Raw genomic sequence first — 267,748 nt, forward strand, 5'->3', positions numbered from 1 at the left:
CACTGACGTCAGCTGGGTTTTCAATGGCCACAATGGCACAAGCTGCCGGCAGAAGCTTCTCCCAGGTTCTCTTCAGATGTATGATGTAGATGCCATCACTTTCCCTTTTGTAGCTGTACCGTTCCATTTGGAAGTCAAGGTTGGTGCCACCCAAGTGAGTCCCTGCTGCAGGGAATTTGAGGACATTCTACTCCTTCATTTGCAGGACATCAAGGGCTCTGGACATTGTGAAAGTTTCCCTTTAAGTTATGATGGGAACGCAGACACCACCATATAGACCCTTTCCTGGGTAGCACAGATAATCTCACATTACAATATTTTTAACTATAGTCACCATGCTGTACTTTATGCCCTCAGAATGTATTCCTCTTATAATTGAAAGTTTGTACTTTTTTTTTTTTTACATATTTAGGGTAATTTTATTTTATTTTTTAAAATTTTTTAAGTTTTTATTTAAATTCTAGTTAGTTAACATGTAGTGTAATATTAGTTTCAGGAGCAAAATTAAGTGATCACTTACATACAACACCCAGTGCTCAACACAAGTGTCCTCCTTCATACCCATCACCCATTTAGCCCATCCCCTTGCCCACCTCCCCTCCAGCAGCCCTCAGTTTGTTCTCTGTGGCTAACAGTCTCTCTTATGGTTTGCCTCCCTCTCTTTTAACCCTGTCTTTACCTATGTTTTGTGTCCCGAATTCTACATGAGTGAAATGATATAGTATTTGTCTTTCTCTGACTGACTTACTTTACTTAGTATAACACTCTGGCTCCACCCACTTAATTGTAAAAGGCAAGATTTCATTCCTTTTGGGGTGCCTGGGTGGCTCAGTGGGTTAAGCCTCTGCCTTCGGCTCAGGTCATGATCTCAGGGTCCTGGGATCGAGCCCCGCATCGGCTCTCTGCTCAGTGGGGAGCCTCTTTCCCCCTCCCCCTGCCTGCCACTGCCTACTTGTGAGCTCTCCGTCAAATAAATAAATATAATCTTAAAAAAAAAAAAGATTTCATTCCTTTTGATGGCCAAGTAATATCTTGTTGCATATATATACCACCTCTTCTTTATCCATTTATCAGTTGATGGGCATTTCAGCTCTTTCTATAATTTGGCTGTTGTTGATAATGCTGCTATAAACCTTAGGGTGCATATGCCCTTTCAAATCAGTATATACATATCCTTTGGGTAAATACCTAGTAGTGCAATTGCTGAGTCGTAGGAGAGTTCTATTTTTAACTTTTTGAGGAACGTCCATACTGTTTTCCAGAGTGGCTGCACCAGCTTGCATTCCCACCAACAGCGTCAGAGGGTTCCCCTTTCTCCACATCCTCACAAACATCTGTTGTTTCCCGTGTTGTTAATTTTAGCCATTCTGACAGGTGTGAGGCAATGTCTCATTGAAGTTTTGATTTGTATTTCTGATGATGAGTTATACTAAGAATCTTTTCATGACTAACAGTAGCCATCTCTTGTCTTTTTGGAAAAATGTCATTCATGCCTTCTCCCTATTTTTTAACTGGATTATTTGTTTATTTGGATGAAAGTTTGTACCCTTTGACCAATGTCTACCAGTTTCCCCATCCTCCAGTCCCTGGTAACCAGTATACTACTCTCTAGTTCCATGAGTTTGACTTTTTTACTCAGATAAGTGAGATCACACAATATTTTTCTTTCTCTGTCTGTTAACATAATGTCTTTGAGGTTCATCCATGTTGTCATAAATGAAAGAATTTCCTTCCTTTTTATGGTTGAATAATAGTCCATTCTGTATACATATACTACATTTTCTTATTCGTTCATGAACAGACTCTTAGGTTGTAGGTTGTTTCCATATCTGGCTATTGTGAATAATATTGAAATGAACATGCCTCCATCAGAAAGGATGAATACCCAACTTTTATAGCAACACGGACGGGACTGGAAGAGATTATGCTGAGTGAAATAAGTCAAGCAGAGAGAGTCAATTATCATATGATTTCACTTATTTGTGGAGCATAACAAATAGCATGGAGGACAAGGGGAGTTAGAGAGGAGAAGGGAGTTGGGGGGAAATTGGAAGGGGAGGTGAACCATGAGAGACTAGGGACTCTGAAAAACAATCTGAGGGTTTTGAAGTGGCAGGGGGGGTGGGAGGTTGGGGGAGCCAGGTGGTGGGTATTAGGGAGGGCATGGATTGCATGGAGCACTGGGTGTAGTGCAAAAATAATGAATACTGTTATGCTGAAAAGAAATAAATTTAATTTAAAAAAATGAACATGGGAGTGCAGATATCTCTTTGAGACCCTGATTTCAATTTCTTTGGATATATACACCATACTAGGCTGGCTAGATTATATAGTAGTTCCACTTTCAATATTTTTAAGAATCTCCATATTGCTTTCCACAATGGCTGTGCCAATTTACATTCCCACCAACAGTGTAGAAGGGTTCCTTTTTCTCTACTCCCCCACTAACACTTGCTATCTCTTGTCTTTTGGTAATAGTCATCCTAACAGGTGTGAGGCGGTAATTCATTGTGGTTCTAATTTCTATTCCTCTGACGATTAGTGATTTTGAGCACCTTTTCATATATGGGAAATCTATGGAAAAATCTCTATATTCTTTGCCCATCTTTTAATGAAATTATTTGGATTGGGTTATTGAGAAAGATCTGTACACTAAAAACTATAAGACCGGAATGAGAGGAACCTGGGTGGCTCAGTTGGTTAAGCATCCAACTCTCAGTTTTGGCTCAGGTCAAGATCTCAGAGTCATGGGATGGAACCCCATGTCAGGCTCTACATTCAGTGGTGAATCTCCTTCTCTCCCCCTCCCTCTGCCCCTCTTCCCGTGTACCCTCTCTCTCTCTCAAATAAGTGAATGAATCTTTAAAAAAAAAAAGTTATGAATGAGAGAAACTGAAGAAGATACAAAAAAATAGAATGACATCCCAGACTGGTGTACTGGAAGATTTAATATTGTTAAAATACCTGTACTACCGAAACTGACCTACAGATTTAATGTGATCCCTATCAAAATTCCAGTAGCATTTTTCACAAAAACATGACAAAAATATTAAAATTTGCAAGAAATCACAAAGATTTCAAATAGCCAAAGCAATCTTTAGAAAGAAGAAGGCATTCATACATCCTCATTTCAAACTATATTATAAAAGATATAGTAATCAAAATAATGTGGTGGTGGCATAAAAAAGACTCACAGAAGGGCGCCTGTGTGGCTCAGTCAGTTAAGCATCTGCCTTCGGCTCAGGTCATGATCCCAGAGTCCTGGGATCAAGGCCCACACTGCGGGGAGGTCCCTGCTCCACAGGGAGCCTACTTCCTCTCCCTCTGCCTGACACTCCCCCTGCTTGTGGTGTACTTGCTCTCTCTCTCTCTGTCAAGTAAATAAATAAAATCTTTAAAATAAATAGACTCATAGATCAGAATAGACCACAGAAATAAACCCACACATAGACGGTCAACCAATCCATGACAAGGGAACCAAGAATACACAATGGGGAAAGGATAGTCTTCTATAAATTGTGTTGGGAAATTGGATATTCACGTGCAAAAGAATACCGTTGCACCTTTATCTTACACCATACACAAAAAATCAACTTAAAATGGATTAAAGATTTAAATATAAGGCTTGAAACTGTAAACTTCTAGAAGAAAACATAGGGGGAAAGCTCCTTGACATTGATCTTGGCAGTGATTGTCTTTGGACTTGACACTAAAACTCGGGCAACAAAAAGAAAAATAAACAAGTGGAACTAAATCAAACTGTAAAGTTTCTGCACAGCAAAGAAAACAATCCACAAAGTGAAAAGGGAATTTATACAATGGGAAAAATATTTGCAAACTATATATCTCATAAGGGGTTAATGTCCAAAGTAACTTTTATTTAGAATGATTAGATCTATAATCTAGATATTTTAAAGTTATATTTTAAGTTATAATCTAGATATTTTTAAGTTATAGTTCTACTCAGTAGAAGGTTCCGAAAAGGGCAAATTAAAACATCAGCAATACTTTTTAAAGCAACCTTTACAAATTTAAAATCATTTTGTGTGATAATACCTATTATATTGAAATGGTAGAATTATAGGTGAGTGACTTATTTTGCTCTATCAAATTCTCTGTGTAAGTACATTACTTGTATAATAAAAAATGAATAAAGACAGACTCATTTTGACAAGTTAATTTGCTCACGAAATTATCAGGGATTCCTGAGTTCAAATCTCAGCACCACCACTTACGTGTCTTTGAGTAAGTTGATATTGTTATTATTATCATCATCATTATTAATATTATTATTACCACTAGCATTATTAGATAGCATTCAGTGTGTATTATGTGCCAGTCATTCTGTTAGGCACTTTGTATACATTATCTTATGTTAACAAATCTTTCAATATACACCTCTTCACCTATTAATATAAGTGATAATAACACTTTCTAGGACATTTGTGAAGATTAGATGAAATTATATATGAAAACATGTTGTATACTGTAAACCTTATGCATGTATTGATTTCAATCCCTACATATTTTAATTATAATGAATATTCAGATAATAAAACCAAATTCACTAATACTTTGGGGTTTTTTTTAAACAATAATAAAATTGTCCTACTAAAGAACTTGGAGGAATTGGCTTCCTTTAATTAATTCTAACCAATTTCTGAGAAGCAGGGACAATGCTAAGAACTGAAGCAAAAATCCAGTTATAGAATGAATAAGTCATGGGAATAAAAGGCATAGGGTAGAGAATATAGTCAATGGTATTATAACAGTGTTGTACGGTCACAGATGGAACTACCCTTGTGGTGAGCACAGCATAATATAGGTTGAATCACTACACTGTACATCTGGAACTAATGTAACATTAGGTGTTAACTATAACTGAAATTTTTTTTAAAATAATGAAAAAAAAAAAAAAAAAAAAAAAGACTCAGAAAGCCCTTATTTCCAGAAAAGTGCTAAGGAAAAGAGTGGGGGAAAGGGGCAATTTCTCGAAGTCCTTGAAATACAGACTAATGGGAACCGTGTTTGAACTCTCCCCATTATCAGTCACTGTTGTTTCTGCTGGTTCACTTTTATGCTCTTTACAGACTTATTAGAACAACTGTATTCAAAGTGAGACCAGTTTCTTTCCCTTTTCTTTGCTAGTTTAATTTAATTTACAAATATGCAAATTATTTTTCAGACTACAAGAGATGAAGGCAAGAAGAAAGGTTACCTATGTTCAGCAAAGGCTTTACCATGTGCTGCTAAAAGATTGGCTTAGCAGAATATTGGATGGTATTTCTGGTTCAAATTTTGGCCTATGTTCTGTATTGTATCCCCTCAAAATTAGAGCCTTTTGGTCATCAAATAACTCAAGCTGAAAACTAAGAACTATGCCTCAGTCTTCCTCTTCCTGATCTTCCATATCGAATCTGCCAGCAAACCCCATGTTTCTACTCAAAGGGCTCCCATATCCTCCCAACAACCTCCATTTCTACTGTGACCTCACTGCTAAATCCTCATCTTGTCTCACCTGAACTTTTACCACCACCTCTAACTCACCCTCACTCTTCTTCATTCCTGAGAGAATATTTGTATCCCTTTTGGAGCTTAATTTTTCTCTCATACTTCTTTTACTATATTCTGGGATAATGATTTCAATTCAACCTCCTTGAATTATTATTGTCCAGTATGGTAGCCACTAGTCACAAGTGGCTACCGAGCACTTGAGATGTGGCTGGTCTGGACAGAGATGTGCTATAAGTATAAAATATACATCTACTTTTCAAACAATTGGAATGAAAAATTAAAGTTTTCTTACAGTAACCTGTAATTATTTCATCAATACCTCAAGAATAATAAATATATGGGGTGCCTGGGTGGCTCAGTGGGTTAAAGCCTCTGCCTTCGGCTCAGGTCAAGATCCCAGGGTCTTGGGATCGAGCCTCCTGTCGGACTCTCTGCTCAGCAGGGAGCCTGCTTCCTCCTCTCTCTCTGCCTGCCTCTCTGCCTACTTGTGATCTCTGTCAAGTGAATAAATAAAATCTTTTAAAAAAAAGAATAATAAATATGTAAATATCTCACTAATAATGGTTTATATTGATTACATGTGAAAATGATAATATTTTGTATATATTAGGTTAAATATATTGGTATATAACTATGTAAATTAATTTCACTTGTTTCTTTTTACTTTTGTAGCTACCAGACAAATTCAAATTATACATATAACTTGAGTTGTATTTCTTATTCTATCTTTTTTTAAAGTAAGCTCTGTGATCAATGTAGGGCTTGACCTCACGACACCATGAGCGAGAATTATACACCCTAGCAACTGAGCCAGCCAGGCACTCCTTACATGATATTTCTACTGAGCAGAACTGTTTTCCATTGCTAATTCTGTTGTCAGCTGTTCCATTCAACCTTTTTACTGAGGGGCATGAAATGCTTTGAAAATCAAGTTTTAAATTTCCTAAAGCCCTTTATGTTCTCTAATTGCTTCCTTTGCAACTATTTTATGGTTTAAAATCTTCTCAAATCTTTCTGGAGCCACATAGATTGAATTTTATTAAATTCCTATTTCCTGTACTAATCTGATTTCCTCAGGATTTAGTTTCTCCATTTTTGTTTCCATTTTGGAGCCTCTCTTTCATCCTGTTCATTTCTCCTCCAATGGTTTTGATTCTTGGCTGCCCATAACTAAAAGGAGTATCTAGACCAAAATCAGTTATTGGTGACTGGTGTTTCTTCAGCCCAGCTGAATCCCTTTGAAATTAATAAGCATATTAATTGATATAATCCTAAATGTGAGGGATGTGCAAGAACATGTGGCCTGGCTAGCTTCTTTATGGCCCATGAAGAGCTTGCTTTTTTGGTACAGAGACTCCTTTTTTTTTTTTTTTTTTAAAGAATTTATTTATTTATTTGACAGAGGTCACAAGTAGGCAGAGAGGCAGGCAGAGAGAGAGGAGGGGGGAAGCAGGCTCTCCTGGAGCAGAGAGCCCGATGAGGGGCTTGATCCCAGGACCCTGGGATCATGACCTGAGCTGAAGGCAGAGGCTTTAACCCACTGAACCACCCAGGTGCCCCACAGAGACTCCTTTTGATAATGCTTGGGGCACTGCTCTAATTGTCTCTCTAGCCCCAATATTTATTTTGGAGTGCCTCAAAATATATCATCCATTCTATTTAAAAATTTCAGCCTCTCACAAGAGATAATTTTAGCATAAGAAGTGGAAACTTATTACAGAACTGTGTGGTAACATAGTCAATAGAAGAAAAAAAAAGAGAAAAGGAAAAGACAAAATATCATTATGGAAATAGCTTTCAGACTACTCGGGTAGTTAGAGCCAGCTGTCTTCATATCCACCCAAACCTTGCAAGGAGGCAGGATGAGGTAGGGATAAGGGGCATCAACTCTCCAACATCTGATGATCAGTGTCTAACCATTAAACTTATCCAAAATTGAACTGGGCTCTCTTGGAGTTCTCACTGCAAAAACTTTGCATTCAGTAAAGAGGAGAAGAAATTAAAGTCTTTAAAATGGTTTCAAACAGGGACGCCTGGGTGGCTCAGTTCGGTGAGCCGCTGCCTTTGGCACAGGTCATGACCCCGGGGTCCTGGGATCGAGTCCTGCATCCATCTCCTTGTTCAGGGGGATCCTGCTTCTTCTCTCTCTGCTTCTGCCTGCCACTCTGCCTGCTTGTGCTCTCTCTAACAAATAAATAAATAAAAATTAAAATAAAAAAATTTTAAAGTTTCAAACCTATGATCTTTAAGGTCCAGTCTAGGGAATGTATCAAGAACATCCTGGGATGTAGCATAAATAACATTGAACTGGAAGTTTTGCCATAAAGTCCCACTGCCAGCAACTCAAGAAAGATTTTGCTGAAGAAGAAGAAAAGGGTAAAAAGCTGAGGGTTGAAGATGTATATGTACATGAGTGTGTGTATGTGTGTGTGCGCGCACACACATATGTGTGCGCATGTACTCTAGAAACAAAGAAAAGGCACGAAAAAAAATTTCAGACAAGGTACAGTGAGCACGACTTCAGGGAGCATGCGGTGGTCCATAAATGATTGCTGAATGGATGAATTATCACCTATTTAAGATACCCCAAAGAGAATCTGTGCAAGCACCCCTTGGTTATTCTTTGATTCCCCTAAAATTCAGCATGTGATTTATCTCTTCCACAAAAAATGAAATGGTGTAGTGATTTTATCTTCTCTGCCCAGAAAATGTGGCAACCAAAACAGACTGTTTGTGTTTGGGGGGAAATAAAGGGTTGCTTATTCCAATTACTCTCATTCTCCAATAGGAAAGTGGGTTTCTGAAATACTTAGAAACTGTTCAAGGTTACAGAGCTGGCTGGTATCAGATCCTGGACTGAGCCCAAGGCTCCTGGTTTCTGGGCCCAGGACTCCTTCTCCTTCACTAGCTGACAGCACGGCACTGTATTGCTTGTTTCATCAAACAACAAAGCAGGTCAGGTGACCAGAACCTGTTGGCATACTGTCTGATCTATCCTGCAGAACTTGGATTCAGGCTTACACTTAAATTCTACTGAAAGTCAAGGTTGGCTTAACAGTTGTTCATCCCATTTATACAGCAAACAGTGAGCTCTTACTGTATGCCATGTATTATGTTAGGTAGACACTATTGATCCAACAATGAACACAACAGTCATGGTCCTGCCTTCACAAGACTTACCTTTTGGTAGGAATTCCTACCAGGAAACAAAGACAAAAAATTATTAAATATTTTGATAAGGGATACAGAGGAAGAAATAAGATACTTGTGGCAGAGAATAAAAAGAGGACTTACTTTATATAGGATGGCCAGAAGAGGTTGCTAAGAAGAGACTCATTTAGTTTGAATCTGAAGTGGGCAAAAGAGTCAAGCATTGGAAGGGCTTCTTGGCAGAACGAGACAGAAAGTTTCTTGAGGCAACAAGGAGCTTAGCATGCCTGAGAAACCGAGAGAAGACCCGTGCTTCTGGATCACAATGAGGGAAGGAAAGAATGGGCTGAGATGAGGTCAGGGTGGAAGGCTGGGCCAGGCCACTTGGGGCACAGAGGCCTTGGTTTGGAGCTTGGATTTTATATCAGGTACATAGGAAACCACTGAAGGATTTCAAGCATGGAATAACTACTCACTTTTTTTCAAGGGGAAAAAAACTCATTTAATTATTACTCTATAAAAGAGGTGCTGTGGGTGCCTGGGCAGCTCAGATGGTTAAGCGTCTACCTTCTGCTCAGGTCATGATCTCAACGTCCTGGAATCAAAACCTGCATCAGGCTCCCTCTGCTGTATTCCCTCTCCCCCTGTGTCTCTCTCTGTCAAATAAATAAATAAAATCTTAAAAAAAAAAAAAAAAGACAGGCGCTATTATGATTTATTACTGAAGCAACTACAAAACAGAAAGGGGAAATAAATTGCCAAAATTCACATCATAAGTGGGAGAGTCAGAATTCAAACCCAGGTCCTATCACTACAGAGTATGCACTCTTTTTGAAAAAAATATATATACATTTATTTAAGAGGAAGGGAGAGAACATAAGCCCGGGAAGGGGCAAAGGGAGAGAGAAAAGCAGACTCCCCACTGAGTAGGGATACCAGGACCCTGGGATCTGAGCCGAAAGCAGACACTTAACCAACTGAGCCACCCAGGTGGCCCACAGTATGTATTCTTAACCACTACACTTTTGCTTTTAGGTTGAGTAAGAATTTGGTGGGGTGGGAAACAGGACAAAAGAGGAGACAAGATATGACAAAGGAGTTCAGATATATTCAGAATTGACAGGATTTGATGATGCCGTGGCGAGAGAAGACAAGAATCACAGATGACTCTTAGATCTCAGGCATAAGCAATAAACCAGGCATCTGGTGGTGCCATTTACTGAAATAAAAAAGACCAGTAGACAAGCAAAACAAGTTTTAGAGAGAAAAAGCAACAGCTTGATTTAGCTATCTTAAGTTGGGCATGTCCACCAGACACTTGAATGAGTCTAGAACTCAGGGGGCTGGACATAAAAATTTACAGGTCATCTCCACAAAAGCCATGAAAATGAACAAGACAAACTGGAGGGACATGATAAGAAAGAAAGAAAATTTTCTGAGACTGATCTCTGAAGGGTGGTTGATGGAGATGGATCCATCAAAGGAATCTGAGATGCTTTGGATGGTGAACTGAGGGAGACGTGAAGTAGGATAACAGAAATCCAAGGTGGAGAGGGTTTTATAGAAAGGGGAGCTGCCAGTGTGTCGGATGCTGCTGAGAAGTCCAACAACAGGGGTGATTCAGCTCGCCTATGCCTCCTGATTCCAGGCGCTCCCGGAAGCTCTCATCCCTTGAAGACCCTCCCACCCAATTCCCAGATGAATGAAAATCTGCATTCAAGTCTACATTCTTTTTTTTTTTTCTTTTTATTATATTCCAGGTCCCATGAGTGAAAAATCAAATTGAGTCATTTCTAGCCTCTAGAGGGAATAGGTTTGGGGTCATTTCTGGATACTGGAGATTTGACATAAAAGAGGAGAGAGAGAGAGGTGAGGACAGGGTAGTGTGGGAAGAGAGGGGACTGTTAAAGTGGGGAAGAGAGAAAAGCAGAAATGATGGGAGACATCAAAGAGCAACTTTAGCTGCTTCACACTTATGCCTGGGGGCCTGCCTGCTCACTGCACTGAGTCACTTCTATTTCAAAATGGCATTCTGGCTGACATTTGATTTGATAAGTGAATATAAAATCTCACTTACATCCCTTCAGGGTATAAGCAAATGCTCTCTTTATATATGATACACCGTAGATTAATGAAGTTCTTGACATACTCTCTTTACAGTCTTTATAACACCCTCCCTGGATGTATTAGGGACATAATTACAGAAAAATCTCTTAACATGTAAACACTGCATGATGTTACTCTTTGAATAATGAGGATGTGGAGAATGCGAAAGACACACTGGGTGCCTTGCATCTTCAGACCCAAACTAGAGCAGCCTACAACACTCAGGAGTGTGCATTTGCCAGAATAAGGGCTTCCTTCTTAGCCGGGTGCTGGATGGACTTGGATTCCCGTTGGCACACTCAAGCCTGAACCTGTTACTTGTCCACTGTATGCCCTCTTGATTCCTCTCTGATCTTTCACAGTTCCTGAGGGGAGAGCAAAACTGGAAAATTGAATGTTTCCAGTTAAATGGGTCCCAACCGCCTTCTGGTGGGCCGGGTAGAAGAAGGGAGAGTCAAAATACCATTCACCGAAGTACTTAATTTTTTAAAAACCCTGCTTCCACATGTCTTTAGAGGAACCAAACAAAGGAAGTCAGCATCCTCTCCGTGAGTTGTAGTTAGAAAAACAATGATGTTATGTAACAGATGTTTCTTAACAATATAAAATTCTACTCAGATGAAGGAATGAATGAATGAACTAACAAATTAATGAATGAAAGGAGTAATGGTTCTTGATAGATTATTCCAGGCATACATCCAATGGCTGTGATTTCTTCCAGACCCAGAACAGGGCATGAGATTGAGACAGATAGAATAAGAATGCAGGAAAAACTACAGAGGGTAAAAACAAAGAGACCTTGGCGCCTGTCACGGGGGTGACTGTGTTCTGGACATTCGTCCTTGTGGAGTCTTTTAGGTAATCACAGCCAACTATTCCCAAACCCCTTATCTGAGGATGAAATTTCCCTGACTGAGCAAAAACGAGGCAGCTGATGGCCTCTCAGAGGAGGTATTTTTGAAAAGCCAGCATTTCCCCTGCAGAGCAACCCCCTTCAGAAAAGGTTAGCATTCCTGGAGCGGCTCCAAACTGTCCAGGGACACTCTCTGCTCCTGGAGTCTAAATAACAACAGTAAGGAGGAAAAAAATCAATGGGATTTCTTTAAAACAAAACAAACAAACAAAATCGACTTTCATTTGGAGCCTAAAGGATTGCGCAGAAGTGGCGGTAGAGGTCTCTGAGAACAAAAGGGGTTTCTGGGTCCATGGAGCCCCAGGAAGTCAGTGGTAGAGCCAGATTGTGATTTGGTTGTCAGGTGACTATGCCAAGCCGGAGTGCTTTCATTTTTCTTTTTCTTTTATGTTTTTTGTTTTTAAATTAACTAGTGGCATTTCCTATTAAAGCCATAGGTTGTTTCTTGATTGTCCAAACATCCAATTTGTGGGTGGGTCTGCCTCAAGAAAACAGTACCTTGACAAGATTCCCTCACCAGAAGTGAGACTAATTTGTCCTGTCCACAACGGTCTCCTTGTTCTTCTGTCACCTGCAGGAAAGGGAACCCTCTACTGTCTCTAGCACGTCCATTTATGAAAATTGTCCAAAATTATCATCTGTCCCTAATACCTTAAAACAGAGCAGGGTAAAGAGAAGAGCAGAGGCACTAAGGTTATGTGTTAGGTTTTTCCTTTCAGATCTTATTTATTTCTCACACCAAATCATTTTTAGACCCAATTTACAGAAAGGAAACCAACTCAAAAATGTAAATCATGGCTCCCAGTTTCACAGGTTATAATAGCATTCTAATTACCCTAAATGAAACATCACCTTGCAAAGTTAAAAGTGACCGAGAAAGGGATACGATGTTAGGTCCAAAGCCCCTGGCAATCATTAGTTTTGATCAGCTCTGTTTTTCCAGATACCATCCACAGTGACGATAATAGCTGAGAATCTGCCAACAACCTGGTCAGCTTATAAAAACTGTCCATTTTTCTCCTAAAAAAATTTTTTTTAACTGAAGAAGCAACTCCCTGGCCCCCACAAGCCTTCCCCCACTTGGTAAGTTCAAAATCCCATGGTTACCTTTTGTCTCATTCCAGTATGCAAGGCCCTGTGCCCGGCCCCAGAGATCCTTGTCCAGAGAGATGTTATTTTAAAGGCTGAGTTTTGCGATTTCAGCAGTCTTGCCCTGGAACTGGGAACACTCTGTTCAACAGAAGTCCCTGGAGGTTCACCATCCAAACAAACATGGGGCTCAGAATCACCTCCCCCATCTCAGAGGAGCGTGTCCAGAGAACAGCGAAACACAGCCGTCCTCCTACTGTCTTTCTTCAACCCAAGACTTCCTCGCAGCCTTTCTGCCTTTCAGATCTCTGGTTCACTTAGAGAGAAATCTTATTGGGGCCCCACTTATTTTTAGCATCTTGTCCCTCCTGCTAGACAGCGGCAAACATGGGTTCAATGTGACACTGAGCAGCAGGGGTAGCCAGGGACCAGGAAGGCGTGGAATGAAGTGAGGATGCAGGGGTGAGGTGAGAGGAGTGAAATATCAGGGAGTGAGTGTCTGAGATCATTGTGAAACACAAACCTCAAATCCACAAACCTAGGAACTGAGGTTCTCTCAAGTTACAAAGGCGTGCTGGAATCCTTACACAGAGGTCAAGACCTGTGGTTGATGGCGGAGCCACCCAGGTTTTAGAGCATGTACCTTCCATTCTCAGCTATGACCTGGACTTGTGGCCCAGTCCCCAGCTCCTCATACCCCTACAGTCTTGGCTTGCCTTCTAAAGGACCACCAGACTGCTCTCTCCTTCTCTCTTTTCCTTTTCCTTTTGGTGAATTTATTCAACACCATCTTCCTTTTTTGTTTTTTATTTTTTATCTCTTTTAGCAAGAGAGAAGGAGCGTGAGTGTGTGCACAGGCGTGGGAGCAGGGTGGGGGGATTGGGGAGGCAGTGGGTTGAGGAATGGCAGAGGGAGAGAACATTGAGCAGACTCCACACCCAGCAAAGAGCTTGACTCAGGGCTTGATCTCACAACTCTGAGATCATGACCTAAGCCAAAACCAAGAGTTATATCCTTGATGAACTGAGCCACCCAGTCACCCCTATTCAAAACCATACTTGTGGTTCTATCTCATGCCCTTTTTTTTTGAGGTCCCTATTTCAGTATACCACTTGATTCTACCTCTCAGCCACATAAAAGTCACCCCACATCTTTACAGTTCCACTTTTGTATACATAATTGAATTTCAAATAAATATGTGATTTTACAAACACACTATCTCACACCCTGTCGTTTACCAGACCAGGGAAATCTGCCTAAAACATCAATTAGGTTTTTAAAGTGATAGACCATATTTCTACAGATCACCTCTAAAATCAACCCCTGGATCAACAGGCAGGTTTTAGAGATTACAAAGTCTCCCAAGAGAATGTCTAAAGTGGAAATATGATCCCTGTTTTGTGTACTCGGGGAGGTAAACCAAGCCTAAGACCAGCACAGGCCACCACACTTCCATCTATATTGTTGAGATGAGTTTTAAAATTGTACAGTGGAAGCCACACAGTAATTACTTTTGGAAAATGTGCAAATTAATTAACAAATAATAAATCCATAACAAGGTATTAAAATAGACTCAAGGATATCCAGAATTATTAAGTTCAATGACCAAGGGCAATTCCTGTGAACTGACACAAAATATCTTTTTATGATGTTAGAAAAGACCTGTATTTATACAAAAATAAATGGTTAATGGGATAAGTGTGGTATCTCTAATTTCGTGTGAGATGAAAGAGTCCAAGGAAGAGACAAATCAACTTGTCCCTACAGGAGTGACCAGGGTCACTAAGAAATATTAGGGCTTCTCAAAAGAAACAGCAAAGAGGACCCATTTTTAAATACTTTTTTTCCTCTCTTTGTAATTGATGATTTATATTTCTGACTGATGATTAGGTCCAGGAATTAAAACTGTGGAATAAACTTGGAAGAGTTGGGTTGGAGACACAAACTTGACCTTTTGAGGATGAGGGTATCGTTGATATTCAGAAGAGACAGGGGCTCTTAGGAACAGCAATGGTTAGAGTCACCTTGACACTCTGACCCTGTCCTGAGGAAGCTTGTCTGGGGTTTAAGGAAAAAACAAAACAAAACACAGGTGCCCAGTAGCTTTAAGAAGCCCAAAGCAGTTCGATACCTATAGGAGAAGGATTCTCTCCAGACTTCTTGAAGGAAATGTCATCACTAGGGAGAGCTGGAAGATTACAGTGGCCACGGGTGGCAGCAAGAGCATCTTCTCAGGCGCAGGCAGTAGCCACATTGCCAATTAAGGCCATGAGGTGAGAGGAGCTACAGTCAACGCTAGTTAGTCCTTAGGTAAAGCAAACGGTTTCATTTCCAAATCATCTGCCTTTGTATCTCCACAACCCCGATCCCATTTTTTAATAGACTTTATTTTTTTTAAGATTTTATTTATTTATTTGACAGAGAGATCACAGGTAGGCAGAGAGGCAGGCAGAGAGAGAGGAAGGGAAGCAGGCTCCCTGCTGAGCAGAGACACCCCCCCCCCCCGATGCGGGGCTCGATCCCAAGACTCTGGGATCAGGACCTGAGCCAAAGGCAGAGGCTTTAACGCACTGAGCCACCGAGGCACCCCAATAGACTTTATTTTTTAGAGAAGTTTTAGGCTTACAGAAAAATTAATCAGAGTGCACACAACGTTCTCAAGTACCACGTCAATACCCCCACTAACTACACACACACATAACCTACACACACACACACACACACACAGGGTCCCCTTTTATTAGCTTCTTGCATGAATGTATAAATTTATTACAACTGAATGAATATTGATACATTATTATCAACTAAAGTCCATAATTTGCTTTAGGGTCCACTTGTGTGTTGTACAGATCCATAGTGTTCTCAAATGTGTAATGACATGTGTCCATCAGGACTGACTGTACCATGCAAGAGAGTTTCAGTGCCCTAAACTGTCCTATACTCCATCCACCCATTCCTCCCTTCTTTCCTACGAATCCCTGGCAAACCCTGCTTTTTATTGCCTCCATAGTTTTGCTCTTTCCAGCTTGCCATATAGTTGAAATAAAAAAGTACATAGCCTTTTCAGATAGACTTGTTTCACGTAGCAATATGCATGTAAGACCGCTCCGTGTCTTCTCATGACTTGACAGTTCATTTCTATTTAGTGCCAGATAATGTTCCATTGTGTGGATGTGCCACACTTTATTTATCCATTCACCTACCGAAGGACGTGTTGTTTGCTTCCAGGTTTTCACAGTTATGACTAAAGCTGCTATTCACACTCATGTGCAGGTTTCTTAATAGACAACTAATTTTCCCACTTATTTGAGTAAATACCAAGGAGCACAACTGCTGGATCATCTCATAAGAATACATTTAGCTTTGTAAGAAATAGTCGCATTGTCTTCCAAAGTGGCTGTACCCTTTTGTATTCCCACCAGCAATAAATCAGAGTTCCTTTGGCTCCACATCCTCACCAGCATTTGTTATTATCAGTTTTTCAGATAATGGACAATTTAATACGTGTGTAGTGGTATCTCATTATTTTAATTTGTAATTTCTTAATGACATATGCTTTCAAGTGTCTTTTCACATACTTATTTGCCATCTGTATATTCTCTGGTGAGGTGTCTATTCATATCTGTTCTTTATTTTTAAACTGGATTGTTTGTTTTCTTATTGTTGAATTTTAAGGGTTTTTCATATATTTGGGGTACAAGTTCTTTGTCTGATATCAATTTTGCAAATATTTTCTCCCAGTCTGCGATTTTCTTCGTATTTTCTTCACAGCATCTATCACAAAACAGAAGATTTTTCATTTTTAAGGTTTCATTTTTAAGGTTTTTCATTTTCATGCTTACCTAAAAACTCATTGCCAAACCCAGGGACTCCTAAACTTTCTCCTATGGGATCTTCTGGAAGTTTTATAGTTTTGTGTTTTACATTTAGGCATATGATCCATTTTGAGTTAAATTTTCTGAAAAGTATAAAATTATGTCTAGACTAATTTTTTTACACGTACATGTCCAGTTATTTCAGCACAAGTTGTTGAAAATGCTATCCTATCTCCATTGAAACACCTTTGCTCTTTTGTCAAGATCATCTGACTCCATTTGTGTGGATCTATTTCTAGACTCTGTTTTCTGTTCTCTTGATGAATTTGCCTATTCTTTCACCAACACCAATTTTGTCATAATTACTGTAGCTGTATAGAAAGACTTGAAGTTCGACAGTGTCAGTCTTCCAACTTTGTTCTTCGATGTGTTAGCCATTCTTGGTCCGTCACCTTCCCAGATGAACTTCACAACCAGTCCACCAAAGTTCACGAAATAAACTGCTGGGATTTGGGAACATGGGAAGGTTGTTTTGTATCTATAGATCAAGCTGGAAAGAACTGACATGTTGATGAGTGTGAGTCTCCTATCCATGTACATGGAATATATATTTATTCAGATCTTTGATTTCCTTCAATTTTGTTGTATTTATACCTAAGTATCTCATTTTTTAGTGTTAATACAAATGGTGTTGTGTTTTAATTTCAAATTCCAATGGTTTGTTTTTATCGTATAGGAAAGCAGTCGACTTTTTGTATTTTTAAGATTTTATTTATTTATTCATTTGAAAGAGAATGCAGGGGGAGGGGCAGAAGGAGACAGAGAATCTCAAGCAGACCCATGCTCAGCATCGAGCCCAATGTGGGGCTCGATCTCAGGAGCCTCAGATCATGACCTGAGCCCAAATCATGATCAGGTGCTCAACTGACTGAGCCACGCGGGTGCCCCAACATTTTGTATTTTAACCTTGTATCCTCTAGTCTTGCTATAATCACTTGCTCGTTCCAAGAGTTTTTGTTTTTGCTTTATAAATTCTTTGGATGGGGCGCCTGGATGTCTCAGTGGGTTAAAGCCTCTGCCTTCAGCTCAGGTCATGATCCTGGGGTCCTGGGATCAAGCCCTGCTTCAGGCTCTCTGCTCAACAAGGAGCCTGCTTCCCTTCCTCTCTCTCTGCCTGTTTCTCTGTCTACTTGTAATCTCTGTCAAATAAATAAATAAAATCTTTAAAAAAAATAAATTATTTGGATTTTCATTCAGATTTCTTAACACTTTTTGCTGTTAGTTTATGTAATATTTATTGAGCATCTTGACAAATATCTGTTTTTATAAGCCTATAAGTTATTCTTTGAGGGACATCTTGGTGGCTCAGTTGGTTAAGCACTTGCCTTTAGCTCAGGTCATGATTTCGGGGTCCTGGAATCGAGCCCCACATCAAGCTCCCTGCTCAGCAGGGAGTCTGCTTCTCCCTGTCCCTCTGCCTTCCTCCTGTTCTCTCCCTCTGTCTCTCTCCAATAAATAAATAAAATCTTTTAAAAAATAAGTAAAAATTATTCTGTGAAAGTTTAAAGAATCTTGACCAAAAGACAATGCAAAAACACTGGTACTTGAATGTCAAATGTTACCATATACCTGAAATTACATATTTCAGGGTAGCATGAGTTTTCAATGTTAAGTTACACCAAACTCTTTAGTCAAATTAAGCAGTGGCATTGGCAGTGTTGCCATAACTTTCTGATGTTAGTAAAAACAAAATTGGCAATTTGGAATTAAATCATGACAAGGTTTTGATACACTTGTCTTAAGATATTACTGAAATACTTCAAAACTGTGATTTAAAATGTCCAGATTCAGGGTGCGTGGGTGGCTCAGTGGCTTAAAGCCTCTGCCTTCAGCTCAGGTCAAGATCCCAGGGTCCTGGGATTGAGCCCCTCATCGAGCTCTCTTCTCAGCAGGGGGCCTGCATTTCCCCTCTCTCTGTCTGCCTCTCTGCCTACTTGTGATCTCTGTCTGTCAAACAAATAGATAAAATCTTTAAAAAATAAATAAATAAAAAATAAAATGTCCAGATTCTCAGATGATTGTTGTGTGGGTCTTGTTTAATTGTGTGTGTGTGTGTGTGTGTGTGTGTGTGTATTTCAGTGAATGTCTGGTGACATTGCAATCCTCAAACACGGGGCTATCTTTATCATATTGGCATAATCAGTGATTTGTACATTCAGCAATTGCATTGGAACAAATTCTATCAGTAAGCAATATTTTTAGTTAGTAAATAAGATTTCAAAAATCATGTAAGAGTGGATTTAAGCTTGCTGAATGAAATAACCGAACCTGAAGTCACTGTAGCTGTTGTAATTGCTTTTGTATGATGCTAGCATTGAATGTGCTGTACATATTCTAATTTTATTAAAATGTTGAATTGCAAAAAAAAAAAATCACGTCATCTGCAAATAAAGACAGTTTTATTTTTTTCTTTCCTAATCTGTGTGTATTTTATTTCCTTTTCTTGTCTCACTGCATGTCATGTTCATGTCATGTTCACTTCCTTCTCAACATCTTTTTAGTGGCCATATCCTTTTTCTTCTAATGGCCATATCCTTATTATTATTTATTAATTACCCACTGTGAACAATTTGACTTAATTCAGTATGTTTTATTTAATGTGTTTCATTTAATTTAATGTGTTTATAAAATTACTCTTACACTTTAATTACTGAGTTCCAGGAATTGGGGTAAGCCAGCATCTCTGGGGTGAGTGATGCATCAAGGAAATTTCCAACCGAAATGCTCATATTCCTGTGGGATCTAATTGGTCTAAATAGTGGCGGGAGAGGCATATGTGCAAGAGAGGTCCAGTTCTATAAGAAACATTTTGTATTCTATCAATATAAGTAATTGCTCATTTATTTATTCTAAATGGGTAACTGATAATATTCACTTTCACTGATTTTGCAGATGAAAATTCTAAAACACAATGTCTCTGCTTTAAAAATAGAAAAAAGCACTTTCACTTATATGATAAAATTTACCTAAATTGTATTCTTATGAATGAAATGTCACATGTCCACAGGCGAGAGTCAAAAGCCAATATTTTCATAGTAGAGGAAGTGAGTGTTCTTAAGGTCAAGCAAGATGTGGTATAGGCAGTTGCTTTTTGCTTTAAACTAGGACTACCCTGTGTGTGTGTGTGTGTGTGTGTGTGTGTGTGTGTGTGTATCTGTCTGTCTATCTGTATAGACATTTTATAATCTTCACTATGAGGCTCTTTCTCTACAAAGAGTATCTGACTGTCTGCATCCTTCAACACTATAAGCTAATGCCTATTTTTATACAACGGTAAAATGCACAAACTTTCTTTTCCTAAAATGTAAATATTAACGAAGTTACTTTACTGCTTAAGGTGATATGTAAGGCAGGACTTGTGATAAACAACATAGTTGAAAAAATACATGTAATTGTTAAGGAGAGTAGAGCTACTCTTGAAATAAGGAAAAGGGAAGTAAATTGTGGTTTTTGATTTTTTTTTTTTTCTCAAGGGGACAGATCTGGAAAGTCCTACTACCATCTCACATAATCTACTTGCAAATTTCAAAACAAAAGACAGGAGGAAATTACAGGCTGTCAGTTTTATTTACAACTTTCTTCCAACCAGAGCCTGCCCTTACAGTGTTACATCTGAAACTAATCAGTGTGGGAAGATCTCAGAGGGCTGGCCAGCCAGCTGGCACTTTGCTGCCCCAGCTGCTGATGCCACAGTCACCAACAGGTATGGTCAAGTAACCCACAGCATCTACCTTGAAAGAATTATTGTGCAGAAGATGTGCAACAATGAGGAGAGGTGGGGTGGGAGAAGGAGGACATTATGAAAAAATATTTTTACAATCCCAAATGCAATTGAAATTCCAGTCTTAATCAAAAACAGTAATAGGCTCTGCTAAATACCCACAAAAGCCTGCTAAAAATATGTGAAGTTCATCCAGAGTTCAAATCTCAGAATTATTTTTATTTCCCAGCTCAGGCCTATCAAAATTGCCTTGAAGCCTTTAGTTGTTTTAGTGAGAAGATTGTCTGTGCAAATGGACTAAAATGTTCTATCACAAAATGAAGGCAGAAGTAAAAGAAACTTGACAAATCTTCCCTTGCCATTTTACTAAAGGTTCAGAGCACTGAGTTTGAGGCATCCAAATTGGCAATGAAGAAGTCAAACTCTCTCTCTTCGCAGATGACATGATTCTTTATATGGAAAACCCAAAAGACTCCACCCCCAAACTACTAGAACTCATACAGCAATTCAGCAACGTGGCAGGATACAAAGTCAATGTACAGAAATCAGTGGCTTTCTTATACACTAACAATGAAAATACAGAAAGGGAAATTAGAGAATTGATTCCATTTACTATCGCACCAAGAACCATAAGATACCTGGGAATAAACCTAACCAAAGAGGTAAAGGATCTATATTCGAGGAACTACAGAATACTCATGAAAGAAATTGAAGAAGACACAAAAAGATGGAAGACCATTCTATGCTCTTGGATTGGAAGAATAAACATTGTTAAAATGTCTATACTGCCTAGAGCAATCTATACTTTTAATTTTAATTTTTAATTTTTTAATTTTTCCAATCAAATTCCACCGGTATTTTTCAAAGAGCTGGAGCAAATAATCCTAAAATTTGTATGGAATCAGAAGAAAACCCGAATCGCTAAGGAAATGTTGAAAAACAAAAATAAAACAGGGGCATCACGCTACCTGATTTCAAGCTTTTCTACAAAGCTGTGATCCCCAAAACAGCATGGTACTGGCATAAAAACAGACACATAGACCAGTGGAACAGAGTAGAGAGACCAGATATGGACCCTCAACTCTATGGGCAAATAATCTTTGACAAAATGGGAAAAAATATACAGTGGAAAAAAGACAGTCTTTTCAATAAATGGTGCTGGGAAAACTGGACAGCTATATGCTGAAGAATGAAACTTGACCATCTCTTACACCGTACACAAAGATAAACTCAAAATGGATAAAAGACCTCAATGTGAGACAGGAATCCATCAGAATCCTAGAGGAGAACATAGGCAGTAATCTCTTCGATATCAGCCACAGCAACTTCTTTCAAGATATGTCTCCAAAGGCAAAGGAAACAAAAGCAAAAATAAACTTTTGGGACTTCATCAAAATCAAAAGCTTCTGCACAGCAAAGGAAACAGTCAAGAAAACAAAGAGGCAACCCACGGAATGGGAGAAGATATTTGCAAATGACAGTACAGACAAAAGGTTGATATCCAGGATCTATAAAGAACTCCTCAAACTCAACACACACAAAACAGACAAGCAATCAAAAAATGGGCAGAAGATATGAACAGACACTTCTCCAATGAAGACATACAAATGGCTATCAGGACACATGAAAAATGTTCATCATCACTAGCCCTCACGGAGATTCAAATTAAAACCACATTGAGATATCACCTTACACCAGTTAGAAGGACCAAAAATTAGCAAGACAGGAAACAACATGTGTTGGAGGGGATGTGGAGAAAGGGGAACCCTCTTCCACTGTTGGTGGGAATGCAAGTTGGTGCAGCCTTTTTGGAGAATAGTGTGGAGATTCCTCAAGAAATTAAAAATAGAACTTCCCTATGACCCTGCAATTGCACTCCTGGGTTTTTACCCCAAAGATACAGATGTAGTGAAAGAAGGGCCATCTGTACCCCAATGTTTATAGCAACAATGGCCATGGTCGCCAAACTGTGGAAAGAACCAAGATGCCCTTCAACGGACGAATAAATAAGGAAGATGTGGCCCATATACACTATGGAGTATTATGCCTCCATCAGAAAGGATGAATACCCAACTTTTGTAGCAACATGGACGGGACTGGAAGAGATTATACTGAGTGAAATAAGTCAAGCAGAGAGAGTCAATTATCATATGGTTTCACTTATTTGTGGAGCATAACAAATAGCATGGAGGACATGGGGAGTTAGAGAGGAGAAGGGACTTGGGGGAAGCTGGAAGGGGAGGTGAACCATGAGAGACTATGGACTCTGAAAAACAATCTGAGGGTTTTGAAGGGGCGGGGGATGGGCGGTTGGGTACCAGGTGGTGGGTATTATAGAGGTCACGGATTGCATGGAGCACTGGGTGTGGTGCAAAAATAATGAATACTGATACGCTGAAAAAAAAAATAAAGACATGGAGGAATCTTGAATGTGTATTGCTAAGTGACAGAAGCCAATATGAAAAGACTACATATTCTATGAGTCCAATCATATGACATTCTGGAAAAGGCAAAACTATGAAGAAAATAACAAAATCAATGGTTGCCAGGGATTTGAAGATGGATTAGAAGGATGAATAGAAGAAGCACAGAGGGTTTTTAGGACAGTGAAAATACTCTGTATAATACTATAGTAATATATACATGTCATTATATATTTATCCAAACCCATAGAACACTCAACACTAGAGTGAACCATAATATAAATGATAGACCAATGGGTGATTAAGACGTGTCAATGTAGGTTCATCAACTGTAAGAAATGTACTACTCTGATAGTGTCAAGTACAGGGATACAGGAAATCCCTGTACTTTTCTCTCTGTGAACAAATGAAGTACTAGTTTTAATTCTCTCAGATAATACTTGTTAAATTTGACTAAACTGAAACTGAAAGGAATTGTCAAGCTCAAGGCTAGAATGCATTGTTGAATTATCCTTAAACATGCATGCCATTTCATTTTAATATAGTTAATGCCTAATGATATTGTTACTAGTTATAGCTATCATTTGTTTAGTGCTTATTATATGTCAGGCACTCGGCAGAATTATGATTCAGACACTACAAAAATCCTATGAATTACTGTTTTTACACATTAGACAATGAGGATCGGACATGTTGAGTAACCTGCCCAAGATCGCCCAACTAGCAAGTGGTGAAGCCAGTGACTACTGGACTCAAAAGCTTTTAACCACTGTCCCACCAGTCGTTTTTTGTTTTTTTTTAAAAGGTATGGACTCACAGAAGGAAGAATAATGGTTTTCTCATATTTTAATTTGCGTACAATATGAAAACCATTCTGTTAATTATCTTCATTGTCAGAAACATTATCTTAATGTGCTGGGACAGTTTGTGCTAATTTGTGTCAAAAGGAATAAATAATGGCAGCTTTGCTCAATGAATATTTCCCGGTCACAAGTGTTCAGAAAGAACCCTTAGCGATTAACACCCGAATAAATGTATAGGAGTCCTAAAGCTTCAGAAGATTTCATAGACAAAGAGATTATGTCTGAAATTTAACCCACTGTCTCCGAATTAGAAAACATATAAGACTTCTTTTTTTTTAAGATTTTATTTATTTATTTGACAGACAGAGATCACAAGTAGGCCGAGAGGCAGGCAGAGAGAGAGAGGGGGAAGCAGGCTCCCCGCTGAGCAGAGAGCCCAATGCAGGGCTCCATCCCAGGACCCCGAGATCCTGACCTGAGCCAAAGGCAGAGGCTTTAACCCACTGAGCCACCCAGGGACACACTAAATTAGAATTTCAAATTCAACAATAGATACGAATGATAAAAAAAAAATGAGAGTAATTATAAATAAAGAAAGCCCTCTCATTTGGACTCTGCCATGTAGTACTTACTTACTATAACCAGATGCCTCCAATCATCTGCATCTTTAATTTTTAAGAACAATTTATGCTGCACTATAAATAAATTGACTGTAATGTTGGCTTGCTGAAGTGCGACTGGCTTAGTTACTCTTTTGGCACTTGTTTTCCTATTTCTCAGTCATTATCTTGCCGAGATGTTCTGGGAAAGGTGCAGAAGGTCAAGCATGGTCTCTGAGGATTGTAGTCCACAGTGCCAAACACTGACTGTGGACCAATCAAGATAAAGACAGTCAAGAGTCAATTGAATTTTGTGTCAAAGAGGCCACTGGAAACTTTGACAAGAGGAATGTCACAGGAATAGTGGGGGCCTGATGGGAAAGTGTTGAGAATGGGGAAGGGCTGAGAAAGTAGATTCAGGGAGTACAGACTACTCATTTAATAATTTTGGCTGTCAGGACAAAAACTTGAGTGTGTTAAAACTCGGTGGAACAGAAGCCAGTGAAGAAAAAGAATCTATAATAAAGAAGTAAGAAAAGAAGAGCTGACAGTTCCTCGTGGCCAATGTGATAGGAAGGACTGCAGCTCTTGGGGCTCAGATGAAAACCCATTGTAGTTGGGGAAGATTAAGGAATAACTTTCTTCTCCAAGCAAAGGGAAGGAACACCTGATGGAGCTAGCACTACAACTGGGAAAGGGGTAGGAGCACTGGAAAAGTGACAATCCCAAGACCCAGGGACAGGGTACCCACTGACAACCAAAGCTTAATCAGTGGAATGGAAAATTCCCCTCCCCTCCCACTCAAGGCTGGCAAACATCAAGTAAAAAGAACTGTGGAATACACTGGGAGAGTTGCGAGAGCATGGAGACAGGCTCCCTGTGAGTACAATGCAAAGGGAAGACCTAAATCTAAGGAGGGAGCAAACATTATGAAAACCCACTGACAAAGCAGCCCCACCAGAAACACAAAGTATCACCAGAGGCATCTGAAGCCTGTGGAACAGAGACTAACTCCGGGAACAGCAAGCCTCAAACCCAGCTTAATTCTGAAGTTAATTCAAATCCCCATGTCAAAGACCTAGCAGAAGGAAAGATATGCCCCTTTCCAGGTATAAAACAATCTGCCTCAGAATCTCCTGTCTTACAGCTTTCAACAAAAATATAATGAAGCATAGGAAAGCCACACACTGCTAAGAGACAAAGCAATGCTGAAACCAAGAGCTCAGTGGTGAAGAGGTTAAAGTCTCTACTAGAAAAGATAGACAACCTGCAAGGTCAGATGGGTAATTTCACTAGAGAGATAAAACCATAGGAAAGAAAACAGAGAATTGTGGGGCAAAAATAAACAAATCTGGAGAGTTTTTGTGGGAATGGGAGTAAGGACAAAGGAGAATGAGAAGTTAAATAACTGTGATGTTATTTACTGAAGCAGAAAACAAACGAGGTATAGTTTTGGGGAGGACATTTCATGATTTCAGATTTGGACAATTTGAATTTAAGGATTGGTGGAACATCCGAGTGTGTATATTCAATACTGATGGTAAATAGAAATGTAAGATTCTGGAGATACCTCTGGACAAAGATTAGCAGGATATGGATGGTTGCTTGACCCACTGGAATGGATAATATTCCTGAAAGACATTGTGGGCACTAAAGATGAAAGAGGGCCAAGACTGAATACATTGGGAGAACCAGCATCTAAGATATGGGCAGATGAAAAGGAGCCACCAAGGAGACAAAGAAAGAGCAGGAAGAACAGCAACAATGCACAATGCTTCCAAGAATGTAAGTGAGGTAAGTGTTCGCTATGTTTGGCAACAAAGATGTCATTGGTAAGCAAGAGAGTCTGATGAACTGAGAAATAGACAGTGGGTTGGATGAACAAAAGAAAATTTTCTCTTGTTAGAGAAAACACCTCTTTCAAGAAGCTTGCCTACAAAGGTAAGAAGAGAAATAAAGCAGGAGCTAAATGGAGATAGCTGATCAAGAAAAAATTTCTTTGCTATGGTATCAGCTTGAACACATGGAAGTGCTGTTGTGAAGGATCCAGGTTGAAGACACAGGTGTGGTGGGAACTTAACTGTTGAGATGGCTTCAGTGAAGAGATCAGTGTCCCAGTGTCAACAGACTCTCTTTCATGCTTCTAGCATTTATATAGATGGCCCTTGCCTTCAAGGAATTTATGGCCTACAGAAGCACACAGAAGAGTAAACAACAAAAAATATTGCTAACTAGCAAGATGAGGGTTATAGCTTAATCCCAGGGAACTGTGAGAACATTTAGGGAGAATACCTAACTCAGTTTTGGGAGGTCAGAGATGATTTCCTAAAGTCAGAAAACGTAGAGAAGGAGGGAGCTGTTTCCTGATTTCTAAATGAATGCTATAATTTATGAAGTTCAAGAGGCTAGGAAAAGCACTGCTCATTCTAGGAAATTCCATGAGTTCCATGTGACTGAGCTGTAGTGAGCAAGATGTGTGTTGAGTTGTGAGTAGATGCTGGAGAAGGGACCAAATCATGAAGAAGTTTATACGTCATGCTAAGGTCTTTGGAATTCAGGCAGACAAGTGGATAGTGTTTTGCCTAAGAAATGCAATGACCTGGGTTAGGTTTAGAAAACTCTTTGTAGCTGCTTGAGGAGAACTGATTGGCAGAGAGCAAGAGACCTCTCAAGATGACTTAGAACAAACAGGAAGGTGATGAGGTGATGAGAGCTCTAAGTAAGGATGACATTGAAAAACTAGATAGATTACCAAGTCAGTGTGATAGTTGACTCAGACTTGAAGATCATGGATTCATAATGGCATTCATCCTTGTGATTGTGTGACACCCTCCATGAACATTTGTCAGACTAAATATAGGACTATAGAAAGCCAAGATTTTGATGGCATGTTTGGGTTCATGCCATTTGAGCACAAAGGAGTACAATGGGTCAAGCAGAGATGAGGATGTTGTCAAGGGCGTTTGAAGTGAGGGACCTTGTTGTTTAAGCTGGATCAGAAAGAAATTGAAGGTAGAAGAAAGGGCTATTGGGAAAATATGGAGAGTTCCAGGAAAGGAAGGAGGTTTTAATAAAATCAAAGAACTTGTATAGACATAGTGTCCAAGGAGAGATCTGGAAGGACATAAGATGGTGGTCAAAGAGGAGCTTCTTTGAATGTTAAGATTTTTTGCAGGTGATCACAAGTTTCAAGACATGGCCACTGAGCTGAAGTGTAGTACAGGCTAGGTGAGCACTCACACCAAAGACTGGCTTGAAAATTAAAACAAAAAAAAATTTTTTTAATGTGAAATGTTTATTGAAATTGACCACTTGATCTGAAACATTAGCTCTGTACTTCTCCTCTTCTTAAAATGAAAACTATTCTTTGAAAAGATAGTGATGATGTAAGCAATTTAATAGGATGGCACAAGGGGTCACTGCCGCTTCTCCCAGGAAGCTTTCTGAGGCGGAAAGTCTGTCTTCACCTAGAGAGACTCTTTGGAATCTTCTGGGTCTCTTGTTTCCACAATAAGAGTGGAAGTCAAGTGAAAAGCGGAACTATGGCCCTCAGCTCAGCGTTTGCAGACTATTGCCTGGATGGCACCTGGAGCTCACTTCCCTCTCCCCCAGCTCCCCATTCAGCATCACTTGATTCACTTCTGCTCATTATTCAGGTCTTTTAAATGTCACTTCCTTGGGCTTTTATTGACATCCAAACTAATTGAGTTCCTCCTTTTATAAATGTTCATGGCACTTCCCATTCTGTTTCTTGTCACTTATCCCAACTGTAATGAAAGAATGTGTAATTATTTGTCTTGTGTTTCTCTCCCCTCCTGGACCTAAGTCCCCTGGAGGCAGGGACTGTGACTATATAGTTTTCATGGGTATATGTAGTGTCACGATAAATGACTAGAACCAAAAATGGGATAATTATACCTCCCCCTTATGTCTGTGGGGAGAGTCTGAAGAGGAAATCACTGAAATGCATCCCGCTTGGAAGAAAAGCACACTAAAACCAACTGAATCTGATACCTGGCTGCCAGCTCTGACGTCATCTCTTTGCAGATGAAGCTGGACAGCGCTGCTAACAACCCACGTGATGTAAATGCATCAAGGTGGGGTCTAATTTTAGCTACAGCAAATTACCATTCCTTTATGCTTTCAGGTTTTCATCTCTGCAAATGAGTTCTCTTGTTCTTAACATTTTTCAGAGTAAAGTAAGGCTGATTGCTTTTATGAAGAAAGAAAAACAGTCTTTAAGGCAAAGAGCATTTCTCCTTTAATCTCCACCCCAGCTCAGAGGTTCAAAGAGCCTTTACGGGGCTGCTTGATGCTATTCCTGAAAATAGGGATGGTCCTTCAGACTTTTTGTAGACACCGCAAATTCCAGCTCGCAGGGGAAACTCACCACAAGGAGAACAGAACAAAAATGTGGCTGCGGGTCTAGTCAGGGACATGATGTTCCACAATGATACAACTGGCTAATAAGAAGCTGACATCATATAAATAGAAATTTTTAACCCACTGAGCCACCCAGGTGCCCCTAAATAGAAATTTTTAAACCATATTTGTAAATATGCTTGTGTCCTAGAAACATGAGTTGTAGGCTCCCACCAGAAAATGCAGTTTATGTAAGGTCCTAAAGATGAGAGTGTGTTTCATGCCAGTCAGGCTACTTCCTGCTTTAACAAGTGATATAGACAAGGTCAAAGTTGTCAGCTGAAACAGGGCTTCAGCGCAGATGAGGTATCTCACAGAGTGAATCCTATTTCCTGGTGTTGGGAAAGACAACAGAGGGCCTGTAGATCACACAGATGAATTGTAGGGAGGGGATGTGTAGCTTTTTAAGCATATTGAAAGAGTTAAAGTGTAATTTCATATTTTAAAAAATATCTGTTTTATAATACTAACCGCAAATGTTGAAACTTGGTATACATTTTTTAGTTAACAAGGGTATGAAGAAAAAGTTTCAGAATCACTAAGGAGGCCTAAAACATTTATTTTTTTGTCAAGGAAGGTATAGGCCTAAAGAGGCCGGTCGTAAAACTGGCCCCAAAGTAGGATAAGCAAAAGGAATGTGATTAGATTAGTTCTATTTTACCTCCCACCTCTTTCTCCCTATTTTAACTTCACTCTTTGCAATCAGACACACTATGTACAGTTCTGTTTCCATGTATTTCGTGGGCAGAATAATGACTCCCCCAAAGATGCCGAGTCCTAATGCCTGGGACCTGCTGACTGTGTTACTTTACAAGACAAAAGGGATTTTGTGTTAAGATTAAATAATTTGAGATGAGATTATCCCGGATTATCTGGGTGGACCCAATCTAAATCTCCTGAGTCCTTAAAAAGTGCCACCAAGGCCAAAAGGTAGGTCAGAGATAGACATGAAGATTCAACTCATCATTGATGGTTCTGAAGATGGAAGGAGACCAGGTGCCAGGGAAAGTGATGGTCTCTGGAAGCTGAGGATGGTCCTCCGTTTACAGCCAGCGACAAAACACAGACCTCAATCCTATAATGGCAAGGAGCTATATTCTGCCAACAACAGAGATGAACCAGAGATGGATTCTCCTCTACAAGCTCCAGAGAGGAATGAGACTGCCAACACTTTGATTGTAACCTGGTGAAACCGCACTGAACTTCTGAACTGCAGAACTTTAAATAATAGACTTGAGTTAATGTACGCCACCAAGCTTCTGGTCGCTTTTAGGGCAACAACAGAAAACTAATACAATGTCTTTGCTACCTTCCTCTGTAGTCGTGATACCTTTCCTCACCTACATTCTTTTAAATCCCACATTGTCGGTGAAGCAATCCCGACCTCATGGATCATTCCCTGCTCTGTTCTACTTTATTGGCACATATACTTCAGGGTGCTAGTTATTTGTTCATACCTATGTTCTAGCTCCATAGTGAGATTCTGAGAACCTTTAGGAACAAAAATGATGTGTTAGTAAGTAGGGTCCGTTGCAAAAAAAAGCCACAAATCCTCTCCCTGCTAGTATCTACACTGTTGCAATGTGACTTTGAAGACAGTCCCACCAAGAAATGGATTCTATTCCTCCACCCCTTGAATCTGGGTTGGCCCTATCACTTGCTTTGGTCAGTGTACATTAGCAAATGTAGCAGAAGCAGACACGTGACACTGAGATCACCATCAGGGGAACAAGCCTGGCCTAGCCAAGTCATCCAACCGCTAGCCCAGCCAACAGTTAACTACTCAAATGTCAGACAGGTGTGCTGACCATGGACTACCAGCTGACAGCAGACTCAAGAGTGGGTTCAGCAGACCAGAAGAAGAACTCAAATGACTCCATCCGCTTTTCTAACCCACAGAATCCTGAGCCAATCAGTGATTGTTGTTTTAAATCACAGTTTGGGGGGTAGTTTGCTAAACAGAAAAAGCTAATTTATTTGTAACTCAATGTTCTGCGTTGAGCTGTTGGTAAATATTTTTTTTTAAAAGATTTTATTTATTTGACAGAGAGAGATCACAAGTAGAGAGAGAGAGAGAGAAAGGAGGAAGCAGACTCCCCGGCTAGCAGACAGCCCGATGCGGGACTCAATCCCAGGACTCCGAGATCATGACCTGAGCTGAAGGCAGAGGCTTAACCCACTGAGCCACCCAGGCAGTCCCTGTTGGTAAATAATTTTTGATGGTGCCCATGATGATGAGGATAATGATGGCCATGACAACAATGACAACAATGATGAAGATAATAAAGAAAGCCATATTTGCTTTTAGTACAACAAGAAGGTAAGTGGCATTATTTCCATATTCTCATACCAGGAAATCCCAGTGATTATAAATTGAGGAGTTTCAAAATTTTTGTTCAAGTAAATTGGAAAGCACCATTTCTAAAGATTTTAGATTATATACACTACAGTCTATTATTAGTCTTCAACAAATCCAAAATAGCTCAGTACTAAGCTTTTGTATTGGCAACTTTTAGTATTTCAGTCTTTCTCTTTCATTGTGTCAAAACATTAAAAGGAGCCAGATTGTCAGTCTGCTGTGCCAGGTCTAAACATACAAGTAGACTTTGGTTAAAATCTGTTTGGGACTTTGTCACATGAGAAACTAAACCAGGAATTTTCATCAAAGGTAGCTTTCACTTGGAACCCAACAGTAGCTCATCTCTCATCCAAACAATCTCTATCTGCTCCAATCATAAAAAAAAAGTCTTCAAGTGTCATACTTACACAAGTTCTTAAGTGACATACGTAGCCCATACAGCCTTGCTATTTAGCCTGAGTAATTTTAAGTATAATGTACTTGTTTCAGCCTAGATTCCATAAGAGTTTGAGAACGATGTGAGAACAAAGAGCAGACTAAGAGAGAACACCAGATACAGGGTAAAGTCACCAAAAATGTGGCATATTCACGTTCCAAGATGGGGTCACCCAACCTTGTTCTTCTATTCTATTGGCTGTCATGGGTAAAGTTTTTTGCCCAACACATTCCTTCTGACTATCACTGGAAAAGTGATAAGCCCAGGGCAACAAAGATTTTGTCACCTCCACGCAGAAGAAATATTATATAATCCTAGAAAGTCTATTTGAAAGGCATCTCAGAGTTGATCTGATAAAACTTCCCACATAATACAGACATCCTTTCCAGAGTTAGTCCTCCACACCCTACTTGAATTCCTCAAGTGTTAAGAAAATCACAATTTCCTAAGAAAGCCCATACTATTTCGAGCACCTATAATGGAGACCAAGTTTTTTCTCATATTAAACTGAAATCTATCTCCCACCCACTAAGCCAAATTTTACCTCTAGAACTGCACACCACACATGTTTTCTCCCTCCCCTGCAACTGTGTGCTGCGTTTCCAAGCCCAGGCTTTGGAGTCAGCCAGACTCAAGGTCAATTGTCAGCTCTTTCCTTTGCCGGTTGGGCAACCTTGAGCAAGTCTACCTCTTAAAGAATCAGCATTTTCAACTCTAAAAAGGAGTTACAATGCCTGTTTTATGCCACTATTGTGACAATCAGATAAGGTGACGCATTCTCTAGTACATAGTCCAGTTATCAGTATGTTATCAGTAAACGGAAGCTGGCATTATTACTCTGCTTGACAACCTTTCAGATATGTAAAAAGAGCCTTATTTTTCCATAAGGTCTCCTCTTCCCAAGCTGAGCGTCTCCTCCTTCAGTCGTACTTCAGAATACGGCAGAAATTATTCTTTCCCAGATCTAGATCCTGCACTCGCTTACACCTGAAGCTTGCATTTCATGTCTCATTGAAATAGCACCTGCCTAATACTCCCTGATACAATTGGCAGTTCACCTATTGCCAGAAATGAGGGTGGATTTCCTTTAGTTGATAAACGCAGACAGAAAGCAGATCCATGGCTCATCTGGGTGACTCCACCATCATCTGCCTGCCCCTCCTGAGGGCACCCTGTTTCGATATCATAAGGTCTATACTTTTGGAGGCCAATGCCTTCTTGTCAGCCATCTGGTCTCCAAGAGAAAACATGTTGGCTGGTCTTGCTTCCTCTCTTTATCTACCTCCTGGAGGTGGACTGAATTACCTAGTGAATAGGCAATAATGTAACAATGGTGATCTGTTTGGCCTCCCCTCTCCACCCGGACCAGTGAGAGGTCATTGACCTGCTTATTTGAAGGACTACATGGGTCGGGAGGGAGTCCTGGCGCTCACATTAACTCGCATCCTCCCACGTGGCCTTTCTCATTATGGAGATGATGATGACCTTCACCTTTTGTACACTTCATGTTCTTCCTTATCACACGGTCAGCGAGTGAAGAGGGGTGCTATTTCCTGGCCACCTCCAGACCCCAGTATGTTCTGACCATGATCTGGAAACAATCCCAGTGCATCGGTCCTGCTGTCTGAGGAAGCCCCGGGAGGCTGCTCTGGCCTTCTGCCCTGCTCTGCCCACAGCAGGAGAAAACCACTGTGAGAGGGACAGAGACAGGAAGAGGCCTGGTAGACTGCAGTTTTTCACACTCTCCATCTGCTCACTGTCAAGAAGCTAAGTAGTAAGGGTCACGGAAGATCCTATTTCAGCACAACAGACTTAAAATAGATGACTTCTAGACCCTGGAAATTGTTACTGATTTTAACCTGCATGTCAGCTTTAAGTTCTGAAAAAGTGGTAAGATCCGCCAAGTAGGTAGAGAGCATCACAGATGGCAAACCGTCCATCATGTGCATTGACAAGCACTGGATAGACTTCTCATAGTTTTTTTTTTCAGGCCAGATTTTCAGCGCTCAGCTTCCTTTAGGGGTGGCCATGAGACCTACTTCTAGCCTTTTGAGAGAAGTCCTTTCGAGACCTTCATGAAGTTTCCTCTCTTATGAAAAAGAGAGACAAGCAAGGAAAGCCTTTTTCCCTCTCTTCTGTCCTATCCTGTGATCACCCCAGCCACTTTGGAACCATAAAGCAACAACAGTGAGGTCAACGGAGTAGGATGCAAAGAACTTTGAAGACATCAGGATACTATTGAACAAGTTATAGAATCACCTACCAGCAGATTTTTCATTTGTGATGATGAAATGTCATCATTGTGTAAGCCAGTTTTAGCTAGGTAGTCTGTCACTTGAGGTAATGATCTCTCTCACCATCTCTCTTTTGAGAGAGAGAGAGCCTGCAAGCAGGGGAAGGGGCATAGAGAGAGAGAGAGAGAGAATCTCACACATGTTCCAAATCCAGCCCAGAGCCTGTCGCAGGGCTCGATCTTACAACCCTGAGATCATGACCTGAACTGGGAACACAAGTCAGACACTTAACTGACTGAGCCACCCAGGTGCCTTGTAGTGAAGATATTCTGTTACAGGCACAAGTGGTAAATAGTATCTGTCACTAGGTTCCTCTTTACAACATCTTTCTTTTATTTACACTTTTTAAATATATGTCAGCATGTACTTTCTGGCTGTAATTATGTATAATTAAGTGCAAGAGGAAAATAAATTTTTAAAAGAGTGGATAAGTAAAGTAAAATGTTAAGAATGGTAATCTTGGAGCACTTGGGTGGCTCAGTTGGTTAAGTGTCTCCTTTCAGCTCAGGTCATGACCCTAGGGTCCTGGGATTGAGCCCTGCATCAGCCTCTCTCCCTCCCTCTACCCCTCCCTCCCTGCTCATGCTCTCTCTCTCTGTGTCTCTCAAATAAATAAATAAATAAAATCTTCAAAAACAATTTTTTTAGAAAGAGTGATAATCTTTGAGAAGTGAAACTACGGTAATATACTTTCTCCTATGTTTCCATATCTTACAAATTTAAGGAAATTTATTAAAAAAATTTTAAAAACTTATTTTCAAGAAGTAATTCATAAGGGCAAGTTTTTTAATTCAACCACATTGACATTTCACAGAACTTTCATTTGGCTGAAAGAAGTATATCTGTTGGGGCACCTGGGTGGCCCAGCGGGTTAAAGCCTCTGCCTTTGGCTTGGATCATGATCCCAGAAGCCTCAGATGGAGCCCCACATTGGGCTCTCTGCTTGGTGGGGTGCCTGCTTGCCTCCCTCTATCTCTGCCTACTTGTGATTACTGTCTGTCAAATAAATAAATAAACTCTTTAAAAAAAAAAAAAGTGTATCTGTTACAGCATTACCATACAAATGATGCTACATAGTTTCCTACTACCTGAGAAGAGAAAAGATAAAAAACTAAAGCACGTTCTGTCTAATAAAAATAGCAAGCGGGGGGGGGGGGGGGGTGGGGAGCAAGCTGGAGCAGGAGTAGGAAACGGAAATTTCATCCAGTCCCAGGAGTTCAGCTAGATAGTTATCAAACCATTCTGAACACGTACAAACTCAACAGGAGATTGAAGAGAAGAAGAGCAGCAATTCTAGGAATGCTGAAGCGACCACTTTCTGGAAGGTAGGACCTGCAGAGAAATGAATCTGAGACAATATATGGGATGATAGAGCCTGGGGGTGGGGGTTGGGTGGGGCAGGACCCTCTGTCAGCCACTTACTGGCGTGCGAAAGCAGCAGAGCACAAAATCAGAACTTTTAGAAGTCTGCTCCACTGAGGGTCATTACTCCAGAGGGGTGGAGCGCTCGCAGGGACAGTGTGGCCTGAGCTCCCTCGGGGTCACAGAAAGACTAGGGGTGTCTGAACATGGCAGAGCTCCCAGGCATCAGAGCAAGGAAGCCAGCTACAGAGACAGAGCTGAGGAGTGAGCTTTCAGATTGGGGTTATCTTAACCCATTATCCGAGACACTGTCAGACCACTGTTCTTCGAGCAGGGACCCCACAAGTGGCAGATCCGGGGAAACTCACCTTTCTCCTCTAGGAGAAGCAGCATGGGAGCCCACGGCAGGAATCTGCTGGGTTTGGAGACTTCAAATGGGGCTGTGAGCCAGAGATAGAAATGCTCGGTCGCAGGCTGGGTAAGCACAGAGCGCAGCCAGAGACCAGGGAAACGGGAGGGATTAACTGCTTTCTCTGAGGGTGGATTGGAGAGTGTGGCCCCAAGCTTTCGGCTCCTCCAGGCCAGAGATTGGGAGGGCACCATTGTCATTTCTGACCTCCAGAGCTCTACGGAAAACGTTTGGGGAACAAAAGCTTCCAAGAGTGAACCTGAACAGATAACTCAACCTGCACCCTGGCAAGGGCAGTGCAATTCTGCCTCTGGCAAAGATATTTGAGAATCACTGCAACAGACCCCTCCCCAAGAAGATCCACAAGAGCATCCACCTAAGACCAAGTTCACTGATCAATGAGAACCACAAAATGCCAGTGCTGGGGGAATGCAACACATAGAATTGATGGTTCTTTTCCCATGATTCTTTAGCCTTTCAAAGTTAAACTTTTAAAATTTTATTTCATTCTTATTCTATTCTGTTTTTTAAATTTTTCCTCTTTCCTATTTTAACTTTTTTTTTTTTTTAGAGATTTTATTTATTTATTTGACAGACAGAGATCACAAGTAGGCAGAGAAGCAGGCAGAGAGAGAGGAGGAAGCAGGCTCCCTGCTGAGCAGAGAGCCCGAAGCAGGGCTGGATCCCAGCACCCTGAGATCATGACCTGAGCTGAAGGCAGAGGCTTTAACCCACTGAGCCACCCAGGCGCCCCCTATTTTAACTTTTAAAAACTATTTTATCTTATAATACCTTTTTAAAAATCTTTTTAAATTTTCATTGTTATTGTCATATTCTAACCCTTCATTATACGTAACCTTATTTTTTGTATACATATAGGTTGTTCTTTCCTTAAAATTTCGGGATACAGTGTCTTCTAACAGATCAAAATACACCCTAAATCTAGCACATGGGTTTGTTTTAGTCTCCAGCCTAATCACATTCTTTCCTCTTTTTTTTTTTTCTTTTTCTTTCTCTGTCAAATAAATAAATAAAATCTTGAAAAAAAAACGAAAACACTTGACTACTTCATGGGCCTTACTCCATTTCATTCTGTATCACGTTGTAAAAAATTCTGGTTATGGGGTGCTGGGCAGTGGGCCTAAGGAAGTGGTCAGTATGCAAGGGATGAATGACCTAAGGTAGACCATAGGCCTGTGCAGGAGGGTGTGGTGTTTTCACGGTCTGTCTCCTCATCTGGTTGTGGTCCTTGCCTCAGTGGTCTCACTGGGCCCCGGGGAGCTGACACTGTTCCCCCCTGTGGCCACGGGCCTGCATGGACCCACCCTACCGGGAATGGTGGGCCAGTGGATCTGGAGAACATGAAAGGGCCCCCTGCCACAGGAAGGCAAGACCTTTGATGGGAATGCTTGTTTGCCTGGTCCTTTGCAGGACAGGAAGAAATTGAGACAAGTGGAAGGCTGTTTTCTCTGAGTCCACAAAGCAGATAACAAAAACAGATGGTCACAAATGCAAATTTTAATCAATCAATGTGATACATTACATTAATAAAAGAAAGAACAAGAACCAATGATACTCTCAATAAATGCTAAAAAAGCATTTGACAAAGTACAGCATCCTTTCTTGATCAAAACTCTTCACAGTGTAGGTACAGAGGGTATATATTTCAATATCATCAAAGCCATCTATGAAAAACCCACAGCAAATATCATTCTCAATGGAGAAAAACTGAGAGCTTTTCCCCTAAGGTTGGGAACATGACAGGGATGTCCACTATCACCACTACTATTCAACATAGTACTAGAAGTCCTAGCCTTGGCATTCAGACAACAAAAAGAAATAAAAGGCATCCAAATCAGCAAAGAAGAATTCAAACTCTCACTCTTTGCAGATGATATGATACTTTTTGTGGAAGACCCAAAAGACTACACTCTAAAACTGCTAGAACTCATACAGGAATTCGGTAAAGTGTCAGGATATTAAATTGGTGCACAGAAATCAGTTGCATTTCTATACATCAAGAGCAAGACAGAAGAAAAAGAAATTAAGGAGTCACCGCCATTTACAATTGCACCAAAACTGTACAATGCCTAGGAATAAACCTAGTCAAAGAGGCAAAGAATCTGTAGTCAGAAAACTGTAAAGTTCTCATGAAAGAATTTGAGGAATACACAAAGAAATAGAAGAACTTTCCATGCTCATAGATTGGAAGAACAAATATTGTGAAAATGTCTATGCTACCTAAAGCAATCTACACATTTAATGCAATCCCTATCAAAATAACATCAACATTTTTCAAAGAAATGGAACAAATAATCCTAAAATCTATATGGAACCAGAAAAGACCCCAAATAGCCAGAGGAATATTGAAAAAGAAAACCAAAGTTGGCAGCATCACAGTTCCAGATTTCAAGCTCTATTACAAAGCTGAAATTATCAAGACAGTATGGTACTGGCACAAAAATAGACACATATATCAATGGAACAGAATAGAGAGCCCAGAAATGGACCCTGAACTCTAGGGTCAACTAATCTTCAACAAAGCAGGAAAGAATGTCCAATGGAAAAAAGTCAGTCTCTTGAACAAATGATGTTGGGAAAATTGGACAGCTGCATGCAGAAGAATGAAACTGGACCATTTCCTCACACCACACACAAAAATAGACTCAGAGTGGATGAAAGACTTCAGTGTGAGACAGGAATCCATCAAAATCCTTGAGGAGAACACAGGCAGCAACCTCTTCAACCTTAGCCGCAGCAACTTCTTAGAAAAAGCACCAGAGGCAAGGGAAGCAAGGGCAAAATGAACTATTAGGACTTCATCAAGATCAAAAGCTTTTGCACAGCAAAGGAAACAGTCAACAAAACCAAAAGACACCCGACAGAACGGGAGTAATATCTTCTCCCATAAAATGACATATCAGGTAATGGGCTAGTATCCAAAATCTATAAAGAACTTATCAAACTCAACACCCAAAGAATAAATAATCCAATCAAGGAATGGGCAGAGGACATGAACAGACATTTCTGCAAAGAAGGCATCCAGATGACCAACAGACACATGAAAAAGTGCTCCACATCACTCAGCTTCAGGGAAATACAAAAAAGCACAATGAGATACCGCCTCACACCAGTCAGGCTATGTGTGACTAAAATTAACAAGTTTAATTTGTTATGGCTAAATTTGAATGGCTAAAATTAACAAGTCAGGAAATGGCAGATGTTGGCGAGGATGCGGAGAAAGGGGAACCCTCCTACCCTGTTAGTGGGAATGCAAGCTGGTGCAGCCACTCTGGAAAACAGTATGGAGGTTCCTCAAAAAGTTGAAAATAGAGCTACCCTACGACCCAGCAATCGCACTACTGGGTATTTACCCTAAAGATACAAACGTAGTGATCCAAAGGGGCACATGCTCCCAGATGTTTATAGCAGCAATGTTCACAATAGCCAAACTATGGAAAGATCCTAGATGTCCATCAACAAATGAATGGATAAAGAAGAAGTGTGTGTGTGTGTGTGTGTGTGTGTGCGTGTGTGTGTGTGTAATAGAATACTATGCAGCCATCAAAGAACCCGAATTCTTACCATTTGCAATGATGTGGATGGAACTAGAGGGTATTATGCTAAGCAAAATAAGTCAATCATAGAAAGACAATTATCATATGATCTCTTATATGAGGAATTTGAGAGGCAGGGTGGAGGGTTGTGGGGTATAGGGAGGGAAAAAATGAAACATGATGGACCAGGGAGGGAGACAAACCATAAGAGACTCTTAATCTCAGGAAATAAACTGAGGCTTGTTGGGGGGTGGAGAGGAAGAATAGGGTGGCTGGGTGATGGACACTGGGGCAGGTATATGCTATGCTGAATGCTGTGAATTGTGTAAGATTGATCATTCACAGACCTGTACCCCTGAAACAAATACTACATTTTATGTTAATTAAAAATTAAAAAAAAAAAGGCAAGGATTGGACGTTCTCCAGGTGTACCATTAAGTGAACCGACAAGAAAGGAAAAGACCTCCCCACGGTTATTTCTCCAGAAATCCAACAAAATGGCAAAGTCATTGATTAGCAATGCCTAAGGATTTTAGAAATAAAAAATACACAGCTTTTCTATGCAAGTCCCTGCAAAATCACTGTATGTATAATTACTGATATTTGTTCAGAATATGAACAGAACTTGCGTAACAGGAGTATAAATCTCCCCCAGATGACAGGACCGACAGTTTGTGATTTATACACATGGCTCATAGTCCCATATTACTACTCTGGGATATCTTTTGGCAAGATAGGAGTTAAGAAATGTGATTTATTCTTCGGTCAATTTCAGTAAAAGAAAAATACACACGCAAGGGGAAGAACCAGATCTTTTTTCCTTTTAAAATTACTGTCCTTAACTAGAAAAATATATGAATTATCTAGTATATTTCAGGTAACCACTTAGTAAAAGATAGAAGACAGGATTTGCTCAAAAAAAAAAAAAAAAAAGAAAATCAAAGGAATGAAGAAGAAACCAGTTTTGAAGACAACACACATTATGTCAGAGATGATACAAGGGAACACAGGGTGAAAATAACACAGCACAGGAATTCTGTGGAGGCAGAGCTTATGGCTGGGATGTGGGGGCAGTGGTCAGGGCAATGTGCAGGGCTTTAATGAGAAGCTAGAACCTCAGTGAACCTTCTTGGAAGGAAGGAAGGGGATTGGGTAAGTGATGAGATTCAAGGACACTCCAGGAAGGACTTTGAATGAACAAGTGTCAGACACAGAACATGGCAAAGACCACCCAGGCTATAGCAAAGGATGCAAATAAGACAAAAAGAAGATTGGGGAAATTGGGGAATAGTCACACCATGGAGGGAATCCACACCTGATTAAAAATTTCTGACTTTATCCTATAGCACAGTGGTGACTTCCCATGCCATGGAGTCAAACAAAAGACTCACACCCCCATTTTTCTATCTAATTGCTACTTGATCTTAGGCACATTAATTACTTTTCTTTCTTTACTTTTTCACTTCCTTCTTCCTTTTCATCTTTCTTTTTTCCGAGTTTGGCTTTGCTTTTTTCAGATTTCATCGTGAAAATCTGCAAAAGGACACACAAGCTAAGGCAACTGTATAATCCACCCCACGTATGCATCCAACGTTCCCACTCCCTCCTCAACGTGCTCCTTACCTGCAGCATCAGGTCTCATAGGATTCAGTCCCCGGGAGCACCTGATTAAGGAACTCCTGCCAGTGGGCGGAGCTAGGAGAGGCTACTTGAGGAGGACCTATGTGAAAGTGGTACCCACCTCAGACTTGAGATACATGGGTCCCAACCTGGATCTCATGCTTTAAAGGGCCTGTTCCCACCCTCCTCGGGTCACTTTCCTTTCCACAGGGAAAGGAGTCCCGAGGAAAGGCCCCATCTGAGCTTGTGCTTCTTCATAAGTCCTGGTATGGTGCCTGGAGCCCAGAAATTTCCTGCCTACCTGTCTCAAGGCCACCTCCAGGACACGCTCTCCCCCTCTGTGGGCACCACGAAATCCTAGAGGTGGGCAGGGGGTAGCTTGAGGGGTAGATGCAGGCAGAGCTTTGAACCGTGGGCTGAGGCTGCTCACATATGCATGAGACCCCCTAAAGGTATGAGAAGGGAGAGTAGAGGGAGATAGAAAGGGTCCCCCCACCCCTACCTTGTTCCTACAGACCAAGAACTCCCATCTGGAACTCCATTCTTGCCCCACAACCCACAAACATTAAAGGCAGGCCTCTGGGGGAGCCTGGGTGGCTCAGTGGGCTAAAGCCTCTGCCTTCGGTTCAGGACATGATCCCAGGGTTCTGGGATTGAGCCCTGCATCGAGCCCTGCATCGAGCCCTGAATTGGGCTCTCTGCTCAGCGGGGAGCCTGCTTCCTCCTCTCTCTCTTCCTGCCTTTCTTCCTACTTGTGATCGCTGTCAAAAATAAATAAAATCTTAAAAAAAAAAAAAAGCAGGCCTCTGAAAGAAAGCGCCATCTATAATTTTTCTCAGTGTTCTTGAATTTAAATGTATGCCACGATGTCTTTGTCAAGTCAGCTCCTAGGACTGCCAAAGAACCAGATAAGCATTGTCTGAGGCCTGGGGGAATGGAATAAAGTTTACACATGGAACAATGAATTTGACCTATATGATTGTCATCAGAAGACCAGAGCAGACCTACATTCTCTTGGTGAGCAAATTTTTTCAAGGGGTCTGGTCAGAGAGTTAAAGCCCTGTGGTGTTTAAAACAAAAACCATCTGTGGATGCCTTTGTACAACAGAATTATTTTTTATGAAAAAACACTTCATTGTAGAAGGAGAGAAGTGCTAGTGGTAATCTCGGTGACATCCTAGAATTTAGCCATTCAGGTCCAAGGGGCCTGGGGGTGGGGTGGACAGCAGGTGCTATGTGTCTGAAGAGGCATACATACACCTAAAGGAAAAATAAAGTAGAAAAGCAAAGTAGGGCAGCCCACAACAGCAATTAGGATGTTTTATTCCTGAGTGGATAATATGTGGTTTCATTTAAATAAGAACACAATCTCCATTAACTTAATTTGTAAAAGCAATAACTCCAACACTCCAGCTATTGCCCTAGTAAGGCATTTTTAGACACATCATTGCTACTTGGAAATTAAAAGTGAATCAGGCCTGCGGAGTTAATTACCAGTAAATGTGACCTAAAGTAGGTCTCCCAAATGGCAATGAGCCAGCCTAAGATGGTTCCCAGTGTTAACCAGAAACATTCAAGACCAGGTACCCGAAAAGCTAAGTTTATATGTGTGGCAAATGCTCTGGGGATTGGCAGGAGAAATCATCGACATCATCCACAGCGAGAAACGGAAATAAAGGCCCGATTAAAAGAAGATCTCTTTGGTAGAGATTAGGAAAGTGTCCCCCCCAATCCTACTCACCCAAAGGAAAATCTTCAGCTCTATTGTTTTTGTAACCTATTCCCCAATTCAGTTATGCTTACAGAAAGGAAATCATACCTATTTCTTATTAATGCTGGCATACAACCCTATTTAATTATATAAGGTAGAAATAATTTGAGAAACTAAAAATAAAATTAAATAAAGGAGGAACAAGGAAGTGACTCTCATCACTGGTGCTTTGGTGGTGTCCTCTGTTACAGTGTTCTCAAGGAGGTAGGCAAGAAGACCAGAGACAGAAGAAAAAAACTCAGAGAAATAGTTGTTTGAACTTTAATTAAACATTTGAATCATAGTTAAATATTTGAATCAAGGAAAATGGGAATAGATGAAACCGTAGTGAGAGAGAAATGATACATGCACAAAGGGGAGATATTAGTAAAATGACTGCTGACCTATTATTGGTAGTGAACATATTTGTTTTGTTTTACTACAAACATGTCTAAGTTTCCTGCAACTCCCATAATTATTCAAATGCACACAGGTTCCCACTGTCCTAACTTAACGATGTTCAAGAGTGCGACAAAGTAAGCTGTTTTTGTTCTGAACCTCACAGTTAATTGAGGTTCAGCCCCAGCTCTGATGTAGTTAGCAGTCATAATGCTAATAGATGGTTATCTTAAATTACTTTTTTCCCATTTTAATTTTATAAAGTGATCTCACATGATTTTGTGTTTCATCCATTTCTAAATAAATTTAGTAAACCGAAGACAAGCCTCAAATCATACATTTCAAAACAGATTCCCATTTGAACTGTTTGCTGTATAGAACTGAATTTGTTACACCTGCTTCAAAAGACACAGTATTAATGTCATGTGTCAAGGTAATATATATAAGAACTACTTAAAAAACAATGTTGCGTTCTAATGTGTGGCTTGTCTAAACCCTAAGAGAACACAGACTGCCTCGCAGAGCCAAAACCACCATTATTGATCCCTCCTGACTGTGGTTCCATTTGCAAGATCAAGTCCCAACTGGGTCATAAATTGGGTCAAGACAAGAACCGTAAGTAGCCAGGGTATCTCCGCGTCTCTTTTCAAATAATTGAAGGTCACTTCTTCTGGTGTCTGGAAGAAGTAAAATGTCCTTGTCTAATGGGTATTGCTTTAATATATACCACATGCCCAGTAAGTTCTAGCATCTAGGAGCATGCAATAGCAGCTAAGATTAGCTATGCAGTCATGGTATCATTAGTGTTTAATTATATCATGTGCATTGAGATATTTTAAATGTTAAAGAGAAAACAGAAGGACTTATTCTCCTTAGCAACCATTATAGTACAGAGTGTTCAAAGCTGCAATCACACTCATAAGGCAAGTAAACTAATTACAAAATGAAGGTAGCAACAAGTGTGCATGCTATAAAAACATGAAACTGGTACCTAAAACAGATAACCTCCTTATTTGTTTTCAAAATTCCATGGCTGGCTCAGACCATCAATCAGGACAAGGGGAAATTTTCACTTTAACGCCTAATGCCAATGTTCACTCTTGGAAGTGCAAAAACAGGTGTAAAGTAATAGATCTGTTTTCTCTTTTCTCACTGGCCAAGATTCTATCTCATTCGGCAATGATTTGACTTTATAAAAACCCTTTTAAGAATAAAGGGCTTGAAGTCTTCATGGCAGCTCCTACTGGTATGCACGTCTGTGGTTTCATTCTCCGGGTTCATACAAAGGCCAAATCATAAGAGAAGCATCATCAAAGATAAGTTACTTTTTAAATACTTCTTATATCTTATTTCCTTCATCAATATTACTTCCTTTGGCTTATGCACACTCGAGGCGCTTCGTCTATATTATAAGACGATGAAGGTGGGAACGGTAATACGTTATCAAAGCTCTTTTCAAAAACAGTGCTGAAATAAATTAACCTGTTCTTTTAAAATGTCAGGGTAGCAAGTTCTTGAAGTTTCCGGTGTTTCGACTTTAGGGTTTCTCTAAAACACAGAAACAAAGGCTAAAAACCGGGTGGCTGTTCAAAGTGACTTCGGGGACCCCATTTAGGGAGAGACCTCGGGTCCCAGGTATTCCACTGGGGTCAAAGGCGAAATCTTCGCACCGATTTATCGGGCTTGGCCTGCAGGAGTCTTCGTTCAGACAGGGGGTACTTTACAAGGGCAGGAGGCGATGCCGACCAAGGACGCTGGAAGCCGGCATCCCTGTTTCCCGCGGGCCCTGGCCGGGTCACCAGTGCTGGCCGGCGGCGCGGGTGCCCAGCTGCGCCTGGGACACCGCGGGCACGGCCGTGGCGGCAGCGGCGGCGGCCGCCGCGTCGCCGACGCCCGGCAGGACGGAGCGCACGGAGCGCCGGAACTCCTCGTTCCTCCACGTGTAGAGCAGCGGGTTGAGCGCGGACAGCGCGCAGCACAGGAGCCAGCTGGCCGCCTGCACGCCCCAGGGCACGGGCAGCGAGAAGCCGCTGGCCAGGCTCACCCACACCAGCGGCTGCGTGGCCAGCAGGAAGACGCAGCAGAGCAGCAGCACCGACAGGCCGCTGAGACGCCGCTGCGCCCGCCGCGGGTGCAACGAGGGGGGCAGGGGCTGGGCCTGCGCGGGGTGCGCCGCACCCCCAGGGCCCGGCGCGTGCTGGGCGCCCGGGAAGGCGGCGGCGGCGGCGGCGCAGCCGGGCAGCTGGTGCAGCAGGTGGAAGTTGAGGACGCTGACCCGCTTGACGCTGACGCGCACGCGGCGCACGATGCCCAGGTAGCAGTGCAGCAGCAGCGCCGTCTGCGCCAGCAGCGCCGCGGCGGCCAGCAGGGCCGGGTAGTGGACGCGCGGGGGCGCGGCGCCGGGTCGCGGCGCCCAGGGCGGGAGCAGCAGCACGAGGCCCAGGGCTAGAGCCCAGGAGAGCGCCAGCATACCGGCCGTGTGGCGCCGCTGGTACAGCGCCTGGTAGGTGGCAGGCGCCCGGGTGATGAGCAGGTAGCGGTTCAGGGCCACTAGGCAGTGGGACAAGAGGGACACGGTGAGCCCCAGGCCTAGCAGCCCGCCCCGCAGCAGGCGGTAGCTGCCGCCGGCGCCGTCCCAGTCCGCGGGGGGCTCCGCCGAGCCGGTGGGCAGGAGCCCGAGCACCGCCTCCTGCGGCATCCAGAGGGCGCAGACGCTGAGGTCCGCCGCGCAGCCGTTCACAATGAAGGCGTTGCTGGTGGTCTGCAGCTTTCGAAAGGACGACACGAGATAGATAACCATCCCGTTGGCCAGCGTGCCCCCGATGGCCAGGCCCGAGTACAGAAGGGACACGGGGATGCGCCGGCCCGCCCACGACTCCTCTTCCTCGCAGAGCAGCAGCAGCGATCCCCCGGTGGTGGAGGAGGTGGACGTGGAGGAGGAGTTGGTCATTCTGGCCAACTCTTCACACCTCGCGTGCTAGCATCAGCTTCTCACAGCGTGGCCCATCCTGACACCCTCCTGCGGGGAGGGCAGAGACATCCCTTCAGCCTCTGCCACCGACACAAAAGGCTGAAGCAGAATAATGGGCTGGGGGAGGGGGAGAGAGGGAGCTCGAGGAGGACGGGGGTGGCAGATGACAGGTGCCTGCCTCGGAAATGTCTCCAGTGCCAGGGGAAAGGCCTCTTTGCATTCGGCAGGCACCAGGGAAGCCCAAGCCCGGGACAGAGCAATACCAAGAGTCTCCTCTTCTCCCCACAAACACTCATGCATGCACACACACACACATACACACACACATGCACATGCACACGCGCACACAGTTGGGAATATTGCCAGATAGAGCCCCTAGTTTCCAGGACAAAGCAGAGATATCCCAGCAGCGGAAAATGCCAGGGGAGAGGGGTTGAGGGGCGTACCTTACTTTGGGGCTGATCCTTAGCTGGCAGTGGCAGAGGCAGGGATGCGGGGAAATACCTCCTCACAGCAGCATCTGTGGTCCCAAAATCAACAGGAGAAACTCAGCTGGGATCAGTGCCAGGAGCCAGGGCTGGCTTCTCCCAAGCAGCATCCACACACATGGTCCTAGGCAGAAATCAGCAGCTGCAGGGAGACTTCTCAGCTGGCAGCAGGGCTGGGGAAAGTCAAGTGGCAGGCTGCAAGCCCAGAAGGGCAGGCAGGCAGGGAGCAGAAGCAGAGATGCCTGGCTGCAGAAGCAGAAGCTGAGCTCGAGAAGCAAGAGTGGTGCCTGATGTGGTGAACCCACACGAAGCTCTCTCGTGCTCAGTTATACATCACCCAGGGAAAAGGCAGCCTTTCCACGCTTGGCATGAATTATTCAATAGCTTCTATCTTGTGAAAGGAAAAAAATATCTTGTTCAGAAAGTCCTGTAATTAACAAGTTTCTCTGTCTTGTCTTTTCTCTCTTTCTCTCAATCACCTGATTTTTGACCCTGCTTCATTTTTCTTTCCTTTTTTTCCCCCTCTCACCCGTGTTCAAATAAAATTTAATATGCTCCTAATATATTTCATCCTAGCCTCATGCATTCTGTGGGCAAGAATTTTCCAAGGGATGAATATACTCCCAGTACCCAGGACTGATCTCTTCCATCTCACACTTGCTGGGAGAATTACTTTGTATTCTAAATGAAATTCATGTTTTCTGTGGTAAGGTGGGGACAATTATCCATAGAAAATCCCCCAAATCTCCATTTAAGTCATCATTTTGATTTTATTCTCATCATCAAACTCCTTTCCAGAGTTTGGCTTGTGTTCAGGAATGAAAGGGTTAGAGGGTAAAGATGAAATGGTCAAGTTAAAAGTAGGTGTTGATAGAAAGATAGAAAGATAGATAGAAAGAAACCTGAATAATGCACAGTGTCAATGACAAAGATGGCCCTTTGTTTGAGAACTTTTTATTCTGTGATCTTAGGTGGAGATTTGCAGTCAAATGTTGGAAATTAATTTGACACAGGTTCTTATTTAATCATTCCGCATGGGAAATTTTCCATAAAAGCCATCCTTCCCTCCTACCCCCCCAATAAATTAATTTTCACTGTGAAAATCATTTATCTGAAAACTGAACTCAGTATGGAATATGGTAACCTGGCCTAATGGAAAAAATGCTTGGTGAGGGGGCACCTGGGTGGCTCAGTGAGTTAAAGCCTCTGCCTTCGGCTGGGGTCATGGTCCCAGAGTCCTGGGATCAAGCCCCGCATCAGGCTCTCTGCTCAGTGGGGAGCCTGCTTTCCCCCCTCTCTCTCTCTGCTTCCCTCTCTGTCTACTTGTGATCCCTGTCAAATAAATAAATAATCTTTTTTTTTTTTTAAAGTATCTATGTTGAAAAAAAAAATGCTCCGTCAGGTTTCAGGACACCGAGTTCTAAGATGAGCATCTACCAACTGGCCTTGTGATGGGTCGTTTATGTCATCTTGTCAAAAAAGAAGCTTTCACTCAGTGACTTCCAAGGCCTTTCTTTTCAAACTTTCTGTGAATCCCCACACATAAATGTAACATTCTTCTAGAAACATGTGTACTCTGCCTAACGTGTGCTGTAGCCCTCTGTCTTACAGTCTGAACCCTTTCCCGGCTGTCCATAGGGCAACATTTCAGGAATGGAGTGCAAGACACTCTCCCTCAGCTTTCCCCTCTCCCTTTCAAAGAATGGTGTTAAGTAATGACCGCTAACAACTCTAATGGGGTTTGTGCTAAGCCTGACTTGATGGGTTTAGCCCTTATAGGCAGTAATTAAGTGGAATGAATTGAGTTAGGGGATTAAAGAGAAGAACCAGATATTTGCTCTTCCGAGGACTGAGAGGTTCAGATGTCAAGTTCATTGATGTTGAAGAGAATTTGCCATTGTCCTCTGCCTGTGGTCATTTGTCTTTATTGAGCCTCTGAGTACATTAAGCACAGCACGCATGCAAGAGAGTCCTCTAATTATTTAGAGTTAAACTTTGTTGTTGAGATAAAAATTTCCTCTTGGGCCTCCTGGGTGGCTCAATTGGTTAAGCACCTGCCTTCGGCTCAGGTCATGATCCCAGAGTCCTGGGATGGAGTCCAACATCCCTGCTCAGCAAAGCCTGCTTCTCCCTCTCCTGCTCAACCTGCTTGTGGTCTCTCTCTGTCAAATAAATAAGTAAAATATTTTTAAAAAATTTTTTAAATTTTTTTTCAGTGTAACAGAATTCATTATTTATGCACCACACCCAGTACTCCATGCAATATGTGCCCTCCATAATACCCACCACCAGGCTCCCCCAACCTCCCACCCCCGCCCCTTCAAAACCCTCAGACTGTTTTTCAGAGTCCACAGTCTCTCATGGTTCATCTCCCCTCCAATTTCCCTCTACTCCTATCTCCTCTCCATCTTTCTATGTCCTCCGTGTTATTTCTTATGCTCCACAAATAAGTGAAACCATATGATAATTGACTCTCTCTGCTTGACTTATTTCACTCAGCATCATCTCTTCCAGTCATGTCCATGTTGATACAAAAGCTGGGTATTCATCCTTTCTGATGGAAGCATAATACTCCATAGTGTATATGGACCACATCTTCCTTATCCATTCGTCCGTTGAAGGGCATCTTGGTTCTTTCCACAGTTTGGCGATCTTGGCCATTGCTGCTATAAACATTGGGGTAGAGCCCAGATATGGACAGTCAACTCTATGGTCAAATAATTGACAAAGCAGGAAAAAATATACAGTGGAAAAAAGACACTGTCTTCAATAAATTTTTAAAATAGGGGTGCCTGGGTGGCTCAGTGGGTTAAGTCCTCTGCCTTCAGCTCGGGTCATGATCCCAGGGTCCTGCAATCGAGAGTCGGGCTCTCTGCTCTGCTCGGAGCCTGCTTTCCACCCCCCACCCCCCACCCCCATGCCTGCCTCTCTGCCTACTTGTGATCTCTGTCTGTCAGATAAATAAATAAAATCTTTAAAAAAAATTTTTTAAATGAGTAAATAAAAATTTCCTCTCACACCAAGGCAGTATTTGAATTCCAGGTTCCCGGGCCCAGCTGCTGCCTTATGATATGCCTCTGGGAATGAGCAAAATCCTCTGCTGAGAGGCTTTCACACCTTTCATTCACTCAGGTTTCTGTGAAGACCATGACTTCTGCAGCCCTGGCGCACCAGGGGGCAAGTTTTTATCTGTATTTAGTGTGGGTTTTGTTTGACGCCATTGAACTTACATAAAATAGGGTGAGCGTGGAGGATTTCTCGCTCATTCCCAGCGCCAGGACTATGCCTGGCATGTAGAAGGTAGAAGGTAGTGCATAAATAATTACTTAATCAGGGAATGGGTGGCTATATAAATGATTTCAGGTTATTTCCCATGGTGAAACATTTGGTAAGTGGTTTTCATGACCACCTAGTTCCTCCTACCCTCAGCAGGAACTTGTCCCCTCAGCCACCCTTCTGAGGTATGTCCAGTCTCTCTACCCTGACCCATTCCTTCCCCTTGGTTTCAAAATGCCAGTTTTACCACAACCGAATGAAAACTTCCCCTGTGATCCCTCTTCTTCTCATGCCACCTGCACAAGCTCACTCCGGCTCCTGGCAGAGGGGCTGGGTTTCTCCTACCCAGTACCCACCCCACGCTTGCATCCGATCTCACCCCTGAGACAGCCGCCACCTGGCTTAACTTCTACCCATATGCAAAGTTGCCTACCCAGTGTGGCTACTTAGGTGTTCTGTGACCATCTCAAAACCCCAATGTCCAGACCGGATCTGCTCCTCTGCTTTCCAAACCAATCTCTCCTTCTCCTATATTCCAGTCCAGGGGAACAGCATCACCGTTATCCTGATGCCTAACTTAGAATCCCAGCTGGCATTTTTGATTCCACCCTGTATCGATCAATCACCAAGTGTCCTCATTCTAACACAGTAATTTTTTTTAATCTGTTCACTGAATTCTATTCATTGTGTTATTATTATCTGCTATCAGACAACAAGCACCTCTTTTCTAAATTATCCCAACAAGCACCTAATTGATATCTACTTACCATCTTACCTCCTTCCAACCAAAGCGATCTTTCTAAGACTGAAAGACATCACTTCACAGGTGTTACATTTTATTTTTATGTTTCCCCACCCTCCACTCTAATATACATTCCTTGAAAATAGGAGCTTTGCATTGATTACTCACATTATTGGAGGCTCCCAGAACAATGCCAGACACATAATAAACCCTTAATCAATATTTGTTGGAGGAAATAATGAGCAAATGTCACTATTATGCTTCAGTTCTTTCAACTAAAACCGTATTGTGCTCAGGAGAATCGTAAGCGTCATCATTGCTAACGTTACTGAGCACATACCGCAGGTACCCAGCATTGTTCTGAGGATTTTTTTTTTCAAGATTTTACTTATTTATTTGACAAACAGAGATCACAAGCAGGCAGAGAGGCAGGCAGAGAGAGAGGAAGGGAAGCAGGCTCCCTGCTGAGCAGAGAGCTCGATGTAGGGCTCGATCCCAGGACGCTGGGATCACGACTCAGGCCGAAGGCAGAGGCTATAACCCACTGAGCCACTCAGGTGCCACGTTCTGAGGATTTTTTGTCTATTGTTTCATTTGGCCCTCATGTCCAACCTACAAGGTAGTTAGGCTTACCTCCAAACTTACAAGCCAGGGTGGGAGTCCAGATATAAGTCCACAGGCTATATGTCTAAGTATTCTTAAATCATAAATCAAGCCATCCAACTGTTAAACAATATTCTGTTCTCCTAACTTGACAAATATATTTTCATAACAACCGGAAAGCTGGGCTCATATTTAGAATTCTCAGATTCATAGATTGTTCCGTGCTCCTGGAATGGGACTACTTGGCAAACTTGCCTCCGTCCCACAGTCTATCCCCTTCTCTCCCTACCCTTGGCTCTGTCATTATATGCCAGAGGGACCTGTGTGATATAGGACACTCCAGCCTGTCCATCCGAGTCCCAACCACACCCCTCTCACATAGCTATCCCTTGGCACCATCTCAGACCTATGATGGAAGGCAGAATCAGCCATCAGAAGGACAAAGCCAGAGCAGAGATCCACGCAGGTCAGGAAAGTGTGTTCTTGGCCACTGGGCAGGGAATTCTGGGGTCCTTGTGGATGAACACAGGCTAGAAAGGGCATGTGAGCTCTGGGTGAACTTGTCCCCCGGGATCCATTTGGTAGATGAGAAAACTGAGTCACAAAAATGATTTGGGAAATGATTTTTTTTTAAACTGGTAAGTTAAACAACTTGCCCAAGATCACATAGCTGGAAAGTAGCATAACTGGGATTCAAACCCATTCACCACATTGCACTGCCTCCCTTGGTTAAATTGAAATTCCGTAACATGGATTAGCTCCAGTATATAAAGCTGATATAACAGGGAGACCCAAAACCATGGAGGTTCAAAAAATGAATAACTGATTCGTCTCTTACAGTGCAGGTAGAAGGCAGATCTATTACACCAGGTAATAGAGAAACCCAGGGATCCCCTCAGTGCTCTCCCAACCCTTAGAACAGGAGTATCCAAAGTGTGATCCCTGACCAGCAGCATCAACATCTCTTGGAGACGTGTTAGAAATGATTCAGACTCACTGAATCAGAATTTCTGGTGGTGGTGCCCGGCGATCTGTTTTAACAAGCCCTCCGAGGGCCTCTGATGCTTGTTAAAGTTGGAGAACCACTGCCTTCGGGAGCTATCCTTGTCTGCGTGGATGACATCATGTCACCACTGCCCCATCACATGCTAGCTGGCAGAGATGAGGAAAGAAGAAAGAGGGGCAGCCAGCCTCCGGAACTGAAAAGTTCACCTAGCACTTCAGCCTACACCCCAAATAGTGAAACCCTCAGTCCCCTGGCTGCTGCTTGCGGCAGGAGGAGCTGGGGCCATGCTAGCTGAGTGATCGCATGTCCCACCAGAACCCCGGAAGGGCAGGAAAAAGAGGAGAGCAGACAGTAGGCCGTAGAGGGAAGCCGGTTACCAGGTTCACCCCGGTTTAAACCTGCAAGTTTAAAATAAGGCTGTTGTCATTTGGGCCCTTTAAGCATGATGCCTCGAGCATGCCAGCTTTGGGAGATTCTTTGAAAATGCTTAATAGCGGAAAAAAAGAACTCCTGGCTTTGAAATATAAAATATAAAAATATAAAAAAGAAAAGTTTGAAACAAAAATTAATAAGCTATTGAAGAGTCAACTGCAATAGCTAAACCATGGAGAGATCCCAAATGTGAATCAGCTGATAAATGGATAAAGACGATGTGGTAAATATATATAAATATAATAAATATTATATTTACCACATTTTCTTTGTCCACGTGTATATGACATTATAATATATATCTCTTCTTTATCCACATATATATGACATTACGTAAATATATATTTGTAATAATAATATGACATTTGCCATTTGCGAGGACATGGATGGAGCTAGACAGTATTATGCTGAGCAAAATAAGGTAGTTGGAGAAAGACAATGCCATATGATTCCACTCATGTGGAATTTAAGAAACAAAATAGATGAACATATGGGAAGGGGGGGAAGGAAGGAGGGAAACAAACCACAAGAGACTCTTTTTTTTTTTTTTAAGATTTTTTTATTGTTTATAAAAGAGTAAGAGCAAGAGAGTGGGGGCAGACAACCAGACCCTTCGAGGAGTCCGACACGGGTCCGATCTCGCAACCTTGAGATCATGACCTGAGTCAAAACCAAGAGACCCTTAACCAACTGCACCGCCCAGGTGCTCCCATAAAGAGACTCTGGGAGATAGGAAACAAATGAAAATTTGATAGGGGGGAGGTGGGGGGGGATGTGCTATATGGATGGTGGGGACAAAGACGGGCACTTGCTATGATGAGCACTGGGTGTTGTATGTAAGTGATGAATCACTGAATTCTACTCCTAAAACCAATATTACACTGTATATTAACTAACTAAAATTTAAATAAAAATTTAAAAAATAGTCAACTGCAAATCAGTTAAGGTGGGATCGGGCTACATTTTCATATGTTCGATATGACGTGTGATAGGGCCTCCGCCCAGCTGAGGTCTGCACAGGTCTTAAAATAGCCCTGCATACATCCCCCATAACCTCTGCCATTCTCACCTCTCCAAACCTTCTCTCCCTCCCCGGCCTTGTGGACCTGCCTTCCTTGAGCGTGCCTCAGTCTCTCCTCTTGCTCCCCGCTAGCCATGTCCATTCATTCAGGGCTGACCACTCCCCGGGCTGCCTCTTTGTAATCTGCCCCCACCTTTGCCTAGCTAAGTCCTACTCATCTTCCAAGCCTGAGCTCAGACTTTACCTCATGCAAGGAGTCCTTCTTGTCCCTCTTGACGGTTGTCCAGCTTCTGTGCCCCCAAACCCAGGCATGTATTGCTGCCACAGCCAGGCTCCCCAGGGACTGGTTATTCCCTCTCCAAATGATAAACTAGTCAAGGGCAATACTTTCTTTTTGGTCAGAGTGCCTGACACACTATAAATACTGAAACATTTGTTGACTGAATAGGTCCCTTGGGAACCTTTGATATGTGGGCTCAAGATTTCAATTTCAATTACTTTCTCAAGAGAGACAACCAGGAGTCGGAGTCATGCAGCAAAGCATTGTTATTACTGATCTTTTAAAAATACTTTAAAAGCTTCATGTAACCGCATCCTCATGCTTTATGCCACCGAATTATTTTTAAATAGAGCTTTTGTTGATAACAACCCCCGCTCGTACAACCCCGCCCCCACCACCCCTGACAGGATTCAGTGTGTATTTTTCCTAGTACTCGATTTCAAAACCCACCAAAACATGCTCTAGCAACTGTCTCACATAGTTTAGAAAAACCAAAGGGTGAGTGGCAACAGTGAAAAATCGGTCATTTCCTGTGCCTTCCCCAGCTGCTGTTAGCCAAGCCACAGAGCACCCTCACTAAGCACGACACTGACACCGTCCAAAATCCTATTTCAAACCCCAGCTGTTATTTCCTCAGATCTTGGTCTCTTGGTACACACACAACTGAGAATCACGTCGGTATAAGCTTCTTCAGACGGTAAAAGAGGTTTTGCAAAGGAACGACAGCTTTAGATTGCTTTACGTCCTGATTAAGGAGCCATTCAGCTGCGTGAGAGCATTTACCATTAGGAGAAAACTCAATGGTCGAGTTTGTAGAAATTACGCATTTATAAAATCAAGGAGCTGAAAATGATCTGGGATACCTGAGGCATCACAACGATGGTTCCTCACTTTTCTTCCACTGTTCCTTCGGACTTGAGAGAGAGAGCACCTCACCTCGCCTCAGAAACAGCGGTTCACTCCAGGGGTAGCCTTCCCTATCAGGGAGTACCATAGAGTATGTTTCTCAGTTGCGGGCCATTTGGAAAGGTCTGGAAGCACTTTTGGTTGTCACATGTGGGGGCAGCGGGTGTCCCTCCATCTAATGGCTAGAGACTAGGGATGCTGCTAAACATTTCGCAATACACAGGACAGAATCCTACAACAAAGAATTATCCAGCTCAAAATGTCAGCGATGCGCAGACTGAGAAGCCCCGCCAGAGAGGTTAAGAGCTCGGGGTAAAAGCCAGAGCCTGGTTGTAGTTGCAGGCAAGTTATTCCACCTTTACGGATCTCAATTTTCTCATTTGTAAAATGCAAATAATGTCACCTACCTGGAGCGGGGTGGGGGGTATCTTTTAATGATTAAATTTATGCAAAGAGCTTCATGAAGTGGCCCGTGTGTAAGTGTGTCACACACACTAAAGACAGTGGTGTTTCCCAAGGTGGGGGGTAGGTAAATGGAGGGTGTAAAGGGACGCACTCTCCTAAAGAACAAATCTGGAGGGAGTGTGGGGTGCCATATGAAACCTAGATTTAGATAAGCCAATTTTCCAGTGCTGAGTCACTGCCACAGCAAGTTCCTCGAAGCATTTTAAGAAAACTGTGATCCTCCCCAAATTTGCGTGCAAACATGTGTGTGTGTATTTGTGCATTTTTCTGGAGAAGATTAAATAATTACTTCAGCTTCTCAAAGGAGTCTATAAACTGAAAGGGTTAAGAATCATTGATGTCATTCACTGTCCTCACTTTATAGAAAACCAAACCTAAAAACAATAAACGACTTACCCCAAATCAGACATATGTAGTGACCGATCTATGTCGTAAATCAGGCTGTCCCATGAGACTCGACAGGTGTCCCCACTGAAGTGGGCTAGGAGATTGAGGCAGTTTATAAACACACAAGACAACATAATAAACATGAACACAACTCCTCCTTCTAGCTCTATCAATTTATAAAGCCCTAAATTTGTCTTCTCAAAGTGAGTTGAACGGTGATCTTCAAATCTCCTATACCAAAGTCACCTGGGTCTGGATCAGAGCTACTCTCTGAGCCCAGTAATCTGATTCTAACGAGCACCCCAGGCGATTCTTTCTACTCTAGTATTTGAGAATTACCGAAGCAGAGGCTTTGGAGACTGATCATGTTAGTTTTTGAATGTTGATTTGTAAAGTTGCCAAAGCATTTCTTTTATGAACTACATTTTCAGCTTTTCCAGGAAAACCAATTTAAACTAAAATTGCTTTGGCTTGGTCTCTGTCCAGAAGTGGCTTTTTTTCCAGTAAGGGTTTAATATAGTTTATTTTTTAAAATGTGCTTAAAAAATATTTCTGTCTAGTAGATATAGGGACTGGATGGAGACCATCCAGTTTCTGTTTTCAAGCATTTAGGAATTATTTTAGATAATTGAAGTGAGGAGATCAAATCACTTTCAAAGAGTGCTCTGTGTGTGTGTTTTCTCTTATGTCACTGATGGGAAAAAGATCATACACTCTTCCGTATTTGGCGACAATCATTATCATCCTTAATTGGAGTTAAACAGGACTGAGAAGACAACAAATGAAATATGTTGAGAAAAATCTGAGAAACTGTTCGTGTGATTTTAAAGTCTAAATTAGATTGATCGGGAAACAAATAAGACAACAGGAGCTCCTATCCTGTTTCTACCTCATTGAGACAATCACGGGTAGTTAGAAAAACTAATATATTCTATTTTCCTCATCTCAGAAATAAGGAGCCTGCTCGGGAAGCAAATTGGCACTGTCAGTTTCCAACAGCCTTTTCTCAGCGTATTTCTTTATTTCATAATCCTTGAAAAACACCCCTGGATGCTAGACACAGCTTCCCGAGCCTCTGTGAAAACAGCTGCCAAATATGTGTTTGAAGCCTCTCATCATGGAATTTAAGAGTTAAGGACATCGCCACGTTTTGGGACTGCATATCCACATAACCACTTAGATGTCCTTCCAACACCATAGATAAAACCCAAACTCTCTTTGCTCGCCTTTTGTTGGGGTTAGGCGGACACTGTCTGCTCTAAGCACCCTATGAGCACTGCCTCATTTCTTCCTAACCAACCCCTCAACCCTCACATCTGGTGGGGAAACTAAATGTGTGCACGGATCCAATCTGCAAAGAGGCTGCTCCAAAAGTCCAACTTTCTTCGAGTCAGGTACAGCAATACTCTCTGCCATCTTTTGGTTGTACTTGCTGGACCACCTTGTTCGCCAGTGCTATCGTGTAATATCTTTGGCTATACAAGTGTAGTGCACATTTGTTTTGTACAGTGCTCAGAAAACTCCTTATTCATACTTTTTTGGGAGGATTAGGACACTTAAACTATCCTTTACCTGATTTCAAAGAGAGGTGCCCTTTTCATCTGTGAGCCCAATTCCCTCAAACTGTTAGATATGGTTTATAAGTCTAGAGGTGAATGTGAGCCTCATCCCCTGGGTATGAACTTGGAACCGAAAGTCCACCAATGTCTCTCCAGGTGACTAAAGACTAAAGCCGAAGCTGTGGCCTGTGGCAGCTGTCAGTAGTCATACTATCTGCCAGGTAGAGAAAGAGATAAGGGATTCCTGCTGGTTTCAAGCTCCTGGTTCCAGCTGTCCCTGAAGTCCCGCCTCTTCCTAGTCCTTGGGTTCTATAAGCCCCTTGTGTCCTAAGATAATTTGGGTATCTCTCACAACCAAAAAAGACCAACCAATACATGATCATATAATTTCCTCAACTGGATTGTGAACTCCTTGCAGACATGATGAAGGCATGGAGAAGATGCCTTCTCGTACTTGCCCTACTTCTTTTTATTCCTGCACAGTTCCTAGCACAATCCCTTGAACAAGATGTTTGTTAACTGATAGATAAGAGAATACTGTTTAGTCTATCATATCTCAACCTAAGTGTCAGTTGTGAAAGCCATCCTAAAGAATTAAAATATTATTTATTTACTTATTTACTTATTTATTTAGAACTCCAGCAGGGAGGAGCAGAGGGAGAGAGAGAATCTTAAGCAGGCTCCCTGCCGAGCATGGAGCCCAGCATGGGGATCTCTGGATCTCATGACCCTGAGACCATGACCTAAGTCAAAATCAAGAGTCAGACACTTAACCGATGGAGTCATCTAGGCACCCTTAAAATCTTATTTTAAAAAGACAATGGCAAATTTAAAAAGAAAGCTTGGCTTTCCTCTCCCAGTTTCTTAACACTGGTGTTTACCAGGATTACTGGAGAAGTTTTTTTTAAAAGGAAGGAAGGATGGAAGGGCGAGAGGGAGGAACGGAGGGAAGAAAGAGCTTAGAAAAACAGTTTCAAGCTTAATGCTCCACTTTCTGGTTCAGCCAGTCTAGGGTAGGGCCTTGGTGCCATTGTTTTAAAAACACTCCCCGGGTGATTCTAATCCAGTCAGAATTAAAAATCATAGTTTCATATGAAACTCACTTTACAATTGTTTCTATGTTGAATTTACATACAGCCTTTAAATGCAGCCAGTTGAGGAAATGGACAGTCTGAAAAGTTATATTCCTGTGGTGTCGAAAAGTTATTCATCTCTTAGTCATCTGAGAAGTCATCTGAGAAGCAGTAAGGGTTTTGTCCTACAAACCATCTCTTTTCCTCTTGGTATCACCTGAAAGTTTAGAAACAGAGCATGCTGGGGTGGAGAGCTGGTGGGAGTCACGCTACCAGATGGCTCCACTGGTCTGTTTCTTCTCATTCTTTGCCAGATGAACACATTCGGGTTTTTTTAATTAGAAAAAGGGATACCAATATGGACTCCTACACCTCCTTGCTGCCTTCAAACCCATCTCAACACGCGCTCCTCTGACCACACCTTCTCTTCACGTTTTAACCACACCCAGGCCCCTCCCTCGAGAACACCAGCATTTCCCAGGAAAAGGGCATCCTCAAAATGGATGGCCATTGTTCAAGTGTCTGTGTTCCTCAAAAGACTAGGAGCTTGAGCACAGAGGTTTTAGTTCTATCTGTAGTCCCCAGTAGCTGCTCACTAAATTTGGTCGGATGAATGAATGAATAAAATAGCAATCTGCAGTCAACTTTCCAGTCTCTGGGGGTCAGTATGAATTACCTTCTCTGATTCCTTTCTCACTGTCTCAATTCTTTGTAGGCCATCAAAGATACCAGAGGCAGCAGCCCATTGAACTTTCCCAGATCCTTTTTGAAAAAGCCTCTTCAAAGGGCTGCTCCTAGCAGGAAGCTATCTCAAACCAGGCTTCACTCAGATTTCTACATCTAACGGCTAAGAATCTACCCAAGAAAATGAAATCTCTGGAGCATGTATTTCTGAAGCCCTCAGAGAAAATAGGAAAAGGTAGAAGTCAAGTGAAATCAAAGGGTCTCATCTGTACCTATTATGAGTCGGGTACCTGGGATAGAGCGACAAAAAAACATACGTTAATTAATGATGCCACAGCCTAGTGAGGAGGAAAAATTACACTTCACCAAACACAGCAAGGCTTCCTGAAGAAGGTGGAAAGTAAACTGACCACTTAAACAACTGACAATATGTGGTGACTAAAATATGGAAGCAGAAGCCTTAACAGGTAATTCGCAAGAGGGGACAAAGGCCTGTTTTTGTCCAGTCCATCATTTGGAACACTGGACATATTTGTGTAGAAATAAGAAAACATGTAACATTCCAGATACTGAGACAGAGTCATTACTTGAGTGCAGAACATGCTTTTGGAAAAAAGATTGGGACATACGATATGTTAACACAATTCAGGTTAGCCCATTTGAGGGATTTAAATCTTTTATTCTTATAAGCCTCTGATTTCTTTTTACAAGAATCATATTACATGGGGCGCCTGGGTGGCTCAGTGGGTTAAAGCCTCTGCCTTCGGCTCAGGTCATGATCTCAGGGTCCTGGGATCGAGCCCCGCATTGGGCTCTCTGCTCAGCAGGGAGCCTGCTTCCTCCTCTTTCTCTCTGCCTGCCTCTCTGCCTACTTGTGATCTCTCTCTCTGTAAAATAAATAAATAAAATCTTTTTTTTTTAAATCACATTACATCTTAAAATAAAAGTAATATATTGAGTAAAAACCACAATACGTGCTTTCCATAAAATATGTTATGAAGTAGAATTCCAGTTAGAATACAGTCAGGTACATTAATGCATAGTGTTTAAGCCCATTGAAACCCAAAGAACAATACAACTTTGAAAAGAATTGCCCAGGGTTTATTATTAAGACAATGTTAAAATTCATCTAAAGAATCCCTTAACAACCTCAACCTGATTATTGGATCTTGCTCATTGTGTGGGCACAGAAAGGGCTGCTTTTTTTCTGGAGCAGACCGCAATAGGGCAGGGGCCGGTTGCTGTGGAAATCTCAAATCTGAACTTTCTGCCTTTTGGCCAACTAATCCTTTCAATGTTACATTAAAACAATTTTTTTTTTAACAATTTTAAGAATTGCATTTTCTTACATCAGGTCCCAGGGTATGAATTCTTGGACTTTTTAGATTCTGCCTGCTAGCTGAGAACAAGCAAGAGATTATTTTATATATGTCTCAAAGCTCCTTGCCCCAAAACATGGTCTATTTTCAAAGCTATAGCATGTTTTAACCAAACTTTTTCTGGGTTTGACAATATGTATACCAGCCTGAAGCTTTAACATGCTGACAGCTGCCTTGCTTGAGATGTTTCTGGTTATTTTATTTTGATGTGCCCTTTCACATCCATCAGACTGGCTACATGTCAGGAACTTGGGTTTGCCATTAAGGCCATGTTGAAATCTGGGCTGGACAGCTTGTTGGCTGTATGACCTTGGGCAGGCAAGTCTTTCACTTCTCTACGTCTGCTTCCTCCACCTAAAACCTCTCAGTAATGTCTAGCAATATAATTTATGGATTAACATAGATTTATAGCATCTAGCGCACTGTCTGGCTTATAATAACACTCAAAAAACGTATTGTTAACATTCCCCCAAGGTGGAGGGGGGGCGCTGGGTGGCTCAGTCGTTAAGTGTCTGCCTTGCTCTCAGGTCATGATCCCAGGGTCTTGGGGTGGAGCCCCGCATCGGGCTTCCTGCTCAGCAGGGAGTCTCCTCCTCCCTCGCTTTCTCGTCCTCCGCCTTCTCATGCTCTCTTTCTCTGTCTCTCAAATAAGAAAAGTCTGCAGAGAGCAGCTTGGAAATATAACTGGGATCATTTGAGCTGACGAAATGTCCGGCTCATAGGTCTTTTCTCTAGAATATTCTTGGGAATTTTGACTTGCACATTGCCTGTCCAGAGTAGCTCAACCTGGGGATCAGGCAAAGTGGGAAGCATGTGGGCATTTGTAACATTCTCTGCACAAGCAGCCCTGTTGCTTTGTTGAAAATGTTATAAACGTCTTTTTTTTTTTAATTAATTAATTAATTAATTTATTTATTTTATAAACATGTATTTTTATCCCCAGGGGTACAGGTCTGTGAATCGCCAGGTTTACACACTTCACAGCACTCACCAAAGCACATACCCTCCCCAATGTCCATAACCCCACCCCCCCTTCTCCCAACCCCCCTACCCCAAGCAACCCTCATCAATGAAACAAGATGGGATTGGGAGGGTTATAAACTTCTTTATTTGGTGCTTTTGTTTTTTTAATTTTTGGAAAATCCAGGTCTTTTTAAAATTTATTCTTCATTTGTTTTAGATTATTCCAGCTTATCCTTTTGAATTTTTAGTGCCCAAGTGCTTTATTTTTTCAATGTCTCATTCTTTAGATTTGCTGTTTACCTCATTTAAAGCAGCTTAGCAATTTGTATCAATATTTTATCATTTTAATTTCTATTTTTATAGCTTTAAATATACCTTTTTTAAAGCCTCACTGTTGTATTTATTTATATTGAGGTCACTATTTTTTAGCTTTAATTTTTTTCAATTACTTTTTTACTTCAATATTTTTGAAGTCATGATTTGTTAAAGCTATATTAACCTTGGGGTGCCTGGGTGGCTCAGTGGGTTAAAGCCTCTGCCTTTAGCTCAGGTCATGATCCCAGGGTTTTGGGATTGAGCCCCGTATGGGGCTCTCTGCTCAGCAGGGAGCCTGTTTCCTCCTCTCTTTCTGCCTGCCTCTCTGCCTACTTGTGATCTCTGTCTGTCAAATGAATAAATAAAATCTTAAAAAAAAGAAAAGCTGTATTAACCTATTTTTTAAATTTCTTTCACCTATTAAATAATAGGTAAATATTAGGAGCAAAATTTCGAGACTAGTTTATTTCTTAAAGATGATTCAGGATGTTTTTCCTACTCTAGTTTTCCCTGAAAGGAAACCACTTTTGATTTTATCTGTTTAGAAAAAAACAGAGGAGCACTTGGGAGACTCAGCTGATTAAGCGATCTATCCTTGGCTTCTGCTCTGCCTGGCAAGGCACTCAGCTCAGCTCAAGATTCTCTCCTTTTCCCTCTGTCCCTCCTTCTGGCTCTCTCCCTAAGGAAAAAAAAAAAAAAAACCAAAAACCAGAAAACAGAACTCTGGCCCATCTGGAGCACTGAAGACCCAAAGGACAGCATTCCTTTCTACTAGACCACAACTCCTTCCCTCCACAAAGAAGTCTTCAGAAACAGGGACTGTGGATCAACTTCATAAAGTAAAACTGTACATTCATTTAAATGGGCTTTGATTACTACAAAATTAGCTAAAACGCAGTGTACAATAATGTGTTTATTTCTCAGTCAAGTAAGCCTCTGTCTTTGGCTCACTTCATGATCCTAGAGTCCTAGGATCGAGCCCCACATCAGGCTCCCTGCTCCGCGGGAAGCCTGCTTCAACCTCTGCCTGCTCTGCCTGCAACTCTCCCTGCTTTTGCATGCTCTCCCTGAAAAATAAATGAATAAAATCTTTTTTAAAAAAGAATGTGTTTACATAGTGGGCACGAGACTGGTGTCCTTAGAAAGGCCCATTTTCAAGGTTGGCCTTGGCTTCCATCTGGAAACAGCTTCCTGCCCTGACATCTCCTAATGACTTGGCGGTGCGCTGTGCCCAGACCGTGCAGATGCTGAAGTTTATGCAGAATGCCTGCTTTCCTTCAAGAAGTCTGGAATTTTGGTTCGGACTAATCAGAGGGCACTCACCTGACCAGCCCCCAATAATAAGCACCCCATTGGTGCTTAGTCTCTAACGAGCTTCCAGGGTGGACAACACTTCACTTGTGTTGTCACCACTGGTTGCTGAAGAATTAAGCACATCCCATGTGATTCCACTGGGAGAGGACCCTTGGAAGCTTGCACCTGGCGTCCTCCAGACCTTACTCTGTGCACCTCTTCCCTCTGCTGATTTTGCTGTTTTCTTTCACTGTAATAAATCTTAGCTGTGAATGCAGACATATGCTGAGTCATACGAATCCTAAAAAATCATAGAAACAGGCGGGGGTGGGGGTGGTAGGAGGGTGTGACCTTGGGGACCCCGACAAACAGGCCTTCTCCTAGCTCCAGAATGGCTGATAATTAGTTCCTGGCTTAGTCACTGACATTCAGCTCTCTTCCAGACCAGATGGATGAACTTTTCCTCTTTCGGATTACCAAAATTCCAACCACCTGTCACTTCATTAGGAATCCTTAATTAGGGACAATTTTCCCAACGGATTTGACTTTAAAATAGATCAAACTGTTGTAAAATCTGTTAGTCAGCTTGGTGGAGTGTCAGGGTCTCTCACTTCTCATCACGACTGGATAGTCATCTCGGAGCCAGTGTCCCTCACTCAGCTTCTGGTGGAGTGTCTGAGAAGGAGAACCCCGAGGCTGATGCTCTGTGCCTCCTGGACCCAAGACACTCTTGAGCCGGCGGTCTCCGCTCTGTTTTAGGGTTTCTGCAGAGCTGTCATTGATGCGGCCCCTGGCCATGACTCCACGGTCATTGAAGACATGTGATCTAAGTGATAAAGTAAGGTACTAACTCGGCCTTAAGCAGCTGGAAAATCTCAGGCTGGCTATTGTACTTGTGAAGGAAATTAGTGTAAAGAATGGTCAAGGGAGAGAAGTAAATATTGTATATCTTTCTCAAATCAGGAAAGACTAGGCCTATCCAAAACCCCGTCGGTCATAGTCAGGAGATGCCATGTTATTTACAACCCAAGCTACGTTAGAAGCTAACTATCTTTCTAGAATTGAAAACACTGCCTGAAACCTGCTTCTTGGGTATCTCTCTCTGAATGTGCAGTGTGGTGTGAAAAGTCTCTCTGCCAGCAAGAAACCTGGATTTTTACACTTTTTTTTTTTTAAGATTTTATTTATTTGACAGGCAGAGATCACAAGTAGGCAGAGAGGCAGGCAGAGAGAGAGGAGGAAGCAGGCTCCCTGCTGAGCAGAGAGCCCGATGTGGGGCTCGATCCCAGGACCCTGAGATCATGACCTGGGCCGAAGGCAGATGCTTTAACCCACTGAGCCACCCATGCACCCGAAACCTGGATTTTTTAAAAAAAAGAAGGGCAAAATCTCATTTCTTCCCAAGTCTTACTTTATTTTTCTAAGACAAGAACAGATTGGCTCCTTTAATCTCAAATCTCTAGGACCCCCATATCTTCCAGGTTTTACTTCTAAATACAAAAAGGCAGAGTTTACACTTCCCACCTTCATCTCCATCAGCTCTCAGTAAAGGCCAGACGTACACTAGATAAATGATAGATAGATACTTCTATAGACTATCATTATACTATTCTGATCCCTGATTTCAATTTGTCTTTTCAACGTTCTATTCTATGTACCTGACAATCATTTTTGGAGATCTGGGTGTCGAGATTGACAATCTCACTTGGAGATCATCTCTTTTTCGAAACATTTTTAAACCACTTTATTGGGGCACGATTGACAACCAAAAAGCTGTGCAGATTTAATGTATACAACTTGATGGGTTTGGAGGTAAGAACCTGAAAGTCCATGAAACCACTACCACGATCTAGGCCGTAAACTTATCCATCACCTCCAAAAGTTTCCTCCCATCTTCTTATAATAATTGTCATTATTACTATTTTGTGGCAAAGGGAGGTAAGCTAAGATCTACCCTCCTAGAAATTAGTCGAAGAGTACAAGGTCTTAGTTATATGAGATGAGTAAGCCTTAGAGATCTACTGTCCAGGAGAGAACTTACAGTTAATAATCACATACTGTACTATTCTTAACATTTTGAGTAAAATAAATTCCCATAAGGAGTCTTAGAGGCGAATGAAGGTGAGCATTTAGTGTAAATTTGTCCAGCCTAGGACGTGAGGACCAATATCCTATGACATTTGAGTGTGCTATTCAACTCGGCTTCAAGCCCCAGCATCAGTTGCCTCAAAAACTGGGTGTCCAAAGCCCCTCTTGCTCCTCCGTAGTACACCTGGTCCATTCTTTGTAGCCAGCTGAAATCCTTTTGGGAGAGACCCATAATATAAATAAACAAAATACATTTGATAGATCATTACCCCCGAATCCCAAGTTTAATGTCAAGGTAAACATTTGCACCTGGGGTCATTTTCACAGTTACTACCCTGAACTCATTTTTCAATTGCAGACCAACCTCTCCCAACAGCTTCGGTCCACTTGATTTGAACCAAAGGAGAAACAGCGAGTGGTGACGCGAATCATCTCTGTTTCAGTCATCTGCTGGCTAAAGCGAGGTCTGGTGAGTGAAAAGGTCAGTTAACTTACGTTTGTCCATTTAAAACCGGTTCCAAAGAACTGTAGGCTGCCTTAAAAGCAGTCTTTCACTAGAAGTTTCTACTTGTCCTCACCGGAAAAGTTTAAAATTCCCGAGGAAAGCTGTTTTTCTTTCTTGATAGGATTATCATAATTCAATCCATAGAGAAGGAACTGGGTGGGAATATATTAACATTTCAATCCAGCTCAAAATAACTTAATACAATTATTTTCTACTTTCTATGCCCTGGGTGCCACTACTGTGAGACCTATGGGTAAATAAGGGAGTTTTATCTTATGCTATAAATTCGGTCTTGCCATAACTGGAAATTTCCCTAATTAGCCTTCAGACGAGACAGGCAGGGACGGAATTCTCGCTCTGCTGTGTGTTACAGAGAGGACTGCACGGCTTCTGCCGGCACGGTTAACTCTACCTTCCAAGGGTACTTTGGGAAAGAGCACAGACTCCGTCTACAACATGAAACACCAGAGTACCATTCAGCTGACAGACCAACCATTGGTTCAAGCAGAAACTTTGAACATATTGACGGTTTCAGAAATATCACAAAGGGAAGCATACGAGTGCCAACAATTTTGAAAATACATTTCCGTGGCTTATCGTTGGTAAACTCATGTTCCTGCTGTTAGCTGCACCTCAGCTGAATATATACATGGGTCAACCCCCTGGGTGTGTCTGGAGGTTTATAAATCAATTAACATCGATAACAAAACCATGTGAACTCCATGACGGCTAGGTGAAGAAATCTGTTGGAATTAACGGATTAGTTTTACTATTTTTTTTTTAATAAGATCTAAATCTGAAGAAAAAGATTCTCTGCCCTTCCACACAGGTTCATGAATTCCTAAGAAATCTTCTTCCCTCAGATGTGGTCCTATGACAACCTCCGTACCCCAACTGTCTCATGCAATGTTGTGAGAACTGCTAATTGGCAGCTTTTCAACTCAAGAAGTGAAACTACCTTCCCACTCACACCCTTTCCTATGTGTGCTGAAAAAAAATTTTGAAAGACAAAAGAGAAGGGCAAAACCTCAGAAACATCACAACCCAGAGAGATCCAGTTTAATGCATAAAATATCTTGAATTAATAGTGCAGTTTCTTCTCCTCAAGCTGGCTCTTCAGGACATACATCCAAGTGGTGAGGTTTGTTCCATCTGATTTATTTCCATAATTTCTCCTTTCAGAACAAAGGCCATTCTTCTCTTCTCAAAAGGCACTGATGACCAGTGGATCACCCAATAGTCATAAATGACCAAGCAGGACCGAAACTCGGATCACAATCAGTGTTTTATTAACAGAAAGGAAAATGAGAGAGAGAAAGACAGCAAGATCCTGACGTTATCCGACTTTTGCGAAAGGCAAAGTCAAAGATTTCTTTGTGCTCATTGTCATACACTTCAAAAAATGGCCACAACCTGGCAAGTCAATGAAAGATAAACTAAAAATCCAGAATGGAGAGCCTGAGACACTTGAAAGGCACCAACCAGATTGGATCAAACATAAAATTACAAAGAGACTTCAGTACATTGATAACTCAAATTTCAAATTATAAAAGTCAGGGAAAACATAAAATTGCATAAAACGTTTATTATTTATTAGCAGTGCATTCTTCTACACTTTAAAATAGAACAAAATCTCTTTTGGAAGGTAAACTTCATAACAAAATACATGTCAACAATTTTTGTTTTTGGAGTAGAATTACTTTGCTATATACTTTCTATATTATATACATACACTTCTTGGTTTGTCTCAGTATCTACATGTGTACCGATCATTTTAAGACATACACATGTAGATACCTATGACTAATATACACACATAATCATGGGAAATTTATAGTAGTCAATTTTACAATCATTTTAATAGCTGCACACAAATTAGTGTTCACAGAACTCAAACTGTCAACATGGTTCCCTTTTCCCCACTTCTCGAATGTCATCTGAATTACTTTCCACGGATAATTTTTTTTAAATACTACCATCTTCCTATACAACTAACCAACCTTTTTTTTTTTCCTTTTTTAACAACTCATAATAAAATATTTTACAATTCTGGCTTAAGAAAAGCTATATGATTTCATTCCACTTATTTTAATTTTTGACTCCTAAAACATACAATTCATTTTTTTTTCCCCGTCAGCTTTAGTGCAATTATTTGGTACTGCAGTTACTGAAGTTTAAGTCACGAACCTGAGCCAAACAGTCATTCAAATGCCTTTTTAAAATGGAAAGCATGGACATGATGCTTTGCTGAAGCATGTGTAATGGCCTCCAGGTACCCCATTCCCCCCACAAATAAACAGATTATAAATAACTCAGTGGTGGCAAGGAGAGCACTTCATGTGGATCCATTTAACTGTGTGAGGTGTCTTCTGAGGCAGCATGGGAAAAAATTAGCATCGAAGGCTTCCCAGCTGCCCAGAGAAATGAAGCCTCTGGGCTTCTGAGGCCAAAACACAAGATTATACTCAATAAATGGGCCTTGAACACCTATAAGGAGTCCCTTCATTCTCATGTCAGGCTTCTGATACGCTAGCTTGTGTGGTAGGTGTTCGTCATCTGTTTCAAACATATCTCCTTTGATACAGAGAACTACTTAGCAGCATCTTCTTTTTTATTTTTTTTTTTCCAGTTTTCTCTCTTCATTGATTTAAAACAGGTGCCAGACCATGTGTGCTTACAGACAACAACCTCGTACCAAGCGTGGAATGTCCTAACTGGGGTCAGGGCTCTTGTGAGAGGAGAGAAATAAAGGCATTTGGAATGTTGAGTCATTTCACACAGAGACAAGCTGTGTTTTCAGGAGAAACATTCAGGGAGTTCTGATCTCCAACTGGATGTTAAATTTTTTTAAAGCCCCCCAAGGATGAGAAATGAAATGGCTCGGCAACAAAAACAAAGGGAAAAGAAGTAGTCTAAAGAAGTCCTATCAACCAATCAACCTCCTCTCTCCAGAGATCAGCTTGGATAAACTCATCATATTTGACTGACTCCCCAAAAGAATGAACTGATATGCCCTGTTCAGAATGGGAACATAAAAATCACTTTCTAAAAACTTTCTCCCTTACTCTTTCTTCATAAAGAGGAATTATTGTATTCGTGGTAGACAAAACCATACTAAACAAATTCAAAATACAAATTTTTGGTAGCAAACAGCAAGAAAAATCTAAGTCAAAATATAGTCTAGTTTTTCCATAATTTTATATATGTATAAATTTATCAAAATAGTCTCTTAAAGTTCACAATACATACATAATGTAACACTGTACATGTAATTGTAATAACAGATGTATTACCGAAATACATTAAAAATAACCTTTCAAGATACCAAATTCAACGTTACAACTGTCTGAGTGTTGACAGCTCTATAAACCTAGTTTCAGTGCATTTAGTGTAGTCATTAGCCAGAGTTTTTCTGGTTTCAAGTCTCTTGAAGGTCTTATGTTAGCGCTCTCCTTCATTTAAGGCGGGAAGGCAGAAAGACTCCTCCGACAAGCAGCTGCTCTCTCTCTCTCTCTCTCTCTCTCTGCATTGCTTGTCCAGATGAAGACCTGGTGTCTAAGAGCGGAGCGCTTTCACCGGAGTGGCGGGGGCTTAGTAATGAACATATTCAGACTGAAGGGACTGTGTGGGGGAGAGACAGAAACCCAGGTTAAAGTCCATCACAAGCGAAACTGGTAATACACCTGCAGCTTCCTCCTTCAACAAAGAGACAGTTTGCATCTATTATATAAAAGATCAATGAAATATACTAGCAGAAAACAGAAAAGGATGAAAAAAAAAAACCCACAAAGCATTTGCTAAGAATAAGAAACTCAATTATGTGATGTGATTGCAAGAAAACCGTATTTTAAAAGGCTTACGATTTGTTCGTAGCAGTTAAAAATTGAGTGTTATATGCAAATTGGTGGGTGGCATCAAACTCACTTCTCAGCTTTTATGCAATAATACTAAGTTTGACTCAAAGATATTAAACAACACCTGTAACTGAATTGAGGTTTATTAGAATAAACTGTAAGATTATATATACTTTATTGAATCTAATCCATATCAAATAGTGCTTCTAATGCAGTAGAATTAGCCGTCGCTTAAGTAAGTTCCTTAAGAATGCTTGAATTTAATAGATAGCTTACAAATCCTTTTCATTTAGGAGGATACAGAGCACCACTAGCTTTGAAATCTAAGCTTAAGACCCAAAAGCATTTGTGTAGAAGAATCTTGCAGTCATACACAATAGTGGGCAGCTTTTGAGAAAAATAAAAACGCAAATCTCTCCCTCACATCATATTAGATAATCACATAGAACGAACACGATGGGGATATGTAATCAAGAATGCACTGATAAGGGGTGTTGGGGTGGCTCAGTGCATTAAGCCTCCACCTTCTGCTCAGGCCATGATCTTAGGGTCCTGGGATCGAGCCCCACATTGGGCTCCCTGCTCAGCTGAAAGCCTGCTTCCCTCTCTCCCCCTACCCCTCTCCAGTACGCACGTGTGCTCTCTCTCTCTCTCAAATAAATAAATGAAATCTTTTTTTTTAAGAATGCACTGATAATAGATATTAACGAGGAAAAGATAAAGATAGCTCGAAAAAATTTGCCAGATACTTATTTTTGAGCAGTAAACAGCAGTTAAAGAGAGGGAACACAAAGATTAAAAAAAAAGCGGGGGGGGGACGACACAAATCAGTCTGAACATGAACAAATTCTCTTGCACAATTCTTCTTATCTAGCACCTCACAACAACAAAGTTTACTTGATTTGCTGCCAAATGTCCTTTTCTCCTCCCCCAATAATTCTTTTTCAAAGTTATCTGCAGCCTGGTATTCACAGGTCTTCTCAATTCTGAGACTAGTGCATTTTGTTGACAGTAGGCATATCAGTAAAAAGAATCTGTTGGGCAAATCATCTACAAAAGGATTCATACTCTCTTTGTTCACTCTCATTGCTTCACAATCCTTGTGCATTTTATACCCTGTGGGCAGCCATTTACAGCGTCAAAAAGCGATCAGCCTGCCCTCAGACAGGCAAGAGCCCACACCATCACACAAACATAGAGTGAAAAGTCAGAGGTGTCAACATTCAGTAATGGGCAGAGGGTGACGGTAACACTGTACATAAGCAAAGCAGGAGGCAAGGAGTGGGAAGGAAGGTTGGGGAGGGGAGTGGTTTCTGAGGCTGCAAGTTTCCAGGTAGAGGGGTAATGTGAAGACGGAGAACGGAAATGTTAGGAAGAATGTAAAAAAGGTTGACAGGTTGATTTTCTCACTACAGAATGATTTACGCCAAGGATTCAGAACAGGGGAGACGATCAAGAAGTAGGGCACTATTGGGGCACCTGGGTGGCTCAATGGGTTTACCCTCGGCCTTGGCTCAGGTCACAATCTCAGGGTCGTGGCATTGAGACCCACATCAGGCTCTCTGCTCCACGGGGAGCCTGTCTCTCTGCCTGCCTCTCTGCCCCCTTGTGATCTCTCTCTGTCAAATAAATAAAATCTTTAAAAAAAAAAAAAGAAGTAGAGCATTATCCTTTAAGTAGAATTGAACTCATGGAGAGCCCAAGAGGTAAGCCAGAAAGTCCAGTAAAACCAGTCTAATAGGGGCGCCTGGGTGGCTCAGTGGGTTAAAGCCTCTGCTTTCGGCTCAGGTCATGATCCCAGAGTCCTGGGATCGAGCCCCACATCCGGCTCTCTGCTCGGTGGGGAGCCTGCTTCCCTTCCTCTCTCTGCCTGCTTGTGATCTCTGTCTGCCAAATAAATAAATAAAATCTTAAAAAAAAAAACCAAAACAGTCTAATGCCTTGAAGCTCTCGTACATGTCTTAACGTGTAGGCCCACCAGTTGCCCTCCTAACAATCAGAGCTTCAAAATGGACTCTGACTTTTCTGGCTGCTTTTTCCTAGTTTCTTCTGAAGTCTGGCAAGTAGGCAGGGAGGGCAGAGCCGTAGGGTCTCCCCAGCGGCAAGACTGCAAAGTGTGCATGCTGTACACGGACCAATGCTTTCGTAGGAATAGTTAAATGTGGCTTTTGTTCCAATTAGAAAAGTTATTCATGCTACCACTGACAGCAATTACGTAGCTCCTCAGATTGCCATAAATTTAGAACAGAGTTGTTTTTGCAAGCACCCCTAAAGTTCCATCAGTTCTCAATAGACAGAGATCTAGCAAATGAACAGACACCAGGCAAGTGGTCTTTGTTAAACTTTCTTCCAGGTAAGGTATTTTTAATATGTATCAATATATAGGGGGTAAATATGGGTGGGTACCTATCTTTCTTTCTTTTATGGAATCGTGATGCCCCTGGAAAACAAACATTCCAGAATAATTTTAGGGCTATCTATCAATCATATGAAGTAAATATTCGCATTTGCCTCCAGGCAGAAGCCTCTCCTTACACACAGCAGAGATCGTAGACTCGGCTGCTGTGTAATGCAACCTGCAGATACTGTCACCTACAATCCCTGCTGCCTTCCCTCGTCTCCCACCTCGTGTGCTCACTTCATGTTGCCTCATTGGCTCTGGATCCTCCTTAAACAAATAAAGACATAGTTTGGCTGAAGAACGGACCTTCTGTCGTGCTGGTTAATTCATTCAACAAATCATTATTAAACAGCAACAGTATACCTTTGGCCCTGGGGGATAAAAATAAGAGACCCAGATTCTTCCACAGTTTCTTTATATGGTGTAAACAAAGTTAAAGGAAATAATACATGGGGCTTAACAAATTATTCTGACTTCAGCACTTTGGAACAAGTACCTTCCTTTCATTTTCAGTCTAAAACAAAAATCTTAATGGAAGTGGAGTTAGGGAAGAAAGAGAACTGTTAAAGTCTAGGAGAGGTGTTCACTCGAAAAAAACGTAACTAGTATTTCAAGGCCTTTTCACTGTGGAAGCAATCATGTGGGATGACAGTGGAATTTAGATTCCACACGCTTCCGTGATGGGCTGTGTCGAGGGCCTCTGGCTCGTCTGTTAGCTGTATCCTAAAGTTACCAATAAATATCCCAGAAAACACAATAACCAGTTATTAGCACTGCTAATTTTTATAGCAAAGATGCCAATGTATTTTGTACTCCATAATCATTTGAAAAAACTATTGATTTTATTATTCAGGAAATAGATTAAAGTACCACTGTCTGGAATTCTTAAAAAACTAGATCTATGACTGAAGAGGTCCATTACTCTGTGATAGACACTTACTGAGTACTTCCTACATACCAGGTACAGTTCTAAACATTTTATATGTATTACATTTATATATGTAAAATGAGTCATTTTACAGATGAGGAGATTGAGGCACAGAGCGGTGAAAGGCTTTGCCCTAGGTCACACAAGGAGGAGGTGGTGGAGCTCTGCAGGCTGACTTAAAGCCCAAACCCTTGGACACCAGAGTACAACACCTCAAGACACTTCTAGCTTTTGTCCTGTGATCACTGCATAGTCAACTGGACATCGTCTGTCACCCTAATACAGACAAATAATAACCGGAAGAAGGTTATGAGCCTGGCTGAGAAAAGAAATATTAAATTACAAAAAGAGAAAGCAGTATGTATGATACTATTAAGGAGATACAGACATTTTAAAATGAAAAATCCTTTTAGGACCGAATCCAAAGTAATTTTTAGGAATATGCTAAAAAGAAATTTTCTTTACAAAAATACCTAAGCTTAAGTACTCCGATTAAAGTTATAATTCGGCTTGGCCAATGTTTATCATAAAATTAATACTGAAATTTTTACAAAAATTCAGGAATGACAATGGATATAGTTATGAAGAAGGGGCACCTGAGGTGTAAATATTACTTTACAAGGTAGCGCTTACTGATAAACATATAATTTCTCAAACAGGATACTCAAGTTCCTGAGCTAGTAAGTTTGACCTAAGCTAAGACCAGATCAAGTCTGTCATGAATATATGGTGTTTTTTATAGTGTGAATACCATAAAACTAATAATACAGCAATATTCAGCCTTCAAAATAAGGATAAAATTACCTTACACTTGCAGCCCCCAAAATTTTTATGTCAAAATATAAGCTTCCATCAAGAAGTCTTGTTCCCTGAAAGCAGTTAGATTTGACATAAAACAAAGTGTTAGGTAAGGAGATCAAGACAATTTGTTCTGTTCTGGAAATTTGCTACTAATCTGTTTTGGCAGATGTAGGTAGTGACTTTAAAAATTTAGCTATTCTGGAGGTGTTTCTTTTTTAAACAGCCCAGTTACCTAATCATGGTAGAAAAATGTCTAATAATTACAGATATAAATACTGTAAGATGGTTAATAAATACAATAATGCGATGACTATAAAAAACAGCAAGCTGTAAAGAATAATGAAAAATTTAGGTCTCTGCTACCAAATGAAATGACGTATTTATGTTCAAATAACTTAGAACAAAGGCCCTATGACCTGGAATGTGAGTTTCCTGCTGGGTCAGTATCCTGACTCACAACCACCATGGGCTCTTGCCACACTGACCTTTTGTCTTCTGCATTTCCCCATCTTGCCAAGTCCCTTAAGGAAGAGAAAGTAGTCTACTTTGCTACCCTTGGTTTCAGTTCTAACTCAGAGGCAAAGAGCACCTTTCAAAGTAGTTTGTTTTCATGGCATAGATAATTGAAAGAAAAAAAAATACATTTGGCAATATGGTATCTTATTTTATATAGAACTCCAGGATTGAATTTTAATGAACAAATGGGGAAAAAAATAAACACTGAGGAATAATAAGGTTATCTATAAATGCTTCTATACTCTGGGGTCCTTTATGGCTTTGCAAGAAAGAGTTTCTGGTTTTTGTACTGCTTGTAAGTTACCAACATACAAAATGTGCTCACAGATACCCATTTCCACAAATGTGTTTTCAGAAACTGGGAGTTTTTGGCCTTGCTAACATAATAATACTTCTCCAATAACACTAGTAGAGAAACATAGCTGGATAAGGCTTTATTGGCATTATATTAACACAAAGAGGCTAAGGTTTTTTTGTAAAATCAGCCTTTTTCTATAGTGTTTCTATAGTGTTCTCGAAGCATTTCGGGGACCCCAAGATTTAACAAGCCAATTTCGGTTAAATAAAATGCTATATAAAATATTCTTTCACCTTCCTACCTAACTTTTAATAGATTCTTTTTTTCTGAGTGAACTTCATCTGTGCTTTTCAACAATCACAAAAAGCTCAATTGTTAGATGACAGATTGTTGTTGACACTCTATTTGACTCAGCCAACCATTCGTGAGTGTTTCCAGTTCGTTTGAACTCCAAAATTATACTGATGCAAGCTCAATTAAAATGTATTGTCTCTTATTTTAGTAAAGCCACATTTCTAGAAGAAAAGAAAAAAAAAACTCTCAAATAACTGTATATTAAAGCTAAAACTGAAAATCTGTTTTCTGGTTTGTTAGTGCTTCCTGTGCTTCGGGTGATAATGGGCTCCTAAGCACCTTCGCTCTTTGCTTTGCATTCACGGTCCTAGATATATTATCCAATTTTTAGTTCAATAAATATTTATGAGACACTCACTATACTTTGGAACCTGAGACAACAAAGATGCCCTCTAAGAAGCTTGAAAGCCAGCAGAGAGAAGAGAGAACCACATACAGTTTAACTAGAATATGAGAGCAGCGGTGGAGGGGATATGAACGAAGCCCCACGAGAGTCGAGATAGATGGGTCACAAATGCTGCATCAAAAAGGTTACCGTAGGAGCACCTATGTGGCTCGGTCGTTAACGTCTGCCTTCGGTTCAGGTCGTGATCCTGGGGTCCTGGGATTGAGCCCTGCATTGGGCTCCCTGCTCAGCAAGCCTGCTTCTCCCTCTCCCACATGCCCTGCTTGTGTTCCCTTTCTCTCTGTGTCTCTCTGTGTCAAATAAATAAATAAAAATCTTAAAAAAAAAAACAAAAAAACAAAAAAAACAACTGTGGAACCAGCCCAGAAATTCTAAAACCACACAGAGACGAGGAAAAGCAGAGTACCCAGGATGCCTGGTGGGATTTGCTGGAGAGAGATGGTGGGGGGTGGTGCACAAGGTCTGTCTGGGAAGGGCCCTAGTGGCAGGCCACGGGTTCCAGACAGGACCCCACAGGCACAGCAGAGACAATGAACAATGTGGAACACAGGAACGGTTTAATCAGCGTGTCTTACAAATCTAACACCGGCAGCAGTATAGAGAAAAGATGGAAGTTGAGTGACACTTAAGGCAGGAAGAAAATTTAAAGGGCTATTCTGATAGTTCGTGAAGACCTCAATTAGGGCAACAGTGATGAGAATGGAAGAGCGAAAACCAGACATCTCAGAGGGATGGCGGATAGGACTGAGTGGCTCTGTGTGCAGAGGGAAAGGCAGGAGAAGTGTCAAAGAGGATACCAGATTTCTAGCTTGGGTGACAGTTACTAAGGAAGGGAATGAAAGGAGGAGCAGGCAATTGAAGGAGCATGTATTCTGTCCCGGGTAATGCCCATAAGAAGTTAGACACGTAGATCCAATGCCCAGGAGATACGTAGACCAAGGTCAGAGTCCTGGGAAAAATCATGAAGGGGCAGGCAGAGGAAGACAGACAGATAGATAATAGTTTAAAGGAGAGGGAGGGAAAGAAATGGGAAAATAGCATTCTAAAACTCAAAGGAGACAAAAAATAATAGACAAAAAGGGTGGTTGACATTGTCAAATGCTGCAGAGAGACTAAGAGGGAGATCATCTGATGTGGCCTTAAAGAAGTCAAGGGCAGCCTGTGGGAGAGACCTTCACCAGAATGGGGGGTTTCCGCTCTTGCCCCAAGTTTGGCCATAAAGAGACGTGGTGGGCTTCTGGTGGGCTTCAGTCGGTTAAGCATCTGTCTTTGGCTCAGGTCATGATCCCAGGGTCCTGGGATAGAGCCCCATGGGGGGGGCTCTCTGCTCAGTGGGAAGTCTGCTTCTCCCTCTCCCTCTGCCCCTGTCCCTGCTTGTGCTCTGTAGCTCTCTCTCCATCAAATAAATAAACGAAATCTTATCTGGAAAAAAAAGGAGACATTGCGAGAGGTGACAGGACTGAGGGAAGTGACTGGCGAGGCCACTCTGACCAATTCGGATATACCTGTTTGTAGTGAGGAATAAGAGACTGAAGACATAAAGGAGGAAGGAAGTGGATGAGGCAACTCCCTAGAATAGTTTGGGAAGAACAATACAGGGGACTAGAATTACCATGGGTAAATTGTAATGATTCCTATAATCCAAAGGGAAGAAAAAAAAAAAAAAAAAAAAGGACAAGTCAGATGCAGGCACACTTTGAGGTAAAGAGGACAGTAAAGGGAAATCACTCCTGATAAATTCTAGGTTCTCAGTGGGACTCAAGGCAAAGTCAACCAGCCCCGAGAGGCTGGAGTGGCAGTGTTGACAACGAATGTTGAGAAGTTTTGGAACAGCCTGTGTGAGGAAGAGCAAGGGAGCCAAAATGGGATAACTGATGTATTCCTAAGCACTGAAGGGCCAGGCACTACAACTTCATTTGAAATGGAGTCAGTTGGCAGCCAGGTGATGGCATTTTCACCAATTGTGCTTAGAAAGAAAGACTCAGAACAGACAGGAAATGGTCGGATTGATCTTATTTTGGAGGCTAGCAATCAAGTGGCTACAGAAGGAAGTCCCAAGTATAACAGAATGTTGGAAAGAGAAAGCAGAAAGGACTCTGTGGGTCACAGAAGGCAGGGAACAGAGAGGGCTGGGGAGGCAGGCAGGGGTCATAGAGAGGTCATGGGGAAGGGTTAGTAGTGGGCTAACTGTCTGAGAAGAGCCTCCCAGGATTCAAGGTACCAGAAGCAATGCGCTGAGTGATGAAAAGGTCAATGAAATGGACTTCCAAGTGAATAAAAATAAAGATCACCCGAGTTAAGAAAGTTTCAAATAGAGTAGCTGTGAGACTTTAGCCACGTCACTGACTCTCTGAGTCCTGATATCTTTATCTTTAAATTGTGGACTAAATCAATAAGATAATGTATATAGGAAGCGGCTAGCCCAATGCCTGGCACAGCGGAGTGACTCACTGAGTCACGGATGAAGAGGTCTGTCACGATCACGAAGACGTTCTGGAGAAACTTAGCAGTAGCCTGGTAGCTGCAAAGTAAAGCCAGAGTCCTCAAGGCATGAAGGTAAGTAGATGGCAGTGACGGGGACAAAAGGAGCAGGAGATCACTGGGTGGAGTTTTCAAAGGAGAGGAGAGTCTAAAGTCAGTATTTAAAACGTCAGAAGCCAGCATTTACCCCTCACCGTAAAGATTTGGGAGTCACCAGAGGGAAAGCAATTTGAACTTAAGGGGTGAATAAGGGGAATTAGGCTGGAATAGGGCAACCTTCTTTTGCTCACTTTCAAATAGACACGTTTTAATTTTCTCTTAGTTTACTGCTTGCGACGGTCTTAATGTTTATCTTCCCCACCCCCTCCAAATTCCCGTGTTGAAACCCTAACCTGCATTAGGATGGTATTAGGAGGGAGACTTCAGGAGACAATGAGGCCTAAGAGGGGGGACTCCATGAATGGGATGAGTTTTCCTATAACTGAGGCCCAGAGAGCTCTCTCACCCTCACAAAGCCAAGTGAGGATAATGTGTGTGGGAGAGGCACAGTCGGTTAAGCGGCTGACCCTCGGTTTTGGCTCAGATCATGAGATCAAGCCCCGAGTCAGGCTCTGCACTCAGCGCTTCAGATTCTCTCTTCCTCTCCCTCCCGCCTAAATAAATAAAATCTTTAAAAAAAAAAAAAAAATGCATGGGAGAAAAGGCACCGCAGGGTGCAAAAATATGGTCAGCTTTTTTACGGCCCACAAAAAAATCAAGTCACGGCGGTAGGTCACTGGCTATGGAGGAGTGGTGGCCTCGTGTTCCATTTCTGAGGGTTTACAGGCCCCAGGCCCCAGGACTGAAACTGGGGCTGGGATCAGGCTCTCCCACCTGGGAAGGGGGCTGGAGAAGAGGAAACCAATTGCTCTGGGGCCAGGGTTTATGCAGAGCTGCATCCCTGCCTCAAGAAGCCAGCCTGCTGAGCTCAGCAAGGGACAGAGGAGCCTGGGTCCTGAGCTCTGTTTCTAGACTCAAAGACCCGGGCTTGGGGGGAGAGGGGGCGGGTCAAGGGGAACCAAGAAGAAAGCCAGTGGGTGAGGAAGGGAAATCACAGAGAGAGGGGAGAGAAGCAAAAACTCCTATCCAGTGTAAACCTGCAAATGAATTCTAAAATTCTAAATTCTAAATGCATGACACAAGGAACATGAACACCAAGAGAACTAGCAGAGCCTCCAGCCAGGAGAGGAAAGCTCACATATTGCTAAAATGCAAATAAGGAAACCATCTCATGATGGCCTGGCATCTGAGATCCTCAAGGTGAAAACATGAAGCATACCCATAAAAAGGATGAGAAGTTACAAAATAAAATTAGGCAGGCCCAAAGAAAAACAGACGGCTGTCCTAAAGAATGGATAGAAATGCTGGAAATAAAAGACAGAGCCGTTGAAACCAAAAGGTCAGTAGGTTGGGGATACCTTCCAGAATGGACACAGTTAAAGGAGAATTAATGGTTTGGGAAAGAGCAGGAGGAATCCAATCAGAACACAACCAGAGCAACTGAATTTAAAAATGTAAAGCAGAAGGTAAGAAATGCTGAGGACAGACTGAACATAAGTCTAGGGGGTGTCACAAAAGGAGAAGTAGGGGAAAGGCAGACAATGTCCAAGAAGAAAACGCCTCAGGACTTTCCATTACTGAACAAGCCAGCGGCCCTGAGATTGAAAGCAGACACTGAGGCTCCAAAATAGAAACTATACTGAGTCTGTATCTAGGTATATTATGGTGAAACTGTAGCACTTCAGGCGGAAAGAGACAAATCTCAGAAAAATTGGTTTTGTTCTTCAACCAAAGAAGCTTTTTAAGCAAAGGACATTAGGAAACTGGTATTTTAAGCAGATTCTGGCAGTACTACAAAGCCAGATAGAAGGGACCAGAAAAATGAGGGCAGACGATCAGGTAGGCCAGAAGATGCCCTCATGGAGCTTTCCATCTAGTGGGAGGCAATGGTTTATATGTCTTTCACGTTCCTCCATTAAAAAAATACTGCACTTATGGTAGACATATATATAGTAGATAATTTTTTTAATTGGACAAGTCTTTATACATATATAAAAATCTCTCTGCTCCTGGCCAAATTAACAAATAAAGCAAGATTAGAATGACTCTTTTCTATTGACTTAGCAGTGTTTTTGTTATCGCCTAAGAAAAGTGTCAAATTAAATTGAACAAGGAAGGCACTAATTCTGATGTATTTGAGATTAAAGTTCTGTATTTGAAAGAGTCCTCTCAAATGGAGAGTCAAACACAGCTGACCGGCTTTGTACAGCAAATTAATGTAAACCACGGTTTAACCCTGGAAACTGAAAAGATCCTTAGCTGTATCCGCAAACACGGTGTGTACCTAACAGTTTATATGCAGAGTTAAAGGCACCATCTGAACCACGCTGACCTCAAACAATTTGATGCTTTGTCAAGTAACAATCTCAGTCTCCTTGGAACAAAAGAATACCAATGCCGAATAAAGGACAAAGATGCAGTTCAAAGACGGAGCTCATGTTCTCGGTATTAGTAACATCCTTTAGCTGAAAATTCCATCACATTTAAGGTAATGCCACAACACAGAGAAGAGGGGAAAAACACAGCAACTTAAATGTTTATACAGCTTAGAAAGCTGGTACTGATCCTTAGTATTAAATGTAATATTTAATCTTTAAGATTTGTGATTCAAGATCATATTTAAAGTCACAACTGGGGGGCGCCTGGGTGGCTCAGTGGGTTAAAGCCTCTGCCTTCGGCTCAGGTCATGATCTCAGGGTCCTGGGATGCGGTCCTGAGCCTGCATCGGGCTCTCTGCTCAGCAGGGAGCCTGCTTCCCCCCCACCCAACTTGCCTGCCTCTCTCCCTACTTGTGATCTCTGTCCAATAAACTTAAAAACTTCAAAAAAAAAAAATTAAAAAATTAAAATCACAACTGGATGACAGTTTGTAGAGTGGGGAACAGGCAGAGAGGAAAGACATGAAGGTTAAATCCAGAAAAGCTATTAACATCCCATTGGAAAGTAGAAGAATTTTATTGGGAACGAATGTTCAAACAATCAATAAGTAGCTCCTCACCGTCACACAAAGTAAAAATGAAGCAAGCTCTCATGCACATGCCAATCACTCAGATTTCCACCAAACTGGGCTGGATCTAGTATTTTGATCCTATTCCAAGTCCTACTCTAAGGATCACTAATTCCTTATATAAGTAAATATTTATATTTATATTTATATTTATATTTATATTTATATATATTTTCTGACTCATGCCAGAACACAGAACTTAACCTACTCACAGGCTACCAGTGCTGGTCTGGCCCTGGTGAAATCTGAGACAGAGAACAAACTACTCCCTACCAGAGTAGACGTAGGTGAGGGACAGACAAAATGGGAGAAGGGGAGTGGGAGATGCAGGCTTCCAGTTACAGAACGAGTAAGTCACAGGGATGAAAAGTACAGCATAGGAGTATAATCAATGGCATTGTCATAGCATCGTATGATGACAGATGGGAGCTACACTCGTGGTGAGCACGGCAGAATGCAGAGAGATGTCGAATCACTGTTGCACACCTGAAAGTAATGTAACTCTGTGTGCCCATGTGTCCACGTCAATAAAAAAGAAGCGCGATAACCAACAAATAAATGTAAAGGGACAAAAGTAATATTGGAGGCAAAAATTCAAGTTGCCTTATGATTACCAAAAAATAAATAAGTTTGCGATGGGGAACTCATCCACAGAGAGCAGATTAACCGGCGGAGTACAAACACGGCTGCTCCCTCTCACTCAGGGAACGGCATTCATGACAGTTTCAGCATAAGGAGAACGCTAGGGTCAAACAGTAAGTACGCACACAATAGTTCACTTCAATTGTCCTTTCAAATGCAAACCAAAGGAACTGTTTTTAATTCCTTCCCGTGTCTAGAGGTATGTTAGAAACCATACACTATAGAAGAACTTTATGAAACTTCGTATACTGACACTCAAAGAAAGTCTAAAAGTTGGAGACAAGCCTCATATATCTGGACAACAGGTTAACTGACACAGAGGCTCAGGTATGTTATAAAAAGAGCACCTGCTGATGAAGTACTAAATATGCATCACGGGCAGGACCGAGAGAAAGGTTAGTTAAAAAGGAAAACGTCGTTGGGGCGCCTGGGTGGCTCAGGGGGTTGGGCCGCTGCCTTCGGCTCAGGTCGTGATCTCAGGGTCCTGGGATCGAGTCCCGCATCGGGCTCTCTGCTCGGCAGGGAGCCTGCTTCCCTCTCTCTCTCTCTCTGGCTGCCTCTCTGTCTACTTGTGATTTCTCTCTGTCAAGTTAATAAATAAAATCTTTAAAAAAAAAAAAAAAAGGAAAACGTCGGGTGGGGCCGGTTTGCAGAGGAAGGCTTCAGAGAGTAGGTAGAAGGTAGCATATCTCTTTAAGAATGAGAAACTGGTGAAGAGGGTGTGTGTGTGGGGGGGGGGGTGGTGTTGGTTTCAAGAAAGGGTTTTCCAAAGGCCAAGAGGTGGGCAATAATGAGAACCTAGTGGGGAAAGAGGCCAAGGGAACCCACTCAGGGACAAGCAGGGTAAATAAGGTACAGAGATATGAGAAGGGGACCTGAGGGAAAAAGGCCTGGAAGCTCAGCAAAAGAATTCAGGATTACTGTTCTAGCACTGGGAGTCCTGGTCACCTTTTTTTTTTTTAAAAAAAGATTTATTTATTTATTTGACAGACAGAGATCACAAGTAGGCAGAGAGGCAGGCAGAGAGGGAGAGGAGGAAACAGGCTCCCTGCTGAGCAGACAGCCGGATGCTGGGGCCCCGGGCTCAGGATGCGGGGCCTGAGCTGAAGGCAGAGGACCTGAGCCGAAGGCAGAGGCTTTAACCCACTGAGCCATCCAGGCACCCCTCCTGGTCACTTTTGAACAGGTGAGTATAACGATGAGATCAGTTCTTTCTTACCTGACAGTGTTTTAAAGTGGGCTTGGAGAACTATAGATTAGGGGCCAAATCCAGCCCACCCCCTATTTTTGTGAATCAAACTTCACTGAGACACAACCACACCATCTGTTTAAGTATCGAGTTGAAGAGTTGGGACACAAAGCCCAAAACACTATCGGGCCCTTGACACAAAGAGCCTGGGCCCCTACTTACAGTACGAATTAATGGAGAGACTGAGTTAGGAAGATCATCCATGAGGCTAACCCAAAAACAACAAAGATGAGAAAGCAGCAGAATAGAGGAAAGTGGGGAAATTCTGAGAGACAGTGAATGGCCTCATCGACATCACCTGCAACATTGCCGTGAGAACGTCTCTGGAAACGTCCAAAGACCAGTATGTACGAGTGAGTAGCAAAGCTTCGTACAAGCTACTGCTGAGGAACAGTAGTAAAATCACAAAAAGTTTTAATAGGTGATGCCCAGAGCAGCTTTCAGAAGAACCTTATCACAGAACAGCTTATTTACACTTATATACCCTACCCATCAATACAACAAAAGCTTATTCCAAAAGGCCACTCCATACAGCAAAGCTTAATGTGACCCTGTGACACCAAAGTGATGAGAAGTTCTTCATAACCAACCTGACTCTACATATACAAACATCTGTATGTATATATATTTTATAGCAAAGCACATTATTTTACAACTCCTCAAAAAGCTTGCTGTATAAAAAAGATTTAGAAAAAACATCTATAAAAAAGATGTTTACGAAGGACCACAATTTTCCTCTGGGTAGTTAAGTTTTCATTTACAAAGATAAATACATCATTTAAAAATTAATTATAAAATATGGTAGATCTGTTGGTCATATACGATTATTTAATAGCATCAATACTATTGTGTATAGTAAATAAAACATGCAATAATTATTGACCAAGCACAGCATTTACCCAAGGACACCTGCTGAGCAGGGACGGAGGATAGCAGACAGGGCTCAAACCAGTCTCCCTGCCTTGAGGGTTTCCACCAAGAGCTGTCCTGCACACAACTGCCAGAATTGTCTTCATCAGATCAGATCTGATCAAGTCACTCTGCTGACAAGATTACGACAGCTCATGCTTTACTTCCCTGTTTGGCTTCAGCTTAACTTTCCGGCCTCATCTACAGGTGATCTCCCCTGACTTTCTACATTGGAACACTCACTGCTCTTAAAACAATAATAGCTAGCAAGAATTGAGCACCATCTGTAAGCAACTGGGTAAACTACTGCATATGATTTACCTCCTCAGCTAATAATCAACCACCCTATTACAAAGACCTTGTGATCACTACCCTATACCCTTCAAGGCCCCACTGTCAAACAAACTCCTTTCCAAGCACACAGCCTTATGTTGTGTAAATTTCACAAAAATTATTTGTCTTCTTTGTCTTAGATAGGTCCCACCAAATTGTATAAACTTCAGGGTGCACAAAACCTAGATATGCCCCTGTTTATTTTCATTCCCATTATTCACTTTACTGAGGCTCAGCAAGGTTAAATAACCTGCCAAAATATTCACTATAAGACATGGCAAGAGAGAAAATTTGAACCCATGTCTACCTGTCTTCAGAAGCTTAGAGTCTAACTATAGTACAAGGCTGCAGTTCTGGTCTTATAGACTGAAATGTTGCCTGCAGTGACCATTTCTCTTCTTCCTATTTTCATCACTGGATTTCCACCAGGCTCCTATTCATCCTCCAAAACCCAACTAAAGTGTTACCCTTTCTCCACATCTTTACTTAACCTCTCCTGAAACAATGAGATATCCTTTAGCTAACCCTGTCTTTTAAACACCTGCCACAGTATATGTGTGACATAATGTAATCAAAAAGAATGTGCTTTTTGGAGTCAAACTGACCTAGGTGCAAATTATGCCTCTGCATATTCATGGTACAGTCAGGCCTAGGACAAAATATTTTACCTCTCAAACCCTTAAGTTCTTAATCTTTAAAATGGAGGCAATAATTCTTAACACATTGACTCATGTAAACACCCAACCACTCATTCAAGAAATACTTAACGAGTGCCTACTGTATGCTAGGTACAGAGCATACAACTATGGCATAGAAAACAGAGGCACAGTCCCTGCCCGCACAGAGCTTACAGTCTTAGTGGGGGGATACAGAGAAATGAACAGATGGTTAAAATGCAGAGCGAGGAGAGTATTGATTTAGACCAAGGTAGGGTATAGAAGAGCTTATGGAGAAGGGATCATGACCTAACCCAGACTCCAGGGGTCAGGTAAGGACAGCGGAGATGAATAGCAATTCAGCAGTAAGTCTCTTAAAAATAAAACAGAGCAAATATTCAAGACAGATACTGCAAGTAATTTTAATTTAATAAAATACTTCCACCCCACCCACACCATAGTCACACGTCCCTCATTCCTTAAGCATTTGAAAACTCCTCTGAATGTCAGGGAGGGAAAACTGATTTTTTTTTTTTTTTAACAGTGAGTAGGTTAATAAATATGAAACCTTGTGCATTGCCCTGGGCAGTACAAACCTTGAGGCTCACAGAAGAGGCCAAATAAATAAAAATAAAATCAGATGGTTTCTCAGCTTTCTGTCACCACCAGAAGAATTCCTTAACATTTGCTCTTGTTTTCTGTGTTAAAGCATTTAATGACAGAACAAGGAAATCATTTTTACATTTTTCTGGGGGCTGAACTGCCGCATAAAGTGAGAGAGCAATTGCAGCTTTCAAGAGATGCTAATTGCAGCTTCTAAAATATTAGACTCCCTCTAAACACACGTCACCCTCATCCCCTAGGAGTTTCTGGGTCTTTCTTAAAGGTGCTGGGAGGATATTGCCATACAGACTTCCTTTCCTACCCAAGGATTTGAAAACATTTCTGTTGAGTGATTTATTCCTTGCTCTTCAGGGGCCACATGCCCCACAGCTTAGGAAGCCCTGGAGAGAAGGACCACCTTCTTTAGGCAAGAAACCCACAGTGAGAAAAGCTGTATTGGACCGATAAAGGGAAACAATTCACCACCTCCTGCTTTATTCCACATAACATGGGAATTTCCATCTGAATTTAGACTTTCTACCAGCAAGCTAGCAGGGTAGGACTTGGGAGCCTTCCCTCCCACAGAGGTTTTTTAGGCAAAGATAAAGGAGCAAAAAGTCAGCTCTAAGAGACCTGCTACTTCTTACTTCCCGGGAGGGTAAGAAGGAGGAAAATGTGGTCATGCTGGCAATTCTATTTATAAATGCTTCTCTTTACAATAAGATGACAAATTTAAGAGGCAGAAGAGGGGAACAGCAGCAGCTGCCCACACAGACTATTACTTTAAATTTACTTATTGGAAAATCATTCTGTTCAGGCCAGGAGAGGGATGGGGAGGAGGAGGAGAGGTGAAGACAAATAATAAAATATGGAATGACACCAAAAACTAAATTATACAAATATGGGAGGTGGGGAGATGAACATTCACCCAGAGATGTATCCCCATACTTCAAACAGCCAAGAGAAAAACCGAGATCCAGAAAAAGTAGAACGTTATTCGTGGTCAAGCTCCTGATGCTTTCAGTATTCAGCTGCAAATGTAGATTTCCCTAACTCTTTAGCCACGAAATCAGCAAATATGTATGTAATTACCTACATATCTGTATGTGTAACACTGTTTCTGAAAATGAACAGATCTGTACTCTGGTCTAAAAATGAGGCTGACCCACAATCAGCGTACAAAAATGCTGACAATTCAACTCCAGCTGGGAAGCACATGATTTGTAAACCTTGTTGTGCAAAGGGAAATACCTATAATTTTCCATCGAACCCCCGAATTACTAAGATTAAACTTCACTGATATACCTATACCCATCATAGAGTGGGATCAGAGGCAAATTAAGGGGTAGAGTGGGCTGGCAGTTGCTTGGGGCCCTGATCTACACAGGAATCTAAAATAATGTTGAAAAATATCATGGGAAATAAAATCTTATGGGGAAAATTATACAGTTGACCCTTGAACAATGCACGGGTTAGGGTGCTGGCTCCAACCCGGTCAAAAATCTGCACCCTCGGGATGCCTGGGTGGCTCAGTTGGTTAAGCAGCTGCCTTCGGCTCAGGTCATGATTCCAGTGTCCTGGGATCGAGTCCCACATCGGGCTCCTTGCTCAGCAGGGAGCCTGCTTCTCCCTCTGCCTCTGCCTGCCATTCTGTGTGCCTGTGCTCGCTCTCTCCCCTTCTCTCTCTGAAAAATAAATAAAATCTTTAAAAAAAAAAAAAATCTGCACCCTCAAAACTTTTGATTCCCCTAAAACTTAACTAGCAATAGCCTACTGTTGACAAGCCTTAGCAAGAACATTAACAATTAATATATGTATTATATACTGTATTTTTACAATAAAGTAAACTAGAGAAAAGGAAATGTTATTTGGAAAATCATAAGAAAGAGAAAACATACTGTACCATATTTATTGAAAGAAATCCGTGAATAAGTTAACCCTTGCAGTACAAGCCTGTGTTGCTCAAGGGTCAATTGTACGTGCCAGGAAGGACTGCGTGTGCACAGAAGAGGGGAAAAAAACCTCTGAAGAGAGGCTGAGGTAGGGATGTGAGTTGTAATGTGTCCAACCAACACACACATGCACTGCGTCCTCGAGTTAGGAAAGGTGGTCCCTAAACCACCATCTAAGAAAAGTGGGTCTCGTTTAACTATTCCCATGGGGCTCTGTTCCCCAAGAAAGGCACACTGCCTTCCCCCTGCTCCCTTGCAGAAATCAGCCTCTCCCTGGACAATGGCTGAGGACATGTTTGAAGAATAGCGGGCATGAAGGAGTCTGGGTCCCAGCCCTCCCAGGACTCTGGAGCTGCCTTGCGCCCAGACTGGAATCATTCTGATTCACATTTCTTTGATCTCTGAGATTGATTTCTCTTTCCCATTCTGTCCTTATTCTCTCAACTCAAAGCTCACATTCTCATAGATCTCCATTCCCTTTGAGGCAATCAAAATATGTGACTGAAGTGATTCACAGCATGGGGTGAAGCAACAGATTTGACCAAACAGGGATTTCTGGTTAAAAGGCTGGGGTGGGGTGGGGGGTGGGGCTTGGTAACCTATATCCTGAGCTCATGGGGAGAATGTGTTTGGCGATCTTTCATCCTGTCTCTGGAAGAGTGATGGCTAATTCTAAACATCTTCCTGATACTCTGCCTTCCCCTCCCCTACATCCCAGATACCGACTTGTGATCCTTCCTTATCAACACCTTCCGTTTGCCATTTTGTTAATTCTGCAGGGTCAGTCCCCTGCAGGAGGTGACTTATTCAGGGACCTAATGGTTAGTTCTGAGAAAGGTCCTATTCACTCAGCACCTTCCACATTTAAATACTCCGAAATTCATTCATTAACATGATGGGGAAAAGCGATGATTCCTACCACCACCACAACCAAAGCCAAGACCTTCTATCGAACGAACCAGCTCCTGGCTTGGCACCAGCGACCCTGAGTGAATCGCAAACTTCACCGAAAAGTAACCTGAGTCAACAGTGTCCACGACGAAGGGAATGAAAGCTGTTTCCCTTGGAAGAGAGATCACCTAAAAAGGAGTGGGAGGAGGAGGACCAAAAGAAAGGAAGAAAGAAACCCCAGTTGAAACTTGGCATTTACTTGAAGAGGAGCCAGCAGAATGGACGTGCATAGACAGTTTCACAGCACAGAGGGAAGGCATCGCTCAGAAGGCTTCCTTGGCGCTGTTAAATTTCTTGGGTGGCAGCCTTGGCTGGGAAGGCAAGGCACAAAAGTTGCGCTCAGGGTTCTGAGGACCGAGAGGTGGTGTCTGCGAACTTACGGGGATCGAACGGCTCAGGAATCTTGCTGAGGAAGAAGAGAGGCCGGTGTAGGAGGGCCGGAGGAGGGTGGGGTGCTCCTCCGTCTTGACGCTGTGGGGGCTCGGCTGGCTGCTCAGGGTGCTCCCGCTGCTGTTGTTGCTTCTGCTGTACTGGTTGTTGTTGAGCTCAGGGTAATTTCTGGCAGGCGGCTGGGAGCTGCCGTTCAAGAGGTTGGTGAGTGGACTGGCTACGAAACCCGCCTTAGAGGACGAGGAGGCCTTTTTGTTCTCTGGCTCCTGTGTTGCGGCATTCAAGTTGCCTAGAGAACTGGCTAGCCGGGAGTTTATGGAAAAGCTGAATGGAAAACACAGGTTGGGGAGGGGGGACATAGACAACGATGTAGACTCATGTGGAGTTCATGTTTCTAAAACACATAATTAGGACATGAGGGGAATGGGATGCAGACAGTTCAGATCAATGCACATGGTAACAGAATGGCTTCCTTATGGCTCTTGGTGATGGTATCGTATAGGGCCTTGAGTTACACAGGTTAACTTCCTGTCTAAGCAGTTAATTAAGGCCCAAGAAGCTGGCGTAACCACTCTGACTGGATATGTGGAGATAGAACATCTGGGAGTTCTATGTGTCCTGAGGTAGAGAGTAAATGAAGAGGGCCATATAACAGGAGAGCAAAACGTAGACTTCAGTGTAAGATTTAACTTACACGTACTCATTCTAATGCCTCTGCCCATGGCAGGAGAAACGACAATACCACATAGCATTAGTCTGTGCCACGGAACTCCAATCTCCTGATCGCGTTAGGCAAGCTGGAGCTTCACTACAGAAAGGGAAGCCACACGGTTCTCCCTCCACAGCCTTGTCCTGCCATGTGAGACAGAACAGAAGCCTCGGAGGGTCACAGAGCCGTCTGTGATTCCTCCTCTTCTCCCTGATCCCCTCCTCTGACAAACTTTAGCCAAACCCGTTGTGTGCTATGGCCTCCCTCTACTTCCCGCCAGTATCTGAGAAGCAGAGAAAAATTACCTTCTTACACTGGCACCCGAGGACAAAGAACCTCTGTTTATCCTCTTGGCTGTCGCTGAAGGGGACAAAGCCACTTTTGAGGTCTTCAAAGTAGTTGCAGATCCTTGTGGGGACGAAGTCAATCTTTGTGGAGAAAAAAAAGGGCAAAATGTCACACAAAAGCTGTGTCATCTTAATATTTAGCAATCACCTAAGACAGGGTAAACTAGTAACATTAAAGAGATCGCAGCAGGTCACGATAACAGTGACAGGAGCAGCAGTCAAGGCTGACGGAGCACTTGCTCTGCGTCAGGCTCTCTTCTGAGAACCTTACAGATGGTAATCGGCTCATCCTCACAACAGCCCTGTGAGGTAGCTGAGACAGCAATCCTCACTCTGCAAGTGAGCAAACAGCCACAAAGGAAAAGCTCCTCATCCAAAGTCACTCAGTGAGCAAGGGACAGAGCTGGGATTCCAATCCAGGGTCCAAAGTCCTGTCCATCACCAGTATCTTGCCCTGTTGGTCATCCCTTCTTTGATGGTGGTGTTCGTTCTTTGCACGTCCTTAGATTCTACTTCTTTATATTTTAAATCTGTCTTCTTCTTTCCACTCTGCAGTTGCCCTAGCTGAGGCCATCACTACTCTTTCCTCGTGGCTACTAGCAACATCTTATAATCTTCTTCCTTAAAATTCAAATTCTGAAGAGCCTCCGGTAGAATCTAAAATATTTAATTATGTCGCTCTGCTGTTTAAACCATTTAATCTTTCCTCAGTGCCCAGAAAGCCTGAGCTCCTTGGCTGTACTTATGAAATCCTCCTATCTGGCCTTAGCCTTTGTGAACAGGTCCCTTCTTTCCACGCTTTCCCACTAGACATCTCTCCTCCAGCGACACAAACTGCTCTGAGCTCCCTGAATGGACAGCACTCACACCTGTGTCCAGCCTGCATATGCTGTTTTTGCTGCCAGAGCATCTCCTCCTTCCCTTACTCCCCCTCCACCTCCATCTGCCTCGTTCCATTGCTTATGCTTTGCTGGTCAAAACAGCTGGTACCCTATAGAGCAAGCACTGAATTCCCAGGCAGGGTAAGCATCCTGTTTCATCATATAGTCTCAAGGTAAATCATAGCCCTCGTGCCATATTTCATTGTCTGGTATTTCTTTTCTTTGCTATAAGCTCCACTGAGGGCAAAGGACTGTCTCTCATTTCTATTCCCAGTGACTAGTCCAGTGCCAGACTCAGAGAGGATATTCATTAACGTTTGAGGGAAAACAGACTCAAACCTGGACAGCCAGGGTCCAGTCACGGTTTTAATACCAAACCTGTTTAAACGCACCTGGACCTTGCTTTCCTATCTATTCTAGAAGAGCTTACTTACTTGTAGACTCTTTCCTTCATCATCCTCCCCCCCCCAAACAACATTTTAAGTACATGTTTTGTCTCTAAAACATGAAAGGGAAAAGTGGTACAAGGAAACAGCTCAAGTTTCTGGAGAAGTCTGAGCCCTCTCAGAAATGCCCACACAAAACCACCCTAAAACCTTGGGCTGCGTAAGAGTCAGAGGTGAGAGGTGAATCAGCTTTCCACCCCTATCTTATCAACAGTCTTGGTAAACATGTCCAAGCCCTCATCAAGGCATGTACAGCACTCTGGTACCAGTGGTGCCTTGAAACCACCCCAGGACTATTTGGGGGGCATTTTTTCCGGAGACAAACACTAATGTTTCCCCTTCAGATGGAGGACGGGGAAGGAAATAAAACTAGAAAATAAAGAACAAACACATGTAAAATGAGGGGGGAAGAGGGCTAACAGAAGTGTTAAAATCTCAAGGCAAACTTGGTCACTGGATTGAAAGGCACTTTGCCACGCAAGCGTAGTTTCTTAGAGACCCCAGAACGTGCCGGAAGGACAGACTGCACTGATGTCACTACCAGTGGCCACACCTACGGATACCTCAGGAAAACCAAAATCCCCTTCTCAGTGAGCATTAAAAATAAGGTGTAGCATAAAAATCCGGAACAGAAAGGAAGGGACTTAAAAAGTGAAAAGCTGTACACAATTTATTTTCACCAGTTTTGGGGGTGGGAAATGTATCTAAAGGTGAGCACTTATTTACAAGATACTAGAAATTCACCTCAGTAACAGTACCTGATAGGCTGGGACACTGCTCTTGGGTGCCCTTTCATATCATCCAACCTATGGAAATCAAAGACAAATGCTCATGCATCACTGGGTTCACACATTGAATCAAAGACCAAAAGGCAGAGCATGTGGAGTCAGACCAGTAAAAATACTAAATTTGTAAAAGGGGGAAACCTCCCAAATGGATATCAGTACTCATCCCGTTTCTAAAACAAATCCCAGAACCAGCAGGAAACCCATTTCAGTCATTTTGATTCATCTTGAATTTAATTTACAGCAAATTGCTTTAAATCAGAAGGTAGTTAAAAAAAAAAAAAAAGTTCAATGATGATGAAAAAAAGTTCAACCATGATGCTGTTAGGAAAAACTCAATTCCAAAAAAATTTCAGAGAATTAGAAAAATCATATTGGAATCGCCTTCTAAAATTTGTGTAGTGGAGATTCTCTTACTTCTTTTGCCTACTTATGTATCAAGTTATATGCCAATTTATCCCTCCCTGCCCCTTATGATTTCTTCAGAATAAAATCTACATCTGTTTGAAATTAATTAAGCAATATAAAGCCATTTCTTAAGAGTTTCAAGGGAAAACAGGGCAAATAAAGAGATTAGTGGTCTTGAAGAAACTTCCACAGACATCGATGGTACCCACAGCAAGCAGAGCACACACTGAACAGTACTGGGTATGACTAGCAGTTCCATTCCAACTCCGTCCCACAGGGGAGGGATCGAACCTCTCTAAGCTCAAGCAACCAATCCAAATGTGGGTGATGATACGTACCTTTTGTATTAACTCAGTTAATCCTCGTATTGAAACTAAGCACCTACCAAGGCTCCTGACCATAGTAGCTGCTCAGTGAATGATAAGTCTCTTTAGTTTTCTGTTGCAGCTGGCGGTTACTACTAAGCATCAGCCTTGCTATCCCCTCTTCTCCTGTTGCTATAGAAAACGATCACCTTGAATTTGGGCCGCATAAACCTTCTTTCCTCAGGTCAGGGAACCAGAACTCAAAGTTCAGACCTAATCCGACTTGGGTTCTAATCCTCCCAGATAACACATGAACACTAAACTCTCTGTGAAGCTGTTTGACACGTTATCATGCTGGCAAAACACCCCTCTTGCTGTGCCTGTGTCTCACTTAAAAAGTAGCCATTTCCCATTATTATCGTTTGTGAACTTGTCACCACCCCATATGTTACAGTAAGGAACCTAGAAGATATTCACAGATTTCTGCACCTACGTTGATCCTGAAGACTTTCTTTTTTAACTGATCTGAACCAGGAGCACGTTCCAGATAGTGTGATCCCAAGTCAGGTTCCATCAATCGGTTCTGATTAGTAATTTTAGACTTCAAACTCAGGATGGTTATAACTTTACAGACACAGGTAAGAACTGGTTATTCAATTCTCAGATACAGAACATTAAGCTAAGGAGCAAGGATATACCAAAGCTTGGCATTTAGTACTTTTCTGCCCTCTCTAGATTCAAAACGAAAGTCTCAGCACACCTGTAAGACAGGACACCCACTCGTGGGGGAAGAGTAGAATTCCAAACGGAATTTTGAGCACAGTCCCAGGGACACCCGAGGGCACAGCAGTTTAAGGTGGGATTCCAGAGGCTGAGAGTTTGCAGGAGCTGCTGTCTGTAAGCTTCTAAAGCTTAGCTGCTCCCAACAGTGACCGGATAATAAGCTACCCAAAACAGTAATAAACCAGAAAACAAGAGGTAAACATGGCTCTTGCAGAATGATATTCCAAAGAGAAGAGTAAATGCTCTATCCACAAATGGAGGCACAATACAAACTTAAAAGTTTAAAATGGATCCTACCTAAATGCGCAGGATGGTGAGGTGCGTGGCTGCCTCTGACTTTTTAAGGCACGTAGTTTGTCTCCCTGGGTTATACTGTTTTTCATTTCCACATCCTCATCCTCTTCTAAATTACTCTGGAAAAAAAATGCATGTTCCATAGAAAAGTTATTATGAAAAATTTTGCTTTATATAGATTTCTTAATAGACTATAAACCATGTATTTCATATAGATTATCTTAAATAGTTTTTACACACTATGAATTCAGCATTATGTCTGTGTGTGCGCGCACACACACATATACACACACATACTAAAGAATGTTCAACTATTCATCAATTAAATATACTGGCTAAACTTCAAATCAAAGCATGGGTATGAATGTGGTAGAATTTAAAAGGAGCTCTTTCTTACAATGGACCACAGCCAAAGAGACTCTCATGGAAACAAAATCATGCTTTGGAATATAGCTCAGATACAGGCTGACTCAATAACTAGATTGGGAAAGTGTTTCCTGCTGAAATAAGTCTTATAGGTTGAAAAACAGAAGTACCATACAAGGTCTTTTCACATGCTAGCTCACATTTCATTCTTACAACTCAGGGCAGTGAGGACACTGTTGCCCATAAAGATGAAAAAAAGGAGGTGCTCATAGAAGAATATTGCCCAAGCTCCCTAAAGCTCTTCATAACAGCTATGATTTTAAAATCAGACTTCTTGGGGCGCCTGGGTGGCTCAGTGGGTTAAAGCCTCTGCCTTCGGCTCAGGTCATGATCCCATGGTCCTGGGATCGAGCCCCGCATCGGGCTCTCTGCTCAGTGGGGAGCCTGCTTCCTCCTCTCTCTCTGCCTGCCTCTCTGCCTACTTGTGATCTCTGTCTGTCAAATAAATAAATAAAATATTTAAAAAAAAATAAATAAAATAAAATCAGACTTCTTGACCCCAAATACAACAGTACACTAACACTGCACCAGTAAAGATTTTATTTTGCGCACTTTCTCTCCTGAATAATTCACATGCCTTGGATTTGCTAATTCCTTGCAGCCATAAAAGTCCTCTCCCCTCTTTAAAGCTAAAACTTTTAATTGATAAAAGATATACAGAAATATACTTCCCTGTCATATTCTAGTCATTTCTGATAGCCATTCCTGACTCAAAACACTTCTTTGCTCCCTGCCACATAGGTTGGGTTGCATGGCTACATCTGGGGTCTCTAGGCATGTCCTGGGTAAAAAGACCACATCTTACTACTTTAACTTGGAGCTTGAAAAAGCAAAACAGACATACAAAGCACACACCTGGAATGAAAGAAGAAATAATGAAGAAGAAAGCTTCCTAGAGGAGGAAATCCTTTAATTGAGTATTGAAGAATGAGTATGGAGTGAAGCAGGCCAAGGTCACAGGAAGGGTCATGCTGGCAAGAACACCTGTTTAACTGTCACAGGCTCATGGAAGCTTGAAGTCAGACAAGATTCTCTTAAAGTCATAAGTTGCCCATCTACAAAGTCTTCAGGAATTGGTTATACTATCTCAGACCATACAACCCCAGTGGGGAGGAATCCATTACACCCAAAGAAGTCTGCAGGAATAGAAATAAGGCAGGCCTGAAGGCTAGGCTTGCTAGCAGGATGGCACACCTGAGGAGGTGGGCTTAGCTTCACCCACCCATTAACATGGGTGTTATTACCAGTTACTTGTAACTGACGGAAGGACCGGCACACAGTAGGAGTCTTTAGAATATGGAACTGGGTTCTTGAATGACCTGACAGGATCCTCACCCTTATTGGTCATGTTCATTGTCCAATGGGCACCTTTGTGGGAAAGCCAGGAAAGCTCCTTTGTCCTTCCAACCAGGAGGATCTTTGTATTCCTAACTCTGAAATGCCTTCAAAATTCTTTTTTTTTTTTTAAGATTTTATTTAATATTTATTAGACCGAGAGAGACCCAGTGAGAGAGGGAACACAAGCAGGGGGAGTGAGAGAGAGAGAGAAGCAGGCTTCCCACTGAGCAGGTTACCCCACGCAGGGCTCGATCCCAGGACACTGGGATCATGATGGGAGACCAAGGCAGACGCTTAGTGACTGAGCCACCCAGGCACCAGTACCTTCAGATTCTAAGGAAAAGTGAGCTTCAACCTGAAATTCCCAAATTCAACCCAATAGACATAAAGGTAGAACAAATACACAAAAATTGACCTCCCACACAATCTCTCTGAGAAAACTATTAAAGGATGTATGTCAGGGAAAAGTTAAGAAGACAGGAGGAAATCCAGGAAAATTAGGACTCTAACTGCAGAGTATGAAAAGAAGGGCTCAGTTTGGAACTGTAGAGTAGGGCTAGAGAACAATCAATCCAGGCTGGAAAGAAGAAGCCTCTTGGGGAAAAGAATGAACTTGGTAAAGTTTTTTTGCTGTGTCAAGATTTTGAAAAAATTAAAAATTTCTTGGCACAACTAGGGGGAGGAGGGAGTAGCCTTATTTTTTCCCAAGGGAAAAAAATACACAGAAAACTCTGCAAATAAAAAGGCAATTAACTCACATCTGAACTCATATAACACTGTGTCAACTGTATGTAAATGAAAAATAAATAAATAAATATAAAACACCACAAAAATTGGTAATTAACTCTGGGAAAAACAAAGAGAGGTTCAACAAAGGAAACAGAGTAGACTACCAACCTCAAGAGTGAACAATTCTTACACAGTAATAATGACATATTATTGGTTTTAACCCAAAATTATGATGTAGCTGTACTGGGAAGCACAGGGGAGTGAGAGTAACATCTCAGGGGAGGGGGAAGCTAAAATCCCATCCACCACAACCAGGAGGCAATCAAAAAATGTCCAAAATCAATAAACTGTTTTAAATAGCATTACAAGCAAGACACTGATGTGCAGAAATATGGTAGTGAAAATGCCGGTATCATTTGCTTAGAGGTTCCCCCTTCTGTGGGTGGGTTTGGGAGTTGGTCTAGGAGAATAGAAAGGTAGGATAGGGGACTGATATTTTTTATTAGAATTCAGTAATTTTTGACACTTCTAAAAGTGTGATCCCATATTACTTGGAAAAAATAAATACTAATTTAACAAGATACAGAATTAAACAAAAAAAATAGTATGTTTTACATTATGGTTATGTTACAAGTTACAAGTATTTTCTCTCCCACTTCATTATGCATCTAAAAGGTAAAATCTTTTAAATATAATACATTTCCAATGTAGAAAACAATGAAAACACTGCAACAGAGAGCCACATTCCTAACTAGCCAGATTTAATATATTTTCTACTTAAACTCCTTCTCTTTTTTTTTTTTTTAAGATTTTATCTATTTATTTGACAGGCAGAGATCACAAGTAGGCAGAGAGGCAGGCAGAGAGAGAGCGGGAGGCAGACTCCCCACTGAGCAGAGAGCCTGATGCAGGGCTCAATCCCAGGACCCTGAGATCATGACCTGAGCAGAAGGCAGAGGCTTAACCCACTGAGCTACCGAGGCACCCCTTAAACTCCTTCTCTTTAAGGAGTTTATTTAAATACCTCAGCTCTCAAAGAAAAAGAAAACATTACTTATTAAGTCCCAGCTCCTCTCAACCTCTGGAGAAGAAAACCATGTATTTTCTAAAGGGAAAAAAAAATTAAAAAAAAAATATATATATATACACAAACACACAAGTATCATAGGGAAAATATACATATATTTATTTTATATATAAAATAATATATAAATATATATATTTATTTTTTCCCCATGATACTTGTTATGGAATGACAAAATGCAGATAAGAGTGTAAAAAATATTAAAACCACCAACATATTTACCATCAAAAAGCAAAACCCATTAGCATTCTGGCATATAGTCTTCCAGATTTTCTCCCATGTTATACATACCATCCCCCAACATACTTCTTCCTGACAAAGAGGTTGAGTTACATATATGCTGCCCTATAACTTACTTTTTCACCTGAAAGATACATTATTGGAAGTATTTCAGTATAAATTTAAAAAACCAAAACCCCCCAAACCTCTCTATTATTATTCTTTTTGGCTCCATAAAATTCCATTGTCTAGATACACCAAATTTCATTTATTTTCCCTTGGTTCAGGCTGTTCTGTCTTTTATCACTATAAACAGCTCCAACAAACATCCTCCTCTATACATATGGCTTTTAAACACTGTCCTATGAATTTACAGCTTTTAAACACTGTCTTAAGATGGATTCATAGAAGTGGAACCTCTAAATGCATTGTACAGTCTTCCGCCATGCTTCTCCAAACGGTCTTCCATTTCAATCTCCAACTGGCAATCTTTAGTTTTTATTCCCCAAATCCCTGCTAATATTGCCTACATTCTTTAATCTCACACAACCTGAGAGGCAGAAACAGGATCTTGTCATTTAGATTTGTGTTTCTTTAATTTCTAGGGAAGTAGAAATAAAAGAAAGTGTTTACCAGCCATGAGGATTCCCATTTTGTTTTATTTGTGTATGTGGCATTTTCACACTGATTTTTAAGCATTCTTTACATTAAAAAAAAAAACACACACACACACAATACCCAAATTTGAATATGTAGCAAACATTTTCTTCTACATGGTGACTACAAGGAGAATGAACGGGAGAAGGATAATTCTTTGTTGGGGGGGGGGGACACAGTTTAGTGGCTCCTGCAGAGGTCTGGTGACAGGTGACAGACTGGATTAGGTGTGAGAACGCTTAAATCAGGACCTGGGGATGGAAGGGGGGAGGGGAAAAGATCCAGACATGCAATACTGGTCTAAAGAAATCTACTAAAATATATATCATGTCATCTTTTTTTATTATGTTACGTTAGTCACCAGAAGAAGACAATTATCATATGGTTTCCCTTATTTGTGGAACGTAAGCATAGCATGGAGGACATTAGGAGGAAGAAGGGAATAATGAAGGGGGGAATCACGTAATTTTTTTTATCTCAGTATATCATCCTTTATTTTATTTCTGTGGCTTTTGTATGAAGCTTCAGGCATTTTTAGGACTAAGAGGTACAGGACATATAAGCCATAAAATTCTCAGTAGGGGATTAACAGGCTTCAAAATCTTGACAAAAAGTTTTACAATGTTATTCAAAATACATTTAAATTAAATGACAGAATTAAGAAACGAGAGAGCTGGAAGAAAAAGGACACTGGCCTTCTGGAATCCTGAGTATGACATAGACATGAATAGAACTAAGCTCTGTATTTATCAGGGCACCTAAAACACAAACACCTGTGAAGGGAAAAAATATTAGGAAACACAGTTCCTTTTCTCATGAGGGCATGAATCAATCCCAAGAAACAGTAGACCTGCGACCGGCCATTTGAAGGCTTCTCAACAGGTGCTGGGAGGTCTCATTCTTTCTACCAAATTTATTCCTTAAAATAACTGATAAGTAGTCACAACTGGTGAACGCAGGGAACCTAGCCTAGGCTTCCTTTGTGCTCCAGCCCCTCTCCCCCCAGAGTCTCCGTGCATATCCTCTCTGGCCCTGAGCTGCTTGAATCCCCTAAAATCTGTTGAAAAGAAACAAAGTCACATGGTTGCTGGTGGAACAAACTCAGAAAGCCTAGTCCAGGGAAGACCCTCATATTTTTGCTCCCCAAAGAGGTAGGTCTGTTGTCAGACTCATCACTGCCCTCCGGAGGGTCTAAGTACCAGCTCTTTCATTCAGATACCAGCCTGCCCTACATAAAGGCAGGAAAATGAGAGCAAACTAAAATACATAAAGAAAGACCATTTCAAAAGATGTGCTTATTTACAGATGATGGTCTAGCTAAAGAACAAATTATAGTTGCAAACTAGAAAGATTTATTTTATGCCATCAGTTGTTCTCTAAATATAGACAAGATGAAAAAGAAAATAAAATGTATGCATAGGTTTCAGTAGGATAAGTAATGACTGACCAACGCATTAATCCGATGGTGACAGAGTAAGTCACTGGGGAGGCAGTGGTGTGTGCCATTAAGAAAAAAAATCTATTAGACAAAATATAGCACACTAGGGAAAAAAGACGGAAGAGTTATAATAGAAAAATGACATAAAAAGAGAGTTTGAAATAGAAATGAGTAAAAATAGAAGTGAAAGGATTGGAAGAGAAAGATGATAATGGATTTTTAGTAGGTTTAAGTGATTTGGCTGGGAAAGGTGGCTGGGTCATCTCCAAAATTCTTTCAGCTCTCAGATGCTGAAACTGTGAGATGTGAAAGCTGAGGAAAGGCAAAGATATCATCTCATAACAAGCTGCTTCTGATCATGTAAAGTTTGGATTTATCAGAGCCCCCAAGTCTGTCTTCTCTCCTTCCTCGGCTGCCACTGTTGAGACCTTTATCCCCTGGGACCACTCCCCCTTCACCAACTTCCTGGTCTCCCACCCCAGGCCACACAGACCCCAGCAGCCCTTTCCTTCACAGCCAGGGAAGTCTGCCCAAACTCTGGCTCTCTGTTGTACTGTCACTCTCCTGTCCTAGAACCTCTCCCGAATCCCAGTGGCATTCAGAATGGAACTGGAATGCCATAGTGGTCCCAAGAGTGGAAAGAACGGTGCTTGAAAGAAGAGTCTTAGAGAGTTAATTTTTTACTTCATGGATTTTCTCTTTCTAAGATACACTCTATACACGGGCATTTGGTATAAAAGAGCAAAGGATTTTATAAATCACAGTATCTCCGTGACATGATTAAAAAACTATATTCTTGGAGCACCTAGCTGGTTCAGTCGGTGGAGTGCAAGACTCTTGATCTCAGGGTTGTGGGTTTGAATTCCATGCTGGGTGTAGAGATTGCTTAAAAACAAGATCTTTAAACATTAGTTAATTAAATAATTAACTAAAACATGATATTTTTATTTACCTGTCAATTTACGTGATCTTGGTGGAAGGGGCAGCACTTGTACCTAATTAATATCTCTAAGGCAAGAGCATCTGATTGATTGGTGTGCTACTATTGGATTATCACCCCGGAGAAGGAAAAGTTAACAATAATCACAATTCCAGGAGAAATCTACTGCAACAGACTGGCTAAAGTTCTGTCCAAACTGACTGATGTAATACACTAAAGCTACACTTAGGACCGCATAGAGAGGCAGCAGGGTATGGAGAGGGGCCTCAGGTGGGTGGCTGAGAGGAGACACTGAAGCCAGAGCACCTACGTCTAACTGAGAGCTCTACTGTGTACTCTGGGATCTTGGAGAGACAGTTTGACTTTCTCTACCTCAGTCATGCCTTCTGTTAAAGGAGGCCTAGTAACAATGCCTATTTCCTATAGCTGTTATAAGTTAACCCATGTAGGGGATGCCTGGATGGCTCAGTCAGGTTAAGCGTCTGTCTTCAGCTCAGGTCATCATCTCAGGGTCCTGGGATGGAGTGCCATGTCAGGCTCCCTGGTCATCAGGAAGTCTGCGTCTCCCTTTCCCTCTGCTCCTCCTAATCCCCTTCTCCCAGCTCATCCTCTCTCTCTCTCAAATGAATGAATAAAATCTTAAAAGAAGAAAAAAAGAATTAATCCATGTGAAGTGCCTAGAACAGTGCCTGGCACATAGTAGGTACTATTTAGGTGGTTGTTACATTCTAAGCTCCTCACTTAACTCCTTAAGTACTGATCCCTTAAATAAAGTGTTTTAAATTCCATCTTCTTAAAAACATTTTTTAATAACCCCAATGCATGATGGGCCCTCGGGCCCTGGCATGTCTAAGTGAGCACTTACTGCTGGTACTATGTTGTATTTGCACACAGACTACCTTTGGATAGCTTGGATTGTTATCAATTTCATGTCTGTTTTCTTGTTTGTTTTTGATGAAACCATAAGCCTTCTTCATTCTTTCAAGCACCATTCACGAAGGCCCTGTGGGCAGACAGAAGCCTCGATCTTCACAAAATGAGTATCACCAGGCCAGGGAGGAGATGTAAGGACCGTGGAGGAAAAATACAGAGCAAGGCAGGAGCACCGAGCAGGGAGCCTAACCTAGAGCCTAACCCATCCCCATAGGATGGGTTGGGTGTATTTCATAGTGCCTAGCCCAGCACTGAAGACCAGATTCAATCAAGGTAAAGCCTCTATTTTTAAAAGATTTTTCATAACTCTAAGCAGGCAAAGAGAATTCATTACAGCTGCAGCCTCGCCCATTCCCGTGGCCTGAATCCTTCTGGTTGATCCTTTTTGTCTATTTGCCCACCTCTTGGGCACTGAAAAACTACACAGTCAAACCTTCTCAATCAGGTAATTACAGAGCTTCCTAACAACCAATCCCAGGAAAATCCCTATAGGCCTGGGAAACAGAAAAATAATTTAGTATCTCATTTTCAATTTGACATTACTTATAAAAGGGAGGGGGAGGAAGCAACCTCTAGAAGAATAGCACCTTTTTGCACTTTATGTACAAACTAATAAACCCAGAATTTCTATGGGCTTCTATCCTGAACATTGGTCTGGAACTTGAAAACATTATTCTCAACTTCTTTTCCCATTTGGAATTCACAAGAATGGGGCGCCTGGGTGGCTCAGTGGGTTAAGCCGCTGCCTTCAGCTCGGGTCGTGATCTCAGGGTCCTGGGATCGAGTCCCGCATTGGGCTCTCTGCTCAGCAGGGAGCCTGCTTCCCTCTCTCTCTCTCTGCCTGCCTCTCCGACTACTTGTGATTTCTCTCTGTCAAATAAATAAATAAAATCTTAAAAAAAAAAAAAAAGGGAATTCACAAGAATGACAAAGATGTTACTCCCTCTATTACATTCACTTTTGTGTAAACTAATTCCCCATATTCATGTACTGTTCTGGAGCCAGCACCAGATAAGAATGGTGAGAAAAGGGCTTAAAAGTGTTATTTATGCAACGCATCTCACCTATTTATATGTATATGTCACTGTCTGAAATCTTAACCACACCATTGTTCTGTGGTATTTCTGAATTCCTGTATTTCTGTGCTCTAATTTCAAAAATCATACCACTTCTGAATGGCTAGAGCTAAAGTAATTAATCTAGAGTGGCAAGGAATAAGAAAGGGGAAGAGAAACAGCCCAATATCTGAACACATGCTCATATTTAAAACTGACTTACTTTAAATTTCATATTTCATTCTTCAGTGATAAATAAATGTTAGTCTTAAATTCAACAAATTGAGATCTAAAAAAGCATGAGAACAAAATGTTCTAACTATAAGATGTTAGTTTAATGGTGATTATGATATAGAAAACATTATATTCATATAAGATAAATATGTTTCCCAGACGGACGGATAGATTGTATGTGTATTTTTCAGAGGTCATAATTCAAAGCACTGTTTACTTGAACAAACCTAAGAAGGAAATGCTGACCAGAGCAAGGAAAGCATTCTTGCTTAGCTATACTTTCACATTAAAATGTCAGTTCAGATCCTTTTGTTTGCTTTGAATAGGCCAGACTACAACACAGAGACAAGAAAAAGTCAACAAGGGCTCTGAATATCAACAAGACCTTGGCTAAGATTTACATTTTGTCAGGACAGATGATTCAACACAAGTAAACTTAGCCACTTCTTCAGTGGCTGTCCTGGATTAGAGACCATAGGGTTGAAAAATTGGTTCTTCCGGCAGTCTCCATCCTGTGTCCTTGAAGGAAGCCTACTCAACCTATTGCCAAGCACTCTGGTTATCTTTCTCAGTGAAAGAAACCTGTTTGGCATGTCACTTGTTGACCTAAAGCAGCTAAGATGCATCCTTCCATTTTGGGTTCCCTGAGGGCCAAACTTGAACCACAGTTTTTGCTCAAGACCCTTGTCCAGGCCCAACAGGTCACCGTCTAATAGAAGGCAAATCCACACTTGCTGCCTGAATATTTTTTTAAGGTTTATTTATTTGAATTGGGGGAGATGCAGAGGGAGAGGAAGAGAATCTCAAGCAGACTCCCTACTGAGCAGGGAGCCTGACATGGGGCTTGATCCCATGACCCCTAGATCATGACCTGAGTTGAAACCAAGAGTTGGACACTTAATCAACTGAGCTACCCAGATGCCCCACTGTTTAAATATTTTCAACAGCTCTTTTTGCTCCCTCAGGGATATAAAAATACAACTATAAACCAAGTGCTTAGTTTCATCCTGTGGTAGAAAGAGCTAAACCAGGAGGGAGATTCACAGTCTCAAGGTGGTCTCACTACTAAAGAACTCCATGACCTTAAGCAAGTCATGGGATTCGATGGGACCCCTGGCTTCGGATCCACACACAAGGGGAAGTAGGACAAATGATTTCAATGTTGCTTCCAGCTCCAAAAATGCCCATGATCCTACCTGTAATAAGTCACTTCCATTTTTAGGTAGCAGGGTATAACAGAAAAAACACAGACTCCGAATCAGACAGATGTGGATTGGAAGCACCAAAGTTAGAACTTCTGACATTCAGTTTCCTTGCTATAGAGATCATATTGCCTAGGTAATATTGCTGATTTTACCTATTACCAGCTAGTTGTAAAGATTAAATGGGACCACAGATGTCAGCTGTTTAAAATGGTTTGTTTGTAATAGAGCCACACACACAAAAAAAATTTGCTCCTAATGATATTTGCAACTCTGGATTTTAGAAATCAATATGAATTGGAGACTTTCAAAAAATCACTTGTGGCATATGCTGTGTCTTCAACTGCCATATTAATTCTTTCTTCTTTATATCCACTTCCATCTTCAAATAGAAAATTTGTTATCCTGTCTCCTTTTTGTACATAGTCTCCAAACCAGAATGGCCTCCTTTATAATTGTGCTCCTTAAGTTATAGCTTTTTTATTTCTAAGGATAATTGCTTTCTTTGCTCTGGATTCTTGTTTTACAGGTAGATGACTCTACACCTAAAAATATTGGTACTCTGAGCATTTCAGGAAAGCGGTATTGCTATGTGATATATGTTCAGCTGGGAAACAAAGAAATATAGAACTTTAGTCCTAAGGAGGCATGAAAATCTTCCTGAGGAAAACTCACCTCTCCAAATCTGTCCACGTTTTGTATTTTAGATAAGTTTCCACCTATAGACATATCATCCAAGCTAGAAAGAATTTTATTAATATTTCCTTCACTGGACGGTCTATTTTTCAGCTTGGATCGGAAAATGTCTCCTTGGACCCATAACGATGCCTGTTTTCTGGAAAAAGGAGAGAAAACAAAATAATCTGTAAAATAAATTACTATCATCTCATTAGGGTAATATCTTAGAAATAAAAAGATTAGCAGATAAACCTTTACAAGTCAGACTAGAAAGATTATGAAATCTGAGATTTTTTTTAAAAGTCATTTTCTGAAAGTCAGAATTAAGTTATATGAATTAAATTAAATAAATTAAAGTGCTATATGAAACAAATACTTATCTTCCAATATATGTCTGTACCATACATGAGTTGCCTATTGAGGTTTTTAGATGCTTACAACAAAGAAAAACGACTGTGAGCCCATTTGCCTTTTACACATGAATCTGAAGTCTGTAAGATACTTCTCAAATGGCAATTTGATATGTCTATAAAAACAGCCGGAGTGAAATGGACTCAAAGATGAAGGTGAAGAAACTGGAATCAAACAGAGAGTACCTGAAAGATTACGAAATCCTTAATTGTGTGTGGCAGCACGAAAAAACACAATTTTTTGAAACCCACTTTTTTTTTTTTTAAGATTTTATTTATTTATTTGACAGAGAGAGAGATCACAAGTAGGCAGAGAGGCAGGCAGAGAGAAAGGGAAGCAGGCTCCCTGCTGAGGCTCGATCCCAGGACCCTGAGATCATGACCTGAGTCAAAGGCAGAGGTTTAACCCACTGAGCCACCCAGGTGCCCTTAGAAACCCACTCTTACCACCCAAAAGCAAGGTAAAGAGCATCAATTAGATTATCCTTGAAGAATCAGAAAATGTACATCATGGGTAAGTTTTCTTATATAAGATAAGGTACAATTATAACTGTTTTCAAGGTTATAGGAAAAGAACTTAAGATACGTAAACAAAAATGATAGTCTGGGTTTAAAATTTTTATTGTTAGAGTCACCTTCCTCCATTTCTTTTAAGATAAACTGCCCTTTAGATAGTTTTCATTCTATTCTATGTCATACTTGACAAAAGAGAATTAAGCTAAACTTAGACTCATCATAAGGAATATCAACATCCAGGGAAATAATAGCATTATCAAGGAGATGCTACCAATTAGAACATAGATTTATTTTCTGAGGCAATAGAAAGACTAAGGAGTATTTTCTCTCAAAGTTTCCAAATAACATTCAGGCTAAAATATGAGGAGAAAAACCATGACAAAATATCCTCCCTGAACTGTACTCTCACTGGACCCTCTAGAAAGGAATCCACCGTTCCTTTTTAAGAGTTTACTCACAAATCAGAATTTTTGTTTATGATTAAATACTGCTGAAAGTCTTTAAGAAAAGTTTAAGTTTTAAGTTATACAGCAAAATTTTACATGTGCAATGCCTCCAACCAAGCATATCCACGCAGGTATCACCCTAGAGCTACATCCTTGTATACAAGATACAAAAATGCTTAGTGCATTATTTTAATATTTTCTTTTTATTATTTGTAATAAAAAGAAAAAACTGGAAATACAGAATGGACAAACAAGCTTATTAAGAGTTCATGCACCCTGTGAAATATTATACAGCCAGTAAAAAGCCCTGGGCTGGACCTCCACGTAGTAATAAAGAACAGAAGAGCAGATATGAAATAAAGCATTTGTGAAAGAAAAATTTAAGTGGCAGAATGGAAGGTATGATGTCATTTTTTGTATTAAAAAAGTATAATTTAACCAAAAGTTTAGTTATCTAGAACATACAGCAACATATTGACCAGTTACTCCCAAGAATAAAAGGAAACTTTTACTTTCTACTGCATGTCTATGCTGTTTGGACTTTTTTAAAACAATGTGACTCATGTGCTTTTGTAAGAAAAATAAGTGATAAATAAACGGATAGATAGATGGATCAAAGCAGAACAAAGCTAGTGTTAGTATGGAAAGGAACCTTTAAAGTTGCAATCATAAAAGACAGCAGACAGCACATCACTACATTGTTTTAACAATAGTATTTATAAATACATTTAGAAAGGAGTCAATTTACTAAGTGTCCAAAGATTAACAGTGTGGGATAGGACTGGATGGTTGGGAAGCTTTCTTTTTTAAAAAATATAATATCCTATAAAGAAGATGTGGTCCATATATACAATGGAGTATTATGCCTCCATCAGAAAGGATGAATACCCAACTTTTGTAGCAACATGGACGGGACTGGAGGAGATTATGCTGAGTGAAATAAGTCAAGCAGAGAGAGTCAATTATCATATGGTTTCGCTTATTTGTGGAGCATAAGGAATAACACGGAAGACATTGGGAGATGCAAAGAAGTGAGTTGGGGGAAATCGGAGCGGGGAGACAAACCATGAGAGACTGTGGACTCTGAAAAACAAAATGAGGCTTTTGGAGAGGAGGGGGTGGGGGTTTGGGTGACCTTGGTGGTGGATGTTAAGGAGGGCATGTATTGCATGGAGCAATGGGTGTGCAGCATAAACAGTGAATGCTGGAACACTGAAAAGAAATAAAATAAAATAAATATAATATCCTACTCCACTTTCAAATAAGAGGTGTTTTTTTTCTTTTAATTTTTGTTCACTTTTCAGTATTTTCCAGACCAAGCAAAAGAAAAAGGGAACAATTTAAGTCTTATTTCTGAGACAGACAGTATAGAAGCTTTAGATATATAATATGCTGTCCACATATAAGACTAATGTAACATCCCTAGCATTGTTCTAAAATTGGAATTCATTTAAATTATCTTAAGAAATTTCTAGCATGGGGGCACTCGGGTGGCTCAGTTGTTACGTGTCTGCCTTCAGCTCAAGGTCATGCTCTCAGGGTCCTGGGACTGAGCCCTGTGTCGGGCTCCCTGTTCAGCTGGAAGCCTGCTTCTCCCTCTCCCTCTGCTGCTCCTCCTGCTGTGTTCCCTCTCTGTCTCTCTCTCTCTTTCTCTCTCTCTCTGTCAAATAAATAAATAAAATATTTTTAAATAAATGAATAAATAAATTTCCAGCATGTTTTAAAATGGATTAAATTTTAAAACAAAAGCCAATGAAAATTTAAAGATATGAATAAAATAAAAACTCCAGAAATCTACACATACCAGTTCACGAAGGAGTGTGGTGGTATCTGCCTTCTATTATGGCAGAAGGTACTTTTTTGGAAGCAAACCACTGAGGAATATTTTCTCAGCTTAAGATATAGAAATTGACGGGGTTACCCCAATCACTGAGTCACTTTCAATTTTTCTGTACCAACTGTAAAAATCCATATTCAAAAACCATTTTAAGTTTTGCTTCCTTTGTGAAAAACTTCATAAAACCATGGTATAGCCTCCCTGCTACCTTGCATTTTCAGAAATCCTTGCTTTAATTTTTTTGTTTCCTCCAGATTTTTTCCACTTAATGCTACATCTAGTATAACTCTTTATCTGTTGGTTGATTCTTACATCCTTCCAAAAGAGAAGTAAACATACAGCATAATACTTGACACACTATGAACAATTCAAAAGATAACTGTTAAATTCATAAATGAGTATGTTGAGCCTCTGGTCAAAAGATTCAGTAATAAAGAACTAGTGTTTCACAGGGAGAGAACACTCAGCTCTGCCACAGACAGTGAGAAACTCAGATAAATGAAACATACAGAAAGGATAGGGATATACAGATAAATGACAGAAATCCCGGCCCTCAAAAGTTCCAGTTACATAGGGGCGCCTGGGTGGCTCAGTGGGTTAAGCCGCTGCCTTCGGCTCAGGTCATGATCTCAAGGTCCTGGGATCGAGTCCCGCATCGGGCTCTCTGCTCAGCAGGGAGCCTGCTTCCCTCTCTCTCTCTCTGCCTGCCTCTCCATCTACTTGTGATTTCTCTCTGTCAAATAAATAAATAAAATCTTTAAAAAAAAAAAAAAAAAAAAGTTCCAGTTACATATAAAGAAAGCAAACAACTGAAATCCAGTATTAACACCTATGACCAAGATTTGCCCTTAGCTTAGTCTTAAAGAAGCAGAGACAAGGTCTTAGTCTTAAAGAAGCAGAGACAAGGTCCCTGAGAATTCAAAAGTTGCTAGAAAGATTAGCAGACCTTAGCCACCAAAGAATTTTCCCAAAGCAAAGAAACAACACGGACTTGAAGAAATAGTGATATCAAAGTACACAGTATGTTTGGGAAAACGGGCCATTTGATTTGGCTGAAACAGAGATTATGACAGAAGCAAGCAGCAACATGTCCATGCGGGACCCTGCCCAGCACAATGAAGCATGTAGATCTGGAAATTGGAAAAATTCCAATTCCAAAATGAAGATTCTGATGCTGCTGCCAACCTAAAGATGGAAATTACAAAGTGACACCTTTCGCTTGCTTGGTTTCAAAGACTCCATCTGTCCCATCACGGGAAAGACTTGATTTGAACCTGAATATTAAAGATGAATTAGGTGTCAAAGCTGATTTGTGTGTTGCTAAGTGATGCTCTATGCAGTGCTCCTTATGAAAAAGCAGCACTTCACGCAAATCCCTTTTTTATTGACAAGGGAACTGCGCTGGCTTTTATTGTGGTGTCGATTACTCCTTAAAAGCCTCATCTCAAACACAAGAAGGAGAACATGTATTTTTAAGTATTTAGCATTTAAAAATCAAATCCTACAAAGTTAACACACCAGCACAAAGTAAATCCACAGGTAACATCGTGGATTTTCTAAAACAGCATGAGATTAACAACCCTTTACCAAAGAGCATGGGCTTTGAAATAACAGGAAGAAAGCTGTCTTGATTTAAACAGAGCCTTTGGAGAGAGATAGCCAGTGTTGGGGGTCAAGAGTTTTTGTCCAAGTCCTGGCCCTGGGTTAGTCAGGCCTGAGACCTGAGAAAATAATTAGCTTGGCTTCATTACAAGTGAAGTCACAGCCTTCTTTTTAAAAATCTCAAGGGGCGCCTGGGTGGCTCAGTCGGTTAAGCGTCTTACTCTTGATTTTGGCTGAGGTCATGATCTTAGGGTCACAAGATGGAGCCCCATGATGGACTCTGCTCAGTGGTGGGGGCGGGGGTACGGGGGCAGTGAGGGGCAGCTTGAGATTCTCTCTCCCTCTGCCCCTCCCCTGCTCAGTTGCACTGTCACAGCTATTTCTGGATTTGCATTCAAAACACAATGATAGTCAGGTGCAGCTTCTTCTGTTTGTAGCTGATTTCTCCTTCACATTCTGGAGTCCAAACTAAGCCTATCTCCCCACCAACTTAACTCTTCGTTTTCATTTTCATCACTTCTTCCATCCTAGATGCATACCCAACCTCAGTGTCCATGCAAAGCCACCATTCAGCAATTCTATACAGAAACCCAGCCCACACTGTAGGTTGAGGTAGGCCTACTCTAGCGGTGACTAGGGTACCAGTCTGCCCTGCATGCCTCCTACTCCACTGCCCCATGGCTATTATGGAAACCAAGATGGTTCCCGGTTTAAAGAACTGGACTAATGAAATGGTCTAACCTGGGATCAAGGGAAGATAGACCAGAAAGCAGTACCACAGGTTCAGGAAGTGGAAAGGAGACAGATATTCAAGGATTTCTACTCCTACTTTAGTACAAATGGAAGATTTACTAGGAAGCTGTTTAGACAGAATTTGAGGGTAGAAGGGAAGGTTCCTGATTCTAAAACACACGTGAAAAATGTAGCTGGAAGAGAAGAAATGAGTCAAGAGTTCCCAAAGCTAGTTCTAGTTTAGGTACACACCTCCACAGTCAGAAGCTGGTTCGGTGGTATTACGGCAAAATACAAACTTTTCAACTAAACCGGATGCATTATTGCATACAAGACATTCTTTTCCCACCTCTAACCCTTTTCACACAAGAAATGAAACAAAAACCACTCAATTGCCTGTCTTTAGTAATTGACATGAGTATTTCAGGGCAAATTTCTGATGTCACATTGCCCACAAATCTTATATATACCATATCCTTAATACTGGACCCACACTGATTTAATTTTTTTTAAGATTAAGATTTTAATTACTTATTTGACAGAGAGAGAGATCGCAAGTAGGGGGAGAGGCAGGCAGAGAGAGAGTGGAAAGCAGGCTCCCCGCTGAGCAGAGAGCCTGATGCAGGGCTCAATCCCAGGATCCCAGATGATGACCTGAGCCGAAGGCAGAGAGAGGCTTAACCCACTGAGACACCCAGGCACCCCAAAGGTTTAATTTTTGCTTAGCTAACATATCCAATACAATTGGCAGTCAATAAATGAATAAATGAAGAGCAATTCAGAGGTTTATAAATGAGTGTTACTGCAAAAATGTGACTGTCAAATAGTGCAAACTCGAACCTATGCAATGTGCTTTTTATTCTTTTTTTTTTTTTAAGATTTTATTTATTTATCAGGGAGAGAGAGAGATAGAGATAGCAAGAGAGCATGAGTGGGGAGGGGAGAAGCTGGCTCCCAGCTGGGCAGCGTGGGATCATGATCTGAGCTGAAGGCAGACGCTTAACAACTCAGCCACCCAGGCACCCCTGTGCTTGTTATTCTTATTCTTATAAGTAAACCATGATATTGTCTATGGTTATTTTAAATTCCAGTTTATAATAGTTCAAGTTTCAATTTCTGTATTTTAGGAAAGATAAATTCTTAAAACTTTAAAATAGATTATACAAAATATTAAGACATATTCCTTAGACCACTACATGTATCTAAAAAAATGACCAAAAGAAACAGTAGGAATCAATTATAATTAAGAACTCAAGCCATTATTTTTAGACATTTTCAAGAATACTTCCACTTTTTTTCTTGAGCAGGTTTTCTCCATTTTACTTTTGGTAATTTCCTAAAATAAAAAGCAATGGTTTAACTACTAATTTCCAGAATTGCTCTTTCCAACTGTGAAACTTACCACATGCTCTAAGCACCAAACTGAACGTAGCATAAGTGATATTTACAGAGGAAGAATGACCCATGGACCCTTGTTATACAATGTGGTTGGAGGACCAGCCACATCATATCACCTGGGAGCTTATTAGAAATGCAGAATCTCAAGTCCCACCCTAGATCTGGTGAACCCAAACTGCATTTAATAGGATTCCCAAGTGATTCTTACACACTTTAATATTTAAGAAGCACTAAGACAACTTACAGCTAAATTAGAGTGTTGACAAACTTCCAACTGACAGGACGTTGATGAGACTATCTTTGATAATAAAGCAGAAAGGGAGAATTTTTTATTTATAAATTTAGGAATAAAAAGAGAATCCAACCACAAAACTGTCACTCCCTTAAAGATGACTTTATTCAAAATGGAAGTTCTACTTTACAAAGACAAAACTCCCTACAGGGTCCAGATTTAGCCTTTATGTGAGTCCTCTGTGTCAGAAGAAATTTAAAAGTAAAAAGAACTTCTACACTCATGGATTGGAAGAAGTAATATTGAAATGTTGATGCCACCCAAAGCAATCTACAGACTCCATGCAATCCCTATCAAGATTCCAATGACATCTTCCACAGAAATAAACAATCCTAAAATTTGTATAGAACCCACAAAAGGTCCCAAATAGCCAAAACAATTCTGAGAAAGAAGAACAAATCTGGAGGCATCATACTTCCTGTATGATCAGGAAACTATATCACAAACTATATTACAAAGCTAAAATGATCAAAACAGTATGGTAAGGGCATTAAAAACAGACATATATCAAATGAAACAGAATAGAGAGCCTAGAAATAAACCCACACATATAAGATAAAATAATTTATAACAAGGGAGCCAAGAATATACAATGGGGAAAGTACAGTCTCTTCAATAAATGGTGCAGGGAAGGGGCACCTAGATGGCTCAGTGGGTTAAACCTCTGCCTTCAGCTCAGGTCCTGACCTCAGGGTCCTGGGATTGAGCTCCACATCAGGCTCTCTGCTCAGTGGAGAGCCTGTTTTCCCCTCTCTCTCTGCCTGCCTCTCTGCCTTCTTTTGATCTCGGTCAAATAAATAAATAAAATCTTTAAAAAAAAATTTTTTTTAAATGGTGTGGGGAACACTGGGCAGCCATATGCAAAAGAATAAAATCGGACCACTGTCTTATACCATACACAAAAGTCAACTCAAAATGAATTGAAGAACTGAACATCAGACCTACAACCATAAAACAGAAGAAAACACAGGCAATAAGCTCCTTGATATCAGCCTTGGCATTGAGTTTTTGGCTCTGACATCAAAAGCAAAGGCAACAAATACAAAAATAAACAAGTGAGACTATATCAAACTAAAAAGCTTCTGCACAGCAAAGTAAGCTTCCAACAAAATGAAAAGGCAGCCTACCAAATGGGAAAAAATATTTGCAAATCATGTCTGAAAGGGTTTTATATCCATAATATACAAAGAACTCACACAACTCAATAGCAAAAAAAAATTCCAATTAAAAAATGAGCAGAGGATCGGAATAGACATTTTCCCAAAGACATACAGATGGCCAACAAGTACATGAAAAGCCTCACCATCACTAATTATCAGAGAAATATAAATCTAAACCACAATGAGATATCACTTCACACCTGCCAGAGTAGCTATTATCAAAACAAACAAATAAATAAACAAATAAAAAATAGCCAGTGTTGGAGAGATTGTGGAGAAAAGGAAACCTCTGTGCACTCTTGGTGGGAATGTAAATTGGTGCAGCCATTATGAAAAATAGTATGGAAGCTCCTCAAAGAATTTTAAATAGGATTACCATATGATCCAGCAATTCCACTTCTGCATGGCATGAAAACACTGATCTGAAAAGATATATACACTGCTATGTTCATTGCTGCATTATTTCCAACAACAAAGACACACTAGCAACCTGGGTGTTCATTAATGGATGAATGAATAAAGAAAGTGTGAATACACACACACACACACACACACAAATCAGATATATAAATCACACAAATATACATAATATATACATAAATACATGTATACATACAAAAATATACAAAATATACATAATGCATACATAAAGAATATTATCCAGCCATAAAAAAGAAGGAAATCTTGCCATTAGCAGTAACATGGATGGACCTTGAGGGCATTGTGCTAAGTGAAATAAGTCAGAAAGAGAAAGACAAACACCATGTGATCTCACTTATCTACGAATTCTAAAGGGAAAAAAAAAAGAAAACGAATACATAGATAAAGAGAACAGATTGGTGGTTGCCAGAAATGGGGGATGGGAAGTGGGCAAAATGGCTGAAGAAAGTCAAAAGGTATAAACTTAATGATAGATGTTAACTAGACTTAAGGTGGTGATTATTTCACAATATTTACAAATATCAAATATTACATTATATACCTGAAACTAATATAATGTTATGTCAATTATATCTTAATGAAAATTTTTAAATTAAAAATAAATACATAAATAAAAAGAAAACAGTATCATTATATCACATATTATTGCAAATATCCATGCGCTGAAGTCCCCGTGGGAACCCAGTACCGGCCCTTGAAGGCTTCCTTTCTTATGAATGAAATCATTAACAGATCATGATCCAGAGGTCATCATACACCACAACTGAACATTCAATAAATAGAATCAAACAAGTCATAAAAGCAGCTTGATCCCACCTCTGTATTTCCACAGGCTGTCCCTGAAAAGGATGGGTTTAGACTTCACTCAATAAGAGAGATGTGTTTGTGCCTCTTTTTAAAAATTTTGAGGATGCTTGGTAGAACACATATTTTGGGGTCAGAATGGAATTTTTAGCTTAAGAACAATAGTTTGAAGTAAAAGAAAAAAAATCACTTGATGGTTTGTAAACAATTTTATTTATATCCTAGGAAAGAAATCAAATATAAGATTTCAGACGGTAACAAAGAAAAGGTCTCGATCTGCCAATACATAAATTCATCAACTCACAAGGATGCTAATAACACCCCTCGTGCTGCTGGTGAGATAAGGGGAAATTTTCTTCAAGACGCAGAAATCAAACACCTGGCCATATTTTAGTCTTCAAGGACTAACAGGATGTTCTACCCTAAAGTCACAGATTTAGAATTAACATTACCCAAAAGGCAACGATTGGATTTCTCACCTCTGAAAGAATACAATCCTTCTAACCTAATGCAGTCATTTTTGACAGATGAAAGCCTGTCAGATAACTTTTTAATCCTCTTACTTCTCTCCTAATGAATGTGTTACTTATTCATGCTTTTGCGTCATCGATGGTGTCACTCTCTTCATCTTTCATACCATTAGTCAGGCTTCAAAGCCCTTCGTCTCTCCTACCATTAGTCAGGCTTCCAAGCCTGAGACTGACTTCCTTGAGATGCTCTGGTCCCCACCTGTCTCTAATTCCTCAGTCGAACTTCTGGCCCCTTCAACAAGAGCTGACCTCTTTAGATGATGATAGTCTCTTTTCAATCTCCCTCCACCTGATTCATCCTACACATTGCTGTAGTTCAGTATTCCTTAAATAACATGTGCATCTGAGGACTCTCCTACTCTGAACAGCCTAAAGTAGAAATATGATGAATAAGAGAATTTCAGAATGCCCATGTTCACAGAGGATCTGTGTATCTCACTATACCTATTTCCTTACTGGTACACTATGCAGATATAGAAGTTTCCTATCTACACAAAGCTGCTGTAACAAATTACCACACACCTCATGGCTCAGAAGAAGAGCCATGAGAAGAGCCATATTTACTCCCACGTAGTTCTGGAGGTCAGAAGGTCAATATCACTTTCACTGAGCTAGAGTCAAGGAAGGTATTGACAGGGTTGATCCTTTCTGGAGGCTCTACAGGAAGAATCTGTTTCCTTGGTTTTTCAGCTGCCAGTGGCTGCCTTTATTCCTTGGTTTATGGCCCCTTCCTCCATGTTCAAAGTATGTCAGTTAGATCTCTGTTTCTATCATCGCATTTCTTCTAACTCCTCCTATGTCCTCCTGTGATTAGAATGAACTCACCAGATTAATCTAGGACAATCATTCCACTTTAAGATCCCTAACTTGATCACATTTGCAAGACTCTCATTTATAATATATTGAGTAGGGTTTATTCCTGGAATGCAAAGCTTATTTAATATGTTTTTTTTAATTAAGGCAATCCACCAAATTAACAGGCTAACAAAGAAAAAGATATGATCAATCAATGCAGAAAAAGTATGACAAAATTCCATACTCATTCATGATAAAACTCTCTGGAAAGGAGAGGGGAACTTCCTCTACTTGGTAAAGTACATCTATAGCAAACGTCTAATTAACATAATATAATGGTGAATGCTTCCCCCCAAGCCCAAGATTAGGAACAAGTGAAGAATGTCTGCTCTCACCACTCTTATTCATCATAGTGCTAAAAGTTCAGACTATGCACCAAGGGAAGGGAAGAAAAGAAAAGAAAAGAAAAAAGAGGAAAAGAAAAGACCAGACCAGACAAGTATGCAGATAGGAAAGGAAATAAATCTGTCCCTATTTGTAGATGACATGATTTCCTTTATAGAAATCCCCAGGAATTCATGTGTGTGTGTGCATGCACACACACACACACACACACACACACACACACATTTCAGGATATAAAATAAACATAGATAGAAAATCAACTGTATTTATACATACTGGTGATGAACACATGGACTCTGAAGTGTAAAATATATTACTATCTATAATCATGCAAATAAAGCAAATTACTTAGGTGTAAATCTAACAAAACAGGACTTGTAAAAGTTGAAAGCTACACATACTGATGAAAGAAATCAAAGGAGATCTAGATAAATGAAGAGACATACTGTGTTTAGGGACTGGAAGACTTAATAGTACTAAATATGTCAATTCTCCCAATAAAGAGGTTTTAACACATTCCTATCAAAATCACAGCATGACTTTTTGTAGACATGGACAAGATTATTCTAAAATTTACACAGAAAAGAAAAGGCATTGCTAAGATAATTTTGTTAAAGAAAGAGAAAGTAGGGGAACCACTCTTCCAACGTTAAGGCTCACTCACTATATAGGTACAGTATCCAGACAGTGTGCTATTAGAAGGACAAATGGAACTGACAGAATAAAGTACAAAGCAATAGAGCCATACATAGGCCAATCCAATTTTTAACAAAGATGTCAAAGCAATTCAATGGAGAAAACTATTTTAACAAATAGTGCCAGAGCACCTCTATATGCAAAAAGAAACAGATGCACCGTAAGTCTCATGCCTCATACAAAAATTAACTCAAAATGAATCACTAGGGGTGCCTGGGTGGCTCAGTGGTTAAGCGTCTGCCTTTGGCTCAGGTCATGATCCTGAGGGGTTGGAATCAAGCACCAGGTCAGGCTCCCTGCTCAGTGGAGAGTCTGCTTCTCCCTTTCTCTCTCCCTCTGCCCCTCTGCCCCTCTGCCCTCTGCCCCTGCTCATGCTTGCTCGCAACTCTCAAATAAATAAATAAATAAATCTTTAAAAAAAAAAAAAAAAAAGAATCACCAACTTAACTAAAAACACATAACTACAAACCTTTTAGAAAAAACATGAGAAATTATGGGGATCTAGAGCTAAGCAGAGAGACCTTAGATTTGATACTAAAAGCATGATCTAAAAAAGGGAAAAAATGATAAATGGGACTTCATCAAAATTTAAAATTTTCCTCTGTGAAAGAATCTATTACGAGAATGAAAGACAAATTATAGACTGAGAGAAATTATTTTCAAAATATTTATCAGACAAAAAGTTAGTACCTTTAATGTATAAAGACCTTCTCAAGGGACATCTGGATGGCTCAGTCAGTAAGCCTCTGCCTTCAGCTTAGGTCATGATCTCAGGGTCCTGGGACGGAGCCTGACATTGGGCTCTCTGCTCAGCGGGGAGTCTGCTCCTCCCTCTCCCTCTGCTCCTCCCCACCACTCGTGCGCTCGCTTGCTCTCTCTCTCTCTCTCTCCTGCTCTGCTCTCTGTTTTGCAAGTAAATAAATAAAATCTTTTTTAAAAAAAGAACTCTCAAAACTCAATAATAAGAAAACAAACAACTCAATAAAGAATGGACAAAAGATTTGAACAGACACTTCGCCAAAAAGATACATGGATGGCAAATGAGTACATGAGAAGTTGCTTATTGTTATTTACTAAGGAAATGTAAATTAAAACTATAATGATATATCACTACATACTATCAGAGTGGCTAAAACAAAAACAGCAACACCACCAAATGCTGGCAAATATAAAGAAAAACTCAATCATTCATACATTGCTAGTGAGAACGTAGAATGAAACAGCCACTCTCGAAAACAGTTTGACAGCTTCTTATAAAACTAAACATGTCCCGTACAACTCACCAACTGCAGTCTTGGGCACTTATCCCAGAGAAATGAAAACTTATGTTCACGTAAAAACCTATATACAAACATTTATAGCATCTTTACTCATAATAGCAAAAAACCATAAACAGCCCAGCGATCCCTCATGGTTAACAAACAGTACTACATTCATTCCCTGGAATACTACTCAGCCATAAAAAGGAACAAGTGAGGGGCACTGGATGGCTCAATAGCTTGAGCACCCAATTCCTGATTTCAGTTCAGGTTATGATCTCAGGGTCATGGGATCGAGCCCTATGCCAGGCTCTGTGCTCAGTGGGGAGTCTGTTTGGGATTCCCTCTCTCCCCCTCCCTCTCCCTCTGCCCTCCTCCCACTCATGGGTGTGCACTCTCTCTCTCTCTCAACTAAGCAAATAAATAAATCTTAAAAAAAAAAAAAAAAAAAGAAGCAAGTTACTGATACATGCAACATTCCCAATGAACCTCCAGGGAATTACAGTGAATGGAAAATGCCAACCCTAAAAAGGTTGCATGCTCTATGATCCCATATTTGTAACATTCTCAAAATGAAAAATACACAAATGGAGACTGCATCAGCAGTTGTCAGAAGGTAACAAGGGGATAAGGGCAAGAAAAACATGAGTGTGGCTGTACAATGGCAATGTGAAGAACTCTTAGTGGTGACAGGTCTCTGTGTCTTCACTCTATCAACGTCAATATCTTGATTGTGATGTTATACTATAATTTTGCAAGATGTTCACATTTGGGGAAAGTGAGTAAATACATAGGAACCCTCTCTATTACTTCTTATAAATGTACATTAATCTATAATTACTGCAAAATAAAAACTTGAATTAACAGTGTATGTGTTCGTATGTGCTTGAGTGTGTATGTGTGTGTGTGTATATATATATATATATATAGCTTAGGAGAAGGGTTGAGGTTATGTTTAGAATGGTTAGAGAAAGGCATGCAAAATGTGAAATAAACTTTCCAGACAGGATAGTTAAAAAAGAGTCAGGGGGTGCCTCAGTAGGTTAGGTTTCAGCTCAAGTCATGATCTCGGGTCCTAGGATCAAGCCCTGAGATGGGTCCCACACGCAGCCCAGAGTCTGCTTGATATTCTCTCTCTTCCCTCTCCCGTCCCCCTCCCCCACAATACTTGTTTGCATGCACTCTCTCTCAAATAAATAGATAAATAAAATCTTTTAAAAAAATAAGGAAGGAAGGGAATTGAAGTGTGTAGTCACCACGGCACCTCAGGCTTTCAGTGACCCAGCAGTGGCCCCAGTGGGCCACAGCACCACCCTGCAATGTAGCAAAGATTACGTAGGTATCCCACACTCCGCTCCTAGACACCTAAGCAAGTGGTCCCAGTGGGGATCTCTGCGCCGCCCCTTGGCCACCATATCCCCAGGAACTGTTTAATAGAAAGTCTTCTGATGGCCGATAGCCCATGGCCTCAACCGATGACCCACCTGACTCTGAAAGACTTTCAGAACCAAACCCCTCATAGTGCATGCCCCGGTTTACCCCTGTTGGTCACAAGACCAACCTTTCCAGGTCATCCAACATCAACTAGACCCTTATCTCCAAATAACACTTCTATCTCCTAAGTTCCCAGCCCATCCCTCAAATCCAGTAATACCATCTTATATTACTCTTTTCAGAAAATAAACAATGCATCTTATGAAGTCTGCATGACCCTGATACTGAAACTTAAAAGTATTACAAGAAAAAATCGCACATCATTACCTCTCATGACATGAACACAAAAATCCCTAAGAAAACATTAGCATATCAAATCCACCATAGGAAGACATAAAAGCCCATCATGGCCATTACGACTTCACATGAGAAAAACAATGTAGTTCACATTTAGCAGTATAAAGGAGAGAAAAAAATTATACGATTATCTTGATAGATGTAGAAAAAACTGACAAAATTCAATACCCACTGTTAATAGAAACTCTCAATAAACTAGAACTGGGAGGAAATTTCCTCTTTCAGATAAAAGTGATCTGTGAAAGCCCAACTAACAGCACATTGAGTGGTGAAAGAATGAACGCTGTCTGTCTAATATCGAGAGCAAGACAAGGATGTCCATTTTCACCACCCCTAACTAACACTGTACTGGAAATCTTAGCAATAAGGAAAACTACTAGAACTAATAAGTGAAATTAGTAAGGTTGAAAGATACATGGTTAATTTTCAAAAATCAAGTTCAGCAAAATTTTAAATTCTGTTCATTAAAAGACATATAGCACAATGTATTTGACAAAAAGACTTGTATCTAATATATATACAAATATCAAATCATTATGTTGCATGACTGAAATTAATATAATGTTATATGTCGGTTACATTTCAATTAAAAAAAATCTCACTGGGGTGCTTGGATGGCTTAGTCAGTTAAAGTGTCTGCCTTTGGCTCAGGTCATGATCTCAGGATCCTGGCATGGAGTCCCATATTGGGCTCCCTGCTCTGCTGGGAATCTACTTCTCCCTCTCCCTCTGCCCCTTTCTCCATTCATGCTCCTTACCTCTCTCTCTTAAATTAGTAGATTTGTTTAAAAAAAATCAATGAAAAGCAAAAATACCTGTTGTAAAGCTGTGACATACAACTTTAACTGCTCTTCCTAATATTATATAATTTGTAGAAAAACAATATATTTTCCATCAACTCTGTATACAGTACTGTGAAAAATAATCATTTTATAGTAACTTCAAAAAATATTTTTTAAAATAAAATAATACCTTGGAAATTCTGCAAAAAACATTTGGGAAAGAAACAAAACCTATTTTGAAAATAAAAATAAAATAAAATAATGACATAAAATATGCAAAGAACCACTACAATCAACAGAAACAAAAAAATTTTAAATAGGCAAAGACTTAACCAAACATCTCACAAAAGATACATATATGTGTGAAAAAAATGTTCAACATCATTAGCCATCAGGAAAATACAAATTGAGACACATTTCACACCAACCAGAATGGCTTTCACTCCTACCCAAAAAACAAGTCTACAAAACAGAATGTTGGTAACAATGTGGAACAGTTAGAACTCATACTCCGATAAGTAATATATAAAATGATTTAACCCCCTTGGAAAATCATTCCTCATGAAGTTAAACTATATTTAACCCTATGATCCAGTGACCTTCATTCCTAGGTATTTAAATAAAGGAAATGAAGACATATGTCTGCAAAAAGACTTATAGAAGAACAGTCACAGCAGTTTCATTCCTAACCGAAACATCACCTAAATACCCATCAACAGTTGTATGGATCAATACATTGTGATACATTCACAAGGTGGAATGCTAAGTAATAAAAAGAAACAAACTACTGACATACTGAACATGAATGTATCTGAAAAAACAATCTTCTGAGAAGAAAACAAAGGGCAAGAGCAAATAAAACAAATCTATGGCATTAGAAACCAGAAAGTGATTTAAAGGGAGCCCCAGTGTGCTGTGTGTGGGAATGTAAATTGGTGCAGCTACTATGGAAAACAGTATGGAGGTTCCTCAAAAAATTTAATATAGAACTACCACAGGATCCAACACTTGCACTTCTGTGCATTCATTCCAAGAAAATGAAAACACTAACTCAAAACGGTATTTGCACCCCCCGCCACGTTCGTTACAGCATTATCTACAACAGCCAAATGGAAACAATCTAAGCTTCATCCACTGATGGATGAACGGATAGAGAAAATGCATTTATATATAATGAAATATTATTCAGCCATAAAAACAAAGGAAATCTTGCCATTTGTGACAACATGGATAGAACATGAGGGCATTACACTAAATGAAATAAGTCACACAGGGAAAACAAATACTCTATGATTTTATTTACATGTGGCATCTAAAAAACAAAAACAAAAAAACAAAAACAAAAAACAGGCTCACAGACACAGATAACAGACTGGTGACTGCCAGAGGTAGGGGGTGGGAGAAATGGGTGGAAAGGGTCAAAAGCTACAAAGTTCCAGTTATAAGATAAATAAGTTCTGAGAATATAATAGGCAACAGGATGACTACAGTTAATAATATTGTATTTGCATATTTTAAAGTTCTAAGAGAGTAGATCATAAAAATTCTCACAAGAAATTCTATTCAAGAGACACTATGGAGTAAAATAGCAAACCCCAAAAGAAGCAGAATATATCTGCATTACATAGAATGGACAGTGTGCATTAGCCAGAATATTAAGACTCCTACACAACGACAAGAAAAAGACAGCCGCTACAAATATGAGGTAAGAGATCTGAAAATGTGTTTCATAAAAGAGAATACATGGGAGCGCCTGGGTGGCTCAGATGGTTAAGCGTCTGCCTTTAGCTGAGGTCAAAATCCCAGTGTTCTGGGATCAAGTCCCACATCGGGCTCCTTGCTCAGTGGAGAACCTGCTTCTCCCTCTCCCTCTGACACTCCCCCTGATTCATGCTCGCTCTCTCTCTCTCTCCCTCCCTCCCCCTCCCTGTCTCAAATGAATAAATAAAATATTTTTAAAAAAGAGAGGGCAAACACAAGTGGCCAACAAATACATGAACAGTTCAACCACATTAGTTAACAGAGAACAGCAAATTAAAACTACAAAGCGAATTGCCACTACAAGCAGAGTATAATGACTTAAATTTAAAAGACTGCCATATCAAGTCTTAGTAATCACGTGAAGAAAGTGGAACTCCCACCTGCTATTGATAGGAATCCACAGTGGCGATCTGCTTTGGAAAAGTCTTTAGTGATACCCACTATATCTGAAGGAACGGCTCACAGGTATTCATCTAAAAGATAGATGGACCAAAGATAGGAAAGAGCCCCAAACTGGACACAACTTAAATATCCATCAAAGGAAGAACTAAAATATTACATATTCAAACAACGGAATTTTATCCGGCAACGAAAATGAACACATTAGTTTTACATGTAACAATAAATTAATGTTGACTAGAAGAAGCCAGACATACATACTGATTCTATTTGTGCAAGGTTACAACAAGGCAAAACTCGTCTCCGGTGTTAGAAGCGTAATGGCTAGATGCGCCAAAGAACTGGGGGAGTGGATGGAAGGCACACAAAGAGGAGCTTCTGGATGCTGCTAATTGTTCCATTTCCTGATCTGAAGCGTGGTTACATGGGTGTGTTCACTTGGCAGAAACTGGGCGAGCCGACCTCTCAAACCACCCCCTCCCAGCTCACTATATTCTCCCCACACCAGCCTTGTTTCTGGGCTTCAGAAATGCTGCACGTGTTCCCGTCTCAGGACCTCTGCGTGTCTGCTACCCAGGACACAACTCAGACTGCCAGCTCTGGCTCCTTCTCACCCTCGACGTTCTGGCTCTCTTTCAAGAAACCTTGACCAAAGGGCTCTCCCATCCTCTGTAATCACCCCTCTCCCCCACCACTAGTCTCCATTGTTCATAGCACCGTCAGAAATTATCCTGTATATAAACTTACATGCTTGTTTATGGTCTGCTCCTTCCATTAGAAATATTACACCGGGGAGCAAAGGACCTTGTCTGGCAAGTTCCCTGCTGCAACCCCAGGCCCAAGAGTACAGCCTGACAGAGAGTGTGCATGGAACAAGTGTCAGAAAAATGAACATCACGTATGCACTAAGCAATGTCTTCTGCTATGGGGACATCAAGACATAGGCTTGGGAAGAAAAAAATGAGAGGAGAAGAGAAGTATACACAGTCCAGTTAGCACAACAGTTCCTCTGGTACCACTCAGAGCACAAAGCAGATTAGACCCTCACCTTGTTGGAAGTGATCTGATAAAGCCCGGGAAAGCCTGGGAATTAGGCAGGCATTTTCCCCACACTGGCTCTGTAAGAACTACTGCAACGCACAGAAGGTCCAGTGCCTCAGACAGAGAACCTGCCTTCAGGAAAGTTCTGATCTAAGCATTAATGACTTATTTTAGGCCTGATTTTAATTTAATAACTGTAATTAATGACTGATTTTAATGCTTCAGTTATGCAAGGAAGTCATTCCTGTAACTCAGTTCTTACAGAACAATACTTAGAAAACTGTAATATGCACTCACACCAAAGGAAATACCTTGAGTTTTCTAACTTAAGTACTAGAAATGGGAAAAAAAGAAAAAAAAAACCTAATTTCTTCTGTTGGTATTTTCAGATGTGGCAGAGAGAAGGCATGGTGGGGGGTGCACAGGCACAAGGCAGGAGGGTTGTGGTATCCCACACCCCCGGGGGAAAACGAGGTACAATTCTCAGCTACATCTCCTCACCCTGGGAGCCATACGTGGAGCAAGATGAGTATTCAGTAGGTAACTAATGAAGGAACAATCTTCCCAACAATGGTTTTAACAGTGGAACAACTTAAAAGAACCAGGCTTAGTAGTGTCTCAGTTTCTGTTTCCTAATCCTAAAGCCATTTATTTAACTTCGGCGAGCAAGCAGTACAACAAGTGGCTGGTAGGTACAAGGCACCGGGCTCCATGCTCTAGGCGCACAGAAAGCAAAATAGCAGAAACCCTGACTGAGAAGCTGATAAAGAATAAATCTCTAAAATACTGGAAGTATTTTATTCGTATCTCATAGGCTAACCCTAGGAACCTCTATCTTCTTAATGATCCTGCTTCTTGGTATTTTTTGTGTATTCACTACACTTCCATTTCATTCTTCGAGGTAAAGATATAAATTCACATTTCCAGCACTGTTTTCTTATCTACACCGGCCCCCCCCCTACACACAACTAATGTAATCCCTGAGCAGGATTCCTCAAATCCTGTTAATCATTTCAGATGCTTATGGCTCACTTCTAGCATCCTCCTGTCAAAGTCACAAATCATTTGTTTCTCACCAACAGAAAATGATTTAAACAAGAAAAGAATTAATTATATAGAAAAGAATGCTATTCAAGATATAGCCATACAGCATAAAGAGGAAAAAAAATGAAATTTCTGTATAAGAAATAATTGGTAACATTTTAGAGCTGGACCTAAATCAGCTAATGCTAACTTCATCTCCTCCCTTTATTAGTGGATAAATCAGTGGTAATTTCTAAAATTTTACAGGGAAACCAGAAAGGATCATTCCCTTGAGTTAAATCTCTCCACTTTAGGAGATGGGGTTTGACAAAGAGTTCATGAGGGTGAATGAATGAACGGATAGATGGATTTGTAAGTATTCTTCCAAATAACGGTCTTAAAGCCATTTAGTGGCAGGGCCAGGACTAAAACTCAGTTCTCTTTTTTTCTTCCTTGGTAACTCATAACCTGCAGCTACTCTAGTAGTTTAGTTCGTTGTCAGGAAAGCAGCAATGTCACCGGCATCACTGATGGACCTTAGTTGTGGTTTTTTTCATTCTGCTTTTAGACACGCAAACAAAAGAAAAGAATGAAAAGTGTCAAGTAGGATGACATAAGAAAATTGCACCGTAGCCAGATCACACATAGAAAATGACAGAAAAAAGGTAGGCAGAGATGGCTCTGTGATTTTCTTCTCTCACCTGATCTGAGAGATAAAAAAGGTACAAAGTTAGAATGCATTAGCTGTCAAATCAACAATATTCCATTAGAGGCACAGACTTCTCACACGGTGCAGTCATTTTATAAGCACAGGCTTGACCTAGTCCACAACCAGGACGACACAAGGTAGAAATGATCAGAACAAGGACATAATATGATAATGGAGGCCATATACTTACTCTTCCAGGAAGTGCTGCTGGGGTCCTATAATGGAGCCTGGCCGGCAAATTCTGATCCAAGCAATTATTTCAGCATGTGTAAACCTGTAATGTTTCATGACATAACAGGCTATCAACGTCCCTGTTCTTCCAAGACCAGCTGCAAAAAAAAAAAAAAAAAAAAAAAGGAAACAGTCAAGAAAGACAAAATATAGCAAAGGCACTCATAAAAATACCAAAATCAAACCCTGCCCCAAAACTGCAATGATTTTGTCTAACACAAGTGTTTTAAACCCAAACAATAATTCAATGCTTTTTTACATGATGTGGAGTTGAGATAATTCTAACACAAAAAATCTTCTAAAAATAGATCATACAATTCAAATAAGACTATATAAGAACATATCAGAGCAAGGGTCTTGAAAAACGATCAAGTTTGACCCCTGGGGGCCTTTGGGAATGCCTGCCATTGTGGATGTTGTTAAGACAATGCGGGCCCCATGACAAGCATTTGCAGAATATCACCTGTCAGATGTCTCCACCCTCCCCATCCCAGACCCCAGCCCAGGCTGAGATGAATCTACAGTTCACAGTTTGTATGATCTGAGTCAGCCATGTAACTGATCGTATTATCATGACCCATGTTAGAGCTTGTTTAAATGGTTAGTTTCTTTCTAACTCATCATAGAATAAGGAATCACAGGATCAAAGTTGGAAGATGCCACAGATGTCATCAAGCCTCACCGACTCCCTAGTCCACAGCTGTTTCAATACTACCTCTAGCAGATAGTCATCTGACTTCCCTGTCACTCCATCAGAGCCCAGGATTTCATGATTGCCTCAGTCGGTAGATATGGATGGAGCACTTGAGACCTGCCAGGAAACATGCTAGGAGATAGAGGGCACAGTGACAAATAAAAGAGAGAGGGTCACTGCCCTCGGGAGAGCGCACAGTCCGCTGAGGAAGAACAAAGCGAACAGAAGTGCTCAAATCTCACTTCCCTGGGGTTCCTGCATTTTCTAAGAACTTTGGTGTTAGCTTATGTTCTTTACGTTGAACGTACTCTCTGTTACATAAGATTATGTAATACGGCTAGAAATGACTTTCCAAAAATGACTTTCAATGAAATACTGGTTATTGTGAACTCTGATTTATTTCTTCAAAGTATTTTTACCAATTGATGTGTGTCCTTCCCTCTCTCCAAAGAAATAAAAGTGATAGGACCTGATTTGCATTTTAGCCGAACTTAAAAAAAAAAAAGAATACACACTGGCTTCCTCCTTTTGCAAAAATACTCAAAAACTTTATCAAGCCACAGGTTCTTGATAGTGGTGGTTGTTCCTATACCAGAACAATGAAGGCCCAAAGACAGCAACCAATTGACTCATAGAACAAGGGAGTACAGAATCCAGGACTAACATGCCCCCACAGTCCTGATTCTCCTCCCAGAATTCCTTCCACTCTTGTCTCACATCCTGTCATTCATTTTACAGGTACTGACTGAGACCCACTGTGTACAAGGTACCATAAAAGATCTGGAAACAGAAATATGAAGATAAGCAGGATGCCTGCCCTCAGGAAGTATACAGGACTGAACAATAAAGCTCATTTACAAACATTTTCTAAATCTTTCCATATCTGGCTTCTTGGAGTTAAATTCAGTACTGTAAGTTCTACAGTATGCAGTTATTTTTCCACTACTTAAAATCTGTTTGTATCATATACACCTTTCCTTTTTTTTTTTTTAGTTTTTATTTATTTATTTGTCAGAGAGAGGGGGAGTGCAAGTACAAGCAGGGGAGCAGCAGGCAGGGGGAGAAGCAGGCTCCCCCTTGAGCAAGGAGCCTGATGCAGGCCTCAATCCCAGGACTCTGGGATCATGATCTGAGCCAAAAGCAAACACTTAACCAACTGAGCCACCCAAGCGTCTCTGCACTTTTTCTTATAGAAGAATAAAGTAGCTCTGGGTTGCCCGGGTGGCTCTGACAGTTGAGCATCTGGCTTTTGGCTTCAGCTCCGGTCACCATCTCATGGGTCATGAGATTGAGCCCCACGTCGGGCTCTGCGCTCAAGGGGGAGTCTGCTTGAAGATTATCTCCTTCTGCCCCTCTGCTCATTCATACTTGCTCTCTCTCTCTCTCAAATACAGAGCGGGGAGCCGGGAAGCAGCTGGAGGCTGGGGCAGGAGGGTGCACAGAGGGGCCGGAAGGGGCAAAGATGGGGCTTGACTGACCATGGCAGTAAAAAGGAGGGGCTGAGTTAGAAAGACATGTGGACTGGGTCACAGAGAAAATCAAAGATAACTATTTCTGGCCTGGAAAAGTGATCCAAGGTCATTTTCATCCATGAAAACATTTAGTTAGAAAAGGAAATGAAAAGTAGACAGCTTTGTTTTTAATATGCTTAAGAACCTTTCTCCCCAGAGGAGGAGCCCTTTTGTCTGTTTTGCTGGTCAAATAATAAAGAGCATCTTCTCTAGTTCTCCAGTAGTTGGAAATACACAGGTGTCTCAGCAAATCTAAGTTACCATCAAGTTGCCTAATGGTGTGATATGCACCATTAATTAGTTCAGTTCCACCTAAGTAAGAAAAAATTAAACTATGACATGTTACCAATTTTCAGATGCATTCTAGTTCCATCAATTTAAAAGTGTGAAAAAGCGGTCTCTAAATCAGTGTTTCTCAATCTTTTTTTCTTGATTGCCTCCTCCAAGAGCCTCTTTAAGACATTTTTCCTGATGGTCTCCCATGAAATGTTACTGCCACAGTAAACTGCGTATCTCTATGTACTGTATGTAAATCTGTGTTTTACAAAGAAAAAGAATGGTTCCTCCTCACAACCCACCCCTGGGGGCGGTGGTATTCTCCATCTTTGAGGCAACAATACCAGGTTGAAAGTACACATTAAAATCCAAATGAGCAGCACCTGGCAGGCTCAGTTGGAGGAACATGCGACTGTTTGATGTCGGGATTGTGAGTTCGAGCCCCACATTAAGCACAGAGACTACTTAAAAATAAAATCTTTATTTTAAAAATGCAAATGAAATTACAATCAAGTTCATGTTTACAGATGCTTGACATTCCCTTCCCATTTCGCCTTTTTAAAAATTATATTTTTAATGTTTTATTAGATGGGAGTGTGCATGTGTGTGCATGTGTGTAGCCTGTTACCATTTGAAGTACCCTTGGTCCCAGACCAAATGTCAACATTCTTTAAAAAAGAGTAATTTGTGGTCTCAGTGGGGATCTTGCTTTAATATTAGAGTGAAGAGTAATTTGATTTGCCTTTCTGCTTCTTTCCAGAGCAGATACTCTCTGCATCTGCCAAATTCTCAAGTCTCAGACATTTGACAAGACTACAGGTAACTGTGTGGATAAAATACAGCAAGACAGCCTGCTGTAGGAACCTGCATAGAAACCAACGTGCAGGGACTTTCTAGTGTCCCTCCTTGGAGCCACCAAGGTGGGTGTCTGTCTGGAGAGGAAATGGTCTTTCTGGAGGCAGCCATACCTTTTCCTGCTCCCCGCCCTGTGCAAAGAAGGGGCTGTCCCATTCCCTCGGTTAGGCTCCCAGTCACACACACTCACAACCAAAAAAGGTGGTGCAGAAAATTTTTCAAATTTCTCTGAAACTGAGGTTGCTTCCCCCTTTTAAAAAGAGTCTATAATTTAGATCTATAAAAAGAATGTACTTAGCACTCAATAGTTCGGAGCTCTTACCACAATTCAACAGAATAGGAACATTTCACCAAGTTTCTATAAAAACTTTAACAAATTTCTTAAAGCATTCATAATTAAAGGCTCCCTGACACAGCAAGACAAGACGTTGAAAAGTACTCTATTTATACCAAGTTAAATGTTGATTCCCTTATAGTTCCCGGCATTTTCTGCAATCCTACAGAATATCAACAATCACATACCAGAACATCACAGTGTTCCCATTTTTTAAAATTAGTATTTGTGCTAGAAATTTTCAAAAAAATTAATAGCCATCCCTTTTATCAACCAGAAAGTGAACTATAGATACCAATTCTTCAGTCAGATTTCACACGTTCCCCGCAAATCAATTTCTAGTCCGTCTCTCTATCTAGCACTCTATGTAGAGGCACATCTTCATTCCCTTTCCAGCACCTACAGAAGTTCATGTGACATAGGCTAAGATTCTCTCTCCCTCCTCCTTGTACTTCAGTTAAAATGCTCAGTGATGCTTCAATTCCCAGAAAATTAAACTGACTTAATTAGGGCAGATGTCAAAATAATTAACAGGCCTCTACTAGATAAGTATGCTATTAAAAGCAATACAGCTGTAATTAAACTGAAGGTGTAATTTTTATAAAGGAGTCCTACATGTGTGTACAAGTGGAAGCAAATGAAATAACGTTATGCAAAAGATGTCACCACATGTGAATGTGACCTTCCCATAGAAAAGCTCACCTCAATACTAACAGTTCTGATTTTAAATAAAAATCATATGATCTCCCTGATATGAGGAAGTGGTGATGCAACATGAGGGCTTAAGTGGGTAAAAGAAGAATCAATGAAACAAGATGGAATTGGGAGGGAGACAAACCATAAGTGACTCTTAATCTCACAAAACAAACTGACGGTTGCTGGGGGAAGGGGGTTGGGAGAAGGGGGTGGGATTATGGACATTGGGGAGGGTATATGCTTTGGTGAGTGCTGTGAAGTGTGTAAACCTGGTGATTCACAGACCTGTACCCCTGGGGATAAAAATATATGTTTATAAAAAATAAAAAATTAAAAAAAAATATATATATATATAAACCTCTGCAGTATAAAATACACACACATACAACTTATATGGCCATATTATATTTTTTTAAATGTTAACATTCACAAATCTAAGATATAAAACAGAGAATACCTATAATAAGAATTTTGAACATCATAGAGTTTCATTCTTATAATTTCAGTTAGGTGAAAAAAGCTGTCAAGAGAGATACGGATACCCAAAAGAAAATGAAAACATTCATTCAAAAAGATACATGCACCCCTGTTTATTGCAGCAATATTTACAAGAGCCAGACATGGAAGCAACCTAAGTGTCCATTGACAGATAAATGAATAAGGAAGTATATATGTATATACATAGATAGAGATATGTATATGTATGTATGTATGTGTATGTGTGTGTGTATAGATATAGATATATATGTAGAGATAACATAATAAAAAAGAAAGAGACTTTGCCATTTGTGGCAACATGGATGGACCTAGAAGTTATGCTAAGTGAAATATGTTGGAAAGATAAATAACATACAATTTCACTTATATGTGGAATCGAAAAAAAAAAGAAAGAAAAAACAGAAACAGACCCATAAATACAGAGAACAAACTGGTGGTTGCCAGAGTGGAGGGGAATGAAGGGAGGGACAAAACGGGTGAAGGGGAGTGGGAGGTACAGCCCTCCAGTTATGGAATGAATAAATCACAGGAATAAAAGGCACAGCAGAGGGAATAGAGTCAATGGTATTATAATAGCATTTTATGGTGACAGATGGGAGCTGTGCTTGTGGTGAACAAAGAATAATGTATAAATTTGTCTGATCGCTGTGTTGTATACTTGAAACTCATATAACATTGTGAATCAACTATACTCAATTAAAAAGAGAAAGATACTGGGGTGCCTGGGTGGCTCAGTGGGTTAAGCCTCTGCCTTCGGCTCAGGTCATGATCTCAGGGTCCTGGGATGGAGCCCCGAATCAGGCTCTCTGCTTAGCAGGGAGCCTGCTTCCCTTCCTCTCTCTCTGCCTGCCTTTCTGGCTACTTGTGATCTCTATCTGTCAAATAAACAAACAAAATCTTTAAAAAAAAGAGAGAGAGAGAGAGATACTGAGTTGTAATGACAGTCTTGCATTTCTTCTTCCCCGAATTTGTCGATCCAACATGCGGAACACAGATAAGCTCTATGACTTGGTAATCATAAAATCAATTGACTAGAAAATAAGGTCAAATTAATTGGAGGAAAAATATGAATTTTTGTGACACAAAAACAAACTTTGAAAAAGAGCACACGAACATCTCCTACAGAACTTTGGTAGCTGTTACGGTCCCACTAGCTCTCAAGGTCCACCGTTATTTGAAATGTGCAAAATGCAGGCTTTTTCTCCGGCCTGGGCCATCTTTAACAAAACGAGCTGGAAAGGCAAAGTCGGAGTGTAGATGGACCCCAACCAGGACGGGCCAGCTCACCACCACCCCACCTCGACCTGATTAGAACTGAAAACCCTCTCCGATGAGCACATAAGACACCTTCCAAGCCCGACCCCCCACGTGGACCCCATCGGAGAGATAGGATGCCCTGCGCGCCAGGGCCCCATCCTGCTAAGAAACGGGAAGAGGAGGGGTGGCCGCGGCTCCGCGGGTGTGGACAGAGCCCTCATCCGACTCGGGGCCATGTGCAGCTCGGCGCCATCTCCCCGGGTCTCAGGCGAAACGCGGCTTCCCGGTGCCGCTCACATGTCAGCCAAGTACCGCCGCCTACTCAAATCTTAAACATAGAAACAAAGGCCTACAAAATGGTATTTTAATTTCTGTCAGAACCAAAGCCATGCTTGTCTGAATAAGTCAGTTACAGCAGCACTAGGCACTTGAAAAGAACAGTACAATCCCCAACACCTACTAGACAATTAGCATAAACTCCACAGAAACCCGTCATCGGACTCAAAATCGTGAGAGCAGCGCCACCCAGTGGCAGGACTAGATGCTGCGTGTGAGGAACTAGTCTCCATCCCCAAGTGGCCAGATAGGGCTCTGGTCACTCCAAAGACCCCAGTAGAAGATCTTGCACGTTGCTGGAAAATCTAAAATGTAATTTGATCCTCCTCAGAGTCTAACAATCAGGCTTAGAGAAAATGTTATTTCACATTTTCTGAGTAGCCAACACGAGGTTGCCAGATAAAATGCAGAATGTATATTCCGTGACATACTGGAAACATACTAAAAAAGTATTGGTGCATTTATCAAAAATTCAAATTTAACGAGGCATCCTGTATTTTTATTTGCTGAATCTGGCAACCTTAGGGCTCCCATCATCTGAAAGACCCCTGCCCCAGAAAGCACCCACCCCTAAGAGAGCAGATTCGTTTATATAACCTAGTCTTTACATAACCAAGTTCACTCAAAGAAACAGTTAACACGTGCAGCGAGCAAGCTCGCCAGCAAGACGCTGCCATCCAACCGCTAGCAATGGCAGGGAAGACACTCGGGTCCCTTATGCAAAAGACCGATAAGGAGTAGAGGACAAAATGGGGGGTCCAGACGGCTGGGTTGTAAAAGGAGAACATTAAATATCACAAGGGTGGAGGATGGTAGAAAGGAGGTCGGCAGATCTGGGGGGAGGGGTACCCACTAACAACCCCTGCCTCTTGACACCCGTTCAAGGCATTCCTGCCGGCCCGCAGACGGGCCTGTGGTGGTTGCCCCGCGTCCGCGAGCAGCCGCTGGATAAGGCAAGGCTAGGACAAGCCAGACCTCCACCGATTATTCACATCCAAGCAAAGCTTGCCTCAGAAAGGGGTTATTTAAATGGGTTGGTGTTCCAGTTTTCTCAAACAAAAAGACTTGTGTTGTTTTCCCAAAGACACTGACTGGTTTGGTTTCGCACGACTGGCTGCTGACGGCCCCCTGGCGTTCCAGGGAGGCCGCTGGGGCCGCACGCACCTTTGCAGTGAACCGCGATCGCCCCGTCCGTGTTCTCGCAGATGTTCAGGAACCTCCGCACGATGTTGTCGCTAGGCGTGCTGCCGTCTATGAAGAAGAGGTCGTAGTGCTCGAAGCCCGCGTCCGTGAAGCGCTTCGCCTCATAAATCTTTTTGTTCAGCCTCACGACTGCCGTCACGTTATGCTTTTTGAAATAAGGAAAGTAGGCTTCAGGGGCGTGAAGAGGATAGCCTGAAGGGAAAACGGAGCTGTGAGCAAAAGGCATGCGTTCCGCCTGACACACCCGGGAACACGACAAACGCTTCACGATCAAGTGTATGAATCTCACCAGGGCTCAGGAGGAACGGGCCTTTCCTGAGAGTAAGAGGTGGAAGCACAGTCCTAAAGCCGCAGTCTGAAGAGCTGTAAACACACACACACACACACACACACACACACACACACACACACACCACACTCACCCCACAGAAGGGTTTGAAAAAAAAACCTCTGAGTATTGGAAATTGCTCATGAAAAGCTGAAACCTCGACCCAGAGGATTCAAGTCCCAGGGACTTACACTCCTCCCAAGCCAAAACAAAGGCATTTCGGGGACACTCAAAGGTCAGAGGTGCCCAGGAGGCTGCTGGCATGATTCTTTGTGCCTTTCTTTCCACTTGACAAATATTTGTCAACTACAGTCAAAGACTTTTGCCAGGTAATTCGTTTAGATGTACAGTACAATCCCCCACAAAAGAGATGAACAATTACTGAGCACCTACCATGTATAAGTCACCATTGTATATCATTTCCTGTAATTCTCAAAACAGCCTGTTAAAGTAAGAATGGTAAACCCCATTTAACAGATGGAGAAACTAAACAAATTGAGTAATTTTTTTGTAGACATTCTCACTTGGGGCAGGGTGGGGGGGCACAGGGGGTCGGCCCCTAAACCGCCTTCCGCTTCCAGTGGATCCATCATTGTGTGAGTATTCCCCGGAGCTACAGAGTCCGCTGGGTTACAGACCTGTGACCTAGACTTGGCCAGTCAACTGAGGTGACTGCCGGGGTGGGGTGGGGGTAGGGGGTTGCTCTGGCCACTGCAGACCTGGCCAACAGCCCCAGGGATTCACAGGGGACTAATTTCTCAGTACCCCGATGGCCGCATCTGTAACGTATGCAGGGTTCACTGACTCAGGGCATACTGGGTGAGACAGTCTCATTCAGTACCCATTCATGATGGTGGCCCCCGAGTGTATGGGCGGCAGAAGCCCAGAAAGTTAACCAGCAATTTCCGCACTGTGCACTTGGCCGTATTTCCTACTGCCTCAGACTCTGCATATGCTGGTTATTTCCTATTTTCTCTCAGCAGCAAGCCAACCCTCCCATGCTGGAGCCGGGGTCTGCAGAGGACCTTTGTGGCTGGCTTGCATTATCAGTTCAACACACAGGAGGCCCAAAGCACGAATGGAGTGACCAGAGGTCAGAAGAAGGAGAAGGGGCTTCTGGGTGGGGGCCAGCAAGGCCTCAGCTACAGGTGACAGGAGCACCCAGAGCTTCTGGCTCAGCATGGCACTCCCAGTACCAATCTGCCCCACAGCTACCTGGTCTCCGCTCCTTAGTCCCCAGATGCACAGACTAGTTGGGTAGTTGGGTGGCATTCCCTTCAGGGCTCCCAATACCAGTCGGGCTCCCCTTCCAAGCCCCCTGATTCTGGTGACCTCACTTTCTACCTTTCTAAAGGCAGGAGCTCTTTCCTCCATAATATCCTGGATTCTTCAGTGTTGCCCTTTTCCTTTTTAGCCTCCTCTGTAACAAACCCCTTGTATTAAATTCCCTCTGTTTGAAATGGTGTGGTTTCTATTTCCTTGCCTGGACCCTACTGAGACACTATCTCCCTTGGATCCTGTTCCTTTTCTGGGCCTCATTCTCTAGTCTTCCCCTGTGGGCTGTGAGATCCCCAGCATCATTCCAATCAATGCCATTTTGGTTTATTTTACCAGAGTTGGTTCTGCTGCCTGCAACCAGGAGCCCTAACTGGTATACTTGGCCAAGGTCACACAATGGATGGAGACAGAATTGGAAGGCAGATCAAACTACTCCATGGCCCAGATACACAATTCTCATGGGCCATGCTGCTTCTAGGCAAATAGGTAATACAGAGCTTATTTTCAATCTTCTGTGTAGAAACAATAACTTACACACACACATTTAGAGAAAATGGATGCAGTTTTCTACTTGGAAAAAACAAGTCTGTTCTCCTACTTAACTCAAATTATTTTCCAGCTAAAGATTTACAGCCTAAAGGAGAAAAGAGCTGTGGTTGGTGATGTAGGAAACAAAGGCAAGAAGGAAATGTAGATAAAATTCAGTTTCCTTATAACCTGCAGCCCACTGACAAATACTTGAGACTGGCCAAGTAAGACATTCCTCCAGGAACTCCCAACTGTCTTAATGCTTTGCTAGAGGAGAAAACAACCTGAGGTAGACAATAGCTAGGCCTCCAGCATCCTATAAGTCTTTAACATACGAAAATCCTCTTGGAAACTTCCTTTCTCTTTACCTCCCCTAATTCCAAAGTATCTGATCAATTGCTCCTCACCATCCCGGGGCAGATCTTTCTGCCCACAGGTCCTGTTCCCCAGGTTATAGTAAAAATACCTCTTTGAACTGGAAACATTTCAAGAATTCCTTCTTTGCTGGTGGCTTATGGACCCCACTTCAAACCACATCAGCTGGCATAAGGAAATGAGCTTTTCTATCGTGTAAGAATGGGAAGGAGAGGGCTCATAAACACACAGAAGTCTTCCCCTGGTGTGGCTGATGAGCACTTCTGACCCTAGGTTCCTAGCATACCTGGCACCTCTGGGATGGCACCTGTCACCAGATGTGCTAATGGTTGGTTTGGTGTCTGTCCCCTCTCTTCCTCCACTAAGAGGAGGAGGAAGAAGTTTCTTCTTGTATATTAATCTCTCTCAGGAATAAATATACCTAAACCAACCATTAAGAGAAACTATGTGTTTATCTGGATTAAAAAAAACTGGACAGTTATTCAAATATAGCAATAGGACACTGGAATAATAACAATAATGATAATAATCATAACTAACATTTACTAAGCATTACTATATGCCCAGCACTAAATGAAGTGCCTCATATGGATCATCTCATTAAACCTTGCAATTACCCAGTTATTGTTGCCCAGAAAAGTAAACTAGCCCAGGTACACACAGCTAGTAAGAGATAGAGGAAGCATTTGGATCCTGGCATTCAGATTCCGGGTCCTGCGCTGGGGCCCATTTCAAGGAAGATCCAACCTGACTCTGTTAGGTCTCCAAACAGTGGAACGTTATATGAACATTAGGGGCTATGCTTCCTACAGTTGGTGAGCAGGTTTATTTAAAATCCTCAAAACTGTTCCAAGTGATTATAACTAACGACGATGACAATCTCCTATGACCTCTGGATAACTGTTTGCAGGCATTATCAATGCATTTGGGACTGGTTTTAGCAGCGTGCAGAGCAAGACAGAGCATTCATCAGCCCTTTCCTCCAGTCGGCCACTAGATGGCGCCCTGGCATCAGTAAAGCACCGGCAGAGCCCAAGAGCCGACCAAACAAGGAATTTCAGAGCGGGGTGATTTAAAATTCCTCTCTTCCTTGACCTTCATTTAAAGTTAGAACCCTGAAGAACAGCAGTCAAATGACTAGTCCACCCAGTCATTGTTAAACGTATAATTCTGCGGAGCCTCGGTGGCTCAATCCGTTAAGCATCTGCCCTCGGCTCAGGTCCTGGGATGGAATTCCCAGGATGGGCTCCCTGCTTAAGGGAGAGTCGGCTTCTGCCACCACCCTTTTGCCCCTCCCCTCCACAACCCCCATCTCCCCACAGCTCTTTCTCTCTCTCTCTCAAATAAATTTAAAAGAAAATTTTTTTTAAGCTAAAACGTCAAAGTGGGCAGGTAAATGTAGGAAGCAATAAAATACGTTTACTTAGACTCATTAATGAGAAAAATGTAATTAGAATATCTGTTAGTAAGCACCTATTATGTGCCTGACACTGTGCAAGACACTTCATCTAGTATCTCTGATCGTCACTAGATGCCTGGCTTGTACATCCTATTTCCCCTGTTTGACATACAAGGAAACTGATGCTCAGTGAAGTTGCAGAGCTCTGGGAAGTTCATGCAACCAGTAAGGGGCACAGTCAGGTTCCACTGCCCAAGCCCTGCACACCTGCTTCTCTAACTATATGACCAAGCTGAACGGGCTTCAGATTGTTGCCAGTCCCTGCCTCAGGCTGTCTTTCTCTGTGTGTGTGGTGTGTGTGTTTCTTTTTTTCAGTTATTTTTTTTTTTTTTTTTTTTAGTTTTGATATTTTATTTTATTTTATGTTATTTTATTTTTTTATTTCCAGCATAACAGTATTTCTTTTTAGAGAGGAGAAGGACGTTGCCACCTGAGAGTTTGGGGTATAGTTGGGAAAACCGGAGATCCAAAATGTGTTTCATTCTACTGCTTTATTATTCATGTATCAATTCAAATTTATTAAACCAAAAAAAGTTAGAGCCCTTCTCTTCCCCACCACCAAAAGAAGGGGACAAAGATGACTGTAACAAACTCTTATTCTTTGTTGACACAACACACACTTAAGACTCCTACAACACATTCTGCCCCGATCCTAGGATTTTAAGGCTTCTTTGGCTACATCCTAGCAACAGTTATTTGAGTGTTAATTTCTGTAAAATCTACCTTTTCTATTAACAAACCCTAACATGACTTTCAGCCTCCTCAAGAAACACAGTTTCTCAATTAAAAAAAAAAAAAAAGAAAGAAAGAAATAACAACAAAAACAAAACAAAACAGAACAAAAAACAGCATCGAGATTTCACTGTAATTGGATCAAGTCTATTAATTCCATCACAAAATTGTTTCAGACCTTTTTTCCCTCAACGTAAGAGGGCACAATAGATGCATAGGTGGAAAAAAAAGATGCCCATAGAGCAGCATCTTAGGTGTTTATTTCTAGATTATATAATTACAGGTGACTTTTTCTCCATATTGCTTAAATTTTCTATAGTGAACATATACTTCCTCTGCAGTAAGATGAAAAAGAACACCGAATTTGGAATCAAAGAAACCTGTGTTTGAACCCACATGCTGCCACTTTCTGGTTGTGTAAATCTGGGAAAGCGAGGTAACTCCTCTGATTCTCTACCTTCTCTTCCAAAAAATAACTCCTACCTCCCCTCAAGGGTGGTTCTGATTCTTAGAGAGATGATACATGTGCAAAAGTCTTATCAGTCCCATTCCTGACATATAAGCAAATGTAGCTATAACTATTTCCCAACATTATAATATGCAACCAAAAGGAATTTTTAAAGATTTTTGACAATTTGACTCTTAATCTTACAAAACAAACTGAGGGTTGCTGGGGGGAGGGGGGTTGGGAGAAGGGGGGGTGGGTTTATGGACATTGGGGAGGGTATGTTCTTTGGTGAGTGCTGTGAAGTGTGTAAACCTGGCGATTCTCAGACCTGTACCCCTGGGGATAAAAATACATGTTTATAAAAAAATTAAAAATTAAAAAAAAAAAGATTTTTGACAATTAAAAGGCACAATCTTCTGGTTATAAAAAAAAAAAACAAGACACATGGATGTAATATACAGCCAAAGGAATATAGTCACTAATAATGTAACAACTGTGCATTTTGACAGATGATAACTAGACTGAATCTGGGGACCATGTCCTAATGGAGAAAAATATCCGATCACTATATTGTACACCGAAAACTAATACAATACTGTAGGTCAGCTGCTCTTCCAAAAAAAAAAAAAAAAAAAGAACTGTCACACAAAATATTCACAGTCTTTTATCTACTGATCTGACTACTTAAGAATTTAGAGGGAAAAGGAGAGATACAAAGAAATGTATGAACATTTGCCAACCATGAAAAGTGAAAAACTGTAAACAGTGTAGATCTCATTCAAAAAGTAACAGCATTATGGCACATTACTGAATAATATACAAAGCAGTCATAGAAAAGTATAATGAAAATCAACATTTACTACCATGGAAAGAAGTCTGTGATATGTTAAGTGAAAAAAGCTGATATAAGATAGTAATCATTGGGCGCCTGGGTGGCTCTGCGGGTTAAATGGCTAACTCTTGATTTTGGCTCAGGTCATGATCTCAAGATCATAAGATCGAGCCCTGCGTGGGGCTGCGTGTACAGCAGGGAGCCTGCCTGAGATTCTCTCTCTCCCTCTTCATCTGCCCCTCCCCTCGTTCACATACACTCTCTCTCTCTAAAATACAAAATTTTCCTTAAAAAAGTAATCACAATGCTATGCTTATAAAGAAAGAAAGGTTATTTTTTTAAGTGTGTATGTGTGTGTATATTCACTGGAAGAGGAAAAAAATGTGTGCATGCAAATACAGAGAAGCAGGTGAAAAGAAAATTAAAACCCCCATAATCACACCACCAACTCTTAGCCCTAGAAAACTTGGGTAGAATTATAGGTCACCCTTATGTAGTTTTTATTAATTCATCTGCATTTTATTTTTTTAATATAAGCATGTATTAGCTCTCTAAAAAGGTTTTAAATGATTCTATAAGTTACACTTCTCACCTTCTCTTGAAAGAAAATGTTATAAATCACAGGAATCCTAAATGGCAAAATTCTTCCAACTTCATGACACAAACGCCCACCAACAAAGCCACGACTGAAACTAAACACCTTCTAAGATTTTCTGGGTCTGAGTCAGATCATTTTGCACAGAAGGCCAAAGGTAAATCAAATCAATTCTGTCTTTAAAGACCAAGTGCCAGAAAGCAGTTTCCTTAGGCACTTAACATGTTACTCATGACAACCCAATGTGACAGAGGTTAATCAATGTCTGGAATAAAATAAATTCATTAGCAGACTCATGAATGAGAAGATGTAATTCTGGCTTCAGTACACAGGCCTTCTACTTGGTAGCTTAACTCTCTAGACTTGCATCACCCATCACAGGGAATCCATGATTCAGAGTTCCCTGGAAGATACATCGTAGGCATGAAATAAGCAGCATATCTGTGGGAGCTCAAATAAATCAGCAAATCTGGATGCATGATTCACAATATACAATGGAACTATATTTTAGAATTAATCCTTAGGAAGATAATGGTGATAAAAGGAGAATAAATCTAAAGTTGGGATTTCAGATTATGTTCCCTAAAAGACTAATGTCCCAAATCTATGACCAGATAAAGAGCAACAAAAAAAAAAAGGGGGGGGGAGCTATTATGTTCATAGGTGAAATTTTTAAATTTTATGTACTCTTCCCATAAGTTGTTCTTAAACCTTTGGTGCCTATCATTACTTGTCTTCTAGGAATATTGGTAGATTGAAAAAAAATAGAAAATATTAATGGGAAAACTCACATAGCTGATTTTATTTCACTGTTTTGCTTTTTTTGTCTTCCTGAATATGTATGCCCCTGGCTATACATATAGCAGTGAGTAATTTAATTACTGGGAGCTAGAAAGTTGTTCTCATTGTCATAATGGAAATAAACAGATCAGTGTACTGGCAATGTTTAGGAGCCCAGCTCTGGGATGAAGAACCAGTTCCCCTTATTACTCTGGGCAAACTCCCTACTCATAAGCCTCAGTTTCTCCCTCTGCAAAATGGAGATACATGTACCTGTATCTCATAGAGGTGTGTATTAAATGAGACAATGTGTTGCTCAGATAGCAACTAGCGCATAGCAACTGCTCAATAAATGACGCCTATTATCATCACCCTTGTTATTGTTCTACATGATGTTCCCCAAAGAATACCTTAATGTAGCACTCTACCACCAAATAAATCTCAGAACCACTGAGAGAATTCAACAATCTATTTACTAGTTTGACCAGCTTGCTTCTCAGATTGTTCTTTGGTAACTGGGTCAGGTAAAGTGCCTATTTATGGCAATTTTAAAATTTTCTAGTTTTATTTATTTATTTATTTTTAGGGGTGTGTGTGTGTGTGTTTGTTTGTTTGTTTGTTTGTTTAATTTTACTCATGAGAGACAGAGAGAGGGAGAGGCAGAGGCAGAAGCAGGGAGCCCAATGCGGGACATGATCCCAGAATCCTGGGATCACGACCTGAGCTGAAGGCAGACACTTAACCAACTGAGCCACCCAGGTGCCCCCCAAATTTTCTAGTTCTAAAACAGGATTATAAATCCACCTACTAAACTGTAATATTTAACACACTAATTACTACAGCTCAATTTTTTTAATAAATAAATATTCTTTGGGGAATAGTATCAAAAGAAAGGATTATCTGAGGAAATTAAGAAATTGAACTGAAATAAATTTTTGGATGGCAAAGTAAAGAACAAACCTACCATTTTCAATTTTGCTTTTTGGATGTGGTCCACTAAATGCTAAAAATTTTCCTGGAACAATCCAGTTGAAGTCACCATTTTCAACTCGCTGGTAGAAATTTGTGAGAAAAGAGAAGAAAAATATTTTATAATTCTTACACAATTTAGGAAACCCTTACAAATAAAACTGCTTTTCATTCTATTAGTACTATTGGACATTCATGAAGGCAACGTTAAACAACTTAAAATAAAAACATGCATCTGATTCTCAAAGTGATATTTCAATCCTCTTTAGAAAAAGCTTTATTACCTAGACTGTTTGAAAAGTTTATAAAACCTTAAAGTGGCGGTACTTTGCTTAAAATAATTTTGTCTCCCGGCTATCCTGCAATGAAATGAAATAAAAACAAACATTGCTTATCCTCACAATAAATAAAGGGAGAGAAGATAAAAGGAAGTATCAGCACTTTCCATGAACATGGTAAACATATTTTAAAGAATGAAAAAAAATTATAAATATCAGGGTCATAATGAACACACTTCCTTTTTTCTGTTTTTTTTTTTTTTTTAAGGTCGCTACAGTTGTCAATGCTAATATTTCAACTGGGAAACAGAAGGAGGCAGGAGTGAAGAACAGAGGATCATCAGACCCTCGAGGTATACCACAAACAAGTCCACCACGGTCTCTGGCAGGGGCTACAAACTCAAACAGCTACACAGGCCAGGTGAGAGACATAAGTAAAGGCCGGTGGATCCTCAGCTCCGGCTAAAGAGTCGCCCTGCAGAAAAGGCTAACTGAAGGTGGCTGACCTGCTGAATGGGTTTTTATGTGAATCTCTCTATACCTCATGTTGACTATTTTAAGTTAAGTTTTTAAATAAAATGAAACCAAATGAAATACACCTGTGGGCCAACTTCGATCACCAGTTGTCAACCTCTGGTCTACATTCTCTATAGGATCCTCAGAAAAGGCTTGGAGACCAGGGAAGGGGCCCAGAATCCTCCCACTGCTCCATGATCTCCTCCATTTCCTTCTCTTCCTGATGTGCCTCTAAACCCATAGAACACTGGGGCAGGGCTGAAGACACCCAAGGTTTGCAGGGAAGTGGGGAACATCTGTGCAATGCCTTGTAAAACCTATGCATCACTTCTTCACATGAGCCTTCTTTAGCCCACCCACAACCCTCACCCCCATCCCACCACCAGGCCAGCTTCTAGTCTCCCATCTCCACCCTCCAGGCTCTCTAGCACTGCACAGATACCTCCACAGGCTGGGAAAGCAGTTCTCTTTACTGGGCCAAGACTATCCATTAGAAAAGCTTTCTCCTCCACCGCCACATGGCAAACACTTCAACGGCAAGACTAGGTACCAAATACAGTCCTCATTCTACTGTAAGAACTTCTGAGTATTTGTTAGATTAACTGGAGTAACACCATGACGGACACTGAAGCCTCTACTTTAATTACTTATGCTACTACTACCATTTCTAATTTTCATGAAAATCAAAACTTAGCTGTACAGTTTCTATGTTTAAAATGAGATGTTTCTTTTCAGTCATAAGAAGTTATAAATGAAACTTTAGTGACACTTTATAAATGTCTGAATTGCATTCATCTTAACTGTAATAAATGTAATATCTGCATAATACCAGAAATAAAATCTCAGAGCTACTGAGTGTTATGATTCCATATACCAAATTGTATCTCGGGCAAAACTATCTATTCATAACAATTTGAATAAAGAATCTAATATATAACTCTCTATGGTAATTAAACTTTTTCTTATTTAAAGAAAGCAGTCTCTAATGACCCAATACCCCTCCTTAAGTAATTAATATACTTAAAACACTATTTAAAAATTCCAAAATAAAGGTATGTTCTAATCACCAAAAGGCTAAAGGCAATTCTTTATGAACAGTAAAAGAAAACTGGTTTCTAATGTTCACTGTTTCTGTATCCTTGACCACAAAGTAAGCCTAGACAAATATATTGTGCTACATCCATTTATTTGGATTATAGAAGTTTGGTTAAACAGTAACCTTTTATAATCAATCATATGGAGAAAGACAGTGGACTTACTAAGCTACATCACTCACAAAACCAAAAGGTTTTGTAGGCAAATCTGCCTACCCAAAAAGGTAAACATTAGATAATATTGGACTACATTCAGTAGCTTGGATAAGGTTGATGGGGTAAACAATGAGATTTGGGTCTTAGATCCAAATCTGAAAAAAAACAAGAAAGTCACAGATTTCAACTGACTAATATAAGCTTACTTCGGTAAGCTTCCCAAATTAATATTTGTGCCTTCTCTCACAGTGAATTATACAAATGTCAATATTTATCAATAATAAAATAGTTAAGAGGACACAAATTGGTTTTCTAATTAAATACACACACACACTCTTCAAAGAAATCTAGGTCAGACAGGAACTGAAAGTACTTTCCAACCCTACCATATTTTACAAACATCTCAGCAAGGATGAGGCAAGAAGCCTCCTGCCTACCAAGGACTATGTAGGAAAACTGCACCTGTTCTTACTATAAGAAAATAAAATAAAAATAAAAGTCTGAATTCCTGAAACATATATATAAGTGTCAATATTCACTTTACTATGGATTCTTCAGCCTACAAAAGAGCAGTCGTACAACCAGATTTCTTTGAAATATCTAACTCTAGTGCTGCATTTAAAATAAAATTTTAGGGAAAAAAATCAAGTTTTCTTGCAAAGTAAATAAGTATTAAAACTGGAAAAATAACAAAGTAAACATAATTTGACTTGAAAACATAAATTTTTATAACATTTAAGAAATATATCTATGCTGGTAAGGCATGTCTCTGTTGTTACGGTCACAAATATATTTTTCAGTCCCAATACTGAAAATCACCTGGCATTTTACCATTGTAATAAACAGACAATAAAAGAGGAAAGACAGACCCTGAGGTCAACAATTACAGGATTGATTCCCTTTATCAACAGATATGCTTTCTAGGGCAACACGGACAAACAGTATTTAAGCACAATTCAACATTCCTTAAAACATTTGCTGAGCCTTTGTCTCAAAGACTATAACTTGGTGTCACACACAAAATAATAAAAAGTATTTTCTCTGTGCTCTTAAGGAGCCTGAAAGCAAGTGGGAGTGACAAAGAACAGTAATAATAACAGATGCAAATACATAGATAGCTCTGACTGTGTGCCAGGCTCTACTCTGTTATAGGCAACTCATTTCATGCACCAGCCCTATGAGGTGGGTGCTGTTAGCTCTACCTTGTACCCATTGCTATGGACGGAATGTTTGTGTCCCCTCAAAACTCATCTGTCAAAACCTAATCCCAGTATGATAATATTTGGAAGTGGGGCCTTTGGGGGGCAATGAGATCATAAGGATGGCGTCCTCAGGAATGGGATAGGCATCCTTATAGAAGAGAACCCAGAGAGCGCCTCTGCCTTTCTACCATGAGAAGACACACAGAGAATGAAGCCACAGAAGGAGGCCACCAGACACCGCATCTGCTGGTGCCCTGACCTTGGATTTGCCAGCTTCCAGAACTGTGAGAAATAACTGTTGTTTAATCCACCCGGTCTATGGTACTTTTGTTACACAAGCCAAGACTAAGATACCAATTTAAAAAAAAAAAAAAAAAAAAGTTGCATTACACTTTGAAAAGAGCTATAATAGAAGCATATAAGAGGTGTAATGATGGTACAAAACTATTTGAAAAATCAAAAAGGCAGAACTACAAAGTCTCCCTTTATTTGTTAAAAGGTACCTTCCTTATATTTCCCTAACTTCTGAAACAATAAAATAGTGTTGGTATAGTTGTATTACATAAATGCAAATATACTGCAGTAATTGGCATTTTATGTTCTCAAAGCAAAGTAAATATTTGAGTTATTTGGTTTAAATTAAAATGCCATGCCATCTGGCTTTAGATAATTAAACTCTAGATTATTAATTTAGATTCGCTTTGAGAGAGACAGTGTGGTGGAGGGAAAGAGGAGGGCCCTATGTGGATGACTGTTTCACCTCTGCTCACTCCAGCTGGGGTGGGGAGACATGTGTGGGAGAAACCCCTTAGGAGACTGCCCAGCAGCCCAGGCCAGTGATGCCTCTGCTGATGCAGACGCTGGCAGCAGGAACCCAGGGCACGTTTACAGGGACCACTGCTCAAGTTATGGCAATTTGAGGCCACAGGCACATATACGATTGTTGAAACTTGGAAGCAGGTGCCCTCACTCACAGCGAGCATGTTCAACAACAAACCAGAGCCCTAGGGAAGGGCAGCATTTCAGGTGGGCGAAGGAAGAGAACGTGCTTGCAAAGGAGACTTGAGAAAGATGGCCTGAGATGCAAGGAAGAGAAAAGTGGGGGATGGAACCTTAGAAGTTAGGGAAGGAAAGGGGGTGTCCGGAATTAGAGAGTGGCCACAGAACAAATCAAGTAGGAAGAAAATCAAACACGACCATCTGGTTTGCTGACTCTTCTATGGGCAAGGAAGTTTCATGAGACTCACAAAGGTAAAAACTAGACCATCATCCACTGACTGACTAATAACAGAGTCAAGGCTGCTCTCTTAAGAAGCTTGGACAGAAACCAAACAGCAATTAAAGAGGAAGGAAAAACCATGGGAAATTCTTAGGACAAGGTAGACCTCAAAACATTTTATAGAGTTAACCAACATGATCTTTGAACCAGGAATGGGCATAGTGGATCAGTAGGTGGGGCAATACTGGGTCCCTCTACATTAGTAGCTGCAGTGTCCAGGAAGGCGTTCTGCTCCCTTGAACTTGGAGCCTTTGAGTGGTATAATCAGTACTGCAGGATAGCTTCAGGAGATGCTTCTAAAAGCTCAGTTGTCAAATCCCTGTGGGAGGCATACTTCCAAGGTGCCTCCAGGTGGTGAGGACGTGCTCACCTACCTCCATTCTGGAGCTTGCTCAACTCCAGTCCTGTGGCAGGAATTCATGAGAAATAACAAGGGTGGAAACTGCCATGTTTCTAGTTCAGTAACCCATGAAGAAGAGGGCAGACCAAGCAAGCAACACCCATATTACACTCTAGTTTGGTAGACAAACTTTAATCCAAAGCAAAGCCTTGAAACATACCTCGGGTGTTCAACAGCAGTAACTCCTACTGGTGACCTGAGGTGGTGCATAGAGCAATGGGAGACCTAAGCTTCCTGCGTGAGGTATATACAGAAGGCTGACCTGAGGAGTCTATACCACCCAGTTTGACAATTTACTTATTAACTGCAGTGAAGGATGACATAGTCAAGCCGGGGACAGTCTCTGCTCATATATTAACCTAAACTGATGTTACAGAGATAGCCTAGTTGAAGACTATAATACCTAGCAATCTGTGTGGCACATAACAGGTTTAAAAAAAAACAAAAACAAAAAAACTCACTCTTGGGTGCCTGGGTACCTCAGTTCATTAAGCACCTGCCTTCAGCTCAGGTCATGATCTCATGGTTCTGGGATCGAGCCCCCCATCGGACTCCCTGCTCAGCGGGGAGCCTGCTTCTCCCCACGACTGCCCCTCCGCCCTCACTCGTACCCTCTTTCTCTCTCAAATAAATAAATAAAATCTTTAAAAACAAAAAAGAAAACAAAAACTCACTCCTGAAGCATAGATTGGCTGGTAAAGAAAGAAAGAAACATCATTTGAAGATGTTGTCTGCCATAGTCAGTACCTTCTTCCCCAGGAGTGGTACTACAAAATCAGAATGCATTCTTCATCAATAAGTCATGGTCACTTTCCACTGAAAAGGAGTTACCTCTAACAGATTATATCAAAGATCCTGGAAGGTGCTATACTTCTGTTTTCAGTATTCATTTAATCACTTATTTATTCTTTCATTCTACAAACATTTAATGAGTGCCCACTATAAGTATACTACACTACTGAGTACTTATTCATACGAAGATGAATAAAACATAGTTCCTGACCTCAAGGAGCCAGAGGGCAGAGAAGACACAGATGTGTAAACAGCATCAAGCAACACTGTGCGAGAAGTGCTCCCAAAGAGCTGGGAATGACTTAGACACATCTACGTAAATATGGTGGGCAGGAAAGGAGGGATGGTGGGCACGATGGGGAACCAGAGTGTGAAATGCTGCAGTCTGGGAAACTACGTGGTGTTGGGTCTGGGAAGGGAAGGAAAAAGGGCAAGAGTGGAGGGGAAGGAAAATCCCATGTCAAGAGGGCCTTTGGGACCGTATGAAGGAGTTTGCATTTCCTCCACAATTTCAGTTAGTGTGGAGCCCAGAGAGGACCCAATGCAGGAGACTGATATAATCAGACTCAATTTCTAAGACACTGACAGTAATATGGAAGAGACCCAAGAGTCAAGACCCACTCCCAGACATCCAGAATTGACCAACACTTTCTCATAAACAGTTCCCACGTGGGCTTGTTGTGATGTGGCTAAGATTATGTGAAGTCACCTTCTAGAATAGCAGTGCTCTTTTCCCAGAAGAACACCCAGTAGGTGGATAGCCAATAATAATGACTTATTAATTACTAGACTATTTCAGGAGCAAAATTTCCCACATTCAGTCTGCCATGGACAAAAGAGAAATTCTGTGTAGATAACTCATCTGATAAGCATGAAGATGGGGCTTGTGACAAAGGTCAGACATGATAACTTCTGCAAGAATATATGGATTCCAAGAGAGCAGATGATAAGAACAACGGGTCTAATCCCACACATGAAAAGATGATACTGTAGGGACCCTCTTGAGGAAAAGAGAAAAGAAAGAAAGTATTAGACCTAGCAAATATACTGAGAAAACAGGAGGTACTTAATAAACATCTGTTCAATAAACAAACTGAAAAGTTATCAATTGAGGCCATAAAGAGTGTAATACAGCTTCCTGACCCTCACATAACAAAGGTTGATCTGTACATCATTATTTCTGTTGGACAAAGCTTTCCACCCAGTGAAACACGATGGATTTGCCTGGGCAGGGACCAGGGCAGCCAGAGGCCCCAGGCCAGTCATCGACAGCTGTGAGCTATAATCACAGGGTGCTGAGCAAATATTATCCTTTTCCACGTGCGCCTTGATGAGAGAAACAAGAGAAGGCCCCGTACTGTGTCTCCACACTCAAGCAGGCAGTAACCCGTCGGTCCGGCACCCGGCCTGCGGTAACCAGGGGCAACTCTAACCGCACCCATCAAGTAACCACTGGTAAAGTGGCCCCGGGTTGGCAGCTTGTGAAAGCAAAGTGTCAAGTCAATAATTCTGGGAACTATCCTCACACTGACAATGCTACTTCACAGAAAGCACTTTTTTTTTCTTTTCTCAAAAAAGGAATGATTCACATGGGGGGAAAAAAGATAGTGGAAGATATAAAATAAGTCCAAGCATGACGTAACTTCTTCATTTTTGAAGCAGGCATTACGTAAACTTGAAACTCCATCTAATCCCCAAGAGTATTTAAGGCAACTTCTTGCAATTACATGGGCCAAATTCTGGATGGGGTAATAAATGAGGACGCATCTCCACATGCTGCCCCTAAAGCTTGTTTCTTTGCCCCTCTCTGCTCCTCCCCTCTCCCGGGGACAGGATGCTGCTCTGGGAGTCTGTGTGTGGCCAACACAGAGACATCATCAAAGACGGCAGACTTCCAGTCAATAGTATAAAGCCCCTCAGAGACATCCAAATAACAAACAAAAGACACAACTTCAAGCTCTCTTTGAGGAATAATACTTAAAATAATGCCTAAGAGCAGCACCATTCATTTTCGGCAAGGTAAGGATAGTTCCCCCAAAAAGAGTTTAAAAAAGTCTGACAGAAGGCGGACTCTGTGTATGGATGCTACTGCAGGACCTCAAAAGCAGAATATTATCCTACACGAGCAATTGCCATATAGAGTTATGTGAGGAGCTGTACCCTCACATACAGCTCCTCACATACCAACAGAAACATAATTTCAATATTCAAGCTCTTTCATCTTCACTGCTGTTCCCATGGGCCAAAGGTCTATTTCCACTTTTCAAGTAAACCCATGAATGGCCATGTTTCACAGGAGTGACTGCTCTCTCAGTTCTTTGAAAATACCTTGAGATAGGGGGCGACTGGGTGACTCAGTTGGTTAAGCAACTGCCTTCAGCTCAGGTCATGATCCTAGAGTCCCAGGATCGAGTCCCTCATGGGGATCCCTGCTCCATGGGGAACCTGCTTCTCCCTCTGACCCTCCCTTCATCATGCTCTCTCATTCTCTCTCTCAAATAAATAAACAAAATCTTTAAAAAAAAAAAAAGAAAAAGAAAATACCTGGAGAAACCTGTTGGAAGAGTATGATTGTTTGGACACTGATTCTTAGGGCAAGTTTTGGGGCTATCTTCTTGCAGTTACTTTATGGGACCTTCGTGGCATAGCTGTCAGAATCACATCTATTTGATCAGCCCCAAGGTAAAGAATGCACAGTTCAACGGCGTGGTAAAGAACCTGAGAGACCACATTTTGGAAGATACTTTTGTTCATCAATAATTAATGGGCCATTCTGCAAGTCCCATGAAAATAGAGCCAAGAGTCTGAGATATCTTAACCAAACCCCTCTAAATATGGCAGGGTTTTAACTCTTATGTGAATAATTAGATCACCTAAAGCAAGACCATATAACTTGTTCTATTTATCCCAGGCTTCATGTCATTCTGAGGGACTCCAATAGTTCATGGTCAAGACCGTCCCCACAGAATCTGCCTCTAGGTACATGTAGCTACTGAGCACTTGAAATGTGACTAGTCCAGGGGCACCTGGTGGCTTTGCTGGTTAAGCTTCTAACTAATGATCTCATCTCAGTCTTGATTTCAGGGTCATGAGTTCAAGCCCCACACTGGGCTCTATACTGGGTGTGGAGCCTACTTTAAAAAAAAAAAAAAAAGTGACTAGTCCAAACTGAGATGTGCCATAGAGCAAACTACATGCTGAGATTTGAAGGCTTAGTTCAAAAATAAAAATGTAAAATACTTCATTAATAATTTTTATACTGATTACATGTTGAAATTATATTTTGGGAATATTGGATTAAATATAATATATTAAAATTAATTTTATCATTTCTTTTTACTTTTTCTAAATGTGGCTACCCTTATGTTTAAAGTATCTATAATTCTCATTATATTTCTATTGGACAGCACTGCTCTAGACCCATGAATCACAGGAGGAAAATGGATATAACCCTTTGCAGAATGGCTGGAGATTTACCTGTAGACTTCATAAAGTGAGTATTTCTTATGTTCTGCTGATCTTGTCATTAGCAACGTTTGGCATTCTTATCATAAAACTGCCCTTCAGTCTCACACAGAGATGCAGTCTCATTAATATAGGCTTCTTCTTGAGCCAAATTATATATTAAATGTAGTTCCGTCAAGAAGTGTCTTGGAAAAAGTTCATCCTGAACGTTCCCCACTAATCCAAGACTTACAGTCTCCTAATTCGCTGTCAATGATAAAACTTTACTTTGAAAACCACAATGTCTCCATTGGAATACCGACTTTGTTGGAAAACACAAAATATATGTGTCTCTAGCTATCCCACAAGTTCACCCATTGTCCAAACTCACTAAGGCAGGTGAGAGAAGAGCGAGCAAAATTATGACAAGTATCAGGCCCACAGACTGTCGGGAACAGAGTTCCTTTATTTATTCATTAAGTAGCATTTATGACATGCTCCCTCCCCAAAAAGCATACTTCTCTTTGTGATTTTCTTTTCCTGGGCTTTATGATAGAATGGATATATCATTCTCAGAAAGGAAGTAATTTGACAGAAAACTTTTCAAATGTTCACCAACTGCCTCCTGCCTCCCATTATTATCTGGGTGGTGGTTGTTGTTGTTACGGTTGTTTGTTTACTCAGGCGAGGGTGTGACCACATTCTTAACAGACTTTTTTTTTTTAAGTTGGCCAGTTGGTTGGTTTACAAGAATTAAACTCTACTGTCTCAGGTTTTTCAACAGCTTTTCCAACTACCTCTCAACATCCACATTAAGGTTTTAAAAAAGATGAAGGAATAAGTAAAATGCCAACTAATTTTTTCTTTTTATTGTGGTATTGTTCCTTCCTCCTCCTCTTGAGTGTCCACCCCAGTATCTCCTTTAATGGAAATGGACTTCGCATTTTGCCATATCATTTTCTCCATGCTCATATACATGGAGTATGAAACATCTAATTTGGAAGTCCACTTTAAGAAAAGAATACAGGGGCACCTGGGTGGCTCAGTTGGTTGGATGACTGCCTTCGGCTCAGGTCATGATCCTGGAGTCCCAGGATCGAGTCCCATATCAGGCTCCCAGCTCCATGGGGAGTCTGCTTCTCCCTCTGACTTTCTCCTCGCTCATGTTCTCACTCACTGTCTCTCTCTTAAATAAATAAATAAAATCTTTAAAAAAAAAAAAAAAGAAAGAAAAGAAAAGAATACAAAATTATGAATACAAAATTAGGTATAGGACCTTAAAAAATGCCCACACAAGTGTGGGGGGGGGGTCCTCTAAAATTTCAGTTTTATTAGCGTCACAGGAAATCAGCTCTGCTAATATAATACAGATATACATATATGGGTTAAATGGGATCTCATTACTGTTAATTAAAAGAGGGGATTATATTATGAGCACTTATCGGTATCTTTTCTTCTAAACAATGTATTATAGAAATCATTCCAAGACAAGTCGTACAGCTCAAATTCACTTTTTCACATCAGCACATAACATTCCATGGTGTGTATGAACTATAAATCATTCAATCTTCCCTTATGAGTGCACAGTCTCTGTTTCTAGCTGTGGGTGGGGGTGGGGTTTGATGGGGGGATTCTTTTGCTGCTACTAAAAATGCCATGACAACCATGCTTTTATGGTAAAAAAAAAAATTCAAGATTTTTAATAAATTGTACTACCATTTATTAATTTGAGGAGAAATAGCAGTTTTATGATATTAAACCTTTCTATCCAAGTATTCAGTATGTATTTTTCCACTTAGTCATGTCCTATCCACAAGGAATTTGCAATCCAGTAAGAAAAATAAAAACAAGACACAGGAAACATGGAAAGTACAAATTGTAACCCATGAAACTGAAGGGAGAAAATACTCAAGAGAGTAATGCTCTGTCTGTAGATGTGACCCACACAAAACAGAGGAGAGGAAATGCTAGAGGGGATGGGCATGTGGCAGAAAGGAAGCTCAGCCAGGACACGGGGACACTCGGGGAGCAGTGAGCACGCAGCTCTGTGGGGCTGGCATGCAAACGGCGCCCGGTAAGCAAACAGGAGACAAGGCTCTCGAGGTGGGCTGGAGCCCATCCATGCTAAGAATGCCAGCACAGGGGAGTTCACCCCCATTTCTGCAGAGCAATGCAGTCTGGGGCCAAGAATGATGAGAGTTCTGTTCTAAGATCACTCAAGTCACGCGGGTGAAAGACAGACCAACAGGAGAAGAAGGACCCGTGCTCGTTAGAGAGTGCTTCTCATAGTCCACAAGAGAGGGCACCACACCTGAGCCAGAGGGAAGGAAGGGAGAACAGAGAGCACAGGGAAGATGAAACACACACCAGGAATTCAAATACTGGTTCGATTTGGGAGGGAAAGAGGAGCATTCCTGTTCTTGAGCCTGGGTGAACTGCAGGATAGGTGGTACCATTAATACAGACGAATGAAGCAGAAGACCATAGTGGAGTGAAAGATGGTCAGTTTCTTCTCAGACTGGTTAAGTTTAACTTGTAAACAGGATATCCAAACAGAGATCCTGAACTAGAGTGCAAAGGGGGAAGAGCTGCCCTCTCTCACTAAGAGTAGTGATACATTTCACAAGTCGTCTGGAGAACCCCAACAGGTGAGTTCACCTCCATAGAATGTTGGGCCTACTTGAATTCTACAGGCTTCTCATCTTCCAGAAAAGCTGTTTCTTCAACATCTCCTTATACAGCAACCTAGCTGGGACAGCCCTTGCCTAAACTCTGCATCACTGAACAGGCAAGACAATATTCAAAACCACCGTGATGCAATGGGGAAAAAACTTCAGCCAATTCGTAGAACTAGGTAAATTCAGCCATATTTAAAAATTAAATTTATGCAGTCAAAAAATATTACAATATAACAAAAATACTACAAGTAAAGTTTTGTTTTAAACAGAATCTGAATTTTTAAAATAACAGTAACTCAGTTTCTCTATCAAACTATATTTTGAAATTATTTTTTCTTATAAATTAAATGTGCAAAGTAATTGTTAACGGAAGTTTAGTGAAAGGACATTATAGATAATAGTCCTTTTCCCAAACTAAACATTTTCCCAAACTAAAATTCTGGTATTCCTGGTTCAAAGGCAATAACCAAAGCTGAAAGGACAAAACTGACAGCTATAGAAAACTCCCAGAATGCTTCTAGTGTAGAAGCCACGCAATTGGCAATACCTGAGTGTTGGGGCCAGGGAGGGAACGGGGCGGGGGAGTGGAGCACAGGAGATTTTAATTAAATGAAATTATATCTTGTAAAAAATTAAAATGTACAAACCTCATAATGTTCATACTCATCCACATCAAATGTCTCAAAGTCAAAAAATCCATGTTGTAATCCCTAGAAGTAGAATTTGAATTAGTTTTTCCACACCAAATTGGTAAGTCCTCTAGTCATTCCTAGAATTCCTACTCACAAATGATTCTTACTAATCTGAAGTTTGAAAAGCTTGAAACCTTTCATTTAAAATGCATATCTAGAAATCACCTTCTAACATTGGTATTGAGACTTTCTCACAAGTGGGACTTAACACTTAGAAAAGCATGAATATTTGTCCTGCAAAATATATCTAGAGTCCTTATTTACATTAGTTTTGTATATAGTAAATTAATTATGTATATAAAATGGAACATATTAGCAAACCTAGAGTTAAAACCTATTGGGAACCAGGTAATTAATTCATATCAAACAATGATAGGATATATAACAGTAACTTTTCAGATAGGAAAAGAAAAATCAATTATTCTTGGGAGGTTTTGTTTTCCTTTGATCATTAATGAGATACTTAGCAAAAAGGGCATTTTTACTTCATAGGCCCTTCTTTGTTCCTAAAACTTCTCGAGAGCATTTGTTTTATGGTCATAGTTACTGACAGAATAAAAGTGTACTTGTCTGCTCTTACAATTTAGAGGAAGAGCTGGTACTTTTTAACAACACAAAGAACACATTCATTACTCTTTTTTATAACTAATGATTTAGAACTTTTAAAAACTATCTAGCTTGCTCAGATACAATATTTTGAAGAGGACAGTCTTTTATTTTATAAATCATGAAGCTGTACAGAGTGTAATAGAATACAAAACCACTGTTACTTTTAAAAGTTACATATTCGAACCATTAAAAATTGAAGAAACTATGAAGCCAAGCTCCAGGACATCTATCTTCAAAAATATGTTCGAGACCAGCATTTTCTAAATGCAGAACACAGGGTGCTTGGGTGGCTCAGTGGGTTAAGCCCCTGCCTTCAGCTCAGGTCATGATCTCAGAGTCCTGGGATCGAGCCCCTCATCGGGCTGTCTGCTCAGCAGGGAGCCTGCTTCCCCCTCTCTCTCTGCCTACCTCTCTGCCTACTTGTGATCTCTGTCTGTCAAATAAATAAATAAAATATTTTTTTTTAAAAATGCAGAACACAAATCACCTGCAAAAGAAGCACCTCAGTAATTTAGATTTAAAATATAGAGTCCTAAACCCCATATCCCAGGACTATTAAATGTGATTCTCTGGGGGTAGGATCAACATGCTAATATGCCTTCTAGGTGATTCTTATAAATGATAGATCCTGACACTGCTGAGTTAGTCAACCCCTACTATTATAAGCCAAGCAAGTTATTTCAATTATCTCACCTTTAAATACAGCAACTTAGTAGATCCATCTGTACCATTCCCGGGAAAGAAGTGAGAAAAACAGAGCCAGGACTATAACCTTCCTTCCTTATTTCTTCATCGGAAGTGTGTGTTTGCTTATGTTTCTGTGTGTAGTTCACACCCAGGTAAAACCATGCTTATGATGATGCCAATGCAACAAAATCAGAAAGATATGCTTCCAAACAAGGCAAAAATGCAGCCATACTCTGTCTACACTCTTAGGAATATGGTCCTCACTGCCATGCAACTGCCCACAACACAGGGCTTTATGTAAGTGTGGAGGGGGATAATGTGTCTCAGTTGCTTAAGGAAATGTTGAATATCTGTCAGATCTTCTAAAATCTCATCTACGTTTGGGTAAAAAAAAGCCCCAGCTCTTGATGAAACAACAAATTTACAGAAGACCTTATCCATGAACAAAGTCACACCTTTCCTCTCTAACAGGAAGGATGTCATAAATTTCTATACCCAGTTACCAAGTTACCATAATAGGCGGGGATATTCCAATGTGAACTCTTTCTGAACTTCATACATTTATTAAAAAAAACAGCCTGTACCAGGTGGCAGAGTAGGCAAAATAATAACAACAACAATAACAATAAATAAATTACATTCCCCCCCCACCTCGGGCTAACTTTTTTAATCCTATAGTTGTGGATTACATATTGAATTATCTCTCCATACATGTTCTTAACTTGTGCTACTAGAAGTCTAGGATGGAGACACTACTTATGGCGGGGGGGCTACAGTATGCTGACAGTCTTTAAATGGAAAGAAAAATACTTGAAACTATCTTAAACTTTCAGAGTTTAAATTCATTTTTAAATGAAATATCTAAGTCAAAAACAAACATACATAACAGTAGCATACCGATCATACGAATTTTCTCAATTTAAAATGTAACAAAATCAGTCTTACATCAGAAAAGAAACTAGAACAAGAATCATTCTCCTGGTGTATCTATAGTCCATAATGACCCTTGCCCACGGGCTATGCAACATGTACATTCCTGAGTGATACATCATGGCTATATGTTCAAGATGGAATGATGTACTTTGAAACTTCATTAGAATTTCACACTATAGGGGCACCTGGGTGGCTCAGTGAGTTAAGTGTCTGCCTTCGGCTCAGGTCATGATCCCAGGGTCCTAGGATGGAGGTCTGCATGGGCTCCCTGCTCAGTAGGGAGTCTGCTTCTCACTCTGACCCTCTCCCTGCTCATGCTCTCTCTCTCTCAAATAAATAAATAAAATCTTTAAAAAATATTTTTAAAAAGAACTTCACAGGATAGCATGCATGACTTCTCAGTAAATCAATGCTTCTAGAACATGTTCTAAAAGTTCTCAAAAATATTTTGGATTCACTTCTCCATCATACATATGAATAACTAATCTATGCCTCCAAACTACAAAGTGCATCAAATACCCCAGAGTGTCAAACACAGACTGCCCGGCCCCACTCCCATAATTTATGGTTCCGTCAGTCTCGGAGGACGGCTGAGAATTTGCATCTCTAGCGAGCCCCACATTTTGACAAACCGTTGATTTATAAGATGCCCTGATGGGATGTTAGAAAGCTCCAAATTGATAAAGAAATGTGAGTTAGAATTAGCCCTGCTAATAGCTCCCTGTAGCCCTAAGAATGGCTTAACCTCCCTGGGGTTGTTTCCTCATCTATAATAATGAGATAATAATATCTGGCCTACTTACTACTGTAACAATATCCAGGTAGGAAACCAACATGGAAATGTTCCCCTCCACACTAACAGAGGTGTGCAGTGGCTTCCTCTCTCTCCCACACCAAGTGCTGGCTTCATAAGGAAGCTGACCCAGTGACAAAGCAATGTCACAGGCACAGAGACAGACACAAGTCATACAATTGCCGGGGAAGAGAAATAATTTAAATAAGGAAGGGAAACCCCCTCTAATTCAATCAGGAGTTACAGAGTTACCCCAGACACCCTTCAATTTGCCCGATGGTCTGTATTTTACACATCAATCATTCCATCAAGAAGTGGAAAGCCTTTTGCTAACTGCCTGTCTTCTCTCCAGTGACAAGCAAGGATACTGACATTATTCCTTTTTCATATTTTGAAACATCTGCACCAACTATAGAAAGGAGAATTATTATTACCTTTCTGATTCCCTGCAAACAGTCGAGGATGGTGAGATTATAAGTGCAATTTCCAAAGGAAGCATCCCTATAAACACACACAAAAAAGAAACGACACTAAAAATGTACATTCAGAATATTCAAATAATAACAAAAGTCAACTGAAGACTGCTTGTTTGGTTTCACAGCTTTCATTAATTTAATTAATGGTAAATTAATGTAACACATCAGATCCTACTAGTTAACTACCCCTACAGCTTAACTGAAGCATTTCTGAAATTGCTTTAATCCAATAGGCAGAATTAAGAAAACTAGATCGAAAAGCCTGAGCTCTGTAGTCAGGTTGCCTTTGTTCAAATTCCAACTCTGCCTCATACTGCCTGGGACTGTGAGAAAGTTAATTTTACCTCTGTGAGTTTCCCATCTCTGAAATGATGTTACTGATAGTAACTACCATTCATAGGATTGTTGTCAGAATGCATTTACTAAATATAAAGTCCTCCATATAAGAGCCTAGCATACAGGAAGCCCCTAATAAATGTTATGACTCTCCTTGATATTACTAACAGTGAACTGGACTGTTTCACTAAGGAAAAGATTCAGAGTCACTAAAGGTATTCATACAGAGGAACAACCACCCATCAGGAATATAGTAAATACGAGCATAAATACGTAAGGAGGACAACGCAGGCAGGTCAGCAGAAGCTAGCTGTTATTTTCATGGATTAAATGCCACCCCTCCATCCACGCCCCACCTCCCCCCCAACGAAACACTATGGAAAATGCAGTCATGCTTCCAAACAATCTCCCCTCAGGATCCATGGGAGCTTCTAATGCACCATGAAGTATTGTATCAAAAGGATTAGGAATCTATTGCACCGAAAATTGAGTACTTCATACTTTATTTAAGTTTTTAGAGCAACTTAGCAGACTTGCTTTAGGCAACATAAAACTGAAGTATCAAGTTCAGGTCAGTTAAGCAAGAACTGGCACTGGAGCTTTAACACTAGCGGTGTTCCAAGGTGTCCAAGGCAAGAAACTTGACCTCAAGGCTCTGTGTCTCTGCCCAGCCCCCACTGCTGACCCAGAGGAACAGAGCTATCAGGGAGGGATCTGCCAATGACAAAGTCAAATGTACCACACAAAGTCAGTCCAAGGGCAGCAGTGGGGAAGGTGCGAGGTGATGATGTCCATGGGGAGAAAATGACCCTGAAGGGTTTTAACATAATTAGCATAAAATATAACATAAATAATTAACATAAAACTGAGTTTTATATCACAACCATCCTAGGGAACTTAACCCTATGACTGCTTCAACATCACTGGGTTTCAGCATCCTGACAACCTCATATAAAAACAGTAAGTTAGCAAAGCGACTTAACAGAAATGCTTAAGTCCTGAAACTTCGTTAACCTAAAGAAATAGAAAGGGTTATTCTTGATAAGTAAATCTGATTTCGAGACTTCTTTTTTCAATGCCATCTGAACTCATGGGTCAGTGAAAATCAAAACAGCCTCTTTTCCAAATACCTTGTAAAGACATAAACCACATATTAAGAAGCAAATTTTAATGGACAAAAACAGAAAAAGGTATAGCTGGACATCCAAGATAAAATGGTTTATATTAATAATCACATATTCCTTTGTAGGCACTTGTCTCTTTGGGACAGGGTTCAGAATCTTTTGTGTGTCATGAACCCCTTAGCAATCTGATAAAGCCTGTGAACCCCTTTTCTCAGAATAGTGTTTTTAAAGACATAAAATAAAATATAAATGAATACCAGAAAACTAATACAGTCAAATTTATCAAAATATAAAAAACTTACAATACCATAATATTTACTTAATAATTTACTTATTTTATTAATATATAATAAGATCTAGTAGATCTACTAATGACTCTAATTTTAAAGAATGAATGAACATAAATTAGATATGTGAAATATATAAGATGTAGGCAAAAACTGTAATGGGATGTAAGAATATCTGTAATTTCTATTGTGATAGTCATTCATATTGCTAATACTACTATAGTTTATTTCTAATATTTATAATTGAATGTAACCTTATCAGTTATAAGATTAATGAAAACAAAGACACTTTTCTGGCCATACAAATTCAGCAACTCTCTAAATTTTCTCCACAGACCTAAGATTAGAAATGACTGCTTTGAGAAAGACAACTATCATATGATCTCCCTGATATGAGGAAGTGGTGATGCAACATGGGGGCTTAAGTGGGTAGGAGAAGAATAAATGAAACAAGATGGGATTGGGAGGGAGACAAAGCATAAGTGACTCTTAATCTCTTAATCTCACAAAACAAACTGAGGGCTGCTGGGGGGAGGGGGTTGGGAGAAGGGGGTGGGTTATGGACATTGGGGAGGGTATGTGCTGTGAAGTGTGTAAACCTGGCGATTCACAGACCTGTACCCCTGGGGATAAAAATATATGTTTATAAAAAATAAAAAATTAAAAAAAAAAAGAAATGACTGCTTTATGGGATGTGTGGATGGCTCAGTGGGTTAACCTTCAGCTCAGGTCATAATCTCAGGGTCCTGGGATCAAGCCCCGCATCTGGCTCTCTGCTTGGTGGGGAGCCTGCTTTCCCACCCCCTCTCTCTGCCTGCTTCTTTGCCTACTTGTGATCTCTGTCAAATAAATGAACAAAATCTTAATAAATAAATAAATAATAAGAATAAAAATGTTTTAGTGAAGAATAGGAAAAAAAACCACTTCTCTTTATTTAAAAGAGTAAAACAATTTTAGGAATTGGAGGTACTCCTTATTCTCTGAAATATATTTTCCTATGCCTAGAGTCACCTAAATAAATTCACATGTATCAATCATCAGAAAAAGAAATGATTATAAATAAATCACCCAGTCTTTCTGTCTGCAAAGTTTGGTGAGACAATCATGACATCTCCTGTCCTATCCCAGCCACAGTTTTTCCCAGGGCCTGAAAAGAGAGCTCTAGTGGGGCGCCTGGGTGGCTCAATGGGTTAAGCCGCTGCCTTCGGCTCAGGTCATGATCTCGGGGTCCTGGGATCGAGTCCCGCATCGGGCTCTCTGCTCAGCAGGGAGCCTGCTTCCCTCTCTCTCTCTCTGCCTGCTTCTCTATCTACTTGTGATTTCTCTCTGTCAAATAAATAAATAAAATCTTTAAAAAAAAAAAAAAAAAAAAAGAGAGAGCTCTAGTGACCTGATGATCAAATCTGCAGACCAGAGAGAGGAGGGCCAGTTAAACATGCCATGGCACAGAATCAGGACACAAAGCAGTCACAGCTGGCTGGAAAGGCAGGGAGAAATTTACAGCTTGACATATAATAAGTGCTGCAATAAAATGAGGTCACATTCTCAGAAAAGGGGAAAGGAGATGAAACACCAAAGGAGGTTATACCCATTACTCAAGGTAATTAATCCTCATGAAGGGCACAGGAAGACAATAGGTTCCCAAAACCTGCCCCCGTAACAAGCAAGAGAAAAGGCTAATTAGTAGAACCCACCTCCTACTTAGTCAAAGGAAAGTAACCATAAAAGTGAAGGGATACAAAAACGGGTTACATGTCCTCTGGTGGAAAGAAAAAAAAAGAAAGAGAGAGAGAGAAAGAGAAGGTAAGGTGAGTCTGAGTGGCTCAGTAGTTAAGCGGCTACCTTCGGCTCAGGTCATGCTCCCAGGGTCCTGGGATCAGGCCCCGCATGGGACTCCCGGCTCAGTGGGGACCATGCTTCTCCCTCTCCCTCTGCCTGCTGCTCCCCCTGCTTGTGCTCTGTGTCAAATAAATAAATAAAATCTTTAAAAAGAAGAGAGAGAGAAGGTAGAGGTGGCAGATTGGACACAAATATCTATCAAAACCACACTAAAGAGAGAATTTTGAAAGGCTTTTAAAAAATGGAATCCAACACATTCAGAAGAGAGTGGAAAGTAGCAATAAGATCCCAAAAGCTGGAAATCAGAGAAATGAGTGGTGATAAATTACAAAACAAAGAAAACTGAATGTTAAGGTGCCAGTGAAAAAGAGAATCAACCCAACGAATACCAGAAACTTCCCCAAAGGCTCAGGAATTGGCAGCACTGGGTCCTCTGGGGAGTGAGAATGAAGGAAATGATGGAAATAAGATTAAAGTCCATTTCAGAAGAAGAGAAGTTTTATTCTATAAAAGAAACATTATCTCCCATTTGATAAATGAGTTCTTCCATGCTAATTTCTCTCAATCCCCTAATATAGTCAAGACCATCTGAAAATAGAATGGTTGGCCCTGGAAGACAGCAGGATTCCTGCCCCCATGCAATGTTCAAGTTTGAATCAGAGGACTGCTTCAGGATTATTTTTCGCCTACTTTGTTGTATGAAATGGAGATCCAGGTTAGGAAAACATCATTAACCAAAGAAGTCCCTTCAACTCTGAAACTGTATTGTTATTCAACACAACTGATGATCACTTTACTCTCCAGATCTCTCTCCTGGGTCCTTCCCAACAGAATTTAAACACTTTCACGTCTCCACCATCTTCAAAAGAAGAAAAACCATCCCAGAGTTTCTGGACTTGATATCTCCCCACAATCACCACCCTCCCTTTGGCCTCCCCTTTAAAACGAGACTTCTGGGCGCCTGGGTGGCTCAGTGGGTTAAGCCGCTGCCTTCGGCTCAGGTCATGATCTCAGGGTCCTGGGATTGAGTCCCGCATCGGGCTCTCTGCTCAGCAGAGAGCCTGCTTTCCTCTCTCTCTCTCTCTCTCTCTCTCTCTGCCTACTTGTGATCTCTGTCAAATAAATAAATAAAATCTTTAAAAAATAAAAATAAAAATAAAAAAAAAAAACGAGACTTCTCTGAAGGATGTCTTCTCTCCTGGCCTCCATTTTCCCTCCTCTCTCATCCATGCCATGAACATTTTGCACTAAAGTCACCAATTATCTCCACATTGCGAAGCTGGGGGTGGCAGGGGGGCTTTGTTTTTAATTGAGATAGAATTCATAATTCAGCCTTTTTAAAGTGCACAATTCGGTGATTTCTTTCTATTCACCATGATGTGGCTTTTGATATATTCACAATTCATATCACCACTAATTCCAAAACAGTTGTGTTCCCCGAAAAAGAAACTCTGTGTCCATTTACAGTAACTGCTCCCTCTCCCTCCCAACCCCTGGCAGTCAGTAATCTGCATTCTATCTCTCTAGATCTGCTTCTCCCAAGCCCAGGGGACATTTCCCAAGCATTATTTGACTGAACTTGTCGGCAACAAGTATCTCACCCCTTTGAATTCTCTCTTCACTGGCTTCCTGGATTTTTCTTCTACCTCTCCAGACATGGCTCCTACCCAGTCTCCTCGGCAAAGAAATCCTTCACCTTCCATCCTTAGAAGTTAGAGCTTCTCAAGGTTCAATCCCAGACTCAAGTTCTTGTCACTCCATGTTCTCTCCCTAGCCCAGAATTAGATGGAGTGCATCAGCATCACCTGAGTCGTTCCCAAAACACAGATTACTGGGCCCCACCCAAGGTCCCGATCCAAGAGATCCAGGACAGGACTGGAGAATCTGCATTCCTAACAGGTTTCCAGGGGCTATTGATGCTGCTGGTGGGAAGGAGCACATTTGGAGAACTGTCCAACACATCTCATCCATATAAATTGCCACCAGTCTGCCTATGACCCTCAAATTGCTCTCTCTAGCACAAACTCCTTAAAACTGCAAAAACAGGATAGTCAACCACGTACGTGACCTTCCCATTTGGGTGTCTTAAGGCACCTCACTGTGTGAGAAGACTCTCTTGCAGCTGCCCGACCTCAAAGCAACAACAATAACCGGTTCTCCAGCACGGTCTGTCCCCTAAAAGATTCAGCTTCCACAATTGCTCAAGTTAAAGCCCAGATGTCTCTCCAGCTCTCATTCCCCTTATCCTGTCTGCCATCATGCTTTGTTGCTTCTCCCTTTTAACTGCCTCTTGCCTGCACAGACTTCTCCTCAATTTCCCCACCACCTCTCAGGTGAACTCCTGCAACAGCCTTCCCACACCCATGCCTCACCTTCCTGATCAGGCTTCTCACAGCAGCCAGAGGATATGTTTTTAAAGGTAAATCTGATCCAGTCACTTTTCACTGACTTCATTGCTTTCATGGGAAAGTTCAAATCGTCAACAAATACAAGGCCTGGTGGGTATCTGACCCTGCCTGCCTAAGCCTCCTCATATCATGCTCCCACACAATTTGCCCATCACAAGACCTTGCTTAACCCCTCAGACAGAGCCCTCTGCACTCACCACAGGACCTTTGCTCCTGCTGGTCACATGTCCTCCCGCTTGCTTTTGACTAGGTTAGTCTTCAGAGCCCGGCTCACACACAGATCAAAGTCTCTGAGGACAAATCTCAATGCCACCCTAGCTGGAGCAGGTCCCCAGCTTTTTTTTTTAATGGACTTAACTATAGTTGATATTATATTGTGGCATTCTTATTTGACTCTGCTGCTCTCTCTGTAATAGTCTCAAAGAAGGCAGGATCTATACATTTTTTTTACTCACTCCTCTCTCCCTAGTACCTGACATACTGCCTGGCACAAAATAGATACTGACTAGGCACTTCAATGAAGTAAAGGAGCTTATCAAGTGGTATTAAACATACCTTTATTCTAACCCAGACACTTTGGAGAGACTATACAGAGCTTTTAGAACTTAAATCAAGATACTGATGTGGATAGAAAGTTTTAAAGTCCCACAGTTTTTATTGCAATTATAATTTCCAACTCTTAACTCCTGGTTTGCTTTTTTACTCATTTATCCATGTATTTATTCATTCACTTATCTATACTTACTGAGCCAAATATTTATGGAGTTGAATAAGAGGGCACATTGTATTGTTACCTCCTCCATAAAGGACCACTGAAGTCCACAGACGTCAAGTGCAGGAGAAGGTATGGGCTCACCACGCTGCCTGGAACAACCACAGGTCTTCCCTGTATCTGTCAGGATAGTCTGGCCAAGCATTGCATTAACTCTCTTAAGCAGGTAAACACAAGGCTGCTCTTCATTCAGGGATAAGTTAATACCCCAAACACCCGGGGTTTCTAATCATTCTTCTCTGCTAAAGAATAAATCATATGTCTCTAGGCCCAATATGGAAGACTAATATTACCGCCAACAGCTGTCTACACACATCCAGATACAAATTTAACCCAGCCTCATGCTTGACCATCTAAACTTCATCTATCCCAACAACTCTCTTTTTAAATGTGACATCCAGCATAATAGTCAACTGAACCACAAAGCAACTATGAAATGATTATAAAAATCCAGTAACTCTGACCTTGGGAGTGGTGGGCAGTCAATAAATACTTGTTGAATGAAAAACTAAATGAATGAGTATGAAGCAGTTGGGACTTTTTTTATTTTTACATTTTTGCATCTATTTTGCAGAGAAGCTATAGAAGAAAAATTAAATTTAAGAAAACAAGAACCACCATGCACAATTAGATACAAAGAGAAAGGGCTTAATCCACTCTTGTCATAGAACTGTCTCCTATGGGCTCCCATAAGTGATTATTGAATATTCAGGAATTTTGAGAACCCATATCAGTACTGGTGGGTGTATTTACACCATAGAAATCAAGAAACACCTTCTACTTACAGAGCCAGTTTACCGACATACCACTGCTTGTACCTAAGCATTCAGACATCACTCAGAAAGAAGCAACCTTGTAAATATTAACAATGAAGAGATGAAACCGCAGATGAAAGAATATATTCACACAAAGCAATGAGAAAGCATTTCTAGTAATGAGGTTGTTCGAAATGAAGAAAGAATGAAGAACAGAGGTACAGGATTTAAAATAAAGAGACTAATCCAAAGAGTAAAAAGAGCTGACAGTAGGGGCACCTGGGTGGCTCAGTGGGTTAAAGCCTCTGCCTTTGGCTCAGGTCATGATCTCAGGGTCCTGGGACTGAGTCCCCGCTCTCTGCTCAGTGGGGAGCCTGCTTTCCCTCCTCCCCCTCTGCCTGCCTCTCTGCCTTCTTGTGATCTCTCTCTCTGTCAAATAAATACATCAAATCATTAAAAAAAAAAAAAAGACCTCGCAGTAAATGGATGAAGAAATATTGGGGACACTATGATCTACATATGTTTTGATCCTATAATTCTCTGCCAGTTCTCTGGATAACAAATGGTTAGGAGGTATGCAAATATCTGCAGAGCAGTGGGTTGGAAAGGATCTCAAAGGTCATGAAAGCATCCTTCCAAGCACTGATCTGAATCCCATCTACACAACTGACAGAAGATCATGAGCTTCTTAAGAACTGAAAGTGTGTCCTTTATGTTCTGCATGCCCAGAGTCCAGAACGGTGTTGGAGACATTAAGATGTTGTAGATGTTTGATGAATGAATAAACAATCATTACCAGGAGATCATTAAACTTCTATTCGAACAACTCTAGTGGTTGGGAGCTACTGACCTTTCAAAGCAAAAATCATACAAAACAATATTTAGTCATAAACTATGTATAGTAGCAAAAACACAATCAAACTGAGGGTTTTGGAAGTGGGAGATGGGGGATGGGTGAGCCTGGTGGTGGCTATTAAGGAGGGCATGTATTACATGGAGCACTAGGTGTGGTGCATAAACAATGAATCTTAAAACACTGAAAAAATAAAATAAAATCAATTTTTAAAAAAGAACATTTTAAAGTAAAAAAAAACACACACACACAGTCAAGAGCTTAATGTCCAGCGGAAATATGATGCCATCCACAAAAAAGAGCCAAATATGTAATTTTAATTTCTTTCAAAACCATATTATAAAAAGTAAAAAGAAACAAGTAAAATTAATGAGTAAGGTATTCTTATTCTAGTATATCTGAAAAAGTATCATTTCAGCAAATAATCAACATAATTACAAAGAAGATATTTTACTTTTTTTTTATTTTTACTAAATCTTTAAAACATTTGGACTAAACAAATTTCAAATGCTCAAAAGCACACATAGCTAGCAGTTAGCAGCTAGCTAGTAGCTACTGTACTGGGTAGTTCGGCTCTAGACTATACTGAATGGATACTTGGTAAGTAGACAATGCCCCAAAATACGACACATAATTATCCAAATCATACTTGACTTCCAATCACTGAACAAATCCATGACACATGTGAACCAGGTCCGGGGAAAAGAAAGAGCTGATTGCTTATTATCATCTAAGCCTACAAGATAAAAAAGGTATTTGCTGAGCATTCATGGGAAGAACAAAGCAATCTACCACCAATCAAAGAGCAAAATCAAATGGCTTCATAGGGAAGCGCCAAAAGGTGAGCATGACCACTACTTAACAAAAACCAGAACACAGAATCTCCCACTTTTTAGATTGAAAATAAGGCTACACACTAATCACTCTGTTCATCCAAAGAAATAGATATGTAAAAATTCATCTCTAAATCATGGCTTCAAGGGTCACATAAAGTCAGCAGAATAGACTCTGTCCAGAACTAGCAATAATAGGCACCAAAAAAAAAAAAAAAAAAAGACCATGCACTGTGCTCAGAGCTTTTTATCAAGATGTGAGTGACACCATGCAACCACACTAATTTTGCTTTACAGATAAATATAGTGGTAAATTGGGGGCGCCTGGATGGCTCAGTCAGTTGAGGGGCTGTCTCTTGACTTTGGCTTAGGTCATGATTTCAGGGTTCTGGGATAGAGCCCTGCATCAGGCTCCATACTAAGCAAGGAATCTGCCTGAGGATTCTCTCTTTTTCTCCCTCCGCCCCTTCCCTTGCTCATGCACGCGCATGTGCTTTCTCTCTCAAATAAATAAATAAATAAATCTTTTAAAAGTTAATAAATAGGGGCACCGGGGTGGCTCGGTGGGTTAAACCTCTGCCTTCAGCTTGGTCATGATCCCAGGGTCCTGGGATCCAGCCCCGCATCGGGCTCTCTGCTCCGCAGGGAGCCTGCTTCCTCCTCTCTCTCTCTGCCTGCCTCTCAGCCTACTTGTGATCTCTATCTGTCATATAAATAAATAAAATCTTTAAAAAAAAAAAAAAAAAGTTAATAAATAGTAGCAAATTGCCTTTAGATTAGGTACTGAAAAGACATTCAACAAAATAATTACATTCATTAACGTAAATGTAATTCATTACTGTAATTGTAGTAAACTAATATGAATACATTAAATGAATGTACTTTTCTAAACCACCTTTATCAACTAAGACTGGCTATCAGAAATGTACTATATAAAGAGTACAAAAGCTTGGCACTGACTCTTCTATAGAAACGTGGTAACACAGATCTGGGACCATCAAAATAGGAATAACAAAGAACATCATCTGAACCAACTTTCACAACTCAAACCACTGAAGTACCTGCTGTGTTCCAAAAAAAATAGAATAGGTATAACTCACTTCCTTACGTGTATTTAGTGAGTCATAGAGACCCTGACAGTTGTTTCTGTTCTCAGAGCCTGACTAATGGCATTTATTTACTACTTTAACAAGAATAATCTAATAAAGAGTCTGCTTTTCATAGTGGTCCAAGTTACTCAACACATCCTGGCTGTTGAGAACAGCCTGACCAGTTTGGAATGGATAAGCCATTGACTCCCATCTATTTTCAAAACTCAGGAAACTAGCATATATATCCTCACTATCAAAATTAATGTGGATCTTTCTCATCACACTAAGCATTAAAAGCAAAGGTTTATTAAAGATCCAAGGGGGGCAGAAATAAACCCCAAAGATCAAACTGCAAAGCAGAAGGATAGCCATCATAAGGATACACTGGAAAGCATAAAATAAATTTTGTTTCTACATTGTTGATACTCCAAAGAAAAAGATGGTAAGGAAAACTGTTCCTTTGAAATACAAAGTTAATTGCTAAATGAACTTTAACAAAAATCACAATATCATATTTAAGCTAACAAATATCTAGTTCAACATTTTCTGTGAAGACATACATTTTATAATTAGATCTAACATCTACCAGCACATGTTTATTTTGCTTTAGAAGAAAGAAGGCAGCCTAATGCCAAGTTCTAAGTGGTTGACCCCTTTGAGCCTTTGTTAAGAGACCTACAAGTTCTGGCATGCCCAGATGGTCCAGAGTAATTGCTTCAGAGATTTCCCACTAAGACTCAGCCACATTAAGACACAGCTCAGCAACAGGGATATCACTAGGGGTCATCCCCAAAACACAACAAACCTCTCCCTTAATACAAACAGTATTGATTCATTTCAATGTCAATTGAAAGGACTGCCGGTGGGAGTTTTGTGGGCCCTCTGGTAAGGAAGGTTTTCTGGCCTCACACCTGTTCTTCTAAGAGAAAAGCTGCAGGTTCCTGTTTATAGTAGATAAAATGCCATTATTTGATAAGCCATCTATTTCCAAGATTCTCAGGAAATAGTACAAAAACAGCTCCATTAAATGGTAGCGTATTATTCTAATCCCAAGCGATCTATTTTGTTCCACACAGGTGTGGATCCGGAAATGTGTCCTAGAGTGTTTCAGAATACTGGTGCTGCCGGATATTAACAGAAATTGGGGTGGGGGAGTGGAAAGGGGCTCAGGATTAAGTACTCTGGAAAAGTCCGAGTTAAACGAAGTTAAACAGGTTCCTTTATTACTCAGAACCATTTAAAATCTTTAAAATGAGAATGTGTTTTCTAAATCCCCAAGAGTTCTAAACTTTTTCTTTGAATCTTTTTATTTTTATTTTTATTTTGCCATGGTAGATCGTATAGAGCAGTAGTTCCAACCTTACCAGCATACTGGAATTTTGTGGAAGTTTTTGAAAATCCCAATACCCAAACCCAATACCTTAGAGCAATTGTGTCAACAGTCCTGGGAATAGAACCCAGGCACCAGCGTTTTTTAAAGCCTCTCAGACTTTTAAAAACCAAATATGAGAACCAACATAACTTTGGGAAATACTACCTCTAAGTTCTAGCCTCCTCTCTAACCTAAAATAAAACAGTCACACAAAAATGCATTCCTGGACCTATCCAGGAGGAGACCTGCAAAAAACCAACACCAAAAAAGAAAAACTAAATAGACAGCTGGAGAGAGAACATTCAATGTCCAACCAGCTTGATCCCAGTGGGTGTCAACACAGCACCCTACCTTAACCTCACCTCTACACCTACTCATTGTTTCTCAAATCCTGCTTTCTATATTTGTCATCAAAACTGGGAGCCTGGATGCTATTTATTATCTGTACAGTTAAATTCTCCATTTGATATTATATGTCATAAAAAAGTTGATTTCAGGACATCTATGAGCCATTATCAAATACCAAAAAAACTCACCATGTTGCCCCATTTGACCCATAAACAAAGAAGTAAGTTTTATAAAATGAATTTAAAAGCACAAAAGAAATCAAAAGAAGAGTTGTGCAATTTTCCGTGTTTTACGAAGCTGAGCATTTTCACCAACACTGTTTTATGAACATCAGAGAAGGTGGATTTGAAAACCATGGCCATTGACTGCCAAAAAGACAATCTGAGAATTCCACTAAGAGTTGGTAGTCTCATGAGGCCTTAGACAAGCACAATTAAGATGAGTTCATGGAACAACTGGTCAATAGTATAGACTATAAATTTGGTAACACAGTGAAAGGAAAAGTACCTAAAAAGATTCACACTAGGCTTGCCAATTCAAACTCTGCTGACTCTGACCCCAGAACTGAACAGCCTCTTGTTCCCTTGAGACCAACTGCCAAGCCAACACTAAAGATGGATGGACTCAAGGAAGTGAAGTAGGTGAAAAAATACCCTTTTCCTCTAGTTTTCAGGTAAAGTCACTCTTTCTTTTTTTTTTATAAAGATTTTACCTATTTATTTGAGAGCGAGAGAGAGCATGAGCAGCGGGAGAGGCAGATGGACAGCGAGAGGCAGACTTCCCGCTGAGCAGGGAGCCTGATGCGGGGCTCCATCCCAGGACCCTGAGATCATGACCTGAGCCAAAGGCAGACACTTAACCAACTGAGCCACCCAGCTGCCCCTAGCCAAAGTCACTCTAGACAAACTCACTGGTCATCCTCAACACAAGCAAAGGTACATTATTGGACACAACTTCTTCGCAATTAAATGAAACTTAATTCCATTAAGTTAATGACTTTAATTAACTAAGACTGACTTGCAAAGAGCAACGTCACAACAAACACTCCTTGAGTGTCACACCAAGTCAGAAATTCAACTATCTCTAAAGTCTGCTATAATTAATGCAGTCAAGAACAAGCAGTAAATTGAGGAATTGGGTGGAGGTGGTCAAAAGGTACAAACTTTCAGTCATAAAATAAATACTGAAGATGTCATCTACAACATGATGACTACAGTTAACACGGCTGTCTGGTAGATTTGAAAGCTGCAAAGAGAATAGATCCTAAAAGTTCTTCTCAAAAAGAAATCTTTTATAACTATATGAAGTGATGAGTGTTAACTAAATTTATCATATAATCATTTCACAATATATGAATGTCAAGTAAGTCATTATGCTGTGCACATTAAGCTTATAAAATGCTGATGCCAATTACATCTCAATGTAAAAATTTTACTTATTTATTTACTTAGAGAAAGAGAGTGACAGAGAGAAAAGACGAGAAGGGGGAGGATCAGAGGGAGAAGCAAACTCCCCACTGAGCAGGGAGCCTCATGTGGGACTCGAACCAACGACTCTGGGATCATGACCTGAACAGAAGGCAGATGCTTAATTGACTGATATTATTATCTTGGTGCCCCAAGATATTTGCTTTATTTTTTTTTTTAAGATTTTATTTATTTATTTAACAGAGCAAGAGATAGCACAAGCAGGCAGAGCAGCAGAGGAAGAAGGAGAAGTAGGCTTCCCACTGAGAAGGGAGCCGGATGCGGGCCTCGATCCCAGGACCTTGGGATCATGACGTGAGCCAAAGGCAGTTGCTTAACCGACTAAGCCACCCAGGCGCCCCAAGATATTTGTTCTAATCATGTATGTGGCAAATGTGAAGGAGCCTGCACAAAATGCAATGCACAAAATATAATAGGGAATTACAGATGAAAGACCTGCCAACCCTCTCTAGAAAAATGAGGAAAGCCTTTACAGAAGAGACTGTTTAGATAAATTTTTGTTAAATGAATAAATCTGGAAGAACAACGTTATTCAAACTCATATCCAAACCCATTCAAACTTAAAGCCCTTTTACTAGAAAGACACTAAGAATCTAGAGAACAAATGGAAACAGGCATTTCGGTCTAAGAAGGCATATAAAGACGCAAACCACACTTTGAGAAGCCCTCAAACTGGTCTTCATTTTTTTTAATTTTTCCTTTTTTTTTTTTTTTAAGATTTTTTATTTATTTGACAGAGAGAGAGAGGGAACACAAACAGGGGGAGTGGGAGAGGGAGAAAAAGACTCCCTGCAGAGCAGGGAGCCCAATGGGGGGCTCAATCCCAAAACCCTGGGATCATGGTCTGAGCTGAAGGAAAACACTTAATGACTGAGCCACCCAGGCACCCCTTAAAAATTTTCAACAATAAAACGACTACACTTAAATGAAGTCCCTTTAAGCCTTATTTTTTAAGTAAAAGTATTACTGCAACAGCATATTAAAAAGAAATCTAGACGATGAAGATAGAAGTATAACAACAAATGGTATAAAAAAACTTCATGGATCACAGAATCCAAATTACAAATAAAGGCCAAGGCAATGATGGCTGACCCAAACTATAAGATGATTTTTGTTAACATTAGATTAGCCTTAGTTAGTCTGGACTGCAGACTAAAATCAACTCACATCTTACCTTAGCATTAGGAAAAAAGTAAGCTTCTTTAGTCAAATTCCAGAAAACCAGTACTATTCCTTCAATCACATTTTTTACTAAATTATAAATACAACACTTTGTGGTATTTTCTGCTTCAAATATATGGTGTATACATTTAAATGAAGAGTCGCGTTTAGAAACAGGTTAATATAAACACAACTCTTGATTTCTTAGGTTATCAGAAAGATAAAACTTAGAGTTACATTCAAGTTACCGTCAAACTTTTAGCAGGAAACAGGTGCCTAAACCAGAAACAAATGCCTCATCTTTTCATTAAGCATTTTTTTTTCATATAATGAGTACCTTTATGCAAACAGATTACTAAAATCCCTTTACATCTAACCACACACTATAGTTTTCTCCATAGTAGTGTCTCAGTTTCTTTCTTCTAAAATACATTTCAGACCACGTGAATTGAAAAGCTACAACAGAAATGATAAGGAAACCACCTAAATGTCTACCCGTCAGAGTGGTTACATGCGTTCTTGTATATTTTGTATATTACACAGAAATAATACAGAATGGAGAAGGAAGCTCTCTGTGTATTGATATGAAAGATATCCAAGGTGAGTTAAGTGAAAAAAAAACCAAGGTATAGAACAGTGTATGCAATGGGCTACATTTTGTGTTAAAAATGAAAAATAAGAATATTATGTTAGCCATAAAAAAGAATGACATCTTGCCATTTGTAACTACATGGATGGATATAAAGGGTATCATGCTAAGTGAAGTAAGTCAGTCAGAGAAAGACAAATATCACATGTTTTCACTGATACTTAAATTTTAAGAAACAAAACAAAGAAAGAAAGAGAGAGACAAAAAAGCAGACTTAACTATAGAGAACAAACTAATGATCACCAGAGGGGAGGGGAGGCAGGGGAATGGGTGAAATAGATAAAAAGAATTAAGAGTACACTTATGGTGATGAGCACTGAGTAATGTATAGTAATGTTCTACATATCACTATCCTATATATTATTATTTTATATATTATTCTATATATATTATCATTCTATATATTACATATATTATATATTCTATATATTATATAGCTAAGTCACTATATTATATGTCTGAAACTAATATAACATTGTACACTAATTATACTGGAATTTTTTAAAATGTACATATATCTTTATTTGCTTATATGTGCATAAAGAAATTCTGGAAGGATATGGAAGAAACAAATACCAGAAGTTATCCAGAAAAAATTAGAGAGTAAGATCAAGGGTGGGAGAGAGACTTTTCACTGTAAATTTTTTAAATTTCTGAGCCATGTATATATTTTCAAATATTTAAATAAAAATAATTTGGAAGAATAAGCTACAATTATAATAATTATTGCTTAATTCTATGTTAGGTAATAATAATTTTCTTCCTATCTTTTCTTCCATTCTGATCTTAGTCAAAAATTCTAGTTCTCAGGAAACAAATTAATTACCTAGCACATATAAGCTAAACATATAATTATGCTTAAAAGAAGAATTTATTCTTTCCTCCTCTTCCAATATCTTCACCTAAATTGACAATTAAGGATAGCAAGGGTCATCTAGCTCATGAAACAGAAATACATCTCCCTTGACTTCTGAATGGAAAATATCACCAGCATAAAAATTAATATACATTTTCCACTTAAAATTTTTAAAGAGTTACATTGTCCAGTGGGCCTACTGACTGGCATTACAATTTTCCAAATATTACTGCATTATAATTTCCAGGTGTGTGTTATTTTTCAAACAACCAAAAAATTGCAAACATATTTCCGATTTAGCAAACAAATTGAATAGGCCCTCACTGTCCCAGGGAAAAGGGCCTCAGTCATCCCCAGGCAGACATGGCCCCTATCTCACCACAGACACTGTGCTCCTCCCACAGAGAACTTCTGAGGTCAACTCAGAAACCTCACAACGCCAGGGTTTTCCATAGTGCATACCTGTGCCTAATCTGACCCCTCCATTCTCAACACCCTTATCTATCTTTAAAAGCTCAGCTGAGGGGCACCTAGATGGCTCAGTCAGCTGAGCGTCTGCCTTTGGCTCAGGTCATGATCCCTGGGTCCTAGGATAGAGCCCTGAGTTGGGCTCCCAACTCGGGGCTCAGCTGGGGGCCTGCTTCTCCCTCTCCCTCTGCCCCTCACCCCACTCTTTCTTTCTCTCTCTCAAATAAATAAAATCTTAAAAAAAAAAAAAAAAAAAAAGGTACCCAGAGACCTTTCTTGCCTTCCATTCACCACGTGAGGACACAAGTCTGCCCCCGTGAAGAGGGATTTCTCCAGAACATGACCCTGATCCCCTCTCCAGAACTAAGAAATACATTTCTGTTGTTTATAAGCCACCGGTCTATGCTCCTTTGTTACAGAAGTCCAAACTGACCAAAATAATTACCCTTTTCTAAAAATTAGAATTGTATTTTACAAAAGGCTTTCAAATTATAGAAGCCATTAGAAGTGGAAGTAAAAAACAAGCTTTGTCTCCATGTTAAAATGCTCCTAATACATATCTGTCACTTTTTATGTGCCCTTCAATAGCTAATTAGTTCATACCCTAGAACTGGAAGATATTTTCCACTCACTACTTTTCTCTGACTTCACTGAGACTATCAAACATAGATCAAGCAAATTAAGCACATTAGGCAGTATCTCCCCCATTCCTCCTCCCAACCTCGACACCACCCTGCGCCTAATTAACACTATGGCCTGAGAAACAGAAATGAGAATCCCTTGGATCTGAAGGGATTTAGCCTTGATTTATTCATTCAAATATTTGCTAAAATCACTTTCAAGTGTCAGGCACCAGGACCTGCCCTCTGTGAGTTCACAGGAGAGTAAGGAAGACTGACAAAGAGGTCTCTCAAACTTCACTCTTCCTTTCTTTCATTATTGTTGGCAATTATGAGATTAGCAGCAATGAGAAATACATACATTCGTTAAGTGTCTGCCTCTGGCTCAGATCATGGTCTCAGGGACGTGGGATCAAGCACCATGTCAGGCTCCCTGCTCAGTAGGGAGTCTGCTTCTCTCTCTCTCTCTCTCTCTCTCCCTCCCCTTCTGCCCCTCCCATTGCTTGTGCTATCTTGCTCACCCTCTCTCTCAAATAAACAAAATCTTTAAAAAAAAAAAAAAAAAGAATTATAAATGCTTGTAGATTTGGATACAAAAATAAGCAATATTACAAAATATATATACAATACATCATTTCACATGTATCTATCAATATTCACAATTCTAACAGAAACGACCACTGTGGGAGTTTGGCTGTATGCTCCCTTTCATTTTTTAAACAAGTTCAAGTTTACCTAAAATTTTTAAATGACCTTTTCAGCTGATACTTAGATAGTATTTTCTAACACTGTAATAAGAAACAGCCTTCCTCAAGATATAAGCTAGATTCATGGACTAAAAAGGTCATTTTGGGTCCCCATTGAACATATGCCCCTGGGAAGCTACTTTGAGGGTCTTATTCTCTATCCCCAGGCCCTACATTCAGTCAGGGCTCACTCGTGCCCTGAAGCGAAAGAATAAATGGATGAATCAATGATGTAGAGTACTGAAATCTAAGAAATCAAGTCTTCACATGGTTATTAGCTCATAAATCAGCCACTCTGTGCTGAAAGGTCAAGATGCAGAAGGAATTCAAGGAGAAAATTAATTCCTAAAAGGAAAATGGTATTTTATTCCTACTAGAGAAGGGGAAAAGAACTCCGCAAAAATAAAATAATAAGAACTACCAACTCATTTTATTCTGTATAACATCGTGGTCACAGTCTTAAGACAGTTAAAAACGTGGTATTCCAACCCGACAGTGGCTGCTGTCTAACCAAGGGCTATTAGCCCAAGTCTCCCAAGAGTTATACCTGAACGGAAGGTAGGGGGAGTTTGAGCCAGATAGGAGTGCTCTGTAGGCTTCTTCTGGTGTCTTCTTTAAATAGATTACCTAAGACAGATAAATAGCAACATTTAGAACACCACCAAAGAATGACACAAAACTAATTTAATTACCCACCAAATTTGCATTTCCCTTTTTCCACTTTGACAACTGTCCGTCATGGTGATAATGCTAACCTTTAAAGGACAGCAACCAAGCCACCAAAATTTCCTTTTCAGCTTGAAGCTGAGCTGCCACCTTGGGCTTAGAAACGGGTAAGAGCTTTGAGACCGTGCATAGACCCATAAAGAGGCCATCCAGGAGTGTTTACAAGGCACAGTGAACAGATACAATGGCAGAGTTTTCCCTTTTGGGAACAGAACAATTCTACTTTCATTATTATACTGTGCACTCCCAGTACAATAAAATAAGGTACAGTAAAATCAAATCACAACACAACAACGCATATGAATGTGGGTAGGAGACCCTCAGGGGCGTCTGAGTGGCTCAGTCGGTCAAGACCCTGACTCTTGGTTTCAGCTGGGGTCGTGGTCTTGGGGTTGTGGGATCAAGCCCCACACTGGGTTCCATGCTCAGTGTGGAGTCTGCTTGGGTTTCTGCTCTCTCTCTCTCTCAACTAAATAAATAAAAATATTCAAAAAGAATTTTTTTTAAAAAGAGCACTAGAAAACACACTGGCTTGACTGTTGATACCGAGGATACTTAAATCCCTCTGGCCCAGCATGATAAACTCATCTTAAAGAAACAAAAAGGAGCTCTTCAAACCAGTAAACAACTTAATCAACGTATTGACTATATAATATGTGCTAGGCACTGTATGGTACTGGTACCTCTCTTGATAGAATTTACATTATGGGGCAAAGACAATAGTTAACAAAAACAAACACATTCTGAGATAGGTGCTAAAAAGGAAATAAACAGCGTTCTGGAAAGAGAATAGGAAGGGGTTGCTTGAGGGAAGGCACAGAGAAGGCTCCCTCAGAGACTTGTAGGGTAAGATCTGCAGGGCACACGCCATGGAAAAGCAAGGGAAAGGAGGAAGCACTTGCCAGGCAGTGGGAATAACGAGGGCACCATCCTTGCCGAGGGAAAGAGCTTGGTGATCGGACAGAGAGATCCTCAGTGTGGCTGGGACGTGGGAAGGAGAACCAAGTGGTGGCCAAATTGTGCAGAGCAATACAAACTGTAGGCAGACTCCAATTATATCCTAAGTATAATTTAATATCTTAACTCTGAGCTGAGGACATTGGTCCTTTTCCTCTATAGTTTGAATCAAATTTTATTCCCAAAGATCCTCTCTACCTAGAATTAATGGCATTATTTCAAAACCCTGTGCATTTCAGCAAGAGTGCCAGGGTCTCAGTTCTTAAAAAGCAGGGACTTCGGGGCGCCTGGGTGGCTCAGTGGTTTAAGCCTCTGCCTTCAGCTCAGGTCATGATCTCAGGGTCCTGGGATCGAGCCCCACATCGGCCTCTCTGCTCAGCGGGGAGCCTGCTTCCCCCTCTCTCTCTGCCTGCCTTCTGCCTACTTGTGATCTCTGTCTATCAAATAAATAAATAAATAAATAAAAATCTTTAAAAAAAAAAAAAAAACCAGGGCCTTCCTCTTTACTTGCAAATCTCCTTTGAGTTTTAATCTAGCCCACTAGCAATATATTACATGCATTTTTAACTATTAATATTTTCAGGACTAGAAAACATCTTAATTCTGTCTTCTAAAGAAAGAAAACTAAAATAAATATATAAAATAGGCTTAAAGCCTTTGAAAGAAAGCTCTGTACTACTTGACAAGCAAGCCCGACGGTCTGATAGAGACACACCAACCAAAGCCAACTGAACGTGAAACAAGAACAGCCCAGAAAATGAAACCACTGTAAAGAATGATCTAGGCGTGAGTCACTCATTCTACAAGAGAATCACAGCTCTAGTTGCAGCTCCAATAATTAGAAAAATCCACTTAAATCAACCCTGGCTTTAAAGCCCACTTTCAGTAACCAATATGAAAACAGGATTTTGCTGTGCCTTAATGGGAGGTTATACCCTATAAATAGAGATGGTAATAATGCGGTGATTTCTCAAGCCTAAAGATGCAGCACTACTGGAAAGCTGACTACCTCTGCTAAAAGGGAAAGCTGCTAGAAAACGCTTCTGTGTTTGCATGACATAATTAAAGCTCAGACAGCAACCTTTGAAAAGCAAAAATACATTTCCTTCCTCAGTAGCAATTACATTAATTCCCTTTAATTTCAGGGCAGCCATTCTGCAAGAGAGGCAAAAGACCACATGAAATACTTCTTTAACCTGGATACCCCACAGGGTTTAGCTACTCATCTTACCTGCATGACTTAGCACACATGACCCATGTTCTCACACTGTAAGATGAGAGTCTGTTTTTATTTTTATCCCAGTGCTAAATTATTAATAAGTGCAAAGTGAAACCCAGCAGAGGCCATCTAAATTCCCGGAAGGGTCCAGGGGCAGGTAAATACAATGACCTTTTACAACCTGATGATCGGTGAAACGTAATAAATGAGTGCCTTACTGTATGCATGCTAGGGTCATTAAAGTACCAAATTTACTTCTAATAAAGAACATGTCACGGATATTTTTTTGTTAAAGATTCTTAATGCCACATCTTCTGAGAGATGTCTCCTATTAAAAGAGAAAGGGAGACAGAGAGACAAACTAGGCCCGACTAAAACTGGGAATAATAAAAACATTTATTAAGGCTTGCTGCTGAGGAATCTAAAGCCCAGAAAGGCAAGGTACTTTCCAAACTCACACTGCTGCTCTTTGACAGAGTTAGAATTCAAAGATCCAACTCCAAAGTCGGTAATCTGCTAAAAAATATAAACATACACAACAGCAGCACAAATGGGGGGAAAAAGTTCCTATTCTTCCAAATTCCTAAAACACCATTACACTTGACTTTTTTTTGTTTTTTTTTAAAAATTTTATTTATTTGAGAGTGAGAAAGAATAAGAGAATGCATGGGAGGGGAGAAGGTCAGAGACAGAAGCAGACTCCCCGCAGAGCTGGGAGCCAGATACAGGACTCAATCCTGAGACTCTGGGATCATGACCACTTGACTTCTTAAAACTAGGTGACTTCAAACTGGTAACGGTAGTTGTGTCTGAGGAACAGGACAAGGAAAGGGACTGGAGGAAGAAAGGAATACTTTCTACTTGACATTTTCTACTATCTCCACGTCTTAAATTTTGTACAGACATAGATTAATTTGTTTTTCAAATGTAGAGTAACTAAATCAGTTAAATAGTAAATGTCTACTCTTTTTAAAAATGAAACCAGGGGCATCTGGGTGGCTCAGTTGGTTAAGCCTGAGCTTAAATTGGTAAACCTGAGCCTCAGGCTCAGGTCATAATCTCAGGATCCTGGGACAGGGTCCTGAGATAGAGCCTGTATCTGCCCCCTGCTCAGCAGAGAGCCTGCTTCTCCCTCTCCCTCCTCCCCTCTCCCTGCTCATGCTCTCTGGCTTGCACAAGTGTGCTCTCTTTCTCTCTCTCTGAAATGAATAAATAAAAAAATCTTTTAAAAAAATAAAAATATAATAAAAATAAAACCAAATTTAATATCAAAAATTGGTTGTCAGATATTCTAATATCTCTAAAAAATATTTTCTGAATAAAATTAATTTCAAAGCATCTTCTAAATCTTTTAATTTTCCTTTCCTGCCTCCCAGAGGAAAAACATACATTGTCTACTCTCCTCACTAGATATTAGCATAGATAAACACAAACTGAAAGAATCTTCCCAAACTTTTGATAGGTAAAACTAACAAAAGACTTCTGCATAGTGCTTGATGTATGTACCACGCTAAGTTACCCCTGGAGGAGTGAGGACATGCCTTTTATCAAAGTATACCACTCTTGCCAGGAATTCCTAGAAACCTCTCAGTAGAATAGCACTGGACAGACACGTTCTTATTTTTAACTTACTAGAAGCTAACCAGTTAAAGTGATTGTGTTGGAGTGCCTAGGTGGCTCGGATTCGGCTCAGGTCATGATGATCCCAGGATCCTGGGATGGAGCCCTCCATCAGGCTCCCTGCTCAGCAAGGAGCCTGCTTCTCCCTCTGCCTCTCCCACTCCCCCTGCTTGTGTTCCCTCTCTCGCTGTGTCTCTCTCTCTCCATCAAATAAATAAAGTCTTTAAATATATATATATAAATAAGTAAAATAAAGTGATTGAGTTTTTGCTTAATTAACTTTAAGGCCAGATACCAAGGACCCAAATAATTCTCTCAATTTCTTTACTAAAAGATTCTTTAAAAGCCAGTATTTAAAAATAAATAAATAAATAAATAAATAAATAAATAAATAAATAGATAACCAACCAACCAACCAACCAATGGCTGTGAGGTTTTTATTTAACAATATCACTTAAGTTATGGTACTATAAGATATAATTTATATGATTTACCAATAAGGCAATGTTTTCTACACTTCAACAAATCATACATCAACTTTCCTAACTTCTGACACCATACATAGGACCATGTATTATTATTTCTCCTTAAACAGACACACTCTTTTAAATCAATTTATTCTGAAGTGTTTTATGTCATTGCTGTTAACAGAAAACCAGTATCATCTGCCATGTAGATTCTAGACATAAATGAATATTAAAATACATAATTTACAATATTTAAAAGTTTGTGCACACCACACATTGAGAAACAATGCTTCAAAATATCATGTTTGGGCTAATTTTATAGAAGAATAGCAGGCCAACCTGGGAAATTAAATAAAATCCTCTTTAAATTAATCCAAAAATATTTCTAAATCACTTCTTTTTATTAAATCCTATGGTCATTAAATCTTTAAAGCCTGTCCAGAAATAATATACATAAATTTCAGAAGCATTTTAAAATTTACAATGGTATTTCTCCATTCAGATCATTTAATCCCTCTGATACATAAAAAGTGATTCTTCAAACAACAAATGACTTAATATAGAAGGGCTAAACCAGACTTTTAGTCACAAATTGGCTGATAATCTTTCTCTGGGGACATTTGCCTCAGTTCTAACTGTTTTTAGCTGTGTTTTTAGGTGCTATTATTTCTCAAAAAAAGACTTACTATAAAAGGCAACACAGACACACATCCCATATACAGCTAAAGATGAAACCTGTGCCCCTATTTTAATTATATTTACATTCTGTGACCTGTAAAGCGGAAATTCTCTTGAGGATTTGATTTGGTCATCTGAGAGAGTATTCTTTAATTTTGGCATTTGATTTCCTGTTACTGGTTTACTACATTGCTTATTTATAAAAGAGGAAACAAATGCTGAGAACAGCCTTTCCCCTTCAGGTACTGCCACCAGAACACTGACATGATTGCTGTGAGATTAGCAGACTGACCATTTCTGAGTCAATTAAATTTCTTCAAAATAGAGAAGTTACCAGAAAACAGATGTTAAAAACAGTCTAGAAGCCCTAAAATTTACTAAATATGAAAAACTTAAACAAAAGAGAAATTTTCCTTAAAATTTTCATACAGGTAGTTCTAGCATACGCAGAGTATTAAATGGGGACATTACAAAGATGTCCCTCTGTAGAATATGTGCTTTGGATTCTATTCCACTAATTAACAGTCGTGCACAGGCCTCTCTCCCAAGCCCCATATAACTTATCGTACTTGCAAGACAGCAACTGAGGACAGGGATGGGCAGAAGTAATAAGAGAATGTTTCCCTGGTGAAGCTAATCAGTGTAGCGCCCCCACTTAGTTTGAAAGCACTGCTCCCTCACTGGCTTCTCCCACCATCCCCGCGTCTGTCATCTGGAGTTCCTCCCGGTCCACCAAACTCAATCTCAAAAGTCACCTGTGACCCTGGCCTCTCTATTCCATTGTGTTCATCCTCATCCAATCAACATCCAGACTGATTCTTTGTCTAAAGCCTCTACAGCCTGAGTGGCTGAAACAGAAGATTTGGGGACAGAAAGAAAAATATACAAGTATCTTCTCAATTTTATAAAACCACCACTTAAGTTCCCTCCAATGACCTGAGAGAGAGAGGCTCAAACACGTTAAGGGCCCTAAATCTTTAACTGCATTTAGTTTTCTGGTGAATCTGCATTTGACCTTTCTGTCATGACTATACCATCACCTTATTTCAAACCCTTCTTACCACACTCTAGGTCTAACAAGGTTTCTTTCTGCCTCCCCTCTCGCTTCCTCCAGCAACTCTGGAACAGGACTCTGAGAGTCTCAATCCTGCCCAAAAACCCCAGCCAGACTGCCCACCCTTCACCAAGACAAGGTGCCAACTGATGCCTCACCATTCCAGAAGCATACCTCACACCTTCATCTGAGGTCTCTTCTGGGATACTCCAAACCATCTCCGCTATTAAAATCCTTCCTATTTCATCAAACTTAACTTGAATACCACCTCTGCCATGCATTTTTTTCTTAAGCTCAGAAACCCTTCCCCAATTCCTTAGATTCAACTATAAGAATGATAATGACCATGATAACGAGGGTGATAATAAAAAGTTACAGGGTGCATACTATGTGCCAGGTACTATTCTAAGCACTTGACATAATTTGGCTTAATAATCCTCTCACAATCACCCTGAAGTTGGTTCCATTATTAACCCATTTCCATTTATACATGAAATGCTGAGAATGGGTTGCTCAAGGTCGCACAGCTAGGGTGTGGTGGAGTCAGGCAGTCTGGCTCCCCACAGCCCTCCTAACCACTTCCTGATGGGCTCCTGACAGCTCTGTCGTAATTATTTCCCTTTAAACCCAAGTATAAAGCTCCTTAAGTGCAATAGACATGTTTTTATTGTTTTTATACTTTTATAAGCCTTACGATGCCTCCTATCAGATAGATGCTCTAGGAATATATGTTTAGCTTTAAACATGTAAGGTTCTACAATGCAGCCACCCTGGAGAGTTAATTTAGCTTAAATAATAATCAAGTGAATGAGACTTTCTAAATGTGTCCCTACAATTTTAGTGATAATGCCCAAGGGAGCTAGTGAAATTAACTTTCAGAGCCCAGTTATTTGAGAGCATCAGACAAGATGTAATCAATTCTTCAGTGATGTACTAAAAGAAAAGGTAAGACAGATACTGATTCTACAAGTAAGAGCTCTAGCTCAGATGACGTGCATTAGCTTATACGAAGTATTTCAAGGGTCCAAGCACACTGCCTAACCCAGACATTCACTGTCCCAGTTCTCCCGTGTCTGTTTGGAATCTACCCACTACCACTCCCAACACCTGGTAAACGGCAGGAAGCAGGAGGTGGAAGAGAACACGCAAGTCACCAAGGATCAATGTGTCTGTACTTAACTTAATGCTTACAGTTTTGCAGGGGAACCTGCATACACACCAGGACATGGGGACAGTCCACAACCTCGTTAAGGAACTCAAAACTGCTGGGACAACAAGGGCTCTAAAGAGGACTGGGGAACGGTCGGCAAAGGACCCTGACTCGACTCAAGCCTTCTTTGCAACATGGTCGCGTTTAGATGGCTACCTCTTCCCTTCCTTGGGACCACAGCTCTAAGCCACTCTGCTAGGGCAGGCTTCTTCCGCAACCTGATGAGATCAGGCCCCTCCCTCCATTCTCAAAATGCACTGCCTTCCTCCCTCAAATTTTTACCCAAGTTAGTCTTCCGGAGTGATTTCAGTCTATCTCCCTGGCTAGACTATAAGTCAAGCAGGATGTTTGCCTCTTCTCTGTGCGCAGGACTCAACACTGCCTGGCACGTGGCCCATACTCAAAAAATGTCTGATGGATGCACAAACAGCGGAGAGAAAGGGTGTGTTTTATGTGAGAACAAATGTGACATGGTCACAGGACATGGATCACCTAGCTAGATAGAGCATAGGTGATCAAGTGCAGTGGTCAGGCACCCCAAGTCCACAGCCAAGCTGCCTGGATTCAAATCCAGGCTCTTTCACGGAGCCATATTACATGAATTCTCTGTGCTTCTACTTCCTTACCTGTAACATAGGGATAAGCACTGTAACTGCCTCATGAGACTGTGGGGAAGATTTAATGGACTGATATGATATGTAAAGTGCTCAGATTTGTATTATGCACACAGCTCTTCCATAGCAAGGGACCACAGAAAGGAGATAAACTTTGGTCCCAAAATATTTCTTTTCTCCTTTTGACCCGTGAATGCACGGGAATCTGGATCCACAACTGTTACTTCTGACCCCGGAGTCCTAAGGCCTGTCTATGTGTACAAACATCGAAACTTGAGGCTGTAAATGTCCCCCATGATGGCTAGATACTAAGACTGTAACATACAGACCATCATTTAACTCTGTCCTCTCATTTTAAAGTACCCACGTTGACCCTATTCTCGGTCCTGCCTCTTCAAATGGCCATATGCATCTCCTGGTGCCTTAGAACCAACAATCATAAGATAAATGCTGTGAGGCATCTGGATGGCTCAGTTGGTTAAGCGACTGCCTTCGGCTCAGGTCATGATCCCAGAATCCTGGGATCATGTCCTGCATCAGGCTCCCCGCTCAGTGGAGAGTCTGCTTCTCCTTCTGAACTTTTCCCCTCTCATGCTCTCTCTCACTGTCTCTCTGTCAATATATAAATAAAATCTTTAAAAAAAAAAAAAAAAAGATACATGCTGTGGACTCTGTTTTATCAAACCCATTGTCAAAATACCAGAAGATCCTTGAGGTGGCCCACATCTTTCCCCAACAAAGTACATGTAGCCAGAAGAGAACTGATGCTGTACTCATTTTTCCTTATGTGAACTTCTCATGAACAAAAGAATAAGAACAGTAGGCAAGGTTTGTTTTTAGGAGAGGAAAGCTATTACCAGTAACTAGCAAAGAATGAGCCACCAAAGTCCATTGAATGAACATCTACAAAAACACACCATGAGGTGAGAAACTCTGCAAAGAGTTGAAACATAAAACTTTCAAACAATGAATTTTGGAAAAAAAATAAAATTAAAAAAAAAAAAAGAAAAAGGTTAAAAAAAAAAAAACATTTTAAAGTCTCTTCCTTGGCTCCCAACACTTTGATTCTCAGACTTCTTTCTTTTTATTTTATTTATTTATTTGACAGTCAGAGATCACAAGTAGGCAGAGAGGCAGGCAGAGAGAGTGGGGGAAGCAGGCTTCCCGCTGAGCAGAGAGCCCGATGTGGGGCTCTATCCCAGGACCCTGGGATCGTGAACTGAGCCGAAGACAGAGGCTTAACCCACTGAGCCACCCAGGCGCCCCGCATGATTCTCAGACTTCTTAAGTGTCAGGGCACTTAATTTATAAACCGCTTTTTCCTGAAGATAGCATTAAGTTTAACCGTCATATGCAAGCACAAACAAAATGTCTAATTTTACTCTTTTTAGCAACATTTCTCTTCTTAATCATTTCCTTTCATTATAATCAGTGACTAAGAAAACAATATCAACATTAAGCTTTAAAACTTAAAAAAAAAAAAAGAAAGAAAGAAAGAAAAGAAAGCCAAACATCCCACAAATGCACATTGATTCTACTTTTGTTCTCATTGTTTATGGAAATAAAAATATTCAGTGTTAAACAATCACTTACAAATTAGATAGTTAAGTCCGATTGCAAACCAGAAAAGCAACTGAATATTTAAAACAGCCTTTATTTTATTCAGTCTATTTAAAATCTGTTGTACTGAATAGCCTAATTAAAACAAGAATGAATGCACCTTGTCTTTAACACATTCTAAAGCAAGGTGAGTCGTTCTCCCTGTTCTTCCAGTTTTGAGTCTATTATAAATCACAGATGATGAGGCCTGCAAAGACCATGCATTTGCTAAACAAATACGGAGGCCACACTAAGTCTAGAAGTCAGGCAGAATCTGATGCCAGGCCTCCATCCCCATCACTTATTTCTGCCCTAAAAATACTTAAAACTCATCTGCATCCTTAAGAGAACAAGGTCTAGGGATGACCATACTCTTTGGCTGACATGATGTTAGTTCTGAAATAGTCTCAACTTCATCTCTTTACATTTTAATTTGAATTCGAGATTTGATACACAGTGGACTTTATTTATTTGAGAACTCATTTTTAGAACAGAAATACTATCTCTGCCTCTTGTGGGCGTGAAGAGAGTGAAACCAGTGGCAGCTGCTTTGATGGGAAATTTAGGAAGATCGTAGACAACATTAGCCCTGTGTGTCTTCCTAATTTGACAGGAAGTGGAATGTTAGCAGCCTGCAAAGATATTCGCCCAGAACTGACATCTACAGTCTGGATGAACACACATCCCTTGCTAGCCGATCTCAGTAACACTTCAGGCTTCTCCTGTCTGGAGACGACTCATGTTCCAACACAGACATCGCCGAGCTGCTGAGCTCATTGAACTAACTCAGCCCCTTATTAAAGCAAACCAAGGAAATGCTAAGCCAATGTTCTTAGCACGCAGAAGTCTAAAGAGCCCCTCTTAAAGGGGAAAAGGAAAAAATACTTGGTCCCAAGAAAACCTGAGTCCCTAGTCTCACACAAGCTGAGTATAATGCTGTCATGGTACGACACACAGGTAAACATAACCCTGTGACACCGTCCGAAGCCAGTCTCTATAGGAAATAGAAAAACAGACTCACTCCAGAGCATTAATTGAATAACACCCTCAAATGGAATGGTTCCATGTCAAAAATTCCTCATGCTGAGTTTCACGGATTAATTCTGGATATGGTATGATTTTTATTTCATAAAACCTCTCAAATTAAGAAAGAAAAGCAAAAAAAGTGATGTGTTCCTTAAAGCAAGGACTGAATTTGATCAGGCTTAGAAGGAAAAGACCATAACTTCCTTTATGCTGAAGATGTAGATAACAGATCTACAACAGACCAAGCATCAATGTTTAAATTCTCTTAACACCTATAACCAATTATAGAATGTCTTCAACTTGTAGCTAAATTATATTCCAAAAGTGTATTTGTAAAGGTTAATATTTAGATCTCTGGAAATAGTTTCCCAAAGATAAAATCTTATGGTTGTCCATCTCTTAGGCTAGTCCAAAAATGATCATGGAGTCCATGATAACCATTAAAAATAAATAAATCATCTAAAATAAACTGTGGTGGAAAACATGATTTCAAAGACTAAAAACTAAAACAAAATAATTAAATTAAAGAGGCATGTTTGTGTTTTAAATTTTCTTCCCTCAATGCTAATACTTGAGGAAAGCCTGGATTAGAAAAATAAAACACAAGGAAACCAACGCACATGTTTTGAATGACTTGAAGGTGAACTTTGAATTATTTCAAATGCTTGACTGGTATTTTAATGTATCTAATTTCACTTCAAAATGCAGAGTTTTCCTCAGTATTTGGCATTATGATTAGGACTGATTCCAAATCTGAGGCAACAGGAGTCGTGGCAAATACAAGAGGAGAAAGATTTTCTTGCTGTAACCAAAGGGAGATAATTGGGAAAGAAAGTGGATGAGAAAGGTCAGAAACTTTCAGGACAAACACTGGGGGAAGACTGCCAAACTCACCAGGAATGGAACCCAACCAGGGAGGGAAAGCAATATGACCAAAGTATGGCTTGCTTCCTCTGAACTTTCAGCAAATTATAGCAGCTTAGGCAGAGGTAGGAGGTAGACCAGACAACTAAATGTATTCATTTTAGTAACTAGAGCAAGCACCTGAGGGACAAAAAAAGAAGCCTTTTTGAATATAGGCATCTTATCCTTTTCCACATCGAAGAAGTTTTGTCGAAGAGATGTTATCCAAACTTCTAAGACAGAATCCACATAGCATGTGAACTAAATCTCAGATCTAGAATCTCCTAGTAACTTGTAAGCTACTGTTCTTTGAATTGACTCAAGAATAGAAAACCAACAATGAACACAAACAAGGAACTGGTTGTTCTCTTCCAGTATTTACAAAGATTTGTTGCTTAGAGAAAGCAGGAGAAACAAGAGCTTTGCCCATCAGTCAGGTGTTTGCAGAAAGGATTCCAGGACCATTTTTCTGAGTCTTAGTCCAAACTGTTCAAATATATGCCACACGACAGAACTGTCCTTCAAGAACACAATGGAATTAATCATTCTGAAATGTGTATAGATCTTTTAAAGAAGTAACCATGTTCCCTGAAAGTTTATTAATTCCACACACAGTACAACTGAAACAAATGAAGGCGATTCCACCTTAAATAAAAGTAACTTAAATCCAACCAACAGATCTATTGCATGCATAGCCAATATATGTAACATATAGGATGTCTATCCACCTTCCCTGAAGCTACTGGAAATTTCCCTCCCCTTCCAGCTCACTGCTGTAGCTAAACCTCACTGCTTTCAGAAAGCCCCCTCTTTCACTTTGCTCGGGGATTTCATAACCTGTCTGTTGATCAGCAGCAAGACTGGAGGACAGATTTACTCGTAGTAAGGAAAATAAGGAAGGAGAGAGGAAAAAAGTAGATGAGCAGAGAATTTGCCACAGTTTTATACACAGGTGGTTCATTTCTTCATTCAGGAAAGAATTACTGGTACCAGGCACCAAGAACAAGTCAGATATATTCCTAACCTCAGGAGTAGCCCTTTTAGATTACTTCCTATCTTCTTTCTTTCTTTCTTTTTTTTTTTTTTTAACTTTGTATCTTCTAATAGAAGCCAGGGATCCCCAACTTCGAATATGCCTCAGAAAAAACCTTCAAAGCTGTTTTAAGATATCCTGATTTCTCTCCCCAGAGATTCTGATTCACCAGATATGAGAAGTCTGGCCTGCGGGTATTTCTGACACAAAATCAAGGTTTAGAACTGCTGTTATAATAAGCCTTACAGAAGTGAGGCTAAATACCTGAATTCTATCACAGAACTACAAATACATACTATTTCATTAGCTTTAAGTGATAGTTGATAAGGAGGCCAATATTCTCTGTGAAATTCCAAGGGTACAACAAAAGGCTTTGACTATGCCCTTGACAACCAATGTGACAAATCTACTTCTTCATTCATGGGTCTTCTAGTAGGGTCTGAGTTATATTTTAGGGACACAGAAATGAAGACAGTAGGGAAGGCAGACATGTAAATAATCAGACCATTGCGGCATGGTAGCATAAGAGAAATCTGAAACCCAGAGCCAACTGTACTATGGAGAGCTTTAAGCAGAGTACTGAAAGATGAGTTTTAGAAGTCCTTTTCAGGAGCGCCTGGGTGGCTCAGACGGTTAAACATCTGCCTTCAGCTCAGGTTATGATCTCAGGGTCTTGGGATCGAGTCCCGAATCAGGCTTCTTGCTCAGCTTCTTGCTCTCCCTCTGCCTGCTGCTCCCCTGTTTATGCACTCTCTCTCTGTGTCAAATAAATAAATATTTTTAAAAAAAAAAAAACCTTTTTCAGTGCAGAACAGATCATTTCAACTCTCCAACAGCTTCCCTCGTGGAGAATAAAATCCAAACTCTTCCCCTCATACAACAGCCCTGCCAGAGACCTCAGCCCCTTTTCCCCTGTGTTCCGGCCACCTCAGCTTTCTCTTGCACCCTCAGTCATACCAAGTTCATTCCCACCACGAAAGGCTTTCTACATGCTATTCCCTCTGCCTAAAATGTTCTTCCTCTTCATCAAATTAACAGTCATCACCTCGGGAGGGTTTCTCTCAACTCCCAATCTGAAGCAGCCAGCCAGTCGCTATGCTATTACCACAGAGTTCCTGTCCCACGGCAGAATATAAGCTCAATGAAGGCTACAGGAGCCCTCTACTTCCCTCTTTCGACTAAGCTAACAGGCAAATCACAAAAATCCAAGTTTTACGCGTGAGCAAGTCAGAGCCAATTTCTGTGACATGTAACCATAAAACTCAAATTATGACAATACTGCTTTTCCACATAAGGAGCCAATGAGGAAAGGAGGAGCAGGGAAAGGAAGGTAACAAAGCAACAGGAGAGAAGTGATCAGAAACAGAGGGAGCAGAAAGGGGTGGAAGTAGCAGGGAAAAATCAAAGATGAAGGGGAGCCACATGGAGAGAACTAGGAGTGGTAGGTGAGTAACAGCCATAAATGGAAGCCAAGGGCCAAGTGTAAGAGAAGTGTAACTGGTTATTTCACACAGTGGTGCTAACTGGGACTCTCGGGGCCTCCGTAAGCTGGGGGCTGCTAACCAATGGGGAAGAAGGATGGAAATGCCAAAAGGAAGGGAGTTCTGGTCCCTCCCTGCTCTGTCTCTTGGGTCAAATTCCTTAATTTCTCTGGGTTTCCTAGTGCAGTCAGGAGGAGTTGTGGGGAAGGGTAGGAGTGGGCAGGCAGGGCAACGGGAGGATCTCTCTCTAAGATCTGTCTGTTTCTGGAACTTAGGGAAGAATCACTGTTCTGTACTCAGTTCCACTGGAGCAATTCTTCAGAGGAGAAATTATTGTTGGAATTGCTAGAGTAGATACACTAAAAGCCAGAAGCCCATCCTGCAGTCTTGGTATTTAACTTCAGATCTAGGTCAACCAATATTCCTTTAAAAAAGCAAAATAAGAGTTTATAGAAAGAGTCCAGTGGCCCACATTCTGGGTAAATCCCAAAATCCTTTATTGTATTAGAAGGATCTTAATCAACAACTTAAATCTGACTTCCTCTTCCATGAATTCAGAAGGAAAATATTGTCATCAGTGAGTACACATGTATAAAATGTAGTATCTAATATATTTTTTTAACTCTTTGCTAATAATGGCATAGCCCGATGCCAGGATGTCCTAAAAATGGATGTGGTTGTTTTTTAATTCATACTTTTGCTTGGAAACAAGCAAAGAAAATGATTTTAGAAACTGTTTTAAAATGTTAATCCCATTTTGTCACTCTTTCCATTAGTTCACAGATGTGTTTCCAGGAAAAGAATAAAAATGTAAAATGTGGCTCCGGGTAAAAGATGTAGTTTGCTGCCAAAACTACTACTCACTTGCAGACACTGAGAATTTTCTCAACTTTTCAGACATTTCTGAAGGGAACAGAAATATCTTATCACATCCAACAAGCGGCATCTTAAGTGTCCCCAATTCCAAGGCAGACAATACCTCACAATGCTATTAGAGGAGTTACAGCATATCCATCAATTCTTTGTACAGGATGGGTCCATTCCCATAACTTCTAACAAGCAGTTGATTTCAAATTAAAGCAGCCAAGGCCCTGGTGTGCGCAGTCAAGGGGATACAAACACAAGGAAGAGTCACCCGTTCCTTCAAGGAGCTCACTCTAGTGGGAGAGAGATGGCAAAGCAAGTGATTGCAAGGAGTTTATTCTAGTAGCTGATACTAGACATAATCAACTGTAAGATGAGGTAAGAAAAGCTAGCATTGCGGGGTGCCTCGGTGGCTCAGTGTGTTAAAGCCTCTGCCTTCGGCTCAGGTCATGATTCTGGGGTTCTGGGATGGAGCCCTGCACCGGGCTCTCTGCTCAGCGGGGAGCCTGTTTCCTCCTCTCTCTCTGCCTGCCTCTCTGCCTACTTGTGATCTCTGTCTGTCAAATAAATAAATAAAATCTTAAAAAAAAAAAAAAAAAAGAAAGAAAGAAAGAAAAGAAAAGCTAGCATTGCTTAACCGTCTGGGTCAAATACTAAGAAATGACAAAATAAGCAGGTGGGGAGTAGGGAAGGAGTAGGCAAACAAATTATGGGGAAAAAAACATCAGGAAAGATTGCTCTGAGAAGGGAATTACGGTTTTCTCTTATTACTTAGAAATTTCTCAAAGCAAGCCCCACTAAATGACTGACACACCACCTCTCGACACAAGTGTCACATCTGATTCATCCCATGGTGCGTATGTTCACATGGAAAGGCTTGTCTGTCTACTCATTACTTTTAAACTATGGACCATGAATGTTACTCCCCTATTCAGTCATGCTCTGAGGTACTGTAGCAACTCCTCAACTTTTGCTCTGAGGTAACACTTTCCTAGTCCCACTACTCACTTTGATTAACTGAATCTGCTAACTACATCCCCAGTTCTCAGTCCTCATCATAAAAGCTTAGTTTTCCATAATGAAAACTTAGGGGCTCTACAAGCATTTGTCATGAGGGTTGAGGGGGGTAAGCACAGGGGACACAAGGCTGGGGCAGAGGAGCAATAAAGAGGAGAACTAAGACAGACACACAGGGCAGAGTGGCACTAACATGGGAACCTAGTAGCTGACATGGGCTTGGCTAAGCTTCCTCATGCAGTCACCATGTTTTGGGCACTACAGGTCTTAGGAATAACTCAACACACAGTAACTTCACCAGGAGCTCCAGTTAGCTTCTCTTTTATTTAAAATTTCAGGAAATACATATGGAGAAGGCTTTTTATTTCAATTCACTGTCCACAATGGGGACAAAGGCTATTTTACTCACTACATCAAACAGAAGACATTTCTTGAAATGAAACTTACATAGATTAAAATTATGCATTCAAAAACTCTTACAAACCTAAGGTTTAAGATTAGATGTCATGAAGTGCATAAGGCATCACGTACCATCGGCATGAATACAGAAACTACACTGGACAAGGCAGTCCCATAACAGACTCAGAGACCGGGGCTCAGCACTGGCTCCCCAGGGTCCCCAGCGCTGACCTGTGCACAGGCTTCTCTCATTCAAGGCTGTCACAAGTGAATAAATGCACTTTTTGGCTGCCAGGAAGAAGGGGATGTGTAGGAGTTTGAGGGAAACATAGTGATTCAAATGAAAGTAAGATAAGACAAATTGCAGTTACTTGAGGTCTTAAAACAAGACTCAGCTTTTCCCAGCCATCAAGTTATCAACTGAATCAATGTCATGTGGAAGCCAGCTGGACATCTTGATATTTAGACAAAGAAGCTTTTTGAGGAGTTCAGAGCACTTTCCATTTTCCTTTAGCTGTTCATGTTTAATCGCAGGCTAACCCAGACAGGCCAAACAGTCACCTGGATATTTGGTGCCAAAACTGATACCTTAAAACAGCATGCACATACATTTCAGATCGAAGCACAGATTCTGCAATGGCTGTATTTTACAAACAGAAGGTAACTACCCATTTTTGAGTAGCAAAATCAATTTAATAGGGTAAAGATTTTTTTTTTTTTTTCATAAAATAGGGCAGAACATAAAATCAGTTTACCTTACCCATTGTAAAGGAAGAATTGTTTCATGAACATTTTGTTTCGGTTATACATGTGAATCATATGTACTAAAGGGCAGTGTGAAATATGGTTCTTACTGAGGTATTTAAAGTGAAAGAAGCTTGGAAAGTGCTGTCCTGAGATCCGGCCTGAACTGCTTCATGCTGGTCCTTGGTTTTCCTGTTTTCCTATCACTCCTGACACTTAGACCTAGTCTAAGTTACCCAAGGAGATCCCCAAAGCAAGCATCAGCAGAACTGCCACTGCATTTGCCACTCCATTAAGGTGTTTGGAGTGTTAGCCCCATTAGCCAGAATTAAAGCTCAGATGCTACCTGGAAAAGAAACTGCATGACTGAGTGAAACACTGCTTTGTAACTGGAAAGCTCTGCCCTTCCACACTACATGCGATTTTGATTCTTCTGCAGAAAATTATGGTGTAGCTGTAGCATTATTCCAAGACTAGCGCTGCTCAGTTACATGCTGTGAATGGATAAAGCTCCAAATAGGAACTTGGGGATTTGGGTTCTAGTCTCTCACTAACTGGATTTGACCTTGGGCAAGGTACCTGATCTCTCTGGGCTCAGATTGTCCAACTGAAACATGAGGAAGCAGGACTGGAGGAGAGTTTTCCTAGTGAATTTCTTACAGTGGTACCTTCAGGGTTCTGCAAGTGAGTCTACTTTTCTAAATTACCATATATCTATTTTTAGACAACAGACACAATAAACAACAACAGAGAAAACAAAAAACACAATCCAATGGATCCAATATAAATTTTTACCATGGTGGAAATCACCATGGCAGTTGTTCAGCAGCCAAATAACTTCATTTTGCATAGAACTTGGACGTATTACCTCCAGAGGTTTATATTCTGCATATATTCTAGTATATATATATATAAAATTCTGTATATATGCTCATAAATATCTCACTGAGCAGGAAGTTTATAGTGCTTCACTGGGGATACATCTAAATGCGAGTCTGTTCTGTCCAGATATTTGTGTAACACTGAGCAGAGATGGCTCCAACTTGCATAATTGCCAGGTGAGTCCCAGGCAAACATACATAGGGCGTGTTAATTGCAGACTAACCCAGATGGGCCAATCACCTGCACTCACATCAGGCATTACAAATACATTTCAAGTGGCCAAAATTAAGATTCTCATCTATAATACTGATATCAAATGGTTATACATATTAACAAAGCCCATTTCAGTTCTAAAATTGCAGAGTTATATAAAATATTTTGTCTTACTCAGTAACCTTTAAAGTATAAATTAGTACATCAAGACACTAGGATTCTTGCTATTATTTTTACAATTAGTCCTGACTTCATAATTTATTCTTATGTACTACAGATTTTAAGTTACTCCCTATTAAACTTTCAGGAATGGTGGAAGATTAACTTTTATTTATCAATGTTATTCATATTTATTTATTAAGCATTCAGCCATTCAAGCCACAAATATTTACTGAGCACTTAGGATGTGTCCTGCAGTGTTCTAGATGCTGGGGCTATTCTGAGGAACTAAAACACAGCTCCATCCCTTAAAGGGAAAGATAAACGGATAAATGCACAATTCTAAGCAGTGAGAAAGTACATCCCCTTAATTTAGTATGTAAGGAGGGACATAAGCTTTATGGACATAAGCTTTCTCACAGAGAAAGTATATGCCTCTTCAAGGCTACTAAGATTGAAAATCGGTGGGTACACTGCTGCAAGCATAGTGAATCAGCACTTAAATCTATGTACTAAATACAATGTGCTCAAGGGCGTGCACACGCGTGCACGTGTGTGTGTGTGTGTGTGTGTGTGTGTGTATGGACGTATGTGCATATAAATGTGTGAGCTTATTTACAGCTCAGAGGAAGTTCATTACCAGGATGCCAAAAGGAGAACAGAAGAAAAAAAAAATACTGAAAAGATTTCTTCAGTTAAACTTGAGAAACACACCTTTCACCAATCAAATGCAAACAGCTGATTTTCCTGGCCCACAGCTAAATGTCACATGCAAGGTGGGCAGAAGGGTTGAATGAAAGATAATATTGCTCCTCCTAAATGCTGAAAACTAACAGTTTCCAAATTCAAAGAGTTTAAAATTGAAAATGCTGTATGATCTTCGGGAGCCTCACCTGTTTTTAAAACCACCAAAAATATAAGCCCAGGGCGATAAAAGCCCGTCTGGCCCATTTACAGGCAACATTACAAAAGCATTCTTGCCTATCAAGCTCTGAAAGGAAGGAACTGCAAAACAGGAAGTTGCCCTGCCCCAGCCCTGAGCCACACCTCCCTTCCTCTCCACAATTTCCAAAAGCAGAAGAAGCAAACGCTATCTGTTAGATGTACTGAGAAGCCACAGAGGTGGACAGAACACTGTCCACCAGCTGACATCTGCTTTATTACTATTTCAGTAAATACTTAAGGTAAATGCCTTTATTATTTTGAATCAACATTCTTCTTGATGATTTCACCTGTTTTTAGATAACACATGCTTAACCTATAGGTTTTTGATGACAAGTTAAAGCAGTTCTGAAATTGCAATTTACAGATGAATTGTATGTTAGAGATTAAGAAGACTAACATGTTTGTCCCAAATGATAAAAACAAAAACAAATTCAGAGTTAGTTGGCCTAGATTACCATTTTTCAATGGTATAAGCACATCTACATGAACCACTTTTAAATAATACTATTCCGAATATAATTTTCTGTGTATTCAGTAGAACCACTAGGTGTTTAATAATCGAGATCCATTATCAGCAGTTCCTTTGTACTCAGATGTATGTATCTATTAACAGCATTTTTGAAAAGTAACAGAACTTAAACAGAAGGTTTATGGACTTCCTAATTTCTTACAGAAACTTGGACTGATGGGTGCGATTTCTAGAGGTCTACATCTATTGCTACAAATTAGATTCAGGGAAATGACTTCTTTTATATATATATATATATATATATATATATATACACATATATAATATATATACATACATACATATACATATTTGAGAGAGAGCAAGTGTGGGGCAGGGAGGGGCAGAGGGAGAGAGAAAGAGAATCTCAAGCAGACTCCCCACTGAGCACAGAGCCCAACTCAGGGCTTGATCGATATCATGACCTGAGCAAAAATCAGCAGTCAGACACTTAATTGACTGAGCCACCCAGGAGTCCTGAAACAAATGATTTTCTTAGAGGAAAGAAGAGACTGATATTTTTCAACTTTTTAAAAAGTATTTTATTTATTTATTTAACAGAGAGACACACAGCAAGAGAGGGAACACAAGCAGGGAGAGTGGGAGAGAGAGAAGCAGGCTTCCCGCTGAGCAGGGAGCCTGATGTGGGGTTCAATCCCAGAACCCTGGGATCATGACCTGAGCCGGAGGCGGACACTTAATGACTGAGCCACAAAGGTGCCCCTATTTTTCGCCTTTTTTTTTTTTAAGATTTTATTTATTTATTTGACAGAGAGAGATCACAAGTAGGCAGAGAGGCAGGCAGAGAGAGAGAGAGAGGAGGAAGCAGGCTCCCCTCCGAGCAGAGAGCCCAATGTGAGGCTCCATCCCAGAAACCCGGGATCATGACCTGAGCCGAAGGCAGAGGCTTTAATCCACTGAGCCACCCAGGTGCCCTATTTTTCAACTTTTAGCGGTCCAAATACAGAAAACAGATTTGCAAAACACCAACTAGTCAACAGTTAATAAAGCTACAGATAAATGCAAGAATAATAAGTATCATTAATAATCAAAAAATGATTAGTAAAACAATGATTGTATTTCTAGATTTTTAATGTCTACAGCCAATATGCAAAGGTATATGATACAGGAGATTTACTTCACATATTGTCAAATCTAGTACAAACTGGCATAAATATGGTAATATGCTCCAAGAACCTAAAAAATGCTTAGGGGTACCTGAGTGGCTCAACGGGTTAAACGTTTGCCTCTTGATTTTGGCTCAGGTCATGATCTAAGGGTCATGGGATGGAGCCCAGCATTGGACTCCACGCTGAGCAGGGAGTCTGCGTGAGATTCTCTCTCTCCCTCTGCTCCTCCCCTCCACATGCACACATGCTCTCTCTCCCTCTCAAATAAATAAATAAATCTTTTTATAAAATGCTTACATTTTAAAAAATCTATTAATCCCACTTCTGGTGACCTAAAGACAAAAATCCACAACAAGAAATACCCATAATGCCAAATGATATTTGTCACATAGTAACAAAATGTTGCAGAGGTGTCTAAAATGTTAAACAAACAATGGTATGCCCTCTAAATGTAATATTATTTCATCATCTAAGTAGTAAAAAGGCAAAACATATGGAAGCCAAGTGAAAAAAGGCTGACAAAACTACATTGCAGTTATATGTCAGTGACTATTCAGGTTTAGAATAATGTCTTTGCAGGAGGATTTTCCTACTTTTCTTCCATAAGGGGTTATGCCACTTTTTAAATTAAAAACAAAACAAAACAAAACGTTTTTAGATGGTATCGGGAGAGAGACAAACCATAAGAGACTCTTAATCTCACAAAACAAACTGAGGGTTGCCGGGGGTAGGAGGAGGGAGAGGGTGGCTGGGTTATGGACATTGGGGAGGGTATATGCTATGATGAATGCTGTGAAGTGTGTAAACCTGACGATTTACAGACCTGTACTCCTGGGGCTAATAATATATTATATGTTAATAAAAGAAAAAATAAGCAATTTTTTAAAAGGTTTAAAAAGGTTTAAAAAAGTTTTTTTTTAAAAACTTTTTAATTAAATTCACTAAGTTATCCCCTTTTCAAACTAGATATTTAAAATATATTTAATCATTTCCCAACCCCTCCTGCCCCAAGAGAACATCTTCCCCTCCATGCTGTTCTCCCACACCCCCCTCAATATTCCTTTACCAACTTCGCCTACTGGGGTTGGTCATCATTGGCCCCTCCCTCTTTGACCCTGGACCCCAAACACCCTCCCCAGAAGGCATAGAATTATTCAGCTTAGCATCCTCGACTCCCAGAAGAAGGCCTCATGTATAAGGGCTGGAAAAACACTTGTTGATTTCTATTTATCCAATTTGGCATCCACTGCACATTTTTCTCAATTATTTATTACTTATCTGTCCCCATTTTAAGCCAGGCATTCATTCTTTTTTCTATTTTTCATCTTTTTTATTCCCCAGAGCTCACCACAGTGCTGGGTTGCTAGGTCAAGCTCATCTGAGCTAAATAAATATTTACTGAACTAAAGAATGCCTGAATACACATCTCAAAAATGAGAAATCTGCTTGGTTCGTACAGTTTCTTCCTTTAAAAAGCAAATAGCATCCTACAAAAAAAATAAAATAAAATAATCTCTTTCCTATACCTTCCAGTGATTTATCCTAAGCAATAAACAGATAAACAACCATCTGAGTGTCACTGAGCCAAGGAAGGGCTTAAGTGTAAAACAGGGGAGAAAGGAGGAACAGGCTTCAGCTCCTCAGAGGAAGTAAGACAATAGTTCAGAAATCTTTCTGGGAGACCACACTTTTCTGCCAGCCGCCAGCTATTCCTAAATGCTTAAAATGCCATGCCCTGCCCCAGGACACCTGCATGAGCATGACCTCCAGCAGTCCTCACCACAACTATGTTAGGTGGGGTGTTATTATCTCTATTTTAAAGATGAAAAAAAAAAAAAACCAGGAATTTCAATGAGTTAAGTAACCTGCTCAAGACATAAAACTACCAAGCAGCTTCAAGGCCAAACCTGTGGCTCTCTGCTCAAGTCGCTGCTCTCAACCACTACGCCAGATGGAGAATGGCTTCTCTGCAATTAGTAGTAGACTTAGAGGTAGAATATAACTACTAAGGCGTTAAGTGTAGTCTCCAGAATAAATAGCAGACACAGACATGATTACAAAGTCTACAGAACTTAGCCTTGTCATCTCTAATTCAGACATGACATCTGGCTCAGCCCAGTTCCAGTTAATCCATAATTAGACCCCTTATTTAGCAATGTGAGGACTTAACAAGTGGGTTAAGGAAAATACATTGTGGTTACCACCTCTGCTTAAGCATCCCCCACATATCTGGGAGGAAAAAAAAAAAAATCTTAATTCTTTAACTCCGAACTTCATTTTCTAAGCTAAACCATCACATTTGTTGTAACTTCTCACACATATTATTTTTCCAATCCTCTGGTCATCATGGGCCTGATCCAAATTGTCCTTGACCTCTTTATCATACTTCTGTGAACTGAAAACAAGATGGTAACTAGCAAGGATTTGGTCTTTAAGCATGTAGCAGAAGAACCTAAACAATTCATGCTTGCCCTATCTTTAGGCTGTCCTCTTCAAACTCAGGTCAGAGTACTGTGGGTGCCACTGTGGTCCAAGCATCCTGACCCCCAACTCCAACTCCACCCTGAGTACTGTCTTGGAAGGCAAACATCTTCCTGACAAAGTCCATCTCTTCTTAAAACCTGTGCCCTTCATCTCAAGAAGGATGATGTCACAGCTCAGGAATAAAGAGATACTTCATGGGGAGGGACTTCCCTGAAATGATATCAGTTCAGCCTCACTGTAATCTCCAGGGGCCACATCATTCCAGCAACCCTGGCATTAGAATCACCCACAGAGAAGGGTTTGTGGATTTCCTACTGAACATGGTGTTCTATATTTTATCTCCGGTTTAGTACTCATGACAGTGCTATGAGATAAAATGTAAAAAGGCTCTCCCTCACGTCAAGATAAGAAAATAGAAACGCAAAAGCTTGTGTGACATACTTAAAGTCCTAATCTAACAGAGAAAACACAGCAAAGCCGTGAGTCTGTACGTGCGTGTTTGGCACAAGATGTCACACTCACAAGCAAGATAGGACAGCTGCAGAACAATACATATGCACCCAAAGCTACCAAGCTGTATGCTGAAAGAGGTTAAAACTCATCACAAGGAAAAAAATGTTTTTGTCGCCATGCATGGTGACAAATGTTAACTGGACTTATTAGCATGGTGATCATCTTTCAATATACACAAATATTAAATCATTTCATTGTACATCTGAAAGTAATATAATGTCATGTCTATTATACTTCAATTAAAAAATAATTAAAATATATTTAAAAAGTAAATAAATAGAAAGAAAGAAAGGGCAAGACAGTAAATTTTAAATTGTATGTATTTTACCATAATTTTAAAAATTGGAAAAAAAGTTGATTCAGAAAAAAGGCAAGGTAATGATGTGACTTGATGCAGCAGGTACTGCCCTATTTATCCAATTTGGCACCCTTGGACTCTGATCTCTGCTTTGATTTTACATCTTTAAAGGTCAGAGTGGACTCAGTCAAGATCACAGCATTCTGGTAATGACGAAGATACCACTTTACACTTCATGTCCGATATGATCATTCTCTGTTTCCCTCTGAAGTTACCTCAAGGGAGTTACCTTCCTTCCTTCTTCCATATTTTGTCATCGCATTGTTCATTCATTGTGTAGACACAGAGCACCTACTATGTGCAGGGCACAGTTCTAAGCTGATGCCCAGTGATGAAATACTGAAATAGATCCCAACCAGTTGGTAAATAGCTGCGATCTGCAGCATCCCACGCCCCTCCACACCGGCCACCTCATCTCTTCCCTGGGACTCCCCCCATGCTGGACTTCCCCATGACTCAGCATAACAGGAAGGCTCCATGGTGGCCAGCTTCCAATTCAAGTGGCGAACTGCTGGGCCTAACCCCTTGTTAACTGTTTTATCCCCTCCCAGACACAGCAATGAACAGAACAGACAAGGTCCCTACCCTCTAGTCTCAGAAAGTGATAATAAACAAGCAAATACATAAATGACTCAGATAATTTCATAGAGTAGAGTGCTATAAAGAAAACAAAACAATAAGGGACTAGAGGGTGACGGGGGTGGGGAGGGCAGAGTAACACTTGAAAAGACATCTCTCTGAGGAAGTGACATGACAAGGAATCAGGAAGGCAAAGGTTTTAGGTAAAAATGCTCCAGACAGAAAGAACAGAAACATCAAGGCCTTCTGGTGGGAATAAGCTTGAGATTTTCATGGTTAGAAGGCCAGCGTGATGGGGGCATCCTGAGCAAGGAGAACAAAGGCGTAGGCAGGGCCAGATCAGGGAGGATCTTACTGGCATTGGTAAGGAGGTTGAATTTAATGCCAAGAACAGTGAGCAAGCACTAGACAGATTTGAAACAGGGCCGTGAATGATCTAATTTATATTTTTTAAAGATTCTTCTGACAATTGTGTGGCAACTGTGATTAAACAAAACCAAGAGTGTAAAAAGGAAACAGTGTATGATGCTCTGGTGGTCATCCAGGTGAACAGCGACAGTGACTAGAGCTAGAGGACAACAGAATTGGAAAGAAGTATTCTGACTCAAAATATGTTTTAGAGGCACAGCTGTTCAAACTTACTGATGAGTATATGTGGGAAGAGGAAACAGGAGGAATAAAAATTACTACTATTCCTTGTCTCAGCAAGCCACTGATGGTAGTCCAATTACTAAGTAGGCAGGGACTGTGGCAATAAATAGGTTCATAGAAAAAAGGAATAAAAATTCTGTTTTGCCACAATAAGTGTGAGATATCAGGGCACCTGAGTGGCTCAGTGGGTTAAGGCCTCTGCCTTCAGCTCAGGTCATGATCCCAGGACCCTGGGATGGAGCCCCACCTTGGGCTCTCTGCTCAGCAGGTAGCCTGTTTCCCTTCCTCTCTCTCTGCCTGCCTCTCTGCCTACTTGTGATCTCTCTCTCTCTGTCAAATAAATAAACAAAATCTTTAAAAAAATAAATAAGTGTGAGATATCTTTTAAACATATAATGTGGAGATACAAACACGCAGTTGGATATTTGACCTTAATAATAGGAAGATCCCCAGAAGATTCCAGCTTATCCAAATAGCAACATTTAATACATCTGTAACTTCATTGAGATATATGTATAAGGCACATTACTGACTCTCTTCCTACAAAACTTGTGCCAGCCATTACATGCATACACACAACACGAAGGAAGACACCAAATTCTCTTTAAGGAAAGAAGATAATTCTTGGTTTTCATTTTTTTAAGCGTTGTGTCAAAAAGCTTTCTGGGGAATGCATTTCCAAAACTGGAAAAGAAAATCAATTAGGAAACGAACGGCACAAGAATAATTACTTTACATGGCTTCTCTAGACTGTAATGAGCATGGAACCCTAGCTCGTGCTGCCCTCAGCACTTCTTCAACCCTGCTGAGACTATCCTTCCTTCATCTGGTTGCATTAACGTGGTGGAAACGTCTGCGGTAGATGTATCGTATCCCAAGCTCAATGCATCTGTTGTAACTGAGCTTCCTTTCAAAACTCTAGAGGTACCATTGATGAAATTAAGGATGACCCCAGAAACAGGAAGGCTGGGCATTAATAAGAAGAAAGGGAGGAGGAGAGGGTGGGGACGAGAGGAAGGAGAGGAGAGAGCAGCGGGTGACCTCTTCTTGATGGCAATCCCTTCTGATAGAGGACTCCCAGAGAACATGCTCACGCATCACAAGACCCCTCAGGAAAGACACACTGGCTCACGTGGCTGGAATCCAGAGGTTATTACAAGCGCTCCGTATTCTAAACACGGTGCCAATTCTCAGTTTCGTAAGAGTAGTAATTATCAACGCAAAGTGAAAAATAAGTCTGCCTGCTTAATTCAGCTTACCAGCACACTTCACTGAAGCTTCAGGCCAACAGCCAGCTTTTTGTGCACGCTTTTAAAATAAAAGCAATAGTTTGGCTACCACTGCAAATAATCCTCGTATCCTCAGAATTAGAAGGAAACCTAGAGGTCATTATAGCCAACCCTATCATTTTACAGATAAGGAAACTAAATCAAGTGAAGAGAGATAAAGTGGCTTAGCCATCATCCCAGAGACGCTTCAGGATGAAAAAATGTTTTTAGTCACGATTCTTGATATTATACCATGCTGCCTGCAGAGTGAGAAGGAAAAGTACTGCAAGGGATGGTACCAGGCTTTACTGGAGCTACATCAGGGGCAGAGCTGGACATCTCAGCCCCGGAAACAAGGCCCCAGGCTGCAGTCAGGCTGTCTGCTGGTCACTATTCTCAGCCTGCACCCTAAAATAACTGAGAGTCTTTCCAATGCCACCTCTGGTCTTTTTCCCCCATGGATTCTGGTTTGATATGGCAGAATCTGATGGATAGTAGCTGGTACCTCCTTTCGTCAAGATCTTCAGAAGGAGCCCTTGAAAGGTTCCCACAGCATGTGCTTCTAGGCTTCAGAGAAGCAAAGACCCTCCCCAAGGATGATCGGAAAGGACGCCTCAGTCTCCTGCCTTTAGACCAACATACTCCTAAGTGGGTATCACATATGTCCCTAAAAAGCTAGTACAGGTTCCAGAGGAGTGTTAGCCCTGATGGTTTCTGCCTTCCAAGTTTTGTCCAATCCCAGTATATATAGAAAATTCTAGAAATAATCACACCAAAACTTTCCAGCACATTCACATGGAACTCAGGTTTACATTTTAGCGATTACAGAGAATAAAAATTCCAATCAAAATTATTTTGGGAAAGTCCTATCCAGTTCTGAGGGAAGTTGTAATACATGGAGGCTTTATAAATAGTTTGCCTACTGCAAACACATGTACAAATTAATAAATAGATTGATAAAAATAATACTAATAACCCGTCCCCAATCTATGATTTCCTCTTTGGCAAGAGGCACACGTCAACAGTCTTTAAAAACCTTCCACTATACTGGGGCACTTCAAATGGTTCAGTAATCCAACTCTTGATTTCAGCTCAGGTCATGATCAGGGTTGTGAGACTGAGCCCAACATGAAGCCTGCAAGCCTGTTTAACTTTCTCTCTCATCCTGTTCCACTGCCCCTCCCACCCCTCTCTCTTTTGGGGGGGGGGGGGGGAAGACCTTCCACGATAAGGGTGCCCATGTGGCTCTGTCCCTTACATGTCCAACTCTTGATCTCAGCTCAGGTCTTGATCTTAGGGTTGTTAAGTTCAAGCTCCACGCTGGGCTTAGTTATGAACTTAGTTATGAAGCCTACTTAAAAAATAAACAAAATGAAATAAATAAAAATAAAAATCTACTATATATTCTTTTACCTAGAAATATTCTTTCTGGATATTCTTTTTTTAGAAACACCTATACAACTGCGAGATCCAAGCTACCTACTGCAGTTCTAAAATTCTCTCATTAGCTACTAGGAAATAAAATCTGGGAGTTTAACACCCCATGGATAGTAGTCCCCATCCATTCCCAGCATGCTAATAATTTTCACCATCTCCCAATTCCACTTAGAAAGTGGCCTGGATTTTATGTGACAATGGTAGCATTCCTTTGGCCCGAATATAGAAAATAATCGTGAAAAAGTACTTACGGCATAAGCACCTATCAAAAATGCCGCATTTGCTCTTTTCCGTTGATCAAAACAGGTGTAGTGCACTATTTTCTTTCTTGATAAACTGTATGACTAAAAAGAGGGAATAAAAAGAGTGTAACTATAGAGACAATGTTAAAATATACAGAAGATAAACATCTCAACTTCCAAGATGTGTCACAATCAGTGAAATGTAACAACTTTCAACTTTTGTTTCTATGCCATTTGTACATGAGGATGGAAGGTTACTGGCCATAGACTTTTTGCAGCCAAATCCTGATGCAAATTTGACAACAGAACAGATACTTCTCTCCAAGAAGGGAGACATGCAATGGGAAATAATTAAATTACTGGTGTCTTTATTAGTGGGAATATTTTTGAAAACTTAATCTTTTATGTAAAATCTAATCATCTTTTCTCTTTTTTGAATTTTTATTATTGAAGTACAGTTGACATACAATGTTTTATTAGTTTCAGGTGTACAATATACTGATTCTATAATGTTCACCATGATAAGTGTAGTTATCATGTGTCACTATAAAACATTAATACATAATTGATTATATTTCCTATGCTCCACTTTTCATCTTCTTAACTTACTTAGTTCATAAGTTTGCACCTCTTTACCCATTTTATCTACTTCATCCACCCCACGCACCCCCTCCTCCTCTCTGGCAACCACCAGTCCATTATCTGTATTTATAATCTGTTTGTGGGGGGTCTTTGTTGTTACTGTTATTTGTTTGTTTTGTTTTTTAGATTCAACATATAAGTGAAATCGTATGATATATGTTTTTCTTGGCCTTATTTTACTTAGCACAATACCCTCTAGGTCCTTCCATGTTGACACAAATGGCAAGTTCTTCTTTAAGGCTGAGTAATTATTCATCCTTTTTCTTTCCCTAAATACCATACCCACTCCCAGAAAAGTTATCTGAACTTTTCATATTTTAGTTTATTTTTAAATGTGTCAATCGTCCTATTTTCCTAAGAGCACTAATAGTAATATTAACAGAGCATCAATACTCATATTTTCTTTCTAGAATGTTCTATAAAAGTCTGCTTTTACTTATCTGAAAATAAATGGTTAATAGGAAAAGACAATGCATCAAAAGGGTGATATCAGCAAACATCTTAATACAATACATGGATTCAAGCAAACAGTTATTAAGCACCTACTCTATTATTATAGCATGCAATATGCCACATGCTCAAGTACTCAACTAAATCCAAAACTCAGCAGCTTGGTATGCTATATACATGCTAAACATGAAAAGTAAAAAGCTGTTAAAGTGAAATCAAAATAGTCATCAAACTCAAACATAAAACAATGAGAACCTGATGCAACTCAATGAAATCTGCTCAATTTCCTCATATGTCAAAACAGTTACAGCATTTGGACAAATAGTTTTCAAAATGCAGATACATAGGTACCTTTTAATATTCGTCTGTAAATTCAAACTGACTGTAAAAGCAGCTTTTTATACCTTACACATTGACCACAACCCACAGAGTACCTGCTTTTACAGCCCCTTTAAAAATGTGAGAGAGCTCGACTACCTCCCCTTCTTCATTCACCTTCATTCCACCTGCGAAACTCTTCCAGTTCTGACGTCTATTCTACATGAAGCTGCAATGTTCCAGCTTTAATGAAACCACAGAAGACTCAGCTATATGTATCCCAGCCATGAGCCTGGAAACCCTCACCATTCCTTTAGGCATTTCTTTCCTAATCAAGAATCACTTATTCTGAAAATGGCATTGCTCTTTTAAAGTGAACTTCGAAAAGGAAGGTTTTGCCTCAAAGTGGGTCTCATGACTGAAGTCCTCATTTTCAGACAGGCTTATGAAAATACCCCTACGAAATAAAGCTTTAAAAATACATTTTATTCAATTCAGTTCAGTCAATGCACTTAAGTTATCTAAAGACTTCAAGGTCACTATCAATAGTGCTGAAACATATCTCCTTGCTTCCACAATTTGTTGTCTGTTTTCTTTCTAAGATTGATTGATTGATTGATTGATTGATTTTTGAGAGAGAGAGAGCACACAAGCAGGGGTGGGGGACAGAGTGAAGGAGCAGAGGGAGAGAGAAAGGAAGAGACGCAGACCTACCCCTGAGCATGGAGCCCCATATGGGGCTTAGTCTCACAACCCTGAGATCATGACCTGAGCCAAAATCAAGAGTCCATGTTTAGGGGAACCTGGGTGGCTCCGATGGTGAGCATCTGACTCCTGGTTCTGGCTCAGGTCATGATCTCAGGATTCTAAGACTGAGCCCATGTAGGGCTCCCTGCTCAGTGGAAACTGCAGCTGCCTGCGGACTGCTTGAGATCTCTCCCCTCCGTCTCCCTCTGTCCCTTCCCCCGCTCATTTGCTCTCTCTCCCTCTCTCTCTCTCAAATAAATAAATAAATCTTTAAAAGGGGAAAAAAAAGGGTCGGATGTTTAACCAACTGAGCCACCCAGGCACCCTGCTTCCTCTGTTTGAAACCATTGTCCACTGGACATTTCCTTTTGTTATTTTATTATTTGTTGGCTTGTTTTGCCATTTATTGTTCTCCATCAGTAAGTTAGGCTTGATTTACCGAAAGGAGAGTCAAGGCCGGTAAAACCTAAGCAGATTTTGTGGTGTCTGATCCCAAACCTAAAGACTGCCTTCTACAGGCTGGGCATCCACAAACATGAGCCAGGCTCAGCATAAGGACTCAGCTCTTTTGGCCCCCAGCCTGTCACTAATTACATTTCCTGGTTCCCTGAAACACCTGTGGGGAAGAAAATACCCACAACTGATCTGGAAGTTTGGATTGTCTGTTTTGATGCCCTTTTCCAGGAAGAATTTAGATTTCACAACAGACTATTGCTATTATTTAATAATGTGAAATTAACTTTATTTTACAAATCCATTCACCAAAAGGGACAAACTCATAAGGCTGTGCTTTTGTCACCAATAGTCTTTTTGGCTGATTTCAAACGTTTTGCATTTGCTTGGTTTTTGTTCTTTTACTCTTCTTTTAAAGTGTATGGGATATACCTTAGTATATGTTGCAGAGACCATCCTATAATGAAGCTAGACGGTGAAATTCTAAAGGAAACTTTCTTTTCACTAAAACCTACAAATTTTTTAAAATAAATATAATACAAATTCAACTCTATAAGAATTTTTCAACTTTATAAGCTTTCAGAAAATACATCAGATAATGAATATTCTCGCAAAATACACCTTCAAATTTTAACTATTTTAAAATATCTCCTATTGGAAGCTGCCTATAGGATGGAAACAGATTTTTTTTTAACATCCATCACAATACATAATTACAGAATTTTTTTCTTTTGATGAGAACCTTTAAAATTTGCTCTTTTGGCAACTTTCAAATATATAATATGGTATTATTAACTAGGATCATCATGGTGTACATTACAACAACTAACTTTTTAACTACAACTTTCTAACTTTCAGGAAAATTTTTTAAGTTCCTAGCATCTACCATGCATAGATATTTTGGGAATTCTATTGTTTTTCTCAATGAAGTCTCATAAGCATTACAGTCAAAAAATGATCCGCCTAGTGAAGGTTGGCCAGTGAGTCCCAGGTCAGAACACAAAGTTTCAGTTCTCACTCAAGGAGTCAAAACTAATTCACAATAAATGATAACAGAGAAAACTCTTATGTCTTACTGGCCTTGTCCTAATTTCCTTCCTGACCATGGCCAGGCCTTCCTCTCATAGGTCACCCTGCCCCAGTCTTACACCAGCAATGTTATCATAACATAGCAGATATTCTGGTCCTGGAATAAAAAATTTCAAGGATGGGGCGTCTGGCTGGCTCAGTCAATAAAGCATACAACTCTTGATTCGGGGTCATGAATCCAAACTCCACACTGGGTGTAGAGATTACTTAAAAATTAAAAAAAAAAAAAGTTTTAAAAAATGACCTACTACATATTAAAGTATTCCAGAAGAAACAGTACAATCTATTGGAGACACCAATGACTCAAGTCCCTTTAGAGAAACATCCCTGAAGAAAGAACTTCAAGATCTTTCCTGGAGGAACTTACCATTGGAAGAGAAAGGTACAGACTAGAGACAAGAGGACTCTGATTTATGAATGAGCCCAGTAAATATTTTCTCAGATTCTGCGCTAATACCAAGAAAAAACTTCATGCCTCCAAACTGAACTGCGTCTTCCTTACTTTGGTGCAACTCCTCTGTGGTTCAGTATGCTGACCAGGCCCTTCAAGGAGAGCACTTGCAGGGGCACCTGGGTGGCTCAGTCAATTAAGCATCTGCCTTCCACTCAAGTCATGATCCCAGGGTCTTGAGATCAAGTCCTGAGATTGAGTCCTGCATCAGTTTCCTGCAAGCAGGGGGCCTGCTTCTTCCCCTCCCGCTCCTCCTACTTGTTCTCTCTCTCTCTCTCTCCCCTATCTCAAAGAAATAAATAAAATCTTTAAAAAAAGAAAAAAGAAAAGAAAAAGGAGAGCACTTGCAAAGTTAGACCATCACCTCTAGCTTCAGTGAGCTACCTGCTCTATTACAGACACTTTTTGCTTTACATGAGAAGTTCAGACATTACAAAAACACTGTACAATAACAAAGTTAGGAGCTGATAAAACAAACAAACGTAGTCTTAAATATAAAGAGGAGAATATCACAGAAGGAATACTAAGACTTCTGGACTATTTGCTTGCTCTGAAGCAAGCCTGCACACGACCAATTACAAATGATAACCTGCAGCCCCCACTCACATATATACAGCCTTCTGAACCCTCTTAATCTAAGTGGATGTAGCCAGCTCTCTCTAATAAGGACAGCTAACATTTATTGCTACATTCTATCATTCTCTAAAGCATAGAAACACTACCAAAGGGGTCCAATTTGACCAGAACAGTGTGACTCCCAAACCAGAGGTCCTGGGCAGGCTTAAATAATGAGAATTCTGTGTCTCTGTTTTACCAAGAGAACAAAAGCTAAGAGCCAGAGAGGGCCTGGCTTATCACACTAGGCCAACATCTCCTATGTCAGGTCCCAGTGAGTGGGGTTCTCTCAGCGAGTATGGTAGATGGAAGAAATCCACAACTCTCTTGCTGAGCTTGTTTGTGTAAATCCCAATTATAAGGCCAAAACAAGTTTCACGATTCAAAATTTAAATAATTCTCGGGCCAACAGGGCCGCCAACAGGGCTGGCTCAGTCAGAGGAGCATGTGATTCTTGATCTCGGGGCTGTGGGTTCAAGCCCCCTGCTGGGTGTAGAAATTACTTAAAAACAGAAATCTTAAGAAAAAAGAAATAAACGTGCATTTAAAAAAAAAAAATTGGGGGGACCTGGGTGGCTCAGTGGGTTAAAGCCTCTGCCTTCCGCTCAGGTCATGATCCCAGGGTTCTGGGATCAAGCCCCACACTGGGCTCTCTGCTCAGCAGGGAGTCTGCTTCTCCCTCTCTCTCTGCCTGCCTCTCTGCCTACTTGTGATCTCTATCAAATAAATAAAATCTTAAAAAAAAAAAAAAAGAATTGGTTGAATTAATCAATTATTACTAAAACTTTTCAGAAATAAAAAACAAATATCGGGCACCTGGGTGGCTGAGTCATTAAGCGTCTGCCTTTGGCTCAGATCATGATCCCAGGGTCCTGGGATTGAGGCCCACACTGGGCTCCCTGCTCGGCGGGACGCCTGCTTCTCTCTCTCCCATTCTCCCTGCTTGTGTTCCCTCTCTCACTGTCTCTCTCTCCTTCTGTCAAATAAATAAATAAAATCTTTAAAAATATATCAATCTAAATTATATTTTATTGTTATACTTCATTTTGTTAACAGGCTGCTTCTAGGGTAACCTAGGGAGCTTATTAAAACACAGATTGCTGGGCCAAGAATGTTATTTCTAACAAGTTCCTTAGTAATGCTGACATTGCTGATCTAGGGATAGCACACTGATAATATGCTATGCTACATGAAATTGTGACTGGTCAACCCCTGGAAATGTTTTACACAACTTCTAAAACACTGTCCATTTGGTCGAGTAGCCCCAAAAGACATATTTAAATTATCTTAGGAACTCCAAATAATTCCATATGCCTTTTAAAAACATGTTATTAAAAACACGTTTCCCCAGATTCCTCAGAAAACTGTATCACAATTTGTAAATTCTTGCATTCCAGATGATAACAATTTACGAAAAGATCCTTTAATGATTCAGTAACTGAGCTGCCTTAAATGGCATTATTCCAGAAGTTCCAAGTTCAAATGCCCTCAGAGACCAAGAATTTGAAGTGGGTAAGTTGGTAAACTAGAAAAGCATGCCCTATCCCAAGCAGACTTAGCTCCATCCTCCTACTCCCATGTAGGAATCTGGGCCCATAATCACGTACTTTAATATTTAAGAGAAGCCAAAAATCCAGAATTAAATGGAAATTTTCATAAATTACAGATGTTAACCATGAATTCAAAAATTTTAAACAGCATTCATGCCCAAGAAAACACTACTAAACTGAATATAGCCCATAGGCAACCAGTTTGCCAGATCTGTCTACCAAGATACTGTGGCTTAAGAAAGTTCTATTGGCTTTATCGGCATGAATTGAGCAGCTGTTACGTGTCAAAGACGGTGCTGAACAATGGGGTAACAAGGGAGCAGAACCTTAGTCTCTAGCCTCATAAGCTTTCCCAGTCTAATGAATATTTGATGCTAACCAAGGGGGAAATATTGACCAAGGCTTATTACAAACAAAAGAGAACAACTATCTAGGGATGCAGTCATCGCAGAGCAAAGACCAACGGAATGATCTTAATTACAGGGACAGCAATTATTTCCTTTAGCAAGGTTAAAAAAAATAGATAAGAGATACAATATAGTATTGAATATCTATTGAATAGTATATCTAGAATATAGTATTGAATATCAATTAAATATACGATCAAACCTCCAGAAATTTCCAGAGCTGGACTGCTTACCTGAGAGTCAGAGTTTTACCACTTGCTATGAAAATCATGACAGGCATGCAATCTAGCATATAAATGTTTAACGGTACTTGTAAACCAAAGTACTCCGACGGCTACGAGAGAATAATAAAAATTAAGATAAGGGTATTGACCCCAGTCAGACGTTTTCTATCTCATAAAAGAACGCTGTGTGAAAGGTTGCATTCTGGAGACCTCACTCCTGCAGAAAAACAAGCCACGGCAATTCAAGGAGAGAAAATGCTGACATGCTACAGGAATCACAGAGAGCCCAGGCTATACTCGGATGGCGGTGCCATATACAAATCATGCATTTGTTCAGCGTAGGGCAGGAGACCACAAACTACTCAACCATTCAAAAACGAGAGGTGGCGCCAGGTGGTGTAATTAAGCTCAAAACCAAAATGAGCTCGTGCACATGCGTGCACACACACACACACACACACACACACACAAAGAGTTAATGCATAATTTCAAAACACAGATTTTTAAGCAGCCTTTTGGTAAAGTTGTCTGCCATGCTTAGAAGTAAAATCTTCAAGTCATTTGGTTGGAACACCATGTTTAATTAAACCGTGTGAATGAGCCTGATAGAGCTAAGGAAGACATTAGTGCAGCCTGGACAATATGTTCTTTAATTAATAATAATAATAATAATAATAATAAAAACAGAGCCCATGCACTTCCCTAAACAAGCAAGCTTGGCCAGTGATGGTGCTCAGATTAAGGAGATTATAGCTCTGGGGCCGTGGTGACCAATGCATCATTCTCTTACAGGTGACTAGGCTAGCCCAGTAATGGCCGCAGCAATCAGCGTCTCCAAAGCAATCAGTTGTCATCTCATTGCAAAAGCGAGAAAATGAACAGGTCCTCCTGTCAGCAGCCATGACCTCTACATGTTTTACCTCCAACTTTCCCAGGAAAGGGATATTCTTGAAATTTTTCTTTGGCTGTACAAAACAAAATATGGTTTAGGTTTTTATTTTGAGCTAAAACAGAATAGGTTGAGTAGTTTCTTTAAAAAGAAAAAGATGTCTCTGTATGGTCCATTTTATTTCAAACCCAGTATGTTTCATCAGTGAAATGGCACATTTGATCAGAGCAGAAGTGAACACGTCAGAGAAAAGTTGCTCATAAGGATTATTTGACCATGATGATAATCTGGTTGATGAAATTTGGGGATTCTCCATTAAAGGGGATCTTCTTGCCTCGAGACTTCTAAATGGCAATCAGGAAGGACTCCGTGTCTTGCTAACTTTACGTACGCTCACTCCCATGTGAATTAACACTGCTTTAGAACGCGATACCTCTTTAAACTACATCAACTATCTCCAAAATGCAACTTGCTTTTCTTCCCCCCAAAGCCTATGAACCTGAAACAGAAGATAACCTCATGAAGAAATCTCAACACGTTTTTGTAGTTATAATAAGAGGGTGGTCTGATCATTATATCAAAAGAGTTCTTGTGTATAATCACCTGATACCATAGCAGGTGCCTGGTTAGTGGATAGGATTACTGCACTGATTCACTCAGCAACAAGGACAGTCCCTGAGCCCCCACCATCTGCCAGGCACTTTCAATGCTTTAATACAATCGTCCATTTCACCAGGCCCCACCCCTCTTTCTTTTACCCTGAAAGGGCTATGTGGGATGTTTTGTACATTTAAAATTACACTTCTATCAATATTCTTTTAAACCTTTTAAAAGCAGTCCTCAAGATTACTATAATTGTCCTGCTGAATCGTAAAAGCAGTATTAAAAAGAAATTACTGTCCTAGAAAATGTCCCCTTTTTTCAGTGATGCTTTTAGGTTTATTTTTTTGTTTTGTTTTGTTTTTTTTCCCACAGACTGAGGTTTTTGTTTTCTCAGAGGGAAAGTGAAATCAATGGTTAAAACTGTATTGACCACTGGGGCACCTCGGTGGCTCGGTCAGCTAAACGTCGGCCTTCGGCTCAGGTCATGATCCCAGGGTGTGGATGGAGCCCCATATCTGGCTCCCTGCTTAGCAGGGAGCCTGCTTCTCCCTCTGCCTGGCACTTCCCCTGCTTGTGCTCTCTCTGTCAAATAAATAAATAAAATCTTTTTTAAAAAAAGAAAAAACCCGGGGCGCCTGGGTGGCTCAGTGGGTTAAAGCCTCTGCCTTCAGCTCAGGTCATGATCCCAGGGTCCTGGGATCGAGCCCCACATCGGGCTCTCTGCTCAGCACTGAGCCTGCTTCCCCCTCTCTCTCTCTGCCTGCCTCTCTGCCTACTTGTGATCTGTCTCTCTGTCAAATAAATAAATAAAATCTTTAAAAAAAAAAAGAAAGAAAGAAAAGAAAAAAAGAAAAAACCCGCAGTGACCATTTTAGGAAAAGCTAGTTCAACCATATGTTTATAAAACTTTCCTATTATTGTATCAGTCATTGAAAGATTTTCTTACATGACTAAGTATGAAGAAGGTATTGTTTTTTAAAATATCACTACGTTGTTAAAGTTTAAAAGTTATGTGTCTTCTCAGAGGAAAATGTAAATACACATAAAATTTTATATATAATTTCAGGGGTTTATGGATCTCTTAAAATACCAAATTACTAAGTTCTGGTCTAGCCTCTCAATCACTGATGGCATTTTACATTAAACAACATATACAGTTTTACCAATTTTTCTCACTTCAATAAATCTTCCTTCTTTGGACTGCTTTCCTCATTACAGAAACTACTGACCAGAAATTGCGAACTACGACCTATCACTGCACAACACTTAGTGCTGATACTTTTTTAAATACAGTTTAAAAATTTTTTAAATAGGTTTTTTTGTTGATGGTAGTAATTTCTGTTTTTGGTTTTTGTTTTGTGGTTTTTGGTTTTGGTGGGTTTTTTTTTTTTTTGAGATTTTATTTATTTATTCAAGGGAGAGAACAAGAGACAGAGCACAAGCTGAGGGGGAGGGGCAGAGGAAGAGGGAGAAGCAGCCTCCTTCCTGAGCAGGGAGGCTGAGCAGGGAGGGAGCCCAACATGGGGCTCCCTCCCAGGATCATGACCTGAGCCTAACGCAGACCCTTAACCAACTGAGTCACCCAAGCACCCCTACTTTTGGTTTTTTAATCTAAGTAGATGTTTGATGGATAATGTTCCATTCTAATCAACATAATTAAAATGAAAGTCACTGGGAATAGAATGCATATTGATGCACATGGAAAATAGCAATAAATCACTACCTCAAATCATCAACCTGAAAAAATTACCTTTTGAGAATATAAAAATTAAAAATTTAGAATGCACTGCAAAATATTACCTATCTACATAAGGTATCAAATAAAGGAGAAAAAAAAAACATAAAAATCTTTATTGGAAGAAATAAAAATTACCTAAGTAGAAAACAAGACATGCCTAAAAGAGCTAGGAAACCACACCACAGAATTATTCTAAGTTGTAATCAGTTAAAATAGTGCCAAATTATTCAGAGAAGTAGAGTTTGATGACCAAGTAAACACTGTCATATCTGGTGTTTGAAATGTCACCAATCAGGGTGCCTGGGTGGCTCAGTCAGTTAAGCGTGTGACTTCGGCTCAAATCATGGTCTTGGGATCCCAGGATGAAGCCCTACACCTGGCTCCCTGCTAAGGAGGGAGTCTGCTTCTCCCTCTGCCCCTCCCCCAGACTCGTGTGCACGCTCTCTCTCAAATAAATAAAACCTTAAAAAAAAAAAGGTCACCAAAGCGGTTTCAGCAGGGTAAGTAAGGCAAAAGTGAGGCAGAAAAGGATTAAGAAATCAGTGCATAGGGGCACCGGGGTGGCTCAGTGGGTTAAAGCCTCTGCCTTCGGCTCTGGTCATGAACCCAAGGTCCTGTGATAGAGCCCCACATCGGGCTGTCTGTTAAGCAGGGAGTCTGCTTCCTCCTCTCTCTCTCTGCCTGCCTCTCAGCCTACTTGTGATCTCTATCTGTCAAATAAATAAATAAAATCTTTTAAAAAAAATAATAAAAAAAAAAGAAAGAAATCAGTGCATAGTGAGGATGTCAACAGTATTCTGAAACTTCCAAAGGCAAGAGGCTAAAAGAGGACCTGTTAAGTCGAGTGGGATCATGAAGTTCATGCTAAGATCAACAGAAGTTTCAGTGTGTCTGGGGACCCTATTCCGGGCACTGGGGACACAGAATTATATGTCATATCCCCACCTCCTAGGAGCATCTAATCTAGTGAGAGAGAGCAATGCCAACGGGTAATTATCATCCTTCAGTAATAGAGATCTGCACAGAGAATTCTGGGAAAACGGGAGGCACCTCCCACCTTCTCCCATAGGATGAGGAGATCCTAGAAGCCGTAAAAAACAAGGAGTGACCAAACCAGAGAAAAGGTATTCAAGTCAGACTGGACATCACAAGGCATCATGTGGAGCAACCGCTGTGGCTCAGGGTAAAGTGCGCGGCTGGGTGTCAAGGGAGTACTGTGATCTCCAGGAAATCAGTGAGTTAGTGCATGAAATCATCCACTGGGGAAGACGGCAAGGGTGGCAGCTGTCAAGGCAAGCAAGATGAAAGACATGGAAGCAAGGTGCCCAAAGGTCTCACCAAGACGGGTGAACATGGGCTGCAGACGAGAAACACCAACAGGGAGCCTGAGGGCCTGGAGACTACATGAAGGTGAGGGAGACAGAATGCAGGAGGTACGGAAGGAGAAGGATCCATTCAAAGCAGCAAAGTCTAGAGTCTGGGTTCCTGGAAGAAAAGCAGCTGGAGTGGCAGTCACAGTCCCCGGAGCAAACAAGGCAGAGGAGTCTCGAGACCCCTGTGGGATAAAGTGAAGTCAGCTGGGGCAGTGTTGTGAGCACACCTGGAAAGATTATAAACCACAGCGGCTCCGCTAGCAAAGAAGGTGGAGAGGAGCAGGAGTAAGTCAAGAGCCTTGAAATCGAGCCCCTACTTGACTTTGCAGCCTTGAGCAAGTCACCTGCTTCTCCCGGGCCTCCCCTTCTGCACGGATATAATTAGCTGGCTGGACTAAATGGTCATTTCAACGCCTAAAATTATTTCAGATAGCTTTTGAATGTGAAAATAATAGCTAGGGGGCTGAGAAGGCATTCATAAGCTTGGTTGAAAAACTCTTACTGTTATTTCTTACCCAAGGTCATAAATGTTCCATTAGTAACTTTCTTCGGCATAAGACATTACAATTTGCAAAGACCTTTTACGTATATTTTCTAATATAATCCTAACCACCCCTCTGTGGGAGCTCGATAATCCTGGAGTTATAGCTAAAGAAACTGAGATTCCATAAGACTGAAGCAACTGTAGCTTTGGATTGGTAAAGTCAGTCTTTTTCTCCTAATATAGAGATTCTACTTGGATGCTTCGAAACAACCCATGACTTACTAACTTTTGGGTTTTGAACATTCATTCCTTCAGCAAGTAACAGGGTGCCCACTAACTGTATCAAAGCTAAAAATGTCCTTCTAGGAATCCATCAGATTACCTGATTGCTGAAATGAACCAAGGGATTGCTAAACTCTATTAAGCTTTCATATAATGTTGAAAGAAAGCTTTGTAAATGAAAACAAATTGAAACAGATCCATGTATACACTTACCTCTAGGGTTTGGTACTGAATATGATAGAAAAATAGCCTTACTCAAGCCAACTTCTCTTACGTAACACCAAGTCAGAGCAAAAATTTATTTTCAAAATGATTCTCTTCTCTTCAATCTTCTAAATAATAGGTCGCAAACTGTTAATACCCAGTTCATACCAACTACATACTAAGAGGGCTAATCAAGAAAGCAAAAAAAATTCCTAGGTCCTCAAAAGGAAGAAATAAGCTTTAATTATTTATGAACTACCCTTTCCTTGTTAATTCATCTACTAAAAATTCACTTTATGTTTTTATATTAAATCCTTTTTAGGATATTATTTGCTTCCTTGGTGATTACAAAAGTTTCAATTTTAATTTCTAAACTATAGGCAGTAGCTTCTTTTCTGAAGAATGTAGATCAGTTAAAGGAATTTACATACATCTTTTCAAATCAGATAATCTTTATAAATTAATTCTTTAAACACTTGATTCCAACAGATCTTATGTTATAAAATGATTGACTAAAAAAAAAATCTCTTTGGTATTCATTCATGACCATTTAACATTTTCAGATCAATGGCAAAAATATGTGAATGCACAATATATTTTACAGAACATTCTCTACTACAGCTGTCTTATACCTAAATTCAATAAAAATCAATCAAATCAAAAGACGATCACCAAGCAGCTAATATATACAAGGCACTATACTGTGTCACATCAGTTACATTTTAACCAGCAAAAAGAATAAATGACCTGAGCATCGTAATTTACCAGTCATCTTTAACAGCATGCTAGGTGGTATTTGACCTTCCAAACCAAAACATTACATTTAAGATCCTCATTTAGAAAACTGGAAGAAAAAAAGAAATGTTCCTTTCTATGTGATGAAATAACTTTGCCAAAACCAGGAGTATACATATTGCTTTTCCTCATATATGTTTGGAGTTTAAGAGGAAAAAAAAAAAACAGGTAAAATCAAAAATAAAGATGAATACCGCATGTATAACCCAAATTCTGTCATAACAGGTAAAGTCCCTATTGTGTCACTACTAGTTCATCAATCTCAGCTGTTAATTCTACAAAGATGACCTTCAAGAAATATGTCAAAATTTCAATATTGATAGCAGCAATGTCTACAATAGCCAAACTATGGAAAGAACCTAGATGTCCATCAACAGATGAATAGATAAAGAAGATCTGGTATATATACACAATGGAATACTACACAGCCATCAAAAGAAATGAAATCTTGCCATTTGCGACGACGTGGATGGAACTAGAGGGTATCATGCTTAGCGAAATAAGTCAATCGGAGAAAGACAACTATCATATGATCTCCCTGATATGAGGAAGTGGAGATGCAACATGGGGGGTTACGGGGGTAGGAGAAGAATAAGTGAAACAAGATGGGATTGGGAGGGAGACAAACCATAAGTGACTCTTAATCTCACAAAACAAACTAGGGTTGCTGGGGGGAGGGGGGTTGGGAGAAGGGGGTGGGGTTATGGACATTGGGGAGGGTATGTGCTATGGTGAGTGCTGTGAAGTGTGTAAACCTGGCGATTCACAGACCTCTTCCCCTGGGGATAAAAATACATTATATGTTTATAAAAAATTTTAAAAAATAAATAAAAATAAAAGGTAAAAAGAAAAATTTTTTCAATATTGATCAGACAGGAAAGGCTCCAGAGCTTCTGCCATGCAGGGATAAGTCCTTTTATCACCTGGTTTCAAAAAAATCATCCTAGGAAGGAATTTGATAGACTCATTAAACAACAGCCTGAAAGGATTTGTGCTTTCTTTCTTAGATCACTATTCCAATGACTTCATTCCAGCTCACATTTCAATTCATCCTGAGAAATGAAAGAGGTTAACGTGTCCTTTACGGAATACTCAGATGGATCAGTTTCAACTTCTGGGTGAACTCCTTATAAAAATATCCAGAGATCAAGATTACCTAACTAAATGGTGTATGCACAGCAATCCCAGTGGTCAAAGTCCCAATGTTTAATACCAAAACATAAACATCACCGTAATACTCACTTTCAGTTTCTTGTTTAGTTTACAGCAGTATCTGTACACCATTGCCAAGTTCAGAGGTCCAAAATCTGCATAAAAACTGAGATTTAAAATAAAAATTAGTATTTAGTAGAAATATAATTTTCAGTAACATCAATACTCATTTTCGTTTTCATTAAAATTGCAAATTTCAGCTATCATCAAGAATAAGGTTCAATATATAACTGATTCGCAGAGCCCAAATAACTCGTGGTTTCACCCTACAGAAGATCACAAATCACTATAATTAGTCTCCAGTCTCTTAACAGGGAACTGTTTGGACAATTCTGAGTTCTACCTCCTCCTACTTCCCTGCCAGGACACTCAGGACAAGGACTGAAAAGCAGGCAACAAAAGAAGCAACAAGAACATAACACATATGTTCACTTCCTCCTTGTACTTATCACCTACTCAGTCACGAACTATTCTCCTCAAACACTGCTCTCAGTTCTCAAGGACCTTCAATCTAGCGGTCTTCTTTCAGTTTCCTTCTCCTTGAACTTTGCATCATGTGACACACAGACCCTTCTCCCTCTCCCCACCTGGGACATCTACAGGCTATAGTCAGCAGTCCATGGTTCTCTCGTACCTACTATCATGAATTTCACAGATAACCCCTATGGAAGAGAGATCGATTGCTTCCACACTTGAGACCCAGCATCAGCCTTTTCATCTTCAACTACCTCCGAACCTCACATTTACAGGTCCTTCCATCACCTCAAACTCAGAACAGCTAAAACTCAACCCATCCTTCCTTCAAATCAGCCCACCAGACTCAAAACATTTGCTTCTGACAGTTACTCAGGCAGGAAAACTTGCAGTCACAAAAGGGCAACAAATAAATATCAATTTAATTCTCATATACCAGAAAAGCCACTACTTTTAAGTCATCCCTTGCTTATCCATTTCCTATGTTAGCAACGAAAGGGCAGAGCCTCTTCATCTCACATCCTTAATGTTTAAATCCTGCCTCTCCCCTGCCCAACCACCCTGTATTACACTCTGAAGATTTATCTTCATAATATCTCACTTCTCGTATTTCTTCCCACTGGTCAAAAATGTTTAATGGCTCCTTGCTCTCTTCGGAATAATTTCTTGGCCCAACAGTCAAAGCCCTACACCTCATGCCCCTAGCTTCCAGGATGACCTTATCTCCTAAAGGACCCCATATAGGATCTATATTCCAACACTCATGTCCATCCCTTATTCCCAAATACTCCATGGCATATTCTTTTTTTTTTTTAATGTAAAAGATTTTATTTATTTGACAGACAGAGATCACAAGTAAGCAGAGAGGCAGGCAGAGAGAGAGGAAGAAGCAGGCTCCCCGCTGAGCAGAAAGCCCGATGCGGGGCTCGATCCCAGGACCCCAGGATCATGACCTGAGCAGAAGGCAGAGGCTTTAACCCACTGAGCCACCCAGGTGCCCTTCCATGGCGTATTCTTAATCCAAGCCTCAACTCACACTGGTCTCCTTGGCTGGCATGCCCTCCTTTTCCTCTTTCTGCACCTCTCTAACTTCCTCAAAATCCAGTTCAAATCCTACCTTTCCGGTCACCCTTAGAAAAAACTACCCTTCTCTCAAAGTTCCCAAAACTTACCATCTGAGACACTATTACATAATGTTCAATTAGCTTTTTTTTCTTTTTTTAAGTGTAGATCCTACCTGCCCAACTACAGAGTAAGCCTCTCTCTCTAGGGCTGTATCTTATCCATAAAGGTTGAGAAGAATATCTTGCTCATAATAAAGACCTTCAATAAATGAGTCCTCATTATGACTATTTTGCTCACTAATGCTCAGGTTCAATTTCACTAGACCATAAATTTACTAAATATCAACAAGTTTCCCAAAAAATCCACCCTCCAAAGACTTTCATTTTGAGGGAGTTATTTACATTTTTTCTGCTACTTAAATTAGTGTGTCATAGATATGTCACTACACTACATCAAATCTCCCAGGAGCCACTTGTCTTACATAGCAATACTAAACTTGTATTTTTTTTTTTAAGATATTATTTATTTTGGGGCGCCTGGGTGGCTCAGTGGGTTAAAGCCTCTGCCTTCGGCTCAGGTCATGGTCCCAGGGTCCTGGGATCGAGCCCCGCATCGGGCTCTCTGCTCAGCAGGGAGCCTGCTTCCTCCTCTCTCTCTGCCTGCCTCTCTGCCTGCTTGTGATCTCTGTCTGTCAAATAAATAAATAAAATCTTTAAAAAAAAAAAAAAGATATATTTTATTTTGAGAGAGTGGGTGAGAAAGCATGAGCAGGGGGGAAGGGCAGAGGAGAGAAAGAGAGAGAGAGAGAGAAGCAGACTCCCTGTTGAGCAAGAAGCCTGAGGAATCTGGGCTTGATCCCAGGACCTTGAGATCATGACCTGAGCCATGGCAGACACTTGGGATCATGACCTGACACAAGGCAGGCACAACTGACTGAGCCACTGAGATGCCCCTAAACTTGTATATTTTATCTACATTAATCAAGTTGGTAATATTTTAGAACTTATATTCTAGGTAACACCAAAATTAGCTGTCCCTATATACAAGCTTCATGAGAATTAAAAACACGGAGTTGCCGAAAAAGGAAACTTGCAATAATTTGATGTAAAAAGTTATTGATATATTTCTAAAGTTCCCAGTGTACTGCTGTGTTGTAAGTATAAAGGAAATACCTATGAATCCAAAATGAACTGTGTTTTATTATATCTAATTACTGACCCATCTTGGATGGTCAACAAAATCCACTCAAATGAATCAAAATGAAAAAAAAATCTAAAAATAAGCACCTCCCAGCATGATGAAAACAGCCCTGTTTCTATTACAAAGATTTCTTTGTCCTTGAGTTATTGGAAGCAACACTCTTGGCTAATATATCTCGTTTTTTCCTACTCAAACATGAATGCTTAAAGATAAGGTGAATCTAGAATTTTTAGTTACAGTTCTATCAGCTTTTCAGATTCACTTTGAATAAATTTCAGGAAAGCACAAAAAATTTGAAGCATCTAATTCCAGTTTCATACTAATCATTAGAAGCCAACTTCATTTTCAACTACAGTTTCAAACTGTATAGTTTCTAACTGCAGAGCCCATTTAGCCACCTCTACTTTTGGAAGCAACATGGTTAAGAAACACCTGTTTTTCACCAAACATCAGATAAGTAAACTAGTATACTCCAATAAGACAGGAAAAAGTACATCAAATACAAACCATGTCCTTAAGTTGATCTGTACTCTCCAACATGGTAGCCAATAGCCACCTGTGGCTATTTAAATTTAAATTAATTAAAGTGATATACCCTATTTCTATCGCAGCATTATTTACAACAGCTAAGATATGAGACCAACCCAAGTGTACACACACAGATGAATGAATAAAGAAGAAATGGTGTGTATGGACACACACATACACACACACACACACACACACACACACACACACACACACACACCCACACACACCCCGGAATATTACTCAGCCATAAGAAAGGATGAGATCACGCCATATGTGACGACATGGATGGACCTAGAGGGTATAATGATAAGTGGAGTAAGTCAGATTGAGAAAGACAAATACCATATGACTGTACTCATATGTGGAATCTAAAACAACAAATACATAAACAAACACAAAGCAGAACCAGAGAGCAAACAAAATGGGTGAAGAGGGGTGGGAGATACAGGCTTCCAGTTATGGAATGAATAAGTCATGGGGATATAAGCTACAACACAGGGAATATAGTCAACAGTACTATAAAAGTGCTGTATGGTGACTGACAGTAGCAAATTTGTGGTGACTGTAGCATAATGTATAGAGATATTGAATCACTATGTCGTACACCTAAAACTAATGGAATGTCAACTATAGTCAAATAAAAAAATTTTAATTAACTAATATTAAAGTTAAATAAATTAAAAATTCAGTTCTCCCATCATATTAAGCAGCCCATTTCAAGCATTCAAAAGCTACATGTAGCAATGGCTACTGATTTGGAAAATGAAAATAAAGACAATGTTCTGCAATGACAGAAAACACCAATCAAGATGAAAAGATAAGAGGAGAACAAAAATAAGTATAAAACACTAGAGAAATTGCCAAGTAACCTGAGTGACGTAAGGATAAAATCTTTGAAGAAATGGAGGTCCTTCCCCTTCAGAGGCTCACATAGCTCCCAACAGTAAAATTAGGCTCTGGGAATTCCTCTCCCCTTTTGTTCAAGGAGGTCATATTTCCAAAAAGACAATTAGAGACCTAGAGCAGGGGAGGAGAGAAATAGAAGGGATCCTGACCCCACTCTCCTCTACTGTCCCTCAAAGAAACAAGCTGCGGGAAGAGCATGAGACAGCTACACAGAAGCAGCTATACCTGCATCTTGACCACGACACCAGGTAAAGGGTAGATGAAAAGCAACCTGAACCCAGAGTTTCCCACATCACAAGATCTTAAAGCTAAGTGGGCCAGCTTTCATATTTCACAAAAAGGGGAGTGAGCCTCAAGTCATACTAAGAAATGCAGTCAAAACCTTTTGTACAGCCAAAAGCAATTTAAAAACAGGTCAGAATTGTTGAGGCGCCTGGGTGGCTCAGTGGGTTAGGGCCTCTGCCTTCGGCTCGGGTCATGATCCCAGGCTCCTGGGATGGAGCCCCCCATCAGGCATTTTGCTTGGCAGGGAGCCTCCTTCCTCCCCTCTCTCTTTGCGTGCCTTTTGGCATAACCGTGATCTCTGTCTGTCAAATAAATAAATAAAACCTTAGGAAAAAAAAAATCAGAATTGTTGCAGGCAAATACAAAGCTAACAAACTCTATCTTAAGGCCATTTTATATATTCCTTCCTCACAAGTGTTGACATTTCTAAGAATATATATGTATTTATAATAATAGAGTTTTGTGTTTTTATATTGTTTTCTGACTGGCTAAATACATTTTGAAAATGTCAAGATCATTGCGGGGAAAATGGTCATGGCTGCTCACACTGTTCTGGGTTATCACCAACTTTGATACAATAAAGCACCATGAATAAAGAACACACCTTCCAAAAACAAGCTTCTTTTTTTTTCTTTACTTTTTTATTTAAATTCCAGTTAGTTAACAGAGAGTATTAGGCTTGAGGTGTACAATATAGTGACTCAACATTTCCATACAATACCTGTGGCTCATCACAAGTGCTCTCCTTAATCCCTATCACCTATTTCACCCATCCTCCTGCCCATCTCCTCTCTGGTAACCAGCAGTTTGTTCTCTATGGTTCCATAGTATGTTCTCTATAGTTAAGGGTCTGTTTTCTTGGATTCTCTCTCTCTCTCTCTTTTTTTTTCTCTTTGCTCACTTGCTTTGTTTCTTAAATTCCACATATGAATGAAATCATATGGTATTTGTCTTTCTCTGACTTATTTGGCTACAGTCTCTAGCTCTACCCATGTCATTGCAAGTGGCAAGATTCCATTCTTTTTTATGGCTGAGTAATATTCCTGTGTGTGTGTGTGTGTGTGTGTGTGTGTGTGTGTGTGTGTGTATACACACACACACATACCACATCTTCTTTATCCATTCATCAACAGACACTTGGCTATTTCCATATCTTGGCTATTGTAGGTAATGTTGCTATAAGCACTGGGGTGCACATATCCCTATGAATTAGTATTTTGTATTTTTTGAGTAAATACCTAGCAACAACGTGCTTCTTTATAAGAATCCTCCTCACCCGAGGTGGGGGAAAATGGAAACACATTTAATAAGCCAGACCATTACTAGAGAGAAATATTAAAATACAAAAACCAACTGATATCAATTGAAATAAATCAAATGTGTTAGAGAGTATAAAATATGTACTTGGGCAACTTGTAAGCAAAGCAGGAGAATGAAGGAGTTGGGCTCAGGGTAGAAGAGAAGAAATGGAAGTAATCAACCCAGGGAAAGTGAATGAGGAGGAAAAACGGCAGAGATGAGCCCTATAGAGATGTAAGAAAGAAAAACCTAAGGACAGAGGGGACTCCTAAGCCTGAAGTCAATGACACTAAATAGTCTTCTCCATTCTGGCAATTCCCAGGAAGAGCCCTCCAGAGCCACAGTCAAGCAATGGCTACCACTTTTTCTTGGATAGGGGAGGGAGGGGTAATCTGGTCTCATCTGGGCTCATTTGGGCAGGGAAAACCGCGGATATATTATTTGATTATTTCAGATACCTTCAGCTTCCCCTCCAAAGCAATGAGGGAACAAACCAACAAATTAATCTCTTATCTATTTGTAAATTTTCCCTTGTAGGTTGGCAAATTATGGGTCAAGAACCAGGATGAAACTCATGAATTATTCAGTAAAAATCAGTCAATCTGTCTTTTATTTGGTAAGTATAAATAGCTAAAATCAAATTCTTTCCTGTTTCAAAAGGAAAGAAGTTCAAAGAATTGGAGTCTTGCAAGTAGGGAAGGGAGAGTCATCTCCTTCTGGGAAGAAAAAAAGAAATGGGAGCCCAAGATCAGAGCAATCGTTTACCAGGGTCATCCACTGCCCACAGGGTCACCCAGTACCCACAGGGTCACCTAACATCCACAGTGCTGGTCCTACAGATGTGAAGTAAAATATAAATTGGGCCTAGAAGACCTTTGGTTATACCCAAAATGTCTAACTCTTCTCATAGACTTATGAAGTGTATGACATATCATTATTTTGTGTTTGGTTTTACAAACAAACTCTAATTTAAGTGGGTCCATTCTCAGAAAAACTGTTCCTTAAAGCACTATCGTATCTTATTCTATGTATCAAAAGATTCATCTAAAAATTTTCAACTCCTCAGCAAAAAGATAAACCATGATCCAAGCAGCACTCATTCATTCCACAAAGTTTATGACCACCTACTCTGGGTCAGGCACTGTAAATTAGTATATTCATCAGAGTGCTGACAATGCAAAAAAAAATTTTTTTATTTTATTTATTTGGGAGAGGGGCAAGAGGGGAGGGAGAGGGAGAGATCATCTTGAGCAGACACTCCACACTGAATGTGGAGCCCGACATGGGGCTCAATCTCACAACCCTAAGATCATGATCTGAGCCAAAACCAAGCGTCAGATGCTCATCCAGGTGCCCCCAGGTGCCCCCCCCCAAAAAAACTGTTTAACTTCTTTATAAATAGGATGGAAAAATTCCATAAGATTATTGTAAGGCATACCAACTCTTCAATTTTTTACCAGCACTGCTGACAGTTTTTGTCTATTCATTCACTCACTCACTCAAATATTTACTGAAAGCCTGCAGACTGCTATTCCCTACTTAAAAGGAGCTCACCAACTAATGAAAAGACAAATAAACATTATACAGTGTGATAAATGCTGAGTAGCATAAGTACAGTGAGATTATATGAGATTATATACAGTAAGTACCTCCAAAGTACAATGAGATTATATATATGTGTGAATATGTATAAAATTTTGGTGACATTAATCAGTGCAACCCGTGGGCTCTACGCACCACCTATTATTTTCCCTATAACTGGAATATTATCCACCCCTCCAATGGGATGATGAAGTTCTTAATATGGCTGAAACTCATAATAATCAAATTTCAAAAAGGCTTCAACTGCTCAGCAAACACTAATCTAAGATCAAAGTACACTGCAAAGCCCTTATAACTCAAGGCTTCCATTCAAGCCCTTATGGCATAACAAACCACACACTGACACTGACTTCCAGGGAAGAGAGATGGCACATCAGAGAAACTCCCCAGCTCCATGTCAGTCATATAGAGTCTGACAGAAAACTAAAGACCACTGGGAAGCAAGGGGTTCGAATCCCAACTTGATCACTCAGTGTCTCTGGGCTCGTGCCTTATGGGATTCCACATCCTCATCTCAGATGAAGCTGCTGAATTAAGGCTTCTAAAGTTCTTTCCAAATGTTTTATCATATCATATACCAGCTTTCTAGCTATTATATACATTATAGGCTATTAGATATAATATATACTCTGTGTGTTTATGTGTGTGTGTGTGTATGCATATATACTAGAGTCGAAAGAATCTAAGATTCTAGGACACCTGGGTGGCTCAGTTGGTTAAGCATCTGCCTTCTGCTCAGGTCATAATCCCAGAGTCCTGGGATCAAGTCCCCTGTCAGGCTGCTATCAGGGAGTTTGCTTTTCCCTCTCCTTTCCCTCTCCCTCTGTCCCTCCCTTCCCCTCTGCTCATGTTCTTTCTCACTTGCACTCTCTCTCCAAAAATAAATAAATAAAATCTTTAAAAAAGAAAAAAGAGTCTATGACTCTATAGTTACACATATTGGTCAAACCCATTCAACAGTTCACATGTTTCCCAATGGCTACAGGCCCTAATGGATGCATTCCACCCTCCCTGTATGTTGAGTCTGGGTACATTTCCTTCAGAATATCTCCTCAAAGAAGGGGAAGAACCTCAGTTTCCTCCCTGAAATTCACGAGGCTTTCTGCACAGCTGGGGAACAAACCCACAGACCACAAAGTGGCTTCATAAGGTAGCAAGCTTAATCTCATTACCATTTATTTGCCTGCATAAAGTTTGACATTTGTTGAGATAGTAAAGGAAGGGGAGAATGCCAGTATCGACTCTGACTCCTGATCTTTGGTACATTATTCTACGTTTTTAGGAAAGTCCACAACACCGGAAATATGAGAAAGTTTTCTCTGCTTAGTACCTTCCCTCCCTGGGGCAAGGAACAAGGCCTTGCTGCTGCTGTAAAATAGGTTAGTGTTGCCACTTTGCCTTAAAGCCAAACAACAGACTAGATGGTATCAAGGAAGCTTCCAGCATCAGAGTCTCTCGTTCTGTGACTTCCCTCTTTGGAGCAAGTCAATTAATGAAAACCCCCCTCTGAGGCTCACAGTAATAAAAACAATAGGAGATTTCTTCAGGAATGCACTGGCAAAATTAAAATTCACTCCCACAGAAACATTCTCAAGCAGTATAATTTAACTCTTTATTCAATGGCAGATACTGAGGGAGAGAGGACTATGCAGACAGCATACTCACAGCTTTGATAGAAGACAGAATGATGACTGATGCCCTGTACCCTCCTCACATTTCATAAAGCAACGAAGGCCTTGAAAAGGAAAATAATTGGGTGCCTGGACACTTCAGTCGGTTAAGTGTCTGCCTCGGCTCAGGTCATGATTCCAGGGTCCTGGGATCGAGTCCCACGTCAGGCTCTCCACTCTTTAAGACCAAATGTGCAAGGAGTCTGCTTCTCTCTCTGCCCCTCCTCCTATTCATTCTCTCAATCTCTCTCTCTCTCCCAAATAATAAATAAATAAATTTTTTTTTTTTTTTTAAGGAAAGGAAAACAATTACTCTAAAACCCAGTGAAGATCATATTACCCCTCTAAACACTTGGAATTAAAAGCAAAACCTTCATACTTTCCTGTGAGGCCCAGGCTGGTGCAGCCCCTACCTCTCTCTCTCTCTCTTTGGGGCTTCATCTTCCTGGTTTTAATAGCTCCAGCCAAGCTATTCCTTTTAGTCCCTGCCTCAGGCCGTTAGCACATTCACCCTTCCAGGCCTAATTAACTTCTACCTACCCTCTAGGTGTCAGCTCTACTCACACTTCCTCAGAGACTTCTTCCCTGATCCCACACCCACCTCGGGCCTCACCCCACTTCACATATCCCCCTATGCTCCCACCCCACCCCCACAGGCCAGGCTCCATTGTTATGTGCTTCTTAGCTCTCTCCTTCAGAGTACTTACAAATAATCCTATGTCTGAATATTGGACCAATATCCTCCCTACCGCCCACTGGACCATAGAAGCTCCAGGAACCTGGAGCTGGGTTTGAATGTGCTCACTGTCATGTTACATCCCTAGCACCTGGCACAGAGATGACTGAGTAAGGAATGAACGACTGAGATGTGGTTGGTTCATCTGCAAAAACCCTGCCTGTTTCCATTTAATCCTTCTAAGCCATACACCAGATTAATGTGGGGAGAGATATCAGGTATTACATTTTGTTTATCGATGGTCACATAATAAAACTAACTGGACAAAATTAACAAAAATGACCTAAGACATAAAGGCAGTAGAGGGGAAGGAGAACAGCAGGATGGCCCACCTCTCTGCTGCCGGGAAAGGTCTAGAGTCCAGCCCCACCACCCCGCTTCAGCCTGTATCTTTACCACCGGCTAGCTCCCCAGGTGGCCTGCTCCAGAAGTAACCCCCAGTCTGAAAAGATTCATCCTGACTATACATCACCCCAATTCCTTTTGTCTTAGCAGCCCCTTCAGTTCTGAGAGTTTTGCCACATTAAAATCATCCTAAGCCTTTACTTTCGGGGTTTTCTAGAGTGGCAGCCAATCTGCTTGGGGCTTGTGAAACAGGTGCAAAGTCGGTTAGGGGCTATCAGAACAGGAAAGGCACTCTTTAACAAGCCCATCCTTCACAGCTTCCTAGAAGAGGCCTTTTTAAAACCTTTTTATCTCACATTTAGGGGAAAAAAAAGTCTTTAACATTTCAGATTAATCCAGATGCAGAGAATCAATAACTGACTACCAAGACTAATGTAAATGCTGTATCAATACCATGCCCTCTTAAAAGAAAGAGAAATGTATACAGTAAGAAATCAGTTATTTGGGGCACCTGGGTGGCTCAGTCAGTGAGGGAGCTGACTCTTGATTTCAGCTCAGGTCATGATCTCCGGGTCGTGAGATCGAGCCCCATGTCCAACTCTGCACCAAGCATGGAGCCTGCTTGAGATTCTCTCTCTCCCTTTCCCTCTGCCCCTCCCCCCTTCTCCCCCTCTGGCTGGCAGGCAGGCAGGCAGAAAGAAAGGGAGGGAGGGAGGGAGAAAGGGGAGGATACGGAGGGAGGAGGAAGGAAGGAAGGAACGAGAGAGGGAGGGAGGGAGAAAAAAAAATGAATGAATAAATAAATCAGTTATTCAAGGATCCCCAATTCAGAAATCCCAATCTGGAATAAAAATGAGAATTATAAGTGAGCCAATAAACAAAGTCATACTGTTTCTTCTAAAGCCTGCCACAAAATCCATGCCCTTTTTTTTTTTTTTTAAGATTTTATTTATTTATTTATTTATTTGAGAGATGGGGAGAGAGCACCGAGAAAGAGGGAGAAGAAGACGATTCCCTGCTGAGCAGAGAGCCCAATGTGGGGCTAGATCCCAGAACCGTAGGATCATGACCTAGGCCAAAGGTAGATGCTTAACCAACTGAGCCACACAGGTGCTCCAAAATCCACGCCCTTTAGCCATGTTTATAAGAAAGTTCCATTCTCACACAGGGTCTATTTAGTCTTACTTTGTACCAAAGGCCAATAAAATATGATGTCTGGTTTCTACGTCCATAGTATATTAGACTCATAAGACCATAGGGAGGAGGAAGTGATTAGGGGCGGCTACACTGATAGTAATGTCAATAGCTAACCCAATAGTAAGCAGCACCTAAAATGTACTCAACTCCTAGTAGTTAGCTATCAATAAAAACTGACTGAATAAATTAAAACCACTAAAAGATAACAAGATGTTTAGCAAACAGGCACCATCTGCTACATAAACCAAGAGCCCTTCATTCCTTAGAAGCAGCTAAAACCATCCCTGAATTACAGTGAAACTGTACAACCAATGAACTTATAGTAATAGAGTCTGAGTATTACAGAAAAACAAAAGGTAAATCATAAGAGGTAAACTCTTCAAGAAGGCAGAAATGCAGATTCACCTTAGAAAAGTTCCACAAATTATAAAACTGTTTTCATATTCCAAGATGTGATTTCCCAACTGACTCGTAAGAGCTGCCTCCCTGGAATGCCACATTCCCAAACACAACCAGATAAATGCATTACTAGAACATACCCACCAAGGAGAACAAATGTGAAATAAACCATCTTTCCTGGTTCTCCAAAACAAAATTAAATTTTATAACCAAAGAACAAGTCCAAACCAGCAAATTCTTCATCAATAGGATGTGAAGAGCTTTAAGACCAAAATATTAAAGTGTATAGATTAATACATGAAACATTTTATTCAGGGGCTCTGAGTTGGTTGAGCCTCTGCCTTTGGCTCAGGTCATGATCCCGGGGTCCTGTGATGGAGCCCTACATCATCAGGGAGACTGCTTCTCTCTTTCTCTCTCTCCCTCTGCCCTTCCCACTGCTCGTTCTCTCTCTCTCTCTCTCTCTCTCAAATAAATAAAATCTTTAAAAAAAAAAACATTTTATTCAAAAACTATAATTCACACACACTATTTCTTATAAAGGAACTCACTGTCAATTACAAGTAACTGTGATCATTCACCAGATGTTTCCAAGTTGTCAGAACCAGAAATAAACAGTACATACTTTCAATAAATAAGGTGATATTTTGATGGTTCTCATTCAACATCTGATTCTTTGGTGGTCCTGGAAGTACTTAGATGATTAACAAAATTCAAGTTTTTTGTTGGTTTTTTTTTTAAGATTTTATTTATTTATTAGACAGAGAGAGACCACAAGTAGGCAGAGAGGCAGGCAGAGAGAGAGGAAAGGAAGCAGGCTCCCTGCTGAGCAGAGAGCCCGATACAGGACTGGATCCCAGGACCCTAAGATCATGACCTGAGCCGAAAGCAAAGGCTTTAACTCACTGAATCACCCAGATGCCCCAAAATTCAAGTTTTTTTTTTTTAGGTAAATTCAAAGTAAAGCTCAAAAAAAGTTTTTTTGTTTTTAAAGAAACAATGAATTTGACACGTAGCTTAGAAAGCCCAGTTCAAATCAGGGAGTCAGAAAGGAACTTTAGATCACTGTCCCATCCACCTTCTCAGTTTTTAAACAAGTAAATATCTAAAACTCCTGAGCAAGCATTGTCTGTTTTCTCCTTAAAGATCACAAAACACAAAGATTCCTCCTTTTACTTTCATTGTAAACCCCCCTTTTTACTTCCTTTCCCTATTCCCAAAACAAAACCAAGCACTAAAAAGGCAAACCTTTCTCTGATTTACATAATTGCCTACTATAATGTATCTCTTCATCCCAGTCATCCAGACCAGAAATCTTAAACTTACATATTCAATTCCTCACCACCCCCCTCCCTGACCTGGTCAATCCCAAATACAGTCAATCCATCCCTTCTAGCTTCTTCCTCCTATTCTCCCTCTGGCCTTTCTGTTCCCACTGCTACAACCGTAATTCAGTCCTCCCACAGCCTAACCAGACCCCACTTCCCAGCCTAAACCAGAGCTCTCTGCCACTGATAAACCCGCACAACAGAGGTCCAAATGGTTTTCTACCATGTAGTCTCCAACTATGTGTCCAACCTCACCAGGGACCTCTATGCCTTCAAACATTTTGCCTCACCTAAGAGAATCTTGCTAACTCCAAACACTAATCTCTACTTTCTTTCCTTCCTCTTCTGCTCATTCATTCATTCAGCTAAAATTTCTCGAGCACCAGCTGTGCGTCAGGCACCGTGCTGGGTTGTAGGGATATAATGGTAAACAAAAACAGGTAGTACATGTCCTCACAGAGATGGTAAAATACACTCTTTGCTCTTCTGTGCCCTTCGAAAGCCAGTTCAAACCCCTCTATGAAGTTGTTATCACCCTGGGTGGTAATAATCTCCATGTCTCTTGGATTCCTAAAAAACACCTTTGCAGCTTTATGCCATATTTTCCCTTCACTATGTTTGTATTCACTGCCTTATGTATTTGTGTACCCCCAAAGCTTTAGCCCAGAACTCCACACTGAAAGCTAGCTCACCTAAATGGTGGTTCCTTCTCCAGCAATTTCCACCTATTTCTAAGTTTTAAGTTTCTTTTTTTTCACTTCCTATGAAAATGCGTCAAGGGTCTTTTTTCTTTTCCTTTTCTTTTAGGCACAAAGGTGTATTAAAGCTGTGGGTAAGTAAAAGTCATTTGCTTCGGGCTTTGGAATGTGTTTATGAACTTACAAATGAGAACATCTGATGTCTTAGGAATCTACTTCAAACAAAATAATGAAGCCGCCCCATGGTGATTTGGCATAGAAAGAACTTGGACGGCAGACAGCTCCCCATTGGACACTCCGACAGCCATTTGGATCCCTCTGTCAGGCCGCCTGATTAAGACCGCACTGAGTTTTAACTGAGTCCGTAGCACCTTAGTTAAATTTTGTGTTTTTGTCAGGCTCATCTCAAGCAAACTGAAAGAACTGAATCATAATTTGTCCTTATGAAGATTAGAGATAGACTACCCACTATGAAGGTCTAATAAGTCAAAACAGCAAGTATGTTTTTAATGATTTATTTATTTATTCTAGAGAGAGCACACACTCAGGGGAGAGGGGCAGAAGGAGAGAAAAACTCAAGCAGACTCCACACTGAGTGGGGGGCCTGACTCGGGACTCAACCCCATGACCCTGAAATCACGACCTGAGCTGAAACGAAGAGTTGGCCACCCAACAGATTGCACCATCAGTGCACAGCAAGTATTCAATTAAATCAATACCTAGAAAGTAAAATTTGATTCTAGTATGCCACTGAATTTAGAACTGGCTGGTTCATGTATACACAGAAATGTGCATTTATTCATCACATATACTATGTGGTATTCTTGGTGGTTATATATACACATACACATACATACACACCTAAAACTTACATGTTCAAAACAGAGGAGAAGAAAAAGTAGCACTGAACACTGCTGGGTTATTTTTGCAAAATTAGGATGGAAGAAAGGAGAAAGGGAGAAGAAAGGGGTAAACACGTCATCTTTTAAAGCTAGAGTTTTCTTTCTGAGTTTTTAGAAGAATTCTATGTAGAAATGATTATATCTTAAGTTACAACAGTTAAGAACCAACAACATTTCACTAGACAGCCTGCAAAGGAAGTTTTCAGAAGCTGGGCTTCTTTTGTTTTCATCCATCTTATTAATATGGAATGATAATTAATTCAATTTATTTATTAATTTATTTAGTCCACTGCAAGGGGGGGAAAAAAAAGCAAAATTACACCCACAAAAGTGGAAGTGGAAAAATCATTTTCATTACCAGCACATATTCCTAGATACGGCCTAGACATAAAGTCAGTGCTCACACCGTCAGCAGCTCACTTCTAACCAAAGCCATCGCCGCTCAAGTTAGAAGGGCCAGGCCTGCCAGGGAGGGGCGAAGCCCTTCTGTACCCTCCCCACCAGCCTCCAGCTCAAGACAACTGGGAGATTGCTAGAAGCCTAAGATCATGAACTCCAGGGCCAATTACCCACAGCCTGAATCCCAGCTCAACAACTTAACTACAGCTCAGTGACCTCTGAGTCTCAGCTTCCTTGTCTCTAAAATGGTCATAATAATGGCACCTAACTCCCAGGGTTCTTCTGAAGCCTGAGTGAATGCATACAGAGCACAAGAACACTACCTGGCACGGTAAGCCATTGTTATGATTTGCTTTTTATTCCAAAACTCAACTATATCTCCTCTTCTTTCACTATCATAGCAACTGATAATGAGAGCTGGGGCACCAAATGATGGCCCTAAGATGCTATAAGATCATATATTTGAGCATGTCCATAAAAGCATTAGCCTTTCCATTAAATTAACCTACTTGCCATATTATTTGAAATATCTTAGATTTATTTATTTTAGAGAGAGAGAGAGCACGAGCAGGAGGGGCAGAGGCAGAGGGAGAAAGAGAAATTCCACCCATCTCCTCTCTGAGCACAGAATTGAAAAGGGGCTTGATCTCGTGACCCTGAGATCATAACACAAGCCAAAACCAAGAGACAGTCACCCAAAGGACTGTGACACCTAAGCACCTCTGCCACATACTAAATTGAAAACAAAAATCAAAAATAAAAAGGGTTCCTTCTCACTCCATTCCCACAAATATTTCCAGGCAAGGGAAGTTTTTCTGTATTTCTCTCAAAGATGTCCTAATCCACATTCTGACTTATACCTCTTCTATAGACTATAAAAGAAATCATTCTTCTATATATTATTTACCCAAGAATCCCTGGCTGCATTAATATCAGGGTGCCTTAATAGAGTTTAAATGAAAACTGAACATTTTAAATTATTTAAATCTTCAATTGAGCTAATTAGTCCTCATTAGAGGCTGCTCATTCTTCCATACTAAAACAGTGGGTGAAATGCTTCAAGTCACTTCAGAAACTGCTTAATATTCAGTCCCCAGAGTATGTCCATGAAAAGTTCTCTCCTGCATTCTCAATACCTTTCCTTTGCAAACATAGTGAGAGGAAAGATAAAAGTGGACAAGGCTGGAAATGGAGACCCTCTACACTATCCTTCACAGCAAACTGGCTTTCCATGTGTTAACATCCAACCCTGTTCCCATCATCATAGTCAGGAGGGGCATACAAAGGTTACAACAATTAACATATTTCATCTCACTAACTTTTGAGCCAAAAATATGTGAGCCAAGTTATAAAAAGTAAGCCTCTATTTGGATTACAGGGCCCCATTCCAAAAACCAAAGAATTAGCCTTTCTGGAGAGCTGCGTGTTATTTGTAGCTTAATCAAATACAGATAAATCTTTGAAAGGCTCCCTTTTTATTGGGCTATTTTTGTCCCATGGGTGTGTTAGCCTATACTCTGATTTTAATCCTGATCTGTGAAATCGTAACCCAAGAATAAATGTATGGCTTTCTTATCAACCATATTTTACTAAAACTGCTCAGGCCTTTATATTAAGGTGATAAATTCTGTATTAAAATCACACAGAAAATTCAGACTTCCATTTCTAATAAATCACCTCACCTCATGGTGCTACTCTGTTAAATCTTCTCCACCGGCTTCTCAGAAGGTTGCCATTACAATCATGGAGTGCTATCATTCCTCTTAGAACTAACTAAACACCTGCGCAAAACACAGCTGCGTCCAGAGGACCGACAGACAGCCTAATATTTAGAGTCTACTTCCTGATTCAAAAATAATAGTTGCATTTCCAAGGTGATAATTTAGCCAGAGAGGTGGCATTTCATTTATATGTTCAGTGAGTAAGGACACAGTTATAAGGCTGTACAAGGCCTGCATGATAATGTATGTAAACACACTCCTTTCCCTGGAGAGGTGTACAGTATGATTTGACGGTCAAGACTTTTCCCCCCACAGGACATCCTCCACAGAGAGAACACAGGTTACTATACATGCTTCCAGGGGCTTTGTAGAATCTCCATCCTACCCTTCCCAAAGAAGCAGCGCTGACAAGATGAATTCCCAGGCCTCTGCCCCTCTTTCTTTTCTTCTCTCTCTCCACCGTTTGTCCACCTCTTTCTCTATTTCCTCTTCCTTCCCTTGCTCCTCTCTTCCTAGCCTTGCCTGTGAAATACGGACTTTGACATCTCCTCTGTCTTCCCCCAAATCACACCATTCTCGCAGTTTTATCAACCCTTTGGGGAAAACTCCCCAAATTTAAGAACGTCAAGTCTATGTAATGACCCTTAAATTCCTTAAATTCAACATGATCAAAATGGAATGCCTGATGTCCCCATTAATCCCAATTCTTCCACACTACTTCTTGCTCAGTGAATGGCCCCGGCAGGCTCCCTGGGACCGAGGTAGTCTTAAGGACTTCTTTGCCTCCTCTTTTGCCTCAGCAACCCCCAACTCACCCACCTAATCTGTTGCCAGTCACATGGATTCAGAGCTCTTCTTTCTACCACCACTGCCACCAATCCTACTCTAGGCCTTTATTTCTTCCCCTTGAACATTCTAGAATTTTTCTAAGTGGGCTTCTATTTCCACTAACCCATCTTAGATGATACTATAATATTAACTTTTTGAGAGAAGATATACGTATTTCAGAACCAGAGGGTCTGGTTTCCAATTCCAGCTCTGCTACGTCTTCATTCTGTGACCTTGGGTAAGCTACCTAAACTCTCTGTACCCTAACTCTCATCATCTCTGCACACTAAGGATGATAACAGCGCCGGCCTCATGGAATTGTTGTGAAAACAAAAAGTTGTGGGACACCTAGAACAGCACCTAGCATACATTTAAACACTCAGTAAATATTTGCTATTACTTGCCATTAGCTCCATTCCGGTCACACCATGGACTTCCCCAAAACCATGCAGGAGTCCAAAGGCTTCCATTGAAACTGCAGATCCCCACCCCGCCATTCAGTCTACACCCTGCTGACCTTTCAACTTCATAATGCACACCCCCATGGGACCTGAATACATACCAGGTAAACTGGGGGACTCACTAGTCCCTGAACCCACTCTGGAGCCTCCTTTCTCATCCTTGCTTTCTTGTTTCTGGGATCTCTCCTGATAAAACTCTGTCCATCCTTCAAGCCAACTGTAAGTCCTCCAGGAAGCCCTTTTCTAAACACTTCAATCAAATATGCTCCCACCTGCCTGGGAACTCCTCTTAGCACAGGGCCTATGTTAACCTGAAGACAGTTCTCTATCTGTACTGCTCACTGCACTACTGTCATTCTCCCTATAGGCTTGTGGCTCCTCAAAGGTCCTATGTGCATTCATCATCGCCATACTCTCCAGCACCTAGCCATGAGTAATATGTTGGGGGGGTCACAAAAAAGATGGAATCACGGCTAATCAGAACCATGGCCACCGCTGTGGCAAGGCAGCTGGGCAAGTCCAAACCAAGAGAAATGTATGCTCTGCCCATACTGGAGTCCTCGTCATAGTTTCAGAAGACATCGAAACTTGTAATAGAAATGGGATGGTCTCTCCAGCGAGTCTTTCTTTATAAGACACCAAAAATACAGTAGAATAAATCTAAGAGGAATGGGATTTGTCACCCTATCCTAAAATACACAAAAACAGTTCCTCACATATGCTCAATACTACAATCAAAAAACCATCCAGCAACTGTGTTTAGTGGTTAAAGGCCAATTCCTGCTAGATCTACCACTTAGCCACCCCTAAAGAGGTAACTCAGACCTCAACAACAGAAGCTTGTTCCGTGATATATTAACTGCCTCCGGCATGTCAGTCACTACAGAATGGAACACCGTGACACATACACAGTCCCAACCCTCAGACGCACAAGAGGTCCCCAAACCCTAACCTCATGAAAACAAAGCCACAACAATGCACATTGCCAACAACAGAGTGCACACTCAATAAACAGCAGTGATGTCATCCAGGTACCCCGGGTCAGGGAGCAGGCCCGGCAGTCCTCCATTCTGTCTAGGGGCAGAGCTGTAATCTGACACCACGGATTTAGACCTCATTGCCGCCGCCGCAACTCTGGGCATTCATAAGCAGCAGCAAAGGGCTCTTTCATTCCCACTTCAGCCTTCAGCCATTCAAGAAGCATCCTGCCTCCAGCACCACTAGGAGAAATTCCCCAAGACCCCAGTTTCAAGAATCCCTATGGTGAAGGGACAGTTAAAGATGGTTTGCCCTCAAATAAAAGATAATGCTCCTAAAAGTGGAGAATACTTTCACTCCTCAAATGCCTGGGTGGTACCTACAAATCCTTAGGCAGATCAGCCAAAATCCCTTTTAAGGTGACAAGTCCGAGGAAGCTCACTATGGTTCATTAAACTCGGTTCATGTAATTGCATGTTTGGTTAAACAACAAAAGTCAAATTAAAATGTTTAAGTTAAAATATATTGGACTACTCTGCAACACCAGCTCTTTTAAAGAGAACACACTCAAGTCAGTTCAGCCTTCCTATTATTATCTGTTGCTTTTATTGAGTGGAGGTTTATCTCTCTTTAATTAAATTTTTACTGCCCTTAAAAGTACTAAGATAATCCTTTCCCTGTAAATTAATTGCTTTTCACAGAAAACAGTTCCCTATTCTTATTTTACACTCTCAAATCCTAATCCCACAGAGGCAAAGTAACCGAAGAAAGTAAATCAGCACTCCCATACCACTTCCTCAAAGACAAAGAAAGTAATACTCTGAAGCTTGGGGGCACCCAAAGAAAATCACCCAATAATTTCTCACACAGGTAAAACCTTACTCATAGATAAGACGTGGGTACAGCCACCTCCAGCCAAACATGTCCCACTTTCCAAAAACGAGCTGCAGAAACAAAAACATCCTGCGAGACAACAGAAGCCTTGTGAACTGGAAAGCTGAAGTGCTCCTAATACACACACTTCCCTGTACTCTGTGGGTGCCCCATAAATACTCCCCGGCTGATTCACAGGCCAATTACAGTGGCTAGCAAGGACAGAGAGTCTCCCTGGTCCTACTCTGGGGAGTGTTAGGTAACAGAAAGTTGCAATTTGTGGTGGTGGCAAGAAGAGCTAATACAGACAAAGGTTTAAAAGGAGTGGGGTGTTGACAGGTTCACATTATGTTAACTTTGCCTGCACCTCTCACCAAGCACCTGAGTCTTTAAAAAATGGTATTGTGACTTACACCATGGGGGGGGGGGGGGGGACGTGAATAAAACTGCCATAAAGGTGCATAGGGTTCCCTCACCAAAGAGCCAACAGGCTAAAAGATTGAGAAAAAAAAAAAAAAAATAGAAACTTACTTTTCATAGACCAGCTCCTCATCGATGGAGAAATAGTGGGTATTTACAGTGCTTTTTGGTCTATTCCTTAAAGTAGCAAAATATAATCGATCTGAAAGACAAGTTTAAAAGACGGGAGAAAACATATGAGAAGTAGGGCAGCTGAACGTGGAGAGTGGTGATAATACACGAAAGATCAAAATAATAACTGCTACCCATTATTTAAAGACCCCAGTAACACGTGGAATTCTTGCAGAAACCTGATCTCTCCCAGAAACCCAGAGACCCAAGAGCACAACAGAGAGGTGAGAAGGGGACCCAACTGAGACACTCAGCTAGGGGCTGGGGGTGGGGGCAGAGTTCCCACATCTCCCCTGTTTCAGGCCAGCAGGAGCGGACAGAAGCTGGGGGTACCCGTAGAACTGGAGATGCAAGTTTGGCTCAGACATCTCCAGACCTCAGCAGCTGCGGAAGGGGAAGAGAGGCGAGCCTGCAGCTCCGAAGACTTCAAGAAGAGGAAGGGAGGAAGAGACAGGGAGGTGTGACTGGGGGGTGTCCCGAAAACCGAGGCGATCAAGAGCAGGATAAAGGAGACCGAAAAAATCAACCGGAGCAGGATCCCCACGGGCTGCTGTGTGCAGAAGCCGGACCGAAACCGGCGCTGTCCCATTACCGGGCGGGAAGGCCAGCCCAGGGAGCTGCAGAGGGAACCAGGGACGCAAGAAAGACAGAGAAGCCGGAAGCAGGGGGTCCTCGGGGAGAAGGTAGTACAGAGAGGGGACGAGAGCGCGCGCAGCGGCTGCAGGACACCAGGGGCCCGGGGAAAGCCGGAGACAGCGGTTGGGACGTAGGGGTAGAAGTGAAGAGTTGGGGGCGAGGGAGGGTTGGAGGATGCGGGGCGGCTGCTGCTCACCTTTCATGAACTCGCAAGCCCCGATTAGTTCCCCTGACTCCGCTGCCATCTTAAGCGAGATACGCACGGGGGAGGACTAGGTCGTGGCCAGCTGAGGTCACCCGCCCCCGGGGGCTTCCCCACTGCCCAGGAGCCGGGAAGCTTGCAGTCCCGAACACCGAGCCCGCCCGAGAGAGGCAGCAGGCGCCGAAGGCGGAGGCGGCTGGGGGGTCAGCGCGCGGGGCGCCCCGGGGACATTCCGTGGGGAACCCGAGCCCGCTCCGCGCGGGGCGCACACGCCCCAGGCTGTAGCCGCTCCGATTCGGACCCGGCTCCTGCCGCTGCTCCGCCGCCGCCGCGCCAGGGAAACGCAGACCAGCTCTCACAGCCGGGCAAAGTCTTCCCCCCGCTCCCAAAGTGATCATGGAGGAGGAGACGTCTGGCCCCGATCGCGCCCGTGGCTACTCGTGCGACAGCGGGCAGGACTCTGGTGCCCGCCGGCTGGCAGCAGCTGCTCCGGCTCCTCCTTCGCCACCTCCTTTCAGCAGCAACTCTTCCTCCTCCTCCTCCCCCCTAGGTCCGCCCTCAGACCTTCCTCCCCGCCCTCCCTCAGCCCCCTCCACTTTCACGGCTCTGCGGCCATCCCTTAAAGGGACAGCCCCGCTCCTTTCTCGGTGCGGGCCCCGCGCCCCAGTTACCAGGCGCCCCGCGGGTCACTAGGAGCCAGTTGCTAAGGCTTTGTTGCCGTCCTCCAATTGCTGTACAGGAAACGGGGCTCTGGGCCCAGGGGAGCCGGGCGGGGCCTCCAGACCAGAAACTTATGAATGAAACGGTGGAGTAGGGAGTGGATGTCGGGAAGGGCGCTCTTTCGGCTTCACTGGCAAGGATGCGCCGGCGCCCCCTTTTCTGCACCCACTAAGCCTTCTTAGATTTTTCGTCTCCGTCTCTCTCGCGCCCCCTCACCCACGTTCTCCTAAACTCTTGAGCGCGCGAGCGCGCGCACACACACACACAGACACACACACACACTTAATACCTCAGATCTCCGGCCCAGCCTCCTATTAGCAAATCTTTCAAGCACTCCGCATTCCCTCCACCACTGACGGACCTTCATCTTTATTTAAAAAATGATGAAGTTTTAAAAGAAGCGCTACCTCCTCGCTCCAAAGAACATGTACCGATTTCCTCTACACACACTGACTTTTGTATAATTTGTGCTTTGTTCTCACGGGGGGAAACGTTCCCATCCGATCCCCCCACGTCCTCTCAGTGGGGCCACCACTGCGGGCGCAAAATGCCTAACATCTACATTGCTTCGGCTCAGGAGGGGGGCGAGGGAGCGAGACCGGCGGAACAGGCGACACCGGAGAGGGCCACTAGAACACGGGGGGAATTAACACAAAAGAATCTCTTTAGGTAGTCTTCGCTGAAGCGCTGCAGGGAGTGGGGTCGTCTCAAAAAGCCCTTGTCTTGTTTCTGGGAAGCTCCTCACACTGAACAACTTTATTGCCGGGTGCCCTGCGGACGCGCCTAATTAGAGGACAGTCCCTTCGATATGAAAATGGCGCTACGGCTCCATCATCAGAAGAGCATGCGCCCTGAGTGGTTTCTCCAGAACAAGAGAGGGATTTGCGCCCGCCTTTGGGAGAAAGGGGGCGCACCAGTGAAGAGCCGCCCCGCCAGCTTGCAAGGAGCGCTTTGAGGCGAGCGTGGAGAACTCAACTCCTTGGTCTTAACCCCTTTAGTCAGCTTTGCTAACTCTTCCAAAAAGCGACACAGTAACAGAAAACAAATAGAAGGTGCTTTTTGGAAGCCTGATTGGTTTGATTTTTTTTAATTGCTAGAATAAGAAAAATATATGGATGTATTTCATAGGTATTCAGAAAAAATAGAACATCTCAATTCTAATCAAACATGTCCTTGTAAGAGAGTAAAAAGAAAAACCTAACATCCAGTTCTTTAGACCACAAAAATGTAAAGCTGGAAGAATCATTAAAGAGCACCTCTGATACCGTATACCCAAACAGCACCGTCTATACTCTAATCTTCACATGAAAAAAAAAAAAAAAATCTCAAGAGTTTTTGAACTATAAAAGTCCTGAAAGATGAATTGTAGTGAGTGTTCTCTGTTGAGATGCATTCCATGTCTTACAGGCCACTGGCAATGGCTATGGAGTTCTAAAAGAAGAAAACATCTCTCAAATATGTTGTCCTCACTCATACAATTACTTGAATTTTGCCTGATATTACCCCAGTCTTACAATCTGGTGTTAACAACCATGTTGGCCAAATCAAATTATTGTACTGAAAATTTCTAACAGTTTTTTTCATGTGAAAGATGGCAAAGGAAAGCAAATGAATGTCTCAGTAAACTTAACTCTTTTGTTCAGAAGTCTGAATTCAGCGGTGGTAATCTGTTTCCAAATTTGCTTATTTAACATTTGTGTAGAATCTAAATTCACTTGCAAAATTTCCGAAAAACCTCTCATCCCAGTACTGTTTTAGAAAAATTGAGTGAAAAAAAGAAGTTCAATTCTCATAAAACACATAAACTTCTAATTTCATGATAGAGTCTAGTGAAATGAACTCTAAATCTGCATTTTCAGAGAAAGCAACTTTAACTGAACTTCCTCTTGTTATTTTCTAAAATGAATTTACAAAAACCTTTCATATAATTCTCTGGCTCAGAAATCTTGGTCATGAAAAGTGAATTACGACCAGAACAAATAGAAGTTCTTAAAATTAAGAACTCAAGCGGCACCTGGGTGGCTCAGTGGGTTAAGCCGCTGCCTTCAGCTCAGGTCATGATCTCAGGGTCTTGGGATCGAGTCCCGCATCGGGCTCTCTGCTCAGCAGGGAGCCTGCTTCCCTTCCTCTCTCTGCCTACCTCTCCATCTACTTGTGATTTCTCTCTGTCAAATAAATAAATAAAATCTTTAAAAAAAAAATTAAAAAAAAAAAACTCAAAATGAAAAACTTTCTTTTTCCTTATCATATTTACAATATGGATATTATAATGAAATTCTTAAGGACTTTCTAATATTTCAATGTTGCACAAAAGACAAATAAGTGATTATCAGTATAATCAAATCTCTCTAAACCAAAATCTGCGCAATGTAAAAGATATGGAATATTCTACAAGAAAAACTGTAAACAAGTTAGTGCACGCACAGCACACATCCACGTCAAGGTTCTAATGACATCATAAAACACTTTATTCCCTCAATTATCCTGAGGTCAGTGTTCCTATGGGCTGCAGTTTCATAATAAAGGCATGATTTCAGTCAATGGAGGAAGATAATGGAAGAAACTTTTTCCAATCATCCAACTTAATAAAAGTGTTAGGAAATGACTTTAATTTTAAACAACAATAAAGAAAGTCATTTCACACATAAAGAAAATACTGAGAGAATTAAGATGTAACTCAAAGAAGAAAAGGAAGGTAATGTTATACAGAGAAATCTAGCAGGTCAGTACAAAAGTGTCTCAACAACAGTAACTCTACAAACATCACTTGAATCCTGTCTCTCACACACTGAGAGACAGTGTACGGACCAGTGTGTGTACCTGCAGAACTAGAAAACTCCCTCTAGGAGGTAGCTCCAAAATATGTCACCAAAATATGGCTGGTTCTAATTCTGTCCCTTGGGGCCATACTGAACACCCTTAGTCATTCATGCACATAACACCTCTTCAAAAATGCAAAGGCAGCTTCTCTGGGCCACGGCTTCCTCATAGTCTTCCCTAGATTAAAATCCTCCTTTTTTTCAACCTTTTCTTAAATTGCAGGGCTTCAAGTCCAGTGACTTTCTTCTCCAATTTGTCTATATCCCTTATAAATTGTGTTCCAGAACTGAATGCAGGCCAGTGATGACTTAATGTGACTAGTTCTAAGATCAGAAAAAAGCACTGATAGAAGATTCAGATGAGAACAAATGTGATGAAAAATGTAAAAGAACCAAATTTTATCATTTAACTGCAAAAAGAAGGACACTCTTCTCTCTTGTTGGAGAACGACAAGGAAAAAGTTGCTTAGGCTAATCAAAGACCTGATAACTGTGACATTTATTATACTATTCAAAGCATCATTTCTTATTAGAATATATAATGGGAATGTGCTTTTAGTTGCTTTTTCAGTCATAAGTAAAAAAATATTTAGAATATGTACTTTGAATTATTTCTAAAAATTAATTTTCAATTAAACTGTGAAACAAGGAAACCTATCTCTCTGAGTAATTTAAAATTCAAAGTAATTTGAATTGTTTAAGTATTTTGATTCCTTACTAGGTGCCAAAATAATTTAAAGCAATCTTTAGCTTTATACATATATATAGTTACAATCACAAACTATTATTGCAGAACAATCAGAACACCAAAAATATGTAGATAAAGTGACCATGAAATAGTTGCCCACAGATGCTAAAATCGTGGACTGACCCAGCCATATTCTGCATCACATTGATCACCAATGCATGTTTAAGAACTCCAAACCAGAATCAAAGATGGTAAGAACCTGGAAGGACCTGGCAGATCAGCTAGTTCCAGTTTTCAAACAGACACCCTGGTAGAGCCTAAGGTAGCAGAGGCCCTACCTGGGGATGCGAGTGAAGAGTGCTGGGTAGGCATGGAGAGCTACTACAAAATATTCCAGTCATAAAAAATGATGGGGCAGTTAGAGGAAAGAAAAAAGAAGAAGAAGAAGAATTAATTACCCCCATGGTCCAGGGTAATTAATTTTCTGAAGTCACATAGCTGACTTGTGGTAGAAATAAGACCAGTATTCATTATTTGCGCTAATACCAATAATCTTTTCTCAATTTTCTCCTAACTTAGCTCATCTTACATTGTTTAGCTCATGGGTTCTTAAACTTTTGAGATGATAAAATGTCAAGCAATAATAATGTATATGCCAAATATCTTTCCTTCAAGATTTTAGAGAAAATATTGAAATAATTTAAGCTCAGAATGGAAAAATAAGAGATGTTGCATTATCTCTTGTTGTCATATGGCTTCTCTAAAAATCTGAATTGTCTATTTTTAATAGCATAACCATTATTCTATAGAACATAGTTTGAGAAATTTAGTGAACATTAACAATAAAAATTCAATTCAATAATCATCTTATCCTTGACTGATGCAGCTGGTAAAGAATGACATAATTTTTAGAAGGTGAAAGAAAGTTCCATAGCTAGGTTGATAAACTTAACGGTGCTCAACTTACTGGCCAATTTACCACATTTTTCAAATAGACTAACACTCAATACAGTTTTAAAACTTACAGAATGTAGGGTGCCTAGATGGCACAGTTGATTATGTATCTGACTCTTGGTTTGGGCTAAGGTCCTGACCTCAGGATCATAAGATCAAACCCACTTCAGGCTTTATGCTCAGCACAGAGTCTACTTGGAGTTTCTTTCTCCCTCTCCCGTTTCCCCATCACACTCTCTCATAAATAAATAAAACTTTTTAAACAAAACTTGCAGAATTTATCCATCTACACTTGTCATTCCTACTCTTTTTTTGGAGAGGAAATTAAAAAATGAACATTTTTTCTCCAAAAATATATAAAATAATATTCTGTGTGCCATTCCTCACCCCTATCACCACCAAAATAATATTCTGTGTGCCACTCCTCACTCCTCATTACCATCACTTTAGTGACATATTGTGGTCTCAAGTTTCCAATGTTCCCTCACATGCCCATTTAATTTATGTCCCTACTATATTCTGTATATGTTTCTATCAGAAAAATAATAACAATTAGGTTTTATTGAAAACCAGGCACACAATTTATAGCTCAGCTTTCACATCAGTTCCCTATGAGGTAAGTTCTATTATTATTGCCATTTTATAGATGAGAAAACTGCCACAAAATGGATGCTCTAAAAATATATAGAGCATGACTAGATAAATGAGTAATTAAAATGTTGGGAAATGAACTTACCTGAATCACTTCAATATGTAAAGCAGTCATTTGCAGCTGGAGTCATGGGAAAAATACTGGATTTATAATCAGAAGCCAGGTTTCAGGTATCGCTCTATCACCAACTGTGTATATAATCTTAGACTGTTTCCTCTGACATTAAATAGATATTATAATAATTTCTAATTCACAGGAATAATAGTAGAATTAAATAAGAGTACCATGATGTGCTGCCATTGTCTAAATATTTGTTATTAATGCTAAGGCTTATATTAAATATAAAATTATTTCCAAAATCGGATATTCACAAGCCTCAAACTATTATATTTCTTTGGATCTAGGTATTTTTGCTTAAGTTACCCCTTGCCAATAACATAAGCAAAATAGACACTCACAGAGAGATTCTTTTTATCAACTGAGGACATCCCCACAAGGCACAAGTTAACATTGTCTTTCATTTCTGACTGCTTGTAGCCATGGTACTATCCTTAGGATGCGATGGGGGCCAATGACTCCATTCAGGCATCCTCAGTGGATTCCTAAATTCCCCCACTCTGGCTCACATTCTTTTAATCGTTCTGTTCCAGAAGCCTGGGGCACAAATATTCTTCCCTGCAGTTCCCATGGGGACCCTTGACGCCTCTTTGGAACTCTAGGTTTCTGGTGCCCACCTCTGTGTAGCAACTCCAGGAGAAAATAATCTTTTCCATAAACTAACAGGAGGCCTTTGGTATCCATTTTTCCAATCACAAAATACTGTATAATCACTGAACTGATGGTTATTCTTGCTGTTGTCATTAACACCTATACTTGCATTGATTTCCATGGAGGAAAAATATACTTTATGTCTTCCAAGGCCTTCTAAGCCTTCCTACATTAGGATCTATGTCATTCTTCAGAGTATATCTGAAGTATAATTTGTCTTTATGAATTTGGGATAAACATGATATGAATAATTTGACATGCACATAAACAAAAATAATTTCTGCTTATTCTAAAATATGTCAACATATTTTAGATTAAATATCTCTCTTCATAATTATGTTTTATTTCTCATAACATCAAATATACATTTTCATATTTATGCATCCATTAATTTAGCAAATACTAACTGTGTACCATGTTAGTTAGTTAGTTAGCATTGTGCCAAGTGCTAGGATAAAAATCAAGAACATATGGGGCACCTGGGTGGCTCAGTGGGTTAAGCCTCTGCCTTCAGCTCAGGTCATGGTCTCAGGGTCCTGGGATGGAACCCCACAGACCCCACATCGGGCTCTTTGCTCAGCAGGGAGCTTACTTTTCCCTCTCTCTCTGCCTGTCTCTCTGCCTACTTGTGATCTCTCTCTCTGTCAAATAAATAAATGAAGTCTTTTTTTTTTTTATTTTAAAAATAAAAAAAAAATAAAATCAAGAACACAGCCCAAACAAAAACACCAGAGAATCCTAGACTTGAAGGTTGAATAGGAGCTAACCAGGTGGAGAAAGCCATCCTATAGAGGGAGGAAGGAGGCAGGAAAATGGGAAGGAGAAAGACACGAAGTCAACGCCCCAGACTGAGGGAACGAGGTGTGCATAGCCTGGGATGCAATAGAGAAAAGGCTGGTTCAAAGTTCCATTTGGCTCCAGCATAGAGAATGAAGTGGGAGGAAAGGGAAAAGAATCTCGGTACAAAAGGTTAAAAATTTGAACTTTATCCAGAGGGTAATGGGGCCCCAAAATGAAATATATTAAGTAGGCAAAGCCTAGTCAGGTACGGATTTTAAAATTGCCAGAAATAGTCTGAGAAGTATTTAAACTAATTGTAAACAAATTGGAGCTTACTCCATTAATCCTCAAAGAACCAGAATTATAACAAGAATACAGACTTTGGCTCACTTAATAGGATCTTCCATTTTTTCTTTCTTTCTTTCTTTTTTTTTTTTTTTTTTTGCTTTCACTATTAAAAAGACAAAGTAGAACTCACCTGTGTTTTTTTGTTGTTGTTGTTTTTTAAAGATTTTATTTATTTATTTGACAGACAGAGATTACAAGATCACAAGTAGGCAGAGAGGCAGACAGAGAGAGAGGAGGAGGCAGGCTCCCCGCTGAGCAGAGAGCCCGATGCGGGACTCCATCCCTGGACCCTGGGATCATGACCTGAGCCGAAGGCAGACGGTTGAATCCACTGAGCCACCCAGGCGCCCCAAACTCACCTGTTTTTTTACAGAACATAATTAGGTGCATAAAGGGAAGAGCTGTCTGAGATTCCTGAAATTTAATTTGCATATATTGGAGGTAAATGTGGATAAGACACTATATATTTCTTCTATACTGAGAGTATTTTTAGTACAAAGACCCTAAGCAAATGTAAAAAATATGATATACAAGAATTACACTTGATTAAAATATTTTAATTAACTGACAAAGTATATTAGGATTTGTAAGCATTTGATTTCTTAAAAACTTTTTAAAAAAAACTTTTAGAAATAATAAATTAACACAAATGATTTAATTACTTGATTTCTTATATGACATGTTGACTGTCCCTAACTACTTTGACTATAAAATAATCTACTTCAGATTCTAGGTTGAATAACTTTCTAAAGTGCTCCAAAAGGAAAATCTCTTAAAAGCACTGAGTATTACTGTCTCAAATGCAGAAAACATACCCTTTTAAAAGAATTTAGGTTTTGGTGGTTCTCTCCTGTTTCTATCCACAACACTTCTCACACCAAATATGTGGTTGCTTTCCAAACCAAGCAATTGTCCAATTCTCCGCAGACACCAGCTTCATTTCTGCTACTGTCTACCTGGAGTCGGCACAGACGGCACAGGTGAAGGGCTCAGTTCCGAGAGACAGCTCTGCTTCAGATGCCAGTCCACCTGTACTGACCAACTGGTTATAAATTGGGGGTCCCCACAACCCCCTCCTCAGATTCAGTAATTTCCTAGAAAAGCTGACAGGCCTCAGGAAAACATTTTACTTCCTATCACCAGTTTATTACAAAGCATAGAAATCAGGAACCACCAAACCATACATAAGGCCAAGAATGGGGGAGGGGCTCAGACCTTCCCTCCTCTTTCTGGGGGTGTCACCCTGCCAGCACCTCCATGTGTTCACCAACTCAGCAGCTTTCTGATTTCCATTTTTATCATTGGCCATTAGTGACTAAAGTCAGTCTCCAGACTTTCTCCCTTCCCCTTGAGGTCTAGGATGAGGCTGAAAGTTCCAACTCTCTAATCATGTGGTCTGTTCCTCTGGTAACCAGCCCCATCCTGAGGCAACCTAGGAGCCCCCCAGGAATCACCTCGTAGCATATACTCAGGTATGACTTGTTATGAATAAGCAAAGATGCTCCTGCCACTCCTATCCTTCAGGAAATTCCGAAGTCTTAGAAGCTCTGTGTCAGAAATGGGAAGGACACTGGGGCTCCTGGGTGCTTCAATCAGTTAAGAGACAGACTCTTGATCTTGATTTCCCCTCAGGTCATGATCTCAGGATTGTGAGATGGGAGGCCCACCTCCTGCTCTGCACTCAGCATGGGGTCTGCTTGGGGTTCTTTCTCTCCCACTCCCACTGACCCTCCCCCAACTCATGCGCGCTTTCCCTCTAAATAAATGAGTAAATAAATAAATAAATAAATATTTTTTAAAAAAGAAATGGGAAGAAGACAAAATATATATTTCTTATTTTCACAGGTGGAAAAGGAAAGCTTCAGGATTATTTGGAATAGGAAGCTTTCTCAATCTTTCCATTTTATAATTGCCCAAAACTATTTGTTAAGAAGGGGCTTTTAACTGCAAATATGTGAACTGTAAATTGAAAATCAATATTTATAGCATAACATGGGTCCACTGAGGCCTTATTAATTTTTAGAATATGTCTGACTGCGCAGTGTAGTGTATGTTCAGTTTCCACAAGATTCAGATTGAGAAAGGTATCAAGCACAAGCCATCTATTTGGGAGGAGCCGAGAATGCCATCTAAAGAGTGGAGGAATGGGGCAGGAAAGGGAAGGCAACCCCAGTACCCTGTGTGTCTTCAGACCCAGTCACCATTCATAGTAGGCAGCTGGAGCTGATCCCCCTGGATGCACTGAGTCATGGCGTACAACCACTTGCCTCCCAGTTCACCCAAAGAGCAAATGAGCTCTGATATTTATCTCCCACCTCCTACCAGCTATTGTTTGAGGGCTCCTCCTGGGGAGGTTAATTCTCTCACAGCCAGGGGAGGTGTTGAGTACATAATGTCAAAAATAACAGAAAAAGAAAATTGGAAGTGACAAGTGTCTTTGCATTAGAGGTGATTTCACTGCCGCTTCACAGTATATTCAGAACTGGAACAGTTCTTCACTACCAAACCATATCCAAGCCATCATCATCTAGAACTGCAGCAATCTCCTGACCGGCTTCCCTCATTCTGCCCGTGTTAACTACAGCCTAGTAGTAACAGAGCAGCGGAAGGATCAAAATGCTAAGTCAGGGGGGCCAGGCAGGCTCAGTCAGTTAAGCGCCTGACTCTTGATTTTGGCTCAGGTCATGTTCTCAGGGTCGTGAGACCAAGCCCCACGTGGGGCTCCATGCTCTGCGTGGAGCCTGTTTAATTAAGAGTCTCTCTCCCTCTCCTTCTGTCCACCCAGACCCGTGCACATGCCCTTTCTCAATACATACATACATACATACATACTATAAAATGCTAAGTCAAATCTTACCACTTCTTGGCTCAAAACCCTCTAATACGGCCCCAAATCATTCAGAGTAAAAGCCAAAAGTCTTAAAATGGCATGAAAAAAGCCCGAAGGGACAGGACCCAGCCTCTCATTACCCCTCCAACTCTACCTTCTATCATTTTGCCCCTTACTCCTGTTCACTGCCACACTGGTCCTTGCAGTTTCTTGAACATTCCAGACAGATTCCCACTTCAGGGCTCTTGCTTTTCCTGTTCCCTCTGGCAGGGAGGGACTCACCCTCATCTCCCTTTAGTCTTGGCTCAGATGTCATTTTCTCAGAGAATCTTTTCACGACCACTTTTAAAATCTGAACCTCCCATCCCCCACCAGTGCTCCCAGTCTCCCTTCCCTTACTGCTTCGTCACCATAGCACTTACCATTTTCTGACATACTGGATATTTTACTTCTTTTGTTCCATGTCTGCCTCCCCCTCTAGAGTACAAATTTCAAATGGCAAGAACTTCTGCCAATTTGGTTCCATTGTGTCCTCAAAGTCTAAAACAGAACCTGGCACATGGTGGTACCCCAACAAATATTTTAGTTAATTCACTAAATGTAATTAATTAAATCAACTGATTAGTTTAACTGATGAACTAACAACAACCGGGGAGGACAGAAGTAAGACTAAGCAGTTTGAGAAGTGACTAGAAGGTGAGTAGGAGAGAGATCATGAAAACAACACTTTCAAGAATCCTGGGTCATAAGGAAAATAAGAGATAAGGCAGGCACTGTGAGAGTGTTGAAGGACAAAGGGAATGCTTTGTTTTGTTTTGTTTTATTGTTTTAAGGCTGGTGTCTTTGAGCACGCTGATAGATTAGACGGAAAGAGGAGAGTGGAGTTGCAAAGGCCAAGGCCAGATGGAAAGCCTAACTAATCTGAAGAAATGGAAGAGGACAAGATTAAGATGAGAAAGATTAGCCTTGATCACATGAAGATCACTGAATTTTCTAAGACAGGGAACAGCAAATTCTTTAAAAAGCCAGATAATAAATATTTTAGGCTTTTTAGGTCAGAAGATCTCTGTTGCGACTACTCAACATCCTTTTGAATTGCAAAAAGAGCCATAGACAATACATAAACAAATGGGCATAGATGTCTTCCAATATAATTTTATATACAAAAACGTATGGCAGGGGCGCCTGGGTGGCTCAGTGGGTTAAGCCTTTGCCTTCGGCTCAGGTCATGATCTCAGGGTCCTGGGATCGAGTCCCGCATTGGGCTCTCCGCTCAGTGGGAAGCCTGCTTCCCCCTTTCTCTCTGCCTGCCTCTACCTGCTCGTGATCTCTGATCTCTCTCTGTCAAATAAATAAATAAAATCTTAAAAAAAAAGAATGCATGGCAAGCTCTCAGACTGTAGGTTGCCAACCCCAACTCTACGATTATCGAGGAGGTGGTATGAATGAGAGTAAATGTACTTAAGTTCATGAATTGGATTGGCAAGGGGTGGAAATGGTATACTTGCCTCTCATTACCTCTATTTTCTTTATGAATTAGAAGTTGGGATCACCTAAGGGGGAAATGGGACAAGGTAGGGCTTTTGTGGAGAGTGATGAATATTTGAAATATTTGAAATACAGAAAAGGGGGCACCTGGGTGGCTCAGTCAGTTAAGCCTCTGCCTTTGGCTCAGGTCATGATCCCAGGGTTCTGGGATGGAATTCCACATCAGGCTTCCCTGATGAGAAGGAGAGCCTGCTTCTCAGTCTGCCTGCCACTCCCCCTGCTTATGCTTTCTGTGTGTGTGTGTGTGTGTGTGTGTGTGTGTGTCTGACAAATAACTAAATAAAATATTTAAAAAATAAAGAAAAGAAAAGAAATACAGAAAGGGGTAGGGGGAAATATTGCCAAATGAGACTAGAAAACAACCCACACCATTGTACTTTATCAGGACATTTTATTGGGAACAGAAGTCAGCTATCTAAAAGAGAAAGACTTCATGAAGCTAGACTTACGTTGGCTTCCTCTCTCTCCCTTTCTTCATCCAACAGCACCCTAATCTGCTTTTGAAACATTCACCCCTCAACCACTACCAAATATGTGGTTGTGGCAGCGTTAACCTCAGCTGTCCCCCTCTGCTCTAGACATGGGTTCTGGCTGGCTTAGCCATTCGTCATATCCTATCCCCCATAATGGTCACAACAACTAAGTTGGGAATGAAGAAGGAACACGGTCTTGGCCTATGTGAACCAGTCTCACGCCATTTTGGACAAATCTGCCATCACAATCATTCCATCACCTGAAGCCTTCTTGAGCACAGGACCCTACCACATTCTTTCTTCTTGTTTAACCACACCCTTAAGTATACCCTGCAGGCATAACATCCTTGATCTGCTCTGGAGATAGGACTATGAGTCAAACATTTCCTTCCAAGCGGTCTCCTAGCACGTAGGACCCAGGCTCTAGGATTTAAAAGCAGGAGCTTACTGAGTGCAGGGGTGGAGAGCTGCTCATCTTGCAGATCCCCAAGACATGCTTCTGTCCCTAAGTCCTCTTAATAAACCATTTATCAAGCTGAACTTGCCCGCCCCTTTCTTCCTCCTTAAGGCTCCTTAGGTCTTTTGCAGAACGGGCCGAAGAGCAAGAATGAATCCCAAATTCTGTGCCAGAGCAATTTCCAAAAAGCTGAATCGTGAATGATGTGTGGAGAAAAGTTAACATCTAGAACTGTAGCTACCTTTTTGCCACCAAGTAGAATTCAAGAATAAAGGCAGACCATGAAAGGCAGAGCAGAGAGAGGAATAGAAACAGGACTTGGTGACATCGCTAGGTCAACTACGAAGGAAGAAACTACACATGATATTTTTTTATTTTTGAGGCACTAAATTCTCCTTTTGAGTCCATTTGAGTTTTAGTGTCTGTGACTAGTACATAAGAGTCTGAAAATGACACAGACCTTACTGTTTTTAAACATGTGATCTGGGATTATTAGCATAATTATATCAGAGGGTAAGTACTAGAAATCTGCATTTTATTTATTTATTTTTAAAGATTTTATTTATTTATTTGTCAGAGAGAGAGATAGCAAGCACAGGCAGACAGAGTGGCAGGCAGAGTCAGAGGGAGAAGCAGGTTCCCCGCAGAGCAAGGAGCCCGATGTGGGACTCGATCCCAGGACGCTGGGATCATGACCTGAGCCGAAGGCAGCCGCTTAACCAACTGAGCCACCCAGGTGTCCCTAGAAATCTGCATTTTAAAACAAGCATTCCAGGTGATGCTTTGGCACATGGCCTTAAAAGACAAGAAAAAGTTGAAAAGATAAAAGGTGAGCACTCTAAGCATCTCCAGAGGCTTGGGGCTCAATACTGCGACGGCAAGATCACCACCTGAACTGAAACCAAGAGTTGGGTCCTTCCAAGTGAGCAACCCAGGCACCCAGGCTGTTTTACTTTTAAGGTCAACAGGAGTCAGAGGAATGTCTCTGATAAAGTGTTATTTGACCAAAGACCTAAAAGAGAAAAGAGGAGTGTGCTATGCAAATATATAGGGAATAATTTTTCCAGGTAGAGAAAACATCCAGTGCTGACCAGTGAGCCCTGAGCATTCTGGGAGCAGTCAAGGAAAATCAGGATGGATGGAGCTGAGTGAACGAAGGGGAGAAGGGTAGGGAGTGAGAGCAGAAGGGCAGTAAGGAGGATGGGTGCAGCAGATCTCAGAGAATCTATAGGCCTTGGGAAGCTCTTCGGAGCTTCATGGTATCTGTGCCTATAGAACCAAATCCACATTTCCTTATCAGGAACTTGAGGCCCTTGGCCCTCTCTCCACCAACACCTTGCAAGCTCATCTTCCGCTATGTCTGATTTTATACCGTCCTCTTGCATGCCAGGACGATGTCTCTTCCTGGATACCTCATGCCCTTCAGAGCTCAGTGCCTTCCATGATGCCCTTTCTACCAGCTCCACCTGCCAAAATCCTCTTGGCCAACGGCCAGCTCAAATGCTACTGGGACATAGAAGCCAAGGACTTAGGTAGACTTCGTTATTCCCTCTCCTGAGCTCCCATAGAAACTTCTCTGTACTTTTCTTTGGGGATGCTTATCATACTAAAATCTGCAATAAAGGCATCTCAACTATTCCCACTAGGTGGTGGACTGTTTATTCTCCTTTAAATTTCCCCAAATTTAAGGGGTGCCTTGCATGTATTAAATCCTCGACAAATTTGTTACAGAAAAAGGTGAAGCATGTCTGGGGTATGCTGAGGCTGGCTGGAGCAATGGGTGCATGAAAGGAAGTTCAGGGATATGAAACTAGAAAAATAATAGAGACTTTCTAACACCAGGCCGAGGCATTTAAACTGTGGCAGCACAAACCTGTGCTTCCTGATCGCTCGACCTTCTATTTGCAGTAAAGAAGGCTACTAGTGTTTCTTATAGATCTAAGTCTGCGTCGGGGTTAAAAATAAAGCATTCAGATTTTTAGTAGAAAATAAAAGAAAAAATGCTGTCATACATGTCACCTCATTCCTCTGAAGCCCACACACCATTGAGGCAAAGATGGGCGTGCTGACCTTGGAGTCAGACCTGTGACTGAGTCCAGACTGTCACAAACCGTGTGATCAGACCTAGCTTCCAAACCTCTCTATGTGTCTGTTTTATCATCTGTAAAATGGGGATGGAACTAATACCCATATATTGTGCTGTGAGGATGAATGACATAATGTGATGTAAAATACGTAGCCTTCACACAGGGCCAGATAGTTGAGTGTTCAATAAGTATTAGCGGTTACTATACATTACAGTGAAGCACCAGCTTATCCCCCTACCAACCCTACAACCTCCTTTAGCAGATGAATCAGGTGAAAATTTGGCAGGTATAACAGCTGAGTCAAAAGCAGATAAGAGTCAAGAAGTATGAGAAAACACTCAAGAATCTACATATCTTATTTTCCTATAGTTTTATGGTATGAGTAAAGATCACAAAGCCCAAGTATTATGAACCATCTTTCTAAAGACATCTAAAATTTGCATAGAAATTATAACTCAATGACCAGTAGTAACTAAGCCTCTTTTTGAAAGATTGTATTTGTTGGGCGCCTGGGTGGCTCAGTGGGTTAAGCCGCTGCCTTCGGCTCAGGTCATGATCTCAGGGTCCTGGGATCGAGTCCCACATCGGGCTCTCTGCTCAGCAGGGAGCCTGCTTCCTCCTCTCTCTCTGCCTGCCTCTCTGCCTACTTGTGATCTCTCTCTGTCAAATAAATAAATAAAAACTTTAAAAAAAAAAAAAAAAAAAAAAAAAAAAAAAAAAGAAAGATTGTATTTGTTTATTTGTATACTTATTTATTTGAAAAGAGAAAGAGAGAGAGCCCAAGCAGGGGAAGCAGCAGGCAGAGGGAGAAGCAGATTCCCCAAGAAGCAGGGAACTGGATTTGGCGCTCAACCCCAGGACCCTGGGATCATGACCTGAACCAAAAGCAGATGCTTAACTGACTGAGCCACCCGGGTGCCCCATAATTAAACCTCTTAATTAAGAGTCTTAATTAAGTTTCTATTTGCCTTTTAATGAGACCAGGACAGGGTAGGAAATTCTATCTGAAATAAGCCTGGGATCGATAACACCAGGAAAACGTTTTAAGTGTCTGCCCTGAAAAATGAAATTCGCAAATACTGTTTTCTCTATTCGGAAAGTGCCATCCGTCTTCCTAGGGCAATTTGCCGGTTTCAGAATCATTGTGAAATGCAAAAGCAGTACCCGGCAGAGAAAAATGAGAAACAAAATGGTATCTAATCAGTCTTCTGGAAGAAAGCTCCACTCCTTTCCCACGACTCTTACTCTTTCACTTCTTATTCCATTGTCTCCACGGGCCACAACCCTTCAGCTAAAGCCCGAGCCTAAGAAGGAAGCCCAGTGGGGGAGAGGAGTGAATCATACACATCTTGCAGCCGACTGGCATTCACATCCCAGTCTAGCTGCTTTCCAACAAGCTCCTTGCCTTCACCCAACCTATTACTTAAGAAAGCTTCACTTCCCTGTAGAAGGAGGGCAAATAAGTAAAAGAATCAGTAAGACTTCACCCGTCCTGCAGATGAAGTGAGAGAGCACGTGTAAGGCGGATCGGTACCGACCTTGGCACACTGCCGTCAATAAATGGTAGCCGCCCTGTGTTACTGCTCAGTTGAATATATGTAACCTCTCTCTAACTTGTAATGGACAAAAGAATAAATACAACAAAAGAAACAAAAAATGCCAGGCAGCCATTCCCCAGGAATTCAAAGGAGGTTAATGCCATAGTGTCTATGAGATCTTTTTTTTTTTACATTTTTTATTAACATATAATATATTATTTGTTTCAGGGGTATGGGTCTGTGATTCATCAGTGTCTGTGAGATCTATCAAATTATACGGGACAAAGGTAATAACCAGTCTTAATGACAAGCACGGAAAAAGGCACCTCCCCACAAAAACGCTTCACCTGCCAACCTCCCCATTACGTAACAGTTCATACTACAGAGATAATAAGAAAAAAAAAAATCAACATTCTTGATGTTTAACCCACTACTGGCCCTGCATGCAGGGGTGTTTTCACGGTCAGCTCACCAGAGAGAAATTCCAGGGAAGTGACTTTTTGTAAAAAGAAGCCCACACCCACACATACTTCCAGGACCTCAAAATAAAACAGCCCACGTTTCATTTATACATTTCATTTATACATTCATTTATAGTCATATATAAGTGGATATCCACGTATATATTTCTCAGAGCAAGTCGTTTCAGAAGTCTACTGGGGCCCAAACCACCCTTGCTCCACACTGACCTGCAATTTGCGGGGCCCATACTTCCTCTTCTTCATAAGGATATCCGCTTGGGCTATAAGGACCCCACATATTCCGAGTTACCTTTTCATTCTTCTGGGTGGCACAAGCCTGTTGTACTCAGGCGAGAAGACAGAGGAATTCTGCCCTATCACATGGGCAGACACAGTGTTCGATTACGTTCTATCAGTTAGATTATAGGGTCGAGGAACAAGATCGAATTACAGTGTAGGAGTCTTCTGGCACTGTTATGCAAGTGAAGGTATGGCTGACCGCTGCTTTGCCTTCAGAAAACACCAACTGACAAAAACAAACAAACAAAAAATGTGACCTGATCCTAAATTTTTAGCAAAAATTGCCCGGAAGCTCTTAATAAAGCAGAAGAGTAAAGTAATGAAAAGTAAAACCAAAGTGTAAGATCATGAATGCTGATGGCCTCAGAGCCTGTTGGCTCGATTCTGCTATTTATAGTATTGTGGTTTATTCTGTGTCAACACAATTGTAGCTGAATTCGATAAGTCTTGGTTGATTCTCTTTAATTGGGTCAGATTAATGTGCCAGCTGCACCCCCATGTGGGAGAACCATTAATCATAAACCAAGTGTTGATGTTTTAGGTAAGGTTAAAGTCTCTTTTCCAAATTGGTTGAGTCATGTCATGTCAACCTTTTTTTCCCCTCTGGCTTGCAGGAAATGCCTATGAAGGAGAGTGGGCTGAGCCAGCTCAGTCTGTCACGAAAGCGATTTCTAATGGGCTAAGGAACAGCTGAAGCAGGGCTTGGCCTCTAAGATAGAGATGCTAACTGTTTGTGGTAGTAAAGAGTGAAGAGCCAGACTTCTTGGGTTCAACTCCCTACTCTGCCACTTGTTAGCAAAAAGATCTTAGGACAATTTCTTAACCCCACTAAACCTGTCTCCATTTGTAAAACAGAGCTAGTAATAATACCCACTCTATAGAGTTTTAGATGATAATCCATTTAAAGTGTTTACCATAATGCCTGGCATATAGTACGGGCTCAGTAAATGTCAGCCATTCATAATAATAACGAATATCAGGCTAAACAAGGTCTTCCTAATAGTTACTCTCCCAAAAACATTCTGATTGGGGCGCCTGGGTGGCTCAGTGGGTTAAGCCTCTGCCTTCGGCTCAGGTCATGGTCTCAGGGTCCTGGGATCAAGCCCCTCATCAGGCTCCCTGCTCAGCAGGGAGTCTGCTTCCCCCACCCCTCTCTCTGCCTACTTGTGATCTCTGTCAAATAAATAAATAAAATCTTTAAAAAAAATAATAACATTCCGATAAACACCCACCAGCCACGAATTCTCAATCTTAGTACTATTGACAGTTTGGACTTGATAATTCTTTGTCATGGGTGACTGTTTGATATGCATTTTGGGATGTTTAGCAACATTCCTGACTTCTAACCACCACGTAGCACTACCCTAATTGTGACATCCAAAAGTGTCTCCACACATTGCCAAATGTCTCTGGGGAGGGGGGTGAGAGGCAAATTCACCCCAGTCTGAGGATCACCCTGCGAGATCAATTAATAGCTGCCATTAAGAACAGCCCAACTTGGTCATATTGCTCTTACCTGAATCAGCTATGTCCACCATGGAACTAAATAGTAAATAAATCACACACATAAAAAAGCTGTTTTTAAAAAACAGAGGGGGGTGTCTGGGTGGCTCAGTGGGTTAAAGCCTCTGCCTTCAGCTCAGGGCATGATCTCAGGGTCCTGGGATCGAGCCTCGCATCGGGCTCTCTGCTCAGCGGGGAGCCTATTTCCCCCCCCTCTCTCTGCCTGCCCCTCTGCCTACTTGAGATCTCTGTCTGTCAAATAAATAAATAAAATCTTTAAAAAAAAAAAAAAGCCACCTTAACATTATTTCCTCCCTTGCCATTAATTCAACTCTGTGAAGACAGACAGTGTCTGTCATTTTTACCTCAGTGTTCTCAGAGCCCAGCACACAATGGACAATGAATGAATGAATGGTAAATGATTGAATACCCTTTGGAGCTTTTTCACTTTGTGAAGCAAATCTGAGGAGCCTTTAGGTTTCCTCATTCTTTGACTCCAGTCAACACACAAAGGAGACAAACACTGGTCACACCCCACACACTCCCATACCATGAGGGAACACACCACGCTGGACCATTCTGGGTCAGGCTCACAGGCACAGGGGAAGGCAGGAGCACTTTTACTACAGAGCTTTGTGGCACAGAGCCAAAGTCAGAACATCGGATCATCTGCAGGAAACAGCGCCAAGGACATAGCTGGAGAAGTGGGTCCAAATAGGTCAGCAGCAAAATCCTGGGATGAGAGGGGCTGAACCAGTGGGGACACAGAGCACGACACAGAACAGACGCTTGGAACAGGAAATGGTGTGGAAAAATTCCACAGACAGACAGAAATGTCTTTGGCTGGATCTGAATTTGTTTCAGATAACTTGTGATATGGTCATTTAAGGGCCCAAGATGGAATGAGACCTGGCTTGCGTTTGAATTAGCCAGCTTTGCGCCCATTACCATTTCAATCAATATACTCTGCCTTCACCCAGAGCATCGATAAACATGCTGAACCAAACTTTTCCTTAGAAACTAAGATTATTTCCCCAGTGGCCCATTAAATGAAGGCGTTTAATCATGCAGAGAACAACTTAAATATGCTATAAAATGACACATAAATCACAAAGTTCAGCAAACAGAATTTTCTCGTGAACATCACTTCACCTATTTTCATATGAACCCCCCCAAAATGATGCAATTGTAACAGGTGATTGCGTGATGTTTCTGAAGCACACAAGTGAGGGTTCTTAAATCCCTGGTTATTTGCTACTGAGATATAAATTGGTAAACAAATACATAGCTCTCTCAAGTCGGGTCAGCTCCGTCTACTGTTCCTGCATTGCCCAAAGCACAAGTTAACCATTTGCACAATTTTAATTCCACCAAAGTGTATTTTCTTCAGATCTTTGCGTCCTTTATTGTGCAGAGGTATGCAGGTATTGTGCAGAGGTAATAATAAAACATTACAGCCCCACGTGAGAGCTTTCTTCCCGGGTCATGTGTTAGGAAAAATGACATACTTCCCTTAAGGGAATGGTGGGCTTTGGAGGAATGATGGGGGAAAAGAGAGCAGATGACTAGCAGCCTATCATGTCTCCCTTTTTTCTTTTGCCAAGAATCTTAGATCAAGCCTGAAACGCCATTCTAATGGTTCACTTGTGTTCTACCTTTATGCCTGCATATAACTTTCTCCCCTAGTTTTTATTTCTCTGGGTCTGATTTGTAATTTCTTATTTGAAACTCACCATTTTTATCATATGGGCAGATCATAAGGCACTTCAAATATTTTGTGAAATGAGGTGAGGTATGAATAAAAATTAAAACAATGATCAAAATGTTTATGTTACATAAATGAGGTAAGGTGAGAGGGGGGATCAGACTTAGTCACTAGTCAAATAGTACAATGGAAAAGACATAAATATTAGAAAACTCACAATAACATTTGGATTTATTTGAGTTTTGAGGTTTTTGTTTTTTGGGTTTTTTTGGTTTGTTTGTTTGTTTGTTTGTTTTTAGGATTTTTTGACCCCGCCCCCTTGGAGCATTAACACCTTGGAGGGTTAATACCTTAAGGCTTTTATCAGTCAGCAGTTTACTGAGAACCAGCTAACATGTATATATTCAGGAGGGGATCCTGATAGGAAAAAACACAGAAAAGGCAGGTAAGAGAATGTCAAGGACCAGCCTCTACTCATAACCTTTCAATGGTGCTATTGCAGCCACAAGGAATGCCTTGGGAGTATTTACATTTTCTCTGTGATGCTGTACCAAACACGTGGATCACAATGACTGCCCATCCATAGCCCTACTGAAGGGGCTACGCTAGCACGCATGTTTTACCTCAGCAAGAGTCAGCCCTTGACCAGAGAGGGTGGTCAGCCCTCACTCTCACCCTGACCTAGAGTAAATACAAAAGTTTACTGTTTACCCTAATTCATCAGTGGATCACGGAACACAGGCAGAGTCATTTCCATCATCATACTGCTACTACAGAACAAGTAATACACAACTGTGGTTCAGAATTCAAGAGACAGTGAAAAAAAAGTACGTTTTCCTTCTTCCCTGCCTGGAACCATTCATTTCTCCAATGAAAGTAACATTGTTGTTGGGGTGCCTGGGTGGCTTAGTCAGTTAAGTGTCTGCCTTGGGCTCAGGTTATGATCTCAGGGTTCTGGGTTAGAGCCTGCTTGGGGTTCCCTGCTTAGCGGATAGTCTGCTTCTCCCTCTCCTTCTGCCCGTCTCTGTGCACCATCACCACCCCCCGACCCCTGCTCACATGCTCTCTCTCAAATTTAAAAAAAGTCTTTAAAAAAGAAAAGAAAATAGCATTGTTGCTGGTTCATAACTACCCTTTCAGAAATTTTTTGTTAGTTCCTAAAAATTTATAGTCTCGCAAGCTCAAAAATTGAATTATCGTCAAATTTTTCTTTTCTTCCATCCTCCCACATCCAGTTAATTCGAAGTACTGGGAGTCTATCTCAAAAGGGATGTGACTTTTGTTGTCCTTTTTTATTTTATCGCTATTGCATCAACGGCTTTGTCTCCTTGGGTCTATTAATCTCTTCCAAATAACTACCAGAGTAATCCTTTCTGTTATTGTGAAATCTACTATGAAAGACATTACATATATAATATAAACATATTTAAAAAAAAGATTTTTATTTATTTATTTGACAGACAGAGATCACAAGTAGGCAGAGAAACAGGCAGAGAGAGGGGAAAGCAGGCTCCATGATGAGCAGAGAGCCCGATGCGGGGCTTGATCCCAGGACCCTGAGGTCATAACCTGAGCCAGAGGCAGAGGCTTTAACCCACTGAGCCACCCAGATGCCCCTATAATATAAACATTATATTTTTATATAAATAAATAGATTTATTTATATACAGATAATGTGTATTCATTATGTGTATTACATACATTACATACATACATAATGAATACACATTATCTGTATATAAATAAATTATTACATACACATAATGACTTCTGTGTATATTTTCTAGAATAACAATGCAAAATTTCATGTGCCTACCACTCAGCTTAAGTCATAGAAATCACCAGCACTTTGGAAACCCATTCTGTGCACTTTTTTATTTGTTCTTCCCCCCTCTATCCCAGAATGGTCACTTTTCTAAAAATTGAGTTCTCCCATTAACTTGGAATTTATTGTAGCCCAATAAAATAAAAGTATAGTTTTGCATGTTTTTGAAACGTTCATAAAAGGAATTACACTGGATGTATGTCTCTGTGACCTGCCTTCTCAACTCAAGAGCTGTTTTGATATTTGTCCATGTAGCAGTAATTCACTGGTTATTCCTTTTCCTGCTATATACTATTCTACTGTATGACTGTACCACACTTTCCTTAGGCATTCTCCATATGCATTTGACGTGTATGCTCTTTTTGTGCTATTTTTAATAGCAAGTCAAGTTCCATGACTATCTTTCTACCCCTCCACCTTAGCTCTTTCTTGGATTCAGAGAATTTTTCAGTGCTTGTCATGTTTACCCTGCACTGGACCCTGTCTGCAGACATTCTCTACACTATTTCTTAAGATCCTATCTCATGGCACAAAATTTGGAATTGACTGTGGTCCCTCTGCCTATCTCTACCTTGCTGCCCTCAAAGAAAAACACAAGAACTTTCTTTTTATAAGGATTTTACTGTTAACATTAGGGAAGTTGAGAGGAAAATGCTAAATTAAAACAAACAAAAAACATTGAGAGTGTTACAAAGATTAGGAAATCCAAGAAATTCTCAAACCCATGGTCCTTTCAGATCCCTGCTAGGATGGAAACTAGTACAGAATTCAGTGAAATAACTTGCTATTTTTTCTTTTCTTTAGAGTTGAATCTATCCAACTTCTTGACTCCTTTGTGTTCCTACCTAAGGGGAAAGGTGTGCTGGTCGTTACCAGAAAATGCTCTTTTCTCCAAAATACTCTTGTGAAAGCATAATAATAGGTGGCACTATCTTCTGCTGAGATCTCACAACATTCAAGAATAATTGTCAGAGTCACCTGGCTGGCTCAGTCAGTGGAACATGTGACTCTTGATCTCAGGGTCATGACTTTGAGCCCAGTAGAGCTCACACTTAAAAAAAAGAACTGTCTTATGCTAGAACCCCACAGTCTGGCACTGGTTTGGGAGCCAAAGTCACAGGGGAAGGAGGAAGGCATCTAAGCAAAATCTCCTTTTACAACTTATGCCTACCTAAGTCAGCCCCAGAAATCACTTCTTTCAGGTTTTCCATGGGCTCTTGGTCAACTTCTTTCAATTTCATCCAAAATAACGGTTAGTCATGCAAGACAATAGAAAAGCACTCTATATATACACTTAAGCATGAAAAGTTTAGGGAACTTGAACTCATTCCTGAGCTCCTAGGGCTTCATTGACCAAGAACACTATGCACAGACCATGCCTTGAGAGGATCAGAGGAATGCAGGGAGGTAAACTGAATCTTAGCAGTACAGTGAAGAATTCAAGAGCTGGCTTATAGAGCCATAGCATCTAGGTTTGGATCATGGCTATTTACTAGTTATATGGCCTTGGGCAAGTTCATTAATCTATTTCTTCATTTCTTACAATAGCTTATTGTGAGAATTACATAAATTAATACATATAAAAACACTAAGAAAGTTTCCTGGCATATAGTAAGCACCATTTAAGTGTTTTATTTGTTTGTTTATTTATAATCTTCACACCCAATGTGGAACTTGAACTCACAACCCTGAGATCAAGAGTCACATGCTCTACTGACTCGGCCAGGCACTCCTAAGAGTTTTCTATTTTTATTACTTACATTAGTATTAACTTTATTTTGTAGCTACATTTTCTGAAAGCCATTTTTAATCACAAGAAGTTTGGCCCCAAATCAGATATATTGTATGTGACAGGAAGAAGAGAAACATTTCATTAAAAAGTCCTCTAAGTTTTTGTATTGAATATAGTGTTCATTATTGACGACCAAAACACTTAACAATAGTTTCCTTCTTATTTCACAGCCAAAATTTCTTAGCACAGTTTACCATCTGTGCATCTCTTTCTTGATCCCTCTCTTTTTTTAAACATCTGTTAATGGCTTTTGATCCAATCATTATGAAGATATTTTACTTTGGGAAGTTACCAATAATTTCATTGCTGCAAAATCCAATGGCTTCATCTCAATCGTCATTCTTCCTGGCAAGTCTTCAGTAGTATTTCTAAGGGCATAGAAGATACCACAATGACAAGACAGAAAGTCCTGGGTTCGCCTTGATGAAGCTAAGTCACAAGGCTTTCAAGAACTGGTGGAAAAAATATAAACTTGATTCCACACTCACTGAGGTTGTTGAAAGCTGTGTACAAGACTAGTCTGGCAGTGGTGCTGGGTTAGATTGAGAGGAAAACTCAGAGACAGAGACACCATCAGAAAAGCCATGTTGTTATCCAGGCCAAAGCATCCAGGGCTCAGACTAGGGCTGAGAGATGGAGAGGAAGATGTTTATTGGTGGATTATACTCAGAAGTTCAGGATAATATCTGGTCCCACAGCATAATTACACTTTAGTGGCTTGACTTCTACGGTGTCTCCCCAGTCACCCACCATGCCCCCACCAACTGGCTGTAAATCCCAAGACCAGAGAGGCTTCTCCTTAGCCTGTGCCTCACATAGCATCTAGCTGCAACACAGATACGTAAGACATGTCTGTTTTTTTTTTTAATTAATAATGTATTATTTGTTTCAGGGGTACAGGTCTGTGATTCATCAGTCTTACACATTTCACAGCACTCACCATAGCACATACCCTCCCCAATGTCCATCACCCAGCCACCCTATCCCCCCCACCACCCCCAGCAACCCTCAGTTTGTTTCCTGATATTAAGAGTCTCTTATGATTTAAGATATGTCTTTTTAAGTTAAAAAAAACCATAAAATGTAAAAATTAGGGAAGATGGACAGAGGTAGGACAATTAATTTAATTTTATTCAAATTGCATTTGAAGCAGCATACTAAAATGAAAATGCAGAGCTGATGACTGAAAATATAGGGTTGTTCCTATAGAAAGAAAGCAGACTCGGACACGAGAAATGAGAATCATTACTTGCCATTATGACTCAATGACTTTAGTCTGCCTCCCATTTACATGAAGGAAAGATGACTTTTACTGTTCAAGTTTCTAGGGCAGACTCTGTAACAAAGTCAGAATGAGCAAAACCACCCAGTTTTCCAGTGGTTACCAAGATTCTTCTCATTGTCACCTGCTTTTCTTACAGCAAACAATAAGCAAAAAGTCTATAGGGTGGGCTTCACCCCCTCCTCTACGGTGGTTCTTTCCTTACTTCTCTTTTCCTTCAACATCATCTTATTCTTTTTCTCTTTTCTCTTATTCCGTGTTTTCTCTTTCCTTACCTGAAAAGCTGTGCCTTTGTCTCAGGTCTAGGACTTTCATTCAGGGAAGAATAAACCCAGAGGACGGACAAGGACACAGAGTCTCTTTTTAAGGAGCAGCTCCAGTTTCTTACAACATCTTGGGGTGGGGCCTGGGAAGACTCCATGTCCACTGAACAACAATACAGCCTTCATCCCTGCTACTCTGGTATCTTTTCTAGTCCCACTTACCCCAAGGGAATTAGACTCTTCTGTGGCCTAGATGTCACCTTGGTCCTGTTTGGTGAACTCTGGTTCTGTTCTGGATTATTGGATTTGAATGCATTTTTAATTTCTTTATGGGATGCCTGGGTGGCTCAGTGGGCTGAGCCTCTGCCTTTGGCTCAGGTCATGATTCCAGAGTCCTGTGATCAAGCCCTGCATTAGGCTCTCTGCTCAGCGGAGAGCCTGCTTCCCCTTCTCTTTCTGCCTGCCTCTAGGCCTACTTGTGATCTCTCTCTGCCAAATAAATAAATAAATAAAATCTTAAAAAAAAAAAAAAAAGCTTTATTTACTTATTTGATAGAGAGCACAAGTAGGCTGAGCAGCAGTCAGAGGGAGAGGGAGAAGCAGGCTCTCCACTGAGCAGGGAGCCTGATGTGGAGCTCGATCCCAAGACCCTGGAATCATGACCTGAGCCAAAGGCAGACACTTAACCAATTGAGCTACCCAGGCATCTCTGAATACAACATTTTTAAGGAATGTATACTTCCATGAGGAAATGTTCAAAGTTTATAAATGAAGTGGGGGTGGGAGGAGTTAGACACAACTATATTGATTAGGATCCCAATTTTATTTTTAAAAATGTTTACTTATCCATCTCTATTTTAATACTCCTATAAAAATGTTAAGTCCTGGTGGTGGTTGAACCATGGATGAGTTTATTTTTGTATTTTGCTATACTTTGCTGTTTTCCCAAAATTTAATGCTTATGGAAAAGTCAGCATCCTCACTGTTTGCTTTCCCTCCATCTTTACCAAACTCAGAGTTGCTTTCCAGCTACACTTGCCCTGCCCACCCTAGCTTGTTTCCCTGATTCTCTTCCCCTGCCTCTTCCCAACATAAGCAGCCCTTCAACTGGTAGAGTCAAAGAACTAGAGTCCTGCTTGCTGAAGAGAAGATACATTTAATATGTCAAAATATCCACTTTAGGTGGGGCTAGAAGCTTAGGCTCTGATTCAGCAGCCACCTGGGGATAAAGAAAATGGAAATATCAATAAACCTTATCTTTAAGACTTTGGTCCCAATTTATAAAGGCTTCTGGGGCACCTTGGGTGTTTCAGGTGGTTAAGCATCCAACTCTTGATTTAGGCTCCAGTCATGAACCCAGGGTCATGAGATCGAAGCCAGGTCAGACTCTGAGCTCAGGGCAGAGTCTGTTTGAAATTCTCTCTCTTCCTCTCCCTCTGCCCCTGCTTCTGCCCTCTGTGTGCATGCACTCTCTCTAAAACTAACTAACTAAATAAATAAATACATACATACATACTAAATAAATATACAGGCTCTGCTTCTCTTTTATGGGAAATGTGTTCATCATTCCTGCTGTTAGTTTGCCTTAATAACTTCAAAGAGACTTCACAGAACCAGAAATTACAGTCTTCAAGACTTAATTATTAAAGAACCTTTTAGGCTACAAGTTCATGACCATTCATGATCTCCATCTTGGTAGATGTGAGCAAATATAGTTGGCAGGACGCCTAGGGGCTCAGTTGGTTAAGCATCTGCCTTCAGCTAAGGTCATGATCCCAGGGTCCTGGGTCAGGGAGCCTGCTTCTTCCTCCGCATGCTGCTCCCCGCTTGTGCACGCTCTCTCTCTCTCTGACAAATAAATAAGTAAAGTCTTTAAAAAAAAATAATTAACTTAAAAAAGAAGGAAAACAGTTGTCTACATTGATGGAGTCTTATAACAGAAGTCCTGAATTCTTTATTATTCATATTATAACCAGATTCATGCTAATCCTTTTTCAACAGATAATTGCTTAAAACATAATGGTAAAAAGGATTAGGAAGGAGGCATTTCCACTACTCGCAGACAATATGACATATGATAATATAACA

At 40.8% G+C, this 267,748-nt stretch overlaps 2 protein-coding genes and 1 pseudogene across 7 annotated transcripts; all 3 read right to left on the bottom strand.

Moving 5' to 3' along the window:
* LOC116567709 overlaps positions 1-277 on the bottom strand; it is a 992-nt pseudogene extending 715 nt beyond the window's left edge.
* Positions 278-41,972: 41,695 nt separating this feature from the next.
* On the bottom strand, positions 41,973-46,572 carry GPR88 (G protein-coupled receptor 88). Of its 2 annotated transcripts, none has more exons than XM_032303192.1 (2): positions 46,224-46,572; positions 41,973-45,820 (listed from the first exon to the last, which is right to left on the bottom strand). In XM_032303192.1, exon 2 carries the CDS (start codon positions 45,749-45,751, stop codon positions 44,597-44,599), a length of 1,155 nt encoding a protein of 384 aa, XP_032159083.1. In that variant the 5' UTR covers positions 45,752-45,820; positions 46,224-46,572; the 3' UTR covers positions 41,973-44,596. The 2 variants fall into 2 exon arrangements, with proteins under 2 accessions (XP_032159083.1, XP_032159082.1); XM_032303191.1 differs by having other exon boundaries at positions 46,219-46,572.
* Positions 46,573-67,844: 21,272 nt separating this feature from the next.
* On the bottom strand, positions 67,845-240,504 carry CDC14A (cell division cycle 14A). 5 transcript variants are annotated; one of them, XR_004289707.1, is made up of 16 exons: positions 239,862-240,504; positions 238,970-239,060; positions 218,572-218,647; positions 204,025-204,117; positions 175,583-175,662; positions 156,989-157,055; positions 153,488-153,550; positions 140,997-141,084; positions 132,639-132,869; positions 124,977-125,115; positions 103,955-104,114; positions 93,028-93,143; positions 91,208-91,255; positions 89,081-89,203; positions 87,876-88,252; positions 67,845-68,858 (listed from the first exon to the last, which is right to left on the bottom strand). XR_004289707.1 is itself a non-coding variant. In XM_032360600.1 (16 exons), the coding sequence occupies exons 1-16, from the start codon at positions 239,908-239,910 to the stop codon at positions 68,829-68,831; spliced, it is 1,788 nt and encodes a 595-aa protein (XP_032216491.1). In that variant the 5' UTR covers positions 239,911-240,495; the 3' UTR covers positions 67,845-68,828. The 5 variants fall into 5 exon arrangements, 1 of the variants encoding a protein (XP_032216491.1); XR_004289705.1 differs by having other exon boundaries at positions 87,876-88,390; positions 239,862-240,499; XM_032360600.1 differs by having other exon boundaries at positions 88,057-88,390; positions 239,862-240,495.
* Between the last annotated feature and the right edge of the window lie 27,244 nt (positions 240,505-267,748).

Source organism: Mustela erminea, chromosome 10 (genome assembly GCF_009829155.1).
Source record: "Mustela erminea isolate mMusErm1 chromosome 10, mMusErm1.Pri, whole genome shotgun sequence".
NCBI classification, from domain to species: Eukaryota; Metazoa; Chordata; class Mammalia; order Carnivora; family Mustelidae; genus Mustela; species Mustela erminea.

Bases quoted from the DNA above. Each gene is read 5' to 3' on its own strand.
- CDC14A (XM_032360600.1), bottom strand. From the start codon at position 239,910: ATGGCAGCGGAGTCAGGGGAACTAATCGGGGCTTGCGAGTTCATGAAA. The intron at 157,056-175,582 runs GTATAACTCTTG...GTGTGTTTATAG, and splicing joins TCCCCCTACCTTCCGTTCAG to GGATGCTTCCTTTGGAAATT. The intron at 125,116-132,638 runs GTGCGTGCGGCC...TTTTTTTTGCAG, and splicing joins GATCGCGGTTCACTGCAAAG to CTGGTCTTGGAAGAACAGGG.
- GPR88 (XM_032303192.1), bottom strand. From the start codon at position 45,751: ATGACCAACTCCTCCTCCACGTCCACCTCCTCCACCACCGGGGGATCG.